The 230,040-nt window shown below is 48.8% G+C and overlaps 1 protein-coding gene across 1 annotated transcript; it reads left to right on the plus strand.

The window, feature by feature from the left end:
* Positions 1–10,115: 10,115 nt before the first annotated feature.
* SLC24A3 (solute carrier family 24 member 3) lies at positions 10,116–218,505 on the plus strand. The gene is made up of 17 exons (XM_054179720.1): positions 10,116–10,512; positions 45,580–45,717; positions 131,703–131,779; positions 139,932–140,006; positions 146,417–146,501; positions 148,594–148,697; positions 185,195–185,269; positions 191,515–191,540; positions 193,183–193,236; positions 195,421–195,554; positions 198,570–198,730; positions 199,867–200,143; positions 201,556–201,722; positions 203,071–203,185; positions 204,037–204,149; positions 216,781–216,846; positions 217,824–218,505. The coding sequence occupies exons 1-17, from the start codon at positions 10,395–10,397 to the stop codon at positions 217,971–217,973; spliced, it is 1,935 nt and encodes a 644-aa protein (XP_054035695.1). The 5' UTR covers positions 10,116–10,394; the 3' UTR covers positions 217,974–218,505.
* Positions 218,506–230,040: the final 11,535 nt, after the last annotated feature.

Consider the following 230,040-nt stretch of genomic DNA (forward strand, 5'->3'; position numbering starts at 1 on the left):
CTCACAGGATGTCAGGGGTTGGAAAGGACCCAAAGAGATCATTGAGTCCAACCCCACTGCCAGAGCAGGACCATGCAATCTGGCTCAGGTCACACAGGAATGCATCCAGAGGGGCCTTGAAAGTCTCCAGAGAAGGAGACTCCACAGCCTCTCTGGGGAGCCTCTCCAGTGCTCTGTGACCTTCATCACAGTAAAGAAGTTCCCCCTTGTGTTGAGGTGGAACCTCCTGTGCTGCAGCTTCCATCCATTGCTCCTTGTCCTATCCCAGAGAGCAAGTGAGCAGAGCCTGTCCCCTCCCTGCTGACCCCCAGCCCTCAGCTATTAATAAACATTGGTTAAATCCCCTCTCAGTCTTCTCTTTTCCGGACTAAAAAGCCCCAGGTCCCTCAGCCTCTCATAAGGCAGTTGTTACTCTCCAGCCTCTCAGCAAGGCATGAGGCAAGCATGTGTGTGTCCCCCAGCCTGCAGAAACAGAGGAGATGCAGAGTTGGTCTCTTTGTAAGCCAGGTCGTTGGTCTGAGCCTGAGCAAAACCGGCTGCTGGAGTTACAAAGCGGAGAGCCGTTGTCGCGAGGCGTTCGGGAACAAGCTAAGCAAGAGCTAACCTCAAGCCACAGGAAGCCCTGATATCCCATGAAGTAACAAATATTTTTCTATTAATACCAGCGGTTTTATTTGCCTCTTTCATCCTGAAACAACCTTAGCTGGCTCTTGTGCTTTGCAGACTCGGTTCAGTACTTCTTGCCACCGAGACACAAGCTGTTCCTCCAACCGCACCCGAAAGCAGAGGTTGAGCCGTGGGGATGAGCCCCTGCCGTGGCTGTGGGCAGGGAGAGCTGTGTCTGTCAGGAGGCAAGGGAGGATCTGGGCTGGGCAGGAACTGGGGAAAACTCAGAGGCAGTGACAGCTCTCCATCAGCTGTTGCCAGTAGAGCAGTGTCAGAGCAATGGCTTGATGGGGGTGAGAGAAGTGTCTGATCTCTGCCTCTTCTCATGCTCCTCATAACCTTCCCCTCTAGATGCCAGCCCAGGCAAGCTCTGCCTTTCCTATGAGCCATGGTAGCCCAATACCTGCTCAGCTCTGTTGCCCTGAGAGAGGGGTGGCATCCCTGACACTATGTGTTGGGTGATCTTGGGCAGCCCCAGCAGCTGTGTACTGGGTGAACGTAGCTGTATTGGGTGGAGGTTGGAGAAGTACCTCCAAGCCTCAGAAAGGAACAAATAGGTATAAACCACAGGAGGGCCACAAAGATGATCTGAGGACTGGAGAACCCTCACTATGAAGATAGGCTTGGGGAGCTGGGGTTGTTCAGCCTGGAGAAGACTCCAGGGGGACCTTATAGCTGCTTTCCAATATCTGAAGGTAACCTACAGGAAAGCTGGAGAGGGACTTTTCACTAGGGTGTCTAGTGATAGGGCAAGGGAGAATGGTTTTAAGATGAGGGAGAGTAGGGTGACACTGGATCTTAGGAAGAAGCTCTTCAGTATGAGGATGGAGACCCTGGAGAGGTTGTGGACTCCCCCTCCCTAGAGGTGTTCAAGACCAAGTCAGATGAGGCCTCGAGCAACCAAATCTAGTTGAGAGGTATCCCTGCCCATGGCAGGGAGGTTATTACAGTAGATGATCTCTAAGGTCCCTTCCAACCTAAGCCATTCAACAATTTGCACACATACAAACACAGTCTGTATTATTTCCTTGATCTGTGTATCTCTAGACAGAGGACAGAGAAGTTAAATATGAGAGTCAGATAATACTGCCCTCCTTTAATCATCAAAAAAACCCCAGCCCCTCTGGGAGAAGGCAAACCAGAAATCAGCTCTGTCACAGCCTTGTTTGTTTTCCTAAATAGATGAAAGACTGAGAGCTCATCCCCTTTGCTACCTCCCACACCACAGGCACCTCCCATCACCAACGGGAGGGAGAAACAGGGCAATGCCTGCGTGGGCATGGCCTGAGATCAGGCTTGGTGGCCTGTTTTTTATACTGCTGTTTGCACTCTTTCTCTTTGCTTTTGCTGTGGCTGTTTCCCTCTATTCAGTGATTTGTGTTCCACTCCACTCCCCCTCCCCCCCAAAAAAGAGTTGAGACAAATGTCTTTGTCCTCAGCACATCACCTCCATCCTTGGCTGAGCAAAGATGGCTCTGCAACACAGGATCACAGGATGTTAGGGATTGGAAGGGACCTCCAGGGATCATCAAGTTCAGCCCCCCTGCCAGAGCAGGACCATTTAGTGCAGGTCACGCAGGAATGCAGCCAGATGGGTCTTGAAAGTCTCTAGTGAAGGAGACTCCACAACTTCTCTGCCATCCCTTCTGTTCTGCTTCTGGAAGGGTCTTGGGGGTACTGGGCTGCTGGGGACTCTGTGGCAAGCTCCCTGCACACAGCAGATGTTTTCACCCTGGAGGTATTTCTGTTGCTGCATCTCAGCTCCCCAGAGTGCTCTCCCGCTCCTTCACCGTTTGCATCTCCAGGCACTGCCTGTTCAGCTGCTCTGTGGTGTTGGCAGGGTTTGGGTGTATTTGATAGAGTCCTCTGGCCTGCAAGAATGGATGGCTCTGCCAGAGTTACTGCCTCTGTGTTCTTAGGGAGTACAAGAGAGTGGTTTTGTTAGCCCTGTGATGGAGATGGACCTCCCTCTTGCTGCAGAAAGCCTTTGGGTCATACTGATATCTCCCTAAAACTCTGAGTTCCAGCAAAGCACCTAAGTACAAATGCTTTTACTCAGGCTTTTCAGACAGGGGGGGACTGCCAGCCCTGATATGGAGAACACTCAGCTTTATCCAAGGGTAGGACCTTAGGATGTTTTATCTAAGCAGATGCAAACTTATTTAAATGCTTTTAAACCAAAGGGGAACAGGTGTAGCCTAAATTACTGCAAACTATTTTTACATGGAAATCATATCAGCTGAGCAGCCTTTTGAACACTTTGAACCCAGAGTACAAGTGCATGACTGGAAGGAAGTGGTTTGTCATCACTGCATGTGGTACTGGTCAAAGACCTTGTACCCTTGGGTTGCTGGCCATGGATTAGCAATGAGAGCCCAGAGGCTGGGCCAAGGGAGGATGTATGTGCTCTGATCTCCTTCAGTGAAGTCACAGAATGCCAGGCTGGAAGGGACCCCAAGGATCATCTGCTCCAACCTTTCTAGTTGAAATGAGATGGCCTAGAACCCTGTCAAGCTCAGGCTTAGAACTGACCAGCGTAGGGGGAATCCACTACTTCTCTGGGAAGATGATTCCAATCTCTAACTCTTCTCATGGTGAAACATTTTCTTCTGGATTCCAATGGGAATCTCCCCAGCAGTCACTTGTCCCCATCACCCCTCACCTTTTCCATGTGACTCCTTGTTAAAAGGGAGTCTCCATCCTCCTGGTAGCCACCCTCTGCGTCCTGGTCCATGGTAATAAGGTCATCCCTAAGCCTTCTCTTCTCAAGTCTGAACAAACCCAGTGCTCTCAGCCTTTCCTCACATGGGCTTCCATGCCTTCCATCATTCTTGTGGTCCTTCTCTGGACAATTTCCAGCCTGTTTGCATCTTTTTTTCTACAGTGGAGACCAAAACTGGAAAAAAAAAAAAAAAAAAAGGTGGGGGAAAAAAAGAAAGAAAGAAAAAAAGACCTGCAAAAAGTCAGAGTTACTGAAACCAGCAAACATTGCATGGGATCTGAGGGAGACCTCTCACACAGGCTTCCTGCTCACCATGGGATCTCATGCAGGAAGCAACCATCAGCGGTAATCAGCGGTGTGCTTAATTGCATCCTCTCTGTGGTTTGCAAAGAGGATACGTGTCTAGAGTTCATGGGTTAAGCTGCTGCTTTAAGACAGCCTCTTTCATGTCACAGGAGAAAAAGCAACTGTGCTCAGCCACCACTGTTCTACAGCAGCCTGTCACTTCTAACCTCCTCCTTCAGCTGCGCTCAGCCACCCCAGATCTGGCAATAAACTGCTTGTAACACACATATAGCCAGCTAACAGGTGAAATGAGAGGGTGAAACAGGGGAGACCCTGGGGAGACTTTGTGTGTCCTCCAGAGGAGGGCCACTAACACGCTGAAAGAGCTGAACACCTCTCCTGTGAAGACAGGCTGAAAGAACTGGGGCTGTTCAGCCTGAAGAGAAGACTTCATTTGCCTTTGGAATGTACTGCCCAGGGAAGTGGTGGAGTCACCGTCCCTGGAGGGGTTCAAGAGGGGATTGGATGTGGCACTTGGTGCCATGGTCTAGTCATGAGGTCTGTGGTGACAGGTTGGACTCGATGATCTTTGAGGTCTCTTCCAACCTTGGTGATACTGTGAGACTATGACTTTGGGGAGACCTTATAACTACGTTTCAGTGGGGGTCCTGAAGAGGACCTGAAGGAAGTCTGGGGGGGGGAATATTGAGAAAGGCTTGTAGAGATAGAACAGGAGAAATGTTCAAAGTGGAGCAAGATAGACTCAGGTTGAACATCAGGAGGTAGTTCTTTACAATGGCAGTAGTAAAACAGTAGTAAAACAGGTTGCCCAGGAACATGGTTGAGGCCCTGTCCCAGGAGACATTCAATGTGATACTTGATGTGCCCCTGGGCAGCCTGATGGAGTTGGAGGTGTCCCTGCTGACTGCAGGGGAATTGGATAAGATGGCCTTTGAAGGCCCCTTCCAATCTAATGCAGTCTATGAATCTGTGTATGAGACTTGGGGGGATGGCACAGGAGCTGTGCTGAAAAAGCAAGGCTAAGGATAAAACCCAAAGCAAGGAGACCTGTTCCTTTTTTCTGGTCTGCCTGAACCACCTTCAACAACAGTTTTAGGTGTGAAATGCAGCAGCAGTAGGGCTTGATGATTCTGCCATACAATGCCCTAAGCTGGTCTCTGCATGGGAAGCACTGCCCAGCCCCAAGATCAAGGTGTCTCACAGGTCATAGAATCAATAAGTTTGGAAAAGACCTCAAAGATCATCAAGTCCAACCTATCACCCAACACCTCATGACTAACTAACTCATGGCTTCAAGTGCCACATCCAATCTTTTTCTGAACACCTCCAGGGATGGGGACTCCACCACCTCCCTGGGCAGCCCATCCTAATGGCCAATTACTCCTTCTGGGAAGAACTTTCTCCTCACCTCAAGCTTAAACTTCCCCTTGCACAGCTTGAGACTGTGTCCTCTTGTTCTGGTGCTGGTTGCCTGGAAGAAGAGACCAACCTCCATCTGGCTACAACCTCCCTTCAGGTAGTTGTAGACAGCAGGAAGGTCTCCCCTGAGCCTCCTCTTCTCCAGGCTAAACAACCCCAGCTCCCTCAGCCTCTCCTCACAGGGCTTGTGCTCCAGACCTCTCACCAGCAACATTGCCCTTCTCTGGACACATTCAAGTGTCTCAATGTCCTTCTTAAATTGAGGGGCCCAGAACTGGACACAGGACTCAAGGTGTGGCCTAACCAGTGCTGAGTACAGGGGCAGAATGACCTCCCTGTTCCTTGCTCCTGCATCTTTGGCTCCAGGACAGCCACCAAGCCCCTGTTCCATTCTCTGAACTGACTCAGGATGCTGCCCATCAGTCGGAGATCACCTTGTCCGGCAGCCTGGGCTCTGTCTGGCTAAGGTCTGCTAAAGATGCTGCTCTGTGTTAATCCTAAATATGTTCCCCTAGAGTTGAAAGCTCTGAGTCTAATCTGCCAGTCCAAACAGAAGAAAATCTCCCTTTGGTCTGAAGAACAGAGCTTGGCATGGTTTGCAGGGGAAAACGCCAAGGAGGGGAGGCTGTGTGCTCTCCTTGAAGCAGTCACGACTGCTACTTAGCTCCACTAACACACATCTGGCTGTCATCTCTGCACATCTGTGTCCTGTGATTTACAGTTTTCTCCAAAAGCTTCATGTGGTTTTAGGCTGTGATGAGGCTCTGGAAAGAACAAAAGAGCATCTTTCTGAGTGCCAGCTCTCTGGGAACCTTCCTAGGGTGCTAGCAAAGCGAACGGGACCTCCTGGATTCTAGCAAAGCATTTTCATGGCCCTCCCAGGAGAATGGGCTACAGGCAGCAGGCAAAGGTGCAGGAAGTGACTTGTGGGGAGTCTGTGTGCATCACTAAGGCATTGCAGGATGAATTTGGGATAGGAAGACATTTCTTTGCTCTTTTTCAGCCCCAAGGTGAGGCAGACTTGAACACCATTGCACTGACTAAGATTTATAAGTCAGTCTTTAAGTTTGGCATGTATAAAGAGTGGTTCCTGGCCTCATGGGTCCAGCAAGAGTTTCAGCCAGGCAGTTCTTTGATTGTTATTTCAGGAAGGATCTCACCATGCACAGGTATCCAGACACCAGCTGGAACCTGTGAGCAACTGCTGAAAGAAGTAGCAGTTCCATCCTACAAGGAGTATAATTATGGAGTGGGAGATGTTTATCCAGTCTGCCCTCTCTCCTCCTCAGCTGATAGTGAAGCTAGCTGAATAGGGCTTCCTCATTTGGGTTGCAGAAGGAATGCCAAAGAGCATGTGATGGCACAGCTACCTGCAACCCATCACCAACAGTCACAATGCCTTTAATATGGTATCTTTGTTGACTGGCATTCAAAGAGGTGGAATCAGATGATGGCCCAAACTCACCACAATGCTAAGTTAGAATCATAGAATTGTTAGGGTTGGATCATCATCAAGGAACATCTAGCCCCAGTCCCACGTGCCATGGGCAGGGACACTTCACACTACATCAGGTCGCTCACAGCCACATCCAGTCTCCAGGGATGAGGCTTCTACCACCTCCCTGGGCAATCTGTTCCAGGGTCTCACGACACTCATGGTGAAGAATTTCTTCCTAACATCCAATCTGAATCTACCCACTTCTATTCTTTCTGTATTCCCCCTAGTCCTATCATTACCTGTCACCCTAAAAAGCCCCTCCCCAGCTTTCTTGTGGGTCCCCTTCAGATGCTGGAAGGCCACAATAAGGTCTCCTCAGAGCCTTCTCTTCTCCAGACTGAACATCCCCAACTCCCTCAGTCTGTCCTCATAGGAGAGGTGCTCCAGACCTCTGCTCATCATCCCAATATTCTCACATCATTCCAATATTAGGTGATCAAGAGATGCTCCTTGAAGAAGGAGCAAGAGTAAAAGAAGAATTAAAAAAGGTTAACAGGGCTCTGGACAATTTGATCTAGTTGAGGATGTGCCATGCACCACACTGCTAAGTTCTTGCATCATTCCAATATTAGGTGATCAAGAAATGCTTCTTGAAGGAGGAGCAAGAATAAAAGAAGGGAAAAAAAGCTTGAAGGGCTCTGGGCAACCTGCTCTAGTTGAGGATGCCCCTGCTTACTGCAGAGGGGGATGGACTAGCTGACCCTTGGAGGTGCCTTCCAACCCAGACCATTCCATGAATCTATGAGAAACGGAAGGGATGATGTAAAGCAGAGTCCATATTCAGCAGCACGTTGGCCTCATCTCTTCTTTCTTTAGCAGTTCTTTTTATATATTTTTGTCTCTTGCAGAAGGCTGATGGAAAATAAATATAAAAGCTTTTCTCTCAGAAGAGTAACATCCACGGCGATCCCCTTCCTTCTGTTCCCTCCTGCAGACAGCTCAGTTCAAAGCCTGCCTCACCCACACACTGGTTTATCAGTGGGAGAGCAGGGGAATTCTCCTGTCATGCTCCCCAGGAATTGAAATGTTTCACAAGCTGGCACTTACTATGCTAGTGAGGAATTTGCTAAATTGCTTTGTGATTCTGAGTGGGAAATGTGTTCCTAAGTTACACAGGCTTCCCAGGTCCTCTCTTCGTTCTCAGCATGGTGAGCTTACACCTTGGTATTCACCAGCAGCTCTGCAGTGGTATGAAAGGAGGCTTATGACGGAGGGGTGAATAATGGGTTTGCAGTGACTCTCAGGGTCACATTTTTGAGCCATTATAGGCTGGTAAAGGACATTTGGATTTGAAAGGAATACCTTGGGACTACTGTCATAGTATTCTGTACTGTCAGCAGTGGAGGCCTTCACCCTCAAGCTCCTCTTGCCCCAAATCTGGTGGATTGCCTTCATGTGGTATTGATCAAGAGGAAGCAACAGGGCAGGCATGAGCTTTCTCATAAACTACTGTGACTTACTGCGGTGTTTGACAGCGCTACAGGTTTGAGTTGTTTACCCTGAGATAAAACCTGCCCTGCCAGGGGGAAGGGAATGTTTCCTACTGGTGAAGAACTCAAACCAAAACAAAAACCTTCTTCCATAGTTACATCCCAGCTGCCTGGATGGGAACTGGCTCTGCCTGCCTGGGGCCAACAGGGACAACCAGCATCTCTAAAGTTGTGTGTAGGAGCACAATCAATAAATCTTTAAGAGCATTGCTGCAAACTGACATCCTGAATAAGTTCAGAATTGCAAGAAGCCCTTGGAGGAGAAAATGGAAGCTGAGTGCATGATGAAACACTGAGCCTAGAACGAGACCCTCGCTAAAGAGGAACAAAAATCCCTCCTGGGTGATATGTAGGCTATAGGAACAGCTGTCTTATTTTTTTTGGTTAGTCTAATCTGCAGGTGGCTCTCCAGTCTGAAAGTGTTTTGCTGTCATGGGCAGGGTGATATGTGGGTGTGTTGAAATGAAGATGCTGCTGCCGTGCCTGTGTCCCAAAGCCCAGGTGTGCCTACCCAGTGCCTCTTCAGCCAGCTCTCAAGGGCTTTGATCCTGCACGGTGTGGAAGAGCCTCTCCACGGTGAGGGCCAGCTCTACTTCAGTGCAGAGGTTGCAGAGCTCCTGTATGCCTGTTGTGAGCTCTGCTGTCAGACGTGGAGCTGCTGAGCTGGGCCGGGCAAGGACCGGTGCTGCCTGTGGCTTGGGTGTTTGTCAGAAGTATTTAACTTGAAATGATGAAATGTCTGAAATGCTTTTTTGGAGAGCTTCTGTTCTGTCACTGCATCAATCTCCTGTGATTTAATTCAGTGTGTTCGTGCTGAAGACAGTGCTGTCCATGCTCTCACTCTCTCCTCTCATCGATCTCAGCCAGCACCTCTCTGTCACCAGCTCACTAGCGAGTTGCTAATGTTGCTGTTGGGATGTTAGCACCGGCAGGCTGGGAGAGCTGTGGAAGGTCCCAAAGAGTGGCTGAGGTTTTAGGGACACAGAACTGAAATGCAGGCTCTGACAGAGATTTGGTTTTCCTTGAGTAGGTAGATACATTACCCGACTCCAGTACTGTTCCCAAAGCATGGGGATGGTGGTACTTCTGCACAGCTGCAGGCCCCACACAGGCAGCTGTTCCCTCATATCAGCACCATTCTCTGCTCTCCCTGCAGCCAGGAGCTGTTTGCTTTAAAGCTGCAAAGGTAATTATGATTTTAAACAGGGTAGGAGGGATGAGAGGTTCAGGCCACTTCAGGTTTTCAGACCCAGAAGCCCAAGCACTGGACATCTTCAGAGGCTGGGCATGGCTGCCTGGTGTCATAGCTGGTGGCACAGCTCCCAAGAAGTGTGTGAACCTGGGTGCTGGCACAGCCCAGCCCAGCCCACCAGCTTGCACCCACGCCCCAGCCCTGGCACAGCCCAGAGGTGTGCTGGGTACAGCACCTGTGGGAGGTCTGCCATTGCCTGCTCTGGCACAGGACCAGTTGGAAGGGCAGGTGGGGTGGGCGGTTGCTTACCCAGCAAAAGGTTCAGTGTGGAAAAAGGGGGAAAAAATCCTCAAAACCGTCGTGAGAATCCTCCAGAGTGTCAGCATATGAAATGTGAAGGGATTGATGCAAGGGAGGAATCACTGGTGAGAGGGAGCAGTGGGTTGCTTGGGGCATTTTTGTTTTTAAAGTGTGACAGCAGGTGAAAGTTTTAGCCCAGAAGGTGATGCTCAACGTCCCGATTTATCCCAGGAAAATTGGGGTCAGGTGTGGCTGTTTGTCGTAGTAGAAGGTCTGGGACCTGCAGCAGTGCACGGTGGGGGCTGATGGCACAATGCCTGCAGAGGAGTGAGGCCAAGAGCTTCCTACGTCTGCAGCCCGAGCTCCCCAGGCACATTCCCGGGTCCGGCGCATCCCTGCCCCAGGCCAACCTCCCGCTGTCCCGCCCGGGGGAGGCCGTGTGACTGCAAGCGCCCTGCCCCGGTGCGCGGAGCCCTTGTTCGCGTCGGCGGAGCCCGGGGGTCGCGGGGGCAACCCGGGGCCGGGCGGCTCCGGCTCTCCGCCTTCTCTCCGCCCAGGAAACCGCCCCGGACGCCGGCAGCGGGGAGGGGGCTGGGGGCCGGCCGGGAAGTATCGGCCCCCGCCGGCCCCATTTCTCCATCTCTCCATCCTTGTATCGCTGCCGTCTCCTCCCCATCGCGGCTGGCCGCGCCCGCTGCCCGTGCCGCGCAGGCGGCGGTGGGGGGCGGTCGGGGGCGGCGCTGCGGCGCCCGGCGGGGCTCGGCGCTGCTCGGCGCGGCTCGGGGGAGCGGAGCGGCCGCGATGGGCTCCACGGCGGCGGCGGAGCAGCGGAGGCGACGACGGCGGCGGCGGGGGGAGCTGCTGGGCGCCCTGTCCGCCCTCGCCCTGCTGCTGGCCGGCTGCGCGGCCGGCCGCGGCGGTGAGTCTGCGCCGGGGGCCGCCCGCAGGGGCGGCAGGCAGGGCGAGGGGCCGCGGCGGCGGGCGGGAGGGAGGGGTTACCTGCGCCGGTGTGATGCCTCCGGAGGCTGGGGCCAGCCCAGACTCCTCTCCCTGGGGATCTGGAGCCCTCCCCAGGTCGGGGCTGGTGTGTCCCAGGGGGTGGCCCCCGGGACAGGAGAGAAACTTTGAGGGAGCGGCGGGGCTGGGGCTGTCACCCCGGGGCGGAGCGGGTCCCTTTGGACTCCCCCGGGAGCCATCCCGATGGACAGGTACCCGCGGCGTTGGGTACCGTGAGGGGGCCGGGTCCCGCTCGCCCCTCCTGCCCTGGCGCCGCCGGCGGTCCCAGCCCGCGGGCGCTCGGTACCCACGGGGCAGCCGCGTCCCCGGCGGGAGGGTTTCGGGGCAGTTTGAATGGGCTCCCGTGTGCCATTTTGGGAGGAGAAGGTGTTTGCGGGAGTGACGCGCGGTCCCGGCGTTTGGCAGCCAGCTGTGCCGAGAGGGCGATAGGAAGCGACTCGTATTTTGCATTGCAAATCCGTGAGAGTAAGCAGAATTTACGCAAGGCTTATTTTCCTTTAAGTGAAGGAGAGCATACCCCTCCGTGACTTGAATTCGCTTTTCAAATAAACAGACGTGTTTCAGGGTTTCACGGTGTCCAGCCTGCTGTAAGGAATGCTCTGGTGTTTAGGGAAGAGCCACAAGCACCAGCTAAAGACCTGAGCACGTTTTTTGTTGGTGGTGGGTTTTGTGTTTTGTTGCTGTTTGATTTTATTTTGTTTTGATGTGGGTTTATTTAGTTTAGTTTAGTTTTATTCGATTTTATCTTTTTTATTAAGTATAACAATGCTTGGATGAGGCTTTAAGATTTGGGATTTTAGCACCCTTTAATAGATCTTTATATATATATATACACGTATTCTAAAAGTTAGTTTTGTTTTCTCATGAGCATAGTGGTTGCTTGTTCAGAAGTAAGGCCAGACACCAGCATGCTTCGAAGCGAAGAGGGGGGTTGTGTGTACTTAAGTATATTTCAGTTTACCCACGCAGCACGACACTTAACACCTGTCCTTCTTTTACACCAACTCTGAAGGCACTGGGTGGGAAGATGCTTCCTCGGGTGTGCTCTGCCTCACATGCTGCTGGGGCTGGACCTGTGCTCTGTTCCCACCGTCCGGCCGTGGGAAACGGAGCCGTTTCCAGCCGGCTCCCCGGTGGAGCAGACTGGCTGCTTGCCGCTCGCCTTCGTCGGGCGATAAATTCTAGGTTATGTGGCAAAAGCAAATTTCAGATGTAGTTTAAAGAGGGCATGGGGTGCACTCTGCTGTCTGAAGGGTTGCAAATCCCTTGGTTCGCTCCCCTTGTGCAGGGTGTTCCTGCTGGTGTGGGAGGGAGATCCATCCGCCGAGGAAAGGTGACTGTGAAGGTCTGTCTGCAGGTGAATTTGACTGTGCTTTGCTTGACTTGCCCCAAGTGTTCCCCAGCCGGAACTGCTAACTTTCAGCAGAGCCCTCAATGTTTTCCTTCACTTCAGGAGATATCTCACCTTGTGATCAGAGTCAGATTAAAATTAACCCCAGCGATGAGAAGCGGCGTTGGGCACGACAGGCACAGCGCTCTGTACCCTGCTGCCGTGCAGAGCTGAGAGCAACAGTGAGAATTGTGTCACAGGTGGAAACAGTCCACAGCATCCATTGCATCTGCTGCCTCTTTGAGGGGCTGAAGTGACCAGGCTCCCTTGGGATTCCCAGCTCTCTGGAGTTTGTGTTGTGGTTAGCTAGGAGGTGGAATGATGCATTTCGATTTAGTGATGTAAATATTTTCTTTCCATGTAAAACTGTGTGGTTTGAGATGAAACACAAACTTTTGGCTGGAATGTAGTGCTCTTGTATCAAATGTCATCTCCCTTCCTACTGCCCTGGCAGAAGGTGGCAGCTTTGACCTGCTCCTCTGGGGCAGTTTTCACTAGCAGCAGGGCTGGTATTTCCAGTGTCCATGGTGTGTGTGGCCAGGGCTCAGCTCACTTGCATCCTGGATGCCAGGCTGATGGTGGGGTCACAGAGCACTGGAACAGGCTTCCCAGCGGGGTTGTGGAGTCTTCCTCTCTGGAGACTTTGAAGACCCATCTGGATGCATTCCTGTGTGACCTGTGCTAGATTTTATGGTCCTTCTCTGGCAGGGTGGGTTGGACTCTGATCTTGAGAGGTCCCTTCCAACCCTTAACATCCTGGGATGTAAAGCTGGGGACTGGTTTCACGGGGTTGCAGCAGAGATGCTGGAGTGATCGCTGCTACCTGTGGAGCACTTGCATTGAGCTGCAATCCAGCCCAGCAGCCCTAGGATTACATTGCCTTTTCGAATGATATGTTATCCCTTTTAATGCTGTTGTTCTTCTTAGCCAGTCCTCTTCTCCTCTGCCATGACCTGGATCCAGAGGAGCACAGCCTCTCTGGTCACAGGTGACCTCTGTCTGCAGAGGGTTGCAAAGTGCCAAAGCCTCATTCAGGAACCCTATGTACCCACAAGGAACAGGCTTGAGCTCTTCCTGAGGAGGCAAATAACCATAGTGTTTTAACTGATAAGCCATCTGTATCACAGAATAATAGAATCTGTAGTGGACAACGATAGAGGATGGGGTACAAGATCTGGGTTTCTGTTCTGGTAGCTTCCACTGCTTTTCTGGGTGACTCAGTCTCTCTGCCTCCCTTGTCTGGGTCTCTAAACCGAAGCCTTCTTTTCAAGTTGTTCTGCGATCTCCTGATGCTAAACCATGTGCAATAACAACGCGTTAGGACATTATAGTGTTTATCTGAAGGTTATTCCAAAGTTCCTCATATTTCACGAGGCTCAAGCTTTCAAAAATAGGTGCAGTGCAAATTAAGAAGAAATCCAAGTTCACAGAGTTAATCCAGGCAGTGAAAATAGAGCTGGGGTGCCTCTTTCTCTCTTGCAGGCAGTGTGAGTCCATGATCGTGCTGTAACATCAAGGAAATCACACTGGGAAACAAGAGGTGTAACTGAAATTAAACACAGTCCTGTAGACACAAAATGCAGCTGCCAGCCCCTGGATTGCCATTTACTTTTTGATCTGCTGAAAGGGATGGGAGGTGAAGGAAAGTTGCAGAAACATCTCATTAACTTGAACAGTGTGAGTCGCCTCCAAAGCTTCCTGACTGCCATCCTTGCAGAAAGAGCCAAAGCAAGCATGAAATTTCCTTTTCCCCCCCTTATTTTTGGGTTGTTGTTCTTTCTTCTCCTGTCCCTCAGTCTGACTCGAATTCTGTCTTGTAAAGAGAGGGCAGAGTGGAGAAGAGAGACTCCTGCATTATGAGACCATCTTGAGGCACAGGAAGTTCCATGAAAACATGAGAAAAGATGTTTTCACTGTGAGGGAACACTGGAACAGGCTGCCCGGGGGGTTGGGGGTTGTGGAGTCTCCCTCTCTGGAGAGATTCAAAACCCACCTGTGTGATCTGGGACAGGTGATCCTGGCAGGGGGGTTGGACTGGATGATCTTTCAAGGTCCCTTCCAGCCCTTAATATTCTGTGATCTTCCAAACTGCGATGATTCAGTTTTTGTTGAGGAAGGGCTCTGAGTCAGGCCTTTTACCAGTTTGCTCTCATGGACAGCAGAAATAGCAAGGACATCAGTCAGTGGGATTTTTTTTTTTCTTCTTCTTCTTGCTGTGTGCCTGTGTTTTTGGCAGGGTAGTAAGGAAAAGCTAGGTATGATTCTAAAGCCCTTACTCATGGGGATGGGCACATCCAAGCAAACAGAGCTGCCTGCGTGATTCAAGTGTGGATGATTTGGGTTGCTTTTAAGTCTTGTTTTAACTTGATGGCAGTGATGTATTCAAGATGGTGGAGCAGGGCCTGCCAGGCGTGTTTTGAGTAGCTCTCAGCCTTGCTCCAAATCCAAAGATCAGATTGTTTTTACAGGATTGGTAGTTGCCTAGTCCTTCTTGTGGGCTGCAGGGGGGGCTGAGAGCATCAAAGTGATTCTGGGTGGTGTGGTGGGAGATGGAGAGCAAAGATCTCTGCATGTCTGCCTTCCATCCCTGTGCTGGTTGGAGAAGCTCACAAGACTGGGTTGAACCACGTAGGCTGTTTCCTCCTGACCTCTTTGCCACGGGCCCTGCCCCAAACAGCTTTTCCTCACATCTCTCCTTACTGCCAAAACAGCGTTGAAGAACCTTGGTGTGACAGATCCTGGTCCTCTAGCTGGGAATGGAGCGAAAACTCCCTGATTGAATTTGAATGTTTTGGTTTGTGCAAACCAAGAAACCCAAACTGAACTTTGGAGGTCATGCAATGAAAGCACAAAAGCAGTTGTTTTCCTCACCTCTTCAGCGGAGCGTAATCCTAGCTTGAGTGAGAGTAATCCTAGCCCAGATGTAATGCTGTCATCCTTGGACCCCTGGATATGGGAATTTACCCTCATAAACTAGGGAGAGGCATCAGGCCAGAGTGTGGTATGTGACCTCTTTGGCAGGGAGCTTGTTTGGCCTTGCAGGAAATGACTTGTTCATTTGTTTAGTACTTGTTCAAGGTCCTGCACCAACAGCCGACAGGGAGTGAGGTCTTCTACAGAGCAGCTTTACAGCTCGGGGAGTGGCAGGGATGAGGCAGCTGGCCCTGCTTGGAGGGAGCAGGAGGGAATGTGCTTCAGGAGGTGCTCAGCTTAGAGGGGATTTAATAAATGTTTATCAATATCTGAGGGCTCTTCGTTGCACCCTGTGCTAGGACAAGGGGCAATGGATAGAAACTACAGCACAGGAGGTTCCACCTCAACATGAGGAGGAACTTGTTCACTGTGAGGGTCACATAGCACTGGAATAGGCAGCCCAGGGAGGCTGTGGAGTCTCCTTCTCTGGAGACTTTCAAGCCCCATCTGGATGTGTTCCTGTGCAACCTGTGCTGGATTCTATTCTCCTGCTCTGGCAGGGGAGTTGGACTTGATGATCTTCGAAGGTCCCTTCCAACCCCTAACATCCTGTGAGACTATGAACTTCCAGTGTCTGCTCAGTAGTGACAGAGCAGGACTTGTCCTCCCTGCCTGTGAATTGGAGTGCTTGCTGCAGGGTCTTCTTGAAGAACTGCCTTAAAAATAGCCAGGTCTCCATACTTGCCAGTGTTTGGAGTCCACTTAATTAAAATGTTCTGGAAGTGATGGGATGTGTGCCAGGCTGATCAACTTGCCAAAGCTGGGTGCCTGAGGTAAAAACTCCAGCATGCAGCCTAAAATCACAGCACCTTGGTCCTCAGGATGTGGAGGCAGGATGCTTAGAAGTTCCACCTTCCACAGGGCACGAAGGCAAAGGATTTCTAGCCTCCTCAGCTGTTGATAAACAGAGTGAACACAATGTTGTGAGGCAGTCAATAGCAGGAAAACTCAACAGTCCTTACTTCTTTAGAACCTGTTGAGGGAAGGTGGGCTCCTGGCTTCACTCCTGCCTGTGCTGATAAAGATGGAAATACTCAGTCCTGCTCTCATTGACTCCTTTTTCATGGCTCTGATGTTTTGGTGGCCCTAGGCTGAGTCTTCTCAGCAAGCTAACTCAGCAGAGAACTACCCTGGGATAAATAAAGGAAGTTTTCTGCCACATGAGCACTCTGAAGTTACTTGGAGAAGGGTTTAACAAGCCATGGCTGAAGAGAGAGCCCTTGGGTAGTGGCTATAGGTGGAATGGCAGAGCTTATGGTAAAGTGGGCATGGCTTGTTGGTTTTGTCAAAGCTCTTCCTTGGTACTTCCCTCCTGCTGCTAATCTTAAATGTCCTTAATGCTGAGAAGAGATCAGCAGCCAGCCCTGCAACTGGATAAGTCTCCTCACCCCTGGAGATGACCCTCCTCCTAAGGGTCAGTCTTCCCCAAGGCATTTCTCTCTGGTTTGTGTCTCTCCTCTCTTTTAATTGATGGCAACTCTACGGTAGCTAGCAAAATAGATTCCCTTTTCCCTTCTGCTTTCTGTGCCTTTGGAGTGGTTGAAATTACCCTTTGTAGCTTTGCTGTGCATAAGGAAGCATAGAAAACTTAGTTTTCATGGAGCCTTCCCTAAGACTTGGAAGGAAAGAAAAAAAAAGGCAGGTTACATGGAACCTGTCACTGAAGACTTTGGAGCTTTCTCTTTTCAAATGAAACCCACATGGAGTTTGTGGAACACAGAGCCTGAGGGATGCATCTTGTCACTGCTTTCTACAGCTGGATCAGCCCTAGTGGTGTATTTTGCCAAAGCAAAAAACATGTTTGCCTTTTCCAGCCTTGTCTTCCATGCCCTTCTCCAGACCAGTCCTTTAAGTGTAGGATTTTAGAAGGCTCTGGGGATTTTCACAAGCTTGGCTCTGCTCTGGGCTTCACCTTCAATATCACCACAAGCCAAGTCAGAGCAATGCTGAGAGGCTTGGATAACCTCATGCTGATTTTTATTCTGGTGCTGTGGTTTTATGGGAAGAAGCAGTGGGGATGCTCAGGTGTGGGCAGGAGGTTTATGCTTCTGCAACTGTAGTTGTCATGTCCTGTAGATGTTTTCTTAGGAGAGTAAGGTTACATAGTGAGTAAATCATAGAAGCATAGAACTGTTTTGGGTGGAATAGATCTCTAAGATCATCGTGTCCAACCATCAACCTAACACCACCATGGCCATTGAACCACATCCCAAAGTGCCACGTCCACACATTTCCTGAACACCTCCAGGGATAGTGACTCCACCACCTCCCTGGGCAGCCTGTTCCAATGCCTGACCACTCTTTCCATAAATAAATTTTTCCTAATACCCAACCTAGACCTCCCCTGGCCTGATTTCAGGCCATTTCCTCTTGTCCTATCACCTGATACTGGAGATATAGAATCATAGAATCAATAAGGTGGGAAAAGACCTCGAAGATCATCAAGTCCAGCCTGTCACCCAAGACCTCATGACTACTACACCATGACACCAAGTGCCACATCCTCTTGAACACCTCCAGGGACAGCAACTCCAACACCTCCCTGGGCAGCACATTCCAATGGCTAACAACTCTCTCAGTGAAGAACTTTCTCCTCACCTTGAGCCCAAACTTCCCCTGGCACAGCTTGAGACTGTGTCCTCTCATTCTGGTGCTGGTTGCCTGGGAGAAGAGACCAACCCCCACCTGGCTGCAACCTCCCTTCAGGTGCTTGTAGACAGGAATAAGGTCTCCCCTGAGCCTCCTCTTTTCCAGGTTAAACAATCCCAGCTCCCTCAGCCTCTCCTCATAGGGTTTGTACTCGAGGCCTCTCACCAGCCTTGTTGCCCTATGTGGATCAGAGAGAGGGTCCTGTGAAAATGAAAGCTGCAAATGTGTGTAATTTGCAGCTCATGAATGGGTTCTTAGCTGATGCTAAAAAGCTGAAAGTGTTTTACTTCCACCTTACTGTGGAGTGCTATACCTCCACCTCGCTGCTCTGCCAGCCTCTCCTTCAGCTCTGAACAGCCTGTCCTTGCATTACTTATGGCCAAGGGCATCCTATCTCAGGATTTTGTGGTTAGCTAATTGAAACCCTTAAGGGGCAGTTTCATCTCCCTTTATCTTGTTTCCCAGCAAAGTTTGTTATCTTGACTTGCATCTTCTTCCACACAAGGTCAGGTCTTCACAGCAGCTGGAGAGGTGCCTGGTCAGGTGGGATTCGAAGCTGATTTTTGTCAGCTTGGAAACTGATAGCAGTGGAGCTGCCTTGGTGTGGAGGTAGCCATGGGATGAGCCTGCTGTACCTGGGAACTTTGAAGGGTGTTGAGGCTTCCACCACTTTGGCAGTGGAGCCAGCCACACCAGGGGAGCATCTGTACCTCTGTAAGGTGTTAAATAGAAGCTGTCAACACGTTTGTGCCATGGCATGAATAGAATAAACCAGGTTGGAAGAGATAGAATAGACTAGAATAAACCAGGTTGGAAGAGACCTTCAAGATCACCGTGTCCAACCCATCCTCCAACACCATCTTATCAACTAAACCATGGCACCAAGCACCCCATCAGGTCTCCTCCTAAACACCTCCAGTGATGGTGACTCCACCACCTCCCTGGGCAGCACATTCCAATGGCCAATCACTCTCTCTATGAAGAATTTCTTCCTAACATCCAGCCTAAACCTCCCCTGGCACAGCTTGAGACTGTGTCCTCTTGTTCTGGTGCTGGTTGCCTGGGAGAAGAGACCATGGCTACATTCCAGCTAATTGCTCAGATTTGGACAAAAAATGGGAATATTCTCCAGATGCTTAGCTTATCTTTTAGGAGCAGGCTGAGAAAACTTTGGACATGAAGGGATTTCTCAGTGTGTGTGGTTGTTGGGGGGAAAAGGAGCATCTGGCAGCGAGGGCTGATGGTTAGATGTTCATAGTAACTTGAGACAACCCCAGGCCGGTGGTGAGACACTGGAACAGGTTGCCCAGGGAGGTTGTGGATGCCCCTTCCTTGGAGGTGTTCAAGGCCAGGTTGGATAGGGCCTTGAGCAACCTTCTCTAGTGGAAGGTGTCCCTGGCCATGACAAGGGAGATTTGAACTAGTTGACCTTCAAGGTCCTTCCAACCTAAACCATTCTGTGACTCTATGAAAAGCCAAAGCTTGATGTGCACTGAAGATGTTCAAGCTGAATTTTCCCAGTAGTATCCCTGGGTCTAGGAGCACTACAGCAGTGGCTCCAGGGAGACATCCTGGGTCTAACTGGTCTGACAGAAATGGAGATGTTGAAGAGGAGTCCAGATGTGCTATCCAGGGAGCAGGCTGTATGGGACAGTACTTGCTGGGACTTTATTTGCCTTTTATGGACTTTTTTGTCTAACAGGGACCGCTAAAGAGGTGGGATTGAATGTCATCTGCCTGTTAGCCTTGCTTGTGGGAAGCAGATGGTCCTCAAGGCCTGGGACCCGGAAGCTGCCACCAAGCCCAGCAGAGAGGGGAGCATGAGTGTGGGAACATGTCTCCTGTGATGCCTTCTGCCCCATGCTGTCCTCTTGCTCAGCTCTGCAGGCCGGGTCATGGATGCTGTGTCGGTGGATGTGAGTGTGGAGAAGGGGGCATGCCTTTCTTCAAGGAAAAATACTCTTGTGCACAAAGGAGGGTCAGAACTGGTCTGGAGGCATGGATTCTGTTGTTTTGAAACATTCCTCTGCTGAGCTGCGAGCTGAGCAGCTGTGTGAAGCGGCAGAGACTCACAGCCTGGTCTGACCTCTCTATACCTCCAGTAGTGTGTGTGGTACTTTGGCTCACAGCCATGTTTGTGTGTCCATAGGCAGTTAGGCCATGGTCCAGGGGGGGAGTGCTTAACCTGCCATGTACAAAGGGCTGCAGTTGACTTCAAGGGGACTTGTGCGTGTGCAAGGTTAACCAGATCCTCCCTTACTGAAGTGGTTCATTCTCTGTGGCCTTTATCAGGCAAGTAAATGTGTCCTCAAGTGGTAAAGTAGGGAAACTGTTTAGTGGTGGACAACATTGTCCATGAGCCAGCAATGCATCTTCATGGCCAAGAAGGCCAGTGGTCTCCTGGGGTGCACGAGGAAGAGTGTGGCCAGCAGGTTAAGGGAAGTTTGCCCTAGTGAGTTCACATCTGGAGTACTGTGTCCAGGTGTGGGCTCCCTAATTCAGGAGACACAAGGTACTGCTGGAGGGAGTCCTGAGAAGGCTATGAAGATGATGAGGGGACTGGAGCACTTTTCTGAGATGGAGATGCTAGGGAACCTGGGGCTGTTTAGCCTGGAGAAGAGCAGACTGAGAGGAGATCTGCTCAATGCTTATCAATATCTAAAGGGCAGGGTCCAAGATGATGGGGCCAGACTCTTTTCATCTGTCCTCTGATGGGACAAGGGGCTATGGGCACGAACTGGAACCCAGGAGGTTCTAACTGAACATGAGGGAAACCTTTGTTACTGTGAGAGTGGCAGAGCACTGGAACAGGCTGCCCAGAGAGGTTGTGGAGTCTCCTTTGGAGACTCAAAACTCACCTAGATGCGTTCCTGTGTGGCCTGCCCTAGGTGATTCTGGCTTTGGTAGGGGAGTTGGACTGGGTGATTCCCATGGGTACCTTCCAACCCCAAGCATTCTGTGATTTGGTGACACTGGGATATGGGAGGACTTTGCAGGGCTCTCCTGGTGCAGGAATGAGAGAGCCCCATTCGATGGAGTGCAGATCTGCAGATGGATTTCTGCATCAGTCTGACGCGTCCCTGCAGCTCATCCATGGGAAGTCTCCTGTGGCCCTGTGGTGGCTGAGGGCTGAAAGGCAGGCAGCCAGGCTGTTCTGTGTAAGCACATAGATCTCATCTGCTGCAGTGGTGGGGAGAGGAGAAAGACGTGTTCAGGTAGTGCTGAGCAGGCTCTTCTCCAGCAAACTTTGGTATGTCCTCGGCGTTCGCTCCTGCAGCAGGCATCACCTCTCAAAGGAGAACTGCAAACACATCTTAATAGCTCAATTAGGAAAGAGCCTGCTAATGTCTGGGGAAAGAATCTTTTAGATATGCAAGCCAAGACCCATGCTAACTGAACTCCAAACAACTGAAGGGTTTGCTGTTAAAACAGTCCTCATTCAGAGATAGGCTCAGCTGGGCTTTTTTCCCCAAGATGGCCAGAACATCCTGTAGCATAAAGCAGGAGAAAAAAACAAGCCTTACATGGACATTCCTTTCTCCTGTGGGAAGAACTGCCCTCCAGTTCTCAGTGCACCTCTTCATGGTAGTTGATTTGTGTTTTGTTGCCAGCTCCTAGGGAGAATGGGACAGAAAGAAGCTCTGCTAAGCGAGCACCGCACTTGCTGAGACAGTGCAGCAGCTCAGCTTAGGAGGGCCAAGAACATAAGCCATGTCAGTTGGTATTACATACAATGAGGCATGCTAAAAGGTTGAGAGATTTGATTTCTGGGCTTAGAAGAGAGAAGGGATGTATGATATGTGACTCCACAGGGTGTTGGCAAGTAGGAAAGAGCAGTTAAATGCCTTGCTTTAGTGCTGAGTGAGTGCAGTGCTGTACAAGGGCTGGTGAGGATTCTGGCCACGATCCTACTGGATGTATTGTCCTGGTCTGCTCTCTGCAGAAGGGTGGTGGTCTCTGCTCTGGTGGTCTCTACTGCTGTCCTGATGCTGCAGCAGATGATGGTGTTGGGTGGCAGGTTGGACTTGATGATCTCAAAGGTCTTTTCCAACCTGGTTAATTCTGTGGTTCTTCAGGGTTTAGGACAGAGGATGTTGTCCTTGCCAAACTGCACAGCAAGAAGAGATCTCACTGATGGAGTGGCATAAACTCAAGTCTGTAGGCTGCTAAACAGCTGGGTGGAGTGGTCCTTTGGTGTGACCAATGAATGGCATAATGGTTAAGATCTTTTGAGTGCAGGTTTTGCATCTCAGATTTAGATGAGAAGGGACCTTCCTGCCACAGTAAAATAATTCAGTATATTGACTAGTGCTGGGCTGCACACAAGCCATTCGCAGTGAGGGTGGGGAGAAACTGGAAGAGGTTGCGCAGGGAGTCTTGGATGCCCTCTCCCTGGCAGTATTCAAGGCCAGGTTGGATGAGGCCTTGAGCAACCTGGTCTAATGGAAGATGTCCCTTCCCATGGCAGGGGGTTTGAAACTGGCTGATCATCAAGATGCCTTTCAATTCAAACCGTTCCATGAATCAATGATCTGTGTTGTGAAAACTGAGCTAAAAAGACCATCTTGTCCCTGAGAGCTTTTTATAGAATCATAGAATCAATAAGGTTGGAAAAGACCTCAGAGATCATCAAGTCCAACCTATCACCCAACACCTCATGACTAACTAAACCATGGCACCAAGTGCCACATCCAATCCTTTTTTGAACAGCTCCAGTGATGGTGACTCCACCACCTCCCTGGGCAGCACATTCCAATGGCAAATCACTCTTTCTATGAAGAAATTTCTCCTCACCTTGAGTCTAAACTTCCTCTGGCACATCTTGAGACTGTGTCCTCTTGTTCTGGTGCTGGCTGCCTGGGAGAAGAGACCAACCCCCACCTGGCTACAGCCTCCCTTCAGGTAGTTGTAGAGAGCAATAAGGTCTCCCCTGAACCTCCTCTTCTCCAGGCTAAACAACCCCAGCTCCCTCAGCCTCTCCTCATAGGGCTTGTGCGCCACACCTCTCACCAGCTTTGCTGTCCTTCTCTGGACATGTTCAAGTGTCTCAATGTCCTTCTTAAACTGAGGGGCCTAGAACTGGACACAGGACTCAAGGTGTGGCCTAACCAGTGCTGAGTACAGGGCAGAATGACCTCCCTGCTCCTGCTGGCCACACTCTTTCAGGGCACTGTAGCTTGATTGTTCATCATACACTTGTTCAACAGGATCATTCTAACAGTTGTGCTTGTGGGGAGGTGTTCCTTGCTGTGGCCTCCTCCTCACAAAGCAGTATTGTTGGGGGGGAGGGAGCAGGAGAGGTGATACTTCCAGCAACCCCTTAAGTTAATTTTGTTGCTGACAAAGTGAAATAAATGATGAGCTTCATGTTCTTTGGATTTGCTCTTGCACTAAATAAGAGGAGGCAACAAATCAAGCTTGGTCAGCACTGGAGAAGTTTTCCAAGAACATAAATGAGCAGCATAAATCCTCTGGAGTCAAAAAACCGATCCAGAGGGAGGCTGCTGTCTTGGTGTCACTTGCATGTGGGCCTGGGAGACCTCAGAAGCCGTTGCCACCTGGACCTGGAGCTGGTGTTGCAGCTCCCGTTGGGGTTAGGCCTGCAGAGTTGACTGAGAGATACTTTCCTAAACATTTATCCTGGGAATTGGCAGCTTTGTGCCCGAGTGCTGCCTTCCAGAGTGTCCATGGCACACTGTGGACCAAGCTGTGGGCTCTCATGGGCCTGGTATTGTCTCCTGAAGCAACCCCACCTTCCCTGCTGCTCTCAGATTTCCAGGGCATCAGGTGTTTGATCAGATAAAATACATTTCTTGTGGGTCACAGCACCCCAGGCTGGTTGGTGGCAGGGGAGACCAAGGAGGAGCCATGAAACTGTTTGGGAGCTGTGGGTGCTACTTTGCCCAAATGGATGGGAGCCCTGGGAGGCTCCATGGCTGGCATAATGTGCATGGGTGGCATGATGGACCTCATCAGCCCAGGTTGTGGTGGGCGTGAGAACTGGAGGTCAGGCTAGACAGCAGGTGCAGATCAGGAGCTGGTATGGTGAGAGTGAGCAGGGCCTGAGGAGGTCTGAGGGTCACATTAGTGTATGTTGCCCATGGAGATAAATCATCCTCAAGCTTTGCCCTGCTTCTGCTGCAGAAGAAAGTCTTTTGCAGTCCAAGGTAGTTTCGTGCTAGTGTGGATCTTGATGAAGGAATTGGTCCTTTTTTCATCTTTATTTAGATCCCATTTAGACTTTCCCATCCTTAGGAACTTCCTGTGCTGAAAAAGCACAAGGTCTGGTGTCTCCCAAGCCCCTCCTGAAATCCAGCCTTCCCGCAGCTTGGTGTCAGGTGTTCAGCCTCCCAGTGTGAGGAAGCAGTCCTCCAGCACGCTGCTGGTGCTGCAAGCAAGTCCAGAGAGAAATCCGAGAAGGTTTTGGAAAGACAATGAATCTTAAAAGGAGAGCAATTGCCAGTCACCACCCATGGCTGTGTGCTGAAGTTAAAATCCCTGGGGATTTTTGCAGCAGCTGGTGCACTACAGGCTGTAAAATGAAATGATGGCCTTGTGAGTTTGTTTTCAAAGCCTTGATCCTGAGACTAGTTTAAAATAAATAAATAAATAAAAGGGGGGTGGGGTTTTTGTTTTCTTTCATTTTGGTGAAAACTATACATTATCCACTGCAAGCACCAAGTTTTGCTAATCATACTCCCTGTCACTTCCATAGAGGCTTCCAAAGCATCCCAGAATACAGAATTAACCAGGTTGGAAAAGAACTTTGAGATCACAGAGTCCAACCTATCACCCAACACCATCTAAGCAACTAAACCATGGCACCAAGTGCCTCATCCAGCCTCTTTTTAAACACCTCCAGTGATGGTGACTCCACCACCTCCCTGGGCAGCACATTCCAATGGCCAATCTCTCTTTCTATGACAAACTTCTTCCTACCATCCAGCCTAAACCTCCCCTGGTGCAGCTTCAGACTGTGTCCTCTTGTTCTGGTGCTGGTTGCCTGGGAGAAGAGACCAACCCCCAGCTGGCTACAACCTCCCTTCAGGGAGTTGTAGACAGCAAGAAGGTCTTCCCTGAGCCTCCTCTTCTCCAGGCTCAGGCTCCCTCAGCCTCTTCTTATAGGGCTGTGCTCCAAACCCCTCCCCAGCTTTGTTGCCCTTCTCTGGACACCTTCCAGCAACTCAACATCTTTCCTAAACTGAGGGGCCCAGAACTGGACCCAGGACCCAAGGTGTGGCTTAACCAGTGCTGAGCACAGGGGCAGAATGCCTGCCCTGCTCCTGCTGGCCACACTGTTCCTGCTCCTGCACGCTGGCCTGGCAGGGCTGTTTGGATTGGGAGGCTGAGGACCCTGTGCGACCGGAGTCTCGAATTGTTTGAATTGACTTTGGTGGCTCAGTGCCAGCTGACACCAGCTGAGAATCTGGACAGAACAACTTGTCCAAGGTCACCTCGCGGGCTAGGAGCAGAGCAGTGAATTAAAGCTGGGGCTGCAGAGTCTCTCTGCAGGGTAAATAAAGAATGCATACCACTTCTTGGAGGGTCCTGCTGGGCTGAAGGCCTTATAAAGAAAGGACAGCCTCTAAACAATTGATGCTGCTATGACATGGAGTTCTACTATCTTTTTCTGCCAGCATCTCTGGTTAAAAATAGAAGCCTTCCCCCCACCCCCCACTTCTTTCTCCTTTTTATCTTTCCCCTCCCATAGTGTTATTCCTTAAAATACTTTGTAAGGTTTCATTTTGGGATTTTACTGGAAAAATGTCTTTGCTCTGTCTGAGTGAGAGGCTGAGCTGGGCTCATTTCTCAGGTGAGGTGCTGCTGTGTGGCTTGTGACTGGTACCACTTCTCTGGAGACTCTCAAACCCTGCCTGGATGCACTCCTGTGCAGACTACCCTATAGGTGATCCTGCTTTTGGCAGGGGGATTGGACTCCATGAGCAGCAGCAGGGAGGTCATTTGGCCCCTGTACACTGCCCTGGTTAGGCCACACCTTGAGTCCTGTGTCCAGTTCTGGGCCCCTCAGTTTAAGAAACATGTTGAGTTCCTGGAATATGTCCAGAGAAGGGCAGCAAAGCTGGGGAGGGGTTTGGAGCACAGCCCTGTGAGGAGAGGCTGAGGGAGCTGGGGTTGCTTAGCCTGGAGAAGAGGAGGCTCAGGGGAGACCTTCTTGCTCTCTACAACTCCCTGAAGGGAGGTTGTAGCCAGGTGGGGGTTGGTCTCTTCTCCCAGGCAACCAGCACCAGACCAAGAGGACACAGTCTCAAGCTGTGCCAGGGGAGGTTTAGGCTGCATGTTAGGAAGAAGTTCTTCACAGAAAGAGTAATTGACCATTGGAATGTGCTGCCCAGGGAGGTGGTGGAGTCACCATCCCTGGAGGTGTTTAAGAAGAGGCTGGATGGGGTGCTTGGTGCCATGGTTTATTTGATTAGATGGTGTTGGGTGATAAGTTGGACTCGATGATCTCAAAGGTGTTTTCCAACCTGGCTTATTCTATTCTGTTCTATGCTGTTCTATTCTATTCTATTCGTTGGACGTGATGATCTTGAAGGTCTCTTCCAACCTGGTTTATTCTATTGTATTCTGTCTCTGGAGCTTCCTTCCGACATCTATCATTCTGTGATTCCAATTCCTGAAGAGATCCTACAGGAAGGCTGCAGAGGGACTTCTCATAAGGATGCCTAGAGACAGGACAAGGGGGAATGGTTTTGAGCTGGGGGAGAGTAGGTTCACACTGGATCATAGGAAGAAGTTCTCCAGTACAGGGTGATGAAACTCTAGAGCAGATTGCCCAGGGAGGCTGTGGATGCCTCCTCTCTGGGGGTGTTGAAGGCCGTGTTGGATGAGGCCTTGAGCAGTTGAGTTGAGAGGCATCCTTGCCCATGGCAGGGAGGTTGGAGCAGGTGATCTCTGAGGTCTCTTCCAGCCTGAGCCATTCTGTGGCACTCTGGTCTTGTGTTTGCCTTGGTGTCTGTCTTTTTCAGCAAGTACAAACACTCCCCTTCAAAATGTGTCAGAAGATCCATATGTTGATGTCACCCTGACAGTAAGTTCAAGGGCTGGTCTCAAATCCATTGAAGGCAGTGATAGTTTTCCCTTGATTTCAAGGGTGGCACTGATCTTGTTCTTTGAGTCCTCACTAGAGTTTGGAACAGGATTTTTGTTAAATCCTTGTCAAGGATGGGCATGACATCTTCTCTGTTGTCTCTAATTCTGAATATTTGGATTCATACAATGGTTTAGGTTAGAAAGACATTGAAGATCATCTAGTTCAAACACTCCTGCCATGGGCAGGGACACCTTCCACTAGGCCAGGCTGCTCAAGGCCTCATCCAACCTGGCCTTGAACACCTCCAGGGAGGGGACATCCACAACCTGTTCCAGTGTCTCACCACCCTCACTGTAAACAATTTCTTTCTAATCTCCAGTCTAAATCTGCCCTCCCATGGCTTCAATCCATTCCCTCTTGTGCTGTCACTATTAGCCTTTGTAAAAATCCTTTCCTAGTTTTCTTGTAGGCTCCCTTCAGGTACTGGAAGGATGCTCTAAGGTCTCCCTGGAGTCTTGTCTTCTCCAGGCTGAACAGCCCCAACTCTCTCAGCCTGTCTCCACAGGGGAGGTTCTCCAGCCCTCTGATCATCTTCATGGCCTCCTCTGGACCTGCTCCAAGAGCTCCATGTCCCTCTTGTGTTGGGGGCACCACCACTGGATGCAGTACTCCAGCTGGGGTCTGATGAGAGCAGCCTAGAGATGTACTGTTTTTAGCATGGTGGGGATGAGGGTTGGGGTGGAAGGAGAGGATCAGGGAAGGCAGGGCTGGTGTAGCTTTGGCCCTCTGGAGTTATTCCTGAAGATCTCTTTGTTTGGTCTTGCATGAGTGCTTTGTCATACACCTCTGCCTCATGACAGCATTTCCCTCTCCCTCCTTTGCTGAGAGGCTCCCTGTGTGAGCAGGTGTTTATGGGGCTGTGCTGGACTTGTACCACCCTCAGATCCTTTACAGTGCCTTGTGGACCTGTGATGCCTGCTGTGCCCCATGGTAGAGAGGAGGGACCTTGCTTCCAGCTTGGGCACCGTGGGAAAGTGCTCCACTGAGCTGTGTGGCTTGGTTCAAGAGCTGACCTTAGTGTTCAGCATTGAAGAACTTGTGCTAACTGTGTTTGACCAGAAGACTAACTCCTCTGAGGTGTGAGATTTTCCAGTGTGCTTGCTGCACATGACTGTTCTGGTATGTCAGCACAGCTGCAGCAAGTGTGAGGATTAATGCTGACTGTAGGGTTTTTCCTGTACATTACCAAGGTTCTTCAGAACAGATCTGAAGGTAGCATTCCCAGAGTTGCTGTGTGTTTCCTGCAGGAGCTGGCATGAAGGCGTTTGCAAGGTGCTTCCTTGTTGTGTGTAGAGACTCTTTTCTTCCTTCCCTCCCTCTCAACCATTGAAGCATCTTTACAAGAGCCATCCTGTTGGTGTGGCTGTGGGAGGGGGACTGGGAGGACTTCATTAAAATGCAGGATCTGCCAACAGAAATGCTCAAGACTGAGCAGCATGGTTCTTGCAGGAGGGAGTCTTGCAGCTGATTTCCTCGTGAGGCCCTGGTGCTCCAAAGAGAATCCAACAAGCAGGACATTGGCTGTGTTCTCCCTGCCTTGTTATGTGGCATGCAGCCTGTCCAGGGGCAGCTAGGAGCTAGCACCCATGTGCCAAGATGAACTTGACCTTTACAGCCACATTTCTCTGCAAGGATGGGGATGAAGGACTAGCTTCCAGCTGGAGAAGGACAGGACAAGGGAGAACGCTGAGACAGCTCAGTGGTGACACCTGTTGACTTGGAAAAGGGCTGTGCCAGTGATCTGAGGTTAGGAGGACTGTGGGAGGCAGGAAAAGCCCAGGAACAAGTTCTTTCCTATGAGGGTGGTGGAGCACTGGAACAGGTTTCCCAGGGAGGCAGTTGAGGCCCCATCCCTGGAGATGTTCAAGGTCAGACTCAAGAGGGCTCTGGGAAACCTGATTTAGGATATGGAGATTAAACAGCTTGATGGAATATTAGAATTAACCAAGTTGGAAAAGACCTCTGAGATCATGGAGTCCAACCTATCACCCAACACCATCTAATCAACTAAACCATGGCACCAAGCACCCCATTCAGTCTCTTCCTAAACACCTCCAGGGATGGTGACTCCACCACCTCCCTGGGCAGCACATTCCAATAGCAAATCTCTCTTTCTATGAAGAACTGCTTCCTAATATCCAGCCTAAACCTTCCTTGGCCCAGCTTGAGACTGTGTCCTCTTGTTCTGTCGCTGGTTGCCTGGGAGAAGCGACCAAGCCCCACCTGGCTACAACCTCCCTTCAGGTAGTTGTAGAGAGCAATAAGGTCTCCCCTGAGCCTCCTCCTCTCCAGGCTAGCTCTCCAGGCTATCTAGTTGAGGATGTCCCTGCTTAGTACAGAGGGAAGTGGATTAGATTACCTTTGGAGGTCCCTTCCAACCCAGCCCATTCTTTGATTCTGATTTTGGTGTGATGAGCCTTGGCTTGTGTCTTTGGGGTGAAAGGACAGAGGAGGCTGTGTCTGGTGGTGCACTTTCATCAGAACTTGCCCTTGCAGGGGAGGCTGCAGCAGGACACATCTTGCTTTCTCCAGCCTGACCAAGCTGGTGGCTGATTGAGGTGTGCCTGTCTCCAGTTCTGAGTCCCACAGCTGGTGGCTTCATCCTGCTCTTTCCTGATTACCAGATTTATTTCTGGGTATGTTTGCCTACTTCCAGTAAATACAAGACAGAGATGTCCTGGGGCTTCTTTTTATATTTGCCTGTAATTAAGGTAGGATTAATTGCTGAAAATTGTTTTTAAGGGCCTGTTCTGAGATCAGCAGGTAGGAGCATGGGATAAAATGCATAATGAATACGTTGTTATAAATAATGGAGACAGCCAGTGCCCAGGCATCCCTGAAAGGTAATAGCTCTTTCAATATTTAATTAAGTGGGTGCCATAGGGAAAACACTCTGTCACTGAGGTAATTTTCAGCCTGGCTAAGTGACATGTAGATCAGTCTGAAGAAGGGCAGAAACCTGCATGCAGCCTGGGACCCTTGGTAGGCACAGTTCAGGGGGATGGCAGGGAGATGTTCGCTGGCTGGAGAACTGGTGAGAAGGGATCACGTTGAGGGTTGGTAGAGAGGAAATGCTGATAGCACCTGGGAGATGGCTCAGCACTAGTGCTTTGCTTGCCTTCTTAAAGTCATAGAATGTTAGGGGTTGGAAGGGACCTCTAGAGATCAGCTAGTGCAACCCCCCTGCCAAAGCAGGATCACCTAGGGCAGGTCACACAGGGATGCATCCAGGTGGGTTTGAGCATCTCCAGAGAAGGGAGACTCCACAACCTCTTTGAGTAGCCTGTTCCCTTGCCATAAAGAAGTTTCTCCTCATGTTGAGGTGGAACTTCCTGTGCTCCAGCTTGTCCCTGTTGTTCCTTGTCCTATCACTGGGCACTACCAAAAAGAGACTGGCCTCTTCTTCTTGACACCCACCCCTCAGATATTTATGGATGTTGATAATATCCCCTCTGAGCCTTCTCTTCCCCAGACTAAACAGCCCCAGGTCTCTCAGTCTTTGTAGGATAGATGTTCAAGTCCCTTCATCATCCTTGCAGGTCTCTGTTGGACTCTCTCCAGTAGAACCCTGTCTCTCTTGAGCGAGGGAGACCAAAACTGGATACAAGATGGACTGTAGGCACCCTGATACATCTAAACACTGTCCATGGGGTGCCAGCCTTCATGGCCTTTCTTCAGCTCCTTGTTGTAGTTCCTTCTGTGGCTCTTACTGTCTGATGTTGATTTTAGCCCTGCACCCTGTGAAGGAAAGAGATGAAATAGGGCAGGGAGTTTGGTTTGGGAGGGAAGAAGGCACAGCCCCAGTTGTGAGGCGAGTGTCTGCCCTTCAGCATGTTCTTACCTCTGATGAAAGCTGACTCTGGTAGGTTTTCTGAGCAGGTACAGCAGGAGAGGAATATTGCCCATCTGATGCAAGGCTAAAATTTACACCGGTGTCCCTGACTGCTCATTTCACATCTCTCTCCTCCACACTCATGTAATGCTGTTTTATCCCCCGTTTCTATCCTGGCTCCACTGCAATTCCACCCATGCCAGCACAGCAGATAGCTACACCAGACAGCTTGGTGCAAGGCCTGGGAGATTTGTGAGTGCTGGAGGAGCCCAGCCTGTCCTCCTGCATATCCCTCCAAGTCTCTCAGTGGGGTCTCCTGACTTTACAGCACATAGAGAGTGCTGTTAGGGAGCAAATCCAGCCTCCCACAGCAGTGTTAAATAGCAGAGCTGCTGTATTCTCTGGGACTGAGACCTTGTTTCCTGGGTGGAAAGTGTCTCCTGTGTTTCCAGCACTATGGAAGCAGTAAATAATAATGACTGAACAAATAACAGTTACAGATTTTTGTGGTGGTGGTGTTGTAGGGAAGCACAAGGCAAAGGGAAGGGAGAAATAGTTCTTTTTCACTTGAAAAACACGTTTGTATTGAATCCAGACACAAAAGCTCCCTTTTCCCTTCTTCTTGTTTATTTTCATTTTTTTTGCAAGTTCCATTTTTTCCTTTATCTTCTGTGGAGAAAGGCATGAAAAAAACCCTTCTTCTGCTCTTTTGTGATGACTCTCCTATCATCAGAGCACTCTGGTGTTCAGATATCAGCCTGGGAGCCAGGGCTTACGACAGTCTTTCTTTCCCTTCTTCCTTTCCTGAAAGGGGTGGCTTATTTTTAGTGCTTACAACACCCAGCTCGCTGGAGGGACACAGCAGGGGCCTGTTCCATCCATCATCAACTCACTGAGGGAACGGGATCAGCTCAGAGTCTCTGCTGAGCCCTTTGCTGCTTCTCTGCAGCCTCCTGAGCCCAGACAGGCCAAGGGGCATGGCCTTCAGTGCAGCCTGCTTCAGCCTTCCAGCTTCTTCAGCCTGAAGGAGCCACTCTGAGCCTGGCTGGCTGTGCGTGGCAGAGGCTGCGGTGGGAGCTGTCATGGAGGAGTGGGAAAGAGGTGGAGGAGTCTACTCTGCATGGATTCTGCTCTCCTTCACCTGGGAAACTCACCTTGCTGCGTTGGAAGTGGTTTTCATAGAGTCACAGAATGGCTTGGACTTTTGAAGTCATCCAGTCCAGCGCCCCTGCAGAGGAGCAGGGACATCTTTAACTAGGTCAGGTTGATCAGAGCCCCATCCGACCTGACCTGCAATGTTTCCAGGGATGGGGCATCTGCCACCTCTCTGGGCAACCTGTGCCAGTGTTCCACTACCCTCATTGTGAAAAAATTACGTCCTTGGATCTAGTATAAATCTCTCCTCTTCTAGTTTAAAACCCTGCAGAGACTCCTGCCCTCCAGTACCTTGCTGGGAGCTACTGCTTTTGGCTGAAGTGCTCCCCAGCCTTGGCCCCTTGCTGGTCCCACTGGTGCTTGGGTGGGTGAAGCAGGTGCAAACAGCCTTTGGCTTGCAGGGTAAATGCAAAGCTACAGAGGTGACACTTTCTGGGATGTGGTCTAGTGGTCATGGAGGTGCTGGGTAGAAGACAGGACCTGACAAACTTAGAGGTCTTGGAGTGCTGCTGTGTTTCTTTTTCCAGTATGTCTTGATGATGTATTCAGACTGATTTTAATTCTGCAGAATTATATTTAGCTAAAAGTGTAAAAGAGGGCAAACTAAACCAAAATAAAATGCTTTATTCCAGGCTGACTAAAACACTTCAGCTGACCCAAAACCGTCTTTCCTCCCACCATGCCAGTTCAGAATTAGGAGTGAAGCATATCAGTGTAGAGGAAGGAACAGTGAATCATTGAATTGTTAGGGTTGGAAGGGACCTCAAGGACCATCTAGTTCCAACCCCCCTGCAATGTTCAGCTCCAAAGCAAAAAGAAAGACTCAGTCAAACCCCAAATATTTGTCCCTGCCACATGGCTTTGGAATGCAGATCTTACCCCCACCCCCTGACCCCTCCACTGCTTTTGAGAAGGTAAATGTCTCCTCCTGAGAATTAGGCTCTTAGTCCAACACATTACCCAAGCCTTTCAAGAAATACGGATCTCTTTGGCAAGAGTGAGGATCTCAATTACTGCTTTTTCAGCCACCTAAGGCTTGATTTCAAGGTTGAAGCAGCCACAGGGCCTTAGAACTGTACAAAAAGTAGCACTGCTACTGATGGAAAAATCAATGTTAGGTTATTTTTAATTCATTGTTGCTAATTTTTTTCTCTCCTTGCTGTCTACCATGACAGAAGAAAATCTCAATGTGGGGGTTTGATACCATTGCCTGGGATGACCTGGCTGCCTTGTGGGATGAGCACCTCCAGCATGCTCTGATTCTTGTCCTCTGGTTTTCTGTTTAGCTTCTGTTCTCATCTCAGAGGGACATTTTCTGTTGGTTTCATCCCTAGCCCATAGAATACACCAGGTTGGAAGAGACCTCCAAGGTCATTGTGTCTAACCCATCAACCAATCCAACCCACCTAATCAACTAACCCATGGCACCAAGCACCCCATCAAGTCTCCTCCTAAACACCTCCAGTGATGGTGATACCACCACCTCCCCAGGCAACCCATCCCAATGGGCAATCTCTCTTTCTGGGAAGAACTTCTTCCTAACATCCAACCTAAACATCCCCTGGTGCAGCCTGAGACCGTGTCCTCTTGTTCTGGTGCTGGCTGCCTGGGAGAAGAGACCAACCTCTGCCTGTCTACAGCCTCCCTTCAGGTAGTTGTAGAGAGCAATAAGGTCTCCCCTGAGTGTCCTCCTCTCCAGGCTAAGCAACCCCAGCTCCCTCAGCCTCTCCTCACAGGGCTGTGCTCCAAACCCCTCACCAACTTTGCCCTTCTCTGGACTCGTTCCAGCAAGTCAACCTCCTTCCTAAACTGAGGAGCCCAGAACTGGACACAGGACTCGAGGTGTGGGCTAACCAGTGCAGTGTACAGGGGCAGAATGACCTCCCTGCTCCTGCTGGCCACACTGTTCCTGATGCAGGCCAGGATGCCATTGGCCCTCTTGGCTGCCTGGGCATACTGCAGGCTCATGTTCAGCCTACCATCGACCAGCACCCCCATGAAGCGGAAAGTGGCCTGGGGTAATTTTTGAACAGTGCTTTTTGGATTGCCAGGAGCAGGGAAGCTTGGTGAGTTGTGCTGAAGAGGTCGAGGAGGAGCTTAGTGAGAGTTTTGGTGCGAAATGCAGAAAAAGGCAAGAGCAGGGAGTCTAAATGCACTGTGGGATTGCCTGGCATCCCTTGCAGGGAGCAGAGCAAGGAGCATGGCTGAGAAGTGATGGGAAGGACTAGGGAGATGAGCTGCCCTGAGGATGTTAGGGAGGGGGATTTATTGTCCATCATCTCTCTATGAATATCTGAGGGATGGGTGTCCAGATAGAATCACAGAATCAATAAGGGTGGAAAAGATCTCAAAGATCATCAAGTCCAACCTGTCACCCAACACCTCATGACTACTAAACCATGGTGCCAGTCTCTTTCTGGTGGTGCATAGTTCTAGGACAAGGAAAAACAGGTGCAAGCTAGAACACAGGAGGTTCCACCTCAACATGAGGAGACACTTCTTCAAGGTGAGGGTGATGGAACCCTGGAACAGGCTGCCCAGAGAGGTTGTGGAGACTCTTTCCCTGGAGACTTTCAAAACCTGCTTGGATGTGTTCCTGTGTGACCTGCCCTAGGTGATCCTGATTTGGCAGGGGGATTGGACTGGGTAATCTGTGGAGGTCACAGTATCACAGTATATTAGAGGTTGGAAGGGAACTCCAGAGATCATAAGGTCTAACCCTTGTGCCAAAGCAGGATCACTCAGGGTAGTCTGCACAGGAGAGACAGAGAAGACTGCACAACTTCCCTGGGCAAGCTGTTCCAGTGCTCTGTCACCCTCACTGTAAAGAAGTTTCTCTTCATGTTGAGGTGAAACCTTCCATGTTCAAGCTTGAACCTGTTGCTTCTTGTCTTATTACTGTGCACCACAGAGCTTGGCCCCCTCCACTTGACATCCACCCCTCAGATATTTATAGGCATTGATCAGATCCCCTCTCAGTGTTCTCTTCTGAAGACTAAACAGCCCCAGGAATCTCAGTCTCTCTTCACAGGGGAGATGCTCAAGTCCCCTAATCATCCTCATGGCTCTCCCTTCCATCCCCTGACATTCTGTGGTTCTATGATGCCTTTTTATCCCTCTGAAACCTTCCTTTCTGTTTATGGGGCTGGGGAGAAGTGTTGGCCCCTACAGCAGGTGCCCTCACAACCCCATGCAGTGCTACAGGCTGGAGAGTGGCCAGGCAGAGAGGGACCTGGGGGTACTGATTGATGGTAGGCTGAACATGAGCCAGCAGTGTGCCCAGGTGGCCAAGAAGGCCAATGGTATCCTGGCCTGCATCAGGAAGAGTGTGGCCAGCAGGAGCAGGGAAGTCATCCTGCCCTGTACTCAGCACTGGTTATGCCACACCTTGAGTCTTGTGTCCAGTTCTGGGCCCCTCAGTTTAGGAAAGATGTTGAGTTGCTGGAAGGTGTCCAGAGAAGGGCAACAAAGCTGAGCACAGCCCTGTGAGGAGAGGCTGAGGGGTTGCTTAGCCTGGAGAAAAGGAGGCTCAGGGGAGACCTTATTGCTCTCTACAACTGCCTGAAGGGAGGCTGTAGCCAGGTGGGGGTTGGTCTCTTCTCCCAGACAACCAGCACCAGAACAAGAGGACACAGTCTCAAGCTGTGCCAGGGGAGGCTTAGGCTGGATGTTAGGAAGAAGTTCTTCCCAGAAAGAGAGATTTGGCCATTGGGATGTGCTGCCCAAGGAGGTGGTGGAGTCACCATCCCTGGAGGTGTTTAAGAAGAGCCTGGATATGGGGTGCTTGGTGCCATGGTTTAGTTGCTTAGATGGTGTTGGGTGATAGGTTGGACCCGATGATCTCGAAGGTCTTTTCCAACCTGGTTCATTCTGTAAAGTCCACCTATGCAGCAGCCACAGCAGCAGTGGGAGGCAAAAGCAGGGTTTGCTGGCCAGTATGAGGAAATTGTCCCATTTTAGGCACGTCACAGGGCAGAGGAAAACAGGCAGGAGCTCTGTCAGGAGAGATGCACCGTGCCAGGGCGCAGTGGAAATCACGGCTGGCAGTCAGCAGCTGCCAAGCAGCAGAGATAACATCAAGAGTGTCCGGACCTTCCATTTGTAACGGGTGAGATGGTAATGAAATGAGAGTGCCAGCAGAAGAGTTACGATACCCCTGAGAAATGGAAGCAGAGATTAGGCTAAAAATACTGAGTGCTGTTGTATGGATGGGTGGGAAACTGTCACCTTGACTATCACCAGGGCCTGAAGCAGGGGCAAAGAGGATCATCTGAGGAAAAAAGTATGAAAGTTAGATTAGAGGCATGAAAAAGTGATCTTAAGATAGGAAACATCTGTTTGCCTTAGAGAGGAGCTGAATGGCAGGAGGCATGGCAGAATCATGGAATTGTCAGGGTTGGAAGGGGCCTCAAGGACCATCCAGTTCCAACCCCCCTGCCATGGGCAGGGACACCTCACACTACAGCAGGTTGCTCAGAGCCACATCCAGCCTGGCCTTCATAGAAGTTTTGGCTTAGAAGGGACCTTTAAATGTCATGGCAGGGAGATGTAAAAAGTGCTGGTTTTGGCTGGCTGCTAAACTGTTCCATTTGCACTTAGGTGTAAAGCAGGAGGAAGGGAAATGGTCACTGTAATGGTCAAGTTGGTGTGAGTAATGAAGAAAACAAAAATTTCTGCACAAACTAGTAATGAACAAGCAAGGAAGCCTGGAGTAATCACATACCACAGATTGTATTGGGTGGGAAGGGACCCTCAAAGGTCATCTTGTCCAACCCTCCTGCAGGCAGCAGGGATGTCTCCACCTACATCAGGCTGCCCAGGAACACATCAAGGCTGATCTCGAATGTCTCCAGGGACAGGGCCTCAACCACATCCCTGGGTAACCTGTTCCACGATTCCACCACTCTCACTGTCAAGAACTTCCTCCTGATGTCCAACCTAATTCTCCCCTGCTCCAGTTTCAAACCATTGCCCCTCATCCTATCACTCCAAGCCCTTCTAACCAGTCCTTCCCCAGCCTTCCTGTAGGTCCCCTTCAGATACTGAAATGTAGTTCTAAGGTCTGCCTGGCGCCTTCTCTTCTCCAGGCTGAACAGCCTCAATTCAGTCAGGCTGCATTTGGGATTTAATTGTGCTTGGGGGTTTTGTGGAGGCTGATTTTTGTGTTTATGACCCAGAAAACAGTGAAAAACAGAGCAGAAAGGTACTGGGCTGAGGTGTGTGTGGTGGGGATGTAGAACTTGTTTATGCCCATTTTTGGCTGCCTCTAGGAGGTTGGATCTAGACATTGCTGCCTTGCCTGTCAGCAGAAAGGTGAAGTTGTGTGGGAGTGTGGGAGAAGGCTTGGGGGCAGGGGTACAAGGTGGCACAGAGCTGCTGCTGGTGGAGTTTGTATGGAGGAGCTGGTAGGAAAGCAGGCTGGGAGAGGGATGTGAAGGGGAGGAAGGCAGCTCAGTGTGTAAGGTCTGAGAGGTGTGCTGGGCACCAAGATGTGAAGTGCTGGTAGGCTGCAATTGGTCCCCTGGAGAAAGTGTGGGGCATCTGGGGTGAATGTAGCTATTAGAATCATAGAATGGTCTGGCTTGGAAAGGACCCCCAAAGGTCAGCTAGTCCAACCCCCTCTGCAGTCAGATCAGGTTGCCCAGAGCCCTGTTGAGCCTCACCTTGAATATCTCCAGGAATGGGGGCTGAGCTTAATGGCTGTTGGCTAGGGGCTGACTGAGTCTTGAGAAATGGATTACAAGAGCTGGGGTAGGAGAAATCTCCCAACTCTTCATCTGCCAAGGCCACAGGACTTCTCCTATGGGGATTTGCAGAAGTGGTGAGGAGGGGAGTCCGTGGGCATGGGGACAGGCGCTGCTCAACAGCAGGGGATCTGTGTCCCTTGTGTGTCCTGGCTCACCTGGGAGATGCTCATATGCTTAACATCAAAATATTTCCCTAGTGCCCAGGCAACCAGCACCAGAACGAGAGGACACAGTCTCAAGCTATGCCAGGGGAGGTTTAGGTTGGATGTTAAGGATAAATTCTTCACAGAAAAAGTGGTTGGTTGCTCAAGGACCTTCAGGTCTCATGACTGCAGGGCTGCAGAGTCTCTTCCTTAGCTGTTGCTTTTGTCTCGCTGGTGGATCCTGAGGCTGGGCATTGTGTGGAGGCAGAGCCTGGGCAGTGTTAAGAGCAGAAGGCTGCTGGTATGCTGCCTCTTCTCCTGCAGGGCTGCCTGTGGTCTTCCTGGAGCAGGCTGCTCCTCCACTCTGCACCTGCATCTCCTCATGCTCTGCCACCTAATTAGGTTTGGAGGCCTTTGGTGCAGGGACCCTCTTCTGTTTATTAAGTGCTTGTAGCTGAGCTGTGGCCCCTGTGCCCTCCTTATGTTATAGAGGGGGGGTGGATCATTAGTGCTCTTCCCCAACGCTTCTGCACCTTTCCATGTAGGTCATTGGTATGTGTGGAAACACAGCTCTGAAATCAGATGTAAGGCACAGGCTGTTCTTCAAAGCCAGGTGTAGAGTTTGTGGAGGGGGTTTTTTGGTTGTTGTTGTTGCTTGATTATTATTTATTTATTTATTTTCCCTCCCAGAGGATGCTCTATTTATGGTCTTGGCTGCTGGTGATTTTGAAAGGAAAGCAACTCCCAAATCAGCCTACAAAGAAAAAAATAATCCATTTCTGAAATGCTTATGCAATTCTGAGCTCAGATGATGCTGTGACAATCTGCAGCAGATCTCATTGCTCCAGGAGAAGCCCTCATACAGGGGCTGGCTGGGTGCTTATGTGCAGGCCTGGGGATAGGTGGGACAAAGGCCTGGAAGGGCAGCTCTGGCTGATGCCACAGTTAATTTAGCTGAGTCTTGCTCTGCCCAGAGGTCTCACCTGGGCTCTCTGGAGGTAACCACACCACTGCTCCCCACCTCTGCTGCTAGCTTAGCACGGGAGTTTAGCACTGCTGCTGGCTTAGCACGGGAGCTTAGCACTGCTCCTCTGCTGCTGGCTTAGCTTGGGAGTTTAGCACTGCTCCTCTGCTGCTAGTTTAGCTTGGGAGTTTAGCACTGCTCCTCTGCTGCTAGCTTAGCACGGGAGCTTAGCACTGCTCCTCTGCTGCTAGCTTAGCACGGGAGTTTAGCACTGCTCCTCTGCTGCTAGTTTAGCACGGGAGCTTAGCACTGCTCCTCTGCTGCTAGTTTAGCACGGGAGCTTAGCACTGCTCCTCTGCTGCTGGCTTAGCACTGCTCCTCTGCTGCTAGCTTAGCACGGGAGTTTAACACTGCTCCTCTGCTGCTGGTTTAGCACTGCTCCTCTGCTGCTGGCTTAGCACTGCTCCTCTGCTGCTAGCTTAGCACGGGAGTTTAACACTGCTCCTCTGCTGCTGGTTTAGCACTGCTCCTCTGCTGCGAGCTTAGCACGGGAGTTTAACACTGCTCCTCTGCTGCTGGTTTAGCACTGCTCCTCTGCTGCGAGCTTAGCACGGGAGTTTAACACTGCTCCTCTGCTGCTGGTTTAGCACTGCTCCTCTGCTGCGAGCTTAGCACGGGAGTTTAGCACTGCTCCTCTGCTGCGAGTTTAGCACGGGAGTTTAGCGCTGCTCCTCTGCTGCTAGTTTAGCTCGGGAGTTTAGCACTGCTCCTCTGCTGCGAGTTTAGCACGGGAGTTTAGCGCTGCTCCTCTGCTGCTAGTTTAGCTCGGGAGTTTAACACTGCTCCTCTGCTGCTGGTTTAGCACTGCTCCTCTGCTGCGAGCTTAGCATGGGAGCTTAGCACTGCTCCTCTGCTGCGAGTTTAGCACGGGAGTTTAGCGCTGCTCCTCTGCTGCTAGTTTAGCTCGGGAGTTTAGCACTGCTCCTCTGCTGCTAGCTTAGCATGGGAGCTTCTGCTTGGTCCAGCTTTTTTCTTCCCCAGAAATATTTCTCTGTGGTATTTGCTGTAGGAAAATTTCAGAGCGAGGGAGATAATGCAGCTAAGTTGAAAGGGGGGGGGTGTGTGAAACCAACTCTTCAAAACCTGAAACCACCACCATCAAAACAACAGATGAAAGGGACAGAGAGAGGAGGGAGGGCAGGCGTGTTTCAGAAAGGCTGTGCTGCTTTTGGCTGCGGCCGGCAGGGCTGAGCAGTTTGCATAGAAAGTAGTTTATTGTCAGCAGGAGCCGAGGATACCTGCCAGCTCTGCCGTGCATTGTGCCTCTGAAAGGCTGTGCTGATGGCTCTGTCCCTTTGGCTGGGCCAGTCTCGGGCCTGGCAGCTCTTTGCTGCTCCAACTTTGCTGCCCACAAGCATAGAATCATAGAATCAATAAGGTGGGAAGAGACCTCAAAGATCAAGTCCAACCTGCCACCCAAGACCTCATGACTGCTAAACCATGGCACCAAGTGCCACGTCTGATCCCCTCTTGAACACCTCCAGCACCTTCTATCTTCGTTGCATTTCTGTGTTACTGAACCAAATCCTGTGCTGCTCTACTCAGTTTCTACACCCAAGTTTGAGTTCACAGAGTCACAGAATCAGCCAGGTTGGAAAAGACCTCAGAGATCATGGAGTCCAACCTATTACCTAATACCTAACACCTCATGACAACTAAACCATGGTTCCAAGTGCCACATCCAGTCCTTTTTTGAACACCTTCAGGGACAGGGACTCCACCACCTCCCTGGGCAGCACATTACAAAGGCAAATCTCTCTTTCTATGACAAACTTCTTCCTAACATCCAACCTAAACCTCTCCTGGTGCAGTTTGAGACTGTGTCCTCTTGTTCTGGTGCTGGTTGCCTGGGAGAAGAGACCAACCCCCACCTGCCTACAATCTCAGGTAGTTGTAGACAGCAATAAGGTCCTCCCTGAGCTTCTCCTTCTCCAGGCTAAGCACCCCCAGCTCCCTCAGCCTCTCCTCACAGGGCTGTGCTCCAAACCCCTCCCCAGCTTTATTGTCCTTCTCTGGACACATTCCAGCATCTCAACATCTTTCCTAAACTGAGGGGCCCAGAACTGGACACAGGTCTCAAGGTGTGGCCTAACCAGTGCTGAGTACAGGGGGAGAATGACCTCCCTGCTCCTGCTGGCCACACTATTCCTGATACAGGCCGGGTCTTGGTTTGCATTATGAAATGCATCAGAGGCACAGAGGCAGGGAAAAAAGACTTGTACACTTATTGTCCATGGGAATACTTCTGGGATGAAGCACAAATGAAGCTCTCCAGAGGCTGAGTTCTGAGCCAGTAATGTAAAACTGGCACTAAGCAAAGGGGAGTTGTGGAAATGACCTTGTGGTGATGTTCAGTGCTTAAAAATTACAATTCACCCACTCTGTGATGTGCTGTGGTACAGAACTTTGGAAAAACTCTTTGTTGTGGTGAACTTTTAATGGCTGTATCAGTGAGATTTGATTATGAAGCCAGCAGCTAAAATGTGAATGAGAAAAATGTCTATAGGCTGGCCTGAACAAATGGCAGTGTGGCTCATGCAAGATCTTTAGTAGCCATTCCCTCTACTGAGAAAATGAAAAGACCTCCATGTCTTCATCTTAAAAATCATCATAGAATCATAGAAGCTGAGGGGTTGGAAAGGACCTCTAGAGATCATCCAGTCCAAGGCCCCTGCCGAAGCAGGATCACCTAGGGGAGGCCACACAGGAACACATCCAGGTGAGGTTTGAAAGTCTCCAGAGGAGATGACTGCACAGCCTCTCTGGGAAGCCTGTTCCTGGGCTCTGCCACCCACACAGCACAGAATTTTCTCCTTGTGTTGAAGTGGAACTTCCTGTCTTCCAGTTTATACCCATTGTTTCTTGTCCTATCATTGGGCATCGTTGAAAAGAGCCTGGCACCTTCATCTTGGCATCCACCCCTCAGATACTTATAGCCATTAATAAGATCCATTCTCAGCCTTCTCATTTCCAGACCAAAGAGCCCCAGGTCACTCAGTCTTTATATGCAGCAGAGTTGTTCAAGTCCCTTAATCATCCTTGTGGCTCTGTGTTGGACTCTCTCCATCTCTATCTCTCTTGAACTGGGGAGCCCCAAACCGGACACAGTATTTCAGGTGTGGTCTCACTAGGGCAGAGCAGAGAGGGAGGAGAACTTCCTTGGACCTGCTGGCCACAGTTTTCTTGATGCACCCCAGGATACCATTGGCTTTCTTATCCGCAGGGGCACATTGCTGTCTCATGGATAACTTAGTGTCCACTAGGACTCTAAGCTCCATGGAGCTGCTTTCCAGCAGGACATCCCCTAATCTGTACTGGTGCCTGGGGTGATTCCTTCCCAGATGCAGGACCCTAGACTTGTCCTTACTGAACTGAAGAATCCAGTTCTGAGTAACTGTATTTTCAGAAAGCAAGCTGTTAGCTTCCTCTTCATAGCCTCTCCTACTGCTCCTTGGAAAGAGGAGTTTTGCTTATTCCTTGCTGTTCTGGTAGCCTCTCTGTGCTGTATCAGGTCTTTGTTATATGTTTTGCTGGCTGTTTAGTGTATCTTGACATCAAAGGATGGGGCCCTTGTTCAGTGACATAAGGGCTGAGGCCCCACAGCCTTTGGCAGATGCTTCAAGGCAGCCTTAAGTTTTGCCTCCAAACAGGAGAATAAAGGCTTGCGAGGTCCAGCCTGCAGTGAGAAGCCAACAGCACAGGGTGCAGAAGATTTGTTCGCAAAGAGAATTTGTGATTGTTGCAGCTGCCTTATTGAAGCCAGCCTGGGGGTGTATTAAATGAATTCTTCAGAATATACTTTATGCCTTTCCAATAAGCAATCCTGAGGTGCTGGTGAGGCGGCAACCCAAGGGAGACCTTGCTGGTGCAGATGGGCAGGGGCTGTGGAAACCAGAGCAGGTCTGACCACCTGGCCATAGTGGTGGTGGTGGCATGCTGTCCATGCAGCCCTGTCACAAGGAGATTTTATGGCTGAAGTGGTGCCCCTGGTGCTGCAGCACTTCTTGCTGGGGGCGGTTCTGCCTTGCACCAGTAGCTAAGGCAGGGAGAGATGCTGCCAGGTCCCAACAGGGAAGTCCCTGGCTCCAACAGGATGGATGAGGTCCCTGGTTTGTATCCAGCCACTTGTGAAGGGTTAAGTTATAGCTAGCAGTTGGTTCCTCTCACACTGCATCTGCCAAAACACAGATCCAAGTCTCTGAGCTGTTTTCTGCAGGGGCTGATGGAGCACAGCCTCTGCTACAGGGCAGGCATCAAGCTGTCTCTTGCCATGCCAGCAAGCAGGGAAACGTGGACGCTGTTTAATTGTCATCAAGTGTCCTTGTTAGCAAGGTTCCAATCTTGCTGTGTCCCTGTTTTCACAGGAAAATCCTTGGAAGGCCTTGCCTTGGAGAAAGCATCTCCTTTCATCTACAACATCCATTTTCTATTGCTCTGTTGAGCCAGATCTGTGTTAGAGTGGAGTTACTTAAGGCAGCATTCTGGGGTCAGTGAGTTGCAAGCCTTGCCATGGGACAGCTGACCTTGCTGAAGTCTGGAGATACCAGAGGACTGCTGGTCCTTACTGGTGTGAGTCACAGCCATCCCATCAAGCTCAGCCGTGGACAGACCAGTTCTGCTGTTTATGCTGATGTGTGTGAATGCCGAGTGTAGCCTTTATAAACACTTTGATTGCCAAATTAAGCTTTTCCCCTTCCAAAGTCACCCCAGATGACTTTCTTGGTCTTTACCCCTCACTTGGAAGAGTTTGCAGCCCGAGAGAGAAAGGCACTGTGGGTGTGGAGGGAGCAGGAGAGCTTTCTGCAGGAGCTTCGGGGCCGTTGCAGGGTTCTCCCTGCTGCCTTTCCTCTGTGCAGCAGCTCCCAGTGAGGCTTCAGCTGCTGGGAGAGGAGTGAGTGTGTCTGCTTTGAAAACAGCTTGTGTGTGGAACTGGAACTGCCTAGCTCAGATTACCAGAGTCTGTTTATTATTACGGGAGATGCCTGATGTTGCATTATTGCTCCTTCAGAGAAACACTGCCCGCTCCCATCAGTGCTGTCTGTGGAGCTTTAACTCCCAGTTTAAGCTCTTACCCCTGCTCACAGACTAAGCAAAACAGCAAACAGCCTTCTCTAAAGTTTGTGAGGCACAAAGTGTTCAAAGCTTCAGGTGCTGGTGTTTAGTTTACCAAGTTCAACACTTTTTGCTTAGAAAGCAGGAGTACTTAAGGCTGCACAGACCAACACCTGCATGGTTTGGGAATGTTGGTCCCAGTCACTGCCACTGGCCTGGGATGCACATTTCCAGGCAGTCCCTTCCCCAGCATTGCCTCTCTGTCCATAGGGTGATGTGGGAGCTGCCCTGAGCAAACTGGTCTGGGCAGAGAAGTGACAGGTTGGCCACCTCTCGCAGTGGGATGAGTCAGAAAACCTACCCAACAGGTTGGGACCTGCAGAGAACCTTTTTCTTTATCCTTGAGCCATGCTTTGAGTCATTGCATTAAGATTTGTGTCTTTCTTCCACTGCTCTTTGCTCATGATCTGTCTCCACACTTATGGACAAAGCTGGGAGTAGTTCATATTTAAAGGAGGTTTAGAAGCATCAGTTGTTGAGTGCAGACTTCAGCCTCTGCATGGACCCTGCCCCCAACCAGTGCTGTGAATTCCCTGCGTGGAGTCAAACCTGTGATTTCCTGGTGGCCTCAGAATGCCCTAGGTGTTTGACAGACAACTGCACATTCTTCCTGGTGGACAGGACAAGCAGGACCTGCTGCAACCTGAGGGCATGCAAGACAGGCCATGGGAGGAGCAGGGATGTCATTCTGGCCCTGTACTCAGCACTGGTTGGGCCACACCTTGAGTCCTGTGTCCAGTTCTGGGCCCTTCAGTTTAGGAAAGATGTTGAGTTGCTGGAAGGTGTCCAGAGAAGGGCAACAAAGCTGGGGAGGGGTTTGGAGCACAGCCCTGTGAGGAGAGGCTGAGGGAGCTGGGGTTGCTTAGCCTGGAGAAGAGGAGGCTCAGGGGAGACCTTCTTGCTCTCTACAACTCCCTGAAGGGAGGTTGTAGGCAGCTGGGGGTTGGTCTCTTCTCCCAGGCAGCCAGCACCAGAACAAGAGGACACAGTCTGAAGCTGTGCCAGGGGAGGTTTAGGCTGGATGTTAGGAAGAAGTTCTTCATAGAAAGAGAGATTGGCCATAGGAATGGGCTGCCCAGGGAGGAGGTGGTGGAGTCACCATCACTGGAGGTGTTCAGGAAGAGCCTGGATGAGGCACTTGGTGCCATGGTTTAGTTGATTAGATGGTGTTGGGTGACAGGTTGGACTCAACGATCTCAAAGGTCTTTTCCAACCTGGTTAATCCCATCCTATCCTATCCTATCCTATCCTATCCTATCCTATCCTATCCTATCCTATCCTATCCTATCCTATCCTATCCTATCCTATCCTATCCTATCCTATCCTATCCTATCCTATCCTATCCTATCCTATCCTATCCTATCCTATCCTATCCTATCCTATACTGTCTTATCCTGTCCTGTCCTGTCCTGTCCTGTTGGGTGATAGGTTGGACTTGACGATCTTGAAGGTCTTTTTAACCTGGTTAATTCTCTATTCTGTATTGGTTTTTTTCTTGTTGTTTGAGTTTGTTTTATTATTTTTTTTGGTAACCAAAGCAGTAGATACTACTCAATTTTAAAAAACTGATTGGAAATCTCTTGTGAAGCTATAGATGGGCTGCTGGTATGAACCTTTGAAGTTGCAGGGGAGCGAACCTGCCTCCTGCTGCGTGTGGGACTAACTAGGATGTGGAGCTAATGGCAGCCCAGCTTCTCAGTGGGATTAGAAACGCTGCTGTGTCTAACCCAGGGGGACACAGGGTTTGAAATGCAAATGTTTTTGCTGCTTCAAGCATTCAGGGCCAGTATCAGGAGCTGCAGTCTCACGTATCTGCTGCTCTTTTCTTTTAGGTTATGATGCCCTGAGCTATTCTGTGGAAAGTAACGCCAAGTGGAGCGGGAGACAGCTACTGCAAGCCGACGAGGAGAACACCACTGGTGTCCCAGAGGGTGGGGGACAGCCATATGTCAGAAATTGCACTGAACCAGGTAGGAATGAAACTTGCTTCCAGCTCCTTGGTCTTACAGTTGACTTCCTTACCTCCAGGTATCCCTACTGGTGTCACATTCACTGGCAAAAAGTTTGTGCTTACAGGTGTTTTTGAGTCTGTAAACGTGATTGTTGTTTTCCTTGTGTGCACCCTATGGGTGCTGCAGCCCCCTTCAGCACTAGGGCTGAGAGGAGGGCCTGCTGTCAGCTGGAGCATGGCACAGTGATTGCCATGTACTGACAGGCAAGTGCTGATACCCTAAGCAGCATGTCTTCTGTGGTTCTTGCATAAACGCTGCATGGTTCTAGCAGTGGGGTGTACATAGTGCTGACATGTCCTAGTTGGATCATTGTCTGAGAAATCAGTGAGGAGTCCTCCCTTTAGTACAAGTACTTGTACCAGTAGTAGGCTCAAAGAAACCTAGTCTGATGTAGCCTGAAGGTGGCTTGATCTGCTGCTGAGAAATAGGGCTCAGATTATAGAATAGAACAGAACAGAATAGAATTAACCAGGTTGGAAAAGGCCTTGGAGATCATCAAGTCCAACCTATCATCCAACACCATCTAAGCAACTAAACCATGGCACCAAGTGCCCCATCCAGCCTCTTCCTAAACACCTCCAGGGATGGTGACTCCACCACCTCCCTGGGCAGCAAATGTAATGTAGCTCTGTCCTCTGGGAGGGACTTTAGCAGGGTCCTCCTCATCTCCTGTTCTTATGAAACTCATAGGAACTTAATGTCACTGTAACTCTGCTGCTGTATTTTCTGGAGCTGGTTGGCATATTCAGGTTTTGGGAGAGGTGGGTCCAAACATATCAGCTGTGTTCATATGATTCATATGAACATAGTTCTGGTGCCCCTAGCATGAGAAGGACATTGAACTGCTGGAGCAGCATGCCTAGAGGAGTACCATGATCAGAGGGCTGGAGAGCCTCTCCTATGGGGACAGGCTGAAGGAGCTGGGGCTGTTCAGCCTGGAGAAAGGTAGGCTGCAGGGAGACCTTACAGTGGCTTTCCAGGAGCTGAAGGGGGGCTACAAGATCTCCAGAAGTCCAACCTATGATTCTGTGATTTCATTTAGACCATTCTCAGGGTGTAAATATAAATCATGAACGCTAGGCTGGTTGGCAGTCAGAGATGTTTGAACTGCCTTGGTCTGAGCAGGAGTGGGACTATGGAAGTGTGTGTCAAAGTCATCTGTTGACTTCAGTGGTCTGTAGGCCCTGTGCAGGATACTTCAGTTCTGCTTTTTAGGAAACTGGGTAAAGAGCTGGTGGAAGTGCTGCTGTAAATAGCATGGAGATGTCATCTGGTTCTGAATGAGTTTTGTGCTGCATATGATAACACAATGTGAGAAAGCAACGTGGTGTTAGTTGTGCTTTGGGAAGAATTTTCCATTTTCCCTGCAACTGGGAATGCTGCCAGGATTCTGAATCCAGCACAAAATAGGCCACCAGTCATGAGCCCACACAGCTTCATCCTGCTGCTAATGACAAGAGTAAAACAGCCATTCAGGAGATTGAAATGGGACCTGATGGTGGAACTGGGCAGCTGAGGCCCATCTAGTCCAGTGCAAGCTTAACCATCATGGATGAAAACTAGAGGAAGGTAGATTTAGATTAGATGCTAGAAAGAATTTCTTTGCCATAAGGCTGGTGAGACACTGGCACAGGTTGCCCAGGTCGGTGGTGGAAGCCACGTCCCTGGAGGGTTTTAAGGCTAGGCTGGATGTGGCTCTGAGCAACCTGATGTAGTATGAGGTGTCCCTGCCCATGGCAGGGGGGTTGGAACTGGATGATTCCTGAGGTCGCCCCTAACCCTAACAATGATTGTGATCATCCTATCAGATGAGGTTGAGGTGACCTTCAGCATAGTTCCTAATGAGCTTTTGTGTTGATAGGAACAGGGTGGTTCAAATCGATGGACAGCTCCCACACTGCTAACTGTTGTTGTTGAACAAAGCTGGTTGAAGGCTCCATTCAGCACCCTTTAGGGCAGCAGAGTCCTTCTTCCACCAGCTGCATTAGTGCTGGCTCAGGCCCCAGCTGGTGTCTAGCTCTGAAGTGACAACAAAGAATGGATTGAAGCTTGCGGAGGGCAGATTTAGACTGGAGACTAGGAAGAAATTCATTCCAGTGAGGGTGGTGAGACAGACACTGGAAGAGGGAGGTCAGGCATGCCCTCTCCCTGCAGGTGCTCAAGGCCAGGTTGGAAGAGGCCTTGAGCAGCCTGATCTAGAGGAAGGTGTCCCTGCCCATGGCAGGGAGGGTTGGAACTAGATGATCTTTAAGGTCCTTTCCAACCCAAACCATCCTATGAATCTATGACAGACCTGAACTAGTCGTCCAGAAGCACAGGAGCTCCCCAGGTGTGTCTGCCTTTGCCTTCTCTAGGGGCTTGTCTGTACATTGCTGCATGAGCAAATTGAGGCAATTTGGCTGAAACTGTGATGTTGCTGAGTGTAATTTATGTGTGGTGTATACCCTAACCCTGGGGTGTCTGTTGTTGCTTGGGAACTGGCAGAGCTTAGACCTCCTTGGCATCCCTGCAGGATGTGCACTTAGGTGCTTTTGGCCCTCAGGTGCTTCTCCTTCCCTCCGGTGAGCGTTGGGAGGAAACTGCTGCCTGGAAAGACAATTATTATTATTATTTCCTCCTGCCTACTTCCAAAAGTAAGTTGTATAAACACCTACAGCTAGGCAGAAATGAGTGTTTGAGAAAGCAATTTCAACCTCGTCTGTTGGAGGAGGGAAATCAAGTGTCTGCTTTTGAAATGCTTTGTGGCTTTTTGCAACACTTGGCTGTTGGAGCCTGTTGGCAGTAAACACTCTTCTGCATGCTAAAGGAAAGAGCTTTTTTTTTCTCTCTCCCCCCCCCCCCCTTTTTTTTTTGTCTTGAGCTGCACATGTATTTTCAGGCTCATTTGAAAGCCTGGCATGACATTTGCAAACTGCTATTTTTGTTTCCTAATGGTTTAGCCAGGGGGCTAGCCAGTAGTGTTTTGATCATCAGAACTGCTCAGCATAGCCAAGGGTTTTGTTCGCTTCTCCTTTGAAACAGACCTTGTGGAAAGGTTAAAGGGGTGAAATGCACAGAGCCCAGCCTAAAGACCTCCTTTTGGTCAATTTGTGTTGTCCTTCTGTCATGTATCAGTCTGAAGCCGTTGCAGTGCAGTTTAGCCTGGAGAAGAGGAGACTCAGGGGAGGCCTTATTGCTGTCTACAACTACCTGAAGGGAGGTTGTAGACAGGTGGGGGTGCCAGGCAACCAGTGCCTGAACAAGAGGACACAGTCTCAAGCTGTGCCAGGGGAGGTTTAGGCTGGATGTTAGGAAGAGGTTCTTCCCAGCAAGAGAGATTGGCCATTGGAATGTGCTGCCCAGGGAGGTGGTGGAGTCACCATCACTGGAAGTGATGGGAAGGGACTTTTGACAAGGGCATGTAGTCATAAGATGAGAGGGAATGGATTGAAGCTTGAGGAGGGCAGATTTAGACTGGAGATTAGGAAGAAATTCTTTCCAGTGAGGGTGGTGAGACACTGGAACAGGTTGCCCAGGGAGGTGGTAGATGCCCTCTCCTGGGAGGTGCTCAAGACTGGGTTGGACTGAGGCCTTGAGCAAGCTGGGCTGGTGGAAAGTGTCCCTTTCCATGGCAGGGGGGGTTGGAACCAGATGATCTTTAAGGTCCCTTCCAGTCCAAACCATTCTACGAATCTGTGAATCAGGTTTAAGGTGATTTAATGTTGATCTTTGGGTCAGGTCCATGTGCTACCAAATTCAGAGCTGTGGTTGCAGCAGAGAAATTGGGAGAAACTTGCTGTGAATTCAGACTTGGTTGATCAGCTGTCAGGAAGGTGAGAAGCTGGGAGGCTGCGTTGGGATGGGGTATATAAAGTGTCTAGAAACAGTGCGTTGTGCTTGGCTGTGGTGCCACCCCTCGTTAGCTCCTCACCAGACTGACATATGTTTCCTCTGAGGAGCTGTCAACGTGTTCCTCCCCTGGTGTCACTGCTTCCCACGTGCCTGGTCAGAGAGGCTGCAAACAAACCAGCAGCCCTGCCGGAGCGTGCTGCTTTAAAGCCATTATCGGCAATAGCAGGAAATCCCTGATTGCTGCAGAAAGGGAAAGAGCTCAGGATAGACATTCAGACCCTAAGGCCCCAAAGTGTTTTAATTTTTAAACAGCCAGAGAAGCTTTGGTGCAATTGTTTCTCACATTTCCTCCTCCTCCTCTTTCAAGAGCAACATTCCCTTTTCTCCAGATTTCTCCGGCGACTCATACGTTATGGTAATGGAATTTGTCCTGCTTGGCTATGAAGTAGGTAACTCCTCCAGGCTGCTTGCTGATGCTTGTGGCTGTTTCTTTAGAGCTCTTTCTTGTGCTGAACCACAAACCTTAGCCCACAGAACCCAAACCACCTCATCTGAATTTGTGCTCTCTGACCGCTTTCATAGAATCATAGAACAGCCTAAGCTGGAAGAGACCTCACAGATCATCTAATCCAACTTCCCTGCCATGGGCAGGGATGCCACTCCACTAGACCAGGTTAGTCAAGGCCCCATCCAACCTGGCCTTGATCATCTTCAGGGAGGGAGCATCCACAGCCTCTCTGGACAATCCATTCCAGCGTCTTACCATCCTCACAGTGAAGAATTTCTTCTTAAGATCCAATGTCAAGCTATTCTCCTTCACTTTAAATCCTTCCTGTTGAATGCTTGCTCTCCTCTCTGTGGTGTACCCAGACAGTGAGGTGACCATGACCACCATGCCTTATGTGGTGAACAACTCAATGACCAGCTCTGCCTGGTATGTAGCATGGCTCCAGGGTGGAAGGAGAAGAAAACCTGACCTGCTTTTCTACCTTTGTATTATGCTGTGGGAGAGTCTTGTGCTTTGCTGTCTCTATGCTGGAAATAGTCTCTTCACAGAATCACCAAGGTTGGAAGAGACCCCAAAGATCATCAACTCCAACCTGTCACCACAGACCTCATGACTAAACCATGGTACCAACCCTCCTGTGTGCAAGGGCTCGTGCACATGCTCAGCTTTAGGTGGCCTGAGTTGTCCAGGGTTGTCATGCCCAGAATGACATCCAGAGAACACACACAGTGTGTGACACCTGGGTTTTTACCTATAAAGACATTGCTGGTGCTAGAAGAGGAACTCTAGTAGAAGAATCACTCTACTAGAAGAGTCCCTGCTCAGAAGACCTTCAGCCTTTCAGCAGAATGAGGGGGGGGATGCTTGTGAAGTTAGTGCATTTGTGCAGCTGTAAAACTCACTGCCACAGAATGAAATCCAGAGCTGCTGCTGTTCCTTGTTTTGTTTCCCTCATGATGTGTGACTTTCTTTTGGTGGACTGTTAGTGTTGGGTAGGTTAAGGCACATCAGAGGCCATGGTAGTGGCAGAAGTACCTGGCAGATCCCAGAACTGTGTTCTATATTCAGTTGGGCTTGTGAGCTAGGAACAAGGGTTGAAGTGTTTTAGTGAATGGAGTTGTCCTGAGACTCCAGCTCATGTTCACACATACAGCACACTCCAGTGCTTGTCAGAGATGCAGGGCTGATACCTGCTCACATCAAGGCTGAAGAAGACACAGAAGTTATGTATGGGTAAGATGTGTTCATCATTTTAGTGGTGCCTTGATGTTTGGGTGCAGAGGGTGATGGTGACTCTTCCATCTCTCTAGGTAACACAGAATTCTTGCCCATTTGCCTTAGAATCACAGAATCACCAAGGTTGGAAGAGACCTCAAAGATCATCGAGTCCAACCTGTCACCACAGACCTCATGACTAAACCATGGCACCAAGTGCCACATCCAATCCCCTCTTGAACACCTCTAGGGATGGTGACTCCACCATCTCCCTGGGCAGCACATTCCAATGGCTAACGACTCTCTCAGTGAAGAACTTTCTCCTCACCTCAAGCCTAAACTTCCCCTGGTGCAGCTTGAGACTTTGTCCTCTTGTTCTGGTGCTGGTTGTCTGAGAGAAGAGACCAACCCCAACCTGGCTACAACCTCCCTTCAGGTAGTTGTAGACAGCAAGAAGGTCTCCCCTGAGCCTCCTCTTCTCCAGGCTAAGCAACCCCAGCTCCCTCAGCCTCTCCTCACAGGACTGTGCTCCAGACCTCTCCCCAGCCTCGTTGCCCTTCTCTAGATGTGTTCTAGTGTCTCAATGTTCATCTTAAACTGAGGGGCCCAGAACTGGACGCAGTTTGTTCCTGGAGCTACGATGCCAAGCTTGGGCTGTTTCTGAGCATCCTCTGCTTTTTGCCTCTGTGAGATGCAAGGCTGTGGGATCTCACAAACAAGGTTCTGGTGGGTGGGAAATGGGTAGAAGACAAAATTCATCTGGAACTCCCCTGGAAGTAGCTGCTGACGGAGTGAGCAAGACCGCTCTTCCTCTAGCACCATTGCTGCCTAGGTCAGGAAGGCCTTTTTCTTGGGCAGATGTAATATGCTATGTGAAGAGGATTCCACCCCCCTCTGATTTTAATTCTCCTATCTGAACCAAAATGCAATTAAAAAAAATAAATCACTTTTCCCTCAAGCAAAATTAAGGTTTTTTTCCCCAGCAGAATGAAGAGTGATTTTTTTTTTTCCCCTTCTGCCTAGCAAGTTGCAAACCCTTGCTCTCACTTGTGGGATCATTAGAAAAACAAATTGCTGTAAGTTTAGTAACAAAATGTCCCTGAGGAGTATAAAAAAAGACATTTTTCCCTCCCTGAGCCATAACAGCTTTGTGAATTTGACAGAGAGGTTTTTTTTTGAACTCCTGCTCCCACATGCTGCTTCAGTTGATTGCTCTCCTCCACCCTCCCTCACGAAAGGAGAAGACTTGACAGAAGTCAGGAGGGTGATTTCTCCTGAGTGACAGCTGGGAAGGAAGAGGAGTGAGTGAGGCTGGCCAGGCATTGGCCTCTGGAGCTGCTTTGTGGCTTGGTTTTGCTGCTTTATTTATAAATGTGCTGCTGAAGCCATCAGTGTGCCTTGGGTTCGTCCCACTTATGGCTCACTGTAGGGTTTGCTTCCCGGGCTGTGCCTTGCAGGACCTTGATCTGTGGAACTGCAGGACTGCAGAACCTCTTTGAAAGGAGAGGTGGTCACAAGTACTTTCTTTAGGACTCTTCAGTCACCTAAGGGGCAACAGCCCATGTGTCGCTGAGTTATGCTGGTGTCTTGGTGAGCAGGTTCCTTAGCACCAGCCACTTGGAGGCAGATCCTGTTGTCTCCTTACAGCCAGGCTGTACCCAGGCCACACACCAGAGGGGAAGCTTGGAGTGATTGCTTTTGTTGGGTGCTTAAAAACTCAAGAGAGCTGATCTCCAAACTTGCAGTTCCCAGGCAAATAGGGCCCTCTGTGCACACACAGGAGGCTGGTAGTGTTCTTCTTGCTGAGACTTTGCCAGCATCCCTGAGAGATGTGTGCAGCTTCAGGAGCTGAGGCTTGAGGGAGGAAAGGAATCATAGACTCATAGAATTGTTAGGGTTGGAAGGGACTCCAAGGATCATTGAGTTCCAACCCCCCAGCCATGGGCAGGGACACCTCACACTAGCTCAGGTTGCTCAGAGCCACATCCAGCCTGGCCTTAAAAACCTCCAGGCATGAAGCTTCTACCAGCTCCCTGGGCAACCTGTGCCAGTGTCTCACCATGCTCTGGGGGAAGAACATCCTCCTAACATCCAGTCTGAATGTACCCATTTCTAGCTTTTTTCCATCTCCCCCAGTCCTATCAATTCAGGTAAATTTGATCACAAAAATGGTACTGAAACACAAAGCAGTAAGGAAATGGTTTCAAAACCAAAGACAATAAAAGAGGAGGAATAAGATAAAGACAACAAGAAATTCTTCCAGACATCCAATCTGAAGCACAGTGTGGCATTGCTGTTGCACAGTTTATCCTTGGTGTGTTCTCCTGCACTGAAGAAGCAAATGGATTAGAAGAGGGAGGGAAGCTAAGTGGCAGAGCAATGACAGCAGAAGCCACATCCTGAACCCAGCATCACCTCTGTGGTTTGTAGGCAAGGGAAGGCGGTGAACCTCTGGGAGCCCGCAGTGCCCTCCTCATAAAGAAGCTGCTTATTTTTGCAGGATACATCTCTGCAGATGTATCAAACAGCTGTAATTAAACCACTGCTTGTTCTAATAGAATAGAATCTCATTAGACCCACTGGCTTGTGAGCACTCAGCCTCCAGCCTTCTGCATCGTGATGTTGGGAGCAGGTGTTGATCTGTTAGAGGGTAGGAGGGCACTCCAGGGGGACCTTGACAGGCTGGACAGATGGGCAGAGTCCAACAGGAGGGCACTGAACAAGTCCAAGTGCTGCACTTTGGTCACAACCCCATGCAGTGCTACAGGCTGGGGTGGGAGTGGCTGGAGAGCTGCCAGGCAGAGAAGGACCTGGGGGTACTGGTTGACAGCAGCTGAACACGAGCCAGCAGCGTGCCCAAGGGGGCAAGAAGGGCAATGGCAGCAAGCCTGCATCAGAAATAGTGTGGCCAGCAGGAGCAGAGAGGTCATTGTGCCCCTGTACTCAGCACTGGTTAGGCCACACCTTGAGTCCTGTGTCCAGTTCTGGGCCCCTCAATTTAAGAAGGACATTGAGACTCAGGGGTGACCTTATTACTCTCTACAACTACCTGAAGGGAGGTTGTAGACAGACGGATGTTGGTCTCTTCTCCCAGGCAGCCAGTACCAGAACAAGAGGACACAGTCTCAGGCTGTGCCAGGGGAGGTTCAGGCTAGATGTTAGGAAAAAGTTCTATACAGAAAGAGTGATTGCACATTGGAATGGGCTGCCTGGGGAGGTGGTGGAGTCGCCATCACTGGAGGTGTTCAGGAGACTTGATGGGGTGCTTGGTGCCGTGGGTTAGTTGTTTGGGTGGTGTTGGATTGGTTGATGGCTTGGACGCGATGATCTTGAAGGTCTCTTCCAACCTGGTTTATTCTATATGTATTCTATATTCTATGACTCTTGAACGTGTCCAGAAAAGGGCAGCGAGGCTGAGGAGGGGTCTGGAGCACAGCCCTGTGAGGAGAGGCTGAGGGAGCTGGGGCTGCTTAGCCTGGAGAAGAGGAGGCTCAGGGGAGACCTTCTTGCTGTCTACAACTACCAGAAGGGAGGTTGTAGCCAGGTGGGGGTTGGTCTCTTCTCCCAGGCAACCAGCACCAGAACAAGAGGACACAGTCTCAAGCTGCTCCAGGGGAGGTTTAGGCTGGAGGTGAGGAGAAAGTTCTTCGTAGAAAGAGTCATTGGCCATTGGAATGCGGTGCCCAGGGAGGTGGTGGAGTCACCATCCCTGGAGGTGTTCAAGAGGGATTGGATGTGGCACTTGGAGCCATGGTTTAGTTAGTCAGGAGGTGTTGGATGACAGGTTGGACTTGATGATCTCAGAGGGCCTTTCCAGCCTTTTTGATTCTATGATTGTATGACATGGCTGAGATGCACAGTGGTGGTCTGCAGAATCTCACCTACTGGGGCTGGTTTGCTTAATTGGTGGCAGTTGTGATTAGTGTGTTCCTGTTGTCATTGTTTCTGCTGGAAATTGCTGCATTGTTCTATGTAGCTGTGCAGTACAGGCCTTGCAGAGTGTTTATGGGAGATTTGTGTGTCATGCTGGGTGTTGAGTGAAGAATGCCAAAGGATAATTGTCTCTTGCTGCCCAAGAAGCATGTTAATAGTCTTGAGAAATGATGAGAAGAGGGGAAAAGAAAAAAGGGAATAATCCTGTAGGGAGCAAAGAATAGAGCTTAACCTGCACACCTGCTGTTATCACAGGCACAGGAGGACAGCGTTTGAGAGCCACTCAGAAGTGCAACCCAGTCTGCATGGGAGCTCTTCAAAGTGTCCCATTTATCAAGTCAGTATTCTGCTTTAGGCTGCCCATGAGCTTTGCTGACAGAAATCTAACACAGGGAACGTGGACATGGAATTGCTGGGCAGGACAATTAGCAGAAACCATGGCAGGGAGCACACTGCTGTAGAGCCCCTATAAGGTCCACAGCTGATTCCTGGAAGAGCTAGTTTGGTGCAGATCAGTCCTCACTGCTTCAACCCCTTGTTCCTCTTTCCATGTCCTTCCAGGTGCATGGCAAAGCCTACAGCCAAGGAGAATTTTCAAAATCCCAGTGTTAACCTAGAATCAGAGAATCAACCAGCTTGGAAATTACTTCAGAGATATCAAGTCCAACCTATTACCTAATACCTAACACCTCAGGACAACTAAACCATGGCTCCAAGCGCCACATCCAATCCTTCAGGGATGGAGACTCCTCCACCTCCTTGGGCAGCACATTCCAATGGTCAATTACTATTTTTGTGAAGAACTTTCTCCCCACCTTGAGCCTAAACCTCCCCTGGCACAGCTTGAGCCTGTGTCCTCTTGTTCCGCCACAGGTTGCCTGGGAGAGGAGACCAACCCCCACCTGGCTACAACCTCCCTTCAGGTAGTTGTAGACAGCAAGAAGGTCTCCCCTGAGCCTCCTCTTCTCCAGGCTAAGCAACCCCAGCTCCCTCAGCCTCTCCTCACAGGGCTGTGCTCCAGACCTCTCCCCAGCCTCGCTGCCCTTCTCTGGACACATTCAAGTATCTCAACCTCTTCTGTTTCACAGTATTTTACTAACCATAGGCTCCTTATTTGCTTACTTTGTGAAGTACACTGCAAGGGCTTAGGAAAGAGGAGAGAGAGACACTCAGCTAAAAAACTATGGCCCATGTCAGGTGTGCATGGATAGGGCTGCAGCTTCTGATCACTTTTCTCCGTCTGGTCTGTGTCTGGACTGTAACAACATGACACATCTGCAACCTACTAGTCACCACTTAATTAAAGCTGTTCTCTAGGGATTGCTAATCTGGCAGCCTCTGGCTGGTGTTAAGTGTTGTCCAGATGTGAAATGCTGGCCCTGGTCAGTCCTGGTGAGAGAGCTTTGCTTCACATGCTGTTGCTAAAGATCACAGGATGTTAAAGGTTGGAAGGGACCTCTAGAGAGCATCGAGTCCAACCCTCCTGCCAAAATAGGGTCACCTGGGGCAGGCCACACAGGAGCACATCCAGGTGGGCTTTGAGCATCTCCAGAGAAGAAGACTCCATAACCATCCTGGGCAGCCTGTTACAGTGCTCCAGCACCCTTACTCTAAAGATATTTCTCCTCATGTTGAGGTGGAACCTCCTGTGTTCCAGGTTGTACCTTGTCCCATTACTGAACACCATCAAAAAGAGACTGGCACCATCATCCTAACACCCACTCCTCAGATATTTATAGGTGTTGATGAGATCCCCTCTCAGCCTTCACACAATCAGATGACTCAAGTCAGAGCTAGGAGATGGGGGTCAGGTCCTTGGTGGCAGAATGGGGCCCAGCTGGGCTGTGCTGATGAAAAGCTTGCTCAGGATCACAGGATGTTAGGGGTAGGAAGAGACCTCTGAAGATCATCGAGTCCAACCCCCCTGCCAGAGCAGGACCAGATAATCTAGTGCAGGTTGCACAGGAATGCTTCCAGGTGGGGTTTGGAAAGTCTCCAGAGAAGGAGACTCCACAATCCCCCTGGGTAGCCTGTTCCAGGGCTCTGTGACCCTCGCAGTGAAGAAGTTCCTCATGTTGAGGTGAGGGGGAGAAGCCAAAACCAAACAGACAGAAAAAGAGCAGTAAAACAAGCGAAGAAACAAGCAAAGAAGTAACACCACCAAACACACTCCAGACCAAACAAACCAACCCAAACACCAAATCCCCCCCAAATCAAAAACAACTTTAAAAATCCCAACAACCAACCAATCAACAACAAACAAACAAAAAAACTCTACCACCCTCCTCCTTCCCCCCAAAGAAACAAACAAACGAGCACCAGGTAGGTAGCTTTCAGTTTTCAGCTTTCAGTCATAACACCACAGAAGCATATGGGGCAAACCTTGATGCTGTAGCAGGGAGTTGCTGTATAATTCAGAGTTCATGAGTGGCAAACAGTTGTGTCCATGATACCTTCTGGACCATCTTTCTGATCAAATGAATGAGTGGCACTTCCTGAACAGATGCAAGCTGCCTGATGCAGCATGGCCTCAGGGCATCACTGAAGCACCAATAACAGCTTACAGCTGTCATAAAAGTAAATCTGTACCAGATCTGGATGTTCTAGGTTGGCCACAAAGCAGAACAGTTTGTTTATTTCACATACCTGAATTTTTCTTGTGCAGGGGTTGGACTAGATGACTTTTGAAGGTCCCTTCCAACCCATAGTATTCTATGGTTCTTTGGTGACAGAGAACACAAATTGTCCACTTAAGCATTTAAAAGTGTGAAATGTCACAATTCTCCTGTTTGGTTAACAGACCTCCTGCAACATTTTGGTATGATTAAAACTGTCTTTAAACTGTCTCTCTGGGAGAGCAGAGTGAGCCACAGCTGGTGTTTGAAACCCTTTTGGAGCATGGAACTCGTGCAGGTTCTTGCAGGGCTGCAGAGGTTTGCAAACCATGGCTGTGCTGCAGGACAAACACAGCTTTGAGGAGAAGAACTTGGACTAATTTATATTCCCTGTCTCTGGGCAGTAGGGAGATTAAGTTTTCCACCTGTTGGCAAACTTTGGTCAGATTCTTGGGTCTCTGCTGAAATCTGCTGGCTTACATCAAGTGATGGCTCAGCCCTTGATGACACAATGTTTTCAATGCTCATTTGTGAAGGCAGGACAGACCTAGATCCCTTGTACAAAACCATAGCAAGGAAGGTTTTCTGTAGGACTACAAGAGAGATTCTGGGCCACTGTGTTTTTTCCCCCTCCCTAAAGCAGGGGAAGGATGGGGCAGCAGCATCTGCAGTGCTGGTACATGGTGATGGCCACTGCAGAGGTTTTTTTGCATAACCAGCACATCCTCATCCTCTGTTGTAAGCCCAGAGCACCAAGAAGCAAGCAACTGAGGTTTGATGCTCTTTGGCATATCATAGAATAGAATTAACCAGGTTGGAAAAGACCTTTGAGATCATCAAGTCCAAGCTATCACCCAACACCATCTTATCAACTAAACCATGGCACCAAGTGCCTCATCCAGGCTCTTCCTAAACACCTCCAGTGATGGTGACTCCACCACCTCCCTGGGCAGCACATTCCAATGGCCAATCACTCTTTCTGTGGAGAACTTCTTCCTAACATCCAGCCTAAATCTCCTGACACAGCTTGAGACTGTGTCCTCTTGTTTTGTTGGTGGTTGCCTGGGAGAAGAGACCAACCCTCACCTGGCTACGACCTCCCTTCATGTAGTTGTAGACAGCAATAAGGTCTGCCCTGAGCCTCCTTTTCTCCAGGCTAAGCAGCCCCAGCTCCCTCAGCCTCTCCTCATAGTTCTTGTGCTCCTGCTGAGCTCCTAGTTGGGCTTTGGATGATCTGTTCACCCTGCATGCCTTCACAGAATGTTAGAATCAAAGAGTCACTAAGGATGGAAAAGATCTTTAAGCTCATCCAGTCGAGGTGTAACCCAGATACCATGACCACTAAATGATACCCTGAACCACCACATTTTCACCCTGCTTGTGATGGCAACTCCACCACCTCCCTGGTAGCTGACATGAGCTGGCTCAGCATCCTGTAAAGCTGTCTTAAAACTATCCACTGGAGGGGATTCCACTGCTTCCCTTGAGAGATTGATTCTGATGTCTAACTGCTGTCATGGTGATACATTTTCATCTGAAGTCTGATGGCAATCTCCCCAGCAATAACTTGTCCCCATCACCCCATGTCTTTTCCATGTGACTCCTTGTAAAAAGGGAGTCTGCATCCTCCTGGTAGCCATGTACTGGTCCGTGGTAATAAGGTCTCCCCTAAGCCTTCTCTTCTTGAGGCTGAACAAACCCAGTTGTCTCAGCCTTTCTTCATGGCAGGGCTTCCAAATCTCTGACCACTCTTTCTGGCTCAGGTTGCAAGGTTAGCAAACTCAGTTGTCTCAGCCTTTCCTCGTGCCAGGACTTCCAATCCTCTGACCACTCTTTCTGGCTCAGGTTGCAAGGTTAGCTATTCCAGCTCCAGCAACACCTCCAAAAGAACCTATTTTAATGTTTCTCCTTTAGTGTGTGAAGTTCTGATCAAAGCATGTGGAGGACAGGACCTTTCCTAACCTAAATAGCAGGTAGAGGGATTTTGCTCAGACTCCAGAGAAGGAATGGAGTGAGCAGTGACAGGGAGAGGCAGGGCTGTGGGAAGTGTCAGCTCTTGGTGGTTATAAGCCATTGAAAAGGGAGGCTTGGAATGGAAGTGGAAATCCAGTCTGAGCTGTAGTAGGTTCTTCTTGCTCAGGCCTGTGGAGAAGCCTTCCACAAGAGAAACATATAAATGTTACCCTATTTTAGAATCTCTTTGTGCTGCCAGGAGGGGATAGGGAGTAATCCCTATATGAAACAAAAAATCAGAGCCATGGTTCTAAGCACATACTTTAACTTCTGGTGTGTCTGTGCCATTTTGCAGATTGAATGTCCCTGTGTAAAGGAGAGCCTCAAGCCTTCATTTAAATGTCAGTGCCTGCAGAGGTGAAAGCTGATGGAATGGCAATATCTGTCCCAGGACAAGTCTTTATTAAGAGTTTCTGGTTTAAATTTGTTGGGGTTTTTATTTTGAGCTATTCAAATAACATCTGGCTCCATCTTACAAGCTGGATTTTGTTGTTGTTGTGTGTTTCTTCAGTTCTTGCCAGTAGTAAGTGTTTAACAACTAAAGCCCCAGGTTTTCCACTGGTGTAAATTCTTAACCAGCCCCATTGACTTGGGAGTTCTCACTAGACTGAGGCTCTAATGCAACATCCCAAGTCAAGATTTAATCACAGTATCACCAAGGTTGGAAGAGACCTCAAAGATCATCAAGTCCAACCTGTCACCACAGACCTCATGACTAAACCATGGCACCAAGTGCCACGTCCAATCCCCTCTTGAGCACCTCCAGGGATGGTGACTCCTCCACCTCCCTGGGCAGCACATTCCAATGGCTAACAGCTCTCTCAGTGAAGAACTTTCTTCTCACCTCAAGCCTAAACTTCCCCTGGTGCAGCTTGAGACTTTGTCCTCTTGTTCTGGTGCTGGTTGCTAGAGAGAAGACACCAACCCCTTCCTGGCTACAACCACCTTTCAGGTAGTTGTAGAGAGCAATGAGGTCTCCCCTGAGCCTCCTCCTCTCCAGGCTAAGCAACCCCAGCTCCCTCAGCCTCTCCTCGTAGGGCTTGTGCTCAAGGCCCCTCCCCAGCCTCGCTGCCCTTCTCTAGACATGTTCTAGTGTCTCAATGTCCTTCTTAAACTGAGGGGCCCAGAACTGGACACAATACTCAAGGTGTGGTTGTTGTGACCAAAGTGCAGCACCCAGGACTTGGATTTGTTGAATGCCATCCTGTTGGACTCTGTCCATCTGTCCAGTCGGTCGAGGTTCTTCTGCAGAGCCCTTCTGCCCTCTCAGCATCTGCTCCCCACTTGGTGTCACCTGCAAATAATCCAGTCAGGATGGAGTTTTTATCATCTGTCATTTGCATTTTAAGCAGTGCTTAATTGTATAGGTTTTTTATATACACAGACACATGCCTAAGCTCACTTATGCATGCACAGAATAATGGGGTTAGGTATTAATGCTGGAGCTGTTTAATTTAGTGCACAGCAGTGGGTAAAATTGAAGTATTTAATTAAAAGGAAATCTCTGTCATGGGCTGCATACAGAATTTTCCAGATTAGATATTGGTTAACCATATGGGCAAGTTCTGCTTTATTTCCTCCCTGTCCCTGTTGGGAATCATGGAAACATAGAGTGGCCTAGGCTGGAAGAGACCTTAGAGGTCATCTAATCCAACTTCCCTGCCATGGGCAGGGATGTCTCTCAAATGGACCACGTTAGTCAAGGCCCCATACAACCTGACCTTGAACATCTCCAGGCAAAAGGGGATCCACAACCTCTCTGGACAATCCATTCCAGTTTGCCACCCTCATAGTGAAGAATTTCTTCTGAAGATCCAATCTAAAGCTATTCTCCTTCAATTTAAATCCATTTCCCCTTGTCCTATCAGTGAACACTCTTATAAACAGTCCCTCTCCAGCCTTCCTGCAGGTTTCCTTCAGGTATAGGAAGGCAGCTACAAGGTCCCCCTGGAGTCTTCTCTTCTCCAGGCTGAACAGTCCCAGGGAGTATAGAATAGAATAGAATTAACCAGGCTGGAAGAGACCTTTGGGATCATCAAGTCCAACCTATCATCCAACACCATCTAATCAACTAAACCATGGCACCAAGCACCCCATCCAGTCTCTTCCTAAACACCTAAACACCTCCAGGGATGGTGGCTCCACCATCTCCCTGGGCAGCGCATTCCAATGGCTAACGACTCTCTCAGTGAAGAACTTTCTCCTCACCTCCAGCCTAAAGTTCCCCTGGTGCAGCTTGAGACTGTGTCCTCTTGTTCTGGTGCTGGTTGCCTGGCAGAAGAGACCAACCCCCACCTGGCTACAACCTCCCTTCAGGTAGTTGTAGACAGCAAGAAGGGCTCCCCTGAGCCTCCTCTTCTCCAGGCTAAGCAAGAGATGTGTTCTTTTTAACTCCTTGAAGCTGAGGCAGGTGTAGAGGGTGCTGGTGGTCAGGAAGAGAGCTCCCATTTTGATCTGGGCTCTCCAGAAAGATTTGCACCCCAGGTGTGAGTGAAGTCTTTCATGCCACACGTGGTAAAAGCACACAGAAAGGGGCTCTTGCAGCCTGTGCTGATGAGCTTTTAGAAGAAGGTGACAGAGGTGAAGTGACTGATGGTTCAGGCTGGTTGAAAAGCTGGGGAGAGCAGCTGTGTTCTGTTCCTCATCTCTGTGGGGAGGAAAGGCGGAGAGGCATGGGACTGCTTAGCCTGCAGAAGAGCAGCCTGAGAGGGGATGATCTCACTGCTCAGCAATAGCTCAGTGGTGGGGGTCAAGAAGAGTTGGCCACATTCTTTTCAGTGGTGCCCAGCAACAGGACAAGGGGTTGTGGGCACAAACTGGAAGCCAGGAGGTTTCATCTGAAGAGGAGGAAAAGCTTTTCTTGTGAGGGTGTCAAAGCCTGGGGTTGTTTAGTCTTGAGTAGAGAAGGCTGAGAAGGGATCTTATTATATTAATGAATATAAAGTCCTGAGGGGAGGGTGTCAAGATGAAAGTGCCAGGCTCTTGTTGATGGTGCCTAGTGATAGGATAAGGAATAATGGATATGAGGTAGAACACAGGAAGTTCCACCTCAACATGAGGAGAAACTTCTTTGGTGTGAGGGTGACAGAGCCCTGGAGCCGGCTGCCCAGAGAGGTTGTGGAGTCTCCTTCTCTGGAGAGATTCCAAACCCACCTGAACATTGTGATCCTGGGCAACCTGCTGTGGGTGACCCTGCTTTGGTTCACCAGTGGGGTTGGACTGTCTGATCTCCCTAAGTCCTTTCCAATCCCCACCATGCTGGGATTCTGTGACACTGGTGCTGTTCTGCACCAACGCCTCAATCTCAGCAGAGGTGATAGCAGTGGTCCTTGCTAAGCAGCTGTTCTCTGCTGAAGCTCAGGTAGCACAGCACTTCTCATCTGCTTGGTGAGTAAAACCTGCAAACACAGAACTGTCTGTAAAAACAGAGCAAACCCAAATAGCCATGGGGAAGGGTGCCAGCTGCTTCCACCCCTCAAACGTCCATGCAGCTACATTCTCCTGTTTGGTTGTGGTTTGCAGCACAGAAAGCCTCTCTGCACTTTGAAGCTAATGGGAGCTTTGAAGATTTGTTCTCGTTCCCATCCCAGATTTTAATATTTTAGGCCATTGTCAAGCATCCTAAAATTTTGGGATGGTGTCAGATGTCTTTAGGAGGCTGACATTTACTAGCTGGTGCTGCTGTGAAAAGCTCCAGGCTGTCTGCCTGCTTTTGCCAGGTCAAGCCTTCACCTGCCCCCTCCAGCCACATTTTGTCACTGCTGAAGTTAAGGTCCTGTCAGAACTGTGGCTTTCTGTCCCCACCAGCAGTCTCAGGAGCAGGAGGCGTCCCCCACCCGTAGGTGTGAGGAATCTGCCAGGAGCTTGAGAGGCTTTTGCTCAGCAGTGGTTGTGCACCTCTGCTGGAGCAGGGAAGTGCTTTGGAACCTTCCCTTTTCTAGGTTTTTTGTGTGTGTACATAGGCTCAGATGAGAAGAGATGGGATGAAAAACCTGAGATGTCACCAGCAAGATATTTGTAACCCAACCCAACCCCAAGTCCACAGCCTGGTGACTACAGAAGCTGTGTTAACCCAAGGCTTCTGCTGATGGACGGCTGGGTGCTGATGGGCCAAACGGCCGCTTCTAATTAGCTCTCATTAATCATCTCGGCTGAAACTGACTGGAGAGTTAGCTCCTGTGCTGATGACTGTTCCTTCCAGGTGACCTGAGCACTGGGATGCAGCTTGGCAAGCTGCCCATGCCCTGGCTGAATGACATTACCTGCTGAAGTACCCTGGTAATTACCTGCAGCACCAGCTTCGTCTCCTGAAGGGCTGTTATTAGTTGCCAGTGAGAGATGCTGTCTTCCCATCTCCTAATTGATGGGAGAAGAAAAAGGAAAGGAGGAGGTGATAATTGTTTTGTGCTAAACCAGGGATAATTACTGCTATAAAATTCCACTACAAAACAAAGCAGCAATTAATTATTCATCGTCGCAACTCAAATGCGGAGCGGCAGAGTCTCGGTTCCAGCAGGGTGGTTGAGGAGCAAGCCTTCACCTCTGGCCACCCTGCTCTTTGCTGCCTTGTTGGATGGATGGCTCCCTCAGAAGGATGCTCCCTGGGGTCTGTTGGGGCAGCTGCCAGCAGAAACTAAACTTTACTGTGCCATAAAACCTGGCTGCAGGCCGAGTGCCTGCGCTTGTGGTGGGATGTGGCAGGCGTGTGAGATGTGTGGTACAGCTGGGGCAGGATGTCTAGAGAAGGGACTTTCTGGCTTGGGACCTTGTGGCTCTGAGCAACCTGATCCAGTGTGAGGTGTCCCTGCCCATGGGAGGGGGGTTGGAACCAGATGATCCTTGAGGTCCCTTCCAACCCTGACAATTCTATGACCTGTTGTAGGAAAAGGGCATTGGGCAGGCTAAAGCTCCACCTGACACTGTCTTGGCTGTCCAGTGCCACGTTCACAGGGGAAGATGCAAGAAAAGTGTGAGATGCTTTTACCACTGGGATTTGGGCTGGGGGACTGAATAACTCCTCCATGGTGTACTCAAATCTCCCTGTGGTTTGCAGTGTGAGGAGTCAGTGACTGGTTTCTCTGTATGAAAAAGCTCTTTATGCTTTGATTTCTCTGAGAATTTGAGTGTTTTCAGAGCCCTGTGGGAGGGCTGTGTGACCAGAGCTTTGCTGCTGAGGTGTGCCTGCTGCAAGGATGTCCCTGAGACAGGAAAAAAGGGAAGGAATAATCAGATTTGCTGTGTGGGGATGTCAGCCAGCAGAGATTCTCTAACACAGCAAGCAGGAAGACTCTCCAGAGGATGTCTTCTGGGGCAGTTGGTTTCTGTGATTCCTCTGTGAGGCTGGATGCAGGGATGCAGCAGCTTTCCTGTAGCCATAGCAACCATTAGGGATGTAGTGGCAACTGCTGGCATCCCTGGACTGATAGGTGTGGAGGAGAAGTGGAAATGAGTGAGGTTTCAAGGCCAAGTAGTGAGCAAACCCACAGTAATTCAGGTGAACTGGGCAGGGACAGCAAAGAGTTCTGATAGGTGTGCCCATGTGGCTCTGTTGCCAGGGTCCTTTCTGATACTCTTCAGTGTTCCTCCAGCCCAGGCATTTGAGCCCAGATGAAGGGACACCTAGCATCAGACTGCCCTGACTGGCAGCTGTCCTCTCTTGTTACTTCTTTTACAGATTTATTGAACTCCTCCCACATGCAGTCAGAAATCCCTGCTGTGCAGGCAAGGCTCTTGGTGCTCACCAAGAGTAGTAGTGGGGCCAAGTTTGCCTCTGCTCTCTCTGAAGTAAGGTCTGGGAGGCTGTGGCCCCGGCAGCACTGGGGTCTGGGAGGCTGTGGCCCCGGCAGCACGGGGGTCTGGGAGGCTGTGGCCCCGGCAGCACTGGGGTCTGGGAGGCTGTGGCCCCGGCAGCACTGGGGTCTGGGAGGCTGTGGCCCCGGCAGCACTGGGGTCTGGGAGGCTGTGGCCCCGGCAGCACTGGGGTCTGGGAGGCTGTGGCCCTGGCAGCACTGGGGTCTGCACACACCTCTCAGCATTAGGCAGCTGCAGCTGCCAGAGTAGGCAAAGGATCAGTGAGCAGGGCTCAGAAGAGCAGTGGACATGGGAGTGCAAACAGATTTAATCAGGGTGAAGGAGCTGACAAATACTTGGCCTGGGCCCTGGAAAGTTCCCCTGAGCCACCAGCGCTCGTGTGCTGGGGGGGAAGCTGGCAGTGGGGAAATGGAGCTGTTCGTGCAGCCTCCCTGCTTGGATTCATTTTGTTCTGCCTGCACTCGGGTTCCTCCTTTTGACATGTCTTTCCCCACTCCCTGTTTCTTTTTCTTGGGACAAGATCTTCACGTGAAGCTTTTGTTAGAAGCCAGCCCATGTCCCGCTCTGCATCCCCGCTGAACGTGGTTGGGTTGAGTCACTGTCTCCTGGGAAAGGCCTGTGGGATATTTAACTCGTCTTTGCTATAGAATTAATAATCAGGTCAGCGGGCAAGGAGGAGAGAGAGGAGCAGCAAGCCGTAGCTGAGTGCTGTGTATGTGTCCTTACTCATCATCTGCTCTGCCAAGTTCCCTTGAGGCTGTTGGGTGGCGTTGGGGGCTGGCTGGGGGGGACCTCGGCGTGCAGGCACGCGTGAAGCCCCGCTCCCGAGCACATGTGCACGCAGGCTGGGCGCACAAGCCCCATTTCCTCTGCAGAGCACGCTGAGCTGCTTTGTCCAGTGAGTGACACTGCCAGCAAAGGCAGGATTGACGTTTCCCTGGCAGATTTTTCCATGTAGGAAATTCCCTACTGTTTAGAGTCTATAAATCAGGATCAGATGGCCTTTTAAGGGAGCGTGCTGTCACTGAGTGTTTCCCATCCCATTTTGATTTTGCAGATCCTTGACATATTCCCAGTGGAGGTGCAGACTTGCCTGCAGCAAATACAACCAGAAAAAAGGATTGCTTTGCCTTTGCTCCTTTTTCCCAGCCCCATCTGAGCAGGCTGTGGTCCCACAGAGCCCTCCCTGGCCCAGCAGATTGCAACCCGCTGGTGGCTTATGCACTAATTGCTGGAGCATTGTTCCAGCCATGGAGCCAGGACTGCCAGGTGCAGCCCAGGTGGCCGTTTGGTGAGGGACAGGGCTGTGCTCTGGGCACCCTGCCTCTGACCTTAGGGCAAATAGGATGCTGCAAATCCTTGCTGGAGCTCGGTCGAGCAGGGGGGTGGTGGGGTTAAAGTCTGTTGCCTAATTCCAGAGAGATCCTTGCCAGCAGTTCAGACTTAATTTACTGCCTTAATCTTCTGCTGTCACAAGGTTTATGGAAAAAACACTTTGTAGCTTAACTGTAAAACTCTGTGAAATACATGAACTGGTAAAATGTTGCTGCTGTGAGCAATCAGATGCTTTGAAGGCAACAGGCTGTATTACTCTGTTCTGGTGAGACCCCCACTTCAAATACTGCCCCCAGTTCTGGTGTCCCCATCATGAGAAGGACACAGAGCTGTTGGAGTGAGTTCAGAGAAGGCCACGAGGATGATCCAAGGGCTGGAGCACCTCTGCTATGAGGATAGGCTGAGGGAGCTGGGGTTGTTCAGTCTGGGGTAGAGAAGACTCCTGGGGAACCTTATGGCAGCCTTCCAGTACCTGAAGGGATCCTACAGGAAGGCTGGAGAGGGGCTTTTCATAGTGATAGGACAAGAGGAAATGGTTTTAAAGTGAGGGAGAGCAAATTTAGACTGGATCTCAGATAGAAGCTCTTCAGTAGGAGGATGGTGAGACTCTGGAACAGGCTGCCCAGGGAGGCTGTGGATGCCTCCTCCCTGGGGGGTGTTCAAGGCCAGGTTGGGTGAGGCCTTGAGCAACCTGGTCTGGTTGAGAGACCTCCCATGGCAGGGAGGTTGGAGTAAATGATCTCTGAGGTCCCTTCCAACCTAAGCCATTCCTTACCAGCTGTGTGTTGGTGACTCTGTGGGTGCTGTAAACTGCAGAACAGGGAGGTTCTGTAGCATACAGCCCTCTGGCACACATATCCCTGTTGGAGGGGCTGGACTGTGGGAAGCTCAGGAGCAATTCAGGTTGATGCTGCCCATCTGACAAGCTTTTACTGTGTGGCAGCAAATTCTGGGAAGCTGGAGTCTGTACAAATGAGGCCAGCTGAGATTTGGGGGTAAGCAGAAGCTGTATCTGGAAGGTAGAGCCTGCTTCCTGCACACCAATCAACCTCCAGAAGCTCAGGTGGGGTTGTCAGTGCAGAATGCATCTCTGTGTGTGGATAAGCTCAGACAGCAGGCACAAAGTGACAGCCCTTCAGAATGCTGACACAGGCAAACAGAAACATACCAGGATGTTGTGTAAATGTCTGTAAACTGTTCCTGCAGGAGTCAAAATAGGCACCAAAGAGTCAAAATATTTCCTTCTGTCGTCTTTCTCCTATTTCCTCTTCTTTTACTGTGTTTGCTTTTGAAGCCATTTCATTACTGTTTTGTGTTTCATTACCATTTTTGTTAGCAAATTTACTTGACTTGATAGGACTGGGGGGAATGGAAGAAAAACAGAAATGGGTAGATTCAGACTGGATGTTAGTAAGAAGTTCTTCCCCAGGAGGTGGTGAGCCACTTGCACAGGTTGCCCAGGGAGGTGGTGGAAGCCTCATGCCTGGAGGTTTTGAAGGCCAGGCTGGATGTGGCTGTGAGCAAGCTGCTGTAGTGTGAGGTGTCCCTGGCCATGGCAGGGGAGTTGGAACTGGATGAGCCTTGAGGTCCCTTAGAAGATCCAGCCTTGGACAAACTTTGCCTTTTCCCTTTTCCCTTTTCCCTTTTCCCTTTTCCCTTTTCCCTTTTCCCTTTTCCCTTTTCCCTTTTCCCTTTTCCCTTTTCCCTTTTTTCTTTTTTTCTTTTTTCTTTTTTTTAACCCTTTTCCCTTTTCCATTTTCCCTTTTCCCTTTTCCCTTTTCCCTTTTCCCTTTTCCCTTTTCCCTTTTCCTTTTTCCCTTTTCCCCTTTTCCCCTTTTTCCTTTTTTCCCCTTTTCCTTTTCCCCTTTTCCTTTTCCCCTTTTCCTTTTCCCCTTTGGATCACTGAAGGTTTTCATTTGGCTTTTAGTCTAACTATACTTTTCAAGTAAATGAGGATTTCTTCCCAGAAAGACTAATTGACCACTGGAATGTGCTGCCCAGGGAGGTGGTGGAGTCCCCATTCCTGGAGGTGTTCATAAAAGGATTGGATGTGGCACTTGGAGCCATGGTTTAGTTGTCCTGAGGTGTTAGGTATTAAATAATAGGTTGGACTTGATAACTCTGAAGTAATTTCCAAGCTGGTTGATTCTCTGAATCTAGGTTAACGCTGGGATTTTGAAAATCCTCCTTGGCTGTAGGCCATGGAAAGGGGAACAAGGGGTTGAAGCAGTTAAGGACTGATCTGCACCAAGTGACCTCTCCCAGGTATCAGGTCTTTTCCAACCTGGTTGATTCTGGGACTTCAGTGATGCAGCAGGGGATGTTATTAACACAGGCAGTCCTACCATGCTTGGACAGGGTGCCCAGGTCATTCACAGATTCATAGAATGGTTTGGGTTGGATGGGACCTTCAAGATCATCTAGTTCCAACCCCTCTGCCATGGGCAGAAAGTTTTTCCATTGAGACTGGTGAGACAGTGGCTCAGATTGCACAAAGTGATGGTAGATGCTCTGTCTCTGGAATCATTCCAGGCCAGGTTGGATGGGGCTCTGAGTAATGTGGTCTAGTTGAAGATGTCCCAACTTACTGCAGGGGGGGTGAAGACTTAAAAGACCCTTCCAGCTCAAAACATTCTGTGATTCTATGATGGACCCAAAATGTCACTCTGTGGGCAAGCACCTGCCACCATCCTCTTGATCTTAGAAAGAAGTTCTTCCCAGAAAGAGAGATTGCCCATTGGAATGTGCTGCCCAGGGAGGTGGTGGGCTGGATGTCCCTGGAGGTGTTTAAGAAAAGCCTGGATGAGGCACTTAGTGCCATGGTCTAGTTGATTAGTTAGGGTTGGGTGATCATAGAATCAACAAAGTTGGAAAAGACCTCAAAGATCACCAAGTCCAACCTGTCACCCAACACCATCTGATCAACTAGACCATGGCACCAAGCACCCCATCCAGTCTCCTCCTAAACACCTCCAGTGATGGTGACTCCACCACCTCCCTGGGCAGCACATTCCAATGGCCAATCTCTCTTTCTGTGAAGAACTTCTTCCTCACATCCAGCCTAAACCTCCCCTGGCACAGCTTGAGACTGTGTCCTCTTGTTCTGGTGCTGGTTGCCTGGGAGAAGATACCAACCCCCTTCTGGCTACAACCTCCCTTCAGGTAGTTGTAGACAGCAATAAGGGATCCCCTGAGTCTCCTCTTGGAGGTCTATTCCAACTTGGTTGATTCTGTGATTCACCAGAGCCCTGTCTGCAGCGCTGTTTGCCCTCTGCAGCTTTGTGCTTGCACGTTTCCGTGTGGTGATGTCTGTGATTTGGGCATGGTCACTCCAGCTGCAACACAGCCTCTTCCCAGCCCCAGAAGCTGGACTGTCTGCTCCAGAGGCAAGGCAGCAATGCCCAGGCTTTCAAAGCACTCCATTCCACAGGTTTAGGATGGGGACAGCTTTCTGTGGTGGATAAACTCTTCTTAGGGGCTGCTGAAGCATTGCTGGGCAGGCAGTGAGTTTCTAAAGTGGGAGATGCTCCATCAGAGTTTTTGGATGGCAATACTTCCAGCTCTGGGGAAGCATTAAATCCTGAAGCAATTAAATGGATCAGCAAAATGGGATTTTATTTTATTTTCCCCCTTTTGTGAGATACTTTGCCAGCTGTTGTTTATTCGGGGGTGTGGGGGGGAATATGTCTAAATCCTCTTTATGAGAACTGTTTTTAGGTTTCTTTGTGTTTGGGGCTGATTTATACATTATGCATTAGCACGGGAAGGCAAAACATTTATTTAGCAGCATGAATATTTAGAGGCAGAAGAAGTGAGAAGTGTGGATGGGTAGTTTATCCAGAGATCCAGATGAATGTTGCTGGTGTTAAGAGTGGTGAATTGTGAGGAACAGTAAGGCAAAGTGGCCCTAAAGCACTTCTTGAGTTGCACTTAAGAAGAGGATATTTCAACCAAGTAGCTATACTCCTGACATCTGAGAGGGTGGAGGCGTTTCATAGAACACTGGCCACACTGTTCCTGGCATCCTGGCCTGTACAGTGTGGCCAGCAGGAGCAGCGAGGTCATCCTGCCACTGTACTCAGCACTGGTTGGGCCACACCTTGAGTCCTGTGTCCAGTTCTGGGCCCTTCAGTTTAGGAAAGATGTTGAGTTGCTGGAAGGTGTCCAGAGAAGGGCAACAAAGCTGGGGAGGGGTTTGGAGCACAGCCCTGTGAGGAGAGGCTGAGGGAGCTGGGGTTGCTTAGCCTGGAAAAGAGGAGGCTCAGGGGACACCTTCTTGCTGTCTACAACTACCTGAAGGGAGGTTGTAGCCAGGTGGGGGTTGGTCTCTTCTCCCAGGCAACCAGCACCAGAACAAGAGGACACAGTCTCAAGCTGCACCAGGGGAGGTTTAGGCTTGGGGTTAGGAAGAAATTCTACACACAGAGAGAGATTGGCCATTGGAATGTGCTGCCCAGGGAGGTGATGGAGTCAGCATCATTGGAGGTGTTTAGGAGGAGACTTGATAGGGTGCTTGGTGCCATGGTTTAGCTGATTAGATGATGTTGGGTGATAGGTTGGACTCAATGATTTCAAAGGTCTCTTCCAACTAGGTCTGGTCTGTTCTATTCTGTTCTATTCTGTTCTATTCTATTCTGTTCTATTCTATTCTATTCTATTCTGTTCTGTTCTGTTCTGTTCTGTTCCGTTCTGTTCTATTCTATTCTATTCCTGTTCTATTCTATTCTATTCTATTCTATTCTATTCTATTCTATTCTATTCTGTTCTGTTCTGTTCTGTTCTGTTCTGTTCTTTGCTTAAGTTTCTGAGCAGTGTTTCCTGAGGCACTTCTGTAAAACCCTGTTCTGAGAAATCCATGGTTCTTTATGCCATTCATTCCCTTTTCTCTTTTTCTTTGCAATGAAAGAATTTTGATTAGAGCTCTTGGTAGGCAGCATGTCATTGCTTTGCATGAGACATGCCATAGGCATAATGCTGCTGCAGAAGGAGGCCCCAGACTTGGAGAAGTTAATTATATTGCTTGCTGATTGCAGGGGAAAAAAAATTGCCACCAATTGATAGTTTATGAGCACTGGGCTGTTTTAGGAGCAAATGGTGTAAGTGGGTTGGAACACTGGGAAAAAATAAACAATGCAGGGGGGAGGTAAAAAAAAGTCCTCATGGCTCAGAATGTCAGCCTCGAAACAATGGGTGTTGAGAAGTGACTTCTCCCTGGGTCTGCTGCTGCTGCTGCAGCAAGCAGCTGGCTCTGGCTGCTGGAGCAGGCAGCTGGGCACTGGCAGCCAGCCCCATGGTGAGGGGCTGCAGCAGGTGCTGAGCTTGTAGGCTCAGCCCTGGTACAGAGCCTGTTGGTTCTGAGTGAGATAAGCTGTGCATGAGAGCCCACCTGATGCTGTCAGCTGGACAGCCTCAGCAAGCTGGGTTTAGTTGCTGGCCCTTAAAATGTCAGGAGATGCAGAACACCGTGGTGAAACTGCAGCTTCTGGAAGCTTTGCCTTGAATTTCAGAGGTGAAATGTCACCCAAACCACTTGGAGTACTGTGCCCAGCTTTGGGACCCTCACAACAAGAGAGACATGGACCTGCTGGAGCAGGTCCAGAGGAGGGCCACAAAGATGATCAGAGGGCTGGGGCACCTCTCCTGTGAAGACAGGCTGAAGGAATTGGGGTTGTTCAGCCTGCAGAGAGAAGGCTCTGGGGATACCTTATAGCTACATTGCAGTTTCTTAAGGAGACCTACAGGAAGGCTGAAGAAGGGCTCTTTAGAAGGGCTTGGAGCAACAGGATGAGGGGCAGGGGTTTGAAAGTGGAGCAGGGGAGATTTAGGTTGGACATCAGGAGGAAGTTCTTTACCATGAGAGTGGTGAAATACTCAAGTTGCCCAGGGATGTGGTTGAGGCCCCATTCAAGATCAGCCTTGATGTGTCCCTGGGCATCCTGATGCAGTTGGAGGTGTCCCTGCTGACTGCAGGGGAGTTGGACAAGATGACCCTCAAGGGTCCTTTCCAACCCAATCCAATCTGTGTGAATCTATGAGGAGCAAGTGTGGGGATTCCTCCTCTTGGCTAGAGACGATTGTTTGCTCTCTCTTAGGAGCCTTGGTGTATGTGGGGAGTTGGTGGCATGACTTCTTGAGCTGGAGCTGCTTGGGGGAAACAGCTGTAGGATGTGGGGAGAAAATTCTGAACCACTTCTCTGCTGTTAAAACAGAGCTGAATAAATCCAAGGTCACTTGCAAGAGCAGGCTGAAGTCCAGAGTTCCTGGGTACCTTGTGCTCTTATGCTTTTCATCACAGACTGCAGTTCACAAAGTTTCTTTGTTTAAAAACAACACCCCAGCAGTAGTGTTTCTCCACAGATGTCCAGAAAACAAACAAGCCAGCCCAAAACCTAAGGACTTGGCTGGAAATGGCAACATAAATTTGAATGAGGTACAACTACCCGCAAGCAAAGCAAGCTATGAAGCCCGTGAGCGATGCTCCAGCCTGATGTGTGCTCAGTAGATAAGTGGCAAACCTTCTGAAGCAGAATTGCTGTGGAAACGAGGGCTAACCTTTATCAGCTGCAGAGTAACACAACATCCTGTTCCTTGGAAATGCTGCAGGAATACAGGCAGTAAACAGGCATAAATAAAGGGTCACCAGGGCTGAGCTTTTCCAAGGTTTGGGAGCTCTGCTCCAACACTAATACCGAAAAGGCAGGCTGCATGAGGCAGCTGCTGATGGATGTTTCATCTGACTGTGCCTTCACTTCTCCTGTTCTCACACTGAGTAATGATAAAAATACCTGCAGAGATGCACTTGGTCTGGCAGAGAGCAGGAGGGAGAAATCAAAGTAAAACCACCTTGGCCTTTTCCACAGATTCACACACTGTATCAGGTTGGAAGGCACCCTCAAAGGTCATCCTGTCCAACCCCCCTGCAGTCAGCAGGGACACCTCCAACTACAGCAGGCTGACCAGGGGACACATCAAGGCTGATCTTGAATGCTTCCAGGTCCTCAACCACATCCCTGGGATACCTGTTCCAGTATTTGACCACTCTCACTATAAAGAATTTCTTTCTGATGTCCAACCTAAATCTCTCCGGCTCCAGTTTCAAACCATTCCCCTTCATCCTATCACTCCAAGCCCTTCAAAGCAGTCCTTCTTCAGCCTTCCTGTAGGTCCCCTTCAGATACTGAAATGGATCTATAAGGTCTGCCTGGAGCCTTCTCTTCTCCAGGCAGAACAGCCCCAATTCTTTCAGCCTATCTTTGTAGGAGAGGGCTCCAGCCCTCTGATCATCTTTGTGCCTCTCCTCTGACCCCACTCCAGCAGGTCCATGTCTCTCTTGTGTTGGGGGTCCCATAGCTAGACACAGTACACCAGGTGGGGTCTCACCAGAGCAGAGTCTCAGTGGGAGAACAGAGAGGGTTTTTAGTTCCTTGAGGAGGACTCAGGTGAATCATGTTTGGTCTCAAGAAGCACATGGTTAAATGCATCAAGTCCAGAATCCAGGAGGGTTTGTGACTGTGCTTTGAGAAAGTGTTACCCGACCCACAGCATGTCCTGAAATAGAAGTGTTGTGATAATGTTTTGGGGGTAACTAAGCTGAAACATGTGTATAACCATTAAAACTGTGAAAGCCAAAAAAGGGAATCCATGCTAAGCTCCAAAATATGGACTCATCATTTAATTGGAATAACCCTCCCCATTGTAATTTGGTTCTGTTGCATCGTGCTATAGGCTCTTTGGCAGGGATTTCATGGGAGAGGAGGAGAGAGCAGTCTGTTCACTGAGATGGTTCCCTCAAGCCTTTTTTGAGACTATTCTCTTTAGTTTTGCCAAAGTATATGTGATGCATTCTTCAGAAATCCATTTTGGGCTCTCTGGCCTCTCAGGGGAAACTGCTCTGGAGGATGAATGTGATGTGGGACAGACCAGATCTGCACATCTCCCTGCAGAGGGTGAATAGCTGTTCATCAGCTGCTGTGGGACACTCTGCTCCCAAGCCTTATGTGTGGTGCTGGGATATTGTTCTTGCAGCAAAGCCCAGACTCTGGCAAGAGAGAGGGACAGCCAAGCCAGGCAGGTGTTTCCAAGGTGTCCCTGTTGGTGATCACACATTGTCCCCACTCAGGTCCTTTCCTTTGAGTCCCTAAACAACGGGCAACGGAGAGAAAATGTCTCTGGGATGCTGGGGATGATGTGGATGTCCATGTGTCAGTCAGAACTGCTCACGTCCCCAAGCTGGGACATCCCAATCTGGCCCTGTGTGTGCAGCATTGTTCCCTGGTCCTGCCCCACTTCCTCACAGTGGGGATCCTCTGTTGCCCTCTCTTCTGATTTTTCAGGTGCTGATTTTGTAGGAGCCTTTCTCACCACAGAAGGGGAATGTTTGCAGTCAGTGGTCAAACGATGTGTGGCTAATTGCCAAGTCATTAGTGCGTTGGCACAACAGTGGCTGTCACTTCCCTTAGGTAGCGAGAAGAGCAAGGCACAAGGTGCAGATGTCCCAGGTCCTGTTCCTACACTGGAGCTGCAGCAGGGAGTTACAGAATGATGGGACTGATTTGGTTGGAAAAGCTCTCTCAGAATGAGTCCAACCATTGACTTACCACCCTGGCCATTAAACCACATCCCAAAGTGCCATGCCACATTTCTTGAACACCTCCATGGATGGTGACTCCACCATCTAGTTGTCCCAGGGTATGGGAGATCTGCCTCCAAAGCCAGGATGAAGAACTGCAGTAAGGAAAGCTCTGCCCCATCTACATGGCTGGTTCTGGCAGTTTAGGCAGAAAAAGACAGGAGTTCTGTCCATTCCTGTTTCAGTGGGCATCATTTGGATGATCTACAGTAAAGTCATAATTAGATGGGGTGGGTGGCCTTTGAAATTAGGGCTGACCTCAGCACTCCCAACCTTTTCTTCCCATTGGACATGGATCCCAAAGCCAGGCAGAAGCAATTCTCATCCCCCAAGCACGCACAAGGGTTTATAGCCCTTACATAAGGGTGTGTCATAAATGTGCTGGATGGAGAGGATGATTGAAAACACAGAACCTTTTAAGAGGGGGAATGACTCCATTTCTTTGATGCAAATAAGCCCACAAGGGCCTTCCCTTTGCTTGGATTTTAGATTAACCCAGAGTTTAATTTGTTGCATTCATTTAGGTTCATCAGCTAGGTAAGGCTGAATTGGGGTGGAGTGATGTCAGAAGCTTAAGCTTTACCCTTTAGGAAAAGGCAAAGCCTTACAGCTGTGTGACACAGGAATTGTAGTGTTGGTTAAGAGGAGGGGAGGAAAAAGAGATGGATTTTTCTTTTCTTTTTCTCTGTTCTCTTCTCTTCCTCGTCTCGTCTCTTCTCTTCTCTTCTCTTCTCTTCTCTTCTCTTCTCTTCTCTTCTCTTCTCTTCTCTTCTCTTCTCTTCTCTTCTCTTCTCTTCTCTTCTCTTCTCTCTTCTCTTTTTTCTCTCTTATCTTTTTTTTTTTTTCTCTATTTTCTCTTCTAAGTTATTAGGTTTGTTCTTTTTGTTTGCTCTCAGTCTTGGAAAACATTTTCAAGTTCTTTCCTGCAACCATGAAGACTTCAGAATGTTCCATAGGTGCATAGAATGGTTTGGGTTGGAAAGGACCTTGAAGATTATCTAGTTCCAACCCCCCCTGCCATGGGTAGGGACACTTTCCATTAGACCAGGTTGCTCAAGGCATCATCCAACCTGACCTTGAACACCTCCAGGGAGGGTGCATTCAGGACCTCCCTGGGCAACCTGTTCCAATGTCTCCCCACCCTCACTGGAAAGAATTTCTTCCTAATCTCCAATCTAAATCTGCCCTCCTTGAGCTTCAGTCCATTCCCTCTTGTCCTATCACTACAAGGCTTTGTCAGAAGTCCCTTCCCAGCTTTCTTGTAGGCTTCCTTCAGGTACTGGAAGGCCACTCCAAGGTCTCCCCAGAGCCTTCTCTTCTCCAGGCTGAACATTGTTCACAGTATCACAATATAACTAAGGTTGGAAGAGACCCCAAGGATCATCAAGTCCAACCTGTCTCCACAGACCTCATGACTAGACCATGGCACCAAGTGCCATGTCCAATCTCCTCTTGAACACCTCCAGGGACAGTGACTCCACCACCTCCCTGGGCAGCACATTCCAAGGAGCCCAGTGTTGAGTACAAGGGCATGGTCACTGCCCTGGTCCTGCTGGCCATGCTATTCCCTGTCCAGGCCAGGATGCTGTTGGCCTTTTTGGCCACCTGAGCACACTGCTGGCTCATGTTCAACTGGCTGTCAACCAGCACCCCCAGGAACTTTGCTGCCATGATGAGCCATGCCCAGCTGTGCAAAAGGTGTTGGAGGTTAGCACCCAGGAGGTTTGAGGGCTGGCTGGCTGTGGGATTTCTGTTCAACAGGGAAGTCTCTTAGCGTGGCTTTCGTTCTGCCGAGGCCAAAGAGCTGCATGAGCTCCTGCAGGGTGAGATGAGGAGTGCAGGGAGCTGAAGGGCACCCTGAGCTCTTTAACCATTTTCTCCCAGAGTTTGGTGCTGAGGGCATTGTGCACTCAGCAGAGGATGCTGGGCTGAGAGCCACAGGCATGTGCAAGTGGTAGGAGTGGTTTCCATGGTAACCTTTCAGCAGCATGACATCACCGGCGCTGTCACATTTAAGCTTTTCAAGGCTTTTTGGATTTCAAGGATTACATAACTCACTTCAGAAGGGTTAGGCTTGGGGCTTGGATCTAATCAGTGTTCAGGGTCTTAGCTGAATTAAATTTTGGATTGTTTGGAGTTTTTTAAGAAGTGGCTGGGTTTGGGTTTGGTGGCAGTGCTGCTCGCAGTGTGGGGGCAGCTCCCGACTGGACAGTGTCCAAGGCAGTGGGGTGGCCCCTGGCATGGCCAGCATCTCTAATGTGAATCTATGAGGCTGTGGCTCTCAGCTGGCACAGGGACACTGCTGAGGGGGACCTTGTGCCCCTCCTCTCCGTGCCAAGCCCATTCCTGGCCGGTTGTCATCCGTCTGCAGCCAGACACAGCTTTGGCTGCTGCTGAGTCTCAGGGGACATGGGGATGGAGCAGGGGTTACCTGTGGAAGTCAAGGCAAGGGAGAACATTCATTTGGAGAAAAGGGATTGGACAAGCTTTGTGCTGTCCCTAGGGTTGTGAAGGTCATCTGTGGTGACCCTTTTGGAGTCAGAGCACCAGATTAGTTTTAATTCAGCCATACTGGGCTCAGAGAGTAATTTGGCTTTATGCATGCCCTTGTGTAGATGTGTACATGGGCCTCCCAAGTGACAGAGTCATAGAATGGTAGGGGTTGGAAGGGACCTCTGAAGATTGAGTCCAACCCCACACCAAAGAGAGGATAGGCTACACAGGAATATGTCCAGGTGGGGTTTGAAAGTCTCCAGAGAAGGAAACTCCACAGCCTCTTTGGGCAGCCTGCTCCAGGGCTCTGTCACCCTCACAGTAAAGAAATTTCTCCTCGTGTTGAGGTGGAATTTCCTGTGTTCTAATTTGTATCCATTGCCCCTTGTCCTATCCCAGGGCACCACTGAAAAGAGCCTGGCCCCTTCTTCTTGACACCCACCACCCCCCTTCAAAATATTTATAAACATTAATAAGATCCTCTCTCGGTCTTCTCTTTTCCAGGCTAAACAGCTCCAGGTCTCTCAGCCTGTCTTCATAAGACAGCACTGGAGCAGGCTGCCCAGAGAGGTTGTGGAGTCTCCTTCTCTGGAGATTTTCAAACCCTACCTGGATGCATTCCTGTGTGGACTACCCTAAGTGATCCTGCTTTGGCAGGGGGGTTGGACTCGATGATCTCTTGAAGTCCCTTCCAACCTCTGGTGTACTGTGATGTTCCAGCCCCTTCATCATCCATGTAGTCTTTGCTGGAGACTCTCCAGTAGTTCCCTGTCCCTCTTGAACTGGGGAGCCAAGAAGTGGACACAATGCTCCAGATGTGCCCTCACTAGGGAAGTGTAGAGGGAGGAGGAGACTCTCCCTTGACCTGCTGGCCACACTCTTCTTAATGCAGCCCAGGATACTATTGGCCTTGTTGGGTGCAAGGGCACATTGCTCTTCCACTGGGACTCCACAGTCATCCTCCATGCAGCTGCTTTCCAGCAGGTTGAGCCCTGCTGTGGATCTGGCCCTTAGGGACATGATTTAGTCTTGACTTTGCAGTGCTGGGTGAAAGGTTGAACTAGGTGATCTTGAAGGTCTCTTCCAACCAAATATATTGTGTGATTCTTCTCCTCTGTGATCTCTAGTGGTGCAGGGGGTTATTCCTCCCTAGGTGCAGGATTCTACCCTTACCCTTGTGGAACTTCCTTAGGGCAAGGACATGGCCTCAAGGTGTGCCAGGGGAGGCTTAGATTGGGCAGCAAAAGTCTCTCCCCTCAAAGGGGAGTCAAGCTCTAGAAAAGCCTGCCCATTCCTGGAGGGATTTAAAAAGGTGTGGTGTAGAGGGATGTGGTTTAGTGGTGAGCTGGCAGTGCTGGGCCTGATGATCTTAAAGCTCTCTTCCAACCTAAACAGTTCTGTGACTGTGATGGCTGTGGTGCACTCCTCCAGAGCAGCGTGCTGGCCCTGCCAAGCAGCATGCAGGCTCTTTGTGCAGCCACAAACAGCAGCAGACTGAGCTGTGCTGCCAGCACTGGGTATGTCCTGCTTTGATCACGATGTGGATGTGCAGTGAACCCGGTTGGGTCCTGCTTGCTTGAAGGGCAAGCTCCAAGGCTTCCTGATCAGCTCGGGCAGGATCTGTGAGTCTCTGAGCCTTAGGCAGGCAGGAGCCATGCTGGGCTGTGGGCAGCAGGAGCTGCTGGCACTGTGTGGGTTGGGCTGGGCTCAGGGAGCTGCATCACTTTGCCCAGCACAAACTGCAGCAACAGGAGCACTTTAAATAGCTCTCCTGAAAACAATTCCATTAATTCATCCTGCTGCCTGCAGGTGCTCTGCTCTGGTTTTGTGTGGGGTTTTTTTTGCATGGCTTTTGATTTAAGCTTTCTGACAGAAGGAAACATTTCAATAAGAAGAAAAGGCAAGAAGCTTGATGTAGTCCCTTTTCCTTCCAGTTAACATCTGTGCCAGCATCCCTAAACCAGGTACCCAGATGGCTGGTACCCAGCTGTGTCTCCTAACAATCGTAACAGAGTGTTCCCTGCTATTGACTCTTCATTTTCACCTCTATCCTGCTGGAAAATGCTGTGCAGGGCCCACAGCAGCATTCATTATTTCCCAGCTGCCAACATTGGTTTGGGGGCTCAGTGAGGGAAGTGAAGGACGTGAGTTCAAAGGGCTTTCAGCAGCAATGTCAGAGCTTCTCATCTCATTAAGAAGTTGTTTTCCCCTAGTCTGTGCTTCTGAACAAACAAAGTGAGAGCCCCCAGAAAACACCCACCAGAGTGAGTGGGTCTCTGTGAGTGGTGGTGGGGCTGAGATGTTCAGCAGTTGTGGGGGAAGCAGGGGGAACCAGCAGCTTCTCCTTGCATCTCACCGCAGACCTGGCTTGGAGGACACTTAAATGTTTGGGATTTTCACAGGGTTTTGGCACACAGTGAAGTGATTTCCAAAGCTGGGGATGCCTTGAAGTGTCAGTGAAGTCAGGGTGAGAATGTCACACAGTCATAGAATGGTAGGGGTTGGAGAAGACCGCTGAAGATTGAATCCAACCCCTCTGCCAAAGCAGGATCACCTGGGACATGCCAGCCAGGGATGCATCCAGATGGGTCTTGAAAGTCTCCAGAGAAGGGTTATTTTTGGGCAGCCTTCTCCATTGTTCCATCACCCTTGCAGCAAAGAAGTTTTTCCTCAGGTTGAAGTGGAATTTCCTGTGTTCCAGTTTGTAGCCATGCTGGACACAACACTGCAGGTGTGCTCTCATCAGGGAGGAGTAAAGGGGCAGGAGAACCTCTCTTAACCTGCTGGCTACACCCTTCTTAATGCACCCCAGGATATCATTGGCCTTCCAGGCCACAAAGGCACATTGCTGTCCCATGGAGAACTTCTTTAATGCTGGGTGGTGGAGTCCTCACTTCTTTCCCCATACCCTAGGGATTTGTCCTTCTCTTAGCCACCTTTCCTGTCTGCCTGTGCCTCTGTGTGATTCCCTTTCTCCTGCCAGTGCCTGGGAGAGCACCAAGAACACTGCTGCAGAACTTGGTTGTTCTTCCTTTCTAATTTCCAAATGGGATGACAGCTGGCTGCCCAGCCAACAGGCTGCTCAGCCAACATTTGGGGAGGGGGGGTGGGTTTGGATCTTTTTATTTTGCTCAGAGCAAAAGAATTTTCACTTTGTTTCTATCTTTCTGTTCTACTTTCTTAATAGCTGTTTGTGTTCCCCCTTCTGCCAAATCATTTTTCATATCTGTGTCCTTCAGAAAAGTGCACTGTGACTTTCTGGTAAATGCTACTTAGTTGTTCTGAGACATTCCAGGCTGAAGGCATCTCAGGGGGGAGGGAAGATTTTGGAGTAATGCATAATAGATCATGCAGAGGAAGGTTGAAAGATGCTGGATGTGTTTCTAAACACGGTGCAAGCCCTCCACACTTGGGGTTTGTGATGTAGCATTCTTGATGTGGCCAGCAGGTCCAGGCAGGTTCACTTCCCGCTCAGCCCTGCCTTGGTGAGACCACATCTGCAGTGCTGTGTCCTGTTCTGGGCTCTGCAGTTCAAGAGGGACATGGTTGTGCTAAAGAGTGTCCAATGGAGGGCTATGGGAATGATGAAGGGACTGGAACATAGTGTCATAGTATCAGTCAGGGTTGGAAGGGACCACAAGGATCACCTAGTTCCAACCCCCCTGCCATGGGCAGGGACACCCCACGCTAAATCAGGCTGGCCAGAGCCTCATCCAGCCTAGGCTTAAACACCTCCAGGGATGACACCCCAACCACCTCCCTGGACAACCCATTCCAGGGCTTCACCACTCTCATGGGGAAGAACTTCCTCCTCACCTCCAGCCTGAATCTCCCCACCTCCAGCTTCATTCCATTCCCCCTAGTCCTCTCACTACCTGAGAAGTCCCTCCCCAGCCTTCTTGTAGGCCCCCTTCAGATACTGGAAGGCCACAATTAGGTCACCTCACAGCCTTCTCCAGACTGAACAGCCCCAACTCAACAGGCTCAGACACCTGGGACTGTTTAGGCTGGAAAAGAGAAGAATGGAGGGGATCTTATCAATGGTTATAAATATCTGAAGGGTGGATGTGAGCCAGCAATGGGCACTTGCTGCCCAGAAGGACAAGGGCATCCTGGGCTGCATCAAAAGCAGCATGGCCAGCAGCTTGAGAGAAGTGATTCTGCCACTCTGCTCTGCTCTGGTGAGACCTCACCTGGAGTACTGTGTCAAGCTATGGACCCCAAACATTACAGACATGGACCTGCTGGGGTGGATCCAGAGGAGGGCCACCAAGATGATGGGAGGACTGGAGCACCTCTCCTGTGAGGACAGGCAGAGAGAGTTGGGGGATGTTCATCCTGGAGAAGAAAAGGCTCTGGTGAGACCTTAGAGCTGCATTTCAGTATCTGAAGGGGACCTACAGAAAGGCTGGGGAGGGACTGTTTAGAAGGGCTTGGAGTGATAGGATGAGGGGCAATGGTTTGAAAGTGGAGCAGGGGAGATTTAGGTTGGACATCAGGAGGAAGTTCTTTCCCATGAGAGTGGTGAAATACTGGAACAGGTTGCCCAGGTTGAGTCCCTGTCCCTGGAGACATTCAAGATCACCACTGATGTGTCCCTGGGCATCCTGATGTAGTTGGAGGTGTCCCTGCTGACTGCAAGGGGCTTGGGCCAGATAAGCTTTGAGTGTTCTTTCCAACCTGATGCAATCTGTACCTCTGTGTACAAGGCTTGTTTTCATGGAAAGTATCTGCAAGGTCCCCCACACCTCTGCAGCAGGTGCATGGCAGTCCCTTGGTGTCACTGTGCAGCACTGGGTCCGTAAGGAGCTGCTCACTTGGCTGGAGAGACTGCAGAACTAAAGACTTCTCCTGATGTAGTTTCTCCCAGCTGGATCTGTAGCTGGGCAGCTTTATCATGGCCAGCTCTGCTTCAGAGCTGCAGAAGTGGGGCCAGTGCCTGCCAGGGCTTCTGACAACTGGAATGGTTGCATAGCTCCCCGGCCCTGTGCTTGCTTTCAGAGGAGCCAGCACAGAAAGCTATGGCAAAGGCAGCCCCTCTGGTTCTCTGCTGTCTGTGTTGACAGACTGTTCAGCTGCAGGGAGGGATGTGGCTGAGAGCTGGGCGCTGGACTCTGATTGTCCAGCAGAACCTGTCTGTAATTGTGAAACCTGTCAGGAGCGTCCCTTTGCTGGTGGGTGGGAGGTAGGCAGGCCAAGCTTCTTGCCTTGCTGTTGGCTCCTGGAATTAAAGCAAAGATTGGTATTCACTTAACTGGAGCCTTTCTATCCATGCAAAATGGGCTGGATGCCTGCCTTGAGTTTCCCCATTGGTGTGAGTCAGAAGTGAGCTGAGGGGGGTGGATCTTGAGGGTCGCTTCTCCCATCAGCATCCACAAGTGTCTTCACACTGACTTGCTGTGATGGACAGGCTTTCAGCACCCTTTGGCTCCCCCCTACTTCACCTGGGAGGGCAAAGCCTTGGGGTGTGAGGATGCTTTGCACTCCTCCTCCCCACCATTGCAAAACCTTCACAGAGACCTTGCTGAGTACAGATCCCACTCACCACAGCTCCCCACTCCGGATTGCTGTCATCTTTCCCTCACTCTCAGATCCCTCCTGTCTGCTGCAGGTCTCTTCCTCCCAGCAGTGCTTATCTCTGGGTGGGTCCTCCTCTCAGTCACAGATTCACAGATTGCATTGGGTTGGAAGGGACTCTCAAAGCCTCATCTTGTCCAACCTCCCTGTAGTGAGCAGGGACATCTCAAATTAGATCAGGCTGCCCAGGGCTGCATCAAGTCTGATCTTGAATGTCTTCAGGGACAAAGGGGCCACAACCACATCTCTGGTCAACCTGTTCCAGTCCTTCTCTCACTCCTAGCCTTGGACTCTATCTGATCTCTGCTGCATTTCTATACTGGTGTCCCAGCAGGCCTGCAGGAACCTGGTCTGAGAGGCTGTTGTTGAGCCTGGTCCCTGTGTTCCATCAACTGTTGTGTTTGTTGATGCTTTAATTAGGACTTATTACAGTATCTGCTTTTGAAGCATGAGTCAGAAACAGCTTGATTTAAAGGGAATTGCTACCAAAATGGTTGGGGTAATAAAGACAACAGCCCTTGTCCTTTTCCAAAGGGCAATGAAGGGTAGTGTTGCAGTTCTGGGGGTTTTTGGAGTGTTACCTTAAGGAAGGTGGCTTTGCAGCATTACTTTAATGTTAATTTTATTTAATTGTGGGGCAGAGCACATTTGAATCATGTATTTGTGTACATCCAGAGATGGACCATTTGGAAGAAGAACGTGGTACCTTGAGTGATTCCTAAACCAGATGGCATTTTATTGCCTATGGAGAAGTAACTCTCCTAATCTGCTTGTGTTTTACATGTCATTGCATCTGAAAGACCACCGATATCTTATGGAGGACAGACTGAGAGAGTTGGGGCTCTTCAGTCTGGAGAAGAGAAGGCTCCAAGAAGACCTAATTGTGGCCTTCCAGTATCTGAAGGGGGCTACAAGAAAGCTGGAGAGGGACTTTTTAGGGTGTCAGGGAGTGATAGGAGTGGGGGGAATGGTGCAAAACCAGAAGTGGGGAGATTCAGATTGGATATTAGGAAGAAGGAGGGTGGTGAGGCACTGGAACAGTGTCACACCAGGGAGGTGTGGAAGCCTCATCTCTGGAGGTTTTGAAAGCCAGGCTGGATGTGGCTGTGAGCATCCTGCTGTAGCGTGAGGTGTCCCTGCCCATGGCAGGGGGGTTGGAACTGGCTGATCCTTGAGGTCCCTTCCAACCCTAACAATTCTATGACTCTATAAACAATTGTTACTTACCTAATTTGTTTAGAGTCCACAGATAAAATTTGGATTTGCTAAACACCAAAATCCCAGAATTGGCTCTGGCAGCCCCGATGTGAAGGTTTAGAAATGCAGATAACAAAGCAGCTGCAACCTTTCCTCTTTCCCAGAAAAGATCAAACTGAAACCCCTTTGCCCAGCTGCTTTTCTAAGGAGTGAAAAATGCTCCAATTGAAGAATTGCATCTGCTTGGTTTGAACATAAGGAAAGGCATATTCAGCAACATGGGTGTCATTTTTCACCTCTCAAGGCCTCCTATGCACTACAGAGCTGTCAGTGTTGGAAGCAGATCTTGGTGGGGTAGGAGCTCTGTGTCCCGTCTTGTGTGCCTTCTGCTTCACTATAGGCTGTGGTAGAACCAGAGCCTTGGAATAGCTCTGATTTTGTCCTGCCAGTGGAGCTGTAGTGCCTGACAGTCAGGGTCTCTTTTTGTTGTTTGGTTCCAGAGACAGTTGTATTAGAATAGAATAGACTGGAATGGAATGGAATGGAATAGAATAGCATAGAATTAACCAGGTTGGAAAAGAGCTTTGAGATCATCAAGTCCAACCTATCATCCAACACCATCTAATCAACTAAACCATGGCACCAGGTGCCCCATCAAGTCTCTTCCTAAGTACCTCCAGTGATGGTGACTCCACCACCTCCCTGGGCAGCACATTCCAATGGCCAATCACTCTTTCTATGAAAAACTTCTTCCTAACATGCAGCCTAAACCTCCCCTGGCACAGCTTCAGACTGTGTCCTCTTGTTCTGGTGCTGATTGCCTGGGAGAAGAGACCAACCCCCACCTGGCTACAACCTCCCTTCAGGGAGTTGGAGAGAGCAATAAGGTCTCCCCTGAGCCTCCTCTTCTCCAGGCTAAGCAACCCCAGCTCCCTCAGCCTCTCCTCACAGGGCTGTGCTCCAAACCCCTCCCCAGCTTTGTTGCCCTTCTCTGGACACCTTCCAGCAACTCAACATCTTTCCTGAACTGAGGAGCCCAGAACTGGACACAGGACTCAAGGTGTAGCCTAACCAGTGCTGAGTACAGGGCACAATGCCTTCCCTGCTCCTGCTGGCCACACTATTCCTGATGCAGGCCAGGATACCATTGGCCTTCTTGGCCACCTGGGCACACTGCTGGCTCATGTTCAGGCGGCTGTCAACCAGTACCCCCAGCTCCTTCTCTGCCTGGCTGCTCTCCAGCCACTCTGACCCCAGCCTGTAGCACTGCCTGGGGTTTTTTGGTCATTGTGTAGAACCTGGCACTTAGATGTATTAAATCTCATGCCCTTGGACTCTGCCCATCTTGTCCAGCCTGTCAAGGTTCCTCTGCAGAGCTCTTCTACCCTCTGAGAGATTAACTCCTGCTCCCAGCTTGGTGTCATCTGCAAATTTACTGAAGATGAACTCAATCCCCTCATCCAGATCATCAATAAAGATATTGAACCAGAGGGGGAAGTCAGCTGAACTAGTTTGTCCTCTTGCAAAGAAGCTGGAGCAGAAGATGAACAGGAGCCACATTAGCAGCCCCTAAACCTGACTCAAGGGACCTCTCTCCAATCTGTGCAAGAGGCTGATGGCAAGGACTCGCTTATCCTGCCAGAACAGGGTGTGCTGGTCCTGCAGTGTTGCATGGTGCTTCCTCTCTCAAGCTGCCCTGAACTTCAGTGGGGGAGCTCTGCCAGAGATCTGTGCTTCGGTACGGTTCACTGAGGGCTTTTATCTGATCTGCTGTTCTGCTCAAACCGTCTGTCTGCTTGCCTTTACTGACATCAGCAACAGTTTTTCACTCCTGACAGGAACATAAGGAGGAGTAACTTGGGAAAGGGCCAGGTGGATTTTAGTGTGGCCTGGACATCCTCAATGATATTGTCTTGTGAGGATTTCCTAATCCTCACCATTTTGGTAGTGGCAGAGCAGAGAGAAGACAGCTCAGCCTTGAGATGGGGTCTGAGCTAGTTCTTCTGGCCCACAAACTGCAGTCTTGGTTTTAAGTGTAAGCTGATCACAATGGATAGCCAAGAGGAATAAATGCCCAATGCTGTCTACAACTACCTGAAGGGTGGTTATAACCAGGTGGGGGTTGGTCTTTTTCCCAGGCAACCTGTGACAGAACAAGAGGACACAGTCTCAAGCTGTGCCAGGGAAGGTTTAGGCTGATGTTAGGAAGAAGTTCTTCATAGACAGAGTGATTGGCCATTGGAATGTGCTGCCCAGGGAGGTGGTGGAGTCACCATCACTGGAGGTGTTTAAAAAGAGCCTGGATGAGGCACTTGGTGCCATGGTTTAGTTGATTAGATGGTGTTGGGTGATAGGCTGGACTCGATGATCTCAAAGGTCTTTTCCAACCTGGTTAATTCTCTATTCTGTGTTGTGTATCCAGCATTGGCCTTTGGGCCAGCATCCATGTCACCAAGCTCTGGGTCATTCTGGAGGGTGCTTCAACTTGCTTGCTCTCTACAGTGGAGAGCAGGGTAACTGTGGGGTGCTTCTGTGACATGGGTGATGTTGGTGAAAATGCAGCTTTTAGGTCTTAAGGACACAGGAAGTAGATGGCTTTTTTACAGGAGTGGGAAAGGATGAGAGAGCAGAGAGGAAGTAATTCACAGCTGAGCAGCAGTAGAGTTAGGTTTTGATGTCTTTGCCTGAAAGCAACACAACACGAGTGGGTCTGAGTGGGTCCAGGTGGGTCCAGACTGCTCTTGAGCCACTCCTCACCCAGCCTATATTTGTGCCATAAGGCAGCAAGGATGAGTGTAGCTGCAGATAACCCCCAACACTGTGTGGGTTGGTCACTTCATGTGCTGCTTGTGCTTGATCTTCAAGGAAAAACATTCCTTCTGCTCACAGCTGAGGGTCCCATGTGCTCACCCACGTGTTGAGTAACAGCTTGCAGATCCTTATCTGACTGGCACTCAGCCACTAAACTTCCAGTGACCTGCCTACTGCTATGGTTCTGTGCCCTGTGTTCTCAGACATCTCTCTGTGGAGCACTTGTGTTGTTTTCAGAATAAATATGAGGGTGAACAATAAAACCTGAAAACAACTGCCAAGGATGGAGGTGAAACATCAACTTTGTGGCTGGTGTTGGAAATAGGATCTTTGGTCTGGCTGCCCTCTCTGGAAAGGGGCAGGTGCCTTTCAGCAGTGCCAAAAGAAAGCACACTTGACCTTTGCCATCCCTTGATGCCAGCTTAACCACAGAATCATAGAATCAATAAGGTTGGAAAAGACCTGAGAAATCATCAAGTACAAACTGTCACCTCATGACAACTAAACCATGGCTTCAAGTGCCATATCCATTCAGTCTGGAGAAGAGAAGGCTCCGGGATGACCTAATTGTGGCCTTCCAGTATCTGAAGGGGGCTACAAGAAGGCTGGGGAGGGACTTCTCAGGATCTCAGGCAGTGATAGGACTAGGGGGAATGGAATGAAGCTGGAGATGGGGAGATTCAGGCTGGACGTGAGGAGGAAGTTCTTCCCCATGAGAGTGGTGAAGCCCTGGAATGGGTTGTCCAGGGAGGTGGTTGGGGCCCCGTCCCTGGAGGTGTTTAAGGCCAGGCTGGATGACGCTCTGGCCAGCCTGATCTAGTGTGGGGTGTCCCTGCCCATGGCAGAGGGTTTGGAACTAGATGATCCTTGTGGTCCCTTCCAACCCTGACTGATACTATGATCCAGTCCCTTTTTGAACACCTGCAGTGATGGTGACTCCACCACCTCCCTGGGCAGCACATTCCAATGGCCAATCTCTCTTTCTGGGAAGAATTCTCTCCTCACCTCAAGCCTAAACTTCCCCTGGTGCAGCTTGAGACTGTGTCCTCTTATTCTGGTGCTGGTTGCCTGGGAGAAGAGACCAACCCCCACCTGGCTACAACCTCCCTTCAGGTAGTTGTAGAGAGCAATAAGGTCTCCCCTGAGCCTTCTCTTTTCCAGGCTAAACACCCCCAGCTCCCTCAGCCTCTCCTCACAGGGCTATGCTTGAGACCTCTCCCCAGCCTCATTGCCCTTCTCTGTAGATATTCAAGTGATTCAAGATGCTAAGAGAAGTTGTGTGCAGCATCCAGCTATTTTTGGTGCCTGCCCTGTGGAGCAAGTGCTGCAGGTGAGCATTGCAGGCTATAAAACCATCATGGGTCTCCTCCAGCTCTCCTCACTGCCTGCTTTCCTCGTGCCCTGTTGTGCTGACTCGTGAGCACAGGTGTCTGGCTTTTCCTTCAGGATTAAGGCATGAGTCACAGCCACCGAGTTCACTGTGAAGACTGTGCCATGTTTGTAATTAGTATATTTAGGAGGTACAGAGAGCTTCTGCAGCAGGCCAGACCAAAGATTTATTTTACTTTCCTTCCCAGCTTCAGTGCAGCCAACAGCCCTTCAGTGGCTGCTTCCAGTTTGTGGTGCTTAATAGGCTCTGACAGGAGCTGTCTCCTTCGAATCTGGCTAATCTGCTGATTAAATTAATGCAAACCTTTTGAATTCCACAGTCACTGAAGTTAACAGTCTAATCAGGGTTACCTCTCTGTGCAGCGTGGGGAGCTGGAGGTGGCTTTGCATGCTACACAGGGCACGTTAGCTCTAGGAGCTTATTCCAGCTCTGCCCAGCCAGCTGGGTAAAACTGGGAGAATCCTTTTGCATGATTGTTTTCAGAGATGTAAAATTGGGTTGATTGGAAAAGATCTCTGAGATCATCTACTCCAAGCATTGACCTAACACCACCGTGGCCATTAAACCATTTCCCAACGTGTTGTATCCCACGTGTTATGTGAACACCTCCAGGGACTGTGACTCCACCACCTCCCTGGGCAGCCTGTTCCAATCCCTGACCACTCTTCCAGCAAAGAAATTTTTGCTAATGTCTGACCTAAATCTCCCCTGGCAGAATTTCAGGCCATTTCCTTTCATCCTATTACCTGATACTAGGGAAAAGAGACCAACCCCCACCTCATTCCCACCTCCTTTCAGGTAGCTGTAGAGAGCAATGAGGTCTCACTTCAGCCTCCTCTTCTGCAGACTAAACAACCCCAGTTCCTTCAGCTGCTCCCCATAAGACTTGTTCTCTAGACCCTTCACCAGCTTTTTTGCCCTTCTCTGGACACATTCCAGCACCTCAATATCCTTGTAGTGAGGGGGCCAAAGCTGAAGAGAGTTTTGTGCATTAAGAAAATGGAAGTTGAAAATATTCATGAAGAAAATGCAGGTTGAAAATGTTCATGGAGAAAATGCAGATTGAAAATGTTCATGGAGAAGATGCAGGTTGAAAATGTTCATGTAGAAGATGCAGATTGAAAATGTTCATGGAGAAGATGCAGGTTGAAAATGTTCATGAAGAAAAAGGAAGTTGAAAATGTTCATGGAGAAAATGCAGGTTGAAAATGTTCATGGAGAAGATGCAGGTTGGAAATGTTCATGGAGAAAATGCCAATCTGTGGAGGACTCAGCACAGTGTGGTCCAAATCTAGGGTGAACCCACTTGATTCTTCCCTGAGTGTGCTGACCATGTGTTTCTTTTTGTCCTTGTGGAGCATCATGGCTTGTCCTGGACAATGGGAAGGTCTACCCTTGAACATGCAAAGCCTTAAGCAAGCAGGTGTGGCTATCTCTGAGGGAGCTGAGGGTCCTCAGTGAGTAACTCTGATGGCTGGGAGTTGGAAGAAGGCAGCAGATTGGTATCAATGACTCTTTATGCTCAGTGGTGGGCATGGTAGGATGATATAAAACTCTGTAGATTGCACAGCAGGCAGATGATGACCAGATACAGAGGTGTAATTTGTGAGGGCTTCCCTAAGTCTTGGTGTTTTCCTGGGCTTTAAGAGCTGTTGAGTGATGGAACTTCAGCAAAGATTTTGGGGATTCCTTCCATGGCCTGGTGTCAGGGAGTTCACTGAATGTCAGCTCATTAGACAACCTGACAGAGGTAGAAACCCAGCTTAAATGAAGGGTTTGGGGTTAGGGTCTTTGGTTTTTTTTTTCTGTCCCTGCTTTAAACAGTTCTGTTGTGAAGTTTCAGCCGCATCTGCTCACTGAAGTCCCTGCAATGGGAATGGCTAAACCTTCATGGATCCCTTGAAAGTGTTCCCAGCTCCAGTTTAAATGAACTCATTATGTTTCAGCTTGGCAGCAGTAAGGGGGGAAGAGGGAAAAATCTCAGAGTTAAAAGAGATTTCAAAAACACCTTAGGAAATGTTCCCAAACAACCACACACCCTCCCTGGGGATGCTATCCACATATTAGAGAGCTCTAACTGCATATATCAAACAGTTCAAAAAAGGAAAACTTGGCCTCTGCAGCTCTGGGGTGGAAAGCAAGCAGGCTGCAGTGGAATGCCAGAAAGTCTCCTCCAGCAAAGGAAAAGCCACCACTGTGCTCTGCTGACCCAGGCCCGAGCCAGGAAGCCGTTCAGGAAACTCATAGGAAAATGCATTAGGTGGGGACAGTGATACTTTCCCCACATGCATCTCACCAGGACCTTCTGCTTTATGGATGAATGCTTTCCTGCTGGCTGTGGCAAGAGTGTTCTGCTTTGCTGATCAGCCCAGCCTTGCAAGGGGAAAACAGAGTTTTCATGGCCTGTGACACACTGTTGTAACGTGCTTTGGAAGGAACATTTCCTATGGTGTGCAACCCACGCTGGTGCAGTTTGGGGTTGCTCCATTGCAGCCACCTAGAGAAAGTGGCACAGTGGGCCAGGGAAAAAGTCTGGTAACATAAGGGAAAAGAGAAAACACAGAATCATTAAGGTTGGAAAAGACCTTCAAGATCATCAAGTCCAAACATAACCCAGCTACCATGACCGCTAAATCATGTCCTGAAGCTCCACATCTGCACACTGCTTGAACACCTCCAGGGGTGGCAACTTCACCACCTCCCTGGGCAGCCTGTTCTAATGCCTTAGCACTCATGCAGCAAAGAAATTGTTCCTAATATCCAACCTAAACCTCCCCTGGCACAACCTAATTCCATTTCCTCTCATCCTATGACTAGTTACATGGGAGGAGAGACCAACACCAGTCTCACTCCAACCTCCTTTCAGGTAGTTGTAGAGAGCTACAATATCTCCTCTCAGCCTTCCCTTCTCCAGACTAGCTTGTACAGCATTCTGCCTTGCACAAGCAGTGGGGAGATTGCCTGGTGGCATCTGACACTCAAGATCAGACCTGATGTGTCCCTGGGCAGCCTGATGTAGTTGGAGGTGTCCCTGCTGACTGCAGGGGAGGTTGGACAAGATGAACATTGAGGATCCCTTCCAACCCAATCTGTGAATATGTGAAACAGCCAGGGGGAGAGGATGTTTGGAAGGAAAGACCTGTGTTTTCTGTCATGCTTGGCAGTATTGGGTTTTATCTCTGGGGGAGAAACAAGTTAGGGTGTGACTGTGTCCAGTTCTGGGCCCCTCAGTTTAGGAAAGATGTTGAGTTGCTGGAAAGTGTCCAGAGAAGGGCAACAAAGCTGGGGAGGGGTTTGGAGCACAGCCCTGTGAGGAGAGGCTGAGGGAGCTGGGGTTGCTTAGCCTGGAGAAGAGAAGGCTCAGGGGAGACCTTCTTGCTGTCTACAACTACCTGAAAGGAGGTTGTAGCCAGGTAGGGATTGGTCTCTTCTCCCAGGCAACCAGCACCAGAACAAGAGGACGCAGTCTCAAGCTGTGCCAGGGGAGGTTCAGGCTGGATGTTAGGAAGAAATTCTTCCCAGAAGGAGAGATTTGCCATTGGAATGTGCTGCCCAGGGAGGTGGTGGAGTCACCGTCACTGGAGGTGTTTAAGAAGAGACTGGATGAGATCCTTAGTGCCATGGTTTAGTTGATAAGATGGTGTTGGATGATAGGTTGGACTTGGTGATCTTGAAGGTCTTTTCCAACCTGGTTAATTCTGTATTCTGTAAAGCAGCCATGGCTGTGCTGATGGAGAAAACAGTGATGACTACTTTGATGTAACCATAGAGTCCTCCCAGCAAGGGAGAACTTTCTTCCAGAAAGCTTGTGGGGAGGCTTGAGTGAGAGACAGTCTGTGAAGTCAGTCACATTTTGAAACACTTCTGAAATGGGCTGGCCTTTAATGCTGTAGGTTCTGTGTTTGGCATCTGTGCTAGTGCTGCTGCTTGCTTTCCCTCCAAGAGCTCCAGCTAGGATTAATTCCCTGCATTAGGATATGTTCTCACTCTGTCTTGGGTAAAATTATGGCAGGGAACTTTTTTAATGCAATCAAAGCATTCAAAGTGAGATGACTTTCAGTAGTTAGAGGGGGCCAAATCTTGCTCTGTCTCAAAACTCAGGGAGTGTGGACAGCAAGCCAAGGTGTTGGTCTTAGATTTCCATCAAGGTAACTGAGAACTGTAATGGGGCTGCATTCTCCCTCCTTTAGCTATGTAGAATAGAATAGAATAAACCAGGTTGGAAGAGACCTTCAGGATCATCGCATCCAACCCATCAACCAATCCAACACCACCTAAACAACTAACCCATGGCACCAAACACCCCATCAAGTCTCCTCCTGAACACCTCCAATGATGAGACTTGGATTCTCTATCTCAGGTTGTCTCAAAGGGGTGAGGAGCTGTGATGATCCCAGCTTGCATCAGCACCCTAGAGGCCAGCCTTATTTTGCCATGTCTGACAGCATCCTTATTGCTGTGGCTGCAACTGGTCCAAAGGGAGGAAACATTATTCCAGCTACTCACTGCCTTGTCATGCCCCCCAGCAGCAGCTGTTCAGCATGAATTTCAGGACCAGATATCTGCTGAGGAGACACTGATGGCAGCATCTAGTGGTCACTTCTCCCATGGAGTCAATACCTGGAAATGATAACCTGGTCATGAGCCTCTGCAGCAAGATGTTACATGGAGCAGTACATAAAGGGTGGCTACCAGGGGGGTGGAGACTCCCTTTTTAAAAGGAGTCACCTGGAGAAGACAAGGGGCAATGGGTACAGGTTATTCCTGGGGAGATTCCCATTGGAATCCAGAAGAAAATGTTTCACCATGAAAGCAGTTAGAGGTTGGAATCATCTCTCAAAGAAAGTACTTGGTTCCACTCCACTGGACAGTTTTAAGACTCAGCTTGACAGGGTGCTGGACCACCTCATTTCAACTCCACTATCACCTGCAAAGGTTGGACCAGATGATCCTCAGAGTCCTTTCCAACCTGGCACTCTGTGATTCTGTGACTTCAGATGTGATAAACCGTTCCTGTTCACAGGCAGCTGTTTCTGCAAGTTTCCCTGCTGGAAACTTCCTCAGTTCGTCTCCATTCCTCCCAGCCCTTCCCTAGGCTCCACATCTGGTGAGGGATAGAATAGAATAGAATAGAATAGAATAGAATAGAATAGAATAGAATAGAATAGAATAGAATAGAATAGAATAGAATAGAATTAACCAGGTTGGAAAAGACCTTGGCGATCATCAAGTCCAACACCATCTAATCAACTAAACCATGGTACCAAGCACTCCTTCAAGTCTCTTCCTAAACACCTCCAGTAATGGAGACTCCACCACCTCCCTGGGCAGCACATTCCAATGGCCAATCTCTCTTTCTATGAAGAACTTCTTCCTAACATCCAGCCTAAACCTCCCCTGGCACAGCTTGAGACTGTGTCCTCTTGTTCTGGTGCTGGGTGCCTGGGAGAAGAGACCAACCCCCACCTGGCTGCAACCTCCACAGGAAGCCCTGAAACTGGCCATACCACTGGTGAGGTGGGCAGGAAGCAAAGATTGTGGAGAAGGAGGGTGAGAGGCTAGGCCAGGAGGCACAGCCTTGCTATTGTGCTTTAGTGGCAAGAGATGCTGCTGCTGGGAGAGAGAGAGAGCCTTCACAGAAAGAGAGATTGGCCATTGGAATGTGCTGCCCAGGCAGGTGGTGGAGTCACCATCACTGGAGGTGTTTAAAAAGAGCCTGGACAAGGCACTTAGTGCCATGGTTTGGTTGATTAGATGGTGTTGGGTGATAGGTTGGACTCAATGATCTCAAAGGTCTTTTCCAACCTGGTTAATTCTGTATTCTGCTGGAAGGGGAGGCTTTCCCTGCCTTCTGCTGTGAGTCAGCCTTCCCTGGCTCCTGTATCAGCTCAGCAGCTTAAAAGAGTATTTGTTTAGTCTTCCCTCAGATGACTAACAATTAGCAAATGTTAATTGGAGATAGCAGTCAAATAAGGAGTGTTTGTTTAAACGTGGTTGTGGGAACATGGGGCTGGGAAAGAAGTTTTCAAGTGATATTTCCATGCCTGCTGCTCCCTGCTCTTGTGACATCAGGAGCGTTGCTTAACCTCCCTGTATCTCACTGTACAGCTCAGGAAAGTCAGAATAACACCACTTGGGTGAGGGTGCTGCAGGAGTTAGCCCATCCTTTCTAATGCTTTTGGGAAATCTCAGGGAAAGGAGCATTAGAAATGCAAGAAACTTACTGTCTGTGATCCAAATTTGTTACTTCTTGGCCAGTGCTGAATCCCTGCCCTGCCTGTGACTGCTGTGAGCCCCCAGTGCCCAGCACAGCAGTCAGTTTGGAGCTGCTTTTGTGAAGGAATTTGGAGGTGCACTGATCCTGCAGCATCAGGGGCTGCTCTCTCTCTCAAGGTCACCCTCTCTGAAATATGACTGTGGCTCAGTTTTGTAAGCCCAGGTCTCCTTGGCTTGCTGTATGTTCAGATTGCCATTGGAGATGTGCTGTCCTCTCTGGTCCTTGCTGTTGCACACTGGGTTTCTGTTTGAATCACAGAATTTCAGGGGTTGCAAGGGATCTCGAAAGCTCATCCAGTCCAACCCCCCTGCTAGAGCAGGATCACCGAGGGCGGGTCACACAGCAACACATCCAGGTGAGTTTTGAATATCTCCTGAGAGGGAGACTCCACAGCCCCCCTGGGCAGCCTGTGCCAGCGTTCCCTCACCCTCATAGTGAAAAAATTCTTCCTCATGTTCCCATGGAGCTTCCTATGCCTCAGCTTCCACCTCTGCCCCTTGTGCTGGCATTGGGCATCCCCCAGCAGAGCCTGGCTCCAGCCTCTTGGCACTCACCCTGCACATCTTTATCAACAACAATGAGGTCACCTCTCAGCCGCCTCCTCTCCACGCTACGTAGCCCCAGCTCCCTCAGTCCTTTTGGTGTGTTAATTATCTGACATTTCTTCCTGTGCTCGAATTCTTCCTCTGGCTCTGTGGCTGGGGCCAAGTCACACATACAGCACTTGATGCTCATTACCAAGACCCTTGTCCTTGTGTCCTCTTTTGGTTGTCCCGTTGTCACAGGGGGGTAAGATCGTTTCTGAGGGCCATGTTCAATATGTTGAAAGCAAGGGATGAAAGCAGCCCTCGAGTCTTGCATCTTTGGCCCGTGTGGTTTGCTGCACTGAGGATGGAGTTGCTGGAGCTTCAGAGACAGCTTTCTGACTGCTAAGTGTGTTTCTGAACACACTTTAAATAGCAGCAGCTATTGTCCTTCTGGGCACTGTTAATGGCCTGCCTTTGATCTCCGCCGAGTCACAGACATCCCTTCAGGTGCAGTAAAGTGCAGCTCTCTACAACCCCAGCCAGCAATGGCAGGACCTGGGTTGGCAGACCTTGCTGCCCAAGCTGGTGGGTGACTGGTAAGGGCAAACAGGGCTTAGCCATTGTGATCTGAAGGATGAGGCTGAGAGAATGGGCATGAACAACACAGAGAGAGGACAGGGAGATGCCTGACTTCCTCCAGCTCTGCTCTCTGTTGGAAGAGGATGTTTGGGTCTGTGACCAAGGAACACTTTTGTTTATAATTGAATGGTCTGGGTTGGAAGAGACCTCCAAAGGTCATCCAGTTCAAACCCCCTGCACTGAGCAAGGGCATCCTCAGCGAGGTCAGGTTGCCCAGAGCCCTGTTGAGCCTCACCTTGAGTATCTCCAGGTCTGGTGCCCCAGCCACCTCCCTGGGCAACCTGTTCCAGTGTTCCACCACCCTCATGGTTTTCCTGCTAGGGAGCTGATGTATCCCTCTCAAGAAAGGACAGGAGGGTCCAAGGGTACAACTGGGGACAACATGGAGGCAGAGCAGGACGGCAGAGCTGGTAAACACCTCTGCTGAGGACTGCTTTCCTCTCCTGTTTGCTACTGATAACTCCCAATGCAGATAAATGAAGCAGATAATGTATCTGGCCGTAGTTATCTTGTTCTGCAAACCAGCCAGGAGGATTTTCCCGAGTGAAGAGCTGTGGCTTTTGGTCTCATTAACATTCAGCTGCTCTTTGGTGATATTTTGCTTCGTTGAGACCTGCCTTAGAAATATTACTGATTCCTCTAGCATGGTCTGCAGCAGCACTACTGTAAATCTCCAGCATTACAGGACTGACAATGTCAGGGCAGTATTTCACTTTACGACCTGGCCATAAAAAGCTCTTTGGCTTTGGCTGATGATTAGATGTTGATTATGCATGCATCTGCTTTAGGACTGTGTCATTCTGAAGAACAGAGTTTGGGCCCATAGTGATTCTCCCCTTTTATAGGATTTGTGGCTTCAGCTGGCACACAAATCAAAGGGGTTGCCAGTGATGGTCCTGGGGAAGCTGCAGGAGGCTGTGTCTGTATCAAGGACCTTGCTGGATTGTGGTTGTCATTAGGCTGTTTCAGCAGCCCTGCTCAACTTCTGTTGATCACACAGCAACATTCAGCTTGGGAGAGACCCTCAGGATCACCAAGTCCAACCCAGAACCCTACTCTACAAGGTTCACCCCTAAACCATAGCCCCAAGCACCACATCCAAACAACCTTTGAACACATCCAGGGCTGCTGACTCCACCTCCTCCCTGGGCAATTCCAATCCCTGACTACTCTTGCTGGGAAAAAGTGTTTCCTACTGTCCAGTCTAAACCTACCCAGTCACAGCGTGAGGCCATTCCCTCTTGTTCTATCACTAATTACCTGTGAGGAGAGACCATCAGTCTCTCCACAATGTCCTTGCAGGTAGTTGTAGAGAGCAATGAGGTCTCCCCTCAGCCTTCTCTTTTTCCAAACTAACCATCCCCAGCTCCTTCAGTTGCCCTTCATCAGATTTATTCTCCAGGCCCTTCCCAGCTTCCTTGCCCTCCTCTGCCCTGGCTCCAGCACCTCCACATCTCTCTTGTATTGAAGTGCCCCAAACTGGACACAACACTCAAGGTGTGGCCTCACCAGCACTGAGTCCCAGGGGACAATCCCCTCACCGCTCCTGCTGGACACAGCATTGCTGATTCCAGCCAGGATGCCTTTGGCTTTCTTGGCCACACTGATGGCTCCTATTCAGCTACTTGTCCATGAGCACCCCCAGGTCCCTCTCTGCCAGCAGCTTTCCAGCCACACTGCCCCAAGCCTGTGGCATTGCTTGGGGTTGTTGTTACCCAACTGCAGGACCTGGCACTTGGCCTTGGTGAAACTCATCCTGGTAACCTTGGCCATGGATCCAGTCTATCCAAGTCCCTCTGTTGAACTTCCCTCCCCTGGTGCACTCCCACCCAACTTTGTGTCATCTGCAACCTTCCTGCTGGCACACTCTGCATCTTCATCAAGGTCATCAATAAAGATGTTAAACAGAGGGGATCCCAACACTGAGCCCTGAGGAACACCACTTGTGCCTGTCCACCAGCTGGAGGTAACTCCACTGCCCACCACTCTTTGGGCCCATTTGCCCAGCCAGTGCTTTATCCAGCAGTGCACCCAGGCTGTCCACGAGAATTCTGTAGGAGACAGTGTCAAAGCCTTTTTGAAAGTCTAGGTAGACTTGATGGTGGTGTTTGTGCCCTGGTGTGGGTTTTGCTGCTCTGAAGATGATATTCCTGATTTTGGGGTGTCTGTTTTTGGGTTTTTTTCCCCCCCAAAAGCATCTAGAGAGAAGGTTCGAGAACCTCCATGTGCGTTGGAAAACTCAGCCTGGCATCACTAGAGAAAAGCTTCCCTGCAGGCTTTGTCCCCAGTTCATTTCAATAATTATTCCTCTAGCAGTCCTCTCTGTAAGCAGTTCTGCATTCATCTTGGATTAGAGCAGCATGGATCCAATTCACAGTCTCCTTGCTGAGGTTTCCATATTGTGTTTGCCATAAAGCCAATCTCCTTGAAGCGCTGTGGCTGCTGGCAGCAGGGGACTCAGAGATGCCAATTTAATTCAAAGCCTTTCATTGCAGATGCAGTTTTTAGTTCATTTGGGACGAGGAGAGTTTCTCACCACGGGAAGCCTCCAAAGGTGGCCGTGAGCAGAGAGGGAAGGGGTCAGGGCATCGCTGCTGCTTGCTGCCCCTGGCTGGCCAGCAAGGGGCTGGTGGGCACGTGGGCTGGCTCTGTCTGTTTGTGCCTGTCAAAGAGGAGAGTTAATCACATGGAGAAGGTCTTCAGCTGTGCAAAGAGCCTGCCTGGGTTGCAGGAGGGGCAGCAGGGTTATGGTATGCAAGAGAGACCTGACTGACCCCCAGTGTGCCTCAGCACTGGGATGGCACAGACTGCCCTGCCTGGAGCAGACCCCTTCTGGATGCAGTGAGCTGCTGCAGAGATGAATGAGCAAACTGTTTGTGCAGAGCAGTGAGATTAGTTTGCCAGACCCCTTCTCAGCAGCTCTGTGTTCAACCCTGTTACCCTGCAGTGGTTTTTTCCATCTGAGTGCTGTTGAGTGATGACCAGGGATGAAAACCGGTTGCATTTTGAGCATCCTGTGCGTCCTGGTTTGGTGCCTTTGGCTGTAAAGGAAAGGGATATCTAGCTTTTGACCAAGGAGGGGTCTGACAGAAATAGAAAGGGCTCAGAGCTCGCAGCAGGAGGCACTGGAAGATGCTAATGCATGCACTGATTTCAGCCAGGCCTGATGTGTGCACTGGCACCTCAGTGGGCTTATAAAAGTGAAGACTGCCTTGCCACTCTCCTGCCTGCATTCTCTCTGCTCCCCTCTGAGCCCAAAGGCTGATTTGATATGGAATGTTCCTTAGTTCCCCAGCTTTTGAAGCTTCTAAAAAATCAGTCTGTGTTTCTGAGACATGGCAGGAGACTCTGCCAAGCAATGTGGTACCACCTGGTACCACACTGGCATCTGGAGATGCCAGTAGCAGCATGAAGTCCAATAGTAGATGTTGTAGATCATCTATAGACATGGTGGTTAAGGACATGCTTTAGCAGGGGACTTGGTAGTATGAATAGAATAGAATAGAATAGAATAGAATAGAATAGAATAGAATAGAATAGGAATAGACCAGTAATGGTTGGACTTGATCTTAAAGGACTTTTCCAGCCTAAGCAAGTCTATAATTCTGTAGTCTTTTCCTTTCTTCACCAACAAAATCTGACTCAGGACCTGTTTGGTTACTGCCTCATTCTCCTCTTTGATAATGCAGCTGTGCTGAGTGGTTTTTGTCCTCTTCTTTGGTAGGGCTGAGAGGAGGGTGAGGTTCAAGGAAGAACCTTGGATCTGAAGCTAGCTGTAAGATTACAAAGCAATTTCAAAGCTTACTGCCTTGAAGAGTCCTCAGAGCTACTTGTGACCATGCTGCTGAAGTGAATTCAGGTCTGTCTCTACCCAGAGCTACCATAGGAGCTGAGCATCTCACCCACCTGTAGGTGCTCCTGTGCTGCAGGCCCTGTCAGCACCAGTCTCACTGGTGCCTTGTGGTAGTCTAAGGCTGTACCTTGAAAATGTCCCACAGATCTTGAACAGAAGGTGGTAGAATGTAAATAAATTACTATTAGATGTAAAAAGGAAAGTAATGATAAGGTCTAAATAATCTCATTGGGCAGATTACCAACATCAGCTAGTTGTGTATACTCACTTCACTTCCTTTGCTCTAGCAGATACCAGCTCGGGCTTCTGCTGGCTTTGCTGCCCTTGGCTGCATTGCTTTGCTGTGGCTGAGTGTTAACAAACAACTCTTTGCCCTTCTCTGGGCTCCTCAATTTAAGAAGGACATTGAGATGCTTGAATGTCTCCAGAGAAGGGCAATGAGGCTGGGGAGAGGTCTGGAGCCCAGCCCTGTGAGGAGAGGCTGAGGGAGCTGGGGGTGTTCAGCCTGGAGAAGAGGAGGCTCAGGGGAGACCTTATTGCTCATCAGCACAGGCTGCAAGAGCAGCACAGCATATGCCCCTTTCTGTGTGCTTTTACCATGTGTGGCATGAAAGACTTCACTCACACCTGGGGTGCAAATCTTTCTGGAGAGCCCAGATCAAAGTGGGAGCTCTCTTCCTGACCAACAGCACCCTTTACACCTGCCTCAGCTTCAAGGAGTTAAAAAGAACTCATCTCTTGCTTAGCCTGGAGAAGAGGAGGCTTAGGGGAGACCTTCTTGCCCTCCACAACTCCCTGAAGGGAGGTTGTAGCTAGGTGGGGGTTGGTCTCTTCTGCCAGGCAACCAGCACCAGAACAAGAGGACACAGTCTCAAACTGCACCAGGAGAGGTTTAGGCTGGAGGTTAGGAAGAAGCTCTTCATAGAAAGAGAGATTGGCCATTGGGATGTGCTGCCCTGGGAGGTGGTGGAGTCACCATCAATGGAGGTGTTCAAAAAAGGATTGGATGGGGTGCTTGGTGCCATGGTTTAGTTGTCCTGAGGTGTTAGGTATTAAGTAATAGGTTGGACTTGATCTCTGAGGTCTTTTCCAACATTATTGATTCTCTGATTCTCTGATTCTCTCTCCTTTGGCTTGTACAGGGAGGAAGGGAGCAGGGAGTGGGGACGCGATTAGTAGCCCCCTGGTTTCCCCAGGGGAGTTCTTGTGCTGTTTATAAATCGTAAATCGATGTCAGTGTTGTACATTTTGTACATATTGGTCACATTTCATGTTTAGATTGTAGTTTTGCTGGTAAATACAGCTTCAATTCCCTTCCACTGAGCTGCTCTGGCAATTTTATGTCGGGGGGGAATTTTCAAGCCACCACCTGCCTCTGCAGCCATGGCCTCTGGGCTAGCTTGGCTGGTAAGCAGGGGCTGGCTCTCAGCCACCTGCAGCTCAGCAGGATGAATCTGCTCCAAGCTCCTGAGAAACCCTCTTGCCTTTCAGTAATGCTTCTCTTTTGAAGCATTACTGGGCATTTGGAAGCATCTGGGCACTTTGGAGGGCCCTGGCATAAAGTGGGCTGTTAGCATGCACAGGGGTGCCTTGCCTGGCCATAAGCAATCCTGTTCTCCAAGAGCAGTTCAGCCACAGTATTCCTCTCAGTTTTCTGTCTGTTTCCTAGAGATCCTGGGGAGAGCTGCATGCTCAGCAGCCTTGCACCGGTGAAGCTTGGCAGTGTTTAGTGTTGTGCTGTGCCCTCTGTCTTTTTCAAACACCCAGAGCTGCTGCTGCTGGCAGCACTTCCAGTTGCTGTGCTCACAGGTCTCCCTGTGTGAGATAACAGCCTGCAGGAAAGGCTGCCCTGCATGTCCTGTTCTCTGAGAGGGGATGGTCAGTGGTGATGGTGGGAGACAGGCTCCTAAATCCCCTCAGGCTCCCTGCCTTGGTTTTTACTGGCTGGCCAGCAGAAGGAGGTGCCATGCTTGGGCTTCTGCATTGCTGGAATGACACCTAGAAGCACACCAGAGACCACTTTAGGGTGTGTGGTGTTTCTTAGTGGGTACTCCTGTGAAATGGGAATAGTGCAGGAGAGAGTGAGGGACACTTGGTAAGGCTGTTTGCAGATTACTCACTGCAGAGAAGTGTAACAGTTATGCAAAGGTTATGCCACCAAGGGGTACATGGTATTTAGCTGTGTAATTGCCACTGGAATCCATTGCCCTTCTAGCTAAACCTCTCTGAAGTGCTTTGGAAGTGCCTAGCATTTGTTCCCTGCACGTGACACAGAGGCACATAGGTTAGAGGAGGAAATGAGGCTGTGCAGATGACATCTCTTTGGGATCTGTATCATTTGGGCTGGGGAAAGCCTCTTTCTCACATGCTGAATGACCAGGCACAACTCATAGATTCATAGAATGGTTTGGGCTGGAAAGGACCTTAAAGATCCTCTAGTTCCAACCCCTCTGCCATGTGCAGGGACACCTTCCACTAGACCAGGATGCTCAAGGCCTGGCTTTGAACACCTCTAGGGAGAGGACATCCACCACCTCCCTGGGAAGCCTGTTGCAGTGTCTCACCACCCTCACCAGAAAGAATTTATTTCTAATCTTCAGTCTAAGTCTGCCCTTGTAAAAAGTCCCTCCCTGGCTTTCTTGTAGGCCAACTTCAGGTACTGGAGGGCTGCTGTAAGGTCTCCCCAGAGGCTTCTTCAGGCTGAACAGCCTCAACTCTCATAGCCCATCCCCATAGGGGATGTTGTCCAGCCCTCTGATCACTTTTGTGGCCTCCTGGAGAAGAGAAGGCTCCAGGCAGACCTTAGAGGTAAGGGTCTGAAAGGGATCTACAGGAAGGCTGGGGAAAGTCTGTGTAGAAAGGCTTGTAGAGATAGGGTGAGGGGCAATGGTTTGAAACTGGAGTGGGGGGAGATTTAGTTTGGACATCAGGAGGAAGTTCTTGGCAATAAGAGTGGTGAAATACTGGAACAAGTAGCCCAGAGATGTGGTTGAGGCATAGTCCTTGGAGACCTTCAAGACCAGACTTGATGTGTCCCCTGGTCAGCCTGATGTAATTGGAGATGTCCCTGCTGGGCAAGATGACCTTTGAGAGTCCCTTCCAACATGATGCAATCTAAGAATCGGTGTAATGCTAGAAGTTTAAACATTGACATTTCCCCCATGGGTCAGGAAGGTCCTAACCACAGTTTTGAAGAGTGCTGTCACAGATTTCCAGAGCAGATCAGAGGGATCATACTAAGCACCTGTGGAGGACAGTGCTGGCAGACCACAAGGTAATGCTGCAGTTGTGATGAAGTGCCCTCTCGATTGTGCTTGGACATGCTGAAGCTGGAATGGAAAGATTTCATTGAAACTGGAATGCAGACAGCAGCCATAGAGGTCTCAGTTTGTATGTAGAGAATAGAATAGAATAGAATAGAATAGAATAGAATAGAATAGAATAGAATAGAATAGAATAGAATAGAATAGAATAGAATAGAATTAACCAGGTTGGAAGAGAGCTTTGAGATCATCGAGTCCAACCTATCACCCAACACCATCTCATCAACTAAACCATGGCACCAAGCACCACATTCAGTCTCTTCCTAATCACCTCCAGTGATGGTGACTCCACCACCTCCCTGGGCAGCACTTTGCAATCTCTCTTTCTATGAAGAACTTCTTCCTAACATACAGCCTAAACCTCCCCTGGTGCAGTTTGAGACTGTGTCCTCTTGTTCTGGTGCTGGTTGCCTGCCTACAACCTCCCTTCAGGTATTTGTAGACAGCAAGAAGGTCTCCTCTGAGCCTCCTCTTCTCCAGGCTAAGCAACCCCAACTCCCTCAGCCTCTCCTCACAGGGCTGTGCTCCAAACCCCTCCCCAACTTTGTTGCCCTTCTCTGGACACATTCCAGCAACTCATCATCTTTCCTACACTGAGGGACCCAGAACTGGACACAGGACTCAAGGTGTGGCCTAACCAGTGCTGATGTTGGTCACAGAGCAGCTGAAGGGAGTTGGGACCCCTGAGTGGGAATCTAGCCTAAACCTGGCCTGGTGTAGGAGATGTGTTTGTCCTCCCAGGAGAGCAGCCTCTAGCACAGGAGGTGTGGGGGGCTGCACACAGTGCACTTCCTACAGAGTCTGTGGTATGGGAAGCAACCTGTAATAGGAGGGTCTTGTTGAGTCACATGTCACAGAATCACAGGTTGGAAAAGACCCTCAGGATCACCAAATCCAACCCAGAACCCTACTCTACAAGGTTCACCCCTAAACCATAGCCCCAAGCACCACATTCAACCTACCCTTAAACACATCCAGGGTTGGTGACTCACCCACTCCCTGGGCAGCACATTCCAATGCCTGACCACTCTTGATGGGAAAAAATGGTCCCTTCACCAGCTTCAGCCCTGCCAACAGCAGGCAGGGGCTGTTCAAAAGGCATAATTCATGCCTAGTTTCTCCAAGGATGCAGCCCTTTGAACAGACAAATTCTCCTGAGGCTGGGAATCCTGCCTTTTTTGGTGGTGGTTTTCCATTTCAGAAGGCAGGCCAGCAAAAGTGGGACAGGGTGAATGAGGTGTGTGATGTTTGATGGAGAAGTGGAAGGTATTAAATTAAGCTCTCATAGAAGAATGTCTCTTGTGATGCTTTCTTCCAGCTCCAACGCCAGCTGTAAGTCAGCAATAGCAGAGGCACCACCCTGACAAGTGATCCTTTTGATGACATGGGATTTTGCTATAGAATAAAGAACTCAATGAGTTGCAAGAGGAGGAAGAGTTGAAAACCCCCTCACAGAATCAGGGCTGTACCAAGGCCTCCTCCCTGCCAGCTGGCTTTTCACTTCTCAGCTGCATGTTTGGCTGGTGGGGTCTCTGAAACTGGGACCACCCTTCTGGGATGTTCAAGCAGCTCCACCTCACTCTGTAGAGCTTTTGTCTCTCTGTTGGGAAAATGCTGTGGATAACTGTCAAAGAGCCAGTGTCAACCAGTGTCATTATAACTGGGGATGGACAATGCTCCAGAGTTCCTTTGTGGGTGTGCTCAGGGAAGGAGAAGCTGGAGGAGAAGAACTCCTTTTGAACTCTTCCACCATCCTGTAAATGCTTCTCATTTGTTGCTCCATAAACATTGCCTCTGGCAGAGTAATGAAGTTGTAAGTGTATCCTCTGAAACTGATTGAAAGCCTGGCTGGCTGTTGTAAGGTGTAATCCCACTTTAAAGACTCTCTCATTTAAAAAGATAATCTTATTTTAAGGCTCTTGATATTACCACAGCAATGCTTCCATGTGGGGAGGAGAGGGAGGAGAAGAATGTAACTGGGATTTAAATAAGCAAAAGAAAAAAGAGGAGAAAAAGAGCCCAGTGTCTTTGGAAAACAGATGGTCCTTTCTCCAGCCACATGTGAAATAGAGTCCTGCCCATGGAGGGATTTACATGTAATTACAGCTGCCCTTGTAGTTTCCTCTTTTCCCCTTTCCTTTCCTTTCCTCTTCTCTCTAAAGAGGGAGGAAGCATCTCGTGTATGAGCTGTTGTCTCTCACAGTGCCCTCATGGCATGTGTTTGGCTCCCAGGATTTCTTCTCTTCCAGCTGCCACTCAGCCAGGAAAAGCTCTTCTTGGATGTGCACAGCAACACCTGGCTGGAGCCTGGAGTTCTGCTGTGGGCTTGCAGCCTGGCACCCAGGTCCCTGTGAGGTCAGGCTGTAGCCTGGGCTGTGCTGAGAAGGGCTGGAGAATCCCCTGTGGGAGCTCATTCAGGTGGTAATCAGAAGCTGTCCCAGGGACCACTCAAATGACTTGTGTTCAGTGACTCACCACCTCTCTGGCCAGACTGTCTAAGGGCATGGTGAAGTGCCCAGGGTAGCAGTTGGGATGCTGCATGTCTCAGTGCCCCAAGACTGTAACTCCCAAGTGCCTGATGTCTCACTGAGGCTTAATTAGTGAACCTCTCAGTGGGCTCTGCCTCTGGACACCCCACTATGAAGGTACATAGTTGAGGTGGGCCAAGGACATCCTTGACCTTGGGAGAGTGTTTTATCTGAGAAGATTGCTAGATCAGGGAAGTGGGAAACCATCTTAGCATGCCAGTTTAGGATGGAGGTCTTCCAATGGGATGTACTGGAATGACAGCAGAAAAGGATTACTGACAGTTCATTGGTAGCATCTTTGTTAAAGGTGACTGAGGAAAGCTGGATGTATCCTCCCCCTCTGCTCTGCTCTGGTGAGACCCCACCTGGAGTGCTGTGTCCAGTTCTGGAACCCTTATTACAAGAGGGATCTGGAGGTGTTGGAATGTGTCCAGAGAAGGGCCAAGAGGATGATCAGAGGGCTGGAGCACCTCTCCTGTGGACACAGATTGAGAGAGTTGGGGCTATTCAGTATGAAGAAGAGAAGGCTCTGAGGAGACCTAATTGTGGCCTTCCAGTATCTGAAGGGGGCTACAAGAAAGCTGGGGAGGGACTTTTGAGGGTGTCAGGGAGGGATAGGACTGAGGGGAATGGAACAAAACTAGAAATGGGTAGATTCAGATTGGATGTGAGGAAGAAGTTCTTCCCCATGAGGGTGGTGAGACACTGGCAGAGGTTGCCCAGGGAGGTGGTGGAAGCCTCATTCCTGGAGGTGTTTAAGGCCAGGCTGGATGTAGCCCATGGCAGGGGGATTGGAACTGGCTGATCCTTGAGATCACTTCCAACCCTAACAATTCTATGATTCTATAATTCTCTTGAACAGAAGTGATGAAATTCACTTTGAAATGTAGTGAACTAGTCAGTGTTACCTCTAAATGTGTCGTCAGCTACTGCAAAGGATTTCTGCAGGGCAGGCCATCTCCTGGGCCTGGAGGAGGGCAAACACGATGGGGAAGATGAAAGTCAAGGGAGCTGAGCAGCCAGACCACCCCAAGGGCACTGCTGTAGCTAGCTGAAGATTAGCAAACCATAACAAATACCTAATGGTGTGGGTTTGTTCAGGCTGGAAAAAGAAAGTGGGGTGAGTGAGTGGGTGGGTAGGGACCACAGCAAACCATTCTCTGTATAAAAAAAATTCAGATGCCCATCATTTATTGTCTGTGCAGGCAGGGCAAGAAACAGCCAGTTTAGCTTGCCATGGGGAGAGCTGATGCTGAATGTTAGGTGAAGTGTAGTGAGTGGCTGCCTTCCTCAGCCCAGAGCCTGGGTAGAGCATCAGCCTGCTTTCACTCTTCCAGCAGCTCCTGTCAGTGCCTGTTCATAGGCTGAACAAGCCTGGGAGAGGAGCTCACCAGACTTTGTGCATCTCCTGGCACCCTGGTTTAGAACCACCTTTCACTCTAAGCTTAGTCCTTAAGCCTGGGAGTGGTCTTGAGGTATTTATGTCCATGTGCCTCTATGTCTTTTACATCCGTGTGCCTCAGTACGATGCTGAATGAGAAGAGCAACAAAGTTGGTGAGGGGTTTGGAACACAAGCCCTACGAGGAGAGGCTGAGGGAGCTGGGGTTGCTTAGCCTGGAGAAGAGGAGACTCAGGGGTGACCTTATTACTCTCTACAACTACCTGAAGGGAGGTTGTAGAGAGACGGATGTTGGTCTCTTCTCCCAGGCAGCCAGTACCAGAACAAGAGGACACAGTCTCAGGCTGCGCCAGGGGAGGTTCAGGCTAGATGTTAGGAAAAAGTTCTATACAGAAAGAGTGATTGCACATTGGAATGGGCTGCCTGGGGAGGTGGTGGAGTTGCCATCACTGGAGGTTTTCAGGAGGAGACTTGATGGGGTGCTTGGTGCCGTGGGTTAGTTGTTTGGGTGGTGTTGGATTGGTTGATGGGTTGGACGCGGTGATCTTGAAGGTCTCTTCCAACCTGGTTTATTCTGTATGTATGTATTCTATGTATGTATTCAAGTGTTGATGTGCTTACAGCTTGTTAGAAGCTCAGATGAATCACAGGTGTTTTGGCTCAGAGAACATATTGAGACTTTATTGCTGTCTACAACTGCCTGAAAGGAGGTTGTAGCCAGGTGGGGGTTGGTCTCTTCTCCCAGGCAACCAGCACCAGAACAAGAGGACACAGTCTCAGGCTGCACCAGGGGAAGTTTAGGCTGGAGGTGAGGAGAAAGTTCTTCCCAGAAAGAGAGATTGGCCATTGGAATGTGCTACACAGGGAGGTGGTGGAGTCACCGTCCCTGGAAGTGTTCAAAAAAGGATTGGATGTGGCACTTGAAGCCGTGGTTTAGTTGTCAGGAGGTGTTGGGTGATAGGTTGTACTTGATGATCTCTGAGGTCTTTTCCAACCTTACTGATCCTATGAACATTCCAACTCAAGTAACCCCATAGAGTGGCATGTTCATTGCACTGTTACTTCTTCCAGCTTCTCCACTTTCCCTCCTGGATTTGCTGGTGTTTGAACCCAAACCCCCCAGCCTGTGCTGTGTGCTGCATCAGCTGTCTCAGTGCAAGTGCTCGGAACCAGGGACTGTGCCAGCTGGGCTGCTCTTGAAGCGGCAGCTTGGCCTCTCTGCAGTTTTCTTTACCTCATCCTCTTGCTGCCCATAAATCATCTTTCACATTGAGTTGATGGAGCAACCTTTCAAATCCCTAACTCAGGTTTTATGGTCTCGCTGGAGTCATGCATTTTAGTCAGAGATTAATTACACAGGGAGTGGCGGGGGGGGGGGGGGGGGGGGGGCACCCAACCCTTGGGCCAGGACTCTCTTGCCCAGCTTCCTCCTTCAGCAGGGGCCAGGTTAGATTACATCTTGCAGCTGTATCTTGTTTGGAAGGAAGTATGTGTCTGGAGGGAATCACACCAAGAATAAAATATTTCTATGAGTAAGAGCCTGCTTTTGCTGTCACCAGTCCTGAAAAGCTTTGCCTTGGAAGCCTCAAAAATAGGTAGAAGGGGGAAAAAAAGAGATAAACCATGTGAAGTAATGTGTCTCAAATGACAGCCACGGCTGCCAGAGCATAAAGCTCCTACAGAACATCATTAGGATGTTGTTTTGGAACGGTATTAAAGGTGCAAGCTGCAAAGGATGTAAAAATGGAAGGGAAAATGCTGGTGAGGGAGTAGTTTGTTTATGTACAAAGAAGAAGGAAGTTTTCAAACTTAGAAACAAGTAGGAAATGATGTTTGGCCTTCCCCTGTTTGCTAGGATGGAGTTTAGAATCACAGGATCATTTCACTTGGTGAAGACCTCTAAGATCATCAAGTCCAACCATCAACCTATGACCAGCGTGGCCATCAAACCACATCCCAAAGTGCCATGGCCACACATTTCTTGAACACCTCCAGGGATGGTGACTCCAGCACCTCCCTGGGCAGCCTGTTCCAATGCCTGACCACTCTTGCAGGAAAGACATTTTTCCTAATATCCAACCTAAACCTCCCCTGGTGTAATTTCAGGCCATCTCCTCTCTTTCTGTCACTTGTCCCTAGGGAGTCTCTGTTCTTTGGAAAGATCTGAAACCTGACTGGACCCAGCCCTGGGCAGCCTGCTCTGGGTGACCCTCCTCAAGCAGATGGAAAGAACAAATTCTCAGGGATCTACTGAAACCAAACCACCCAATTCTTGTGTCCAGTTTGTTGGGTTTGTTGGATGTGTGAGGAAGGTAAAGGAGGGATTCTTCTTGCCTTTCTGCTTCTCCTTTCTGCCAGCCCAGCAGACAGCAGAGAATTCTTCTCCCATGTCAGCATGGAAGGTGCATAAAAGCTTGTGTAGGTAAAAGATGCAAAGAATTGAAATCATCACAGAGAGGAACAGTTCTGTCACCTCTTTGTGTGAAAGTAGGGCCGTGTTCTGATTAAACCTTTAAGGTCAGGTAATTGCAGCAGGAGATTGCAAGTGGTGGGTAAGAGGAGCTGCCATTGATAGTGAAAGCAGCATCCTGATCAGTGTTGTCATCAGTCATGGGACTGTAGCAGCACTTGTGATGCAGTCATTACCTACTAGTGTGTCACTGTGCAGTTATCAGGGTGATGCTGCATGTTTGCAGGGGCTTCAGCCACTGTGAAGCTGAGACTCTGCAACAGTCTCTGCAGTTCTGCAGCATGGCATTGCTCTGGGGAGGGCATCCAGTAAGTGGGAGAAAGGTGTGTTGTAGGTATGGTCTGGGACATGGGGAATCAAGAGAACCACCAGAGCACCAGCCCATCTCCAAGAATCAGTGCCTGGACCTCCTTGGAGAGACACTGTTTACAGAGACCTGCAGTGATAGGATGAGGGACAATGGTTTGAAATTAGAGAAGAGTAGATTTAGTTTGGATGTTAGGAGCAAGGTCTTTACCATGAGGGCAGTGGAACAGGTTGCCCAGGGAGGTGATTGAAGCCCCATCCCCAGAGATATTCAAGGTGAGGCTCAACAAGTCTCTGGGAAATCTGATCTAGTTGGGGATGCCCCTGCTTACTGCAGAGGGGATTGGACTAGATGACCTTTGGTGGTCCCTTAGAACCCAAACCTCGACAGCCTTGGGCAGACAATGCTCCACAAAGCTAGCATAGAATCATAGAATTGTTAAGGTTGGAAGGGACCTCAAGGCTCAGCCAGTTCCAACCCTGCTGCCATGGGCAGGGACACCTCACACTACAGTAGGTTGCTCACAGCCACCTCCAGCCTGGCCTTCAACACCTCCAGGGATGAGGCTTCTGCCACATCCCTGGGCAACCTATTTCAGTGCCTCACCACCCTCATGGGGAAGAACTTCTTCCTAACATTCAATCTGAATCTACTCATTTCTAGTTTTGCTCTATTTCCCCTAGTCCTATCACTCCCTGACACCCTAAAATGTCCTTCCCCAGCTTTCTTGTAGCCCCCTTCAGATACTGGAAGGTCACAATTAGGTCTCCTTGGAGCCTTCTCTTCTCTTCAGCATCATCTGTGAACTGATCAACCTGAAGCACCCAGATGGCAGCAACAATGTGTGTGCTGTAGCAAAGCCTGGTGCTGACTCCTACCGCTAATGCCATGTTCCTTGGGTAGCAGGAGCAATGTTCTCTTCTAAACTGGTAATAAAGTGTGCATTTGCTTATTAGTAATGAATGTCAAGCCATTCACCATCATGGAAAGATCCTATTTCCATGACTTTGATAAATAGCTGCTGAAGCTCATGAATTTTTTAATAGCAGGCCTATATTTAGGGGCTTTCAGTTTGGGAGAGATAAAAGGCTCTTCAGAGATGGAATTCTGCAAGCGCCTCGTCTCCTGCAACTGCTGGTACCTATTTAAAGCCACTGTTGTCTTCCTGATGTATGAATATTATGCTGACATTGATTGATGTGATTTTTTTATGCCAGAGATTAGGCTCTGAGCCTGCCTGTCACCATAAAGCAAAACGTGTAACTGCAGGGGGAAACCTGCTGGGCACTTTGCTTCAGCTGCATGTGATGCTTGCTCACTTTTCCCCAGGAATCATGATGCACAACTAAATGCATCCATTGCCCTTTATCATGAAGCTCTCCTGCTTCAGAGAAATCAATACCTGGAGTATTTCACTTTTGTGTGTGGGTGGGAACGTGCACAGATGTGTGTGCATATGGAACGGTTCAGATTGGAAGGGACCTTAAAGATCATCTAGTTCCAACCTCCCTGCCACAGACAGGGACACCTTCCCCTAGACCAGCTGCTCATGGCCTCAGCCAGCCTGGCCTGGAACATCTCTAGGGAGGGGACATCCACAGTCTCTCTGGACAACCTGTTCCAGTGTTTCACCACCCTTTTACTGTAAAAAATTTGTTTCTAATACCCAGTTTGAATGTCCCCTCCTCCAGCTTCAATCCATTCCCTCTCATCCTATCACTATAAGCCTTTGTAAAAAGTCTCTTCCCAGCTTTCTTGCAGTCCCCCTTCAGGTACTGGAAGGCTGCTATAACATCTGCCCTGAGCCTTCTCTTCTCCAGGCTGAGCAGCCCCAACTCTCTCAGCATGTATACATCTTTGTGGCCTCCTCTGGACCTGCTCCAGCAGTTCCATGTCCCTCTTGTGCTGGGGACACCAGAGCTGGATGTAGCACTGCAGGTGGGGTCTTACAAGAGCAGAGCAGAGGGGCAGAATCACCTTCCTCATCCTGCTGGTTACTTCATGGCCAGAGATAAGTCATAGCAGTACAATATGCTGCAGTCCCAATGCATCCCAACCCTCAGTGGGGAGAATCTCAGCCTCTCTTTTCATACAGGTTCTTGGGATAATTCCTTTGCCCAGTGGCCCCTGTCTGGCTGCTGCTTGCCAAAGAGCTCTTCAGAAGTGGGCTGCAGATCCCATGGTGGGGTAGAGGATGCAGCTACACAAAGGCACCACTCGAAAAAACTTAGATGGGTGGGTTGGATTGGGTACCAGCATTTAGCTCTGCAACTGGGGCAGTTAGAGTCTGTTGCTATTCACAATATCAAGGCCACTTCAGCTGTCATTGGAAGTCACAGAGACAACTGTATTCCTGCAGCTGGATAAACACCCAGCCGCGTTGCCATGCCAAGCAGCTGGGTGCGAGCTCTTGCCTAAGCCCAGATGACAGATCACTTGGCTCCTGTGCCCAGCTTGAGGTGCTCAGAGCGTGCCAGCTCACAACAGGAAAGCAAATACATCATTAGCAACAACCACAACAGGAACAGAGAACTTGAGGGAACATCATTATATCATCTCATAGATGCATCCATCTCAGGCAGGGCCTGGCATGCTCATTGTCCCAGCTCAGGAGGGACAGAGAGCAGCTGCGAGTGGCTCAGAGAGCAGCAGCAGGGTCAGCCAGGAGGATGGACAAGCTGCCAAGCATTAAACACTGCAATAAACTACTTCTTCAGCCTCAAAAAGGTGGAGTGAAGCTGGGTTTTCTGGAATTCAGTGGCAAGGAGAGGGAGAAGAGTGACCAACTGACCAGCTCTGTTGGTGCATCCATGAGAGGGACCAGCAGAAAGCAGGGCCACAGGCCACAGCAGCCTGTCCCACAGTGCACACAGGCAGCTCAGTGTGCACGTCTGAGCTTGCTGTGGCTTCACAAAGCAAACTGACCAAGCTGATGGAAGAAATGCCCACCAAAGGATAGTACCATAAAGATTGTTCCTGTGGCACAGGGAGTCCTTGCACAGCCAACAGCTGCAGCCAGGGAAAGTGCATCACAGAGTCACAGAATCACAGAATCAGCCAGGTTGGAAGAGTCCTCCAAGGTCATCAAGCCTTACCAATCACCCAACCCTAACTAATCATCTAGACCATGGCACTAAGTGCCTCATCCAGGCTTTTCTTAAACACCTCCAGGAATGTTGACCTGGACCCCAGCATCCCCTGGGCAGCCCATTCCAGTGGGCAATCTCTCTTTCTCGGAAGAACTTCTTTCTATGATCAAGTGTCCCTGGCTTAAGAGATTTCTTTCACCTCTGCTGTTGTCATCTGTGAGGGAAAGATGGTAGTGGAGCAGACCTCATGTTGTGAACTGAGATAACATTTGTTGAATCAATGTCAACAGCTATTTTAACAGGGAATAAAAATATACTATAAAACAATGTTAGCTTCTCCCCACCATCTTCAGATGCATGAAGCTTGAGATCTTTGACTGCTTCAGCACTATGACACTCATCACCTGCCTGCACAGTGTCTAGCCTGGTTCCCTCACCTCCAACAGCCATCTCTGAATGGTATCAACTTTGTACTGTAGGCACCATCCAATATACAGGAGAGTAACCACCACATCATAGAATCACAGAATGGTTTGGGTTGAAAGGGACCTCTAAAGGTCATCTAGTCCAAAGCCCTGTGCAGTAAGCAGGGGCATCCTTGACTTCATCAGGTTGCTCAGAGCCTTGTTGAGCTTCACCTTGAATATCTCCAGGGATGTGGCCTCAACCACCTCCCTGAGCAACCTGTTGCAGTGTCCATCCTTCACTGCCAGAGCAGTGAGCTGTTAGGGTGAGCTTGCAGATGTGGGGAGGTGAGTGGGCTCAGGAACTGCTGGAGATGTCCAGCTTCACAGCCACCACTGCTTGGAGACTGGCTCAGACACAAACGGCTCAATGCTCTGCAGCACACCAGTGCCTGCAGCTGAGCCCTGGGGGAACGGCTTCAAGTCACAGGGTACAGGAAAGCAAGGGACTGTGAAAGTGTTCCTTAAATCCTTTAAAGCAATAAAGATTGGCTGCATTGTCTCTGAGGGGAGAGCAGAGTACCTTTCTCATATATATATATATAAAAATAATAGATGATATATAGATCTATATAAATAAATGGTTTGCTTTCTGCCAGATAAAACTGGCATTTGCATTACAGCACCATGATCTCCAGTTCAAGTGAGCTGTGCTGATGCATCAATAACAGATCATTTTCCTAATGTTTTACTCATGTCACCACTGAACTGCTGAAAATAAGCAGCTGAAACAGCGTGGGGGCAGCCCACCTGATTATAAACCACCCAGCATCCATCCATCCATCCCATGGTTGGTGGCACCATCCCACACCTTACAACAGCTGTACAAGCATTGTCTCCTACCAAGCAATGGATATTCTCTGTACCTTTGCCTCACCAATGAGCAAATCACTCTAAAATTGCTCTCCTTAATACCTGCACAGTTAAGCCTTCACTTAAGGCTTTAATCAGCAGAAACACAAAGCAACTCTCTCCAAGCAGCCTCCCAGACTCTCTCCCCTTCTTGTTCCCAGCCTGCATGGGTCCATCCATTTTTGTTCCACCAAGAGTAGAATCATGGAATGGTTTGGGTTGGAAGGGCCCTTGAAGATCATCTAGTTCCAACCCCTCTACTGTGAGCTCAAGTTGCTCAAGGCCTCATCCAACCTGGCCTTGAACACCTCCAGGGAGGGGGCATCCATGATCTCCCTGGGCAACCTGTTCCAATGGCAGTCACACAGAGATGCCTATGGCAAACCAGCAGTTTAAATGAATTTAGGGTTATCATATTAGACTGTGCCAGATGTTTCCAGATGATCTTTAGCTTCCCTTACCAATGACCAGTTTAACAGCCCAATCAAAATGCAGGTTTCTATCACAGAGAGCTGCTGTCCTACCAGCTCCTCTGTCACAGGTCACGGCAAGAGGCAAAGTGATAGCAGCATCTCAACTAAAGCTGCTGAGCCTTGCTCAGTATCCATTTCCAGGTGTCTCCTGGCAGGATGAGCCAGACAAAACAGACATGGTGTGAATGAAATGGGTGAAGGCTGCACGTGTTTTAAAGTATGGTAAGTTATGTGTGGGCTGGAGGAAGGGAAGGAGGGAGAAGATGGAGGAATATGAAATGATGAACCATGTGCACCATGGGGAATTCTGAGCTGGCAGCTGATTTGCATGGAATGTGAGAACAAACATTGCTGCTTCCTCTTCTGGAGGAAGCACTTGTGAGAAATCAGTGGTTGGGAAGACCAGGTATGGCAAGCTTCCTCACCCACCTATGCAAACACCCTTCATGAAAGCTCCTGGGGAGCCCTGTTTTGGCCTTGTAGCGCCAGTTCGAGGAAGGGAAATTCTGACCAGTGACTAGAGACTGCAGTGATGTTTTATCTCTGTGCAAAATACACACAGCTCTACCCCATGTGTGGCTGTCAGCTTAGCTTCTGGTAGTGTCACACACATTTGATTTCCACTTGTTCAGTGTTTCAGATGCACAGAGCTGTACAGATATTGCAAAGTGCCTTTCCTTTGAGATGAGCGTTCGGCCCCGGGCATCCCCATGTCTGGGGGTTGGACTCAAATGATCTTCAGAGGTCCCTTCCAACCCCTGCCATTCTGTGATTCTGTCACTCCCCACTTTCTTGTTGTGTGTTGGGACTGCAGTGTGCCTCCAGGCTCAAATCCTGCTCCACCATGTGGCTGCTCTCTTATGCCAAGCATACACACACAAACCAAGTCAGACCCAGAAGAGGTTTCCCTGAAACAGATGCTTTCTCCAGACACAGAAAATAAAGCCTTGAAGCAACAAACATCTACATACAGGCAGAGCCCTGGTGAAGTCAAAACCCTTCTGCCTTGGTCTTGACACAAAGGAATAGGTCAGAGGCACATCTGAGACCTGTGGACAAAACCAAATGCATCTAAACACAAATGGGGAAGAGGTCAGGAATATTGATGTGCAACAGCACATGGTTCAGAGAGAGTTTAAGTCAAATAACAGAAAGTGACCTTTATAGAGAAGGTTCTGTTTCCTTTTGCTCAGTAGAAGACTTACTTCTGCCACAGCAAGGTTTTGGCAACTGTTTGCTAAAGTCTCTCAGCTTTTGTATTTCATAGAACATAGAATCATAGAATTGTTAGGGTTGGAGGGGGACCTCAAGGAGTATCCAGTTCCAATCCCCCTGCCATGGGCAGGAACACCTCATACTAGAACAGGTTGCTCAGAGCCACATCTAGCCTTGCCTTCAAAACCTCCAGGGATGAGGCTTCCACCACCTCCCTGGGCAACCTGTGCCAGTGTCTCACCACCCTCATGGGGAAAAACTTCTTCTTAACGTGCTACATTCCTTGCTTTGTTTTGTGTGTCCTCCCCCAGGCACTAACAGCAATTTCTGCTTCTAGAAGGAAATGCAGGAAGGAGGCATTAGCAGAACTGCCTACAGTTAGAACTTTTACAGATCTAAGCACAACTGTCCTGGGATCAGGAAGCTTCCCTTGACAAATGCAAGACTTGTGCAAAGTCAGTCATTATCAGCTCTGGTCAGAAATAACTGGCACGAGGAAGGTTCTGAGCACAAACCACAGCAAGAAAAGAACAAGTCTCTGGCTGGCTCCTGTCCTCACATGAACTGTAAGAAATTCCTAATAACTTCCTGGCTTCATTACAGCTAGTCTGGATTTCCTGGACATCTTCTGATTGGGAAATGGATGCAGACCCTCTTTCCTCAGCTTTATTTTGGGGAACAAGTATTTACATTCTGTCTGCATTGAAGGCTAACCAAAAAAAGGCAGCAGTTTGCAAGATGCACTTCTTACAAAGCCACCTGGAAAAGAGCAGACACTGCTGCCACATCACTTATCTTGAGGACAGAAAGGGAGGGACTCTGAATCTCTCAAGTTCCCAAGTGCTGGAAGCAAGGATGTCTGTAGTTTAAGGTGGGGAAGCAAATTCTCCTGGTATACTTTGGCCATAGAGGCAGCATTTTGCAAGAAGCACTTTTATAGAGCTACCTGGAAAAGATCAGACACTGCTGCCACATCTCATCTTATCTTGAGTACAAGACTTTTCATCTCTCAAGATCCCAAGTGCTGAAAAGTTTCATAGAATCATAGAATTGTTAGGGTTGGAAGGGACCTCAAGGATCATCCAGTTCCAAATCCCTGCCATGGGCAGGGACACCTCACACAACAGCAGGTTGCTCACAGCCACATCCAAAGACTTCCTTAAAAACTTCCAGGGATGCAGTTTCTACCACCTCCCTGGGCAACCTGTGCCAGTGTCTCATCACCCTCATGGGGAAGAATTTCTTTCTAACATCCAATCTGAATCTCCCCACTTCTAGTTTTGCTTCATTCCCCCCAGTCCTATCACTACCTGACACCCTAAAAAATCCCTCACCAGCTTCAGATACTGGAAGGCCACAACAAGGTCTCCTCAGAGCCTTCTCCTCTCCAGACGGAATAGCCCCAACTCTCTCAGCCTGTCTATAGGAGAGGGACTCCAGCCCACAGATGATTTTAGTGGCCCTTTCCTGAACACTGTCCAGCACATCCATATCCTTCTTCTACTAGGGGCTCCAGAACTGGACACAGTACTCCAGGTGGAGCCTCACCAGAGTGGAGTAGAGGGGGAGAATCAAATTAAAGTAGGGGAGCAAATTTTCCTGGTATGCTTTGGCTATATCCCCATTATAGGAGTGCCTTGGAAGCAGGAGCAGCACAACCAGGGGAAAAAAAAATCTCCTGAAAACAAATAAATTAACTTCTGGGATTTTGCCTCAAAACCATGCCAAAGTTATGCCTTAAACATGTGGTTTTCTGCTGAAGATGCTCCTTCCAGCCTAAACATCCTCCTTGCCAGGCACAGGCTGCTGGTCGTGTAGTGACCAACTTTGAGCTCAGGCTACCTGCAGACTTACCTGTTCATGTCATTAGACACCAGAGCTTTTCCTTCTGTTCATTCACTTACACTTAACAATTGCTCCACCTGCTAAGTATCAGCCACCTGATGGTGCTTGCAGGACAGATGGGAGATGTCTGAGGCAGTGCCAGTGTAGCCACCACTGTGCCCAGCGCCACGAAGCCCCTTCTGCCTAAGCACAGGGCTGCACACAAGTCACTCCATTCACAAGAAGCAGAAGCTTGGGCACACAGCTGAAGCACAAGACAGATGGAGCCAACTTGTTGCCAGACAAGCAGAGAAGGTCCTGCCACCACTGTGGGTAATTTCAGCTTTCCTCGCCTGCCTGATTTGTGATGTGAGGCTCCCAACCAGCTCCTGGGGACTTGCAAACGCCCTGTGCCAGCTGACTCCCGGCACTCAGATGCACAGAAAACAGGCAGTTCATTAAGTACAGGAGATGCCCTCTGAAATCTGCCAAGACACCAACCCATGGGCCCTTTGATGGGATTTGCCCACTCCCTGGCAGCAGGAGGCAAAACTCACACCTCTCTTCAGCTCTCCTTAGCCCCAAAGCAGGCACTGGCTGACTGCAGTCTGCTGGCTTTCCCACAGCCATGGCAGCTTCTGGAGCAGGATTCCTACAGAAAGACCTACAGAGGTCTCTTACCACTTAGCAGAGGTTTGCTGTTCACACTGACATGAGGTTGAAGGATAGACAGGACTGATGGCCACAGAGGAGTCCTTATAAGGGGAGGGCAGCAGCTCAAAATGCCTGCTCAGATCTGTCTGATGAAACAGGTCTCAAAGAGCCTATTCTTTCCACAGACTGCAACACAAAAGGAGCCAAAGGGGCAGAAGGCAGCATCACTGGAGGTGTTTAAAAAGAGACTGGATGAGGCACTTAGTGCCATGGTTTAGTTGATTAGATGGTGTTGGGTGATAGGTTGGGCTCGATGATCTCAAAGGTCTTTTCCAATCTGGTTAATTCTGTAAGTCAGCGTCACAAGCAACACTCCTCAGTTTTGCTCTTCAGGAGTTCCTGCTGTTCAAGCAAGCTATTGCCAGCAGATGGATGCCCCAGCCCCTCCTAGGCTTGCCATTCTCCTTCACCTAAGAAAAACAACACTACTTTTACATTTAAGATGTGCAGAAGACAAAAGTGTCCTTCCTGATAGCAATCACCCTCGTCTTGCTTCTGGTATAAAGTCATTCTCTAATCCCCCCCCCCCAGTTATCTGAAGAAGTCCAAGCCCCAGTGCAGTGCCAAACTGTAAACTGCTAACAGTTTAGTTCCTCTCTGAAACATTTTTCAGGAAGTTTTAGAGGGTGCAAAGAGAGGCTTGCAGTGCCTTCAATAAAACCATCCCAGTTTGTGCACAACTGGTCTGCACAGGCATGAGCTATTCCAGGGCACTCAGCACTCCCAGTTTGTTGTGCTGGGGAGCATAATGAAGTTTAATAACAGGTTGCACGATGGAAAAATGTCCAGTTTAAGCCAATTTATTTTACAATGTGTCACAGCCAAGACCTCATTCACCCACTCTGATGAAATTGTCTGCAGCTCCTGCATTGTATCAGTGATGAACCTCACCCCAGCAGGGCTCCTCATTTGAGCTTTGTTTCTAGCCCCTCGTTCAAGAAGGAAGAAATTCTTCCCCATGAGGGTTGTGAGACACTGGCACAGGTTGCCCAGGGAGGTGGTGGAATCCTCATCCCTGGAGGTTTTTAAGGCCAGGCTGGATGTGGCTGTGAGCAATCTGCTGTAGTGTGAGGTGTCCCTGCCCATGGCAGGGAGGTTGGAACTAGATGATCCTTGAGGTCCCTTACAACTCTTAACAATTCTATGATTCAATTCTAAGTCACCAGCTTCAAGTCAACAGCAGAAGAGACTAACTGCAGGCTTGTCATGCACGCCTGCTGAGTACAAGACCATAGATATGATAGATACAATATAGACAGGGCCTTGTAGCCCTGTTGTCATGAGGGATGGCATTTTTAGAGAGGCTCTTCTGCCTCCCACCTTCACAGTCCCTGAGAGTTCATGCTGAGATGAGTGCATCTGTACCACTCCAGAGCAGCACAGTAATGTTTGGAGGTGTTCAGACTTTCATGTCTAAGCTCTTCAGTGAACAAGCAGCCAGGCCTGGTATTTGACATTTAACATCCCAGGAATGGAGGCTTCAGCTTTGCCTGTTTATTCTTGCACCCTCCACCAAAAGCTGACAGTCTCCTGTTTAAGCAAGGAAGATAGGAAAATGCTCTCAACCCTTTCCTTGCTGCTGGTTCATGCATCTGTAGAAGAAACCCTGAGGGCTAAATTCTCCTTCTTGTGCTTCCTCTTTTGCATTCAAGCAGGGGATGGAGGCAGCAACAGCCTACAGCCAAAAATGGCTCTGAACAACTTTGAAATGTTCCTTTCCATCTTGCCATTTATTCCCTCTCTACCAGGGAAGCAGTTCCAGCTCGGGTCAGTCAAAGCTACCGGATCATGGAATTGCCTAGACTGGAAAAGACCTTTACAGTATCACCAAGGTTGGAAGAGACCTCAAAGATCATCGAGTCCAACCTGTCACCACAGACCTCATGACTAGACCATGGCACCAAGAGTCCACTCATTAACCTTATACTGAAAAGTCCTTAGCTAAACCATATCCCTAAGCACCATATCTGCATGCCTCTTAAATATCAACCAGCACCAGAACAAGAGGACACAGTCTCAAGCTGCACCAGGGGAGGTTTAGGCTGGATGTTAGGAAGTTCTTCCCAGTAAGAGAGATTGGCCATTGGAATGTGCTGCCCAAGGAGGTGATGGAGTCACCATCACTGGGGGTGTTTATGAAGAGCCTGGGTGAGGCACTTGGTGCCATGGTTTAGTTGCTTAGGTGGTGTTGGGTGAGAGGTTGGACTCAATGATCTCGAAGGTCTTTTCCAACCTGCTTAATTCTATTCTAGTCTAGCCTAGTCTAGTCTAGTGTAGTCTAGTCTCTAGGGATAGAAACTCCCCCACAACCCTGGGCAAGCTATACCACTGCCTGATGACTCACTGCCTGAAACTCTTCCTAATATCCAGTCTAAAGTCCATTGGGCTCAACTTGAGGACATTTCCTCTTGTCCTAACACTCATTACTTGGTTGAACAGACTGATCCCCACTTCCCTACCCTTTCCAGGTAGTTGTAGAAAATGAGGTCTCCCCTCAGCATCTTTTTCTTTTGTCTAAACCACCCCAATTCTCTCCACTGCTCCTCACAAGACCTGTGCGCTAAGCCCTGTGCCAGCCTCATTACTCTTCTTTGTTCACACTCCAGCACTTCGATGTCCTTGTAATGAGGGGCCCAAAACTGAACCCAGTACCTGTGGTATGGTCTCAGCAGTGCTGAGTACAGGGGCACCATCCCTTCCCAGGTCCTGCTGGCCTCACTGCTGCTGAGCCAGGCCAGCTGAGCACACTGCTGGCTGCTGTTCAGCCGGCTGTCAACCAACAGCCCCTGGCCCCTCTCTGCTGAGCAGCTTTGACAAGGGACTGGTTTATTTCAGCAGGGAGAAAGCACAGTGCCAGGAGTCACTGCAACTGCAGGGATGTCGAGAGAGGCCAGTGCCACTGCCTCATTCAGCCCAGGCAGCAGCCCCACCACGCTGGCCGTGGGATCAGGGCCCTGTTCTGAGCTCTGTCTGCCCGCCCGGCCCCTGGGAGCAGAGCTGAGCTCTGCAGCTGGTGCTGGCTGCGTCTCTCCCATGCGGGGATTTGTGGCCTGCAAATGAATCTCGGCATTCAAACTGTCCAGGCTCATCTGCCAGTACCAACTCTAATACTCTTTAAGCTTCCTCAGATTTCTCAATGCTTAAAGCTATTACAGCCTCCTTGTTATTTTACATTAGGCATCCCATTAACTATTTTCTTACTTTGATGTAATCAGGGGTTTACATTGTTTGGAGATTAATTCTGGACAATGAGGGCACATGGCCTGTCTTATCTGCCAGCTGACAGCCTAGAAGAGAGGAGGCCAGTCTGTGAGGCAGAGCAGTCCTGTCTTTGTCAGAGAGCTGCTGTACCCAACACCCTTGGAGAGCCCAGCAAGCTTAACCACCCCCTCAGCATCAACTAGGTGCAGGGTGGTCCTTGCAGCCGGGCACCACAGGCTGTGTGAGCAGCCCCTGGTGCTGTGGCACTATGCTAGAGTGATTCACAGCATGCCCCATGGAATCATCCTTCAGGGACATGCCAGTGCCTGTGCCTGGATCTAGTCTGCCAGCATTTGAGCTCATTTCTCTGTAGAGCAAATGTCTGCAAAGTCTAAAGATCAAAGAATCAGTGTTAGGGGTTGGAAGGGACCACCTTATGCAACAACCTCTCAAGGCTGCTTCTTTCTTTTCCAGGTATGTTCTTGTAACACATAGTGCATATGCACAGGATGAATGATTGTTTTCCCAAGTACAGGACCCCAAAGCTGTTGAGATTTTTCCTTTAGGCTCACATTCCCGACACACAAAAGATCTGCTCCCTTCCCCTCTCGCTCAGAACAGAAGCAAAGCAATCCTTTCACTTTTCCATGCCAACACTGTCATCTGCAAGGTGCTTGAAGTGCTTAGGCACTTGTATCTTGAGTACATCTATTTAGCAAATCAGAGCAACTTCTGTACTTCAGACATCCATCCTTTATGCTCTTTGCATGGATAAAACTGGCACACACAAAAATTCCCATCTCAGATTGCAAAGTTCACAAGATAGAAGCATTAGAATAGCATAGCATAGCATAGCATAGCATAGCATAGCATAGAATAGCATAGCATAGCATATCATAGCCTAGCCTAGACTAGCCTAGACTAGAATAGACTAGAATAGACTAGAGTAGAATAGAATAGAATAGAATAGAATTAACCAAGTTGGAAGAGACCTTTGAGATGATGAGAAGGAATGGATTGAATCTTGAGAGGGCAGATTTAGACTGGATGTTAGAAAGAAATTCTTTACAGTGAGGGTGGTGAAACATTGGAACAGGTTTGGTGCTCTTTGGCATATCATAGAATAGAATTAACCAGGTTGGAAAATACCTTTGATATCATCAAGTCCAACCTATCACCCAACACCATCTAATCAAATAAACCACGGCACCAAGTGCCCCATCCAGTCTCCTCCTAAACACCTCCAGGGATGGTGACTCTACCACCTCCCTGGGCAGCACATCCCAAGGGCCAATCTCTCTTTCTGTCAAGAACTTCCTAACATCCAGCCTAAACCTCCCCTGGTGCAGCTTGAGACTGTGTCCTCTTATTCTGGTGCTGGTTGCCTGGGAGAAGAGACCAACCCCCACCTGGCTACAAGCTCCCTTCAGGGAGTTGTAGAGAGCAAGAAGGTCTCCCCTGAGCCTCCTCTTCTCCAGGCTAAGCAACCCCAGCTCCCTCAGCCTCTCCTCACAGGGCTGTGCTCCAAACCCCTCCCCAGCTTTGTTACCCTTCTCTGGACACCTTCCAGCAACTCAACATCTTTCCTGAACTGAGAGGCCCAGAACTGCCTATGCAACACAAACCCTCCCTATGATCAAAAGAGAATTGTTTTCACTGCTCTCCTAGTTACATCCCTGCTTTGTCTGCATGACCCATGGTTGCCTTTTCCAAGGCATTACAATCTTGCTTGGCTGGAGCTTGGCATGCTGCACCACTACAGGTTAGGAGGTGATCTGCTGGAGAGCAGCCTTGTGGAGAAGGACCTGGGAGTCCTGGTAGATAACAAGTTCTGCATGGGACAGCAATGTGCCCTTGTGGCCAAGAAGGCCAATGGGATCCTGGGGTGCATTGAGAGGCTTGTGTCCAGCAGATCCAAGGAGGTCCTTCTCCCCCTCTATGCTGCCCTGGTGAGATCTGACCTGGAATACTGCATTCAGTTTTGGGCTCCCCAGTTTAAATGGGACAAGGATCTGCTGGAGAGAGTCCAATGAAGTGCTATGAGGATGATTAAGAGACTGGAACACTGCCTTATGAGGAAAGGCTGAGAGCCCTGAGGCTGTTTAGTCTGGAGAAGACTGAGAGGGGATTTAATAAATGCTTATCAATATCTGAGGGCTGGGGGTCAAGAGGGAGGGGACAGGTTCTGCTCAGTTGCAGCCTGTGATAGGACAAGGGACAGTGGATATAAACTCCAGCACAGAAGGTTCCACCTCAGCATGAGGAGGAACTTCTTCCCTGTGAGGGTCACAGAGCACTGGAGCAGGCTGCCCAGAGAGGCTGTGGAGTCTCCTTCTCTGGAGACTTTCAAGACCCATCTGGATGCATTCCTGTGTGACCTGTGCTAGATTCTATGGTCCTGCTCTGGCAGGGGGTTGGACTTGATGATCTCTGGAGGCCCCTCCCAACCCTTCACATCCTCTGGATCTGTATGATCAGCCACCTCCCCATCTGCCTTTGGTAGCGCCTCAGTGGCTGGTTATCTCACAGCACAGTGACCTTACTTGTGCTCTTTGAACACTATCACATCTTCTGCAAGTTCTTTTTCAGCTGATGAGGAGTTTTTTGGATACCAGCCTGCTCCTCCAAGTGTACTTCAAGCCCTCAATACTTCATGTTACCTGCACACCTGACAGGTCCATAGTGCAACCTGCTAACTATTTGGGGGTTATTTAATCCAGTTCTTCTGCTACTGCACCATGAAGTTCATCATAACCAGGCTCAACTTGGAGGCTTCTCAGGTTGCTAATCACCCTGGCTAGCTAATTACCCTGTCACTAGGTATTCCCTTACTTCAGCCTGAGCTTTCACTGTTTTTCTTAGTGTGTTGTATGCATTAATCATGTGCTAGCCAATGGCCATTTCAGTGAATACTGATCCATGTGCTGTCCCTGGAAGCTTGATAAATCACTTCCTAAAAACCAGACAGGAACATTTATGGAGATGAAGTAAATGCCCACACTCCAGACTGAGCCCTTAACATCACTTCTGCTTCCATTCTGGTGAGCACATGAAGTCAAACACATTTTGGGGCCCAGGAGTGATGTTTCAGTTTCAGCCTCTGACCACACTGCCTCTGCCCAGCCACATGGACACTGCATTCACAGTTATCCCAGCATGGAATGGAATGGAATGGAATGGAATGGAATGGAATGGAATGGAATGGAATGGAATAGAGTAGAGTAGAATAGAATAGAATAGAATAGAATAGAATAGAATAGAATAGAATAGAATAGAATAGAATTAACCAGATTGGAAAAGACCTTTGAGATCATCAAGTCCAACCTATCACCCAACACCATCTAATCAACTAAACCATGGCACCAAATGCCTCAGCCAGTCTCTTCCTAAACACCTCCAGAGCACAAGCCCTATGAGGAGAGGCTGAGGGAGCTGGGATTGCTTAGCCTGGAGAAGAGGAGGCTCAGAGGAAAACTTATTGCTCTCTACAACTACCTGAAGGGAGGTTGTAGCCAGGTGGGGGTTGGTCTCTTCTGCCAGGCAACCAGCACCAGAACAAGAGGACACAGTCTGAAGCTGTGCCAGGGGAGGTTTAGGCTGGATGTTAGAATACATAGAATACATAGAATAAACCAGGTTGGAAGAGACCTTCAAGATCATCGCGTCCAACCCATCAACCAATCCAACACCGCCCAAACAACTAACCCACGGCACCAAGCACCCCGTCAAGTCTTCTCCTGAAAACCTCCAGTGATGGCGACTCCACCACCTCCCCAGGCAGCCCATTCCAATGGGCAATCACTCTTTCTGTATAGAACTTTTTTCTAACATCCAGCCTGAACCTCCCCTGGCGCAGCCTGAGACTGTGTCCTCTTGTTCTGGTACAGCTTGCCTGGGAGAAGAGACCAACATCCATCTGTCCACAACCTCCCTTCAGGTAGTTAGTTGCAGGTAGTTAGGAAGAAGTTCTTCATAGAAAGAGAGATTGGCCATTGGAAAGTGCTGCCCAGGGAGGTGGTGGAGTCATCATCACTGGAGGTGTTTAAAAAGGGTCTGGATTTGACACTTGGTGCCATGGTTTAGTTGATGAGATGGTGTTGGGTGATAGGTTGGACTTGATGATCTCAAAGGTCTTTTCCAACTTGGTTAATTCTGTGTTCTGCATACAGAGCTGGGTCACTGTGGACTTTCCTTTCCTTTGAAGTTTCACTTAAAGATTTCAGTTTTACTTTTCCTGCCTTTGTCCTGTTTGGTTTCTATTAAAAAAAAAAAAAAAGACACTTACAGCTTTCTGTGGCTTTCCAAGTGGTTAACTTACACTGAGCTGGAGGAGCACCACAAACCCTGCAATTGTGCTAGCTGGCAGCAGAGAAGACATCATGTTGTGGTGAGCATGTTCTCCTCCCACATGCTTGCTCTGCCTGTGTGTGTACCTATTGCTTTCCTGGCTGCCACCCAAATACAAACTGGCACAGGAGCCTCATTTGTGTGCCTAAGAAAAGGTCTCAGAGAGGATACACACCTGTGTGTATGCAAACATGTGTTTGTGTGACTAAACCTTATATTGCCTCCTCTACTCTGCACCTGGAGTACTGCGTCTGGGCTGGGCCAATCCCAAGCACAAATCCAGGCTGAGTGCAGAGTGGGTTGAGAGTAGCTTTGAATAAAGAGACTTGAAGAAAGAGGTTGATGAGAAGCTCACCATGAGCTGCCAGTGCAGTCATGCAGCCCAGAGGGCAAATCATATCCTGGGCTGCATCAAGAGGAGTGTGGCCAGCAGGGCAAGAGAGGGCATTGTGCCCCTTGATTCTGCTCTTGTGAGACAGGTTGGACTCTGCTCTTGTGAGACAGGTTGGACTTGATGATCTCTGAGGTCTTTTCCAACCTTATTCATTGTATGATTCTATGAAATCTATCCCTCTTCTGTGTACAAGAGCTAAAGACCCTTTTAAGCAAAAAAACCCACAGAAACTCTTTGAGCTTTTGTACTAGCTAAATAGGCCAGCTGTTGTTGGAGTGGTGTTCCAGCACCAGCCTTTATTCATTCTTCGAAAGGAGCTCCTGTGTTTCGCAGAGCTCTCCTCTTGTCTGTGCTCATCCGCACCTGATGCGGCTCATCCAGATGCAGCAGAGCACAAATCTGCATGCATTAGTTTCTGATTGCAGACCTTCAAGTGCAAGCCACTGGAAGTGTTTGTGTGCAGAGGATGGAGAGAATGCAACGATGGACACCTTAGATTTCCTCAGACAAGAAGGTGCATTTCATTACAGCACAGGGGTGGGAACCAGAACTCAAGAGAGGTTAGACTCTGCTGGGCCAGGAGTCCCCAGCACTGCCAGTGCTGATGAACTTGCTCTGTTCTGCATGGAATCATGGAATTGTCAGGGTTGGAAGGGACCTCAAGGATTATCTAGTTCCAACCCACCTGCCATGAGCAGGAGCACCTCACACTACATCAGGTTGCTCACAGCCACATCCAGCCTGGCCTTCAAAACCTCCAGGGATGAGGCTTCCACCACCTCCCTGGGCAACCTGTGCCAGTCTCTCACCACCCTCATGGGGAAGAACCTCTTCCTAACATCCAGTCTGAATCTACACATTTCTAGTTTTGCTCCATTCCTCCTAGTCCTATCACTACCCAACACCCTCAAAAGTCCCTCCCCAGCTTTCTTGTAGGCCCCCCTTCAGATACTGGAAGACCACAATAAGGTTTCCTCGGAGCCTTCTCCTCTCCAGACTGAATAGCCCCAACTCTCTGTCACAGAATCATAGAAATGCATAGGTTGGAAGGGACCTTAGATATCATCTAGTCCAACCTCCCTGCCATGGGAGCTAGACTTGGTTGCTCAAGGCCCTATCCAACCTGGCCTTGAACACTTCCAGAGATCCACAACCAATCTGGAGTCTCACTACCCTTCTACTGAAGAACTTCTTCCTAAGATCTGGTCTAAGCCTACTCTCCCTCAGCTTCAAACCATTCCCCTTTGTCCTATTGTTAGACACCCTTGTGAAAAGTCCTTCTCCAGCCTTCCACATACAGGACTTAACTTTATGACTTTAACTTTCTTTTCTCCAGCCTTTTGATCAGTTTGCTATTACAGAGTGTGTTGCTGTCATGGTAATTTGGAGGACAAACCAGCAACTCACTGAGGAGTTCCTTCTCTCCTGAACACTCCAAAATGATTCTACTGCATTTGGGGTGTTGGGGTTTTTTTTTGCTGTGTGCTTTTACCTTCAGTCTCCTTGAATCTCCCAGTGACTCTTGATAAAGGGATTGGGTTTTCATCATCTCTGGGATGAATTTTCATGGTATAACATTCCAGACAGCTGCAGGAGGCAGAGGGAAGCATATGCCTCTGTGTGTTGTAGCAAACTGCTCTGTATGTTGTGACAAGCAGAGCTCCCTGTGTCTCCTTTGCAATGCTGAATGGTCAGGAACGTTTAATCTTAAACAAAGCTGTGATGAAAACATTTGGGCTTCACATGATGAGGTTTTGCTGGGGAAAGATTAATTCCTTCCAGCTGTTTTAACTTTGTTATCTTGCATCTTCCATCATGTTTTGTGTTAGTCTGGGGGCTTTTAACTCCTGCCTTTGTGCTGGTGTCTGTCTCACTAGCTTCTTTAGGTTGCACATCTAAATGTGGGCTTTGGCAGTTTTGTGCCTATCTGAGGTCAGGCCACATGTTGAATACTGGGTTAAGTTTTGGGCCCATCACTACAAGAAGGACATTGAGGTACTGGAGCATGTCCAGGGAAGGGCAATGAAGCTGATAAAGGGTCTAGAGGAACAAATGAGGGAACTGGGATTGTTAAGTCTGGAGGAGGCTGAGAGGAGACCTCATTCCTCTCTACAACTACCTGAAAGGAGGTTGAAGGGAGGTGGAGGTTGGTCTCTGCTCTCTAGTATCAGGTGATGGCCTGCAATTGTGCCTGCAATTCTTTCCTGCAAGAGTACTCAGGCACTGGAACAGGCTGCCCAGGGAGGTGGTGGAGTCACCATCCCTGGAGGTGCTCAAGAAAAGTGTGGACGTGGCACCTGAGAACATGGTTTAATGACCATGGTGGTGTTAGGTTGATGGTTGGACTCAATGATCTGAGAGATCTTTTCCAACCAAAAGAATTGATGATGTGCCCTGGTAGATGTGGGAGGGTGAATGGCATTTGGGCAGGACCAGCTCTGGCTTGAAAGAAAATAGTTACAACTCATAGCAGGTAACTCCCAATTGGTTCTAACAGGTTACAGATATTGCTGGTTCTCTTAACTTGCTTGTTAGGACTCACTATGACATTTACCACGGGAAATGGCTGGCATCATGACATACTTGCCTAGGAGTACAATTCACAGTATTCACCTGACCACTTCATGTAAAGAAGAATGTGTTCCTCCTCAGATACAGTGCCTGGGTTAGACCCTTCACCCAATGAAGACATGGCTGCCTTTTGCTCATTTATTTCTTCACAGGCAGCAGAGCTGAGAGAGTGAGCTGAGTTGTTTTTCCATTTAATCATCTATGGAATTGCTAATTAAATTCCAATTGTGGGAGCTTTATTAATGGTAATGATGTGAAAGGCAGGAAAAATGCAGCTTGGTTTTTTCCAGCTCAGGGCTGAATGTGTGGAATTGACCATTAGAAGGAAGATGTTGTTTTAGTGGCTATTGAGCAATTCAAATCTGGAAATACTGAGGAGCACTTGGAATGCCAGAACATTATCTTCACCCTCCCTTTTCAGTCTATAACCAAAAGCCATTTCTGCAGCCTAATTGGCAGACTATCTTGAAGTGCTTTGTAACCCAATTAGCATCCAGAGGAGTAATAAAGCATTTGAGTAAATGGAAGTAATTTATCTTTAAGTGACTTGCAACACCATATTTGCAACAGTGGTGCCTGCTCCTTACAGCTGTTGCACTGATTGCTTGACTTTGGTGAGAAAACTGCTAATCTAACAGAAATATACTGCTCTTAATGAAGGCACGTTGGACAAGCTAAATTGCTGGCATGTTTTCTGGGTTGGCATAGTGTCCCAAATGCTTGTTAGTGTCATTTCTAAGACTTTATGGCTCTGTTTTTCTTCAGCTGGGTGATAAAGCCAAAGGGAAGTGTCAACCTCCTCTAGGTGTAGGCTCCTTACTGTCCAGAGCAACCAGGATTTGGGGCTGTACTGGCTTTGCCTTTGGCTTCGCTGTAGGTAAAAAGCTGCCCTTGTGAACACGTACAGGCTGTGCTGAGGGACTCCTCCAACGCTATCTTTGGGTTTCTGTGGGCAATAACTGTTGCCTTGGATCTGTAGCTGAAGCTACAGCCTTGGCCATCTTACCCAGACTACCTGACAGCCTTTGGGTAGAGCAAAAGCATGCAGGGAAGCTGGCAGCTCTGCACTGTTCTCATGGCACCTTCACAGAAAACTTGCTTCCAGCATTTCAGACACGTGTTGCCCTGTTGAAGTGTTGTCTTCAGGAGGATTCCAGCTTGCCTTAGCACGTGGGGTTACAGCTCATGAGGCTTTGCAGTAATGCTTAGCCTTCTGAATGGAAAGCTTTGTGACACCAGAGAGTTGCCCCCTTGCTTTTTATTTTGTCCCAAATATTTGGTGTATCTTGATGAAAACTTTCTCTTCATCACTAGTGTCATACATCAGGTGTTGTATTCACTTTGAAGATCTTTCTGAGGAGGCAGAATGAAATCTAGAGGTAGGGAAGGGGTTCACTTGGATCTGGAATGTCCCAATCTGCCCCAGTCCTGGGCTGCATCCCTTTTCAGCCACTGCTGGCTATCTAGCACAGCAGGCTGTCCTTGGAGCATTTGCTGTGCAAGGAAGTCCACTATCTTAGTACTGCTGCTAGTTCAGTGAGGGCAGTGAGAGACACCAGGGCAGGATGAAGAATGAAAACAGCTGAGAGATGGTGTCCTAAAAGATGTCCTCTGTGCCTGCTGTTGAGAAGGGCACACATGGGAAGTCATTACCTGTCTGGAGAGTGCTAGGTCCTGCTGGAGATGAGTATGTGTTGCCCTGTACCCTGCCAAAGTGGTGCCAGGAGTTTAGGGGAGATCCCTTTTGGGTACAAACCCCTAAGTCAGAAATGCTTGGTGACAGTGACCCATCACCACCCACTCTGTGACTGTTCTGATTACAGAGCAGTGCTGTGCTCTTGGGATTTGTCTGCCCTCCCCAAGGCATCTTTGGGTACACAACGTTGTGGTTGTCACAGCAGCAAATTACACAGCAAACGTTTGGGGAAAGGCTGGAGCTGCCAGAGGAGAAGTTAAGCAAAGGGGGAGAAAACAGAGCCTCAGGTGTGGTAGCTGTGGCTCTACTGCTCAGCAGAAGGGTGAGGGCAGCTTTTTGTTATGATAATTACCAGCATGTGCAGTGGGTTTGAGTAGCTGATTATACATCTGAGCTTTATTCTTGCCTCCCCTTTCTGCAGCTCTCCATGAATTCCCCAACGACATCTTCACGAATGAGGACAGGAGGCATGGAGCTGTGGTCCTGCACGTCCTGTGTGTAAGTCTTTTGGCTTTGCATTTCTTCTCCCACTGGTGTGGACAGGGCTGGCTGTGCTCACCTGGCTCTCCTGCCCACAAAGGCTTCTGCTCTCAGTTGTGATTGAGAGCTGACTGGTAACTGCACTGAGTGTAGCATACTTCTGTTGTATCTAAACGGCATGAGATTGAACACATCTAAGTGCCAGGTTCTACACATTGGCCACAACAACCCCATGCAGTGCTACAGGCTGGGGTCAGAGTGGCTGGAGAGCAGCCAGGCAGAGAGGGACCCGGGGGTACTGGTTGATAGTAGGCTGAACATGAGCCAGTAGTGTGCCCAGGTGGACAAGAAGGCCAATGGCATCCTGGCCTGTATCAGGAATAGTGTGGCCAGCAGGAGCAGGGAGGCCATTGTACCCTGTACTCAGCACTGGTTAGGCCACACCTTGAGTCCTGTGTCCAGTTCTGGGCTCCTCAGTTTAGGAAAGTTGTTGACTTGCTGGAATGTGTCCAGAGAAGGGCAACAAAGCTGGGGAGGGGTCTGGAGCACAGCCCTGGGAGGAGAGGCTGAGGGAACTTGGGTTGCTTAGCTTGGAGAAGAGGAGGCTCAGGGGAGACCTTCTTGCTCTCTACAACTAACTGAAGGGAGGTTGTAGCCAGGTGAGGGTTGGTCTTTTGTCCCAGGCAAGCAGCACCAGAACAAGAGGACACAGTCTCAAGCTGCACCAGGGGAGGTTTAGGCTGGATGTTAGGAAGAAGTTTGTCATAGAAAAAGAAATTGGCCCTTGGGATGTGCTGCCCAGGGAGGTGGTGGAGTCACCATCCCTGGAGGTGTTTAGGAAGAGTCTGGATGAGGCACTTGGTGCCATGGTTTAGTTGATTAGATGGTGTTGGATGATAGGTTGGACTCAGTGATCTCAGTGGTCTTTTTCAACCTGGTTAATTCTATTCTATTCATGTTAAACCCCTTGTAAAATCCCTTGTGTAGCCTGTGAGCTGCTGTCACACTCCTCTGAGTTCCTTTACTCCAGCCAGACCAGCTATGCTGAGGCTCTCAAGCAGCTGTGGTCTCCTGCCTTCTGCCACTAAACACAAAGGTGCTGCAGGGTTGGCAGGTTGAGGGAGAACATTCACACAGTTGCCTGTAAAATAAATCTTGTCCCTGGAAGTATCCCTCTGAAATCCTCATGGCACCCCTAATGGCGTAGCTGTAGGACAGAGAAATTGGAGTTTTGGTAGTTTTCTTGTTCAAAGTTATTTTCAACTGCATTAATTTTCAGCAGTTAAGTGGCTGCAGTGATTTTTCTTCCTGAATGTATTAAAGAAAAGCTTGTAACTTCTCATCTATTAGTTGCAGAGTGTCTTTGATCCTCTTGGGAATTCTGGAGGACGTCAGGCAGGCGAGGGATTTGCTTCAAAGTTCAGAAATGTGCCAAGAAGGCTTTTAATAGCTGCTATTTTAGGGACCTTACTGATAGCAGAAATCTGTGCAATTTTAGGCTTGGAGTGCTGTGATCTCAGCCCCAAGCAAGTCAGTGCAAGTGGGGTGCATGGGTAAGGTCTGTCTGGCTGCTGGATGCTTAGCTGGTGTTGGAGGAGCTTGTGGTCAGCAGCTGGGGGAAAGACTCCAAATCCATCCCTTGACTTGATTCTTGAATTAATAGATTCACAGAATGGTTTGGGTTAGAAGGGACCTTAAGGACAATGTAGTTCCAATACAGCTTCCACTAGACCAGACTGCTCAAAGTCTCATCCAACCTGGCCTTGAACACCTCCAGGGAGGGAGCATCCGCTACCTCCCTGGGCTGCCTCTTCCAATGTCTCACCACCCTCACTGTGAAGAATTTCTTTCTAATCTCCAGTCCAAATCTGCCCTCCTCAAGCTTCAATCCATTCCCTCTCATTATATCACTACAAATCCTCATAAAAAGTCTCTCTCCAGCTTTCTTGTAGGCTCCCTTCAAGAGAGGCTGCTGTGAGGTCTTCCTGGAGCCTTCTATTTTGTCCAGGCCAAACAACCCCAGCGTTGGGTAGATGAAGACAATTCTTTCCTCTTTTGATATCTCCTTCATTTAAGAAGAGCTGCCAAATTGGTACTTTGTGGGAGGAAGAGGCATTCTTATGCAGCCAAGAAAATACCCGCTTTTAATGAATGATTAAAAGCATTTAACAGTTTTCAGTCAGCTTAAATAAACAGCTTCTGTTAGCTACCTGCAGTGATTCATACTTGTGGACACTGGGTGACAGGCACCCCTTACCTCTGTGAGACAGGGGAGGGAAGTTGCTTCACATGAGTGATTTGTAAGGTTTTTGCTGATGGCAGAGGATGGAAGCTTTGGACATCACTGAAGTTTCTCTGGAAAAGCCTGGTGGGATGGACACTGGTTTTCCTCCCTGTCCAGCTGCAGGCTCTGCCTCTCCCCATGACTTTTTGAGCACAGAGCTGTTTCTTGTTTTCCCAGCTTTCTCTGGGCACACTGTGCCTGTGCACGACTGAGGTTGAGCTCCTGCCTTGTCAGAGCTCAGGCACGGAGTGCTGAGCAGTGGGCAGGGAGTGGAGGAAGCGGTGGGTGAAGAAGGTGCCTGCGCTTGGTGGTCCCTCCTGCTTCTCCTGTGCCATCACTCCGTGTAGCCATGGGAACGAGGTGCACCAGCGGGGCACCTGCTGCCTCCCTTGTGTGAGCTGCTTGGAAAATGTAGGTCACTCTGGATGGAGCCTGTCTTTATCTATTTTTGCACCCAGTCACAAGCAAGCCACATCTCATTTCAACAGCACAGAGCTGTCTCGTTAGGGTTATGATTTTCCAGTGCCCTGGGACATGCTTGGGTGTCTTGGTGCAGCTATACCTTGCTAGAGCTTGGGTGCCCCGGTGCATATATACCCTGGGTGCCCTGGGGCAGCCAGCTAGCTGGAGTTTGGGTGCCCCAATGCAGATATACCTTGGGTGCTCCAGTGCAGCCGGCCAGCTAGCTAGAGCTTGGGTGCCCTGGTGCATATATATCTTGGGTGCCCCAATGCAGCTAGCTAGAGCTTGGGTGCCCCAATGCAGATATACCTTGGGTGCCCCAGTGCAGCCAGCTAGCTTGGTGCTGAGCACCTCGTGATACCACAGACTGCTGCTGCTCCAAGAACTCAGTGGGTTCTTTGTTTGATGGGGGTTTATGTTTGATTTCTCTTCACTAACTGTGGTTTAGGTGGTTTTGTAATGCAGTTGGAATTGAGGCAAGCCCTGTACTCCATTACAGTGGTTTCGGTGATGGCCACTGGCTGTGCCCATGTGCCCAGGCAGGAAGTCTGTGTGGGAAGCAGCCAGTTTCAGTCACCTCTTCTTTTTCCAGCTCTCTGGGGAAGAAGGCAGGGCTGTGGGAGCTGCTGGCTCCTACAGCATGTAAGCTTTATTTTGAAGATTTTCTCGCTTTGGGTATGAAGCAATCTTCATGTGGGAAACTCAAAGGACCACAGGACAGACATGACAAAGTATCATTTATGCCCTGTGCAACAGAATGTGTATTTTGAGTAAGATATTTAATGCTCTGTGCAGAGATTGCAATGACTTCTCTGATGGTTCTTTGTTAGAATCATGATTTTAAAGTCAGTCCTAATGTATATCATTAATCTGGTATTTGTAATCCTTCTATGCAGCACACCTGGGTTGGGACAATCCCAAGCACAAATACAGGCTGGGTGAGGAGTGGCTTGAGAGCAGTCTTGAGGAGAAGGACTTGGGGTGTCAGTTGATGGAAAAACTCAACATGAGCCAGCAGTGGTTGCTGGCAGCCCAGAAGGCAGTCCTGTGTTGGGCTGCATCAAAAGAAGTGGGCCCAGAAGGATGGGGGAGGTTATTGTCCCCCTCTACCCTGCTCTCATGAGACCCCCATCTGGAGTACTGTGTCCAGTCCTGGTGCCCCCATCATAAGAAGGAGATGGAACTGCTGGAGTGGGTCCAGAGGAGGCCATGAAGATGATCAGAGGGCCAAAGAGCCTCCCCCATGGGGACAGGCTGTGAGAACTGGGGCTCTTCAGCCTAGAGAAGAGAAGGCTCCATGGAGACCTTGTAGTGGCCTTCAAGTACCTGAAAAAGGCCTAGGAGAAAGCTGGGAAGAGAGTCTTGACAAGGGCTTGTACTGCTAGGATGAGAGGGAATGGATTGAAGCTTGAGGAGGGCAGATTTAGACTGGATTGTTAGGACTCTTCCAACCTGGTCTGGTCTGTTCTGTTCTGTTCTGTTCTATTCTATTCTATTCTATTCTATTCTATTCTATTCTATTCTATTCTATTCTATTCTATTCTATTCTATTCAGTTGAGGATGTCCCTGCTTAGTGCAGAGGGGGTTGGACTAGATGACCTTTAGAGATCCCTTCCAGCCCAAATCATTCTATGATTTTTCTATGATTTTAAGAAGCAATGAGACTCTGCTGATTTCTGAAGTTACTTAAATGGAAGCTGATAGAATCATAGAATTGTTAGGGCTGGAAGGGACCTCAAGGATTATGTAGTTCCAACTTCCCTGCCATGAGCAGGGACACCTCACGCTGGATCAGGTTGCTCAGAGCCACTTCCAGCATGGCCTTAAAAACCTGCAGGGATGAGGCTTCCACCACCTCCCTGGGCAACCTGTGCCAGTGTCTCACCACCCTCATGGGGAAGAACTTCTTCCTCACATCCAAGCTGAATCTACCCATTTCTATGTTTTTTTCCATTCTCCCTAGTCCTATCACTCCCTGACACCCTCAAAAGTCCCTCCCCAGCTTTCTTGTAGCCCCCTTCAGATACTGGAAAGTCACAATTAGGTCTCCTCAGAGCCTTCTCTTCTCCAGACTGAATAGCCTCAACTCCCTTAGTGAGTGCTCATAGGAGAGGTGCTCCCTAGTCTAGTATCTAGTCCCTAGACACCCCCTAGTCAACTGCAAAATGCTAAAGCCATGCTGTTGGCATTCTCCACAGTTGACGTACACAAGACACTTGCTCAGCCTGATGCTGTCTTCCCTCTTTCCACATGCAATAGCCTGGGCTGGTGTCTGGACTCGATCTCTCGGAGACTGACTTGACATAAGATTCAAGTTTTTGGTTGTGTTCCTGCTGGCCCAAACTCTGGGCATTATTTTGTTTGTTTCTTTGAAAACCAAACAAAACCCCACAAAAAAAAAAAAACCCAAAACAAACAAACAAACAAAAAAAACCCTAAACCACAAAAAACTTGTAAGGAAGTCCCAACTGTTGTCCTCATGTGTTCATTTATCAAGAGCAGTTGTCAGTGTTTTAGTTTGTGAACCAAGCTGTTTTCTAGCCCTGTACTCCTTGGATTTGGGGCACTTAATGCTGGTTTGTGCTCAAGCCAGTTAAATAAAATCAGGGAGGGCTCCCAGCCAGCAGATTTGTGACAACAATGAGGTCATTAAAAACAAATGCTCAAGCATGTAAGTCAGTTTGAGTCCAGCCTGATCTGTTTTATCAGCCTGGTGTTAAGATTTGCTGAAGTCACCTACAATAATCTGACTGAAGCCAGGTGCTGGCACAGTGCCTTCAGCAGACACAGCAGCATGGCATTCCTCACTGCCTCCAGGAGGATTATGGAGAGCAGGACAGCAGTTCCTTCACATTGATTGTTTTAGTCCCTGCTCATTTGATTAGGTGGTGTTGGATGATAGGTTGGACATGATGATCTTGAAGGTCTCTTCCAACCTATTCTATTCTATTCTATTCTATTCTATTCTATTCTATTCTATTCTATTCTATTCTATTCTATTCTATTCTATTCTATTCTATTCTATTCTATTCTATTCCCCTTTTTGCCTTTTCCCTTGTACCTGATCCTATAAATGTCTAGTCTTGTGGACAGAAGAAAATTCCCCTATTTGGGTTGTGGTTGTGCTCTCTTGGAATCAGAACACAATGAGGTTCATGGAGTCATAGAATGGTTTAAGTTGGAAGGGAGCTTAAAGATCATCTAGTTCCAACCCCACTGCCATGGGCAGTGACACCTTCCACTAGACCAGGTTGCTCAAAGCCTCGTACAAACTGGTCTTGAACACCTCCAGGGAGTGGGCATCCACAGCCTCTCTGGGCAACCTGCTTTAGTGCCTCCCCACCCTCACTGGAAAGAATTTCTTCCTAATCTCCAGTCTAAATCTACCCTCTTCAAGCTTCAATCCATTCCCTCTTGTCTTATCACAACAAACCCTTGTAAAAAGTCCCTTCCCAGCTTTCTGTAGGCCCCAGGAAGGGACTTTTTACAAGGGCTGGTAGTGTAGCTTTTGTAACTGCCATGGACGTGCCTCGTTGTTCATAGCCTGGAGAAGAGAAGGCTCAGAGGAGACCTTATTGCTATCTACAACTACCTGAAGGGAGATTGTAGCCAGGTGGGGGTTGGTCTCTTCTCCCAGGCAACCAGCACCAGAACAAGAGGACACAGTCTCAGGCTGTGCCAGGGGAGGTTTAGGCTGGTGGTTAGGAGGAAGCTCTACATAGAGAGAGCGATTGCCCATTGGAATGGGCTGCCCGAGGAGGTGGTGGAGTCACCATCACTGGAGGTGTTCAGGAGGAGACTTGATGGGGTGCTTGGTGCCATGGGTTAGTTGATTAGGTGGTATTGGATGATAGGTTGGACACGATGATCTTGAAGGTCTTTTCCAACCTGGTCTATTCTATTCTATGTTTGCATAGGTGAAACTTTCACTCCCTTACATCATTTGACTGCTTGTTTAAAGATTTTCCTCAACTGGAACTGATGGGCATTTTGCACCTGATGTCCATCCAGGCTGGTTGTGTTCCTGGTGAGCACTGCCTGTGACACAAACTTCACCTGGCCTGCCAGAATGCTAAGAACACACAGGAGGCAAAGGCTGTGCCTGTGTCCCAAGCGTGGAGGCAGATGCTGAAGTGACCTGGTTTGGCTTTCAAGCATGTGCTTGTTTGGTTTGTTGTCTCCTCTCCATCCCCATTGGCTTGCCCTCCTTGGGGAGACCTTGGCTACTGCAGCAGCAGCAGCAGATTGCAGGAAGCCCAAGCAACCGTATGATGCCCAGCGCTCTGGGACTGTCGGTTATGTCATCTGTAGAGGATATGCTCAACTTACAGGGCTGTTGATGTACAGATTAGTGTTCATGAACTGCATTACTGTGTGTTTGGGGAGGAAAATGATGGCCTGGCCCACTGCAGATTAATGTGATTAGCAGATCAAAACATCCAGGCTGAAGTTGGGCCCTCGCTATCCATTGTGTTTCAATGGGATTTGGCCATGCCACTCTCTGGGGCTTTCCCTGATCCTTCTTCCTACGATGCACAACCTCTGTGAGCCTTCTGATTCCTTTATCTCTGTTGATACAGTTATCTGGTGGTATCATGTTAGCTGCTAATGCTCCCTCTACAAGTTCAAGGTCTCTGCTGTACCCAGCAGAGCTGGGGATCTGGAATTCTGCTCATGTTTGTGGTCCTCTGGACCATTTTGCCACTGCAAAAGGCTATGTGCCTACATGACGTTAATTTGTGTTTATGAGCAGTGACAGAGGAGCACAGAAACTGTCCTGAGTGACAGTGTGGAAGTGGATAGATTCAGAATGGATGTTAGGAATAATTTCTTCACCATGAGGGTGGTGAGACACTGGAACAGGCTGCCCAGGGAGGTGGTAGAAGCCTCACGCCTGGAGGTTTTTAAGGCCAGGCTGGATGTGGCTCTGAGCAACCTGATCTAGTGTGAGGTGTCCATGCTCATGGCAGGGGGGTTGGAACTAGATGATCCTTGAGGTCCTTTCCAAACCTAACAATTCTGTGATTCTATCAGCTTCCATTTAAGTAACTTCAGAAATCAGCAGAGTCCCATTGCTTGTTCCTTCAACACATACAGGTCTGTGCTCACAGGCACCAAGGGAGGAGCAGGTTTAGCACCAGCAGAGGCAGCTGAAGCCTGTTCCACTTGAAAACAGGGAGGCTGGAATTAGATGATCCTTGAGGTCCTTTCCCACCCTGACAATTCTATGATAGCTTGTAAGAACCTTTGGATAACTAGTTTATATCTTTCTATTACATCCCCAGAGAGGCCTGTGAATTCTTCTTGCAAGAGCATTTTATTTTTTAAAGAAGGTCTGTACCAAACCTGAGCTGAGTTGGGACACTGCAGTTTGTTTCTGTGTGATGATCTCCAGACTCAACATTTGCTCTCTTCTCTTGCAGGCCGTGTATATGTTTTATGCTTTGGCGATTGTCTGCGATGATTTCTTTGTCCCTTCATTGGAGAAGATTTGTGAAGTAAGTATGAGAAGATGTTGCTTAAGCTCCTGTGCTGCTTTAGCCACCTCACAGCCCCATAATGTGATCAGATATTTATTGCTGCCCACGAGTGTTCTCCATGCTTCTTGTTTAGTTACTCAACGCTGCGTGCGTGCATTCGCATAGCTTCTTGCCCTCCCTTGCAGGAGATGAGCTGGGAGCCTGCTGGTGGGGAAACTTGGCTGATGCTCCTTCTTACAGCTAGGAGTTGTCTCTTGAGTATATGCATCATACCACTTCTTGAAAATGGAGGCAATTATTAGTAGTACCTTTCTGACACCCAATGGTATCCTGGGGGGCATGAAGAAGATTGTGGCCAGCATGTCAAGGGAGGTTCTTCTTTCCCTCTGCTCTGCCCTGGTGAGACCACATCTGGAGTATTGTGTCCAGTTTTAGATCCCCAGTTTAAGAGGGACGGGGATATACTCGAGAGTGTCCAACAGAGGCTATGAGGATAATGAAAGGATCTGAACCCCTGTCTGATGAGGAAGGGCTGAGACCTGGGACTGTTTAGCTCAGAAAAGAGAAGACTGAGAGGAGATCTTACTAATGTTTGTAAATATCTGATGGGTTGGTGTCAAGAAGAAGGAGCCATTCTCTTTTCAAAGGTGTCCTATGATAGAACATGGGACAATGGATACAAGCTGGAACACAGAAAGTTCTACCTCAACATGAGATAAAACTTCTCTACTGTGAGGGTGCTGATGCCCTGGAGCAGGCTACCCAGAGGGGTTGTGGAGTTGTCTCCTCTGGAGACTTTCAAAACCCACCTGGGCACATTCCTGTGTGGTCTATCCTAGGTGACCCTGCTTTGGCAGGAGGATTGCACTAGATGATCTCTAGAGGTCCCTTCCAACCCCTACCATTCTGATTCTATAATGCAGTAGAAGAAAAGCATTCTGTAGAGCAATGACTTCCAAATTCAGCCCCATACTATGATGCTAGCAGCAGTGAGGGTTTCCAGATAATAGGCCCAGGGGAGCTTGTTAGCTTGTCCTGTGCTCTGCTGCTCCCCACTGAGATTCTCCTGCCCTTGAGTTAGGGATCCAGCTATGAGAGACTGTGAGAGGGTTGGGAAGCTGTTTGTTGCCCATGTAGGGAAGAGTGCTTTAGTTCAGTTAAGGCTTTGGATGTGTCACTCAGTTCTGCTTGGACCTGGAAGATGACAACCCCTTATTGATTGACTTTTGCATGGAAATACTGATCCATGCAGTGCTTCTGAGTTTCCTGTACCATTAACTTAAAACTTAGAAACCTCCCAAGTGTTAGACTGGGAAAGAAAAAAATGCACAAGAAAATGTAGCTGTGTTTTGCATTTAAAACCACAAACCAAATAACCACCCAGGGGAGGAAGGGATGCTCAGCTCTCAGCTGGCTGCCTGAGAGCTGGGTCCTGCTCCTGTGTGTGTCCTGGCCCCATAGGACTGGGATTCTGTGCTTCACTCATGCTTCCACAGCCCAGCTGGTGAGGACCTGCTTCTGGTGCAGCCACTGGCAGGGAGCACCCTGAGCAGACCATGCCAGAGCTGGCTTTGGCTGATGGGCTTTGGTTAGAAATGAAGTCCTGGTTTAGGTTCAGGACACTGTAGATGTGCAGCATGCTCATAGCCTTTCAGCTTGGCTTGTGTGGTGCCCACTGCAAGAGTTCACAGGCTGATGGCTCTTCAGCTGCTCCAACCATTCACACTCTGATGGTTGCTGTGGCCTCACTTTTGTTTCTCTTGGCATATGTCTCTTCAAAGACACTTGGCCCCACCCTTACTTGACAGAAGTCAAAACCTCTGGTGACTTAGCCCAGTAAAAATCATGGATCTTGTACTTTCAAAGTCATGAGTTTCATACCTTGTGTTGTGTTGGGATAAGTTGTAAAGCAGCAGGACAGATAGGTCAGCAGGTCAGATAGGTCAGCTGTAAAGAAGCTCTTAAACACATCCACCACTTATGAGGGACTCTGTCCTATTTTTTTTTAAATGAGGTTGACATACTGAAATTTTAGCAGACAAGGAGTATGTTTTAAGCTAGATCAGCTTGGACAGCTACAGGGTGAACACAGCCCCTGTGCCTGAAGTGACTGGGAGCCCTCTCCAAGGTCTGTCTCAGGCAATGAAGTCTTTGCATGTAGAAAATATGGTTTGGTCTTGCCAGTTAGATGTCTCTCTCAGCTGGAGGAGGCACCTGCCAATCTGCCTGGCCGTAAGTGTCACTCATCAGGGCACTGGCACGGCCTGGGCCTGGGAGGAGGTGTGGGATGTGGCAGGAGAAATCATTTGTGCTGACAGCTCTGATGGAAGTGTCCTCTAAGCTAACCTGATATTTGTAGTTCAGCACCCTGCCATACAAGCCTTTTTTACATCATAAAAAAAGCAAAAAAGGCCTCAGGAAATGCTACTGTTTGGGTGCCTGAGGATTCAGGCAACCACAGGGGGACAAGGCTGGAGCTTCTGTCCTGCTAAGCTGCTGCACTATAGGGCTGAATCTAGGGAAAGCCACTGTAAGGTTCAGGAGAGGGAGTGGAGAGGTTGCTGTGGAAGTGAGGATGGAAGATGCTGGAGTTGTAGACCTACCAAGTTATTTAACCTCCCCTCTCCACCTGCCCTAGAAGGTTAGCTCTAGAGGTGCACGTGTCAGAATGATGGTTCTGCCAAATTCTCAGTTGTGTTTGGGTTTGTACAGACATCTGATGCCTAAAAACCAAACACTCTGCCTGCGTGACTTCAACAGAGTGTTTACAACCCCCTGGTCCTAAAAGGTTACTTTCACTTGAATAGATCTTTATTTTTTGGCTGTTTCATAGAATGGCTTAGGTTGAAAGGGACCTTAGAGATCATCTACTCCAACCTCCCTGACATGAGCAGGGACACCTCTCAATTAGACTCAGCTGCTCAAGGCCATGTCCAGCCTGCCTTGGACACCTCCAGGGAGGGGGCATCCACATCAACCTACTCTCCCTCAGTTTAAAACCATTCCCTCTTTTCCTGTTGCTACACACCCTTAGGAAAAGTTCCTCTGCAGCCTTTCTGTAGGTTCCTTTCAGGTACTGGAAGGCAGCTATGAATCTTCTATATGAGTCTTCTCTTCCCGAGGCAGAGCAGCCCCAGCTCCCTCAGCCTATCCTCATAGCAGAGGTGCTGCAGCCCTCAACACATCTTTGTGGCCCTTGATTTTCTTCTCAGAGTTACAAATACCTCTCATGTACTTTAATGGTTCTGAACCATTGTGTTACCCAAGACCACCAATAAAATAAGATGATAATAAAAAATTTCATTCAGTTGTGTGTGAAAAAGAAAATTGGTGGTAGAGCAGTGTGCCCAGGTGGCCAAGAAGGCCAATGGCATCCTGGCCTGCATCACAAACAGTGTGGCCAGCAGGAGCAGGGAGGTCATTCTGCCCCTGTACTCAGCACTGGTTAGGCCACATCTTGAGCACTGTGTCCAGTTCTGGGCTCCTCAATTTAAGAAGGACATTGAGATACTTGAATGTGTCCAGAGAAGGGCAACAAGGCTGGGGAGAGGTCTGGAGCACAGCCCTATGAGGAGAGGCTGAGCGAGCTGTGGCTGCTCAGCCTGGAGAAGAGGAGGCTCGGGGAAGACCTTCTTGCTGTCTACAACTACCTGAAGGGAGGTTGTAACCAGATGGGGGTTGGTCTCTTCTCCCAGGCAACCAGCACCAGAACAAGAGGACACAGTCTCCAGTTGTGCCAGGGGAGGTTTAGGCTGGATGTTAGGAAGAAATTCTTCCCAGAAAGAGAGATTGGCCATTGGAATATGCTGCCCAGGGAGGTGGTGGAGTAACCATCACTGGAGGTGTTCAAGAGGGGATTGGATGTGGCACTTGGTGCCATGGTTTAGTAGTCATGAGGCCTTGGGTGGCAGAAGGGCTTGATAATCTTTGAGGTCTCTTCCAACCTTACTGATTCTGTGATTCTGATGAGAGCAGATCCTCCTAGCATTGCTCACACCAACTAATTATCTCCCCACAAGAGCATATAGGCTGCCCTGGAGAGCTAGGGCTGCTCTGTGAGGGAGAAGACCACCTGACTCCTCCTCCATTCCATGATGAGATCAGACCTGGGATGTTTTCAAGGGTGGTCAATAGTTTTAAGACACACAAAAAAATAATCTTTAGAGGTAGGGGGAAGAGACCTGGTTGGCAGGAGTTCACATCTAAGAGGTTTTGGAGGGTATGGCAGTAAATGTTACGTGCTTAGCATGCCAACAACTCTACATGGTCATAACTTGCTTCTGACCTAAGATCCTCAGTAATCCAACTACCTCCTACTGTTGTGTCCAGCACAAGAAGAACTCAGACCTCCTGCCTGAAGGCTTTTCTGGTCTTGGAGATGAACCAATAGTTATTCTCCAGGTGCTCACAGCTTAGCAGCATGAATTGTAGAAGAAATGCCCTTTCCCTGGCTTAGCTTCATCGAGTTTGGGAAGCAGTTGTGGAGTTTAAACCAAGAAAAGGGTTGTGCTCCCAAATGTGCGTGTTGAGATGAGCATTTATTCCCAAACACTTGCTGTGGTAGATGTTTGTATTCTTCCTGAGTTCAGATGTACTCACAATAAAGCCCTAATTTTCACTTGTTCTCTAAACCAGTTTGTCATCTTGCCTAGCTCCTCTCTGTTATTGGTGTCACCAAGTGTTTACAGGACGGAACTAACGTCATATGTCAATTGCAACCGTTTGTCTGCAAATGCCAGGGAAGATGTTTTTGCCTCCTAGTGTAGGAGGCACTGTGTGTTCTGCTCTGAGTCATCCTGTGCATTGCAATAAATTAGCTAGCAACTGTCCTCAAGGAACCTGCCATGGCTTTAAATTAAACCATCCCCACGAAGTCAGCGCAGCTGGGTTCCTTGGCTGATGGTCTTCCCTTCCAGAAGGCACCACCGAGCTGCAGCCTGACCGCTGTGGGATCAAGAGAATTAACCAGGTTGGAAGAGACCTTTGAGATCATAGAGTCCAACCTATCACCCAACACCATCTAATCAACTAAACCATGGCACCAAGTGCTGCATCCAGTCTCTTCTGAAACATCTCCAGTGATGGTGATTCACCACCTCCCTGGGAAGCCCATTCTAATGGCCAGTCTCTCTTTCTATGAAGAACTTCTTCCTAACTTCCAGCCTAAACCTCCCCTGGCACAGCTTGAGACTGTGTCCTCTTGTTCTGGTGCTGGTTGCCTGGGAGAGAAGACCAACCCCCACCTGGTTACAACCTCCCTTCAGGTAGTTGTAGACAGCAAGAAGGTCTCCCCTGAGCCTCCTCATCTCCAGGCTGAGCAGCCACAGGTCCCTCAGCCTCTCCTCACAGGGCTGTACTCCAGACCTCTCCCCAGCCTCGCTGCCCTTCTCTGGACACATTCAAGTATCTCAATGTCCTTCTTAAACTGAGGAGCCCAGAACTGGCCACAGGTCTCAAGGTGTGGCCTAACCAGTGCTGAGTACAGTGGCATAATGACTTCCCTGCTCCTGCTGGCCACACTATTTCTGATACAGGCCAGGATGCCATTGGCCTTCAGATTTCTGCTGGGGAAAGGTCCCCACTACCCTCAGCCACTTGCTCGTACAGCAGCAGGCGCCAACTTACACGCGTGTGAGCAAGGTAGCTTTGTGTAGTAACAGCTCAGCAGTTGAGGGCTGCATGATGGGGGGTGGCTTTTTTTAGCTCCTCATTAAGCCAGGGAAGATGCCAGCAAGGCGTGTGTGGTTTTTAACAGCCTTGTCATGTTTGCTGAACAGCCACTTGTGCAGATGGAGCAGTGGGAATGCAGAGAACATTAAGGAAGTAATTAACCAACTAAATCTTAGGAAACAGCATATGCTGGGGAAGTTTTCACAGAGTTGGGTTTCATGGAGTAGGGTGGTTTTGGTGGTTTTTTTTATAGAGTAGGGTTTTTCCCTACCAGAAACCCCTGTTCTTTAGGTAGTCCCTGGGCACCGCTAGGGGAAGTCTGTGGGAGGTAAATATCTGCAGTGGTGAAAGGGAATGAGGAGAGGTTAAATCTTCAAGGCTGAAACCATGCCAGGGGAAGGCTGCTGGACATGAACCAAGCCTGAGCTCCTGCCCTACTCTTTATGGGCATAAGTAGGTGAGATAAGATGTGTCTTGGTGGGGTCATGGAGGAGACAAAGAGCTGAATCTGCCTTGCTGTTGGCCAGAGTACTGCTCCTTCTCTCCTCACAGGATATCAGAGCCACAACCTGTGCTGCCTATCAGGAGGTGCTAACATAAGTGCCCGTGGTGACTTTTTTCCCCCCTGTACTTAATCTGTATTAACATAAAACTTGATGCAGATTGGCAGCTCTCTTGGCAGAGAATTTGATGTTTCTAGTGGAATTTCTTCAGCCTCTTGGTGTTGTAATCAATGACTCTGCTCTGTTTTTCTGCAGCGCTTGCATCTTAGCGAAGATGTGGCTGGGGCAACTTTCATGGCAGCGGGAAGCTCTGCTCCTGAGCTGTTCACATCTGTCATAGGTAACTAACCTGCTGCTGCTTCTTGAAACCTCTGCATTTCTCTGGCTTGTTTTTTCTGAGTTGAAATGGGGTTGCTAAGTGCCTGTAACGTTTGTTATAATGCCTGGCCCTTCCCTCGTAGGCACACACAGGAGTATTTGTGGGGAATCCTCGCTAGAGGAAGTGGCTCTGCAGAAGTGCCAATATCCCACAGTACTTGGAAGTGGTTTGATGTGGCCACATCACACCAGGGCCAGTTGCTGGTTCACCCTCACTGCCCCTTGGTCTGCCTTGCTGTGGCACAGCCCATCTGTACAGCAATGAGCTCTGCAGGTGCAGCCTTCTCCCCTCCTGTCTGCCCTCCCTTGCTGTCTGCCATGACTTTTCCAGGATGCAGCATGAAAGGTTGTACCCCCAGCCTTCTGCCTGGCACCCAGGCAAAGTCTTTGTGTCCTCAGCTGGAGGTTAATTGCTATCACCTCCATTCTGGTTAGTCTTCTAACACTGCTTCCCTCTGGGAAAGGCAGGATGGGGAGGGGAAGAGGATTTGAAATGGTTTCTCACGGCAACAGGTTGGTCAGAACATCAGAGTACCACAGCAACTCTCTGCTTATGGGAAGTGTGATCAAGGGTTTCAGCAGTCCTTAAGTCTGTGAAACCCGAGAATCTCCTTCAGCAGCCTTGAGCTAAAAGGAGACTGCAGTCAGCTGTAATAAAATGATGCTGTATGGATGCTACCTGGTGCAAGGCCAAGGGTTCTTGCAGTTTCACTCATCCACTTCACTGTTGGTAGGTAATTATCAGAGCAGCAGTTGGGAGGTTAAGGTGGGTTCTCAGTCGCCAAGGAGAATTATTCTCAGCATAGATGCTTCCTCTAGGAGATACTTTTGCTTCAGTCATAGCTATCAGTTGCAGAGCAGAAATTAATTAACACAAAGCTGCATACTCTGCAGCAACTTCTGATAGCAGAAGCAAAGCCTTGAGACGTGAGAACTTTAAATTGGATGAAGTTGGGGTTGTATTCCTCTTAAGGACAGTGCCATAGCAGGGTGCACATAAAATCAGATTCCTTCAGGCAGCTTAGGGAAGCTCTAACAGTCAGATCATTATCTTGCTGTGGTGTAATCCACCAGATACTGAGCATCACTTGGTGGGTGACTGCTGCTGTGCAACATGCTTCTGAGAAGAGGATAAAGTAGAGAAGAAAAATAAATGTCTAAACTGCACTGCCTGGATAAATACTGCTGGAACCTTAAAAGCAAGTAGTGAATTTAAACAGACTGACAGCTAGCAGGAGCTGGAGTGTTATTTTTAGGCTGGCTTCCTAAGGAATGAATTTTATGTGCTACCATGATGCATGTGTCTGTCAGTTCATCTCCCTCACCATTAAGCTCATTGGCCAATTTTAACCAGATTTGACAGAGGAGCTCTGAAAGTAGCTTGTAATGTGGCCCCATAAGTCATCCTGAGAGGCATCACTCAGCTTGGAAGTAGCTAGTGGCCAGGCGGCTCTGAATCAGCTCCAGCTTCCACTTGCCTGTTGAAGCCAGCAGAGATGGGGATAGAGGAAAGAGTGAAGTACCAGCAAGAGGGTGTCCTGCAGATTTGTGTCTGACCAGCTGCTCCCATGGAGCTTACTGTCTGTTATAATGTATAGTGCCATAATATTGGATCACAAACCCAGGAGACTGACAACTTAAGACATGGCTAAGGTTCTCATTAGACAATATCCAAATAGAATAGAATAAACCAGGTTGGAAAAGACCTTTGAGATCATCGAGTCCAACCTATCACCCAGCACCACCTAAGCAACTAAACCATGGCACCAAGTGCCTCAGCCAGTCTCTTCTTAAACACCTCCAGTGATGGTGACTCCACCACCATCTTTTATTCCACTTTTATTCCATTTTTATACCACTTCTATCCACCTTAGCACCTTTCTTTGCAAACTGCCCTATTAAATATGAGGGTGAAGTGGCAGAACTGGTCCAAGCTTTTAGATTCATTAATGGGGTGTGAGGTCTGCATCTTATTTTTTTTTTGGTGGTGGTGGGGAAAAAGCCCAAATCTGCTCTTTCCAGTTTACACAGCTTGCCTTGAACTTGTTTTTCAGGTGTTTTTATCACAAAAGGAGATGTAGGCGTTGGAACCATCGTAGGCTCGGCTGTATTTAACATCCTCTGTATTATTGGCGTGTGTGGGCTTTTCGCAGGACAGGTAAGAGCATTTTTAATGATTCCTGCTCCATTTTGTCCCTTGACTGTGCTGTGAAATCAGCTGCCTGGTTCACAACCCCGCCACAAATCTCTCTGCCTTTGTTCCCTTTTTTTAATGGGGCCCTGTGCTGTTCCTCTTGTGTTTCTGAAATGAAAAGCAGAACGGCAAATGTCAACTCAGGCATTTTAAGCTGCCTGAGGTGTGTGGGTGGCCAAAGGCATAAAAGGTGGTTATTTAACACCTCCTCTTGGTAGCTAGTGAAAAATGCATTGTGGTGTTTGTATCTGGTTCTCCTGGACCAAAGGAGCCAGGAAATGTCTGTGCCTCCTGCTGGCAAAAATGCCCTTCAGCGAGCCGCGCAGGATGCCTCGGGAAGAGCAGCGACACTTCTGGAGCATCACAAAAGATTCTGCCTTGGTGCAAGGCAGCACAATGCTGTTGGTGTCTGGCGTGGCTTGTGAGGTTGTATGAGAAAGCCATAGTCTTTGCTTGTAATTTATCCTCTTGTTTATATCCAGAATCACCAAACAGTTTATGTGGGAAAGGACCTCTGGAGGTCTCTAAATCCCAAGCCCTGACCACTCTGAGCCCCTCGACTCAAGGCAGGACTGATTTCAAAGTTTGGGTCGGGTTGCTCAGGGCCTTTGTCCATCCTTTTGTATACTTCTAAGGATGCCCCAACGTTTTTCCCCCTCAGCAGCAGCAAGGCTGTTCTCCAGCATGTCAAACTGCTTGTGACAACACAAGCTATTAATCTGAAATTAAAGTAATTAAGTTGGGAGATCTGAGCTGCTGTCTGATTTGCAGACATGATTGACTGTATAATTAAATATCTGAATCTGCATTCCCCTTAGCACTTGCCAGCATGCCCAGGGTTTTTACAGTCTCATTAAATGTTCTCTGCAGTATTGTTGTGCAGACTTATTTGTAAAGAGAAGCAAGGTAAGGTTGTCAGAACAGCTCCAGGAGAAGAACTCAAGACTGACCAAGCTGTATAGCTTGGTCAGCATGAGAAAGCAAGCAGAGGGATTGGGCTTTCCTGGGGAAGTTTGCAATCCAATTTTATGTGTTAGCAAAGAACTTTTCAGGATAAAGGTGAACGCTTGCACTATGGGGAGGCCTCAGGAAGAGCCCGCAGCAGTACTTTTCAGCTGTCTAAGCTCCTTTGATTTGCATGGGAACATGCAGCTGGAAGCTACATGTGCTCAATGTATTAGTGGTTGTGCCGTAGCTGTTACTGTGAAGGCTCAGGGCACGAAGCTGCCTTCCTCAGAGGTGTTCTCCTGTAATCAGTAGGAGTTTTTGCTGAGGTTACTGTTTTCAAACGAATGAAGATGATGAACTGTTCAGCATGATGGCAGAGGAACTAATTTGTCTGATTTTTTCACTCTCCATGGTATTGATTGCATGCCTCAAAGCTGCTAAAAAACTAGCTCCAAATCACAGCTTTCAGTGAAAAAGACTTGGCTAGAGATTGAGGCTTGATGGAGAATGTCAGTCTTCATGAGAGACCACTTGCAGGTATGAGAGGTTTGTTTCTGAAGGACGGAGTGCGGCTGAGATGCCTTCATGAATGCCTTCAGCCTTCCAGGCCTGGTAGCTTTCTGAGGTTCAAAGGGAGGATCTGCTGCTGGAAGATCCAGAGAGCTGATTCTGCCACTTTGCTCTGCTCTGGTGAGATCTTACCTGGAGTACTGTGTGCAGGTCTGGAGCCCTTGATATAGGAAGGACATGGACCTGATGGAGAGGGTCCAGAGGAGGGCCATGAAAATGATCAGGGGTTGGAGCACCTCTGCTTCGAGGACAGGCTGAGGGAGCTGGGGGTGTTCAGCCTGGAGGAGGCTCTGGGGAGACCTAATAGCAGCCTTCTAGCACCTGAAGGGGGCCTACAGGAAGGATGAAGAGAGCCTGCAGTGACAGGACGAGGGCAAATGGCTTCAAAGTAGAGAAGAGCAGATTTAAGTTGGACATCAGGGAGAAGCTCTTCACTATGAGGGTGGTGGAACACTGGAACAGGTTGCCCAGAGAGGTGGTTGAGGCTTCTTCCCTGGAGATATTCAAGGTGAGGCTCAACGAGGCCCTGGGCAGCCTGATCTAGTTGGGGATATCCCTGCTGGCTGTGGGGAGGTTGGACTGGATGACCTTTGGAGGTCCCTTCTGATGTGGACCATTCTATGATTCTAAGTCACCCTAAGTTTGGTATGTGAGTTTTCTTCAAGCCAAGAGTTGAGATTTCAACTGATTTGTCTCAGCTTTGTTCTCCCTGACTCTGGTAGTCATTTGTGCATGGTTTTGACAAGTGATTTAACCTCTGTTTGCTGCAGTTTAATGCACAGGGGGTAGATGAGAACTGGGATGATTGGCATGTGGCATCATCACACCAGAGTTTGGTTTTTGCTTTTCACTTTCTCTACCTCCCAACCCCTCCCACTTTTAGTGGTATGATTCAGCTTTTTGTTGTGCTAGTGTTAATAGGAGTTGGGGTTTATTGTCAGTAATGTCTCTATGGATGCACTACTGCAGATGCTAAATTTAGTTGGCAGTTGGATTTCATTTCTCCTGGGGACCTGGATCTGAGTGTTGAGTTGCCTTGTAATCAAGGTGAGCCTTGGGGGCAGGATGCTGGTCTGTGAAGCTTGCTGTGCTCCAGCTCAGAGCAGGGTTTTCTCTATGAGCTTAGAACTGCAGAATAAGCATCTGGAGTCCTCTGGTTTTCAGGTGAGACCAGTGAGTCAATGGGCAAGGGTTTACCAGCCAGACTTTCTTTTGAGCCTCCCCTAGGCTGCTGAGAACAGAGGACTCCTGCCCTGGAGGACAACTGTCATCTTGGTTCAAGGCTGGAAAGCTTTTGGGTTTGACAGGTGGAAGGAAGCAGAGAACTGAGCTTGTGCCTGTGGTAATTCTGGCCTGATGATGCTCATGTGGCCTTCATGTTCATCAAAACCCATCATGAAATGCTCTGCTGTTGGGAGATTCATAGAGTGGTTTGGGTTGGAAGGGACCTGAAAGATCATCTGGTTCCAATCCCCCTGCCATGGGCAGGGACACCTTCCACTAGCCCATGTTGCTCAAGACCTCATCCAACCTGGCCTTGAACACCTCCAGGGAGGGAGCATCCACAGCCTCCCTGGGCTACCTGTTCCAGTGTCTCACCACCCTCACTGTGAAGAATTTCTTTCTAATCTGCAGTCTAAATCTGTCCTCCTCAAGTTTCAATCCATTCCCTCTCATCCTATCACTACAAGCCCTTGTCAAAAGTCCCTCCCCAGCCTTCTTGAAGGCCCCCTTCAGATACTGGAAGGCTGCTCTAAGGTCTCCCCAGCACCTTCTTTTCTCCAGGCTGAATGCAGATTGTTGCTGTAGCTTTCCAGAGTGGACATGAAAGGCTGAAGCTCTGTTATCCCTCTTTCACACATGGGATGCCTCCAGCTGGGGAGGGACAGTTGGAGGAATATCCCACCACTGATTTCTGCAAGGGGAATTGCAGAGGGGGTGGAGGGAATCTCACCCTTTCTTTCCCATCACACCTGCTAGCAGAAGCTGCAGTGTTCTTGTGGGAGCTTTTTGGTATTGATGAGGGCAGTTGGCAGCTGCAGTTGTGGTGGTGTGTTGGGTTCCAACAGCACAAGCTGCTGTGCCAACACTGGGCTCCTTGGAGATACTGGGAATGCTGAAAGTTCAGTAGAGAGGAGCACAGGCAGTAGCTCAGGAGCAGAGCTGCATCATCCCCTCTTGGGCTGCTCAGCTCAGAGCTGGGGGAGGAACCATCTCTGTGATGGGGCAGCTGCCTGGTGACAGAGTGTTAGGGAGTGGTGTATTGCCTGTGGGCTGGGAAACCCAGAGCCAGGGCCTGCAGGGGACTTCTGCAGCATGTCCATGAGCACACTTTAGTTCTGCAGAACAGCTCAGTGTCATGAGACAGCCTTTTTTTCAGTTTGTTTTGGTTTGGGGTTTTCTGACTGCTAAAAGGTTGAATTAGAAAGTACTGTCCAGCTTTCCCCAGGTTATGTTTTACTTTTAATTAGGTTGTAGCTTGCATGTGCTATTTTGGATGTATTATTCATAGAATTGTTTTGGCTGGAAGAGACCCTTAAGCTCCTCAACTCCAGCCTTTATCTAACTCTACCAAGTCTGCTGCTAAACCATGTCCCTCAGCACCACATCTCTTTGACTTTTAAACACCTCCAGGGATGGTGACTCAACCACCTCTCTGGGAAGCTTGTTCCAGTGTTTGATGAGCCTTCCAGAGAAACATTTTCTTGTAACATCCAACCTAAACCTTCCCTGGTGCAATTTGGGGCCATTTCTGTACTCACCAGGTAGCACTGATGAAACACTGTCACAGCCTTCCTCACTTGTGCCTGCATGGGATGGGGGAAACCTCTCAGAAAACCTCCTGGCGAAGTGCCTCTTAAACAGCTGGCAAAGCAGCATGACCTCCCCCCCCCAGCCCCCAAGTCATGCTGAAGGGATGCATTTGTCTCCCCAGGGAAGCTTGGACACCTCAGGGCACCTCAGGTGGGCAGCTGCCCTCCCCTCCTCATGCCCCACCAAAGGCAGTGGCTATTAATGGTCACTGATGGTCATGGAGTGCAGCACATTGGCCTTGTCACAGACCAGCAGCTGCTGGGGAACCTGGCAGAGCCACCTCAGTGGGGGAACCAACATGCTAGTAACAAGTTTCTGGATGAGAGGGAAGTGATCTGAAGTTGCAGCAGGGAGAAGTTGCACCTTTAGCGAGGGTGTTACTGAGCACTGGAGTAGGCTTCCCAGGGAGGTGCTTTAGAATCATAGAATCAATAAGGTTGGGAAAGACCTCAAAGATCATCAAGTCCAACCTGTCACCCAGCACCTCATGACTACTAAACCATGGCACCAAGTGCCACGTCCAATCCCCTCTTGAACACCTCCAGGGATGGGGACTCTACCACCTCCCTGGGCAGCACATTCCAATGGCTAACAACTCCCTCTGGGAAGAACTTTGTCCTCACTTCAAGCCTAAACTTCCCCTGGTGCAGTGTGAGACCATGTCCTGTAGATGCAGAGCTAAGGGGCATGGTTTAGCACCAGACTTGGGAGAGTTGGGTGGTGGTTGGACTCAGTGATCTTGAAGGTCTTTTCCAGCCAAAGCAGCTCTGTGATTCTAATTTAAAGTAAGGAAGGTCTTGGCTGCCCTGAGAAGGAGCAGCTACACAAACCAGCTAGGAAATGGGTGCAGGGCTGCTCTGCATGTATTGGCCTTTGGCTTCAGAAAACCCTGAGTTTGGCTGCATGCACCTTGTGCCAAGATAGAAACAAAGCTGACATGCACTGACCTGCAACTCCAACCGACTGCTTTCCCGAGCCTCTGGTGGCTGGTAAGCGCAGCCCTCTCAGACAAGATCAGAACAGACATCCCGCTGCTGGAGCTGGAGCAGGGGAGTGTGAAGCCCGCACCTCTGTACCACAGGACGCGCCTGAAAAACGCTGCTGGAAAAGCCTCGGGAGGGTTGAAAGTCAAAGACTGAGAAGTTAGAAAATAGCAGCAGTAAGGTTCCTTGTGCAACCTTAATCTGCCCCCCCGGTGTGGCCGCATTAGTGCCGAGTCTTTAATTACAGGCTCCCTTGCTGCTTTCTCAGCGGGGTCCTTCCCTCCCTCGGTGCACAGAATGGACTTTGCTCACGTAATGAGCAGCTATTCATTATTTTGTTTTCTCTTCATTGTTCCATGTGTGCCCTTCTGCCTTATTTACCAGGCTCTATTCAAGCCCTCTTCCAGAGGCAGAATTATTAATTTCCTCTTGAGCCTCTGCCCATCTCCTCCCCATTGTAGCTGAGCAGTTGATGAACGATTAATTAATTTTCCCCAAACCTCTGCGAGATGAAGGGGTGTTTGAAAGATGGGAAAACAAAGCCCAGAGAGACTAAATACAAAAGAATAACTTGTCATTTTAGGGGCCAATTAGAGCTGGCACGGGCCCCTTTTCCCCCCTTTAGAGCATCCTTTGACATATTCTTTGTTCAGAGGGCAGCTCCTTCGATGCGGCTCCTGCTGCTCCGTTTCAGCACTGCAGAGGAGTTTTCCTTGCTGGACTGGCCTGAGTTGAAGCAGCCATCTCCATAGAGCCCAGCTCTCCTTGGGAGGATTCAGCTGCTTCAGCCATATGAGCCCCTTTTCTTCTCCTGGGTTATGTTGTCCCTTCTTCAAGGGAACACAGAAAACACTTCTGTCATCTTGAGCCTAGCTTCATCCCTACCACTGTGTTTGCCTGGAATTAAGCAAGTGACTTGGCTACTTAATCTCCTGATGTTTAGTGCTTGCTTTTCCTAGAGTGATGATGTTTCTTCAAAGCACCCAGACATTCCAGGCTTCTTTCCATTCCATCTGTCCCCCAGCCTGCTCACCCTTCGTTTCTTGAGGCCTGAGAGGAAATTTTTTTCCAGACAAATTTTCCCCTGGATCATGGATCTCACCCCATAGTTGTCTCTCAAGCATCCAGCTTTTCCACAGTCCCATAGCAGATCTCTTCTCCCCATTTCTCTTCCCTGTGGCTCCTTGATGTGCTGACTACTGGCTAACTTCATCCATGCCAGTGAAGCACCTCTGGACGGACAGGATGAGAGGAAATCGACAGAAATTGTGACAGGGCGGGGTTAGACTGGGTATTAGGAAGAATTTCTTTATGGAAAGAGTGGTTAGGCATTGGAATAGGTTGGTCAGGAAATTGGTAGAGTCACTATCTCTGGAGATTTTCAAGAAACATGAGGTCTGTGGTGACAGGTTGGACTTGATGATCTTTGAGGTCTCTTCCAACCTTGGTGATTCTGTGATTCTGTGACAGAATCCTGCTCTAGAGCCAAGGCCATCGTATTTTCTGCTGTTTCCCCCTCCTCTACCAGGTGCAGACTGGCTGTGCTCCACATGCTGGAGTGCTTGTGACACATCTGCCCTTATTCTGCCCACAGCTAGAAGAGCCCACCACTCCTGCTTTGTAATCCCAGGAGAGGCTCCAGAAAAGCTGCCCTCTGGATGCATCTCTGGGGTCATTAAAAGCCTATAGCACAACTCCATGACCCAGGACAGCAAGTCCAATATGAGAAGCACTCCCATGCCTGCCCACTCTCCTTGCTTCCCCATCCCTGCTCAGTGTGTGGAAATCACTGTGAATAGCCATGGAGATCTCAGCCACCCTGCCTGCAGGCACCCACTCGGGTTTTGCTGGTCCACAGCTGAGCCCTGCCCGTCTCTGGCCCTGGCTCATGTGGGAAGATGCTGCTGGGAGCCAGTGTTGTGCAAAGGGGAAGAGTGCTCAGTGGTCATTCTGAAGTAGCTTGGGAGCAGGCTGCCAGAGGCCCTCAAGCAAGGCAGTAATTAGAAGAGCTTCCACTTCCTTTCTTTATTTATGTATTTGATTTCAAAACTGTAAGGAATTTAGCACCTTGGTAGCTGGAGCCCCAGTCCTGCAAGGCACTGCAGCCAAACTCATTTCTGTGGCTGCCTAACAGCCACACAACTGCTGTCACACCTCACTTTAGGGTTTCTAAATAACTCTGCTGGTGCTGTAATGCTCTTGAAGAGCTGTTCTCATGCTAAAACCCAACTGATGCAGATGAAAATCATCTTTAATGTATTGCTGTGCTCCTTTATTATTTTTTTCCTTTGTGGCCTAGCCAGAAAGGACAAAATAGGGCTGGAAAAATGGATTGGTTTGAATAATGACAGCAGACTGGGGAGATTAACTATGTGGCTGTCGTGCACCAGCCCAGAGCTGAAGTTGTGAGTGTGTGTTTTACAGATTCCAGGGAAAGAATGACAAATGGAAGCAGCAAAACTGCTTTAAACAGTGTCAAAGGCATTTCTGTTAGTGTTAAGAGTTATAAACCCCTTGTCTGCCTTGTTTATATTTCAACAGTGCTGAAAATTTCCAATGCAGTGTAAGTCAGAGACACCTCATCCCACCAGATTCCTGAGAGGTGTAGAAAACAGAATACAGAATGAACCAGGTTGGAAGAGACCTTTGAGATCATCAAGTCCAACCTATCATCCAACACTATCTAAGCAACTAAACCATGGCACCAAGTGCCTCATCCAGGCTCTTCCTAAATACCTCCAGTGATGGTGACTCCACCACCTCCCTGGGCAGCACATTCCAATGGCCACTATCTCTTTCTGGGAAGAATTTCTTCCTCACATCCATCCTGGAGCAGCTTGAGACTGTCTCCTCTTGTTCTGTCACAGGTTGCCTGGGAGAAGAGACCAACCGGCACCTGCCTACAACCTCCCTTCAGGGAGCTGTAGAGAGCAAGAAGGTCTCCCCTGAGCCTCCTCTTCTCCAGGCTAAGCAACCCCAACTCTCTCAGCCTCTCCTCACAGGGCTGTGCTCCAGACCCCTCCCCAGCTCTGTTGTCCTTCTCTGGACACACTGAACACGAATCAAGCACACAGCCAAAATGCCAGGTTACTCTTCACAGTGTCACATTTCTGTATTCTGTGATCTCACTTAGAGCATCTGAAAAAGCTTAGAAATGGCAAACACTGCCTGAGCTACCAACCTCCTTTTTCTTCAAGCACTGTTTTCATTCTTATCTCTTCTTCATGGTCCAGAGGAGAGCCACCAAGATGATCAGAGGGCTAGAGCACCTCTCCTGTGAAGACAGGTTGAAAGAATTGGGGCTGTTCAGTCTGGAGAAGAGAAGGTACCAGGGAGACCTTACAATTACACTTCAATATCTGAAGGGGACCTACAGGAAGGCTGGGGGAGGACTGCTTAGAAGGGCCTGCAGTGATAGTGTGAGGCGTGAGCTTCTAACCAGTTGCAAAAGTGAGGTGGTTCTAGAGTCTACAAAAAAATACTTGTGCTGTAGTTTGTAACTGGAAAGTAGAAAATGTGTGTTGCAGTAGCCTGAAAGTGCCCTGATTTTTCTCTTCCAAGGAGTATTGATGACTCTTTGTGGATCACCAGTGAGGATTCTGGCCTGGAGGAATGTTTGGGGTTTTTTTGTTTTCTGTCTCTTGTCACTGATGTAAGCAATGAAATCTCCTGAGGTCTTTGTCCTTGGCACAGGAGGACTGGCTTTCAGAGCCTGCCTGCATGTTTGATGCTCAAACCAGAACTGCCTGTAAGGGATTTGGGAAGGAGTTGGGGCTGTTCAGTCTGGAGAAGAGAAGGCTCTGAGGAGACCTAATCGTGGCCTTCCAGTATCTGAAGAAGGCTACAAGAAACCTGAGAAGGGATTTTTTAGGGTGTCAGGGAGTGATAGGACTAAGGGGAATGGGAAAAAAAAAATAGAAATGGGTAGATTGGATGTTAGGAAGAAGTTTTTCCCCATGAGACTGGTGAGACACTGGCACAGGTTGCCCAGGGAGGTGGTAGAAGCCTCATCCCTGGAGGTTTTTAAGGCCAAGCTGGATGTGGCTGTGAGCAACCTGATGTAGTGTGAAGTATCCCTGCCCATTGCAGTGGGTTGGAACTGGATGGTCCTTGAGGTCCTTTCCCACCCTGACAATTCTATGATTCTGTGATTTTCTAAGCTATTATCCATCCACACTCTGAAAATCAGATCTCTTTGTAAAATATCTTGGGCTGAGTCTCTGGAAGCTGAAAAACTCAACCTCTGATGTGTGTTTGAAATCTCTAACCAAGGCATGGGTAAAGTTTGCCTGTGTGCATGGCTGAGTGCAGCTCTCTTGGCTGTGGTGCTGAGCCTCAGAAGCTTTTTTCTTCTTTCTTCTTGTACAATATTCTGGAGGTGTCTGACAAGAACACACACACACCCCAAGGAAGATTTGCCTGATTTCATCCAGGCAGCAGGTACCATTTTAAAGCAGTAGATGCTTTTAGTGTATGGAAATATATGAAGAGCTGTCCTCATTCCCCAAATGCTGCTGTAGTGCAGGTTGGATGTGTCTGTAGCTGCCCTCTCAGTTGTCCATGGGCCAATGCATATCAATTGTCCAGCTATGTCACATAACTCAAACATTGCTTTTTTAGCTGCTGTCTCTGCTTTGCTTTCTGCTGGCAGAGAGGGTATGAGGAAGAGAATGCTGAAGGGATGAAATCACAGCAGATGCAGCCCTTCAAACAGAAGTTCACCAGTGTCACAGACTCACAAATTGCATGGAGTTGGAAGGGACCCTCAAAGGTTATCTTGTCAACTGCATTCCAGATAGGAGGGAAGAGATACAAGCATGGAGCCTGCTGTCTGTCTTCTGATTAGGCTTTTCCCCATGGCTGCAAACCAGCTCTGTATGGGAGGACTGACCTTAGCCCAGGGTCCTCACCAAGCCTCAGTGGTTTTATCCCGTCTTCTCCCACTCTGATGTTTGTGCTTCACAAATTCTCCCCTCCTTCCACTGTCCTCTTGTCATCTTTGGCAGCAATGATGTGGGATTCTCAGAAGCTTAATTCAGCTCCCATTCAGGCCACCACAGGCAAAAATTTGTTCAGGTTTAAAAATCCCCCCCATTCCAGAGGCTTCTCTTTCTTGCAGCTCTGCTGCTCTCTCCATGCTACACAGTCCTCTTCTGTCTTTGTCAGGCACTAAACCCCAGCCTTTAGCAGTGTTGCAGGAGAGGATGAAGGATGAGAAGAAGCTGGTGAAAAGTGCAGAAGTGAAAGCAATATCACCACGAGCTGCAAGTGACTCCAGCATGAAACAGTGATTTTCAGTCTGCATAGCTTGATCTGTTCATTGCCACTTAACTGCTGTCTTTTTCAATTGAGTTCTATTTTACCTTTTCCCAGAACAAGAAAGGCTGCTCTGGGTGGAGCAGGGGACTGTGATTGCTGGCTTGTGACAGAGGTGTTCTTGGTTGCTTTGGTTTTTTCAGAGGCTCTTCTAGTTACTTCTGCAGAGGAAGGGTTCTAGCTGATGGTCAGGTGCCTTTCCTCGATATATTGGAGTAATAAAAAGACTACCTTGACTGTCTGACTTGCCTCCTTCAGCTCCAGAGGTATTCCTTTACCTGAATTAATTCAGAAGGCTCTCCTCTGCCTCAGTCCTCCCACTAAAGCTTTTTTGAAACCTTTCTTGTTTCAGTCTGGCCTGTTCGATACCTATATTGATGATCTGGATGAGGGGACTGAGTCCATCATCAGTAAATTTGTAGATGACACCAAGTTGGGAGCAGGAGTTGATCTGTTAGAGGGCAGAAGGGCTCTGCAGAGGGACCTTGCCAGGCTGGACAGATGGGCACAGTCCAACAGGATGGCATTCAACAAGTCCAAGTGCCAGGTGCTGCACTTTGGCCACGACAACCCCAGGCAGTGCTGGGCTCAGCGTGGCTGGAGAGCAGCCAGGCAGAAAGGGACCTGGGGGTACTGGTTGACTGCAGCTGAACATAAGCCAGCAGTGTGCCCAGGTGGCCAAGGCAGCCAACGGCATCCTGGCCTGCATCAGGAACAGTGTGGCCAGCAGGAGCAGGGAGATCATTCTGCCCTGTGCTCAGCACTGGTTAGGCCACACCTTGAGTCCTGTGTCCAGTTCTGGGCCCTTCAGTTTAAGAGGTTGAAGCCAGGTGGGGGAAGAGGACACAGTCTCAAACTGCACCTGGGAAAGTTTAGGCTTGAGGTGAGGAGGAAGTCCTTCACAGACAGAGTTGTTAGCCATTGGAATGGGCTGCCTGGGGAGGTGGTGGAGTCACCATCCCTAGAGGTGTTCAAGAAGGGACTAGACGTGGCACTTGGTCATGAGGTCTTGGGTGACAGGTTGGACTTGATCTTTGAGGTCCTTATTGGTTCTATGATTCTATGGTGTAAGATGAGGATGTCTTACAGCCTCATCAGCTGACTTGTGAAAAGAGACTTAAGAAATAGGGGTTACAAACAGGGAAGAGCTGAGAGGAGGAAACTGAACAGAGATGTAACAAGCAGGTAGGACATTGTTTACTGAAGAGACTGGCACTCCTGTAATCTATTTTAACCTAGTTCTGTCATACACTTAGCTTAATCTTTTAAGCCTTAATTTCACTGACAACAAGTAATTCAGACTGGAGTCATTAGTGACCTTTGGCTTGATGATTGCATTCATAAGATTGCTTTTGGGATTTTTGTCTTCTGGATTGTGGAGGGAGGAGTTGGAATGTTGGGGTTTTTCTTCATTGGTATCTGTGACCATTAGTGGAAAACATATACAACTGTGGGGAAGTAGTTTAAGGGGAACTTAATGCCAGTTGTTGGGATTCTCCTAGTCTGGGGCACAGTTTTTTTGTGTGCTGGCAAGATTTTATAGTGGCACTGAGCCTGTTCTTTCTCTGATAGATGTGTGTTGCAGCCTTCAAAGCAAGAAGGGCACAGACTAATAAGCCAGACAAGGATCCAGCAATAAGACTTTCACTGAAGCTAGAATTTGTCCCAGAAGGCAAGGCTGTGGTCCTAATGGGAACATACTGCTGCTGACATGGCCATGCGGATATGAAAGCCCAAGCGCTGGCAAAACAGAGCCAGGGCTGCGGTCTGGATGGTGAATAATCCAGGTCTGGGCTGGCTGGCACAGATCTTGCTGTGTTGGGGGTTTTTTACATTAGCATTTCAAACCCTTCTTACTACATTCAGAACAAGAGGACACAGTCTCAAGCTGTGCCAGGGGAAGTTTAGGCTGGAGCTGAGGAGAAAGTTCTTCATGGAGAGAGTTGTTAGCCATTGGGATGTGCTGCCCAGGGAGGTGGTGGAATCACCATCCCTGGAGGTGTTCAAGAGGGGACTGGATGTGGCACTTGGTGCCATGGTTTAGTCATGAGGTCTGTGGTGACACGATGGACTTGATGATCTTTGAGGTCTCTTCCAGCCTTGGTGATTCTGTGATTCTGTAATAGTAGAATACAAATGGGGGAGGCAATTGGAAGAGTTGAAAATCAATTTCTAAGAGCATCAGCAAATCTTGTACAATGTATAGGGTTGGAAGGGACCCCTGGAGGTTGTCTTGTCCAGCCTTCCTCCTGGGACATCTTTAACTAGATCAGGTTGCTCAGAGCCCCAACAAGTTGGACCTTGAATGTCTCCAGGGATGGGGCCTCAACCCGATACCTGGGAAACCTGTTCCAGTATTTCACCACCTTCATTGTGAAGAACTTCCTCCTAATGTCCCACCTAAGTACACTGCTCTGGTTTGAAACTATTACCCCTAACAAAACCCCAAAACAAGTCTAGTTCCTAATCACCACCAAACACTGTCACTGAGGTCAAGTTTTCTCTGTCAAAATTAGCAGCCTTCCAGTACAAGAAAGCTGGGAAGGGACTTTTGACAAGGGCTTGTAGTGATAGGATGAGAGGGAATGGATTGAAGATAGAGGAGGGCAGAGTTAGACTGGTGATTAGAAAGAAATTCTTCACAGTGAGAGTGGTGAGACACTGGAACAGATTGCCCAAAGAGGTTGTGGATGTCCCCTCCCTGGATGTGTTCAAGGCCAGGTTGGATGAGGTCTTGATCAACCTGGGCCCATGGCAGCAGGGTTGGAGCTAGATGATCTTTCAGGTCCCTGCCAACCCAAACCATTCTATGACTCTTGATCAACCTGGGCTAGTGGAAGGTGTTCCTGTCCATAGCAGCAGGGTTGAAACTAGATGATCTTTCAGGTCCCTTCCAACCCAAACCATTCTATGAGTCTTGATCAACCTGGGCTAGTGGAAGGTGTTCCTGCCCATAGCAGCAGGGTTGAAACTAGATGATCTTTCAGGTCCCTTCCAACCCAAACCATTCTATGAGTCTTGATCAACCTGGGCTAGTGGAAGGTGTTCCTGTCCATAGCAGCAGGGTTGAAACTACATGATCTTTCAGGTCCCTTCCAACCCAAACCATTCTATGAGTCTTGATCAGCCTGGGCTAGTGGAAGGTGTTCCTGCCCATAGCAGCAGGGTTGAAACTAGATGATCTTTCAGGTCCCTGCCAACCCAAACCATTCTATGACTCTTGATCAACCTGGGCTAGTGGAAGGTGTTCCTGTCCATAGCAGCAGGGTTGAAACTAGATGATCTTTCAGGTCCCTTCCAACCCAAACCATTCTATGAGTCTTGATCAACCTGGGCTAGTGGAAGGTGTTCCTGCCCATAGCAGCAGGGTTGAAACTAGATGATCTTTCAGGTCCCTTCCAACCCAAACCATTCTATGAGTCTTGATCAACCTGGGCTAGTGGAAGGTGTTCCTGTCCATAGCAGCAGGGTTGAAACTACATGATCTTTCAGGTCCCTTCCAACCCAAACCATTCTATGAGTCTTGATCAGCCTGGGCTAGTGGAAGGTGTTCCTGCCCATAGCAGCAGGGTTGAAACTAGATGATCTTTCAGGTCCCTTCCAACCCAAACCATTCTATGAATCTATAAAAATTCACACAGAGATCAATAGTGTGGACTTACCACTTAAATAATTTTTAGTTTAAAAGCAAAGGAAACCAAAAAAAGCTTGGTTTTATGCTTGACAAGGCCTGGCCAGTCTAAGGAGGCTGGGGAATGTGCATGGCTTCCCATGCCATGTCTCCAGCTGCCCTTGAGTTCTGCTGCGAATCCTGCACAGAACTGCCTGGGGTCCAGGAGATGTCTGCAAGTGGAGGTCTTCAGAGCCCTGCTGCCTTGGGAGATGTCTGCAAATGTAGGTCTTCAGAGCCCTGCTGCCTTGGCTCTGCAGGAATCTGAGCTGAGAAGCCAGCACCAGTCTGAATAACTCCTGGACAATTCTGAGCACCGAGGGAGCGGGGAAATATTTTTGGCTTTGTCCTGCGGTTTGGAGAGTGTCCACTGTTTCCATTCTGAGAATGTCACAGAGACAGATTGCTGCCTTGGTAATGAAAAGATCAAGAGCTGCCTAAAAGAAAAAAAAAAAAAAAGAAAAGAAAAGAAAAGGCAAATATTCTTGGGGAAATAATGAGAATAAATTGGGTTGGGCTGCAGCGTAGAGGCCGGGAGCCGGAGTGCTGGCTGAACTCTGCAGAGAATGGCTAACCAGTGGTAAAATTAGGGTAATTGGAAGGTAGCTTTCTTCCTCAATTTAAGAAGGACATTGAGACACTTGAATGTGTCCAGAGAAGGGGCAATGAGGCTGGGGAGAGGTCTCGAGCACAAGCCCTATGAGGAGAGTCTGAGGGAGCTGGGATTGTTTAGCCAGGAGAAGAGGAGGCTCAGGGGAGACCTTATTGCTCTCTACAACTCCCTGAAGGGAGCTTGTAGCCAGGTGGGGGTTGGTATCTTCTCCCAGGCAACCAGCACCAGAACAAGAGGACAGAGTCTCAGGCTGCACCAGGGGAAGTTCAGGCTGGAGGTGAGGAGAAAGTTCTTTCCAGAAAGAGAGATTGGCCATTGGGATGTGCTGCCCAGGGAGGTGGTGGAGTCACCATCACTGGAGGTGTTCAAAAAAGGCTTGGATGTGGCACTTGGAGCCATGGTTTAGTTGTCCTGAGGTGTTAAGGTATTAGGTTGGACTTGCTGATCTCTGAGGTCTTTTCCAACCTGGTTGATTCTATGATTCCCAGTGAGTCCATTAGATCAGAGCTACTTGGCAGTTACTGCCTGAGAGAAACAAGACCTGGAGTTTAATTCTTTTGTTGTTGGCCTGACTCATGCTCATATTTGATGTTTCACTTCAGGTGGGAAGGATGTCTAGTGTGGGTCAAAGCTCTGAGCAAGCCCAGGTGCTGCACTGCAGGATTCTGGTATCTTTGCCAGGAGGTGCTCAGTCAGGGAACCGAGCTGGGTGCTCACAGTGTCCCAGGATGCATCTCAGCAACAGGGAGACAGCACTGTGGTGTACAGAAGAGAAGTCCTTTCCTCTGAGGGCGGTGGAAGTCTGGAACAGTTTGGCCAGGGAGGTGATAAATATCCCATCCCTGGAGATACTCAAGGCCAGGCTTGACAGGGCTCTGAGCTACCTGATCTTGTTGGGGATATCCCTACTTACTGCAGGGATGTTGGACTAGATGACCTCCAGAGGTGTCTTCTAACCCAGTGCATTCTATGAAATCTCTGTAATTCTATTGCTCCCTACAACTCCCTGAAGGGAGGTTGTAGCCAGGTGGGGGTTGGTCTCTTCTCCCAGGCAACCAGCACCAGAACAAGAGGACACAGTCTCAAGCTGCACCAGGGGAGGTTCAGACTGGATGTTAGGAAAAAATTCTACACAGAGAGTGATTGCCCATTGGAATGGGCTGCCTGGAGAGGTGGTGGAGTCACCATCATTGGAGGTGTTCAGGAGGAGACTTGATGGGGTGCTTGGTGCCATGGTTTAGTTGATTAGGTGGTGTTGGATGATAGGTTGGATGTGATGATGTTGAAGGTCTCTTCCAACCTGGTTTATTCTGTTCTGTTCTATTCTATGCTCCCTAGCCTTTGGCTTCTTGGGCTGGACTCAATGATTTCAGGATCTTGTGCAGTAGGATCAGAATATGAAGCAGGAAATGGTTGAAAGCTGCACCCAGGGAGGTTTAAGCTAGATATTAGGAAATATGTCTTCACAGAGAGGGTTATCCAACATTGCAGTGGTCTGACCAGGCCAGTGGTGGAATCACCATCCCTGGGGGTGTTCAAGAGGCATGTGGACCTGACTGTTGGGGACATGGTTTTGTGTTGACCTTTCAGTACTGGGTCAAAGGTTGGACTGGATGATCTTTGAGGTCTCTTCCAACCAAGTAGATTTCTGTGATCCCCACAGGTTCCCTCTAATCCCTACCATTCAGTGACTCTATGATGTTGCCTGCCTGCTGGTTTTCCAGGAAGGCTGCCTCAACCCATCACAGCTGCACAGGCAGCAACAGCTTTCCATGTGGGAATTGTCCTAAAATCTCAGCTGTTGCAGAATGGTTCAGCATGCCAGGAGGGGCTGTGGGGTCAGGGACTCCTGCTCTGCTGGGCAAGATAGTTCCTTGTGCATTTGCCTGGTGGTTTGGCAGCCAGCCTTGCCTGCCCTTCACCTGCACAATGGGGATGTCCTGTCTGGGGAGGAGGCTGCTCCAGCTAGCATGGTTTGGTTTCTCATGCCTCTGCAGCTTGCTGAGCTCAGCTCCTCACAAAACAGCCAGAGGTGGTTGGACCTTGCTCTCCTGGATGTGGAACCATGCAGTGGGAGTAAGTGTGTGACTCACTCAGAGCTTTGTGTCTGAGTCTGGCAGATGATGGCTGGGGAAGTATCAAGGGTGAGAAGTATACCCTGTGATCTCTGCTGTGTTTGATTTGCACCTAATGATTATTAGCTGCTGATTGATTTGCTCATTGCAGGTAGGGTGTAATAGTGCCTAAAACAAGGGAAGTTTGGTGAAAATTGCCTTGCAGGCTGTGATGGTCAGGCAGTTCCTCTCTTTGTAAACACTTCTGGAAGATGGCAGTAATTACCTTAAGAAATTCCTTCCTGCCTTGTGTCTTCATTACAGTTGCTATAGGACTGATACACTTAACTGCAAGAGAGGGAGGGAGAGAAGGTGTGTGCAGAATATTAAACATGCAGTTGCCATTTCCCACCTTCTGTTTGGTCATGACCTTTCAAACAGCACAAAATCTGCAGCCTCTGAATCACAGGTGTCACCTTTAGCTCTCCCTTCCCTGCTTTTCCTGAGGGCTGAATGCTGCCCAGTGCTGTAGGCTGCCTTGGAGCAGGGAATGCCACCTCCTCCCTGCCTACATGCTCCAAGGGCTGCACTGGAGCCTCCCTTCTGGAAGGATTTGTCTTTTTCAGTCACAGGAGGGATTGTGAGCTGGTTTGTGAGACTAAGAAAGAGAGAGGAATTTGGTTGAGATGAAATTATCTCAGAGAAGATGTTAAGTGTAGAAAGTATTGGAAGAGTGTGCCTAAAATGATAGTAGTGTGCAAGGATGTGGCCAGAAGTCATGTCTGTGGCAGATTTCAGACACTGATGATGGATGCAGCTGAGAAGATGCAGCTGGGATGCCAGGGAAAATCTACCCCTGGTGAGATCTAGGAGCTGCTGAACTTCGTGGGACCTATGAGCAGCCTCTGAGATCCTACTGGACCTGCTTGACTGATTCTGCATCTGTCTTACAGAGTGGGTCAAAGTGTCATCAGGAACCTACCACCCTCTAAACCACACCAACTCTTGACTATGGAATTTCTAGCTCATGCCTCAGCTCAGGTTGTTCTCACCAGCTCCTGGTTCCCACACTCAGACACAATCTCATGTTTCCTCATGGAAACTACACTGGTGAAAATGAGGCCTCATTCTATGATCAGGTGACAGCCTGGTGGATGTGGGGCAAGCTGTGGATGTAGTTTAGCTGGACTTCAGCAAGGCCTATGATACCATCCCCCACAGCAAACTCCTGGCCAAGCTGTCAGCTCGTGGCTTGGACAGCAGCACTCTATGCTGGGTTAGGAACTGGCTGGAGGGCCGAGCCCAGAGAGTGGTGGTGAATGGTGCCACATCCAGCTGGCAGCCAGGCACTAGTGGTGTGCCCCAGGGACCAGTGCTGGGCCCCATGCTGTTCAATATCTTTACTGATGATCTGGAGGAGGGCATTGAGTCCATCATCAGTAAATTTGTAGATGACACCAAGTTGGGAGCAGGTGTTGATCTGTTAGAGGGCAGAAGGGCTCTGCAGAGGGACCTTGCCAGGCTAGACAGATGGGCACAGTCCAACAGGATGGCATTCGAAGAATCCAAGTGCTGGCTGCTGCACTTTGGCCACAACAACCCCATGCAGAGCTACAGGCTGGGCTCAGAGTGGCTGAGAGCTGCCAGGCAGAAAGGGACCTAGGGGTACTGGTTGACTGCAGCTGAACATGTGTGCCCAGGTGGCCAGGAAGGCCAATGGCATCCTGGTCTGCATCAGGAAGAATAGTGTGGCCAGCAGATAAACAGAGGGAAAAACTGCCAAAGCATAATTGCATGTGAACAAGTTTGGTATGAGTGAGAAAGGAGCAAGGTGCAACAGCTCAGTGTATGTCTGTGACGTTTAGAATAGAATAGAATAAACCAGGTTGGAAGAGACCTTCGAGATCGAGTCCAACCTATCATCCAACACCACCTAATCAACTAAACCATGCAACCAAGCACCCTATCAAGTCTCCTCCTAAACACCTCCAGTGATGGTGACTCCACCACCTCCCCAGGCAACCCATTCCCATGGGCAATCACTCTCTCTGTGTAGAATTTCTTCCTAACCTCCAGCCTAAACCTCCCCTGGCACAGCTTTAGACTGTGGATCCCTCCCTTCTGAAGGATTTTAGCCCCACATGAATATATTCTCCAGTGCTGCTGCTGGGCAAAAAAACATTTGAATCTCCTGTAGAAAGAAGGGAGAATGCTTAATTAAATCACAGCTCACCTAAGCTTAGGCCTCAGGGCTGGAGACAGAACATGGACTGCATAGCTTCAGTCTCAGCTAACCACCTACCCTCCAGGCTAGCTCACTTCTTTACATACATGTAGATGTCTCCCAGGAGATGTGCAGAGGCCCTGCAGGGGCTGCCTGCTGAAAGTCATAGATGGGTCTACAGTCTAATTTAATGCAGAGATCAACAAAACCAAGACAGTGATGCTCTCTTTCATTAATATACAATGCTTTGTTGATACCACAACCAGCAAGGATGAGCAGGCAGGTGTGAGGATCTGTTTAATTACCTGAGCTGAACAAAGTTAAAAGACAGAGCTTGTGCCTTGTTGAGGGAAATTGAAAAACCCTGATAGATGGGTCCCTGTCAGGGCTGTCCCAGAGACTGAGACCCTTGACAGGTTCACCAAAGGCAGGCAGGGATATTCTGCTTCTCAGAAGTCAAGGTTTCCCAGGCTGCTGTCATAGAATCATAGAATCAACCAGGTTGGAAAAGAACTCAGAGACCATCAAGTCCAACCTATGACCTAATACCTAACACCTTATGACAACTAAACCATGGCTCCAAGTGCCACATCCAGTTCTTTTTTGAACACCTCCAGGGATGGTGACTCCACCACCTCCCTGGGCAGCACATTCCAATGGCCAATTACTCTTTCTCTCAAGAACTTTTTCCTCACCTCCAGCCTGAACTTCCCCTGGCGCAGCTTGAGACTGTGTCCTCTTGTTCTGGTGCTGGTTGCCTGGGAGAAGAGACCAGCCCCCACCTGGCTACAACCTCCTTTCAGGTAGTTGTAGAGAGCAAGGTGGTCTCCCCTGAGCCTCTTCTCCAGGCTAAGCAACCCCAGCTCCCTCAGCCTCTCCTCACAGGGCTGTGCTCAAGGCCTCTCCCCAGCCTCATTGCCCTTCTCTGGACACATTCAAGTGTCTCAATGTCCTTCTTAAATTGAGAAGCCCAGAACTGGACACAGGACTCAAGGTGTGGCCTAACCATTGCTGAGTACAGGGGCAGAATGACTTCCCTGCTCCTGCTGGCCACACTATTGCTGATGCAGGCCATCAGAGGTTTGTTTGTGTTCCACAAAAGCTCCAGGATTTTTAAGTGCTGCCATTTGCAGTAACTGTAAGAATCCCTTCATTTCTGTCTGGATCACATACAGATCCCCTTAACTGCCCTGAGTCACCATCCCTGGAGGTGTTCAAGAGGGGACTGGACGTGGCACTTGGCGCCATGGTTTAGTAGTCATGAGGTGTTGGGTGACAGGTTGGTCTTGATGATCTCTGAGGTCTTTTCCAACCTTATTGATTCTATGATTCAAGACTAGGGGTTTGAATGAACCCTAGACTGCATTTAACTGAAGGAAAGGCAGTGGCACCTGCTACATTTTTACCTGAGCATGGTGAAGTAGCTTTTCTGCTTTCTACTCAGCACTGACAGAGGTGACAAACAGCTCATGATTTTGATTTTGCAAGTGAGGCACAGTTCCATCTTTAACATAAATTTCTGGCATGCAAGGACCTGCCCTCGTAGGCAGGTTTTGCTCTGTCAAATCATTTCTTTCTCTCCTGAGTACCTGGTGGAGAAAGTGTCTTGGTCTCTTTATGGAAAATACTCTTAATTTTCTGCTTGGCTTGGCTGAGCAGCTGTGACTTCAGGATGATTGGTTGGATTTGCATAAGGTCATTAAGATCCAATAATGGTGTTTATTGCTAAGACATCTGCCATTTATATTCATGCAGGGCAAGTAAGATTAAACCTCAGCTAATGTCATTGCTATTACCAGTGCAGTTTAGGACAATGAAACCCAGGAATAAGTGAAGATTTCAGAGTGGACTGAAGGGAGGTTGTAGACAGACGGATGTTGGTCTCTTCTCCAAGGCAGCCAGTACCAGAACAAGAGGACACAGTCTCAGGCTGCGCCAGGGGAGGTTCAGGCTGGATGTTAGGAAAAAGTTCTATACAGAAAGAGTGATTGCCCATTGGAATGGGCTGCCTGGGGAGGTGGTGGAGTCGCCATCACTGGAGGTTTTCAGGAGGAGACTTGATGGGGTGCTTGGTGCCATGGGTTAGTTGCTTGGGTGGTGTTTGATTGGTTGATGGGTTGGATGCAGTGATCTTGAAGGTCTCTTCCAACCTGGTTTATTCTATGTATTCTATGATTCTCTTCCTGAATCTCAGGGCCCAGTGGAGTGATGGGAGGCTATGTGAGCCCAGCAGTCTCTCTTTGAGGAAACCCTGGTTAGGTGGCACTACCACAGGCAGAAGGGGATCTAGGGGTGCTGATTGATAGTAGGCTGAACATGAGCCAACAGTGTGCCCAGGTGGCCAAGAAGGCCAGTGGCATCCTGGCCTGTATCAGGAACAGTGTGGCCAGCAGGAGCAGGGAGGTCATTCTGCCCTGTACTCAGCACTGGTTAGGACACACCTGGAGTCCTGTGTCCAGTTCTGGGCCCCTCAGTTTAGGAAAGATGTTGAGTTGCTGGTCTCTTCCAACCTGGTTCATTCTATTCTATTCTATTCTATTCTGGACCTAGGCTAGTGCTGCATCTGGGTGGGTGTGAGCAACAAACTATGTACACACCCTGAAACTTCTCCCTTACTAGTTCTCTTCAGCTGTGGCTCAGATGCCCAGAGAAGGGCAACCAAGCTGATGAAGGGTCTAGAGAATAAGTCTTATGAAGAACAGCTGGGAAAATGGGATGGTTTAGTCTGGAGAAGAGGATGCTGAGTTTTTCTCTACAACTCCCTGAAAGGTGGTTGAAGTGCAGTGGGGATTGGTCTCTTCTCCCTAGTGTCAGGTGATAGAACAAGAAGAAATGGCCTGAAATTGTGCCAGGTTTAGATTGGGTTGGGAAAAATTTCTTTGCTGCAAGAGTGGTCAGGCATTGGAACAGGCTGCCCAGGGAGGTGGTGGAGTTCATCATCCCTGGAGGTGTTCAAGAATGTGTGGCCATGGCACTTCGGGACATGGTTTAATGGTTGTGGTGGTGTTAGGTCGATGGCTGGACTTGATGATCTTAGAGGGCTTTTCCAAGCAAAATGATTCAGCAGTTCTTCTGTGGTTTGCAGCTTCAGTTTGGTTGCTCTGAGACAAAAATGAGGGCTTTGCTGGGGACTGAGCTCTGTAAACCACAAGGAAGTGAAATGCTGCTGGGCTTCATCTCCCCATCCTCTTCAGAATGAGAAGTGGCACCTGAGGCAGAGCCCTTTTCATTTTTGTATCATTCCAAAAGCTGAAGCCACATCTTAACTGCAAGCTACTGCTGGTTCCATTTCCCTAATGGCTGTTCCTGACCTTCACCTGGGTTCACTGCCTCCTGTAGCACTGGCCAGCAGTTAGTCATCTGTCTTAGTTTAACATGAGATCTATTACACAGGGCTCACTGGGACTTGTGTCAAGAATTTGCAGAACAGTAGTGTCAGGAAAACCTCACCTTCTGCAGAAGATCCCTCCAGGCTTTTCAGAGCCACCTCAAGGGTAGCTCCTGCAAACCAGCAGTAGTGTGGGAGGAGGTTCCCACTGTTTCTTGCTGTAGCTGATTGAAGAAGCTGACAGGTCCTGCTTCCAGCTGGTGGTGATTCAGGGTGCCTGCAAGGTATCACAGTGAGCAGGAGTCTTGTCAGTCAGCACAGATGAGCATTCAAAAACCAGATCCCAGCTCTGTTAGGGTGGTGCAAGAGCTTCCCAGATTGCTTCTGTGCAGCCTACATCAAAGAGGGGCAGCAGGAAGACTGACCTAGATGGCTTCTGGATCCTTTTGACAAGCCCTTAATGAGAATTTAAAGGTAGTGAAAGAAAAGCTGAGGGAGCAGCATCTGCTGTGAAACCACCCAGTTGCCTGCCTGCACCTTTCATCCCCAGCCTAGCAGAGCCCGGCAGTGCTGCCTGTTCTCTTGGCTTACAATCATAGAATTGTCAGGGTTGGAAGGGACCTCAAGGATCATCCAGTTCCAACCCTCCTGCCACACTACATCAGGTTGCTCAGAGCTACATCCAGCCTGGTCTTAAAAACCTCCAGGGATGGGGCTTCCACCACCTCCCTGGACAACGTGTTCCAGTGTCCCATCTTTGGAGAGGGTGGGAGACACAGCAGGGGAAAGGGGCTTGTGTTTGCTGCCTGTTTTCTTATCCTGTCTTGCAGCATTGCCAGCAGGTAATGGCATCCCAGGCAGCCACAGCTTTCAGGCTGTAGCTGACCATTGAAAGAAGATACTGCTTCTCCAGAGCAGAACTTTGTGGCTCTGGGTACAGCCTCATTCAAACTCTGTGGAATAAAACTCCAGACTGGTGATTGATTAATTTGGAAGGACTCAGGGAAACCCAGAGCACCACAAAATGCCTACCCAAAACAGCAGCCGTGGTCAGGCAGTAAGGGACATTTGCTGGAGGTGCAGTGCTGTAGGAGATATGTTTGTGTTAAAATGATGTGATGCTCTGCTGCTTCCCTTTAAAACTCAAGAGAAAGGCTCATCTTTGCCTGAAAAATGCCTCTGCTGAGCGGCAATCTGTCTGTCGAGGTCTCACATCAATGAACCAAACTGCACAAGAGGAGTCAACAGCACTGTGTACACGACAGCAGGGAAAGAGATGCTTCCAGCTGCTGAGGCACTGAGTTGGATTCACTGGCAACACCTTGCTGCTGATCTCTGCAGGCTCTTGTGTCCAGTTCTGCGCCCTTCAGTTTAGGAAAGATGTTGAGTTGCTGAAAGGTGTCCAGAGAAGGGCAACAAAGCTGGGGAGGGGTTGGATCACAGCCCTGTGAGGAGAGGCTGAGGGAGCTGGGGTTGCTTAGCCTGGAGAAGAGGAGGCTCAGGGGAGACCTTCTTGCTCTCTCCAACTCCCTGAAGGGAGGTTGTAGCCAGGTGGGGGTTGGTCTCTTCTCCTGGGTGGCCAGCACCAGAACAATGAGGACACAGTCTCAAGCTGTGCCAGGGGAGGTTTAGGCTGGAGGTTAGGAAGAAGTTCTTCGCAGAAAGAGAGATTGCCCATTGGAATGTGCTGGCCAGGGAGGTGGTGGAGTCACCATCACTGGAGGTGTTTAGGAAGAGACTGAATGAGGCACTTGGTGCCGTGGTTTAGTTGATGAGATGGTGTTGGGTGATAGGTTGGACTTGATCTCTGAGGTCTCTTCCAACCTGGTTGCTGCTATTCTATTTTGCTGCTATTCTGTTCTGCTCTGTTCTTACAGCTGATTGCTGTGGGGATGTCTGTAATCTTTTGACACCCTTGCCCAAGCATTCCTGCCTCTCCATGTTAACAAATTATTAGCTCTTTATACCTGAAAATCTGGACTTTCTGTGCCAGAGGGTAACAGAGAAACCAGATTAGGAGGATTGCTTCCAAAGCCTGGCATTTCCAGGCTGTGTTTGTAGCTGATCATTCAGCCCAAGAACAGCAAGCAGAGAATGGGCCATGAGAGGAGGAAAAGCCCTGGAACAATTTGGAGTGAAAATGATCCGTGAAGAACATGGATTGAACAAGGAGGTTGGACAAGATGACCTTTGAGGGTCCCTTCCAGCCTGATGCCATCTGTGAAAACACATGGATGTGCTCAGGTAGTATTCAACATGCTTCCCCTGGAGAGTTGAGCAGAGAAAGTACCTAGCAGCACATACATCTCCAGATTGCCTCGTGCCTTTTTTTGGCAGCAGCAGGAGCACAGACATCCTCACTGAGATAGCAACAGCCACGGTCTGCATCACACACTTCAGCTTGGACCCATCCCTGTAGCAGGGAGAGCAGGTGAGTGGCTTGCTTGAAAACAGCCAGCTGGATGCTCCCTCTCTTTTTCTGGTGGGAGAGAAGCCTTTGTACTGCTGAAGGGAGAGAAGTGATTTGGAAAGGCAGAAGAGAGAAGGGGCAGGTTTCTAGAAGATAAATGGTGAAGCCCCAGGATGTACCATAGGGTATATTGCCACTGAGGCCCTGTGTGCCCTGAGCTAGCTTGGGGGCCAAGAGCAGCAGGTGTCTGATTTTCAGCTGTTTCCTCATTTCTGTCTGATCTCCATTGCATGTATCAGACAGAAATGATTGTGTGTGCTGCTTCAGGAGTTAAGAACCACAGAAGTCAAGCTGGAACTGATAAAGTTTTGATCTCTCTGCTCTCTGGCCCTTCAAGCATTCTGAATAGAATACAGAATTAACCAGGTTGGAAAAGACCTTTGAGGTCATCGAGTCCAACCTATCACCCAACACCATCTCATCAACTAAACCATGGCACCAAGTGCCACATCCAGTCTCTTCTTAGACACTTCCAGTGATGGTGTAATGTTATAGTAATAGTTACATATATAGTAAATGGTACATGGAAGAGCTTGCAGGGTGAAAGTGTAGCAGTGAGAAGCCAAGTATCTGATATTGTTGTTATACCCAGAGGAGTGATGCTGTGGCATGCAGCTGAACATGCTGAGCTAGGTTCATCAGGAGCTGGGGTTTTTTAAGCCTGGACTACAGAGCTCTCATCCTTTCAGCTCTGGGGATGCCAGAGTAGGTTCCATGTGCAGCAGTCAGGAGAAGGCCAATAGGTACTTGTCTGGGGTTTGAACTGAGGGTATTTCCTTCAAAGAGAGGAAACATGTAGCCTATCAGTGGTATCAGCTGCCTGCTTATGCCGGGCTCCCAGGGGAACCAGCCTTCTGCTGGAATGGAATGGAATGGAATGGAATGGAATGGAATGGAATGGAATGGACCAGGTTGGAAGAGACCTTCAAGATCATTGTGTCCAACCTGTCATCCAACACCACCCAACCAACTAAACCATGCAACCAAGCACCCTTTCAATTCTCCTGAACACCTCCAATGATGGTGACTCCACCACCTCCCCAGGCAGCCTATTCCAATGGGCAATCACTCTCTCTGTGTAAAACTTCCTTCTAACCTCCAGCCTAAACCTCCCCTGGTGCAGCCTGAGACTGTGTCCTCTTGTTCTGGTGCTGTTTGCCTGGGAGAGGAGACCAACCTCTGCCCGCCTACAACCCCCCTTCAGGTAGTTGTAGACAGCAATAAGGTCACCCCTGAGTCTCCTCCAGGCTAAGCAACCCCAGCTCCCTGGGTTACAGTACTGCTGATTTAAAACTCAAACTTGATCATGTTTTCACCTAAGCTGATTACTTTCTTGGTTTCCTTTCTGCCTTAGTCTGCAAAACTGTAAATTGAGTAGTTTCTAGTAGGTTAAGAGTTATTGGAGTCCTTGGTTGCTTCAAGACACAGAGCTGAGGCATTCAAGGTCTTGACAGCTCTAAGGAGGCTACACCGTTCTTGTCAGCAGGCTGAAAGGGCTACCCTTTCCCTCCCTGCTAATTTGCTCCTTTCACCCTTGGTAAAAGGACATGGCTACCTTATGTGCATGGCTTTCCTGTATCAGATTGTTCCTCCTGGTGATCAAATGGTTCAAAGGCTTCAGTTAAATGAGCCACACCCTTAGGAGGGTTGAGATGCAATTGTCTCATGCTTCCTGCAGTCAGGGAGAACTGCTGGAATGTCTGTGAAATGTGAGCCTGCATAACTCACACAATCACAGAATGTTAGGGGCTGGAAGGGACCCTGAAAAATCATCCAGTCCAACCCCCGCTGCCAGAGCAGGATCCCCTAGAGCAGATCACACAGGAATTCATCTGGGTGGGTTTTGAATATCTCAGGAGAGGAAGACTTCACAACCCCCCCAAGGCAGCCTGTGCCAGGGTTCTGTCACCCTCACTGAGAAAAAACTCTTCCTCACGTTCACATGGAACTTCTATGCCTCAACTTCCGCCCATTGCTCCTTGTGCTGTCATAGGCATCACTGAGCAGAGCCCAGGTATGAGAGCATGTTCCCTTCAATCCAGTTTGGCATCCACACAGGAGTCTTTGCTAGGTCCCTGCTAGATAGCTGCATTTAAACATCTGGATCATGAGGTGGTTGTTCAAATGTCTGAGCAGAATTCCCTGGAAAAATATTGCAGTTTGCCTTCAAGATTATTGTAGAATATCAAAGAACTGGAGAGACAGCAGCTTGACTTACAGTAACTGGGACTTCTTGCTTTCTCAGGTATGCTGTGCTTCATGGTGACCCCCCTTGTCACAGAATCATAGAGTTGTTAGGGTTAGAAGGGATCTTGAGGATCATCCAGTTCCAGCCCCCTTGCCATGGGCAGGGACACTTTACATTACATCAGGTTGCCCAGTGCCACATCCAGTTTGGCCTTAAAAACCTTCAAGGATGTCTTCCACCACTTCCCTGGGCAACCTGTTCCAGTGTCTCACCACCCTCATGGTGAAAAACTTCTTCCTAACATTCAATCTAAATCTGCCCACTTCTAGTTTTGCTCCATTCCCCCTAGTCCTACCTGACACCCTCAAAAGTCCCTCCCCAGCTTTCTTGTAGCCCCCTTAAGATACTGGAAGGCCACAATAAGGTCTCCTTGGAGCCTTCTTTTCTCCAGAATGAACAGCTCCAACTCTCTTAGTCTGTCTCCACAGGAGAGGAACTCCAGCCCTCTGATCATCCTTGTGGCCCTAATACCCAGGAGAGAGCTTATTAGTGGCAGCTGCCAGCAAGCTTGCTCACATGGGGCTTGTAATTTGTTTCAGGAACATTCTGACTCTTTATTATGCAGAGCTTAGATTTGCAGCTATAAAATCCCCCCCAGCAGCCAGGCTGAGAAAAGTGCATGGGACATTCATAAAATCATAGAATGGTCCACACCAGAAGGGACCTCCAAAGGTCACCCAGTCCAACCTCCCCACAGTCAGCAGGGACATCCCCAACTAGATCAGGTTGCCCAGGGCCTTGTTGAGCCTCACTTTGGATATCTCCAGGGAAGGAGCCTCAACCACCTCCCTGGGTGTGGTAGGTTGAGAGAGGGTTTAGCTCTCCCTCCTCCACAGAGTAAGAAACCACAGCTAACTCAGTCGAAGAGCAAAAGCTATATATTTACAAGCATATATGGAAAGCAGGTTATATATAACACAATATATACAGGTATTTACAATATATACACAGAAATACACAGCAAAGACAAATAACACAACAAAAATCTCTTCACCCCGGGAGGGATCCCCTCCTTGGAACCCCCTCTCTCCCCCCCTTACCTCCCTTTTTCCCCAAAAAGGGGTTAGAGAGAGAGAAAGGCAAGTTACTAAGGAAAAGAGTTGTTAGCAAGCTTCAAAAGCCCATGCAGGATTAGTGTTTGCTTATCTGAAGGCCAAGTCCAGCAGTTCGCAGAAGAAGCAGGCAGGGAGAACAGGCTGAAACACCAAACTCCCCCAACTCCCAAACCGAACTGAACTGAGGAAAAAAAAATTTTCCAACCGCTTCACAATCTAAAGCTGAATTTTTGTTTATCAACCAATGAAATTCGTTTAGAATATCAGAATGTTTTGGTTCTAGTACCAAAAACATTAGCCAGTGTGTTCCAGCAGTGTTTGTTCTTAAAGGCACAGCCTCAAACGACCACAGTCCACCCCTTTCTAAACAATTTCATTGGCTGTTCGTACTGTCCATCCAATCCAGAACAATATTTACAGTTCGTAAGTTAAGTTCATCGTCCATTCCGGCTATACTCAGATGTAGATGATTCAGAAGTCCAAGAAAATCCAAAATCAAGAAAATGGAAAACAGTTTGTCTCTCCGCAGACGAAGCGAAGAAAAAGGGAAACAGGGACTCAGGGACTCTCAGTTGACTCAGGGCTCTCAGGGTTCTCAGGGTTCGTGCACCGTAGATTCCTCAGGGACTCTTTCCTTTGGACGCGCTGTAGCTGTACAACATTCTGAAATTAAACTCTCTCAGCTAAAGTTAAATCTCTTTGTGGAATACACTGAATTTCACCATTCTCTTGCATTACCCAATAAGTGTGACCCGGACCTTCTGCTGAAACCACCCCTCGGACAGGTTTAGCCTCTCCTGAGGGCGAAAATACCCAAACAGTTTTACCTAACAGATTCTTTTCCCTAACAACAGGAACTCTATCACCTTCTACTTTCTGTAGCAGATCAGAGTGTGCAGGTCCAGCTCGGTTCACTGAACCTCTACTGTTCACCAGCCAGGTTGCTTGTGCTAAATGTTTCTCCCAGTTTTTCAAAGATCCACCTCCCATGGCTTTGAGAGTGGTCTTCAACAAACCGTTGTAGCGTTCAATCTTCCCTGCAGCTGGTGCATAGTAAGGAATATGGAAAATCCACTCAATACCGTGCTCTTTTGCCCAGCTCTTTACAAGGTTGTTCTTGAAGTGAGTTCCGTTGTCTGACTCAATCCTCTCTGGAGTTCCGTGTCTCCACAGGATCTGTCTCTCCAGACCGAGAATGGTGTTGCGTGCAGTTGCATGTGGGACTGCGTAAGTTTCCAGCCATCCAGTGTTTGCCTCTACCATAGTAAGCACGTACTGCTTACCAGAACGAGAACGTGGTAGAGTGATGTAGTCAATCTGCCAAGCTTCACCATACCTGTATTTGGACCATCTGTCACCATACCACAAGGGCTTAATTCTCTTTGCCTGCTTAATAGCAGCACAAATGTCACAGTCATGGATGACTTGTGTGATGGCATCCATGGAAATGTCTATGGATCTGTCACGAGCCCATTGGTATGTTGCATCTCTGCCTTGATGTCCTGACGAATCGTGAGCCCACCGAGCTAAGAATATCTCACCTCGGTGTTTCCAGTCGAGATCAAGTTCAGAGTCCTTGTCTACTTGAGAAACTCTTGCAGCTAGATCTGCCTGATGGTTGTGCTGCTGTTCCTCAGTAGCTTTGCTCTTGGGAATGTGAGCATCAATGTGTCTCACTTTCACTGGAATTCTCTCGATTCGATCAGCAATGTCTTGCCACAGTTCAGCTGCCCAGATGGGTTTTCCTTTCCTCTGCCAGCCATTCTTTTTCCAGTTCTTTAGCCAACCCCATAGAGCATTGGCTACCATCCATGAGTCGGTGTAGAGATAAAGCTTTGGCCATCTCTCACGTTCAGCTACGTCGAGAGCTAGCTGGACAGCTTTTACCTCAGCAAACTGACTGGATTCTCCTTCTCCATCCTTCGCCTCTGCAACTCGGCGTGTTGGACTCCACACTGCAGACTTCCACCTTCGCTTGTTCCCGACGAGACAACAGGAACCGTCTGTGAACAAAGCATATTTCTTTTCATCATCAGAAAGGTCATTGTAAGGAGGAGCTTCCTCAGCACGAGTTACTCTCTCCTCTGGAGGTTTAGCACAGTTGGTATCTTCAGGCCAACTTGAGATCACCTCCACCAGACCAGGTCTTTCAAGATTTCCCATTCGAGCTCTCTGTGTTATCAGGGCCATCCACTTAGACCAGGTGGAATCTGTGGCATGATGTGGTGTGGAACCTTTGCCTTTGAACATCCAATTCAAAACTGGCAATCTGGGAGCTAAGAGAAGTTGTGACTCAGTTCCAATTACTTCAGAAGCTGCTTTCACTCCTTCATAGGCAGCTAGAATCTCTTTCTCTGTTGGAGTGTAGTTAGCCTCTGAACCTCTGTAACCTCGACTCCAGAAACCAAGAGGTCGTCCACGTGTCTCACCTGGAGCTTTTTGCCACAAGCACCAGGTTGGACCATTGTCACCTGCAGCCGTGTACAAAATGTTCTTAATGTCTGGACCATCTCGCACAGGTCCCAGACCCACTGCTTGGACTACTTCTTGCTTTATCTGGTCAAAGGCTGCTTGTTGTTCAGGTCCCCAGTGGAAACTGTTCCTCTTTCGAGTCACATCATACAGAGGTTTCACAATCTGACTGTATCCAGGAATGTGTAGTCTCCAAAATCCCACTATCCCCAAGAAACGTAGAGTTTCTTGCTTGTTCGTGGGATTTGCCATGGTAGAGACTCTATTTACCACATCCACTGGAATGTGTCGGCGTCCATCCTGCCACTGCACTCCCAGAAACTGGATCTCTGTGGTAGGACCTTTCACTTTGTCTCTCTTGATGGCAAAACCTGCATTCAGGAGAATGTCCATGATTTTGTTACCTTTCTCGAAGACTTCCTCAGCAGTTTTACCCCAGACGATGATATCATCGATGAACTGGATGTGTTCTGGAGCACCACCTTCCTCCAGAGCATCGTGGATTACTGCATGACAGATGCTGGAGCTGTGGATCCAGCCCATTGGCAGTCTGTTGAAAGTGTACTGGATTCCTCTCCAGGTGAAAGCAAACTGAGGCCTGCATTCCTCTGCTATGGGAATAGAGAAGAAGGCATTAGCAATGTCTATGGTAGCATACCATTTGGCCTCTTTGGATTCCAGCTCATACTGGAGTTCCATCATGTCTGGTACTGCTGCACTCATAGGCGGAGTTACTTCATTCAGGGCTCGGTAGTCCACTGTCAGACGCCAGTCTCCATTCGGCTTTCGCACAGGCCACACTGGACTGTTGAAAGGTGAATGAGTTTTGCTGATGACTTTCTGACTCTCCAACTGACGAATCAGATTCTGAATGGGCAACAAAGAGTCACGGTTGGTTCTGTATTGTCTGTGATGCACAGTCCGAGAAGCAACCGGCAACTTAATGTCCTGAATCTTGTGTTGTCCCACAACTGCAGATTCATCAGAAAGCTCAGGTCTAGCAGACAGCTTCAGTTTTTGTCCATCAATTTCTACAGAAGCTACTCCAAAAGCCCATTTGTAACCTTTAGGGTCTTTGAAACGCCCTTCTCTCAGAAAATCAATTCCCAAAATACAAGGTGCATCAGGTCCGGTCACAACTGTATGCTTTTTCCATTGTTTACCAGTTAAGCTTATATTAACCTCCACTTTACTTAACTCTTGAGATCCACCAGTGACTCCCAGAATAGTTATGGACTCTGATCCCTGATAATTTGATGGCAATATGGTGCACTGAGCTCCTGTGTCAACCAAGGCCCTGTACTTCTGAAAGTGTGAAGTGCCAGGCCACTGGATGTACACATCCCAATAGATTCTGTTATCTGTATTACCCCTCTCCTCCCCCTGGCGGGAGGCAGGGCACCCCTAGTTATGGGGAACATGTCCACAGGTGCAACGAGCACACTGTGCAGTGTTAGAACTGGAGCCACTGTTGGAGCTACTAGAGTTGTCCTGGGGAACTGTAGAAGTAACAGCTACCCTTCTGGTATTGCTACCTCGGGTTCTGCCACTTTGCAGTTCTCTCAGTCTCCTGAAAAGATTAGAAGTTGGTTGACCATCCCACCTGTTCATGTTCTCACCAAACTGATCACGCAGGGTAATCCAAATAGTCCTACGTGACTGCCTTGGTGGTCTGTTTTGGTTTGATCTGTTTTGGAATGACCTCCTTGGAGGATGTCTATTCCTCACAGATGAAACCTGTACCCACCTGGAGGAAGAATTGGAATCATCTCTTTGTGCCAATTGGGAGATGGTGTTTTTAAATTCATCCTTCAGCTCTTTCATGCAATTCTCCAGTTTTCCAGACAGAGTTTCAATGGCTGAAACCAAAGAAACACGTGTCATGCTATCATCCAATTGTCTCAATTGATCAGTGAATTGGCCAACCGTAAGAGGAGCTCCACCATAATTTCTTGCTACAATTCTGCTTGCCAGAATGTTTGCATAATTGGAAGGAGCAAGCTTGATGAGCTTTTTAGTAAGACCATTTCCTACAGGAACATCATCAGGATTCAGAGATTCATGTTCACCATAGAGTACCTCTCTAACAGCAAATTCTCTCAGACGCTTGATTCCCTCATCTATGGTAGTCCAGGGCTTAGGATTCCATGGAAGATCATCTCGGGAAGGGTATCTCATGAGAACCGCCATTAGAAGGCGTATCCACAGATTAACCTTACCGAGAGCCTTGCCTAGATGTCTATCTATTCCATTATCCTTCGAGAGAGTTCCTAGCTGGGCTGCTGACTTGTCTCCAACCATTAGAGCTGGAGCACCTGTATCATAACATCTACCAAGCCAAGCGAGAACTGGCTCCTTATCTGCTCTGAGATAGTCTTTTCTCACATTTCTAAGCTCCTCCCGGGGTGAAGAGCAGTCGGTTATGTCATCTTGTTCTTGCTCCTCTGCCTCCTGTTCCTCAACTTGTGGTCCCAACAACCTCTCAAAGATCCCTTTAAGCTGAGAAGCACCACCACTAGCTGCTGTCCTACCAAGAGATGCATCTCGATCCTCTGATGATCTCAATAACTCAGCTATATTTTTAAGACAAATTTTTTCTTCCTCCCCAGCAGAAGAACCTTGCTGTGCATCCCCGTCAGCTCCTGAATCAGCTTTAGTCTTACCCTTCCTTGTTGTTAAAACTGCTACTTGCTTTACTGGAGCTGTGTTTGGGTTTCCAGCTGCCTTATTATCAGAAGCTGATAAGCTTTGAGACAGATTAGCTGCTTTGGAGGACGCTTCCGCTCCTGCCATGGAAGAAGGAGGAAATGACTTTGCCTCGTTAATGGTGGCTGCTGGGGACACGGGAGCCGCCATGTTTGGGGCTACTGTAGCCCCTGGCTGCTTGCCAGAATCATCACCATTGCTATTCAGAGCTGCCTTGCCGATTGACTTTTTAGCTTTATCTTTAACTGACACAGATTCTCCATTATCATCCTCACTGGATGTTCCTGAAACAGAGCTAGGGTGGCGTTTTCGTCTCTTTGTCCTCCGTCTAATAACAAAACATGCCTTATAAACTTTTCTCTCCCGGTACAGTGTCACTAGCAAATACACATTACTTATCACCAGCAGCAGGACTACACACATCAAGAAAATCAGCTTTGGATCCCAGCCATCACTTAAAATTACCCTTTCACCGAGCGGAATCTTAAACTCTTTTATCTCAATAGGGAGTGTGCTAGATGTAACATTCCTGTACTTTTTAACATAAAAGAATTCCAGGAGGGAGAGCTAAGCCCTCTCTCAACCTACCACACTGGGCAACCTGTTCCAGTGTTCCACCACCCTCATAGTGAAGAACTTCCTCATATCTAGTCTAAATCTGCCCTTCTCTAGTTTGAAGCCATTGCCCCTCATCCTGTCATTGCTGGCTCTTGTAAACAGTCTCTCTCCATCCTTCTTGTAGTCCCCTTCAGGCACTGGAAGGCTGCTATCAGGTCTCCCCAGAGCCTCCTCTTCTCTAGGCTGAACACCCCCAGGTCCCTCAGCCTGTCCTTGTAGCAGAGGTGCTCCAACCCCCTGAGGCCCTCCCCTGGACCCTCCCCATCAGGTCAGTGTCCTTCCTATAGTGAGGGCTCCAGACCTGCACACAGTCCTCCAGTACCTTAAGCAGCATGATAAAAACTCAGTGGAATGATGTCAAATCATGTTACAAACCCTCTTATGAAAATTGCTCGATCAAAACCAAGGGGCCTGCTACCTCTGAGATGTGAGATTTAATTAAGGATCCCTGAATAGAACCATGAAGCCAACTGCAGGTTTCTACAGGGGGAAATTTCCATCATAAAGCATCTCCATTCGTCTACCCCTGCATGCATTGAAAGGTATTGTCAGCTGGTGTAAATCTCATCCCACTTCAAGGACTTCAAAGGCACTGCTCTTGGATTTCAGACAGGAGTTGCTTGCATGCCAATGGCAGCAAAAGGAGATTTTACACTGGCATGAAGTACATCCTCTTCAAAAAGCTGTAGTAGCAGTAGGCTGCAGAGGTGTTGTAAGTACAATAAGGTGTTGTAAGGGCAATGGCATCCTGGCCTGCATCAGGAACAGTGTGGCCAGCAGGAGCAGGGAGGTCATTCTGCCCCTGCACTCAGCACAGGTTAGGACACACCTTGAGAACTGTGTCCAGTTCTGGGCCCCTCAGTTTAAGAAGGACATTGAGATGCTTGAACATGTCCAGAGAAGGGCAACAAGGCTGGGGAGAGGTCTGGAGCACAGCCCTATGAAGAGAGGCTGAGGGAGCTGGGGTTGTTTAGCCTGGAGAAGAGGAGGCTCAGGGGAGACCTTATTGCTCTCTACAACTACCTGAAGGGAGGCTGTAGCCAGGTGGGGGTTGGTCTCTTCTCCCAGGCAACCTGTGGCAGAACAAGAGGACACAGTCTCAAGCTGCACCAGGGGAAGTTTAGGCTGGAGGTGAGGAGAAAGTGACTTCTGTTGCTCAGGTTAACCTCGCATGAAGAGTCAGCATGGATGAATTTAACAGTTTTAGCAAGAACATGCCCATCATCCAGCAGTCTAAAGTTCCTGGAAACCTAGTGTGTGATGCCAGCAGCAGGACTCAGGTGGATGTGGTTGTGTGGCTGTAGGACAGTGTAGGAGGACCTACATTGCTAGGCAGCATCTGGGGACTGGTGAATAGAATAGAGTAGAATAGAATCAACCAGGTTGGAAAAGACCTCAGAGATCATCAAGTCCAACCTATCACCCAACACCATCTAATCAACTAAACCATGACACCAAGCAACCTATCAAGTCTCTTCTTAAACACCTCCAGTGATGGTGACTCCACCACCTCCCTGGGGAGCACATCCCAATGGCCAATCTCTCCTTCTGGGAAGAATTTCTTCCTAACATCCAGCCTAAACCTCCCCTGGTGCAGCTTGAGACTGTGTCCTCATGTTCTGGTGCTCTCCTGCCTACTGGACCATTGCATGCTTTGCACTCTTGCTCAGATTTTCCAGGTGGTTTCCTCTCCCAGGGAAGGCAAGAGTCATGCATTGGGAAAAAATAATGCAAGATACAGATGCAAACCATGAGTTGGGTGGAGGGAGTGGTGGTGTCCTGTCCCAGAGGCTCAACAGGGCTGTTCATCTCCTGTGACTGTTCTTCATGGAGGCACTCATTGCTGAGCATCAGCACTGGCACAGAAGGGTCCTGCTGGTAAAGCTGAGCCCCTTCTTGCTGCCTTGACTGCAGCAGCACCTGCAGCCTCTGGCTACAGCACACAGCCAGACCTGGGACTGCTGCTGCAGAGCCCATTGTGTACAGCAGGGCTTCAGGAGAAGAGGGTATCAGACAGCTTGCTGAGCTTGTGGGAAACCTCTTTGTCATCTACAGTACTTGGGACTTGATTCACCTTTCCTTGGCTTTGACAACACTGCTGTGATTTAGCATGTCTGTGACTGCATGGAAGTAACCTGTTGTGACCTTACAGCTTTCACTCCTCAGGTTTTGCTGTCCCCCATCTCCCTACTACTCAAGCAGCTGCAGAAAGCCAGAGTTGCTCCTGGCTTGGGTCTGCTCTTTGCGTCCCAGAGTGCGTGGGGACAGCTCACACAGAATTGTCACAGGCTTATCCTTGGGACACACTGTGAAGTGTGGCAGTCCTGCTGGTGAGAGCCTGGCTGACAGCTTCTCTTTGCCTCTTTTCCCAGGTGGTTTCACTGTCATCATGGAGCCTCTTGAGGGACTCAATCTACTATACACTGTCAGTTGTTGCACTCATTGTGGTAAGTTTTTGAATGTTACTCTTCTGTGGGAGCTCACCATGTGTCTACTGCCCCCTGGAAAGGGAATCTGCTAAGAGATCATGATCTTGTAGCTAAGATCCTAGCTCCAGGGGGGTTGTGCTTGAGGGAAAACTGACTTGTGATCTCTGTAGGAAAGCTTGGCCCAAGGGTAGGAGATCAAGGAATGTCTGGAAAGCCCCAGGCTGTTAAGTGGGGAGAAGTGCAGTGCCCCAGTCCCAGCGCAGCTGCAGGGTGCAGAGCTCAAACCCTACAACCTCCCTTCAGGTAGTTTTACACAGCAGGAAGGTCTCCTCTGAGCCTCCTCTTCTCCAGGCTAAGCAACCCCAGCTCCCTCAGCCTCTCCTCACAGGGCTGTGCTCCAGACCTCTCCCCAGCCTCATTGCCCTTCTCTGGACACATTCAAGAGTCTCAATGTCCTTCTTAAATTGAGGGTCTGGGACTCTAGATTCTCTAAGAAGGGAAGACTGATTTTGTGAGGTTAACTTCCTTTGGGGTGCTTGGTGCCATGGTTTAGTTGATTACATGGTATTAGATGATGGGTTGGACATGATGATCTTGAGGGTCTCTTCCAACCTGGTCTGGTCTGTTCTATTCTGTTCTATTCTATTCTATTCTGTTCTATTCTGTTTCCTATGTAAGCAAGGAGGGAGCTTTAGAGTCAGAAGCCTAACACTGGTGCTTGTGAAGTTTGTGCTGCTTTTATTAGTGGCAGTTTTCAGCAGTGTGTTTTGCCTCCATCCTGCACATGGCTCTGTACCATCCGCACTCTGTTGCTGCCAAGGCCTCTAGCTGTCTAACCTCAAACACAGGGTTTGCCTCAACCTGTTTGTACTTTCATCCTGCATACTGCAAGGTCAGCCTTTTTTGCAACTGATAAAAAAGTAGACCTTTTCTGCATAATTATTAGCAATGAGCTTTGACAGCAGCCTCATACCAGAAAGTGTTCCTGAGTGGCAAACTTTGCCCCATTAATTTTAATGAGTGACATTGCCATGAGCTGGAAGACATCTAGCAGGCATTCTCCTCACTTAATCCCCAGGAAGCACAGATGTGGGCAGTGCCTGGCACTCAGCCTCCTGCTGTTTGGGTTGGGGATTTCCTTTATTGCATGGTGGCAAACAAGTTAAAGAAAAATCAATCTGGGGAAGCTGTCATGCTTTTAATTTTTTAAGCAAGGCAGGATTTTTTTGTGGCTCATTCAGCCTTGTCATAGAATCAATAAGGTTGGGAGAGACCTCAGAGATCATCAAGTCCAACTTGTCACCCAACACCTCATGCCTAACTGAACCATAGCTTCAAGTGCCACATCCAATCCTTTTTTGAACATCTCCAGGGGTGATGACTCCACCACCTCCCTGGGCAGTACATTCCAATGGCAAATTACTCTTTCTGGGAAGAACTTTCTCCTCACCTCCAGCCTAAACCTCCCCTGGCACAGCTTGAGACTGTGTCCTCTTGTTTTGTTTCTGATTGCCTGGGGGAAAAGACCAACTCCCACATGTCTACAACTTCCCTTCAGTTAGTTACAGAAAGCAATAAGGTCTCCCCTGAGCCTTCTCTTCTCCAGGCTAAACAACCTCAGCTCCCTCAGCCTCTCCTCACAGGGCTGTGCTCCAGACCTCTCCCCAGCCTTGTTGCCCTTCTCTGGACAGATTCAAGTATCTCAATGTCCTTCTTAAATTGAGTGGCCCAGAACTGGCTACAGGACTCAAGGTGTATCCTAACCAGTGCTGAGTGCAGAGGCAGAATGACCTCCCTGCTTCTGCTGGCCACACTATTCCTGATCCAGGCCAGGGTGCCATTGGTCTTCTTGGCCACCTGGGCACACTGCTTACTATCAACCAGCACCCCCAGGTCCCTTTCTGCCTGGCTGCTCTCCAGCCACTCTGACCCCAGCCTGCAGCACTGCATGGGGTTGCTGTGGCCAAAGTGCAGCACCCAGCACTTGGACTTGTTAAATGCCATCCTGTTGGACTCTGCCCATCTGTCCAGCCTGTCAAGGTCCCTCTGGAGAGCCTTCCTACCTTCCAACAGATCAACATCTGCTCCCAACATGGTGTCATCCTTGTCATTTCCTTCAGGATGTTGAGAACCATCCTCTGTGGTATTGTCTAGCACACTCCTGAAGTTCCTAGCTGTGTCTCTGTGTAATGAGAAGGTGGTTGTCCTGGTTTCATGAGACAAAAATCATATGCCAGCCATGGTCTGCAGGTCATTAGCAGTTTGAAGTCAGCCAGGGGCACCATGTCAAGCTGGCTACAAGTGTATCCCATCCCATAGTCATCACTCTCAGTATAAGTAAATTTGTTGAGGATGGGGGCTCCTCTTCTTGCTTGGCTGCCTTCTGTTCCTGCACCTCCTCTTCCTTATCCTCCTGCTTCTCCCTATCCCCAGAGGGGCTTCCACACCATGCTTCTCTCCTGTTTATGGTGACATCTGTACATTTGCTGGGCCAAGTAGAACTTTGTGCTGTTTATTGCTACTTCATTACAGTTTGGCTGTTTCATTGAATCTGTTTTCATACCAACTCCTGGGGCTCCCCTACATTTCCTGACCCCCTTTCTTTGATGGAATGGGGGTCATTGGGTGATAGAGCAACTGCTACAGGTTAGCCCTAGGTGCAGGCTAAACATACACATTTTGTATGGCTCATTGAGCAGACAGCTCTGTAAGCCTTAAGACTTCTCTCTTACCCATAATTTATGTATAAGCTGTTCTTCCTGACTACAGAGCTGCAGAAGTTCTTTTCTTTTTGTGGGGGGAGGGAAACTCAGAATATTGTTATTTCTTTCTTTCCCCTAAGCCTCAAGTTAACTTCTCTCCAGGTGTATTGGCTGCTCTCCTGTTCATCTTACCAGCCATGAGGTTCAGGGTCCTTGAGGCAGCAGGACTCTGCATCTCCAGGCATTAGTGGAGGCTTGAAGACATGGCCAGAAGTCCTGTGTTACAGCACTGCATGGCTAATAGTGGCTTGGGAGATGTGAAACATGTCCCACTTCTCTTCAGCCTTACTCCACATCAATCATTGCAAATTATTTTTAAACACCTATGAGGGGTAAAAAAAAACCAAAAAAACAACAGAGAAAGATGGGAGGAAAGGAAAACATTTTCATTTGTTAAAGATTCAGCTCTTGGTGGATTTAGCAACCCTTTCATAAGCAATATTGCTCCCCAGCTGATGGCAAGTGAGGATTTCTCCTTTCAGAGTCAAACACTGCTTCAGTTTAGGAAGTTTCTCCTCCCCTTTCACTCACCCAGGGACCCCCTGGCTTCACAGTGGCTGGGATCTTTCCTATCCTTTTTAGGCAGAATCAAATTCAGGTGGCAGGACATTGTTATTCAAACACTGACTGTGGTCCCTGATGGCTCAGCTGGGAGACAAGCCACAGGCTCCACTCAGAGCATAGCAACACATATGGTTGCTCCTTTGTCAGACTTCTGTGTGCCTTAGATTTTAGAAGGCTCTCCAGTGCTTTGCCATATAGGGAGAATTTGCCATATCAGGGCATGGAGGCTTTGCTGAAGCTGAAACAGTCATCTTTCTTGAGGGATGCTTGTAGAAGGGTGCTCTCACAGTGATTTAAACAGCAGCTCCTGGTGCTGTATTAAAAGCTGTGCTCCACTGGTGTCTTTCCTAATTACAAATACACCTGAGAGGAGATTCAGCCACTTTAAAAAGCTTGATACTCTGCCAGGTAAATCAATATGACTTTGTCTCCTTCTATTGCCACCACCAAAGGAGCTGAAGTGCTGCAGTAATAAAGAGCAAAGCAGTATAAACTTATCTGTTTGGTGCTTCAGGCCATTTGATAAGAATGAGTGAACACTAAATCACTGAGATTAGAAGTAGGTAAAACCCACACTTCCCCTGCCTGCCTCACCTTGGTTCAGCCCTGTCATTTATTTGTTAAAATAACACTACAAAGCTGTCCTGTTTTCTTGTACAGCTTGGCAAAACTCTTACTCCTTGCACAGTCACAAATTGCATTGGGTTGGAAGGGACCCTCTAAGGTCATCTTGTCCAATCTGTCTGCAGTCAGCAGGGACACCTCCAACTCCATCAGGCTGCCCAGGGCCATAGAAGCATAGAATTGTTAGGGTGGGAAGGGACCTCAAGGATCATCTAGTCACAACTTCCCTGTCATGGGCAGGGACACCTCACACTACAGCAGGTTGCTCACAGCCACATCCAGCCTGGCCTTAAAAACCTCTAGGGATGAGGCTTCCACCACCTCCCTGAGCAACCTGTGCCAGTGTCTCACCACCCTCCTGGGGAAGAACTTCTTCCTAACATCCAATCCGAATCTACCCATTTCTAGTTTTGTTCCATTCCCCCCAGTCCTGTCACTCCCTGACAGCCTAAAAAGTCCCTCTCCAGCTTTCTTGTAGCCTCCTTCAGATACTGGAAGGCCTCAATTAGGTCTGCTCAGTTTTCTCCTCTCCAGACTGAACAGCCCCAACTCCCTCAGTCTGTCCTCATAGGAGAGGAGCTCCAGCCCTCTGCTCATCCTCATGGCCCTTTTCTGGACATTCATCTTGAATATCTCCAGGGAGAGGGCCTCAACCACATCCCTGGACAACCTGTTCCAGCATTTAACCACCCTCATTACTTCCTCCTTACTCCCCTTGAAAGGAAAAAGATGCTTATGTATCTTAACTGGAAGGGACCTGGTCAGAGCCACTAGTGACAAGAAGAGGGAGGGATGCTGTTTTCTGTCACAAAGGTCAATGCCCAGACTTTCATGTCCCATCACACCAACACACTGTGACCTAAAACAGACCTTCTCAGATTTAGATCAGGCTGACTGGGAACTGTAACTTGCAACATGCTGAATGTTTTGTAGTCAGTTTTTCTTCCAGTAACCAGCATAGCTTTTGCTTGGCTGTCAGGCAGAAGCTGCTCTTTACAGGTGATACAGCTGACAGGAAGCATTTCCCTGTGTTTCCAAAGGCTCATTCCCTTTGCCACCCTTTTCTCTCATGTGGTGCCATGGATGTGTTTCTTTAGTGCAAACAAGACCTCCCTGCACAGTCTGGGGCTGAAAGCAGGTGCTTTGCAAGGACAGATGGAAAAGGAGCTCCTCACCGAGGCTGAAGGGCAGAACCCACAGGCTGCAGGGTGCTGTGTGCCAGCCCAGTTCCAGCCTCCCAAAGGGGCCCCATGCTGCCATGAAGGGCTGGCCATTCTGGGCAACCTGGCACACGCCTGGCTGGCCCTCACAGGCACCCTGTGTGCAGGCTGAGTGGCCTGTCTGGCCCTCCTGGGCATCTGAAGTGGAAGGAGAAGTGGAGGCACAGGACTATTGCCTGGCCCCTTCTGCTCCTAGCGCTGCAGGCAGTGATGCTGGAACTGGGCTGGGGAAGGGCCCAGCTGCAGAGCACTGCAGCCATCTGCTGGTGACCTCCTTCCAAATCCAGGCATGGACAGGCAGACACCCTTCACCTCCCTGGCACAGCCTTGTCTCTTCCCCAGCATGGAGCATCTTACACTCGCGGGAGGAGATGCTTCTTTCCCAAGGAGGCTTGCACAGTACTGTTTATGAAGGCTTTGGTGTCCCTCTGCAGGTGTGCTCACGACTGCCACTGTACCTAAAGTCAGCTGGCATGGTGGGCACCTTAGATCTCAGAGAAACAATGCCCAGTTTTCACCCAGCAAAATTTCACACCGCCATGGAGCTGGATGCAAATGTGTGAACTTCTTGCCCAGTTACCACCAAAGAATGGGTCAGGGGAAGGGTTCACATCTCTGGTGAGACCACACATGCAGTTCAGAGGCAGGTACAGCCCCTTCTCTGACTCATTTCTGCTTTCTCTCTAACCACTTCTGCTTCCCTGCTACAACAGCCCTGGTACACAAGGAGTATCTGCCTTTCCTAAGAGAGAAACTAAAGGTTGAAAAGTTCAAAGGCTGGGCAGGAGAGGTGGCTGAGGCCCCATCCCTGGAGGTGTTTAAGACCAGGTTGGATGAGGCTCTGGCCAGCCTGATCTAGTGTGAGGTGTCCCTGCCCATGGCAGGGGGGTTGGAACTAGATGATCCTGACTGATTCTATGATTCGATTCTATTCTCTTCTATGACTCTATGAGAACAGTACTAAAACAGACCAAAGCTTAATGCGATTGCCCTGAGCCCTGGGTGCTTCTCCCTGCTCCCTTAGGTGCTGAGCTGTTTCCCACTGTGATTTTGTGTATAACATGCCTATTTCTAAACTTTTTTTTTCCCACAGTTTATTTATGATGAAAAAGTTTCCTGGTAAGTGAATCCCTTTACATTTTTTTTTCCCTGGTCTTACCACAGAAGTGGGGGTTCAGCAGGAGAGGAGGCAAAAAGCTAGGAAGTTCTAGAGGGTGATTCAGGCAGCAGTTCCCTGCTGTGTGGGAAACCTCAGTGCAAGATGGGCTGGAATAACTCATGTTCTGGAATAACACATGTGCTGAGCTAGAGAGGAGAGCATCACTCAGACTGTTGTCTGCTAAAGTGGCAGCAGCAGGTGCCCTCTGCCCACTCTGCAGCAACCTGGGGATGGTGATGTGTTGAGCAGAGGCAGAGACTGCTGCTGGGGTGCTGGGGGTGCCACTGTTGTCAGCTGCCAGGGAATGGAAAGAGCCAGCCAAGCAGTCCTAAATAACTGTGTTCTGATAATTATATTTACTAATTTGAAAACCAGGAGCAATATTCAAGAGAGAATGACTGGTTGAGAGGAAAGGAAGGAAGGAAGGGAGGGAGGAAGGAAGGAACGAAGGAACCAGTTAATATCCTCATGAATGTGCTTAAATATACTGCAGTTGGTATGGTAGGCTTGGAGGGCATTCAAACACTTCTCAAAGTGTACTTTTCAGTTGTTTTGCTTTCATGGTTTTGTTTTCAGCACCTCTGAGGGCTGGTGGAGTGACAGTGGTAGCTTTGATTTCACTCACAGCCAGGATTATTTGGATTACAAGCACTAGAGGGAGTCAGGCTCTTCGGGTTGCGTGTTTGCATACTCTTGTTCTCACTGGGGGGATTTCTGTGTCATTTCAGAGGAGGATTTCTGAAACACCAGGTTTTGCAATGGGTTGTTGTCCTTGGGGTTTGGGGGGTTTCTTTCAAACTAAAATTAACTTGAGGCCCAGTCGTGTTTGACTGTGTCCTTTGCCTGAAACACTTCAGTTCCGAAGCTGGGTGTTGAGCTGCCACAAGCAGGGAATTAGGTTTGATATGGTTAGGCTCAGAATCCTTAGGGTGAAAATGGCCTTTGAGTTTTGCTAGACAGCCATCTGATAATGGATGATTTCCACAAGGAGTAGAAGTTTGCCCTAGGGAACTGTGCATAAACCAGCATTATGGTCAAATGGAAATGATTACCCAGAAACAAGTTGTGAAAGTCAGATTCTGTTTTGTTTAAATACAGATTTCATTAGTTTGGCACAGATACTGTGCAGAAAACTCCTGGCAGTATCTGATCAGTGAGCTGAGCTACTGCATTCTCTCTGGTGATGCAGCAGGAGTAGCAAAAGAGAAGCTGCTCCTTGTTTGGGTTGTCCAGGCATGATCAGTGTGGTGGCAACCTGCTTCTCACCAGTGAAGGCAAAGCAGGATGGCTGCTCCCCTCCCACTGCCACAGCTTCCACCAGCTGTTGTCCCTACAGAAGTGTTGGTTCTCATGGGTGTGCAATTTGTTCACTGACCTTCTGGGTTTAGTCACTTGTTCTTAGCTGATGGGCTCATTTGGCCAAGTAAAACCAGAGCAGGAGTCAAGAATACAAACACAGGGCTGTGTGAGACAGTTTTTTATGTATCTCCCTTTCTAGCGGTGTGCAAAACTGGCCCAGGAGGGTCAGTTTGTGGTGTGACAGCTGAGGAATGGCTGCTGTGCCATGCTCTGATGTGTTCTCTGTGTCACTCTTGTTCACAGGTGGGAGTCCTTAGTCTTGGTGCTGATGTATATCATCTACATCATCATCATGAAGTAAGTCAAATGTGCCCTCGGTTTGTTTAGATCGTGTAAGGCTCCTCCTGCTCCAGAGCTTTTCCAGAGATTGTGAAGGTAATTAAAGAGCCACAGGCTGTGGGCAGGGCTTCCACTGCATCCCCCAGCTTGTACACCAGCACCATCTCTAGTAGCAGGGCTTAAAGCATCTTGCCCTGCTTTGTTCTTACCTGTAATTTAGCCTGAGGAGGCAGGAAGGGGCTGCTTATCCCTGTAGTACAGACCTGAGGATCAGACTTCTAAAGGTGGGTGATGCTTTCTGGATCTCACCCTGTGTGAGCCAACCATGGCTAATGCAGCAAGTCTATGCAGAGCAGACAACTGAATGTGTCTCTGATTACCAGCAAAGCAGCCTCTTCTCACTTTAGTGTCCTTAATAAGAAATAAACACACAGGAGATTCCAGTCTACTTTTTATGGGTGCAGAACTCTACTGCAAGTTGTTGTTGCTTGCTTGGAAACCCATGCTAAAACTCCAGCACAGTCAACATTGATTTTTCTGAGCATCTGAGCTGTGTAAGTTCTTTCATGTAATTTCATGCTAGCAAAGCAGGTCTGTTGTGCTGTTTGGTTCCCCTTCTTCTGCTTTGTTTTTAAAAGCTGGTGGAAAGGAAACCCAAATTTAAACTGGAACATTCAACAAAACCTACCAGCTGCCAAGCACACCAGTGGTCTTGTCTCAACAAGTAAGAGTAGAGATTTGTTTTGAAATGATGAGTAGATTAAATATTGTGAGAGCTTGATTCTCAGTGAGAGCAGCAAAACAGGCTGGGATCAAGGGAGCACAAGGCAGAATTCATCTCCTTTCTCATGAGAAGAAACTTTAACATGTTGTAGAAGATTAGAATCAATAAGGCTGGAAAAGACCTCAGATCACCAAGTCCAACTTATCACCCAACACCTCATGACAACTAAACCATGGCTTCAAGTGCCACATCCAATCCTTTTTTGAACACCTCCAGGGATGGGGACTCCACCACCTTCCTGGGCAGCACATTCCAATGGCCAATTACTCTTTCTCCTCACCTCGAGACTAAACTTCCCCTGGCACAGCTTGAGACTGTGTCCTCTTGTTCTGGTGCTGGTTGCCTGGGAGAAGAGACCAACCCCCACCTGCCTACAATGTCCTTTCAGGTAGTTGTAGAGAGCAAGAAGGTCTCCCCTGAGCCTTTCCTTCTCCAGGCTAAACAACCCCAGCTCCCTCAGCCTCTCCTCATAGGGCTGTGCTCCAGACCTCTCCCCAGCCTCATTTCCCTTCTCTGGACATGTTCAAATGTCTCAATGTCCTTCTTGAATTGAGGGGCCCAGAACTGGACAAAGTACTGAAGTTGTGTCCTAACCAATGCTGAGTACAGGGCATAATGACTTCCCTGCTCCTGCTGGCCACACTATTTCTGATTCAGGCCAGGATGCCATTGGCCTTCTTGGCCACCTGGGCCGGTCGGGTAGCTCCAGCCTTGCACCAGGTAATCAACCAGCAGAGCAGGCATTTGTAATGTCTGAATCTAGAAGGGATCTATCTGTTTTTTTCTGAAAGCAATGCTGCAGTGTAAACAGATGTTTCAGACCTGTTTGAATATAGCTGGAGAGGTTGTTTGCTTTGGTGAGGGACCTCAGCCAGGTGTTCACAGTGGTCTACCCTTGCCTTTGAGTATCGTGGTGAGATGCTTCACTTGTGTTTGTGTCAGCTCTTGGCTGATCTAAATAAAATAAGAAACAATGGTAATAAAATAAGAAGCAGAGGTCATTACTATGTTCTTCCTAAAGCTGAGACAGATCTTAGCCTGTGAACATGTGGGGTAGGTCTTCACAGGTCACACAACACTTAGACTCAGGTGTGATTATATGAGGGGGGAAAAAATCCTGAATCATGACAAGTAATTGTTGTTTGCTATGTAGAATGCTAATTCCCCGTAACACATAAGCATCTGTGCAATTTAGGATTCATGGCTTGTATCTTTCATAGCCTTCTGGGTAGGGAGAGAATGCACTGTGTGCAATTCAGTTGAAGTTCTGGTTGGATTTCATTAACACCAGAGGGGCTTTATTCCGCCCCCCCCCCCATAGTTGGACCACGCACAATATGAGCCTAGGAAAGGCAGAGCATCAAGAAATCCCCCTAGAAGAAGCAAATGTACATCTGGAGTTTGTTTCCTTTGCTCAGGTACAACTCAACCATCCATCACTTGTTTGAAAGGAAGACAAAAAACTCTGCCAATATGGTGAATGGTTTGGCAAACAACACAGAGATGGATGATAACAGCAACTGCGACGCCACGGTGGTGTTACTAAAGAAAGGTAACTGTTCCAGTAAGTCACCTTGCTTGCTTGCATTGCTCTGAGTCTTTATAAGTTTGTCATGTGGACTGCTTCTGTCTTACCAGCCATGAAACAGGTGGGGAGGTGGCCCTTTTCAGAGATTCCACCTTTCAGTGGTTTGGGTTGGAAGTGACCATTGAAGATCAGCTAGTTTCAAGCCCCGTGTCATGGGCAGGGACACAGCCCCAACTCCTTCAGTCTGTCCTCATAGGAGAGGAGCTCCAGCCCTCTGTTTCTCCTCCTGGCCCTTCTCTGGGCACACCCCAGCACATGCAGATCCTTCCTGTAATAGAGGCTCCAGAACTGGATGCAGTACTCCAGGTGGGGTCTCACCAGAGCAGAGTAGAGGGGGAGAATCACCTCCCTTGACCTGCTGGCTTTGCTTCCCTTTATGCAGTCCATGATGTAGTTGGCTTTCTGGGCTGCAAGTGCACACTGCTGGTTCATGTTGAGCTTTTCATCCACTAGCACCCCTAAGGCCTTTTCTTCAGGGCTGCTCTCAAGCCAGTTCCTGCCCAGCCTGTATCAGTGCCTGGGATTACTGTGACCCAGATGCAGGACCCTGCATTTAGTCTTGCTCAGCAGCAGGAACTCAATGTGTGCGTTTGCAAGCTAATCTGTATGCACAGAGGATAACTTTTTTTAGCTTTGCAGCAGCCAACAAATGTGTGCAGTGGCTGCTTGGGATTTATGTGCACCTATCCTCAGGAATAGCACACCCCGGCCCAGGCGCTGCTTTGACTCCAGAAGGAGCTCTGTCTGATCCAAAGCTGTCCTGGTCTCTGACTACAGAGGGGCTGTCCTCTTTGTTTCAAAATCAAATTGACACAATTAGGTGTCTCTTCCTGTAAGCAATGATTTAAAGACCTAGCCATGTAAGGAACAAAAGATGAAACATAGATGGATTCATTTGCTAACAGCAGACTGAGTTGATGCCAGCTATCATTTTACTGCCCTGCTGCTGAGGGAAGACTTCTGTGGGTGCTGTGCACACTGATTTGAGGAAGCTCCCCAGTTCAAGAGAGACAGAGACCTGCTGGAGAGAATCCACCAGAGAGACATGAGGATGATTAGGGGAGTTGAGCATCTCCCCTATAAAGAGAGACTGAGAGCCCTGGGGCTGTTTAGTCTTGAGAAGACTGAGAGGGGATCTCATCAATGTGTGTAAATATCTGAGGGGTGGGTGTCAAGTGGAGGGGGCCAAGCTCAGTAATAAGACAAAAAACAACAGGTTCAAGCTTGAACATAAAATATTTCACTTCAACATGAGGAGAAACTTCTTTACAATGAGGGTGACAGAGCACTGGAGCAGGCTGCCCAGAGAAGTTGTGGAGTCTCCTTCTCTGGAGACTTTCAAAATCCACCTGGAAGCATTCCTGTGCAGACTACCCTAAGTGATCCTGCTTTGGCAGGGGGGTTGGACCTGATGATCTCTTGGGGTCCCTTCCAACCTCTGATGTACTGTGATACTGTGAAGCTGGTTGTATGGGAATGGCTATCCTTAGCCTGGGGCTCTGAGCAGCAAAGCTGTGCTGGCAAGGTGACAGCAGTCCGTACTAGTAAAGCTAGACTGGTAAAACTCAGCCAAAACTCAGGCCTTAGGCAGCTAGGTTTTACCCTCTGGCCTCAGGATAGTGCACGACTGAGGCAGTGCTGACTGTGAGATTTAAGTCTCCCCAGAATGCTTCTTTGCATGACCCTGCTCAGCTGCTGGTAATTTTTTTTTTTGGTTTGGGCCACTGGTGTTGCTTAAGCTGACTGAGGAAGGAAGATGAAAGGATTGCTTCATTTTCTTGCAGATTGTTCCTGTGTTTACTTGGCAGTGGGCCACTGGAGGCCCAGGCAGGCGGGAGGCACTGCTGTGCGGACCAGCCAGCAGCGTGGGGTTGCAAACAGCACCCATTGCAGCAGGTTGCCTGAGGGGTTCAGACACTACTCTTTGTTTTCTGAGGCCTGTTCTGAGCCAAAAAAAGAATCCTACAGAAGGATTGTTGTGTTTGGGGAATTTTCCCCCCAGGTGCCATACAGGAAATGCCAGCATGGAAAAAGCCACAAGGAAAAGCTGTCTGGGTGTTTTGACTTAGTTGAATAGGGATGACTCTACTTACCTACCCTAATCCATGGAAACCTTCTCAATTAGAGAGAAAAAAAGAGTTGAGGAGATGCTCTACTGTGAGACTGGCAGTGATGGTAGTAAACAGCCTTGCTGTGAAACATTTGCCAGTGTTCAGCACTGATTTTAGTAAACCCAAGTGGATGTGTCAGGGAAGACCTCAGGTTTTCCTGCTTCTGAGTCCCAGTTCTGGAATTCACAGGTGTAGAAAGGATGGATACTGGCACTGTGCCACCCCAGAGGTAGTGGACAGTGGCACTGTGCCTCAGCTGGAGTGTGATTGAGGTCCCTGCTCCTGTCTTCTTACTCCTTTTTTCCTGCATCATGGGTTACACCCCACAGACTGGCACATGAGCTTGCTGCCGTGTTTGATGGCACTTCCCGGCCATGAGCTGCAATCCCAGGATGCAGGAACCTGCTTTGCTTTTGCACTGGTGTCCTGCAGGAGCAGTGTGACAGTTTCCTCACCCCCATGTACAGTTAATGATGGGTGAGGCCAGTATCCTCCCAGAAGTGCAGCTCCAAACAGTGGAATTAATGCAGCTTCACTGCAGCACCATTTCTGCCTTGGTAGAACAGCTGCTGTGGAAGCAGTGATCTGCCTGACGCAGGCCTGTGATGGAGTGTGCAGAGCAGCTTTGATTCTCTGTACTGAGCATGAGTGGAGGTACTGGATTGCCAGCTCATTTAAAGGCAGAAATGGAGAGTGTGTAAAGACAGAAATTAAGGACAGAGATGGCACTTCTTGAATGACAGCAGCTGAAGGAATGGTTCTTAAAAGGACTTCTGGAACTTGCACAGTTGTTACTCTGAGAGCCTGGTGGGGCAGGGAGGGAGGCTGCTGCAGAAGACCTCAATTCCTCTTTCTTCCTTGGCTGCAGGAAACTTCCACCGTAAAGCCTCAGTGATTATGGTGGATGAGCTGCTGTCTGCCTACCCACACCAGCTTTCATTTTCTGAGGCTGGGCTCCGGATCATGATAACCAGCCACTTCCCTCCCAAAACACGGCTCTCCATGGCCAGCCGCATGCTGATCAATGAGGTATGGCTTTTGTCTCCCCCTGCCTCCCCTTCTCCTCCTGAATTTGCTTTTTCCTCTAGCAGTGTTTGGGTTGAAATGGAATTCTTGTGTTTTTCTTATGGAAACTTCTGGAACTCTTGTCTTCTGCTGGATTTTATCTTTCCCCAACTGCCTTTCTCCTCCTGAATTTCCTCTTTCCTCCAGCAGTGTTTGGGTCGAAATGGAACTCCTGTGTTTCTCTGGCAGCTTCTGGAACTCTTGTCTTCTTCTGCATCCCTGGTAGCACTTTCCCAAATTGATTCTTCTGACACTGACTTGACTTCATCATGGCTTGCTGTCCATCCCCACTGAGATTCTAGCAGAGCAAGTTTCAAGTTATGGTTATGTTACCTGTAGCTGTTAGGTGCACCTGCAGGGTGCCCCCTGCATTCGTCTGACATGAATATCACTTGCACTTGTCTGATAACATGGTACTCCATGGAGTCTGCACTTAGTCTGACCCTGGTCTTAGAATCATAGAATTGTTAGGGTTGGAAGGGACCTCAAGGATCACCCTGTTCCAACCCCATGGGCAGGGACACCTCACACTACATCAGGTTGCTCACAGCCACATCCAGCCTGGCTGCAAAAACCTTCAGGCATGAGGCTTCCTCCACCTCCCTGGGCAACCTGTGCCAGTGTCTCACCACCCTCATAGTGAAGAACTTCTTCCTAATATCCAATCTGAATCTACCCATTTCTAGTTTTGTTCCATCCCCCTAATCCTGTCACTCCCTGACACCCTAAGAAGTCCCTCCCCAGCTTTCTTGTAGGCACCCTTCAGATACTGGAAGGCCACAGTAAGGTCTCCTGGGAGCCTTCTCTTCTCCAGACTGAGCAGGCCCAACTCCCTCAGTCTATCCTCACAAGGAGAGGTGCTCCAGCCCTCTGCTCCTCCTCATGGCCTCTGGTAGTCCTGGAGTCAGTGTTTTTTTCTCTCCTAGAAGCTGTGCATATCTGGCCATCCCCAAGCAAGCATCACCTTACACCTGCATTTCAAGGCACATGTTCCAAGGACTCAGCTCACTTCTTCCTCTTTCCCTCCCTTGCTCTTTAAAAAAAAAAAAAAAAAAAAAAGAAATCTGTCTTTCAGCAAGACTTTGTGCCTGTATTTCCAGAGGCAGAGGCTGATCAACAGCAGGACTTACACCAATGGTGAGTCAGAAGTAGCAATCAAAATCCCTATCAAGCACGTGGTGGAGAACGGGACAGGCCCCAGCAACTCCGGCGAGCGGGGCGTGAACGGCACGCGGCGCGACGAGGACATCGCCGAGGCGGGGAACGAGACAGAGAACGAGAATGAGGACAATGAGAACAACGAGAACGATGAGGAGGAGGAGGAAGATGATGATGACGATGACCACGAAGGACCATACACACCTTTTGACCTACCCAGTAAGAAGCTGCTCGGGTTTGTGTCGTTCCGGAAAGCGAAGCGCGGCTTGGGTGTGCCGGAAAGCGTGGCAGGTGTGTGCTGAGGGAGCGGTGTTTCTGAGCTCCTGGCAGCCTGCACCTGGTAGTGTAGTTTGTGCTCACAGGTAAACATCATAGAATCAATAAGGTTAGAAAAGACCTCAGAGATCATCACCTCATGACTAGCTAAACCATGGCACCAAGTGCCACATCCAATCCCTTTTTGAACACCTCCAGGGATGGTGACTCCACCACCTCCCTGGGCAGCACATTCCAATGGCCAATTACTCTTTCTGGGAAGAACTTTCTCCTCACCTCCAGCCTAAACTTCCCTTGGTGCACCTTGAGACTGTGTCCTCTTGTTCTGGTGCTGGTTGCTTGGGAGAAGAGACCAACCCCCACCTGTCTACAACCTCCTTTCAGGTAATTGTAGAGAGCAATAAGGTCTCCCCTGATCCTCCTCTTCTCCAGGCTAAATAATCCCAGCTCCCTCAGCCTCTCCTCATAAGGCTGTGCTTGAGACCTCTCCCCAGCCTCATTGCCCTTCTCTGGACACATTCAAGTGTCTCAGTGTCCTTAAACTGAGAGACCTAGAACTGGACTCAGTACTGAAGTTGTGGCCTAACCAGTCCTGAGTACAGAGGGAAAAGACAAAGAGGAACTGGGAAACAACAGGAACTTCTCAGAATACAGACTCTTGGGCTTCATGTGCCTCTGCTGTAGCTCATGTGTTGGCCCAGTGCTGCTGTTGCAATCAGAGGGAAGGGGCAGTGATCTCCACTGGGTGATTCCAGTCCCCAAAACCTGAGTCATCCTCTGGGGAGATCTTTATTTCTCTGCTGATTCCAGAGGAAGCTGAGAATGAAAGGGCTGCTGGCAAATGAATCATAGAATTGCTAGGGTTGGAAGGGACCTCATGTATCATCCAGTTCAAATCCCCCTGCCATGGGCAGGGACCCCTCACTCTGCATCATGTTGCTCAGAGCCACATCCAGCCTGGCCTTAAAAACCTCCAGGGATGAGGCCTCCACCTCCCTGGGCAACCTGTTCCAGCTCTTAGCTCAGCACTAAGGTGAGGTGCTAGCAGAGGCAAGGCAGTGATGCTGCTGGTGTGGAGCAAGGAGCAAAGAAGGTGCTGGATGCCTCAGATTGCTGCTGTTAACTAGGCACAACCACAGTGTCTTCTCACCACAGTGTCTTCTCACTCTTCCTGGCTTAGAGTATGTGCCTCAGGTTGCTGACCACTGTGATGTTGTGGGATGGAGATCTCCTTTGTGCCAGGTTCCTACTACCCTAAAATGAAAACATTCTGGCTAAACCAGACAAGAATTGTGATTGTTTCCTCCTCCTCTCTTACCCCCCCCTTTTTTTTTTCCTTCTCTTTTGTTTTACAGCTGGCAAGATAGAAATCTTGAAGTGGCTCTTCACATGGCCATTGAGTTTTGTCCTGTACTTCACAGTGCCCAACTGTAACAAACCCCACTTGGAAAAATGGTTCATGGTTACCTTTGCTTCTTCTACCCTCTGGATTGCAGCTTTCTCCTACATGATGGTGTGGATGGTATGTACAAGCTAAAGCAGAGACCACAGTCTGGGACAGGAAACAGAAAGTAGGTTCTGTCAGCTTAGAGAGGTGTGTAGAAATTTCTCTATACTGGAAGTTTTAGGTAAGAACAACTAAATCTGCTTCCACTTGCACTAGACCTGTCCACACTCAGAGAAGAAGATTAGGGGGCCAGTATCCATGGCCTTTGAACTTGATTCAGGGCTGGAATTTCACCCAGATTTTTAACACTTGCACCTATTTAACACCTCCTTGTTGTGCAGGGCAATGTAAAGAGGGTCTGATGCTGCTAACAATCTGGCCTCAAATACCTTTTCCTTTTATTGGAGCATGCTAGCTGAAGAGACAGGTTTGGGTGTGGTAGGACTTTGAACTCAGCCAAATTCTTGCACAGCTACTCTGGCTAATAGGAACTTAATTCTACCTCACGAGGCTGCACCAGGGCAGGCTTAGTTTAGGTGTTAGGAAGCACTTCCTCAAAGAAAGGCTGATTAGCCACTAGGATGGACTGCCCAAGAGGGTGGTGGAGTCACCATCACTGGAGGTCTTTAAGAAAATATTGGATTGCAATAGAATAGAATCAACCAGGTTGGAAAAGACCTCAGAGACCATCAAGTCCAACCTATTACCTAATACCTAACACCTCAGGACAACCATGGCTCCAAGTGCCACATCCAATCCTTTTTTGAACACCTCCAGGGATGGTGACTCCACCACCTCCCTGGACAGCACATCCCAATGGCCAATTACTCTTTCTGTGAAGAACTTTTTCCTCACCTCCAGCCTAAACCTCCCCTGGTGCAGCTTGAGACTGTGTTCTCTTGTTCTGCCACAGGTTGCCTGGAGAAGAGACCAACCCCCACCTGGCTACAACCTCCCTTCAGGGAGTTGTAGACAGCAAGAAGGTCTCTCCTGAGCCTCCTCTTCTCCAGGCTAAGCAATCCCAGCTCCCTCAGTCTCTCTTCATGGGGCTTGTGTTCCAAAGCCCCTCACCAACTTTGTTGCCCTTCTCTGGACATGCTCCAACAAGTCAGTGGTGGTCTCAGTTTATAATAATGCCTGCAAACTTCAGCCAAGATCAGGAGACTGGTACACAGGGTAGTGGGCCTCCATGTACTCTCTTTTCCAGGTCAGTGTTAGGGAAACTGTGGATGAAAGGTGTGAAGAGGGTACATAGCAGGTGAGTGCTGTCCTCTGGCAGGTGATGAGCACACCAAACAAAACCTGTTGTTGCTTCTTCTTGTAGCAAGATGAGTTTTCACTGGGCAGTCATGCAGAATCGGGCCCATACGGTCCTTGATTTTAATTCCTGTGAACAGCTTGACAGTTTATTTCTTCTCCTTAGGTGACAATCATTGGTTACACACTGGGAATTCCAGATGTGATCATGGGCATCACGTTCTTGGCAGCTGGAACCAGTGTGCCGGACTGCATGGCAAGCCTGATCGTAGCGAGGCAAGGTGGGTTCAGCACAGAGATGTCATACTGCTATTGGAAGTGTTTCCTCATGTCTTCTTCCACTTCAGGTGGGACAGATGTGTCTGTAATGTGAAAACAGGACAGAGCCCCTTCCCTGGGGATTGCATTTAAAACAAGAACAGGGAAGGAATTGTGTGACTATTGCAGAGAACTGCTAACAGGTTCTTCATGGCAATGTGGAGCAAGTTCAGGCACTATTACCAGCTTCAAGCCTTCCCCAAATGCCAGTGTTTGTTCTTGATTTAGGTACTTTGGTATAGAATTGTTTAGAACATGGCATAAAGGTCACTTCCCTCGTGAGGACTGGAAGATACTGCTGTTCTTAAGGAAAACTTCTTTCTCCCTCACCTTTTGACTCCAGCAACAGTTGTTTTAAGAGAAAAAAGAAAGTTCTCAGTTCTGGTTTGAGGAGCAAAACCAGTGGCTCTTCACTGCCACAACTAAGCACCCAATAGACAGCCCAAAGACCTAATCTAAGCAGTCCAGTATAGAAACTCATTTGTTGTGGTTACAGTAAAGCATCAGAAGCCCTTCTGTCACATCACAAGAGTGCTGGCAGGTCACAGCCAGTGGCCAAGCTCTGCACAGCAGCAGAAGATTAGTTAAGGAAGTTTTCAAATGGGCCTAGAAGGTGGATTCAGCCCCTTCAACCCTGTAATGAGCAGAGCAAAGAGGAAAGGGAAGGGATGGGGTGAGAGGGATCTCCCTTAACTCTCTGCCTTCATTCATGGAAATTGTCTGGATTAGCTCTGCTTGGTGTATTACTGTTCTAAATGTCGAAAGACTTTCCTGACACCTGTGTCTGACCTGTACCTGGTTTCCATTCCTGCAGGTATGGGGGATATGGCTGTGTCCAACTCCATTGGAAGCAATGTTTTTGATATTTTGATTGGCCTGGGCCTCCCCTGGGCTTTGCAGACCCTTGCAGTGAATTATGGATCATATGTAAGTCCTGCATTTCTTTACATGCTGGTTTGGTTTTATTTGATTTACTTCTTTTTTCTATAAAGCAGATCTGCTTAGGAAAAAAACAACAACCACCCAGAACCACAAAACAGAACAAACCAAAAAACTCCAAGTCCAAAATTCTGTCAAATTTGAAGAAATAAATAGTTTTACTCTGCTATGATGTAATTGTCATTGGACATTCCCCATCCTTTCAAGGACAAGAACTTCCATCTCCTCCTTAAAGGCAGCTGCAATAGGCTAACTCATTAGAGCATGCAGTATGTTCATGCAGTTGAATATATTCCATCTAAGGAGAATGATCCTGTTCTTGTTAAGCCAGAGGGGATAAACACATGCCTGGAAAGTTAAGAATAAAGCAGACCTGTACAGCTTTCTAGTTAGCACAATGGAAGGTGAAGGAAGCTGTTAACTAATGATGTTTCAGAACATGACCATCATAAGGAAGCACTGCAGAGCTTTCCTGTTTGGTTACAGCCACCCAACACCAGTGAAGCCATCCTTTGCTTCCCAAATGATAAAAGATCCATCCTCCCTCCCCTAAAGGTGTTGCAAGCTCCCACCTGAGAAGGAAGAGCAGGAGATAGCCTGAAGTCCTAGAGAGAAGTCACTGTTGCTGTTGCTATTAGCTTGGCACCACTCACAGAGCAATGCAGGACAGGAGGTCTCTTCCAACCTTGGTGATTCTGTGATTCAATTACAATGAGTGCATGCAAAGTTAAAAGACTGGAGAATCACAAAATTGTTGAGGTTGGCAAGATTGTCTAGTCCTCAGGCTGCTGCTCTAAGCAGGATCAGCTAGAGCCAGGATGCTTAGGGCCGTGTTCAGATGGGTCCCGAATTCCTCCAAGGATGAAGACTGTTCCAGTGTTTGATCACTCTCACAGTAGAAAAATATTCTCATGTTTAAAGGGGATTTCTGTGTGTGAAATTGTCTGTGGCCTCTTGTCCTCTCAATGGATGCTGCTCAGAAGAGTTTGTTTGTACCTTCTCTGTCCTTTCCCATCACCTATTTATGTGCATCAGTAAGATCCCCCTGAATCTTGTCCTGAGTGAACAGCCCCAGCTCTTTCAGCCTCTTTCTATGTCAGATGTTGCAGTCCCTTAAATCATCCTTGTGAGCCTTGAGTGGACTTGCTCCAGGAAGTCCATATTGTCCTTGTATTGAGGAGCCCAGAACTGGACCAGGCACTCCAGATATGTCTCACCAGTGCTGAGTAAAATAATCATGGAATTGTTAGGGTGGGAAGGGACCTCAAGGATCATCCAGTTCCAACCCCACTGACATGGGCAGGGACACCTCACACTACAGCAGGTTGCTCACAGCCACATCCAGCCTGGCCTTAAACACTTCCAGGGATGAGGCTTCCACCATCTCCCTGGGCAACCTGTGCCAGTCTCTCACCACCCTCATGGGGAAGAACTTCTTCCTAACATCCAATTTGAATCTACTCATTTCTAGTTTTGTTGCATTCCCCCCAGTCCTATCACTCCCTCAAAAAGTTCCTCCCCAGCTTTCTTGTAGAATACGTAGAATAGAATACATAGAATAAACCAGGTTGGAAGAGACCTTCAAGATCATCGCATCCAACCCATCAACCAATCCAACACCGCCCAAACAACTAACCCACGGCACCAAGCACCCCATCAAGTCTTCTCCTGAAGACTTCTCCTGTAGCCCCCTTCAAATACTGGAAGGCCACAATTAGGTCTCCTTGGAGCCTTCTCTTCTCCAGACTGAACAGCTCCAACTCCCTCAGTCTGTCCTCCTAGGAGAGGAGCTCCAGCCCTCTGCTCATCCTCGTGGCCCTTCTCTGGACACCTTCCAGCACGTGTCCCTCTACCCACTAGCGATGCTTCTCCTAATTCAGCCCAGGATGCTCTTGGTGCTTCTGTCCTTGGATCTTTGCACTTCTTGAAAAGAGGAGTCACAAAAGCTGTAGGAATGAAATCTCTTTCTTTAACAAGCAGCTTATCTGGAGCTCTTCTGTGTTTTTTGTGGAAAATGATTGAAACCAAGCGGCTGAGAAGCAGCAGCCAGCTTTCAGGGGAGGGTAACAATGTCCCTACTGTTTTGCACGCCCCAAATGTTCATTGTGGAGCCCTGATCACATGGTTAGAAAAGGCAGGCTTGGAAAGAGTCCCACAATTAGCAAAGAATTTCCTCAGTTTTCACTTGCACTTCCTGGATTTCTCTCCAAATCCTGGGATAACCAGACTTCAAAACAAAACAAGCCTCTCCCTCCACCCCCTCCACCCCCATTAGTAGTAATCATTTACTACTAAGTCACCAGAACAGACTGGCATCAGCTGGCTTAGGTGCAGCCTGGTGAGAGCATGAAGAGCTGCAAGGTGCTGTTTGTTATACAGGGAGCCCTGATGATGTGCCTGGCACCAAGGTCAGCACAGGCGAAAGAAGAGGAAGAGTCTTCTGCTGCCTGAGGTTCTTAGTGCTGAGCCCTGGGCTGCTCACACAAGCAAGGCCTGCTTGCGGTGTGGTGGTTCACAGGCCCAGGCCAACCTGCTTGTCCACTAAATGTGACTGTGAGTCAGAAGCAGTGGGTAATCTCTGAGCTAGCAATCACAATTTAGAACTGCTCCTATAGAATAGAGTAGAGTAGAGTAGAGTAGAATAGAATTAACCAGATTGGAAAAGACCTTTGAGATCACAGAGTTCAACCTATCACCCAACACCATCTAATCAACTAAACCATGGCACCAAGTGCCTCATCCAGTCTCTTCCTAAACACCTCCAGTGATGGTGACTCCACCACCTCCCTGGGCAGCACATTCCAATGTCCAATCTCTCTTTCTGTGAAGAACTTCTTCCTAACATCCAGCCTAAACCTCCCCTGGTGCAGCTTGAGACTGTCCTCTTGTTCTGGCGCTGGTTGCCTGGGAGAAGAGGCAGTCTTTGTGGCATCTCCTGCAAAGTAGGAGCTCCTCAAAGCCATTGCAATTCGTGGATTCATAGAACGGTTTGTGTTGGAAGGGACATTAAAGACCATCTAGTTCCAGCTCCCCTGCTGTGGGCAGGGTTTACCTTCCACTACACCAGGTTGCTCAAGGCCTCATCCAGCCTGGCTTTGAACACCTCCAGGCAGGGGGTGTCCATGACCTTTCTGGGCAGCCTGTTCTAGAATTTCTTTCTAATCTCCAGTCTAAATCTGCCCTTCTCAAGCTTCAATCCATTCTCTTTCATTGTGGTAGAACTGGATACAGTACTTCAGGTGGGGTCTCACCAGAGCAGAGCAGAGGGGCAGAATCCCCTCCCTGTCCTGCTGGTCACACTTCTCTTGAAGGAGCTCAGCACACAGCTGCCTTCTGGGCTGCCAGCAACCATTGCTGGCTCATGTTGAAATTTTTCACCATCTGACTCCTCCAAGTCCTTCTCCAGACTGCTCTTGAGCCACTCCTCACCCGTGTCTTATTTATGGAGGGAAGGAGGCATTTGTGAGGCAAAAAGAGCGTGCTTGCTTGTCATTACTTTTTCATATCTTCCAAAACAATGACCACCTCCCCAGAATGTTTAATGTAAGAGGAGTGCTGCAAAGCTCAGCTTTTGCTGAAAGCAGAGAGTAAATGCATTTTAATAACCAAACTGTTAAGGCAGTGATAGCTTTTGTGGAAGCCAAAAAATTGGATTGTGTGATTTGAGAGTTAAGAATTGCCTCCTAGGAGCCCCCTCCAGCCTCATTTTTCTGGAAGTCTAAACACTGGAGGGGCTTTCTCCAGAGTGCAGTATTTCTGTCTGTAACATCACTGTGTCTCTTCTGTGTGAAACTGTCTGAGTCAGGATCCCCTGTGGCCGGATTTTACTCCCTGTTAATGCTGATGTATAGAATAGAATAGTATAGAATAAACCAGGTTGGAAGAGACCTTCAAGATCATCGCATCCAACCCCGCAACCAATCCAACACCACCTAAACAACTAACCCATGGCACCAAGCACCCCATCAAGTCTTCTCCTGAAAACCTCCAATGACGGCAACTCCACCACCTCCCCCAGCAGCCCATTCCAATGGGCAATCACTCTCTCTGTATAGAACTTCTTCCTCACATCCAACCTAAACCTCCCCTGGCGCAGCCTGAGACTGTGTCCTCTTGTTCTGGTACTGGCTGCCTGCGAGAAGATACCATCATCCGTCTGTCTACAACCTCCCTTCAGGTAGTTGTAGAGAGTGATAAGGTCACCCCTGTGTCTCCTTCTCTCCAGGCTAAGCAGCCCCAGCTCCCTCAGTCTTTCCTCACAGGGCTGTGTTCCAAACCCCTCACCAACTTCGTTGCCCTTCTCTGGACTCGTTCCAGCAAGTCAACCTCCTTCCTAAACTGAGGGGCCCAGAACTGGACACAGTACTCGAGGTGCGGCCTAACCAGTGCAGTGTACAGGGGCAGAATGACCTCCCTGCTCCTGCTGACCACACTGTTCTTGATGCAGGCCAGGATGCCATTGGCCCTCTTGGCTGCCTGGGCACATTGCAGGCTCATGTTCAGCCTACCATCGACCAGTATGTTACCATGCATAGATGAAGAGGATGTGCTCCCTTTGACTCTCCCTTTGTCCACCTCTGTGCCAAGGTGGGCACATGTGTGTGGCAGTGTGGTGTCCTGCTCAGCCACACGTGGCCACGTGGCTTCACACAGTAACCAGCCAAGCAACTGCTCCTAATCAGGAGGAGATTTATGGGGCTTCATTCTGAGTGTGAAGAGCAGTCTCACTGCTAATGGTGCTTTCAGCTGCTTTAGCACCCTTTGTAGGATGAGCTTCTGTTTGAGCCTTCCTTGAACTCCCTAAGGGCAGGTGGGTGTTTCAGAGCCCATTTTACAGATGGTGCCTTTAGATTTGAGGTAGGCAGAGAGCTTTGGCTGAGGTGCAGCCTGGAAGCCCTGGGCTGCTTGAGAGGCTTGAATATATTGAAAGCATTGTCACCCCAGGTCCTGGTTGCTGCCTGGTTTTGTCATGTGCCTGGCAGAAACCACAGGAAGCTATGTGCAGAATCAGGACTTCTTGCTAAACAAGTTCACTCTATGAGATGGTGCCTGAGGGGGGAAAAGTTCAGCTTGTGATCTGATAGATAAGACAGGAAAAGAGCAAGAGAGGACCTGTCAGAGAGAGATAAATGGACTTGTTGGAGGTCATGCAGTAGGTAAGTGGCAGAACTGGTAATAGGTTGTGAATGTCTTGAGACACATCCTGGTGCTGCCTTGCTAAATCTCAGTCATTTTGATTAAGTGTCTGACTGACTCTTTCCCAGGCCTGTTGCTGATAGATGTTCCAGCTTATTATTTACTTTATTCTTCCTTTCTTCTTGCAAGATAGAAATGGCAAACCATCCTTTCCTTCTCAGGCTGCATCTTGGAAGCATCTGTCACCACCACTTCTGGTTCTGTGCCTTGCATTTTCCTGTAGGATGTAGGTACACCATAAGTGGAGTCTTCAGGGCAGAAGAGACATTAGGCCAGGCTGAGCCGGGGGGCTGTACCCACATGAGGTGATGTAGGAAGCTGGCACACCAGGCAGTGTCACTGTGTGCTCTAGAGCTCTGGTCCCTGACATCACTCACCCTGTCTCCCTTGTGTGTATCTCTGACCACAAATGAGGGCTGTCTCAGTGTGATCATCAATGTGCATAACTGGATTTTTATTCTCTTCCTTCCAGTGCTGGCTGGAGTCAGCCCAAACCTAAGCCAGAGAATGCTCTACCTTGTGCTTCTGCAGGAAAATGTTAGTACTGAGGCAGAGAAGAAAAGGTCCTTCTCTGCACTCACCCTTCTCCTTCAACTCGGTTGTCAGTCCCACAGTTCTTGATTTTGGCCACTGACACCTTTCCCACCAAAAGGCAGATCTGGTTAAGGTCAAACAGCTTCCACATCAGATCCCTCCTGTTTCTACAATGTCTAATCCCTAACCCAATTATGCCTATGATTTTAAGAGTCCTTGTTATTTCTGGACACCCATTAGTGTCCAGGCACTAACTCTGCTTTCCTCAATGCTTCCCACTGGACCTTCCAGCTCCCCTACTCAGGGGTCACTTGGCCACCCTCATGCTGTAGCTCTGGCCTTCTGTTATCAACCATAGCTCATCTAGCAAGCCAGCAGGACTTTCAGAGAAAAAACAGCATCCCTGTGGACCAAGAGAGACCTTTGAAAGAGTTCACTTTCTCATCTCTCCCAGCTCTGAGTCCTGGACACATTGCTGACTCTCTAATCCTGTAAGCATCCTTCCCCACTGGCTCTGGCAAATCCAGAGTGGAAGGACATTTGCTCCATGTCTTCCATCCAATTGCTTCCCTCTGGAATCTCTTTTTGGATGCAGAGCTGTAAACCAGACATCAGCCAGGAGTACTTTAGAGCACAGGAATTTTAGTCTAAGGATTAACCAGCCAGGTTCATTTGTTCACATCAGCATTTGGGACCACAATCATAGATCTCTCCACCACTCCTCTGCCTCTTAATTTCAGCCAATTTCAGCAAATACTGACAGTAAATCAGAAGTCTTGGAGGCATTGCATTGCTTTTACACAAAAAGGCAGCCAGTGAGAGGAGGAGGAACCCCAGAGGGAGCCTTGTTAGTCACAGGAGAATCAAGAGAGAATCAAATGCTCGAGGAACACATCGAGATGGCCAAGCATCACTTCTTTGCGACTCGCTGACCAGTTTGCTCTTCACTGTGGCAATCCCCAGGCACTGTGATGAATCTTACAACACTAGGACAAAGTGGCCTTCATCTCACAGAATCTCCTCACAGCCAACACCTGTGTATCTGTTCCCTGCCCCATTCTGCCCCGGGGTACCTGCATATGGAGCATCTTAAATCCCCCAAGAGAAGAGGGAGGATAGGTTCAATGGGTCTGTCAGTCCCTGGGGCAGACACTGAGGTCAGTAACAGGATAGTGACTCTGGATGTCTGCAGGGGTCCTAGTTTTCCACAGTGTCACCCTTCACTCTAGGTGCTGCTCCTCCTGCTCTGGGGTGCCAGACCCTTTGCAGCTGTCACATTTGTATCTGCAGCCTGACCTGCTGATAGCCCAGCAGCAGCAATGCAGCTTTGACAGTGAGTAATTCTGATCCCAAAGACCTGCAGGAAAAGATCCCCCAAACAAGGGACCTGCAACTTTTTTAGCCAAGGGACTGGAAACATAACAGAGCCTTTCTAATATTCCTGAATGAGGTAATTCCTCTCATATTTGGACTCTGGGGCAAACCCAGTTTGAATATTGTCAATAGCTCCTTGTTTTCCCTTCAGCAACTGCCAGAAAAGAACTGGAGAATGGAATCACTTTGTTTTCCATTGTTTTTCCTCTGCTGTTTGGTTTCAGCCTCTGTTCCTTATTGCCTGCAGGAGCTGTGCTGGGAATAGCTGGAGCTGGCATCTTTCTGTGTGCTCCACAAGAAGCAGGGAAGATAGTGTCCATTCAAACTCAGACACAGAAGGTTTTGAACTTGCAAACCTTTCATGTGTGATCAGTCAAAACAGTGTCTTTATGCCTTGCTCTAGCCACTAAATAAAAGCCAAACCTCAAAGGAGAGTTTGGGAATGTTGATTTTTTCCCCTCCTTGCAGTATGAGGGAGTACTTCATCTGCAGACAGCTCTCTCCTGGGGAAGAAGAATTTCCTGTTCTTAAATGAACAGGGAGCTGAGCTTTTCCTTCTATAATTAAGAAGCCTCCAGCTGAGGCCCTTTTTCTGCTCTTTTCTTAAAACTGAAATGATCTCCTCTCTTCCCGTGACTTCTGAACATTCTGCCAGCCTGGGTTGTCCCTGAACAACCTGAGAACACCTATTCCAGGAAAAGCCACTTATCTCTTGAGAAGGCTGCTTGACTGATTTCTACCCTCATTTGACAGATCAAGGGAACATCTTTTTCTTAAGCTTTTCATAGCAGATTGCAGAATCTTCTGAGCTCCTGTGCTCAGAGTTAGAAGCTGCAATAAGAAATAGGGCAGGCTGTGATGGCAATCAGAGAAGTAGGAAAAGTTCATCACTTGAAAACTGTATTTCCAAAGCTGTAGGCTTGTAGCCCAAAATCAAATACAGAAGGTGGAGTCCCTGTCCCTGGAGGTGTTCAAAAAAGGATTGGATGTGGCCCTTGGAGCCATGGTTTAGTTAGTCATGAGGTGTTGGGTGATAGGTTGGACTTGATGGTCTCTGAGGTCTTTTCCAACCTGGTTGATTCTATGCTTCTATGGTAAGAACCTGAAATAGGCTCTCCTCTGAAACAGATTTATCTGTGAAACAGTGCAGCCTCCTTGCTGCTGATAGATAAGGAATAGCAGTGTTTGCTAGTATTAAATGTTCTTGTTTTCATTAACGTTTGGGGCTGGATCTGTTACATTTTCAGAGAACCATTTCCAGCTAGCCACGAAATCCTCTGGTTATTCTTAATGGGATTAAATAACCAAGTGTTCTGTAGCAGATTTGATAGGGGGAATATGTTTGCTCAAGCCTGTCCTCCTCAGCTCTGCTGAACAGGGAGTGCTCTATGACCTGTGCATCAGGGAAATCAAGCTGCTGCTGGCTGAGCTGACACTGGAAACCTCTTCCACAACCAGTGCAAGATTTACTGGAGAGCTCCAAACAGCAATTGTATCTGCAAGGAGGGAGGTGGCTTGCAGGTGTAAATCAGCCTGCTCCAGGACTGTCTTAAATGAGGCAGAGCCCCTGGGCACAGTGCCTGAATGTTTGCTGCTCTCCACATGAGCAAAAGCCTGGTGAGGTCAGACTTGGTGCCTGTGCCAGAAAAGCAGTGCACCATGCACAGCTGGGCTCCTGCACACGCTGTGCAGAGCAGCTCTGTGCAAGCCAGATCAGGCTGACTGTGTGCACAAAGAGAACCTCCACAACGTGCATCCTGCAAGTCCAATGCACCAGAGTTACACCCAGCACCCACCTATGGAATCCATCTCCCAGCTGTCCCAGGGCAGATCAGCTTTTGGGACAGGTGTACATCAATGTCAGTTTGCTCCAACTGTCTTCTTGTCCTTTTTCATTCACCTCCCATTATTTTATAGCCCTTCTCACCTATCATCTTTGTCCTCTTTTGTCCCTTTTCTGTCTGCTCCATGGCAGGGGGAGATGCCATGCCTGCATCATCTCCTGACCCACAGTGGAAACATCTGGAATGCTTCACAACTTAGTGCTTTGAGCTCACCAGTGAGGGTTTTTTTACCCAAGGAGTTGTACTTTTTCTTCCAGAAAGTCCAGCTGTGATATGTATCCAGTTCAGCCAAATGAGCTTCTTGACAAAGTGCATTCCAGAGCTAGCATTTGCTTCCCCCCAGGAAACCACCCTTTGCTATGTACATGGAAGGGTTTTAAGCCTGCTGTCCCATGACAGAGTGAGGTATCAGGCAATGACCTTAATAAATAGTCTGGGGTTTTTGGGGTTTGTTTATTTCAGTTGGTTGAATTGGGGTTTTTTAGTTGTTTGTTTGGGGGTGGGGTTTTTGTTTGTTTTGATTTGGGTTTTTTTGGGGGGGTTGGTTTGTTTTGGTTTTGAGAGGAAAAAAAAAGCAAGCACTGGAAAGTGAAAATGGCAGTAGAAAACATCCTTTTACCCCACCCAGGAAGTCCTTCTTCCTCTGGGAATAGTCAAGCCTCAATTAAGGCAAGTTCTTGTTATTTAGGTTAATTAATAGCTAATTGCTTTGCTGAACATTGGGAACTGGGCCAGATGCCAGGCCAGGAGCATTGCTAGTTAAGCCTGAGTTGAGCACCGTTAACCTGGAGTTAATGCAGCAATACCACTACAAGGGAAAAGTGGTGCTCCTGCTGCTGAAGGGGTTGCTGTGTTTGCTTTGCCAATGGAATGGAATGGAATGGAATAGAATTAACCAGGTTGGAAGAGACCTTCAAGATCATCAAGTCCAACCTATCACCCAACACCATCTAATCAACTAAACCATGACACTGAGCACCCCATCCAGTCTCTTCCTAAACACCTCCAGTGATGGTGACTCCACCACCTCCCTGAGCAGCACATTCCAATGGACAATCTCTCTTTCTATTAAGAACTTCTTCCTAACATCCAGCCTAAACCTTCCCTGGTGCAGCTTGTGACTGTGTCCTCTTGTTCTGGTGCTGGTTGTCTGGGAGAAGAGACCAACCCCAGCTTGACCTGTGTTCCTGTTACATTCCTAAAGTGCTTGTAAATAATTAGCATACACTTCTTACTTCTGAGTAATCCTCCATAGCAACTTTCATTGCCCTGAATGACTTCCAAAGAGGAGCCTTGCAGACAGTCACAGAATCACAGAATTGTCAGAGTTGGAAGGGACTTCAAGGATCATCTAGTTCCAACCCCCCCTCCCATGGGCAAGGACCCTTTCCACTTGATCAGGTTTCCCAGAGCCATATCCAGCCTTGCCTTAAAAAAATCCAGGGATGGGGCTTCCACCTGTTCCAGTGTCTCACCAGCCTCATGGTGAAGACATTCCTCCTAAGGTCTAATGTAAATCTATCTTCTTGTAGCTTGGAGCCATTCCCCCTAGTCCTAACACTACCCTACACCCTAGAAACTCCCTCTCCAGGTTCTTGTAGCCCCCTTCAGATACTGGAAAGCCACAATGAGGTCTCGGAGCCTTCTCTTCTCCAAGCTGAACAACCTCAGCTCTCTCAGCCTGTCCTCATAGGAGAGGTGCTCCAGCCCTCTAATCATCCTCGTGGCCCTTCTCTAGAGTCCTAAAAAAGGCAGCTCCAAACACCTCCCTTTGGAAGCACAGTCCTCAGGAAATTGGACACAGAGGCCTTTGGAAGGGTCTTCTTTCCAAATGTCTGCTGGTTTTGTAGAGGCTAATGATGTAACTGAGAAGCAGTGTCTGTACTTTAGGATGAATTCAGACATTTTCCATGCTAAAATTATCCCAGCTGCTTCATTTGCTTCCTTCTCCTGTGAACTCCTTCCCAATTGATGTATTTTGGGGCTGACAGTTTTTGCAGATGTTGGCACTGCTCAGGCAGAATTCCTGACCAGAGTCCAGACAGGAATTTACTGTGAAGTTGTAGCTGCCTTTCCTAGCCAGCTGCTGCTCATTTTGGGGTAGCAGGGAAGGTGGCTTTAAGTTTTGTATTTTAGTTCCAGACAGTTAGTTTAGGGTTTGTGTTTTCATTTTAGATCAACCAAAATGGAAATCCAGGTTAGAGAAGAGGAGGCTCAGGGGAGACCTTATTGCTCTCTACAACTACCTGAAGGGAGGTTGTAGACAGGTGGGGGTTGGTCTCTTCTCCCAGACAACCAGCACCAGAACAAGAGGACACAGTCTCAATCTGTGCCAGGGGAAGTCTAGGCTGGAGGTGAGGAGAAAGTCCTTCCCAGAAAGAGTAATTTGCCATTGGAATGTGCTGCCTAGGGAGGTGGTAGAGTCACCATCCCTGGAGGTGTTCAAAAAGGGATTGGATGTGGCACTTGAAGCCGTGGTTTAGTTGTCCTGAGGTGTTAAGGTGTTAGGTAATAGGTTGAACTTGATGATCTCTGAGGTCTTTTCCAACCTGCTTGATTCTATGATTCTGTGATAGCTGTCAGGTATGGACCATTCGCGTTGGTGGAAGCAGGAGAAGAGGAGTAGATGCCTGGGAATGAATAGGAATAGAATAGAATAGACCAGACCAGACCAGACCAGGTTGGAGGAGACCTTCAAGATCATCGTGTCCAACCTATCATCCAACACCACCTAATCGACTAAACCATGCAACCAAGCACCCTATCAAGTGTCCTCCTGAACGTGCTGAATGAAGCAGTGAACCAGTCTGTCTCTCCAGGAAGCAATAATATGTGCACAGAGCCCCCTGATTAGTTTGTTGTGGCTCCTTAGTGTAACAGGAAGTATGCTGTGGGGTATCAAAGGAAAACTTCTGGGTCAGAACCTGGCACTGTGTTTGTTCCCAAGCTCTTGTGGCACTGATGCTAGAAGCTGCAGTGGTCTTAGAGACATGGCTGCAAAAATACACTTCCTCCTGCCTGCCATGGGCAACCTGCAGTTTACATTAACATTTTTCACCTTCAGTTATGCAGACTGTCACAAAATTGGCCCTCACACCCTGCAGCAATCCAAGCCCTGCAGTTCTCTGGATGCTGAACAGAGGTCTGAGCACCTCTCCTATGAAAACAAGCTGAAAAAAATGGGGCTGTTCAGCCTGGAGAAGAGAAGGCTCCAGGCAGACCTTGTAGATACATTTCAATATCTGAAGTGGACTTACAGGAAGGCTGGGGAAGGACTGTTTAGAAGGGCTTGGAGTGATAGGACAAGGGGCAATGGTTTGAAAGTGGAGCAGGGGAGATTTAGGTTGGACATCAGGAGGAAGTTCTGCACAATGAGAGTGGTGAAATATTGGAAGAGGTTGCCCAGGGATGTGGTTGAGACCCCATCCCTGGAGACACTCAAGATCAGCCTTAGTGTGTCCCTGGGCAGCCTGATGCAGTTGGAGGTGTCTCTGCTGCCTGCAGGGGGGTCAGACAAGATGATCTTTGAGGATCCCTTCCAATGTGATGCAATCTGTTAATCCATTACTTTGCACTTACAGCTTGCAGGCCAGGATTGCTGAATTACCAGCAGAGTGAAATGTTGTTGCTTGAAGTTGTGACATGGTTTTCTGAACTCCCTTCTCTTCCAGATTCGGTTAAACAGCAGAGGGCTTATCTATTCCGTCGGTCTCCTGCTGGCTTCTGTTTTTGTCACAGTATGTATATAGTCCTTTGTCCTTCCTTGCCAGAAGTGATTTTTATACAAGTTTTCTTCACCTTTTCCATTTCTTGCCTCCAGCTGTACTAGTGCTTGCCAAGTCTGCTGTTAAGGGATAGCAGTGGTCACTACTATTGTAGATTTCCAAAGGCCTCACTCTGGTGCTTTGCAGAAGCCGTCACTGTCACAGGGTGGCTCTCACAGGTGTTTGGTTTTCATGGGAGAAGCCTGAGAGATCTGTTAGTAATGATCAGTTATTTTTCATGCTAGAGTTGAGGCAGATCCTTTGATGTATGGTGAGATCCCTTCTCCTGCTGAGCAGGTAGACAAAGTGCTGCACAGTTTGCTTTGGCCCTCTTTTAGGAGCCTTCTGAAATCCAACACAGAGCGGAACAAACTGTGCTTGCATCTGACACCATTCCTATTGAAATCAGTGCCTCATGTTCCCTGGCCTGCCCAAGTCCAGCACAGCAGACTAGGAACCATAGAGAGAAGAGGATTTAGGTAACATACTCCGAATCTTGAGGGCTTTCACCCCGCAAGAGATTTGTGTGGGAGGCATTAAGCAAAGTCAAGTGCAGCCTTAGGCTGTGTGGGTCGAGATAGAGATGCAGAGGGGTGCATGAAGTATTTTGAGTGGGGAAAAAGGCTTCTGGTCTTTGAAAATGTTTCTGATTTAATGAAATGGGATTGCTCTTACCAATAAGAAATTCACTGCAGAAACTTTAAGGCCCTTGGGCCAGGACTCCAGGCGATTGCAGTGAGTGTGGCTACACTGATGTAATGCTGCTGTGGTCTACAGCTCACTTGTTGCAGTACTTGCATCGTGCTTGCCTCCAGGGGACCATGATCAGTAAAGGGAAAATCTCCTTCTCAGATACAGGACAAGTATATACTCCTGTATCTGAGAAGGGGCTTTTCCCCTGTGCTTGGAATGTTGCTGCTTTGGTGGCTTACTCTGTGTTTGTTGTGTAGGTTTTTGGCGTCCACATGAACAAATGGAAACTGGATAAGAAGCTAGGGTGTGTGTGCCTTTCCCTTTACGGCATCTTCCTGTGTTTCTCCATCATGACAGAGTTCAATGTTTTCACTTTTGTGAACTTGCCCATGTGCAGAGATCACTAATGCAGGTGGCAGACTGTTGGGAGGAACTTCCTTCTTAACCTGTGCAATACAAACCACGGCCGGCGTCTCCAGAGCGCGGTGCACCTCCGAGTCGTGATGTATCTCCTGCTCACTGTTCGTAGGACCTCTGGCCCCATCTAGGTCTGCCCTCTCCCTGACCTCCCCCCACCACAACCTGGAAAACTCCTGCATCGATGTGAAGACTATTTTGGGTTATTTTCAGCATTCTTGTGATATCCTAAGCTCAGCTTTTGAACAGTGTGACTGGGACTCCTGTCCTGCTCTGGCAGGGCGCTTGGACTCGATGATCTCCGGAGGTCCCTTCCAACCCCTACCATCCTCTGATCCTGTGACTCTAGATGAACTGGCTGCTAACTGGCATCAAGCCAGGCAAAACTGGTCTGCTACAATTCCTTTTTAAGTTATTTGATGGAAGACTAAACTAATTTATGACTTTAAGACTATTGCAACAATGCAGAAGAGGGTACATCATACAGGGGCTGATTTTCAAGGAGAACAATTTTTGGTTGTTTTGGGGCAGGGAGGGGGGGGTTGTGTGGGTTTTCTTTTTTCCTTGTTTTTTTGTTTTTTAAGGTTTTGGGGGTTATTTTAGGATATTTTGGTTTTAATTTCTAGAGATCATCGTGGTTTTGTTTCCTTGCAGCTTCTCCTTCTGAGCACTGGGTCTCCTGTAATGATCCAGACATCACAGGGCAGTGTAATATGGGAATACAATTCAAGGTACTTGGCACGTGAAGGGTTTACCACGTATTAAAAGAAGATTGTCAAGGCAGCAGATGATGACTTTTCACCAGAGGTGATGAATCTTGTACAGGTGTGAGGAGGAATGCAAGGCAAACGTGGATTCCGAGGGTAAACACTGCCACCACTTTACTACTAATGTTGGAGTTTTATCCTTAGGGTGTTTATGGTATTTCCAAGCAATAGTTCGATTGCCAGCCCGGGAGGGGCTACCAAGGAGGTGTGTCCTGATGGGCTTTTGTTTGTTTGTTTGTTTTAATGGTCTGCACGTGGAAATGAAAGCTCAGAACTTTCTCTGCTTCATGGAAATTCTTCTTCTGGGGGGATTCAGTAGTTTGTCTTATTTGTTCTGAGAAGGACGTTAAGCGCGTGGCGGAACTTTTCTAAACGAGTTACAGACACTGGTTTCTTTAAAAGGAAAGAGGCATATTTTGCACAGACATAGTTACTGAAGTCATAATTTGCCATTCTTTAAAGAATACACTGGACCTTGCCAGATATTTGTCTTCTTCAGCAGTTGGACTTCTCTGATCGACAGATCCCCGTGGGTTCGTCGCCCCTCCTTCGGAAGGGAGGAGGAAGACACGCAAAGAGAGATGGCACTTTTTAAAACGTGGAATATCTTCAATGCAGACTTAACTTACAAACCTTAAGTTATTGTGAAAGTTTAGCTATTCATGGTTCCAAATAGCCCTGCTAGATTTTGTATAATTCTGTATTAATATGCAGGCAGATTCCACCCCATCAGAACACCCCATCACAGCTTCATTTGTATGTATTGATACTGTGGATTCTTGCCAGTGCTGGCTCTTGTATTTACTTTAAGCACTGATTCATTTTCGGTATGTTTTTTCCCTCTTTCTTGTATATGTTCTACTATGAAATGTATTAGGATACTACCAGCTAGGTGAATGTTTTTGTCTATGGTACAAACAGTGGCAAAATTGGTAGTAAAGGCACAGCAAACCCTATATAAAAGAATGAAAAGAAAGAAAGAAAAAAAAAACCAACAACAACAAACCAAACCCAAACCATCAAACCCTAAACTATAGCAGGAAAAAAAACCACAACAAACCCCAAACCAAATCTCCAGCTGAAAAGCAAACAAAATCAGAGAGCCCCATTCACAGTCAGCAAGCCAATTGTTATTTCATTTGCACTTTTGGAAGGGATGGGGGTTTTTTTCAACTGAACGTTGCAAATCCGACTTATTTCCACCCTGTGGTTTCCATTCAACTCAGCACCTGATCTTCTCTTTGTGACACTTAAGTGGGGGGGACGGCGCTGGCACGCGTGCCGAGGAACTCCGGCGGAACAAGCCGCCCCCCGCTGTCCCCAGCGATCAAAGGGTGCTCGTGGATCCCTGGCAAGAAGAAGGAAGGCTCCAGGAACAGGCAGTGAAGGGAGTCAATGCCATGCCTGCCATCATCATTTGTCACTCTGGAAAACAATTGTGTTGCTACTTTTTGAGCTATGCAGCCTGTTGTCCGAGTAGCCTCCTCGTAACTATTGCCTGCTGGATGTTCTCTTGTGTTTAGGATGCCCAATGTACCTTTCCTGTTGTGTTGCTTGGTTGGTTGGGTTAGTTGGTTTTATGGGTTGGGGGTTGTTTTTTTTGCTGTTTCTCTTTGATTTTGGTTTTTTGTTTGTTTTTTTTGGGGGGGGGGGGGGTTGGTGTTTTTTTTTTGGTGTTGTTAATGAGATGAATAATAATAACCACTAAAATGCCTAAAACACTTCCTGAAATCAAACCAAGGTGAAGCAGCAATCTGGCTTAAAATCCACCCCATGACCACAGCAGCTTGGCTCTCGTAGCAGGATGCAGTTGCTCCTAAGCAGGGTGTTTCCTTGCTGACAGAAGGGACAGATTTGGGGAAGAATTATTTACAAACAAAACAACAACCAAAAAAAAAAAAAAAAGGTAAAAAACCCAAAAACACCAAAAAAAAAAAAAAGGGAAAAAGGGAAAAAAAAAAAAAAAGGTTAAAAAAAAAGAAGTTTCACATCAGGGCCTATTATTACTTCTATTTTGAATATTTATACTGCTGCTCCAATGGAGCCAGTTGGATCTATTTCTACGAAATAGCCATTACCTATCCCATGGCACAAACCAAACCACAACCCTGCGTGAGTGTTCTGTAGGAACTTGTCCTCTCGGTGTGCGTTCAATACTGTAGTGTGCTGTAGCTTTGCATGCTGTGTTAAAACCTCAAGTACCTTCTTTTCGAGGCTTGGGTGTTGTGCAAGAGTGTCCTGCGAGCTGAGCTAAGCCAGAAGCAAAAGGTACTTTGCCCTGACCTGTGCCATACCTGAATGGATCGGGCGCTTCCCGTGTTGAAGGTTTCGATGAGATGTGCTTACGGTTTGTGACCAAACCGACCAGTGCAGGCCTGGGTTGGAACAGGATAGACCAACTGAATGTGTGCAGCAATTTTTAGCATCCTCCCTGTGTACAAAACCAGCTTGAAGGCTTCAGCTACTTCCCTTCAAATGTAAGGAACTGCAGAGTTTTATGCTGAACTCGCACGGATGCTTCTGTTCAGTAGCTTTATTGTAGTGAGCTGAGCAGAGGACTGCGGCTGAGGGGGTTCAGACTCTGGGGGCAGCCAGCACTCAGCTGCAGTTTCCCAGTGAGAAGCTGGGCAGTGTCTGTTGCTGCCCAAGCCACAGGATGTCACTGGGATGCAGAGCCTGGTGAGCCTGGCAAGAGCAGCAGCCCACTGCCCAGCCTGGGCTGGCAGAACTGGGGCCATGATGTGGTGGGGCTGAGGCTTGGCACCAGGGTGGTGTGGTGACTGGGGTGAATGAGGGAGCTCAGGCGCAGAGTTTAGGGGGGCTGGGGTAAACCAGGGGTGAGTGTAGTTTAGGTTGGGGTTTTTAATATGGCCGTGTTTCATTTGCAGTTCTCTTCCTTTGAAAGCAAGGGTCACCTTCACGTATGAAGCTGCTCTAAACCACTTGACTGTTTTTGTTTCCATTCCTAGCAGTTTCAGCCGAATCTTAATGAGTATTTCAAAGGGAGATTAAAGAGCTTTTTCCTCAGTGGAGAGTGCCTTGTGGCCACTCCAACTTCAACTTGATTTAAATAGGTGATCCCTTGCTAGTTTGCTCAACGTGTGGTTCAAAGGCCGAGTGATAGGAAAGGGTATAATATGAAGAGGTCTTCAGATACACTGGCAAAACTGCTTTTGTCTCTGCCAAAGGTGAATTTTATACTAACCTTTATTTTTCTTTTCTATTCCCCCCCCCCCCCCCCCCCCCCGCCTTCCTTTGTTTTTTTAATGCACTTTTTGGTAGAGTGTGTCTGTGATGAGAGCACCAACCTGCAATGTGTGCACGGGAGGAGATTTTTCACTCTTACAGCTTGTTTGGTGGTTGTTTTGGGGTTGGGTTTTTTTTTTTCCTGTGATGCTGCTTGCCTGCTTCATTTTCAGCTCTCTGTCCTCAGCTGTGTCTCTGAAATCACTGACTGGCATGCTTTGGATCTGTGATATTAGTGCTTGTGGAAACAACTGCTCATTCCTGACATTCAGATGGATGAGTGCCTGGCTTTTTCCTTGGCAAAACAAATCAGGTGGAACAGCAATCTAGTTTTAGAACAGCAGTGTGGAGCAACCCGAGGGTAACATTTAATATCCTGCTGTCAAAGCAAGAAGTTTTTTTATATGCCTTTTCCAAATAACTATATTAATGCTTGTGAGATAAAAATGTAGGCTGATTCTTGTTAGATAGCTTTTTAGAAAACCATAACTTACTGCTGATTGCCAAATCTTTCTTATATCAAGGGGTGGGGGTGGGAGGGGGAGGGTTTGGAAGCCCTCACAGAGATGCAATAGTCTAAGATTTAGCTGTTTCATAGTTACACCACTGGAGCTTGAAAGCTGTTTCAATGCATACTTTAAAAATCAAACTCAGTGGAGCATGCTTAGCTGGACTTAAATCTGCATTGTTGAAGCTTTATTTATTAGTAGCCACTGTAAGTTAATCTAAACCAAACTTAAATCCAGGTGGGAATGTCCATATTAGCTTTGTGCAGGTTTGACCTGAATCAGCTGAAAGCAGTAGAAGCTTGGATATTATGAAGGCTTCAGCTGCTTCCCTTCAAATGTAAGGGACTGCAGAGTTTTGTGCTGAATGGGTGTGCCAAGCATAATGCAAGGCTTGCAGTTAAGAGGGAGAAAGTTTTCGGTATCAGATGACTTGAGTGAAAGTTGACCTCGTTTGAAACCAACAGCAAAACCCCAGTGATTATTTTGTAGGGTCAGGGAATGTGTTTGCAGCAGAGAGTCCTGGAGAGGACAGCTGCACTTTGGTTTTGAATGAATGAACTTTGTATTTTCTTGTCTGACTAGATAAATGAATAACTACTAATGTCACCAGGCACCTTGAAGGGAATTCACATTAATATTTTATAAGCACTTAGGGGGCCTCAAATCTACAGCATATTTTGTACATGCATCAACTTCCACCCAAACTGCTCAGTCTTGTTTGGCTGAATGTTCAGAACCAGTCTCAGGTGCAGTCAAATCCATGCCTTTTGGAAAAGCTTTCTGTATTCCTGCGAAAGCAAGAGGGAAGAAATGGCAGGAGATACAGTTTGGCAGTGAAATCTCTTGTTCACCACCCTGAAGCAGCCTGAGGTCCAGGCCAAGTTGTCCAGGTTTGGGCAGAAGCATCTAATTTCAGGAAAGCTTCTAAAACAACCCCACACTTAGTTTAAAGCAGCAGGTTTTGTGCTTTATTTATGCAGTCAGAATGTCTTTACCATGGGAGAGTTTAGATGTTTTTATTATTTGATTTTGATTTTTTTTCCCCCCTAATAGCTTTGCAGAATAAGCTTTAAACCTTCCCAAACCAAAACAACCCAACAGCAACCTTGTCAACAGAATCTGTGTCTGCCAGGTAGGATTTGAATAGTGCTAAACCTCAACCTGCTAATTGCACAGCAACAATTTAGCCTAACCTTCTTATTGCCACTTGAGGGAAAACATAACATTGCATGCCTCAACCTTTGATCTGCTCAAACATTGACCATCTGCCTCTGAAGTTTTCCATCAGCATGCTGGGCAAGCAAAGCAAGGAGCTTGGATTCCCAGAGGAGTTATCCCTGTTGCTGGGCACTTTGTCTATCTCCTGCTGTAATGAAAGTGGGTGCTGCTGGTTGCTGCCTGCTGGCTTGGAACGATGCTTGCTTGTTTTTCATTGTAGAAACACAGATTTCCCTTAGGAAAAGGGAGCTGGGATTGTTTAGCCTGGAGAAGAGAAGGCTCAGGGGTGACCTCATTGCTCTCTACAACTACCTGAAGGGAGGTTGTAGCCAGGAAGGGGTTGGTCTCTTCTCTCTAGCAACCAGCACCAGAACAAGAGGACACAGTCTCAATCTGTGCCAGGAGAAGTTTAGGCTCGAGGTGAGGAGAAAGTTCTTCACTGAGTGAGTCGTTCGTCATTGGAATGTGCTGCCCAGGGAGGTGGTGGAGTCACCATCCCTGGAGGTGTTCAGGAGGGGATTGGACGTGGCACTTGGTGCCATGGTCTAGTCATGAGGTCTGTGGTGACAGGTTGGACTTGATGATCTTTGAGCTCTCTTCCAACCTTGGTGATACTGTGATGCCAAGTCTTTAATTCTGGTCAGTGTTGTCTCCTGGCTGATGAGCCCTCTGATCACTGTGCTCATAGAGACAGGCATTTGGTTGCAGAAGGCATTAACTGCAGTAATGTTTTGTGGAGAGAGGGGTCTGTGATGTAAGGAAGTTTTAGTGACCATAGGGGTGTGTAGCCCTGCCATGTGGAATGAAAAATAAAGACCTCTGCCCTTGTGCAGTGAGATCTGCATACAACTGGTGGGGTCATTACAGAGCCCTGGGTCACAAACCCCCATGCTCCTGAAGGAGACCTGTTGTGACAATGCCTGTCAACAAGTGGTACCAGCAGCTTGGGGGCACTTGGCTGCCATACCATCACTGCTGGAGTGTCAGAGCTTTCAAAGGGAAACGGGCATGGGGTGTCAGCAGCACCCATGTCCTTTGTGTCCTCTGGGATGTGTCTCCCTCCTGGGCAGCCTCTGATTCCTGTGGCTGTCTTGGCTCCTGAGAAAGCTACACCTGAGGTGGCTCTTGTCCCAGCCTGCACAGCTGTGCCTGCTGGCAGCACATTGTGGGAGAGGCTGTCACAGGGTAGCCGCAGACCATGCTGCTGTTCAGGCAGGGTCTTCTTCCCACCCCACTGCAAAGGACCAGGGAAATGTGCACCTCTTCCCTGGCCTGATTCAAGTCCTGGCATGCCTCTAAGTTGCAAGCCAAAGCCCCTGCTTCACTTGAAGCCCATGCCACGTGCAGAGGTCTGTGTGTTGAAAGCTCAGGAGGTGCTTCAGTGTTCTGCTGAGATGTTTGGATTAGTGCATCCAGCTGGTTGGCATCAGCAGGGTTTATTTCAGTGCCCAGCAGAAGCAGCATGTGCAGTCTAAGAGTGGGGGCCCTGGTAGGGAGCAGCTGCAGCAAAATGTTCCTGTTTGGGTGGGAACAGTATGGTCAGTGAGCGGATGACTGATGAGGACAGCCTGTAACAGACGTGCTCTGGGTTAAAATAAGGGAAGTGACTTCTAGAAGGCTTTGTACAAGTTTTGTGAACTGTCCCCTGAGAGTCAGCTACCGAGGGTTTCACTGCTGATGCAGTTTAGAGAAGAAGATTTTCCCTCATGGGTTTTCCCTTGAGTCTGTCACTTTCCTCTATGCTTCTGGAAAAGACAGTAGCCTGTGCTAGTAGCCCTGCAAACAGGGCCTGATGCTGAGCTTCTTGGAGTTAAAAGCAAGGGTTTTTAGCTGAGCTGGAAAGGCTCTGGATGAAGCCCAAGCTCGGGGCGGGCTGCCGGTGGGGCTGTGCAGCATCGTTCCTGCTGCACCCGCAGGTGGATGTCCAGCTGCTCTCTTACCAAGGCACACCAGCGACACCCCGGGTGCCCCCTTGCCCTGCTTTCTCAGCAGCTCCTTCTAGCACAGAGAGGAGAGCTGGGCAGTCCCTCTGCCTGCCACCTGCTGGTTAATTCATTGGGTGTTCTCTCACGTTTCTGAGTCGTGCACAGGGCTTGCATGAGGGCTTTTAAATCTGAGGATTGGGTTGGCTTTGGGAGGAGGTGGAAGAGGAATTTTTGCATTGCTGACTTTGAGCTAAGATACCACAGCAGCAGTTCTGTCAGATACCCCAGCTGCATGCAGCTCTGTCTGTAGGCATAAAGACCATGAGGTATGAAGGGTCACATCCAGGACCAGGATGCTGTTGACTACTCTTGAGCCAGCACAAGTTAAGTTTGAAGTCATGCTATGAAAATTCGCTTTTACATTCTGACTTTGAGTCCTCATGCAGCTTATGTGTAACTAGGATTCATTTACTCTTGGCAAGACTATGGTAATGAAAGGCCTGATTTGGTCCTGCATTAGCATCTATGTCACTTCTGGATTTGATGTTGTTGAGGAAGTGTTGATTGCCCATGGGATGGCTAACTGTGGCTAGAGAAGGCAAATGCAGTTCTTAGCAGAAGGCAAACCCTCCTTCCTCTCTGTTACAGACTTGGAGTTGCATCTTGTCATTTTTTCATAGCAAATGCTAAAATAAGGAGAGCTGAGCTGTTTGGTAAGGGAAGAAAGGAATGAGGCTGGGGGAAGGCACAGGAGAAGATCAGCCCTGCAGTGCTGTAATTTGTGATCGTTGGAGGGAAGAGGGTTTGAATTGTCTTTGTGCCATCTACAAACACAGAATGCACCCTCCCATCCTGCAGTCAAGGACACAAGCATGTTGTGGACAGATGTACTCTGGTGGCAGCTGTGCTAAGTGAAGAGGTGGTGACCCTTGTCCACCCTTACCTCTCTGCTGACCCTTGCCATCTGTCTGGCAGAGCTGCTGTGCGATTGCTTGCTGATCAGTCTCAGAACAATGGGAGCCTGTTCAAGCACTTCAGTGGGTTGTTACTTCTGGAGCACAGCTGGTTTAGGAGGATGTATCACTCTGGGACTTGAGATGAGGACTTCTGATAGGGATGAGATATGCAGACCCTGTGTAAATGTTGGGATATGCCATCAAATCTTTCTTCAAAAGGAGATGTCTCTGCATACCCAGGAGCTGCCTGCTTGCTTCCTTAAGATTTTATCTTGCACCTGGTGTTCTCAGGATTCAGGATTTCACTTCCACTTTCCAGCTTGCAAGCTGAATCCTTCTGGCTTTGAAGGCTCTGATCCATGTCCTCCTTAACACAGAATTCATGCACTGGGCTGGCAGAAGTAGGACAGAGCTTTTGATCCAGTAAACTGATGAGGGAAAATGCAAAGAAATCATTGCTCTGCACACCAGTCTCAAAGAAACTGATTCCAAAGGAGGGTGAGCCTCCTGCCTGCCTTTCAAATGGCCCAAAGCAGTGAAACACACACTGCATGGGAAGACTTTTCATAGGATGGCTTTTCAAAGACTCTTCAAAGGGAGGTGGTGGAGTCACCATCTCTGGAGGTGTTCAAAAAGGGCGTGATGATGGCACTTGAAGCCATGGTTTAGTTGTCCTGAGGTGTTAAGTGTTAGGTAATAGGTTGGACTTTATGATCTCTGAGGTTTTTTCCAACCTGGTTGATTCTATGATTCTGTGATTTATGGATTGTATTTATCCCTTGTGCACTAAGAGCCGATGCCCTGGTTCAAACAAACATTGCCCCATGCTGGCTGAAGATTTAGGAAGCTAATTTCAGTCCCACCTAAAGCTAAGGCCTGGTTTTTCTGAGTCAAGAACCAAGCAGACTAAGCCATTGAAAGCATTGTAGCATTCTTCTGAGGGGGACACAAAAAGTGATGAGACCTCAGGTTCCTTTAGTAACTTTTATTAGTAGAGAAGCTGAGGAATGCTGAGAGATCCAGATGGGCTTCTGCAATGCTCACCTCTTGATCTACAGCAGTAGAAATATTTACACAGCAAATACTCTTTGGACTCTGTAATATCACTCTTAGGAGGAACCATTTGCAAGAATTGAGATCCACATTTCACAGAATCATAGAACTGCTAGGGCTGGAAGGGACCTCAAGGATCATCCAGTTCCAACCCCCTTGCCATAGGCAGGGACACCTCACACTACAGCAGGTTGCTGGCTGCAAAAACCTCCAGGCATGAGGCTTCCACCACCTCCCCGGGCAACCTGTGCCAGTGCCTCACCACCCTTGTAAGATACCAACAAGTAGAGTTGGTTAATTTTGTAGGGGTTTAGGGCTTTATTTTAGTAATTTTCTTTTAGTAAGGAAGTAGTTCTCCTTTGCCTGATTTTCCCCAGCTCTTTTTAGCAGTAAATAGTTCTGGTTAGATGTGAAGATCTCTAATTTAAAGTGAATGTCGTGTGCTAGGAAATAGCTTGGGTGAGGCTGGCATTTATTGTCCCAGCTTTATGACAGAGTGGTTAATGTTTGCAGCAGGCAGGCATCTCCTGCAGCAAAAATGGTCCTAGCACTCACAAATACAATGCTTCCCCATTCCCATGGAGTTGGTTTGCTTTCCAGTAGGTCAGTAGGAGAATATATCACATCCCTGCCTTTGGTGTGAATTACAGGGGGGGCTTGCTGCTGGGAAATGAAAGAGGAGCAATGGAGTCATTTTACAAACACCATATTGGGAGCTGGGGGAACTGGAAGCTTGCATTTCATCAGCTGGTAAAGACTTGGGGAGATTTCAGACTAGAAAAGAGGGGGGGATGGGGGAGGAATTTAAAGGCTGCTTGCATAAAGTACTGCATCAGCCATTCATAAAGGTTCAAGATTTGCATGAAGTGAGCTTCCACATTCTGTTAAGCACAGTGCTCCCCTGGGTTGCCCATCCTAGGCTCTCAGAAACAGTCCTTTTCTTTCACTAATTCTCACTGGTGAGTCAAAACCTCAGAGTGTTGAAGAGATTTCTGTATCTTAAAATCATGTTGTGAAGCTGCACAAGGCTTAGGCTAAAGGAGCAAGCACAGAACCTGAACTCTACAAGGTGAGAGTGTCCCTGCTTACTGTGGAGGGGGTTGGTCTGGATGACCATGGGACATCCTTTCCAACCCAGACCATTCTATGATTCTAAGTTCTTGGAAGAAGCCAAAGCTTTTTGGCTTTGTGGAATAACTTCATTCTCAAGGATTTTTTGTTAGTGGATGACGGAAGGGAAGGTCATGAGGCATGATTCTGTGATTATTCAGCACCCGTGGAGAGCAAAGGCAAATGAGAGTTTTATGGCATCACAGAAAGAAGGTTATTGTGTAATTAGGGCTACTGGCAAGCTTGGTAGGGATTGCTTTTACACAAGGCTTTGCCCAAATGCCATCTGATCTTTACAACTCTCACCCTCCTGATAAAAAGTAGTACTTCCTGGTGAGAAATACTGCATCCCTTTATCAGGGACAGGGGCAGAGAGATGCCACAAACAATGCCTCTGCCTCAGTTCTTATCCTAGCTTCACAAGCATGCATTTTATCTAGGACAGAAAGGCTTGTGTAACATGCTAGTAGCAGTCTGCATTCCCAAGAGACAAGCTGGTGTGCAGTGAACTTTGCCATGCATTGAAGATTTAGGGACAAATTTTCCTTGGTGTTCCCCTGAGGCATGGTTTGATTGACTTCCCTGTCTGCCCTTGCAAAGCTGATAATCATTGCCAGTCCCTTAATGCAGGCAGTGTTTGTAAGAGGTGACTAAAGGAGTGATAGATGGCATTCATCTTCACTTGGAATGGTTCGTTTCAAGACTGAAAGCAAACTGGAATCATAGAATCCCAGAATGGTTTGGGTTGGAAGGGACCTTAAAGATCATCTAGTTCCAGCCTCCCTTCCATGGGCAGGGACCCCTCCCACTAGACCAGCTTGCTTAAGGCCCCGTTCAACCTGGCTTTAAACACTTCCAGGGCTGGCAATAGTGCTTCTGGTAGTCCTGCTGAAGGTTATGACCCCATGGTTTGCAAACCAATGCACTGCCAGCATTGCCAGCATTTTGGCTAGGCCTTTGCTAGAGCCAGTGCTTTCGAGAGTGTCTTCAACTAGGCTGTGAGAGGAGGGTCATGTGTCAGTCATGGGCTAATGCATTTAATTCTTGTTTGTAGCTTGTATGTGAGTTATTGACTTGGACTGGGCTGGAGGGTTGAGGTTTGTTTTCCTGACAGTATGAGTAAGCTGCTTTTCTGCAGAGAGAGCACTGATGTCCCTCTAGTCCTAGCTGAGATGTTGGGGCTGACATTTGGTCAGCTGAAAGGGTATTTCAGCTGTGCTAATAATGGAAGAGCTTTAATTTTGGAGTTCATTGAGCCAGCAGTGTGCCCAGG

This window comes from Dryobates pubescens, chromosome 3, assembly GCF_014839835.1.
Source record: "Dryobates pubescens isolate bDryPub1 chromosome 3, bDryPub1.pri, whole genome shotgun sequence".
Taxonomy (NCBI): domain Eukaryota; kingdom Metazoa; phylum Chordata; class Aves; order Piciformes; family Picidae; genus Dryobates; species Dryobates pubescens.

Excerpts from the sequence above, each read along its gene's own strand:
- SLC24A3 (XM_054179720.1), top strand. The coding sequence starts at position 10,395 with ATGGGCTCCACGGCGGCGGCGGAGCAGCGGAGGCGACGACGGCGGCGG. Across the intron at positions 148,698-185,194 it reads GTGGGCTTTTCGCAGGACAG|GTGGTTTCACTGTCATCATG; the intron begins GTAAGAGCATTT and ends CTCTTTTCCCAG. Across the intron at positions 195,555-198,569 it reads GGTGGTGTTACTAAAGAAAG|GAAACTTCCACCGTAAAGCC; the intron begins GTAACTGTTCCA and ends CCTTGGCTGCAG.